This window comes from Rhamphochromis sp. 'chilingali', assembly GCF_963969265.1.
Source record: "Rhamphochromis sp. 'chilingali' genome assembly, chromosome: 10".
In the NCBI taxonomy this organism is placed as follows: domain Eukaryota; kingdom Metazoa; phylum Chordata; class Actinopteri; order Cichliformes; family Cichlidae; genus Rhamphochromis; species Rhamphochromis sp. 'chilingali'.
In genome coordinates, this window is record NC_137937.1 from 34,205,394 (window position 1) to 34,493,751 (window position 288,358).

At 40.9% G+C, this 288,358-nt stretch overlaps 13 protein-coding genes across 22 annotated transcripts in view; 6 read left to right on the forward strand and 7 right to left on the reverse strand.

Moving 5' to 3' along the window:
- Positions 1 to 11,645, reverse strand: part of cep120 (centrosomal protein 120) — a 39,513-nt gene extending 27,868 nt beyond the window's left edge. Inside the window, exons 1-10 of one of the 3 annotated variants that reach the window (XM_080894002.1) lie at positions 11,408 to 11,645; positions 10,342 to 10,498; positions 9,120 to 9,234; positions 8,877 to 9,021; positions 5,973 to 6,121; positions 3,405 to 3,602; positions 3,102 to 3,326; positions 2,588 to 2,807; positions 2,316 to 2,505; positions 773 to 922 (exon numbers count right to left, since the gene is read on the reverse strand). In XM_080894002.1, the coding sequence (XP_080750128.1) occupies positions 773 to 922; positions 2,316 to 2,505; positions 2,588 to 2,807; positions 3,102 to 3,326; positions 3,405 to 3,602; positions 5,973 to 6,121; positions 8,877 to 9,021; positions 9,120 to 9,234; positions 10,342 to 10,498; positions 11,408 to 11,456 (1,598 nt within the window). In that variant the 5' untranslated portion in view covers positions 11,457 to 11,645. Of the gene's footprint in view, positions 1 to 772; positions 923 to 2,315; positions 2,506 to 2,587; positions 2,811 to 3,101; positions 3,327 to 3,404; positions 3,603 to 5,972; positions 6,122 to 8,876; positions 9,022 to 9,119; positions 9,235 to 10,341; positions 10,499 to 11,407 lie in introns of all 3 variants that reach the window. The other 2 variants (XM_080894003.1, XM_080894001.1) reach the window with 2 other exon arrangements.
- Positions 11,646 to 12,960: 1,315 nt separating this feature from the next.
- On the reverse strand, positions 12,961 to 78,079 carry znf608 (zinc finger protein 608). Its single transcript, XM_080895047.1, is given in 10 exon segments — positions 12,961 to 16,807; positions 19,096 to 19,152; positions 20,564 to 20,711; positions 22,035 to 22,204; positions 23,515 to 23,992; positions 24,935 to 27,374; positions 32,544 to 32,631; positions 47,729 to 47,999; positions 76,989 to 77,923; positions 77,926 to 78,079. Coding segments are annotated over 10 exon segments (4,638 nt in total). The 5' UTR covers positions 77,957 to 78,079; the 3' UTR covers positions 12,961 to 16,787.
- Positions 78,080 to 86,573: 8,494 nt separating this feature from the next.
- On the forward strand, positions 86,574 to 99,287 carry gramd2b (GRAM domain containing 2B). Of its 2 annotated transcripts, XM_080894078.1 has the most exons (14): positions 86,574 to 86,716; positions 87,450 to 87,572; positions 89,193 to 89,280; positions 90,938 to 91,007; positions 91,280 to 91,383; positions 92,387 to 92,482; positions 92,600 to 92,671; positions 92,925 to 93,014; positions 94,454 to 94,556; positions 95,093 to 95,230; positions 96,672 to 96,747; positions 96,964 to 97,068; positions 97,457 to 97,541; positions 98,831 to 99,287. In XM_080894078.1, exons 1-14 carry the CDS (start codon positions 86,625 to 86,627, stop codon positions 98,870 to 98,872), a joined length of 1,284 nt encoding a protein of 427 aa, XP_080750204.1. In that variant the 5' UTR covers positions 86,574 to 86,624; the 3' UTR covers positions 98,873 to 99,287. The 2 variants fall into 2 exon arrangements, with proteins under 2 accessions (XP_080750204.1, XP_080750205.1); XM_080894079.1 differs by lacking the exon at positions 92,925 to 93,014.
- A 4,500-nt stretch (positions 99,288 to 103,787) lies between these two features.
- On the forward strand, positions 103,788 to 106,218 carry LOC308404516 (sperm-associated microtubule inner protein 10-like). The gene is made up of 4 exons (XM_080894592.1): positions 103,788 to 103,907; positions 104,598 to 104,706; positions 105,780 to 105,952; positions 106,068 to 106,218. The coding sequence occupies exons 1-4, from the start codon at positions 103,876 to 103,878 to the stop codon at positions 106,111 to 106,113; spliced, it is 360 nt and encodes a 119-aa protein (XP_080750718.1). The 5' UTR covers positions 103,788 to 103,875; the 3' UTR covers positions 106,114 to 106,218.
- A 4,635-nt stretch (positions 106,219 to 110,853) lies between these two features.
- LOC308404119 (solute carrier family 12 member 2) lies at positions 110,854 to 137,580 on the forward strand. The gene is made up of 26 exons (XM_080893993.1): positions 110,854 to 111,635; positions 113,239 to 113,361; positions 114,421 to 114,496; positions 115,334 to 115,429; positions 115,581 to 115,720; positions 115,808 to 115,918; positions 116,396 to 116,504; positions 116,625 to 116,752; positions 117,038 to 117,122; positions 117,506 to 117,654; positions 130,182 to 130,289; positions 130,459 to 130,582; positions 130,678 to 130,779; positions 131,066 to 131,221; positions 132,187 to 132,286; positions 132,561 to 132,672; positions 132,769 to 132,909; positions 132,992 to 133,098; positions 133,362 to 133,441; positions 133,514 to 133,654; positions 134,153 to 134,266; positions 134,584 to 134,695; positions 134,811 to 134,897; positions 135,242 to 135,377; positions 135,465 to 135,532; positions 136,932 to 137,580. The coding sequence occupies exons 1-26, from the start codon at positions 111,186 to 111,188 to the stop codon at positions 137,065 to 137,067; spliced, it is 3,291 nt and encodes a 1,096-aa protein (XP_080750119.1). The 5' UTR covers positions 110,854 to 111,185; the 3' UTR covers positions 137,068 to 137,580.
- Positions 137,581 to 138,572: 992 nt separating this feature from the next.
- On the forward strand, positions 138,573 to 143,322 carry nudt12 (nudix (nucleoside diphosphate linked moiety X)-type motif 12). Of its 3 annotated transcripts, none has more exons than XM_080893647.1 (8): positions 138,573 to 138,676; positions 139,778 to 140,029; positions 140,920 to 141,223; positions 141,305 to 141,572; positions 141,663 to 141,830; positions 142,199 to 142,312; positions 142,471 to 142,670; positions 142,909 to 143,322. In XM_080893647.1, the coding sequence occupies exons 2-8, from the start codon at positions 139,824 to 139,826 to the stop codon at positions 143,017 to 143,019; spliced, it is 1,371 nt and encodes a 456-aa protein (XP_080749773.1). In that variant the 5' UTR covers positions 138,573 to 138,676; positions 139,778 to 139,823; the 3' UTR covers positions 143,020 to 143,322. The 3 variants fall into 3 exon arrangements, with proteins under 3 accessions (XP_080749773.1, XP_080749772.1, XP_080749774.1); XM_080893646.1 differs by having other exon boundaries at positions 139,823 to 140,029; XM_080893648.1 differs by lacking the exon at positions 138,573 to 138,676 and adding an exon at positions 138,693 to 138,927 and having other exon boundaries at positions 139,823 to 140,029.
- On the reverse strand, positions 143,118 to 155,159 carry LOC308403861 (interleukin-6 receptor subunit beta). The gene is made up of 15 exons (XM_080893645.1): positions 155,050 to 155,159; positions 153,917 to 154,021; positions 153,396 to 153,516; positions 153,183 to 153,310; positions 152,937 to 153,067; positions 152,294 to 152,441; positions 152,107 to 152,186; positions 151,783 to 151,996; positions 150,377 to 150,577; positions 148,453 to 148,551; positions 148,012 to 148,149; positions 147,703 to 147,828; positions 146,538 to 146,622; positions 145,985 to 146,066; positions 143,118 to 145,602 (listed from the first exon to the last, which is right to left on the reverse strand). Exons 1-15 carry the CDS (start codon positions 155,147 to 155,149, stop codon positions 145,096 to 145,098), a joined length of 2,265 nt encoding a protein of 754 aa, XP_080749771.1. The 5' UTR covers positions 155,150 to 155,159; the 3' UTR covers positions 143,118 to 145,095.
- An 877-nt stretch (positions 155,160 to 156,036) lies between these two features.
- On the reverse strand, positions 156,037 to 180,566 carry hira (histone cell cycle regulator a). The gene is made up of 25 exons (XM_080895208.1): positions 180,349 to 180,566; positions 174,442 to 174,504; positions 174,149 to 174,259; positions 173,257 to 173,347; positions 172,004 to 172,098; positions 171,544 to 171,639; positions 171,254 to 171,414; positions 170,953 to 171,120; positions 170,746 to 170,859; positions 170,429 to 170,499; positions 170,099 to 170,204; positions 168,800 to 169,021; positions 168,406 to 168,491; positions 167,776 to 167,976; positions 167,457 to 167,600; positions 167,160 to 167,382; positions 166,940 to 167,047; positions 166,034 to 166,182; positions 165,454 to 165,615; positions 165,188 to 165,246; positions 164,388 to 164,493; positions 164,176 to 164,298; positions 163,920 to 164,083; positions 163,587 to 163,675; positions 156,037 to 159,172 (listed from the first exon to the last, which is right to left on the reverse strand). Exons 1-25 carry the CDS (start codon positions 180,383 to 180,385, stop codon positions 159,056 to 159,058), a joined length of 3,066 nt encoding a protein of 1,021 aa, XP_080751334.1. The 5' UTR covers positions 180,386 to 180,566; the 3' UTR covers positions 156,037 to 159,055.
- A 1,665-nt stretch (positions 180,567 to 182,231) lies between these two features.
- slc2a8 (solute carrier family 2 member 8) lies at positions 182,232 to 194,371 on the reverse strand. Of its 2 annotated transcripts, XM_080895214.1 has the most exons (11): positions 194,285 to 194,371; positions 193,967 to 194,102; positions 192,188 to 192,350; positions 190,576 to 190,782; positions 189,867 to 189,966; positions 187,238 to 187,449; positions 186,964 to 187,113; positions 186,511 to 186,619; positions 186,302 to 186,424; positions 185,124 to 185,269; positions 182,232 to 183,509 (listed from the first exon to the last, which is right to left on the reverse strand). In XM_080895214.1, exons 2-11 carry the CDS (start codon positions 194,053 to 194,055, stop codon positions 183,363 to 183,365), a joined length of 1,446 nt encoding a protein of 481 aa, XP_080751340.1. In that variant the 5' UTR covers positions 194,056 to 194,102; positions 194,285 to 194,371; the 3' UTR covers positions 182,232 to 183,362. The 2 variants fall into 2 exon arrangements, with proteins under 2 accessions (XP_080751340.1, XP_080751339.1); XM_080895213.1 differs by having other exon boundaries at positions 193,967 to 194,351.
- A 386-nt stretch (positions 194,372 to 194,757) lies between these two features.
- Positions 194,758 to 204,748, forward strand: LOC308404918 (tetratricopeptide repeat protein 16-like). Of its 3 annotated transcripts, none has more exons than XM_080895212.1 (13): positions 194,758 to 194,943; positions 195,291 to 195,469; positions 195,750 to 195,840; positions 196,020 to 196,157; positions 196,922 to 197,022; positions 197,209 to 197,338; positions 198,058 to 198,272; positions 198,391 to 198,698; positions 201,020 to 201,164; positions 201,280 to 201,445; positions 201,830 to 201,963; positions 202,065 to 202,206; positions 202,313 to 204,748. In XM_080895212.1, exons 1-13 carry the CDS (start codon positions 194,911 to 194,913, stop codon positions 202,313 to 202,315), a joined length of 1,785 nt encoding a protein of 594 aa, XP_080751338.1. In that variant the 5' UTR covers positions 194,758 to 194,910; the 3' UTR covers positions 202,316 to 204,748. The 3 variants fall into 3 exon arrangements, with proteins under 3 accessions (XP_080751338.1, XP_080751336.1, XP_080751337.1); XM_080895210.1 differs by having other exon boundaries at positions 202,345 to 204,748; XM_080895211.1 differs by having other exon boundaries at positions 202,348 to 204,748.
- Positions 204,749 to 206,718: 1,970 nt separating this feature from the next.
- Positions 206,719 to 211,700, reverse strand: mymk (myomaker, myoblast fusion factor). The gene is made up of 6 exons (XM_080893682.1): positions 211,297 to 211,700; positions 211,063 to 211,177; positions 209,773 to 209,921; positions 209,357 to 209,473; positions 209,056 to 209,196; positions 206,719 to 207,798 (listed from the first exon to the last, which is right to left on the reverse strand). The coding sequence occupies exons 1-6, from the start codon at positions 211,429 to 211,431 to the stop codon at positions 207,589 to 207,591; spliced, it is 867 nt and encodes a 288-aa protein (XP_080749808.1). The 5' UTR covers positions 211,432 to 211,700; the 3' UTR covers positions 206,719 to 207,588.
- Positions 211,701 to 222,257: 10,557 nt separating this feature from the next.
- On the forward strand, positions 222,258 to 265,683 carry LOC308404464 (ADAMTS-like protein 2). 2 transcript variants are annotated; one of them, XM_080894529.1, is made up of 19 exons: positions 222,258 to 222,851; positions 244,794 to 244,899; positions 247,537 to 247,679; positions 249,919 to 249,994; positions 250,248 to 250,350; positions 251,734 to 251,879; positions 252,738 to 252,861; positions 253,042 to 253,122; positions 253,228 to 253,403; positions 254,809 to 255,109; positions 256,167 to 256,512; positions 257,910 to 258,013; positions 258,921 to 259,047; positions 259,141 to 259,354; positions 260,140 to 260,295; positions 261,294 to 261,464; positions 263,423 to 263,599; positions 263,715 to 263,859; positions 264,080 to 265,683. In XM_080894529.1, the coding sequence occupies exons 2-19, from the start codon at positions 244,795 to 244,797 to the stop codon at positions 264,205 to 264,207; spliced, it is 2,823 nt and encodes a 940-aa protein (XP_080750655.1). In that variant the 5' UTR covers positions 222,258 to 222,851; position 244,794; the 3' UTR covers positions 264,208 to 265,683. The 2 variants fall into 2 exon arrangements, with proteins under 2 accessions (XP_080750655.1, XP_080750656.1); XM_080894530.1 differs by lacking the exon at positions 222,258 to 222,851 and adding an exon at positions 236,531 to 236,665.
- A 10,110-nt stretch (positions 265,684 to 275,793) lies between these two features.
- Positions 275,794 to 284,916, reverse strand: fam163b (family with sequence similarity 163 member B; the record flags this gene model as incomplete). The annotated part of the gene is made up of 3 exons (XM_080894570.1): positions 284,863 to 284,916; positions 279,334 to 279,449; positions 275,794 to 276,240 (listed from the first exon to the last, which is right to left on the reverse strand). Exons 2-3 carry the CDS (start codon positions 279,424 to 279,426, stop codon positions 275,794 to 275,796), a joined length of 540 nt encoding a protein of 179 aa, XP_080750696.1. The 5' UTR covers positions 279,427 to 279,449; positions 284,863 to 284,916.
- Between the last annotated feature and the right edge of the window lie 3,442 nt (positions 284,917 to 288,358).

The window sequence follows — 288,358 nt, forward strand, 5'->3', positions numbered from 1 at the left end:
TATATAGCTGTTTTTGGAAAAGCAAAATGTGTTTGGCACCACAGTGCACTCAGATCACAACTCTGATTGCAAAAGCTGCCAGACAGGACAGGATTTAAAAATAAAAAAAGGGCATCATGTTCATTTGCAGTGACCATTCCCTCAAAGGTGTCACAAAACATAACAGCAAAATGTTCTCTACAGCAGAACTAAGAAAAAGGAAATCACTGAAGGGTTCAATGGTTCAGGTTTTTCCTTTAATTTTTCACCCATTTATGTCATTTATACTGTCATGAAAAACAAACTTTGAAGTAAAAGGAAAAGATAATTATAGATGATAACTTAAAAGGAAACACTATTCGAGCTGTCATTATAATAGGTCTGGAGTTATTTTTCCATCAGAAGAGTTTTGTGCCTGTTGGCTGACACAGAGTCAGAGAGCTGATCCCTCAAGCAGGAGGACAAAGAGCAAACCAACGATAAACCCGACAGCTCAGCTTTGTTTAAATAATGTATGAAGGTGAGATGGTTTCTTTGCACTTATTTATGTTTTACTGTGTTATCATTAAAAATATCACCACTGGACCTTTATAACTATACAAGGTAAGTTACACTGAATATTTTTTCCTGATAATATTTACTGATACTGAATGAAAGTGAATTATTTAACTGCGATCAACATTTGATCTCCTTCCATATGTTTAAAGCATGATATTAAAAACAGGGTCCATCAGTTGCAATAATAGCTGCACTTCTTTAAATTTTGATGGAAGAATGAAGTTTTTTTCCCTACCTGCTGAAGGTTTCCTGTAGCTGCTGTGGCAGGGCAGCAAAGTCGAAGGCGCAGTAGGACTGAGGCAGAGACACCTCCGTGTTCCTCTGCAGCTCCACAGGAGGGTTAGTCATGATCGGAGCAGCACTGCCAAAGAACTGGTAGGAGTACCTGAAGTGTGACAAATATACAACCATCAATGAACAGATAAAATTAAAACCACTGCACTAAATATTTGGATGGATTCCTAAATAGAAAATTATCTCAATCAAACACCAGACAGAAGTCCATGAAATCTTACGATAATAATTTTTTTAAAGGCATGTTTGTTATAACCGATTTTTTAAAATAAAATGTTAGAAGTGATGATTGTGAGTAAAATACAGGAAAACTACTTCCTCTATGTTGAACAGTTGATAAATTAACCATCCACACTTATACAGACCTTTAAAGCACTAAAGGTAAAATCAGTACATTTATTTGTACATGTTAACAATTAAAAATCGTTACTGGCCCCATTAACCCAGTTTTCAAGATACTTAGCAGGTAGTTTACATCTTATGGTTTTTGAGAACATATAAACAGGTTTAATGGCACTGATAGCATTGCATGATTGCAAGTCGCAACTGGGCTTGTTTTTTATATGGGAACGAAATCATGGCAGACAGGATTTGTATGTTCTTAATGCAAATAATTTGTGTATTTCATTAATAACAACTTTAGGCCCAGAAATTTTAGTTATGCAGCCAGACCCTGAACCTCAACAGCTAACAAATAGATGACCACTCAGGCTACAGCCTCAGTTTCTACCTGTTAATGTTTCTAAAGTAGAATCACTGTGGCGATCGCTTTGTGCTGGTTTTCATGTTTGTTTTGTGTTGCCGGTGTTGTGCTTACATACTAAGAGAAAGATCACGTGTGTGCTCATTAGGATAGTGCATTAGGTGCCGGTATGTTGGGGTGTGGCCTATTGCCTTATATTGTAAAATGTAACTATGAGAAAATGCATTTCAGGTGACTTTACGGAGAAACAAGAAACTAATGCATCACATTGTGTAATTAATTAATTTCTCCAGTAAATACTTAAGTAACGCACTGCATTATTTGTAAAACCAGTAATGACTCAGAAAAAAGAGGAAAAATACCTCCAACAAACCTTCGACCCACAGCATGCAATTAATTTGCAAGAATCGAATGTCTTCGATATCTTGCTTAGTGATGGTGATGACTCTCAAGGCGGAGTCAATGAGAACCCCGTGAGAATCGATAAGGATATGAATTAAAAAGTAATATCAATAATGGCATCAGAATCGCTAAATTCTTATCAATTCAATTGACATAATATTTTTTTAATTGTTGTTGTAAACAAGCTGCAATTTCTAATGCTTGGCACCATGTAAATAAAACTGAATGGAAATTAAAATGCTTCCTCCTGACTCAGGCTCAATGCTGCTGAGTGTTTGACAGATATTAATGTGAACATCTAAAGTTCCCTAAAATCTCTGCACAGCACCGTATGTGGAAAAACTCATTCTGACAGCTGAAAGCAGATAAAGTGTTTCACCTGAGCGTAGCAGCAATGGGGTGGGGTAAGCTGAGGTTTCCCAGGCTGCGAAGGTCCAGAGAGAAGCAGTAGTGATGAGCAGAGGGGGGGATGGAGACTTTGGGAGCAGAAACACTGACGGATGACATTCCACCATCCGCTGCAGCCTCAGGCTGTCTGGGCAGCGATGCTGGAGCCTCCAAATCTGTAGCTGGACACCAGTGAACAAACTTCAGCTCTAAACCTTTCAAACTTCTCGTGTGAAAATGACAGCTGCTTATTTTAAGTCCTACCTGCCAATCCTGTCGGCTCTCTGCCGTGCCGGAGCTCATCCAGCAGACTCTCTGCTTCGCTCTCTGTATGAGATGAAGGAGGAGGGAGAGGAGGACCCCGAGGACCAGGATGTGGAGGAGACCCTGCAGGCTTATGGACTGGAGAAGAGCTTCGAGGTCTCTGTTCAGCAGGAGGAACAGCAGGAGACAGCGCTCCACTAGCCTCTTTATTCCCCACAGACTGCTGAAAGGACACAAGACCATGCAGCATGACATGTAGTGTGATAATCGGACAACAACTCAGGTCCATCATAAAGCATAACAAAAACAACCAATGCATCAGGAAGTTATAAAATCACAGTGGTAAAGAAACACATGAAATCTAGTCTGAGGCTCTATGCAGAGTTCTGCTCTCCCTCCAAATTGCTGTGAGTGCAAAGATTCATCCTTCATTCATCTCATGTAATTTAGAGCTGACAACATCCCAATCATAAATGTTTTAGAAATTAAACTCTGAGTACTTGTTTTCATTTACCTGCAGTGTGACCTCCTCCCTCCTCAGGGTTACAGCCACTCCCAGAGTCGGCTGCAGGTCGGTGGGCAGAGCAGGCAGCGTCTGCTTGACTCGCTTCGGAGGCTGCAGGAGAAAGGCTCCCTCTAGTGTCGCTGCTTTGTTATCCAGATCCGTGGAAATACCAGCCAGAGCTGAGAGAGAAATGTCAGTGCTGCCCAAAGAGTGATTCCCACAGCACAGGTGGATCTGAGGAAGAGAAAGGACTAAGACATACAGGTACACAGCAGGTAACTGGGAGGCAGGAGCTCCCAGTCAGGCACTCACCTGTAAACTGGGCTGCTGAGACAGGAAAGCTTTGAGGATCTGTTTGCTACTGCGGATGCGCACAGACGCGCGCTCTGGCTCAAAGTCAGGACTCAGGAGGTTGTGGAAAGGCTCGCTGGTTATGTCGTTCCCCAGTAAAGAATAGTAGAAGAAGAACTCTGAGCCCTCCGCTGACAGTTTCATGGTGCTGGGGACCAACTACAGCGAAACAAAAACATTTCTGGTTTTAAAGGATTCTCTTTTAAAGTCTACATGTACATGTGAAGATAATTTTTCAGTTTCAGTCAGCATGCTGGTAAAATACGAGTGTGTGCATGTGTGTGATAATGTTATAGAGTTATATATATTTTACTATTTTATTGAAGAACTGTTTTATAACAATTTTAACTCCCACAGAAGCTGCAGATTTTCATAAACCGGGGCGATCGTGGCTCAAGAGTTAGGAGTTCGCCTTGTAATCGGAAGGTTGCCGGTTCGAGCCCCCGGCTCGGACAGTCTCGGTCGTTGTGTCCTTGGGCAAGACACTTCACCCGTTGCCTACTGGTGGTGGTCAGAGGGCCCGGTGGCGCCAGTGTCCGGCAGCCTCGCCTCTGTCAGTGCGCCCCAGGGTGGCTGTGGCTACAATGTAGCTTGCCATTACCAGTGTGTGAATGGGTGGATGACTGGATATGTAAAGCGCTTTGGGGTCCTTAGGGACTAGAAAAGCGCTATATAAATACAGGCCATTTACCATTTACCATAAAAAACATTCATTTAAAGTTAAATATGAATAAATACTTGAAGTTCACTTTTAATTAATCGATAGTTAACTCAAACATACAGTTTTTAAGAAAATGTTAGCAAAAGTCAAACGACTTTACTCGGTTGCGTGACCCTGAAGTACACCGACAGAGAAAACTGGCAGCTGCAAGTGTTAATGGTCCTTCCACATGTTCCTCTACAGAACATTTCTCAAGATTTACTTCTCTAGATATATTTCAATAGCCAGAGGCTTTCTTTCACTCATGGTAGTTCTTGCTGAACAAGTCAAGGTTGCGGAGGGCTGAAGCCTAAATTAGCTGTCATCCAGCAAGAGGCAGAATTCACCCTGGACAGTTTCAGGCTCAAAGACACACCTATGACCAATTTGGGATCACATCATGTGTTTTGACTGTGGGGGAGGAAGCCTGAGAAGCCAGAGAGAAGCCAGAGAGGTACAAAGAGAACATGCAAACTGTACACAGAAAGACAGCTGCTGGATTCGACAGCTGCTGTGATGTAGCAGTGCAAACCACTGCAACACAGTCGTCAATTCAAATTAAAAATCTGATTACATTTAGGCTATTCAACAGTGAGTTATTGTCAATATGACATTCATTTATTTGTTTATAGAGAACCCCTGCTAGTACTTCTTGAATTCTGTTTTTTTATTATTTTATCTGTTTCACTGAAGAGCACATCAGCCATCAGAGCCATGCAGCGCTTCCCTTCTTCTTTGCAGGGCTGGTCGACTAATTGGATTTCCATTTAATTACATTTTTGGCTTCTGGGGATAAAACGATTACTTTTCTGCCTTTATTTTTGCTATAAAAACGAGAGCTTTTGGTCAAAAAATCTACAGCGCATGAAATAATTGAAAATGGCTCCCATTGGTGAACCAGTAGAAGGACAATTAATGGGTGCCTGCAGGTTCCTTTGTTTTCTCTCACCCGCTCTGCTTTCGGGTTTCTGGGACGTCATTTGGTTATCAGCTTCAGCTCTCCCTCGTTTCTTTGCAGGGCTCTTATTGCCACCTGCAGACATCTTGTGGGAGAGGCTGTAGGCCAGCAGGGATTGGCTTTACATTTAAAAGCAACTGCTAATCTGGGCCCCTGACACCATAGCCATGTTTTTTCAATTCATTTATTAGTTTTAGTATGTTTAATATATGCATGACATTAATTAATAGTTATACTAAACATTCAAGATTAGAATTACTGCCACATTAAGCTATAAAATAAAAACACCCCAACTACACATTAATTAAGATTTATAACTAATGCTGCGCAGCGTGTAATGTGAAAACAATTCTAATTGTAATGGTTGGAGAAGAGATTGGTTTAATTTGGCAGTGAGATACTCAGTGTCTTTGCTCTCTTATTATGACACTCCAAAGGAGGCAGTCCCTGTAGGAGCAGTTAAGAGATGAAGCAATAATCTTTCAACAACAATAACCACCTGTGATATTCTTCATCCATATTTTAGAAGTCATTCTGAGAAAACTGCTGTGCTTTTATTTCTTTAATACTTTTCTCAGCTTCTCCCAGAGTGCCTTTAGATGACCCCAAATAGCAGGCCTGGGGATGCTGTCAGCTGGGTTTATCATCATTATCTGACACGTGGAAACAGAAACAACCCATGCAGCAGTGACAACATACGAGCGAGCCAAGAAAAAGAGTGTTTCTCCATTTTCTGTTATCAAACTTTAGTCCAGATACTGGAAATTTGTGGGTGTGACATCACTTTGGCTACATTATCTTAAGCAATAACAATTCAACATTTAGGTCTGACGTGATCAGACAGGCATCAGGGTCAGAGTTCGGTCTTTACCTGCTCTAGTTTGGTTGCGAAGGCCACGGTGACAGAAAGGACAAACATGTCGGTGCAAAGATCTGCCGGCCCTACTTGATGGTATCCCTGGTCTGGGATCAGTATGGCCTCCAGCCTCTCTGGGAGTAGATCGGTCACCGAGGAGGAACCTACACCAGCATAACAAGGAGATCAAAACAAGCAGTAAATAAAAGAGCAAAAACAAAAATCTTACAGGTTGCAGATGTGAAGAAACCACAAGTTTTATTTTTATTCACTGAAACCACCAATTATTCCTCTCTGATGTTTGCTGGTAGCAGAGCAACGCTTACACAAGAACCGGAGCTGAGCCTGAAGTGAGACTGTACAAAACCACAAGCAAGACATCATGGCTGCAAACCAGGAACTGTGTGAACAGAAGTTTAACTCTAAATAGAGCAATGTTCACCTCAGACACATTTTCAGATCTGAAGTGTACAAACTGAGATGTCAGAACAGGTTGTTACAGTAACTTGGCAGCAAAAAGGACTCAGAGTTAGGGCTGCAACAATAAACTAAATGCTTAGGTAAAAGCACGGCTCTTTAGCACGCCCTTGTGTTAAACGATGAGCAGGCGAGTGTTTCATTCACATGTTACTAAAAACAGACCTGCAACTGAACCTTATTTAGGAGCAATGGATGAATAAAACGTAAGACCATGTAGCCCCCAGTTTTTCACAACAAAAACACTGATAAGACAACAACAGCAGTGATGATGACACTGTCACATACACACACACCACCGTGACTGAGAAGGTGAGCTCAGATTGAGTGAAAGAAAACGTGTTTCTAGCATCCAAAATATCCTGGAATTACCATTAAAACCTTCCCTGGGAAAAAGCTAACGTCCTTCTTCAAACCACCTGGTCAGCAAACTCTGACATGAGGAACTTTGTAGCTGCTCCATCCACTGCCGTTTGGTTTACACAGCAAATAAATCTGCAGTAAGTCTCCAGAAGTTGTATTAAAATATGCAGATGAATGTTAACTTGGTCTGAAAGGATGTTTAAATTACACAGCTTCCTGAAGACTGACGACAGACGTCTTATTTTACGTGGCGCAATGCCTGCAGCACACAGGGTGAGTCTACAGGGGGGCATTTTCAATTCCTCAGATTAATAATGAAATAATACAAAATACTGTGTTAATTAAATTGCATTCATATTTTTAAAAACTGAATTAAAAATATTCATAAAAATAAAAGCTTTTTTTCCCAGCAAGCCAATAAAAATGTACATGGACCAATAAACTCTGAACCACTGACCTGTTAGGTAGAACGCTGAATTATTATTACGTCTACATCATTAACTTGTTGTCAAAAGCACACAAACACTTGCCTCATATTAATGTCAGAAAACCTTCCAAGAAGCAAGAGTACAAATTGCTTACATATCTTATTTTATTTAGCTTTGACTGTACTTGAGAGTATTTATTTATTCAAAATATCTAATATTTATATATATATATATTTTTAATTACGTTTTAATATGGCACATAAATACAATCAAAGGATTTCTTTTTTCTGACAGACGTTATATGCAGTTAAACTTTAAAGCATTACAATTTCTAAAATAGAAAACAATGAAAAGTTCATTCTGAAAGACATGCTTTTTGTCTTTTGAATGTTTATTATTTCTTATTAATAAAACAAAAGCATTTCTTATCTGACTTCTCGATTAATCGACGGAATAATCAGTTGATTACTTGATTAGTAAAATAATCAATAGCTGCAACCATTCTCAGTAAAAATATATTTATTCACTTTCTGAATTACCTACTTGTGTATGCAATCTTGTGAAAAAGCGGCACATAGCATTTAGACTAAGTATAAACTGTGATAATCTCAATGAAAATATTATATTTGTTTTAAATGTAATGAGTAATAGAATAGTAGTTCTTCACCCTCATAAGTAAATCGTAAACAGAAACATAGACTGAGTGCTCCCTTATGATTTTTTCCCCCTGCAGTAACAGCCGAAACACAAAGCCCTTGCAGTCAGTGCACTTTAACAGGCAAATATGAACTAAGTGAACTTCAGCTCGAGGCTCAACTGTATAGACTGGGAATATTTTCCCAGAGAAATGATGAGATTCAATTTTCTGAATGTGCGACTTTATGATCTTACAAGTGCTCACTTCACAGAACGGAAATCCCACAATCTGAGCTCCTTCTGCAGCTATGACCCTGTAATGACTAACATAACACATGACTAATGCTATATTATGTTATGAAAGAGACAGACCATCAGACCACTGTTCTTTACAATGTCAGTAAAAGTTACACCAGATCCTCCATCAGTGCACTAATCTGTCAAAATGATGGATAAGCTCTGGAGTTGTCTGTCATTGTCAGAAAAAAAGACAAGAATTTCTAAAAGTAATTTTTTTTTCACATCTAGAACCCTGGAGGAGGTTAAAAGTATGCCCGGTTTAAATAGAGACGGATTTTACACATTAAAAACTCTGGATTTAGGCTCCATGTATGCTGCCAACCCACTATTCTCCCTTCTTAGATTTCAAACATGAGTCAGTGTTTTCTCTACAACTGAGCCAAGATCTGGACCTTTTTCTTCTTACTCACACTTTATATTTGAGGGTGACCAAAACCTAAACAGTAAGCAGTAACTTTATAGAAGGATGTTAAAGGAAAATAAAATCCCAAGCTTTGTCTTTTGCCCTGATTCTTTTAAGTTTCTTTAAGGCAGGAATATGGCACAGCAGTGACGACTCAGCACAGAGTCCGACTGGACTTCAGAAAGAAAAATAGTTTATTAAAATGTAGACTGTTCCAGCTCATCACCATCAAACACAAGTAATACAGTTAAATAGAGAAAAGATAAAACCAAGGAAGGTGAAAACAAAAGAAAGAGAGCTGGGAGAGCTCACCTTGTCGGGGCGGGGCCTTCTTGGCTTTGAACCTATCAGGTGAAGGTTCAGAGGGCTTGTTGTCATTCTCCAACACCATGCTGAGCAGGAGGGAAGGTTTCTGTTTGGTGTACTTACTGCTGAGCAGTGGATACCAGCGTGACTCCTGATACACACAACAGATTTATCAGAACATCAGCCCTGCATAATAAATCTTCTACCAGCGCACCTCTGAACAGACAGACAGACAGAGAAGACGTTCACCTGTTTGACCTCCTGAACTGATCGAAGGTCAAGGACAATGTAGCCGACGCTTTCTTTTTTCTTGCTGACAGGGTCAACAGCAAAACACTGAAGCTTGATGGGAGTTCGCTGCAGTCTGAAGAGACAAGGCCATCAAGAGGCATTAGTGTGACTCGGCTAACATTTTCACAACCCTACTTTAGAAAGGTTTTTTTGTGGTTTGAGATAAAATTTGTTTTCTGTAATACTTCAAAGGGTAGCTGCCTAACAAATCAAAAGTATTAGAAAGAACATCCAAACAGTCAGACAAACTGCTGTGATCGAACACCTGGGGACACAGGGAAGGAAGAACTTCCTTTCAACAGGAAAAGACCTCCACCAGGGCCAGGCTCAGAGAGGAGTAGCTATCTATTGTAACAATTTGGGAGGTGAGGCGAAAAAAGAAAAAAGAAACATTGGCTAATTATGTTTTGTTCTCGTTGCTCAAACGATTAAATGAGAAAATAACCAGGGAATCATGAACTAGCCAAATAAACATTTGTTACAGCTCAACAGAAACCTCTTTGACTTAAGTCTTAAGAAAGTCCAAACATGTGAATTATGGAAAATTAATAACAATAATCAGCCTCTGTACAGTTGTGAAGAGGCAGAGCATTAGGTACAGACATCAAAAACCTTTTTTGGTCCCTGGTTGGTGTTATTTTTCTTCCAAGGTTGCAGTTCCAAGTAACTCTACATGTACTTGGCTATGTCCATCTTTTACATACAGTCTATGGAGGCATGTGGTTGCAGCTCTACAGTCAATCTTTTCAACCTACTGTAATTTAATGGAAATTGTTCTAATATTAGTATTTTGTGGTTCTTAATTAAATAATTAGATAATAATAATTAGATTTTTACAATATTACCACAACTTTAACCTCAACAACATAATTTAAAAAAAAAAAACAGTCGCGTCATCACATAGTAAATCCAGTAGAATGTGCTATGCTTCCACTGTTTACAAGCATGTAGCAAAGAAGCATCGCAGCTAAACACAGTGGGTGGAGTCAAGTTGTGTATTGACAGAACAGACAATATAAAAGATAGACATGGACAGGGCTGGAAAAATGTATCCAACGACAAAGACCTTTTGTATAAATCTATGATGAAAATAACAGCTGTATCATGAGATCAAAAATATTAAATTACTCATAGAGCCCAGGATGTGATTAAAAAGTTTCAAAAACACATGATATCTAACCTGTGCTGGTGCAGCGTCCTGCGGTCAAGCTCCCAGGCCAGCTCGGTGCTGAACTGCGGTTGCTCTCGGTGCTCTACAGGATCCGTGGCCAGCTGCTCCCCGTCAAAGCTCGCCTGAACCACCAGACTGAGCCGAGGACTCTTGGGGAAGTGACGACCTAGGGATTGACACAAAGTGTTTCCGACACACTGGTTACACAGATGCTGATCAATTCTCTACTTTGTCCCACTTTCTATTATGTACATCAAAAAGGTTTTGATGTACACAGCAGAGAAGCACTATATAAGAATCAGTCCATTTACTTTTTACCATCTAAGTAGCTGTATTAAATGATCATGACGTCAGTATAAATCAATATGTGACTATGACTTTTTCGTTAATTGAGCTGGCCATTAATGTCATGGTAAATTTGGCCTTTTAATTCGAAATAATTTAAAACTCTTGCATTCAATTCTTGTTTGTGAATGTCACTAAAGATGTATGCTGTATAACTACTCCACCTTATAAAAAGAACAGTTTAAAGAAATAATATAAAGGCCAACAAAGGCCAAACAGGTGAACAAGAGACAGAAAGCAGTGAAATCACACATGGGGTGTTGCACCTGGCCACCCTATCTGCTGTGTGCTGAGCCACAAATCAGAATACTGATGCATTATCTCTGAAAGCCTGAATTCATCAAAACACCAACACAATGTGATGACTTGCAAATTCAACGATGACATAGAAAGTCATAGGTGTAAGAAGCTTTCTCAGCATAAATGACATTAACGTGGCTTCTATACTGTCCCCAGTGACAGGAATAGCTGCTTCACCAGCTTAGGGCGTGTCATTCGAACAGCAAACACTTAATGCCTCCTCAGCCTGGATTTAATTCACCGACCTGAGATCACCACCAACACTTGCAGCAGCAACAGGTTCGGCTTTTCCCCATGGGACTAACAACACCCGTTAAACGGCTGCAGTTGTGGTACCAACGAGTCAAACACGTCACGTATAAGCAAACATGGCTGGTAGCTCCAATGTAGGAGGGTTATCGGAGGATATCCAGCTCTTTAAATCGCTCACCTTCCAGAATGGACAGAACGATGAGAAGTTGGTCAGTCTTCGCAGCCATGTTGACATTTGTACAGCAGGGAAGTGAAAAAAAAGTTTTATTCAAAATGGGAAAACTCTCCTTCCCGCCGCTGCTCAGCTGAGTTTTGACGAAGATGTCAAGGTAAAGAAACGTAGTTTACATAAAGAATAACTGTACGACCGTTACAGGCAGCAAACAGCCGCTTTGTTGTCAAGCTTTGGCGCCACCCATTTTGTTTTCAAAGAGGAAGTGATGATAAAGGCGCCCGAGTTCTTAGCACCTCATGCTGGTTGGAGGTGGAACTGCAGTAAAAGTTAACCACTACTACTATTACTACTACTACCACTAGTACTGCTACGTCTGCTATTACTACCAGAGTTATTATAGTTTTGTGTTTTCTGAGTATTTTGTAATTTAGTTTTGATTTTTTTTTATTCTAATATAACTGATTTTCATTTAGTTTCCAGCGTGGGTTTACTTATTTAAATTTACTTCCTATAGTTTGAAAATGTTAATTTTGAAAGCATTATGTTAGCACATGGAGGGAATGTGCTGAACGTGATGTTTTGGACAGTCCTTGTTAACCACAGCCATGAATATGGTGGCCCTGAGAGGCCAAACGGACTGCAACTTAAGAAAACACCAGCAATAAAAAGAAAACGCTGCAAAAGCGACAAGGGAAATAGGAAAAGCGAAAACAGAAAACAGACTTCCAAAAGCACAAGGGAAGTGTTTCTGGGGAGACAATAACCCGACGCACCAGTTGCAGGAATTTATTATTACTGCTTTCAGTTTTCCTATTTCTGTTGTCGTTTTTCCTTTTTCTGTTTTGTTTTTTCCTATTTCCATTGTTGTTTTCCCTATTTCCGTTGTGTTCTGTGTGCTTTTGCAACCTTTTTTCTTATTGCTGGTGTTTTTTTTTAAGTTGCAGTCCGCTTGGCCTCTCAGGGCCACCGTACATGAAGGCCTCAGGTAGGTTATGATAACAAATTTTTTTAACCAAATTAACATTAATGCTGAATTTAAACAAAGTTACTTTTGCAAGTTCACAAAATCGTTTCACTTATTTTTTTAAATCTTTTTTTATTATTTTTTTCAAGTCTAGTTTTCATTTTAGTTTAATTTTAGTTAGTATTAATTACCTTGATTACTACTATCAAGTAAGCAAAGAGCAACACACTTAAACCGAACTTCTAAATTCAACCATGTCAAATAATCATGTATTATTTTGAATGACTGACAGATTGTTCATTAATATGAATTAACTGAAATATTTTTGTCTTGTATTATTACTATTAGTATCATCTTCTAACCGTTTTCCAACAGGACCCTATAAATCACTTGTACCTTGCAGAGGACAGATGTTTGCCTGTCATATGCAAGGTGTTACACTTCATCACATAAAACTGTTTTTCACACAGTTATTTTTCAAACATTTAAAAAGCCAATGGTCAACATGCTGTTGAAACACAAATATCCTGAAGAAAGAAAGAAACAAAAAAAACCTTCACTGACCAAAAATGTATATAAACATCCTTTAATCATGATTGCCAAACATATGAATTAAGGCATATACAGTATAAAAAAGCAACAGCAGGTTTCATGTTTTTGTACGTTTTCAGTGTGTGAATAACTGGATATACCAGGTGGATGAATTGAACATACCAAGCAGCCTTTTAAAGACAACACTGTGTCTCCCAAAAGTTGACAGCATCTTGTAAACAGAGTTCATAGCACTATATTCAAGTAATAGAATGATCACTGATACTATGCAGGTAAGGTGTTGTGAGTGAGGCAGAGCTACTCATAGACAAGGTAGACCACTGGGATGATGTCGTCAGTCAAGGGGCCACAAGAGGTTATTTATAATAAAAACAATTATACAAAAAGGAAGCCCCCTACTGTTCAGTAGGGCTATAACCCCAGTGCACACTTTCCTGGCGAGGTTATAGTCACAATCGTTTGTTGAGTGCTCATTTGTTAAAACATGATTATTCTGTTAATTATATAGGGGGGCCATTTAATCTAATGGCTGTCTCTACTTTGTGATCTCCAATTTTCTGTGATATTTGATCTATTTGATTCACCTTTCATATAAAGGCTATTGTCTAATTAATACACACAAATACACATACTGCAGCACTGTGATATTGAGCTACTCATGTCTTTAGCCTAAACCAATAGTCATTAGTCAGTGCTTCCAAATTTTTGGAGATCATACTGGTCATACTTGGAACTGTTCTGAGTCTGTAGCTGATATCGAAACCATTAACTGGCCCTCACTGTCAGCCATAATCCTCTTGACATGGTGGCTATTGATAATAGCTGACCATCCAGAGGCTTTTGGATCAGAGGGCTGGTGAAATAAGCCTTGGATTATTTGCTTGACTGACAACCTGAAACTATATTTGCGGAAACAGCCTATTAGAGGTCTACTGTTGGTCTTTTTAAGCACATATGCCAGATATAAACATTATCACTCTGACAGTAGTTGTCCAGTGAGTTTTGAACAAATTTTGGATCATCTGTAAACATACATGCATCTACTGAACCTTATTTAAGCTGGCAGTGGTACAACACCAATGGTAAAGTCAGACCTTTTTGTCTATCAGGGACTCTGCTGTGAGCTAGTTAACTTGTAGAAAGCATGGGAGCAAGAGCACGAGCAGGGCGAAGGATTGTGGCACTCCACATATACAGTATGTCCCCACAGTCATCACTGACAATACAAATGTGGGCATTTCAACAAAAGGATGGCCAGTGTGCATCCACTTTTCATTATTTGAGTGCAGATTTGATCTCATTAGATATTTCTGGCAACTTTTCTATCACTGTAAGTGTCATTGAAAATAAATATTGTAATCAAACCAACTATTTTTTTCCTAGAGCCCAAGAATCTTAAAATATTCTGTTGTATGCATCTAAAAACTGTTTAGATGGCAAAATGTTGTAATCGAAACTGAGCAGAATCTCATGCAAGTCAATGATTTAATGCACAATGTGAAAAAACAAAAGAATAACAAGAAAACAGAAGTCAACCCCAAGTTCACAGTCTGCATCTAGTCGTTCCATTTGATAAACAAATCGGTGCCAGTTATTGTTTTTGGTTTTTTTCCATCAACTCACTATTTTACCTGAGTGAAAATACCATGTTTCAGACAGCCTCGAGGTTATTGTAAATAATTTCCATTAGAAAGGAAAACGTTCACTGGACTTATCCTTCACAGAGAGGTATTTTAACAACAGAATTTATAAGCCCCAGTCTGTACATCTGACTTCAAAATCACTTTGACATTAAGCCTTGACGTTTGCTCTTTCCAAGCTGTTTAACTTGAGCTCATCAGATTAGACGTATCATGTCACATATCACATGATCTTTCACAGTAGATCAAACTATAACTGTTCTAATTTGCATTTTTTAGTCTATTTATAGACTTTTAGAGTAATCTGTATTTGACATGACTGCGAGCTCCAGAACTTCAGTTAGATGGACCCTGAGCATGCCTCAAAAAACAATTCAGCTTTTGAAAACACGATCCCTATATTACTCATAGCCGCTGCTAAACACTGTTGTTTTCGCTGGTTTTATCAGTCTGGCTTGCTAGTGCATGCAAAAACATGCATGCGATGCTGCTGTTGAATTGCAGTCTTTCTAATAGCTGCTGGAGGCTAGCTCCAAAATGAATCAATGCTCCTGCAAAAAATGTAGCTATAAAATTAGTTAATTCTGCTCTTTCATAAGAACTCTATAAGGGATGAATCAATTTTTCTGCTCAGCTTTGGATTTTGTTAAGGCTGGCAGGTGTGCCAACCCAGGTAGCTGTACCTGATCACTGTCTGCTAGCCTGCACCTCTTCTCCTAATCGGAGTCTCTAAACTGGATCTCTCAACTGTGTTTGTGCTGTTGGTGCCATTTGAAACATTTTTAACAAAACTCTATATACATTCTACATTGTATGACCTGCTGCGCAGGACATGCTCGTGCAAATAAAATTTAATTGTGCTTAAGTTATAGTTAGTAATTAGTGCTATGTAAATTTTTCTTATATAGCGCTAATTAGCAGATATCTGTGACTGTGCATTGCACTGTTAGTCTATGGATGTAACTAGCTAGCTGATAACTTAGCACCCCACTCCCGAGGCCAAATATGAACTCCAAACAGACTAACATGGTGGGGACCAAAATGGTAAAGGTGAGGCTTCAAAAGTAAAGGAAGTCACAGTGGCCATGTCCTTCTCTGATGTACAAAGCTCAGATGCATGTGATGTAGATTTGCAATGCGTTCAAAAGAAATCATCTGTTACTTATACTTCACTCAACAGTGGCCTAAATATAGCACACCTGAAAAACTATCTGTACGCAAATAATGAAAGTGCATCCAGTAGGTGTGAAGATATTTCACAGACACTAACATCCCTCAGGCACACTGCCACTCATAAGAAGCACAAACTGGGGCGAACTGATTGTATTCATCACGTATGCAGTCTAACCAATGACATCACCACATGTGCTGCAGATAAACTGAAGTCAGCGAGATAAACAGTGGCTCTGTTCCTGCCGGTCGTCCCCGCTCTGCCCTCTGCTCCCATACACGGCCGATGGAGATCAACATAGTGTACGATAAAGCATGTTAGTGCTCTGCCATGAATCTGTACAGAATATATACACCACTGGGTTCCTACATGGCACTGGGCAGGTCAATGTGAAGGTTTACTCTCACATAAAGACAATACAATCAACATGGTTACGCTCAAGTTACAGGTTAGTAATACAAATGTAGCGTCAGCACTATGGAGGGAGGAGGACTTCCACTTCAATAATCATAATGAGAATAATAAGGATAATAATAGACTTTTTAGCTTCCTAATGCTGTTTTTGTCCCATTTAAAAAAAACAAAACAGATCCACACTAATGTGGTAAAGTGTAAGTCATCATCAATACATTCAGTCATATCATCATCATAATACACGACAATAACTGTGCATTTCTAAAGTTAAGTACCACAGCCCTGGTTGGGCTGAGTGCACGGCGCTCTGGGATGTTTTGTTTCATACATGCCACCTGCTTCTGTCAAAACTCTGTAAAACCAAAAGCTCTAAAAGTCAGTGATTCTGGATTTATACAGGTAGTTCGTCCTCAAACAGGTCCTGGTCCTGCTTCCCGTCCTGCTGTCAGCTCATCAGTTCCTCTGTGATGAGTTATAAAAGTGGTTCTTCTTTTATTAGTAAGAAATGAAAGAAGTTTTTTTTTCTTGATTTTTTTTTTCTTTTTTGTTCTCTGCCTCTCAGCGAGGCGAAGCTTATTCAACACCATGGAATTGATGTCTGATAAATCTGCCATTCCTCATGTGAGACGTGGTCACATGGTCCTACTTCTTCCCTTCGCTGTCTGTGGAGACAGGAAAAAAAAAAAGGTAAACTTTACTACACTTAGGATTTATGCTGAACAGAAGTAGAGATGCATCTGTGCTGGGTGAAAACAGTCAGGCCTCCTGTTTAGATTTGACAACACAATTTCAATTACAAACACTGTTTATTAACTGCTATGATTGAAATTAATGCAGCATTGTTGTGCTTTCTGTCATGTTTTTCAAGAACCAGGGTGGACAACCTGCTTCTTAATGTGTAAACATACCATAAAACTGGCTACATCTACTTGTTGTTATCTCATGTTAATGATATCCCTAACATTGCATGAATAGTTGTTATAGTCCATGAAAATTCTTCCTCCTCTCAGAGGACACTGAATCGTGTAAACTATAAATAGGACAGATTATGATTGTTTCACTTTGTATTTTTATTCTTTAAAGCTAATAGAGTCACTTTACATGATTAATCAAATGTAAATTATACTGGGCGTTGGTGCAGCCTCCTCAGTTCATCCTCTGTGTGACATTAAGATGTTTTCACTCCTGTTCATTGACGGTGACTCTCCCGTTAAAGGTACTTATTGTAAATTCTTGTGCTTAACACCAACTTCAAACTTTTCAGAATTAACTAAAGCTTTGAAAAGAACATTAAGATTCAACTGCTACATCTTTATGACCCGCACACATATATGCTGAAGAGATATCAACTGAAGCTGAACTGGGGCTGTGCTCTACTTTCGTGTAGTACCAATTTGTACCACAAGATGGCACAGTGAGTCAGTGTAACCTTGAAGCAACACCCATTTCTGTGGGAGCAGCTAAAAATAAATTAATGACTAGCACACATCCTGAAAATATCTCAATACAACTTAATACAGCATTTGATAAGATGCCGATACTGGCGGGAACTTTTTTGCTAAATTCTTAAAAAGATGATTAGAAAAGACACATTTAAGCCAGCCTTCTCCTGATTACTGTCCACTTACAAAAAGAAGTTTTAAACATCAGGTGGGTGGGACATATGTGCCTGAGATGACCATATTAAGGATCTCCTTGCAACAGTATATTTATATAACAGAAAGCCAGTAAAATCGAAATAGGATCTCTTTTAAGGGGCATTTTATTATTTGTTCTTTCAAGTAGTTTTTTGTAACACAACTCTTTAATACCTGAAGGAGAAACAGAGATAATTGGTACATGATCTGCAGATGTCACTCCAGGAAGATTACAAATTGCTCCTGTTTTTGGATTCTACAGAGAAACGTGGATATTCTTCATTTCTCTGCAGCTGTGTGCCTCCACTGTTGCCATCACTGCTGTTAATCTCCTCCATTTCACAGCAATTTACATTTATAGACAACTGCAGTGTCTGCAGCAGTACTGTAATCATCACATTAAGTTTTTTAACTGCCTGTCAGGTTCCCTCTGGAATATTTTCACAATTTTAAGCAAACATGGTGATATATGGTTTATGAAAGTATATGGAAAACACTGGAGAGAGGGTAATGATCTACTGGAGGATAATTTCAGCAACGAGGTACGAGTGTCGCACAGCCGAATAAGCAGAGAGCTGTTATTCCCAGCAGAGAAGTTTCAGATATTAGATTTATTGACCTGGCAGACGGCATGAAAATGAGACAATTGTCCAGCTCGTTTTGCTCTCAGTTTGCATTTTATGAGAGAAAATTTTAGCCAATTCATTTCATGATATGAAAACCTGGTAGATAATTTATGAGTCTGTGAGCCACACTGAGAGCAGAACAGGATATTCTGCACATAAATGATGAGTAATTTCAGCAGTAAAACAACACCCTGGCCACTTCAGTACTCTGTGTGCCAGAGCTTTAATACAAAAATGGGCCTAGTTTTTACAGTATTAATATCCAAGCTAACTTAGAAAATGCTTCCGTGATTTGAAGGCAATCTGCATTAAAAATCTAAGCAGCAGTTGTGCTTAATTTGTCTCCTTATTAGGGCGACATAAACCTTTCTTTTAAGAACTTGTACATGAAAAGAAATAATAAAAAATGAACTAAAGCAATATATAAAGTCTAACAATAAAAGCAGGCAAAACGATAAATATATGTGCAGTATATCAAGATCTTTAAAGACAGTGAATTAGAGACTAAAGAGCAGTATCCCAACAATGAGTCCATGCTGCTCCACCCTTTTCAATCAAAGTTGTACAAGGAAGTCTCAACAAAGATGTCTAGTCTATGTATTAAAGATGTTCTGGCCCATTTACCCTGGTTTCCCAGGTGGAACCAGTGAAGCTTTAACATAATTTCAGTGTGTGTTTCAAACGTACCAGTTGAGGAGTGCCCTGACACCTGCTGACTGGAGACCAGCGACCTGGAGCTCAACCCTTAAAAACATAGGAATAGGAACATGAAGAGAAAGTCAGCTGTGATCAATGTTGGAGTTGTTACTCAAAAAAAGGTCATGTATTACTTTACTTTTTGAAACAGGTAATGAACTACATTCCTCAGCTGGTACCTGAGGAAAGTCATTTATTTAATACAACTTCTCCTTTGTGACATCACGTATGCTTTGCATGGCCTGAGATGCACTGTCAGATAATTACCAATTAACAGTATGAGAGTAATGTGTGACTTAAGTCTTTTAGAGCCTATGTCGTAGTACACTCAAGTGGCCGACACTGTTGCCACCATGTGTGTGTTGTGTGCATGCAATGCTCTGCAGTTCCACTGCCAATACACTACTTGGTGCTGAAGATTCTCTCTTTGAATTGATCCATTGTCTACAGCAGCGGTCCCCAACCCCCGGGCCTCGGACCGGTACCGGTCCGTGAGTCGTTTGGTACCGGGCCGCGAGAGTTGAGGCTCAGGTGTGAAATGTATAGTTTTCAGGGTTTTTATCGGTTTTGAGCGTTATTTTGTTATCGTTTTTATCGTTAACTCGGTTTTCCTGGGTCTTTTCACGTGTGTTATGAATAAATCTTCTTTTTTTCAGTACCGGTACTAGTTTTATTTTGTCGTATTTATCCGCGACACCTTAAAGGCCGGTCCATGAAAATAATGTCGGGCATAAACCGGTCCGTGGTGCAAAAAAGGTTGGGGACCGCTGGTCTACAGGATGAGCCAATCACAGTTGATTACAATCTCTGTTAATGTGACATCCTGTTACATTTCTAGGGAGATGCATGTGAGGTTATGGCGTAAGTTAAAGCACAGGGATTCAGAAAGGTTTGTGGTTATGGTGCATCTATGGCATAGATTTATCACAGAAGCTTAAATCTCACTTTAGGCTGTAGCCCCACACAATGATACAAATCTCTATGCTAACCAGGACAAACACACAAAATGTGTTTTCAGTGTTTAAGAGCAAACATCAGGTTGACAACAAAGCTGAAAATCAGCAAAAGGAGTCACGTTAGCAACAGCTTTTTCGGCTTTTTAGTCTGTTTCCACTTTAATATTAGCTTCTCACCCGTTTTGTGCAATTAGAGTAGAAGTATTATTGATGTGTCCACTCCTGAAAACTTGCAACCACTCAACTAATTTTTGCCTCCCTGCACATGATGTGAAGTCATCTAATTGTAGCATGTGCAGGAATAAAATGCACGTTTGATTTTTTTATTTTGAAATCCATCAATCCTGTAGGTAACTGAAGAACTTTCTTAATGCAAGTAACACCATAACTGTAATGTGATTACTATGTTACAGAAAAATGTAATGTGATTCCAGTAACATGTTATTTTGTATAGCATATCTCATTATCTAAACACTGTCTGCGTTTGTTTTGCAGATTCATACCTTGGTAGATGTCGTACTGTCCTGACATCAGATTGTAGCTCATACCCAGGTGTGTGTGATGGTGTGTGTGGAGGTGTCGGGCGAATGACACATGGTTCCTCTCTCTCTCCGTCTCTCTCTCTCCCTCAGGGGATCCCTTCTCACCAGGCTACAAACACACACACACACGCACGCACATACACATACAGACATACACACACACGCTTACACTGTGCCTTTCACTTTTCTGTCTCCATAAGATTTTAGATGTGATCACTATTTTGATCTATTACATTCACATCATGCCAAGAGAAGTTATTTTATATTGACAAAATCAAATCAAGAATTATCTTGGCTAATTTTGCCAAGCTTAAGAAAAAAATGCAAAATTGTATCTCTAGGATTTTTTCAGCAAACAGCAAAAGGTTTGTTTCTGCCTTCTGAAGTGACCCATGTAAGACAAGACATCCTGAAACAGTCATGCCTTTGTTAACAAGTTTGCATGGTGATAGTGTTTAAATACACACATATTCAGGCCTATAATAAGAAGCTAATGAGTAAAATCCAAGTTCAGGTTGGGAGATGTTATATATGAGATAAGCAGCCACCACTTACAGACTAGCCAAAATACCCTTACCAATCCTGGAAGAGCCTGTGGACCACAAACCATGATGTAGGAGGAGCATCTATAGGTTTTAGTGTCAGTCTGAAGTCGAAAAGTAAAGTCAAAAGTTGTGCATGTTTTGTTGCGTACATTGTGTTAGAAGCAACTTGATTCCTGCTTTTCTCCTGTTACCTGCAGGCTACTGTAAAACATTTTTGGTTCTTTAAGCTTTAATATATGCGCCTTAAACTTGTTAAAAAATGAGACTTCTAAGTGTGCTAATATTCAAATGATTTTATTTTTCTTTAACTGTTAAACTTCACAAAGGCTAAAACTGTCTAGGGCACATCTAAACACTCATTTAATGGAATAGAAATATAATCCATCAGACAGTTAACTTATACAGTCAACATTTTGCCGGCTTTACTTTGTGGTTTCCAGGCTGAACTTTATTAATATAATAAGTCCAGTCTTTACGAACCAAATCATTTGCGGGACACCCACATGCAGGGCTTTTAGTATATTTTTCCTCTCTCTCTCTGTTGCTTTGTCTGCAAAGGAAAAACAAAACAATAACCTGATTATAAAAATAATCCTAAAACCTTCTTTGCACATGTATGTGTTGAGGTCGTCACAATAGTTTCCTATTTAGGGGTTTATAAGGCATGTTTATGCCACACTGATGTTATGTGATGGTCTTCATGAGTGACTGCTTTAAATGCAGAGTGGAATCAAAGCAGGCTACCATTTTTACCCCCATCTTTATCTTTCCCTGAGGTGTTTTTCCTGTCTGAGGAAGATATCAGATCTGTGTCGTGTGAAGGAAAACAAACATCAGAAGTGTGTCGCTGTGAGCTGCAGTGTGGATGTGGCAGTAAAGCCTCTCACAGCAGGTGATTTTCCGTGATACTGATGGCTCTGCTGCTGCAGCAGCTCCATGGCTGAGGATGAGGATGAGTCGCTGCTCTGCTTGCTGCTCACCGCTCCTCCTCTGCCGGGTGGTGTCACCTCCGATTCTTCCCTGCCTGCTGTCTTACCGTACAGAGGATAATGAAAACCTATGACGACAAACACAGAAACAAAGAAACAGGCACACAGTAACTTTACATATCTATAAAAAATACAAATTATATTACCAACTCCAAACCAGTACATTCATTTGCAATACTTAACATGATATATATGATATTTATACTTGCACTTATTAAACTTTATTATAAATCTAAATGAATTGCACTTTACATTTTTAAGAAATACACAACGTAGCTATGTGACACTACTAAAACTCATATATGCAAATTGATATATTTATAATTTGCCACCAAATACTCAAAACCTTTGAATTTTCTGACAGTTATTTCATGGTTCAGGCTTTAAAGAATTAACTAAGCCAAAAATAATCAAGAAAATTTCTTAATATAGTTTTGCATGTTAAGCAAACTCATCTTTTGCTGTATATGAACAAGGAGAATGAACAGACGCAATATATATGAGAGATTATGTTGTGAATTGGAATTCAGTTTCATAAATAAAGGCCTGCTGTTGCAGTTGCCTTTCATACTCCAGTATAGGGGGCAGCATTGTGTGACAATATCCTTTCAGACAAAGGACCCCCAGCCATCCTGCTGAGGCTGAGCTGTCATCAGCTGTGAATGAAGAATGAGTGACTCACCGGAGAAGCAAATTTATATATTGCTCAGTTATGTTCACTGATATTCTCAGTATTCACAAAGTGTTGGGAGATTAGACTATGTGCAGCGGAGCACTGCATAACGTATGTGATGTGTGCAAGTGTACGCACTTCAGACTGCACAGGCAAGTGAACAACCCACTTCTTTTTGTGTGAGGGGAACAAAGAAGAAATGCTTGACTGTTTTATAGTCAGCTCATCTTCCTGGTATCTTAGGATGTTAAAAAGCACAAACCTGATGCGACATGCCAGATAAACACCAGCCTCTGTAATCAGTGAAGGGTATTTTATTTGCTGAATGACAGCAGGTAAAACTCATATGATCGCTAATACTATGTAACTATGCATCTTCACTCATTTAAAAGCCTTTCAGTGATTCAGTTTCAACTAGCACATCAATTCTTGTTATTGCTTCAGCTTAAACTTCAAACTGAATGTTTCAGATGTAGCACTCTACTGTATTTTAATGTGAATACGCAAGTATAAGTGTAAACAAGAACTTTAGCTAAACTACTTAGCTGAGCCGAGACTAAATGGTGGAAACAGAGGTAAATAGCTAACAGTTCCCTAGATTAATTTTTGCATTGTTCCGCCTTTGTCTTCTGAGCTCTTATAACATATTTACCAAAATGTTGAACTACGCCCTTAACATTAACTCAAACCTTCACTCAGTCTTACCTGGGTAATTGTGGACCAGGGTTGGGGATACCCCTCTGTAGGAGCCCCCACTGCTCTCGCACATTGCCAGGTAGGGTTGATAGGAGGAGTGCTGGTACTGAATGTAGGGCTGCTGAGGGGTCATTGGAGGAGAAACTGCCGCCCGGGCACTTTGTGACTCCTCAGACAGCCCTCCCATTGGCTCCTGGCCCTGATCATCCAGCCCTTCCAGCCTGTCTGAATCCTCCGTGTCGATGGCAGGCGGGAGATCGTGCGGTGCATGGACCCTGGCTTTTTTAGCATCTGCACCCACAACTCCTCCTCTTTCTCCTCCACCTCCTCCTCCTGAAGTCATCTTGGCTCCGGCAGGCTCCATGGTAGCTCCCCATTCTTTTCCACTGTCTGATTCGCCCTCCTCAGCCTCCTCCCCATGCTGACTCTGTAGCTCTGAGTATTTGCTGTGAGCGAGGCGGTGAGCCCAGGTGGGGCCGTCTGAGGGCTAGATCGATGGGGACAAGTGTTGGTGCTACTTGCAGTGTTTCCCCTATAATTCTTTGTTAACAGTGGTGGGTGGGAGTCATTTTGGGGTTGGTTCAACTCCAGTCCACGTCTGTCCCAGTTTGTGTTTACACGGGTAGTCGAAGGGCTAAAACTAAATGCCTTTTTTTGGATTAAGTCTAAATGTTATCTCTTTGTCTCTTGGGATTTTTGGAGGAAAAGCAAAGCAAATTTATGACTTTCATTGCACATTTTCTTTTTAACAGGGGTGGAAAATTTCTTGTTGCGGCGGCCCACCGCTGCTGAATGACTATAGAGGAAACACTGAGTGAACAGAGCCATAGACAGACCATCTATCACTGGCTCTGGGTGTGATGTTGATGAAGGATGACGACGTTTCAACAGCAGGCGGCCATTCAGAAGTGGGATGTGAAGACTGTGGCGTCCCTCTCAATGACACGAATCAAGACACGCCTCACACATGATCAAGTGCAGAATTTAGGCCAAGAAAAAAAAGAACCTACCCTCCCCAACGCAGCTTTCGCTCAATTTGTACAGCCTTTGTTTGTTTTTTCTTTTTTACATCAGCATGGCTAGAGTCAGCGATTAATCGCATTGTGAGAAGACATGGGTTACAAATCTGTACAAGCTTACAGGTTAGAAAGGGTTTTTTTTTAGCTTCTTTACAGCTAAGGTGGTAATTCTCTCTCTAAACATCAAAATCGTTTGCCTCCATCAAATCAAACAATTTTGAACGAAGTAGCATGTTAAAGTAGAGCTACACCACCACAGAAGCCACATGGTCTTTTTTTATTAGCACCTATTGGTTTAGCTGTACACACTGTGTGATTAATCTCTTTGTGACACTCAACAGCAGTCATTAAAGCACACCAACAACACCATCAGCGGCGGCGGCAGGTTATAGACACAGGGAGAAACTTACACTGGAAAAGGAAACATTTGAGTCCAGATCTGTCTGACTGTTTGGGTTGTGGAGTGATGAAGAAGAGGAAGAGGAGGGTGACTTGATGTCATCACAGTCTTTCATTGAGACCTGGTGCTGGTCCACCATGCCACTGTGCACTGACTTTATGCCCAGGCTCTGTCCCCTTTCTCCCCTCTCACTCATCTCTACATAGGACAGGACAGGTTTGGGACAGCAACCTTTAGCACCGTCTGGACCTTTACCTAGCATGGGTCCACCAGCTGAACACCCAACCATATGTTTAACTTCCTCACTGTCTCTCACAGTCTGTGCCCTCTGCTTGGCACTGGATGTCTGGTCACAGCATTTGGAAGATAATAACAGTTTTTGGTCCATGTACAGTCCCCTTGAATACTGGCCATAATATAGGGACTGGGCCAAAGCTGTCTGGGTCTGACTCATAGCCAGCTGTAGCTGAGACTGAGGTGGTCCGTCACCTTTCTTGGAATCAGAGAACTCGTGGGAGGAGTTTTTATCCTCCTCTTTCATTTCTTCTTTTCTGTCTTTCCCCTTGCAGTCGTGGGCTGAGCTTTTGTGGAAAGTCATGTTGCTGCTGTTCTGCCTATCTGACTGCATGTATCCTGACAGGTAGTAGGGCTCATAACTATGGTAGTACGGGGACTGAGGGTCTTTTGATGACGGGGTGCATGCTGTGGGTGGAGTTTTACCAGAGTTACTATGGTTGCTGTTGGAGCTCACCTCGGAAGAAGTTGAGGAGCCAGACTTGGATCTGATTCCATCTGACCGACATTCGGAAGATCCCCCATCATCTGCAGCATCTGAGATGTCAGAGTAGGCGGGACTGTTATTCTTGCTGCTGCTGTCTGCTGTACCCAGGCAACTACCACTTGCATCAAGGCGTGATGAGCTACCAATAGAGGGACTGGGGGCATTGTCAGTAAAGGTGTAGACCTTGTCGGCCTCAGCACGAATACTGGCCATCCTGCTCTCTTGGCTCTCACTGAGTCCATTCATTACATCCTGCTTGCTGAGGTGTTCCTTTAGAAGGCTTCCAGAATTCTCTTTCACCCCAATTTTAGACCCAACACCATCATCCATTTTTATTCCACTGCTGTCTCCATTAGGTGTTCTCACTGCATCTTTGTTATGTTTGTCTTTAAGTCTCCGCTTTTCTTTTTTCCTGGTCTCCTTGCAGGTGACCAGCGTAGCTTTGACCAGGCTTGGCTCTACAACAATGCTTAACTTTGGCTTGATGGGTTTCAAAGGAAGATTTTTACTAGTGAGGCCTACAGCTGCCATAGGAGATGGCTGCTGTGAGTTAACAGCATCTGCTGTGCTGGATGGATATGTTGTGTTGGGTATGGCGATAAGTTTAGGGGGAGCAGGGGCTGGAGCAATTGGCCGGTTGGTCCTTGACTTGGACAGCTTCTCTACCTTCCCGTTGGCCTTCTTGCCCTTATCACAGGCATTTCCCTTTTTCTCGATCAAACCTTCAGCTTCCAGTTTGGGCATCTCGACTGAGGAGTTCCTGTCTGGGACCATGCAGTTCTCCAGAACCACAGTCATGTTTGATATGATTGGCAGATTGCTAAGGTCATCAATTAGACCATCTTTTAGCAGTGAGGTTCTTCTGGTTTTGGAGTTGGCTGTGGGGCTGTGGTCGGTACTGAGAAGAAGTCGTCTGTTTTTAGGTGACCCCACTGTGGTCACCTTATACAGAGGAGCATTTTTCTTTGAGGAGCTGTTGGTATTAGTGCTGTTGTTTGTCTCTGAGAGGTCATATGTCATGTTGCTGATGCTGTCCTCGCAGTCTGATAGCCGTTCTTCGCTCTCCCCATCCTTCATGGGTTCCAGTTCAGGCTTCCGCTGCTCCTCAACCTCCAGGTGTGCATGCGTCTGGTGGTAGCGCAGGCCATTGATGTGCTTATAGCGCTTAGTGCAGTTTGGGTGGGGGCAGTCAATGAGGATGGGTGGTGGTGGTGATGAAGCACAGCCTCCTCCTGGATCCATAAACGATGGGTCAGATTTACCCTGTGGTGTGGACGGGGCGCTTCGGGATTTTGCACGAATCCTCTTCCCATTGCCATTTTTAACGTCATCTGAGGACACCAGGCTGAGATCCAAGTCAGATGGTGGCTTGTTCTTTCGCTTCCCAGATGAGAGAGAGGCTGGTTTCACTTCCTCCACAGTGAAGAAAGAAGGAGGTGCTCGGCAGTTGCTGTTGATGAGGTTAAGACTGCCTCTTCTTCCTTTGCTGTGGATAGGTGCAGCTGTTCCGGCCACACCACCTCCGCGGCTCCTGTGCTGAGACAGACCACGGACTTTGGCAGCAGGGGTCGGCTCTACACAGGGTCGATCGGCCATGGCAATTCGCATACGCTTTCCCCGGCCACGACCACCTGGTAACTCAGGGTCACTGGAGGGTGATTCACAAAACCTAGACAGAGGAGGAAAAAAACAATGAACTAAGTAAATTCCCTTTGATCAAATAACAGTCATACTAATCAATTAATCAAAAGCCCTTGATTAACTGATCATCTTTAAGTGTGACTAACTCTACAAAAGCAGAGTTTCTGACAGTTTTGAGGTGGGTAATAACACAATTCAATCGAGAAAAGACTTCTACAGCTGATCTTAGAGCTTTGAGAACGAACAGTTATTGCCCATAAATCTGGAAACGGTTAAAAGGCCATTCCCAAACAATTTGAGGCCCATCATTCTACCATAAGAAAGATTGTTCACAAATGGAAAAACATTCCTGGGAAAGTCCCAAAGAAGGATGTTCCAGCAAATTCACCCTAAGATCTGTCACGATCCTGGGTCTTATGACCCAGTGTTTTGAGTTTTAGTTCATTTTGATGTTTATAGTATGTTTAAGCTCATTAGGTCTCCTATGTTCATTTGCTTATTAGTTCCCCCTTGTGTTTCCAACCCATGTTAAGTCTCCCCTGCTCTTCATGTGTTTCATGTCTGTGTCTTACGTTGTCAAGTTCTGGTTGTCATGTCTGCGTCTCATTATGTTTCCTATTTTATTTTGAAGAGATCTTGTGTTTTTATTTTATGGTTTATGTTTTGAGTCCTTTGTTGTATTGTTTCTTGTTTCCCTAGGTCTCAGTTATGGTTATCATAGGTTTAGTTCTTTGGCTTTGTAATATGGCTTCCCTGTGTTCCATGTTGTGTCTACTGTGACGTTTTTGTACCATGTTTCAGGTTCCTACTGTATGTTCTGTCTCCCCAGTTGCTGTTAAGTTTACATGTCTAGAGTTCAGTCAGTGTGTTTCCTGTTTTACTTTGGAGGTCCGTGTCTCATGTCAGTGTTTCTAGTTTTGCTTCCTTTGTCTCGTCCAGCCTGATTACTCCCAGCTGTGCTCTCCTTCTGTGTCTTGTTCCCTCGTTATCCCTCTGTGTATTTGAGCCCTGTGTTTCTCTTTGTCAGTGTCGTAGTCCCCCTCATGGCTGTGTTTCCCTGTGTCAGTTTATCCATGCCCCAGTTTAGTTTTGTTATATTTTTGTGCCATTCTGCAATAAAGCAGCTTTTTGAGTTTTATTCCTGCGTGGTGAGTTTTGCGTTTGGGTCCTTCTCTTGCCTGCACACAGCCGAAACATGACAAGATCAGACAATGTAATACTGCCAAAAGACAAGAGCTACTTCTACAGGTCTCTGTTAATCAAGGTGTTATATTGGTCAACTCAAAGTCCAGACTGTGACAAGTCTGCAATGCTCTGAACTTTAAGACCTCAATTAACTGAAGCCACGATGTAAAAAAGAGTGGGACAAAATTTTTGACAGTCATGTGAAAGACTGATAAAAGGACTTCTGGTTGACTTGTCCCAAAGTTCAAATCATTTGACTGGAGTAATCCTGGGCATGTTAAGTACAACAAAAAAATATAGTGTCAAGTAATAAATCAGATAAGACATGTGAGAGGACAGTTGTGCACTTCCAAAAACAACCCACACTGATGCCACAAAATACATAAAAATAATTAAACTCATTCTGCTCTGCGAAAGCAGCCTTTGTGTGAGTTAGAGAGGGAAGGTTATCCAGAAGGTAACTCTTTAAGTTCTGAATAATAGAAAAACAGAAATAGGAGAATGAGCAACTTAAAAAGTAACTGTGGAAAGTGCAATTTGGGTTAGTTAAGTTAGTAAGAAACTCTTTCAACATTGTACTTCCAAACAGTTTGCTTTGATTTTACTCTTCCACACAAGGAAATATGCTTCGAAAGTGAGAAAAGAAATTGCTTAAAGATGACGGCTGTGCTGTGATTTTGGCTCCAATAACATGTAAAATAATGAGACACAACAGAAGGTTTCTTACTTTTGTCTCTCTCGTACTGTGCTTACTAATGAGGATGAAGAGGGGTTGTCCTCTGATTGTTGGTGTTTTCCATCTAATACTGTAGGGTCTTTACCCTACAACACTGACTTGAGGTGACTGTTGCTGTAAACTATGAACTGAATGCTATTCAGGACAGCCCTAGTGTTGTTGTATTTGTAGAATATATATTCCATTATTTATTGTTGAGGTCATGACATCTTCCTTAAATCCTGAGCTGAAAACAAGATTCTCTTTTTCATGTCCATGCTTTTGTTCCTGAAAGGTTTTCATTTTTTATACCAAGAACAGCTTGTTCATATCATTACCCAAACTGAACTCCAGAATCAGACAGAGACCCCATGAGATAACATATTACCATTCAAGGCTCATCTGAACCAATTTACCCAGTCGTCAGGCATAAAAATCGACTTTTTTCTGTACAAAGCCTGCTCCTCTTTTGATAACATAAAAAAATCCTGTACAATCCACAGTTATCTCTGTATTTGATATGGAGACATTTTGTATTCACTTGCCGTCCCTTCTACTTTGAAGTCTTTTGATGCTGTTTACCTCGGTGCCTAGCATCTTAACACTGGAGATGCTTTTCCACACTCGGATATTGTTATTCATATCAAAAACCTGTCTGCTGTGATGAGAAAAATGCCTCACTTTATGTTTATCCGCAGTGTAAAGCATGGCTTTAGACGCCGGACTCTGAACCTTGCATCGGAGCTGGCCTTCTAATGCATTAATTATGACACGTTATCACAGGACTGATTTGTGTTAAATACCCAGTGAATAAATTCTGACCTTGGAAAAAGAGTTTTGGGTATTAATCACCTTATTAATGGAACGGACTGCAGAGCACGTTGAGACTAGACTTTCTCGTCTCCCTCTGTGATTTTAAAACGATGATATCTCACATTTTCTGTGATGTTTGTAATTGCTTTTTTCTCCATCAGTGTGTCCCTGAATGTCACAGAAGCAGCCGGAACATGCAACTGAAATTTTATGTATTTTCCTTTGACATTTCAAGGATATCTCTTCTATTTAAAACGTGTTTTTTAATCAACTGAGTGATGATGCTTTCCGACCACTCAACTTTTTAATAATCTGAAACTTATTTTTGATATTTCATCCAATTTTAGTTAAATCTTTCAGCTGCGTTTTCACTCAAAAATGGATGAATCAATCATAGAAGAGGAAGGGTTTTATTCCATTGAATTATATAACAAAACCCAGATTTGGTCACCATTGACAGACGTCCACACTGATGAGAACCCGAATGAATTTGGTGCCCGTTTTCTGAGATTAAGCAGTAATTGCCATGACAACAATCGTTTACATACAGGGTTGATAATTGAGAGGTTTCATCGGAGCGAGGAGGGACTGTCACATTTTCCACTCAACAATTACAAAAACCACTCATCGTTTATGAAACTGTTGAGATGTAGAGTGGAGAGCGTTTTTGTTAAAGCTCATCACAACAGCTGACAGCCCCAAAGCCATTTGAGCCCTTTTATCATTTTAGCAACATTAAAGCACTTTGAAGAAATAGGTGCTCTTTCCAGTTAATCAAATAAACAATCAGCAGCAAATAAAAGCCAATAACAATAAAATGATGAAACAAAACGCGATGGATCAAACAGGGAAATAAACCAGGCAGCAGTATGCCCTTAAGTGTGTTTACAGTGGGAATATGAATTGCTTGGGGCCTGATTTCAACAGTAAATGTCTGAGAGCTTATAAGAGAAACACACTGCGAAGCTCACAACCCAGCTTAGCAAACCAAATTGATGTTTTGAAAACCGAAATTCATACTAAACGACTGCTATAACCTTCAGCGCAGAGAAAAAAAACTGCTGCAAAAACCTCCTGGTGACTGTATTAAGCACCACATTAGCAGGCAAGGCTCTCTATTTAATCTTTAATAATACCTTTCTTTTTTGTCTAAATGGAAGTGAAAGACAGATCAAAATGAGCTTCCACCTAAAGACCTGACTTCTAGTTTTGAAATGTTAATGAAAATTATTTCACCACAGATGCCATCCTTGAGTAAGGAACCATCTTTTAGAAACTTAAAGTAAAGAAGGTCCAACACATTTTTCATTGATTAGTTTTTTCTTTGTCTGTCTGCCTTTTTTTGGCCTAGACTACTGAAACTTTTCTCTGGAAAAATCAATTCATTGCCATTGCAAACAACCCACACAATGCACTGTGGCGTGGGACCAGTACCAAACTGAAGTATAAAATTTAATGTGATATAAGTCCTGGAAAGGAGAATGGCCTGACATGATTTATAGCGGTCAGCAGCTCCAACCAAACCTCCCACTTGATTTGTCTGAGCTCCACTAGTCTTGTGTGTTTCAGTGTGAGTAAAGTTTGTCTTACATATTAGAGGAAGACTCGGCACCAGAGCATATGAACTTTGACAGGGGGACATCAACTCACTTTGCTATTTCATTAAAACACTCCCACACACAGCAAATAGATACACATGACTACTATCATTACTGTTGTTATGGATAAATAAGCTACTTGAAAGCATATCACAAACAAACGCACACAGTATGCTCATACAGAAATGTATCCACAGACACAAAGTGCAAAATATCTCTCTTAGACTGCAAAGTGTAGAAAGCAGGAGATACATTTTCTCACAGACACAGTTAGTGTCTGTGAGTGCAGAATATTCTCAACATGTTTCCATTTGTTTTGCAATTGTTAAGTGATATGATGCATCAGAGCTAGCCTCACAAGCTGACGAATCTCTTCTTAGCTCCGAAGCAATGAGAGGGGTGCATCTCAAAATCTCTTGCCTAGGACCATCTGCTCCAAAGTCAGCGTCCTCCTCAGTCATGCTGGTTAGCGCTGTCGCTGCAAAAACACTAAGCTGTTAACTGAATAACTTGAGCTGCAGCAACTGCTTTTCTACTGTAATTGAGCACTCAATGCACTTTATGCAACAGGCCTAATTCACCCAAGCACTTTTTTTCCACACTTATGTGCGTTCTATCTAACATTCACACACATTCGCACTCCAGAGAGCAACTTGGTGTTCAGTATCTTGCCCAGAAGCGCTTTGGCATGCAGAGTGGAGCAGCCAGGCATTAAACCACCAACCTTCCAGCCTGCTCTACCTCCTGAGCAACAGTCACCCCATAACGTAGATCAGCAGAATTTTGCTGAAGGAGCACAGTGACCTTTTCGGCTGGGCCTGGACCCCAAAAGCCTGTCTACAGTGCTGGATAGAGGCAAGAAAAGAAAGTAAATAGTAAATGTTACCTTGGAGGAGCCCAGTCGTGTTTGGTGCAGTCTAACAGAGTTCCCACGTAGGTTCTCTTCCTCCACGTCACATTCACCACCAGCACACCTGTCAGCCGCAGAGGAAAGGGACGGCAGTCAGCATTGGATTCACTGACAAGCCTATATATCAGAGTTTGGCATAGAGTTCAGAACACAAACCCCCCCCACTCAGCATCCTAGATAAAAATAATTGTTTGGCCCAAAAGTGTCTCACATCTGCAGTTTTCTTTGGACCACATTTGGCTTTGATTGACTGCACTGGCTCAGGGAGAGACTTGTTGCCTCGACTCAGCCACAGTTACACTTTACACGTGCCAGATGTTCGGTCTGTTGTGACACACCACGATTGTCACAACCCATATTACTACGTTATGCTCGCCTCATTACTGTTGGCCCACACAACAAGTGCTGTAACTAAGTTGTACTTGCCAAAACGAGTCCAGATCAAGCCCAGATGTGACTGGAACGAAGGCTTTAATTTACAAGGGTGTTCAGCTACAACGCTGTTCTGAAATATACACACTCACATGCACACATTTAGAGGAAATAAGATCTCAAAAGTGATTTTTATACAGATATTTGACATATCAAACAGTGACACAGGTGTGTTGAAAGATCTGCTGAAGTGATTTTACAGCATATCAACTGTGTCTGAAAGAAGCGTTCACCTTTTTTCACCCTTTTCCAGGCCCTCTGTGGAGCCACGGAAATTCTCATTTTTCTGTTCTGGCTTTTATCTAAAGACGAACGTGTAATGAATGATGAAACAATAAAATGGAGCAGACCGCATTTTAGAGGAGAGAAAAATCGCTGCGATGAGCAGACATCTGAGAACAGCAGCAGTTAATAGTGTGGAAATAAAAAGCCGTGGCAACCTGAAGGACGGAGTTCAGGCTTTTAAGAATTGTTTTCAAAGTGCTTCACGTTGTTTTGCTACAGCCTGTGAAATCACTCGGTCTGATATTACTCAGGAACATCCTCGGAGGAAAAATACAGTCTTACATTCTTGTCAGGTTTTTGTATGGAAGAAATATTTAGTCTTCAAGGTTTAAACTCTAATCTGAAGACGCTTTAGCCATCTGAAATAAATGCCTCTCTCTTCTCTCTCGCTCCCAGACTGACATTTGAAAACCATTAACCTCCGTTTTGTGATGCGCCAGCGGCAACGCCAGGCAAATCAAATTTTGGACGCATTACAGCTTTAAAACGAGGCTTGACTGCAACACACGACTCCCCGCTCTTCAATTATGTCTGATAGCCGCCACCTTCACAGAACACTCTCACAGATAAATGAGAGGCAGGAAACGCAGCCAAGAAGGTGGATGTGATCAGGCGGAGGCCCTAAAATCTCCAGTTAAAATCTCCACTTAATGAACTGGACGGATTTCATTAGTCAAGAACTTAACCCTCATAATTTCCACTTTAAATACTCCAACAAGGCTTTGATCAAATGTATTTTCTACTTTGTTCAGCCAGGTCCTGTCTCATTTTCATGCCAAACTGGAAAAGGAATGTTTAGGAATGCAGGAACGTTTAAAAACACGAGAAGGTCTGACGTGTAAAATGAAACAGATTAGTGTTATCGACCACATTAACTCGTTGGTAATAAAAGTCAGATTTCCTCAGGTTGTATCCTCCAATTTAAGCAGCTTTCAAATGACAAATTCAGTGGTTTTATCAGACGTTGTTCGACTGACTACTACACCAAATGACTTTTCAAGCATTTTTAGTGTTGCAGACATCCAACGCTGCAATGAAAAGCTCGCTGTTTTGCTAAAGCTGTAGTGTGCCTCCATCATCTCGATCATGCAGTATAAGGCAGTCATAAAAACCGGTCTTCTCATCTTGACATTCAGATGACTATGAACACGTTTATCTTCTTTCTATCTTCTTGTGTTCACACTGTGCAGTTGGATTCAAAGCAATAAAAGTGAGCACATCAATGGAAGATCAATACATCAAGGAGCACTCAGACTCCAATCAGCAGAAGTCCTGTGAGAGAAAGCTCTCTAGACATGGTCTCAGAGTCTCTAAATGACTTCTTAGGAGAGCAAACGCTCAGATTTGGCTCAGATGCAGCTGATTTCACAGTGAGCAATGGAAAAAAGACATAAGAGCATGACCAATACAGGGGTTTTTAAGACTGATTCTTTTTTTTGTTTCTTTCAGACACATGAAACAGATTTCCCTAAAACTTTAATGCATTGGTGTCCAAACCCAGGCCTCGAGGGCCGGTGTCCTGCAGGTTTTACATGTGTCCTTGATCCATCACAGCTGATTTGAATGGCTAAATTACCTCCTCATCATGTCTTGAAGTTCTCCAGAGGCCTGGTAATGAACTAATCATTTGATTCAGGTGTGTAGACCCAAGGTGAGATCTAAAACCTGAAGGACGTTACAGAGTGCCCTCTGGTGGACAAACTATGCAATGTTAACACATCTAAAATGGCTGAAGGGTGTTTCTCTTCTCCTTTTTTTACTTTTTATTTTTATTTACACATAAAAGTGAGGAACCTTCTAGTGGCCAGCAGAGCCTTGTGGAAACGATCAAACATCCCTGCTACCACTGTGTCGCTGAAAGTCTCCAATGGTTCTTCCTTTTCTTGTTTTGCCGAGAGCGTCCTCCCTTTCTGCAACTGCTCTACTGAAGGTAGGCCAGGTTGACAGACATAGCTGTGACATAACTCTGGACTCTCTGTGAAGCAATGGGACTGACCTGGGTCTGTGAGCACCAACTCCCAGGGGTGAGACGGACTGGAGAATGCTGTATGCGAGCAACTGAGTATGGACATCAGTCAGCAAAATACAAACATCCACATGCCTGCCCAAATTGGCTACATTGCTGTACAGGCAATGTGTAATGTATGCAGGAAATATGAGCAGACAAAAGGTCAACTACCAGAAAAACTGTGCAAAGCTCGCTCCCACTTCTCGGGTTCAACTCGGCATGGAAGTGGACTGTGTGTTCTACAAGCTGGGCAGCTAAGCTGAGCACTGGAGTGATGCGTAAGATGCATGTTACATGCAGATTTCACAGAGACTCAGAAAAGTCCTTTGGGGAGTCAACATAGCTATCTATGACAGCTGGGATAGACTCCACGACCCTCACACAACCATGAGCTGGATGATGGATGGATGGATTTTTCATTTATCAGCTGTTACAAATGACGATACCGACGTTTCTCCACAGTCACTTGGACTCAAGCCCACTGAAATAAGGTGTATATAAGAGCTGGTTTAGCAATAAGAGTTAAAAGATGGAAAAACAGTGGTCAGCAGGGGCCAATTCCTCTGGTTAAAAAAACAGAAAAATAAAAACTGAAGTTATAGACGAAAATAATCCCACTGCTTCTGATATGTAAACACTATCCCGATGATTTTTTTATGTCAGTGACGAGTTTCAAGTCTTATTGAACACTGAAAGGTTTGTATTCATGTAACGCAGTCTGTTATCCGTGCAGCATAATGACACTGAAACTAGTTTTCGACTGCCAGCTGAGATTCTTTCTCTGCAGTCTTGAGCCTCAAATGGAGGTAATGCAAGTACAGATGCTCCCCGAGGACTGGAAACAAACCACTGCAAATATGTGAGAAACTGCTTGCTGAGTGCATTCCTCGGTATGCCTCTGTATCTTCTGAGACTATAAAGGTTTGGATATAGCTGTAAATAAAATCCTCTCTTGATTCTGTTCAGTCACTAAAAGTTCATTTAGAGGCCAGGTGTGGGTTTTTGGAAGCTGTGTAAAGCCCAGGGGTGCAGCTGCATAAAGCTCTCACCAGTAAAGCAGATTTTTAAATCATCAGAGTTATAAAGCTACATATACACATGGCTCCGCTGCATAAAAGTCAATATTTGTAGAACTGCAGGACAACATGTATAAGCCTCATTTAAATTCTCATCACAAATGTACACAAACAGCCCAAAACAACATGGTTTGAGGGCACATCACCACTCATTAGTCGTGTTAGTGAGAAAAAGGGCCAAGAAGACATGCAATTTAACCAATTTGCAACACTGACGACTCTCTTCAACAGCAGAACACAGTTATTTTATCATAATTATCAAAATGTAACATCAGAATCATGCTCAATAATACATTTATGAAGCATATTCTGAAATAGGCTCAGCAGATGAGACTCAAATTAAAGAAAAAAATGACTAAAATGTAAAGAACTGGTCCAGTGTTTGATATGCTCCCACCTGACTAAACTGTCACTGGCTGGACAACTGGCAATTTTACATTCACAATACAAAACGCACAGCAGGACCAATCCATTACTGGCAGCAGGAGGTATTTTCACATAACTGACTTCTGGCTTAATTATATTTAAATTTACTGAACTTACTGAACAAACTAATTGACACCATCTCAAAGACGCCAACAAGATGTGTGTAAGCTTCACAGTTTTCAAATCACAGCCGTCAACAAGGAACATTACGTAAAAACACTAGTCTTACACCTGCACTTTTTTGAGTGGCCAACAGGGGGCGTTTCCTGTGGATGCAGATATTAGCCTGGTGGCATAAAGGCTATAGGAAAATGACCCTTTGGCTTTCCCTGATTAATGACTAAGACTATGATTAATGAATAAGTTTATGTCCTCAGTCACTAGTTTTAGTTAAATACGTTTTATTTAACACAGCACGATGTTTATTTATAAATTAGGGACCCCATTATAGTCAAAATGGAGAATAAAGCAGGGTGTGCTGTACCACATGACTGACAGGTAGCTGTTGCATTAGCGTGAAGTGTTCCTTGTTTTCTCAGTCAGATCCACCTCTAGTTTGTCACATCTGGCTTCAAAACACCAAAATAGCAGTGCCAAAGGGACTTTTCAAATGTGCAATATCACAGAGGCTATTTTTATCTTCTTTAATACAGTCTGTGGTAAATAAAGCAGCTACAAGCTGGATGTGACGCCCTCTCTAAATGGAAAAACGGCTCAGAGACTTTTGCTATGATTTTACTGAAACAACTGAAAGGCACTTTGAGTTCACGTTTCATTTCTTTTTTAAATGCCGCATAAATAAAATTGACTGAACTTGACTGAGACATTCATCATACAAAAATTAAGCTCATAAATGAACCTTTTGGGATGAAATTTTTAAAGATATCTGTGTAAGCTGTAAAACAATACCACAAGACATTATTTTTCTATCAGGTTTTGTCTTATTTTACCTGCAGGGTGCATCCTTGCTGCTCATCATTCTTTTATAAATACCGGTTTATGCGTTATATAAATGGCATTTGCATGATTTTTGTGTGTATGCATCATTTATACATCTGGCCCCTGGTGTGCAGCTGAGGAGCACTGATTAAAGCGAGCCGTGCGCAAAGACAAGAATGTGGCGTTCAAGCCAAATTTCAAAATAAAAAGTCAGAGGGTCTCTGACAGCTGGTCTGACTAATAAGACAGCTGAGATGATGAGGTCAACACAGGGAGGTTGACGCATACTGTGTACAAAGAAAGGGTTTTGTTTGACCTAAAAACATAAACAGACATTTTAAACTGGCTTTCCTGTAAATCAGTATATGTCTGTAATGTGCAGGCAGCGGTCCTCGGAGTCAAGAAACAGCCGTGATGAGCTGGTTTGGTCATTTGTAACTTTAAATAGCAGAAGCAAGAATCTCAGATACTCATCACGATACAGTGATGATGCGACTGTATCACAATATAGTGACTCATTACATTATAAGACAGTCAGTCAGCTACATACAGTGATACAATGAGTCAGATTGGAAGAGGAATCGGTTTGAAATGCCAAATTCCACAAATCTCCAGAGACTGATTGGATGGATTCAGCTCTCAAGTACTCAGCGCAAACGAAGGCATGAAGTCATTAGCGTGAAGTCAATGAACAGAAGCAACCACGATGCACCCGCTGGGCCAACGTTAGCACTGATGACTTATAGATCCTTGGTGTGGATCTTGCAATCCTCATCAGGATCACCTACAGTGGAAACACGTCTCACATCAAGTCTACACATACACTGCAAGAGACCTGATGATGATGATGATGAGCGCTTGAACAATGGAGGAGTAAGCAATACGATACTGCTGCATCAACATATCTAAACCATATCTAAAAGAGCTAATGTCACTTCTAGTTTAATCTTTCATGAATTTCTTGATATCTTATTGCAGGCCCACGTGGATGTGAAAAATCTACTTCTTCAGTGCTGCATTGCTTGCAATAAAGAAATGAGCAGCAATAAAGTAATAGAACAAGTCAAGCAGACAGTAAAACAAACTGATGGTTAAATAATAGTTGCACAAGGACAAGGATAAAAGGGTACAAGATGTAGGATGAAGTAGATGAAATATGTAGAAACAAAGTCCAAAGTGCAGCAATGGAGGTTTTCCTCTTCACTCTCGTGCCCCCTGAAGCCTCGCTCGGGCTGAAACGTGACAGCGTTTCTATTTTTAGTCAGCAAGTCTCTTCTTGGGAAGAAGCCAAAACACTCAATAGGTCGTCAGTTTGTGTCTCGCTGTCATGAACGTGGGCGTTTGTGCTGCTATTAGAGAACCTGTGTGGCATTCAGGATCCCTCAAAGTCTGTTTCTAACACTTATTGAAATAAACGCCCTGACTCAATTTTACTGCTTCACAGAGGCTTCGCACAAACAAGCAACCACTTTTTAAAAGAAAGTGAGCAATGGCTGAGTAGTGCTTGAACTAAACGCCCCTGAATTCAAGCATCTCTATCTGAGGGACTTCAGGGTTTGTTTGTTATGAGTCAGGGAAAAAGAAAATGTTCTCCGCATTGTGCGCCCTCTCTTTATCCTCTGCACTGCAGAAAATAACAACATCTTAATGGAGAAATTAAAAATGAATGTCTTTCCCTCATTCACACGTACTCTGCATTGACTCTCTGTTCATTTTCTCCCTCGCAGTCTGAACCTGCATCTGCTTTTGCTGTGAAACGAAATGAAAAAAGATGCTCGAGCTGCACTGCTGCATCCAAATGTGACATCCACACTGCACTGAGTGCAGTTTAAGTGTCTGTCGAGGCTGTCAGAATCACCCAGCTCTGCCTCGCCTGTGTTTGTGTCGCTGCTGCTTCATATTTTTCTGCTGATTTGCTCTAAGCTCTCGGCAAGCATCCCCTGACTTCTCCTCTGCAGCTGTGTGAGCACTGTCAACAGCAATCCTTAAACCTGAGCCAGTCACAGTCACTGAAGTTGACTCCACAGTATCACATGTATTTAGCAATAAAATGTGCACTTTCTCATTTAAGTGCTGGTAAATTAACGTGATTAATTACTGCTTCGTGAGATTTTGGAGGGGAATTTTTGAGAGAATGAGGAATTATGTATCAAGTTAGATTTGTCAGGAGGTTATTAGAATGGATGGCAGGCAAGAAGGTTCAGAGTCCTATATGTGTAATTGCTTAGTCAGCAAAAGCAGCTTAGATAAGGTTAAAGAATAACAGTGCTAATAAACTTGTATCAAAACAGTGCCCCTGTGATGGACACTGCGTCTCCTCCAGTGCTTCCAAACAATGATCGTATTACTTGATTTTTATTTTTGGTATCTGAAGAACATTGCAGGAGAGCAAACCTGTCAAGCAAAGATTGCGATGCCACAGTTCAGATCATTTCCTCTGAATGTCCCCCTATAGACACCTCAGGATGTTACAGTAAAACTTTGCTTTGACAGCCTCATCCTGAGGGGCGAATTAACTGTGTAGGATCCCTTGAATGCTGAAAAAATGATGAGTATTATCCTGGTCTCACTTATCACCTGACACATTGCCTCCAGGCTTGGAAACTGTGGATTCTCCCACTACAAACTGCTCGGCTGTAGCTCAATGAAGCTCATCACTTGACGATCTTCCACATGAAATTCGGATCAGTTTGAAACGGAAGTTGATGTTTCTCGTCTGTACAAGTTTGAGGTCTGTGGTGAAATCACAGAGTGCTATTTGCATGTGGTCGTTTTCAGTTAAGCTATCCAAAAATAGCAGCTGAACTGAAAACGATCTAGGGTGTATGAAAACATGACCTTAAACTGGAATTTAAATCTTATTAGGGGGTTTTCTTATAGCCCTTTTCCACTAGTAACTACTCGGGTCGGCTCAACATGGCTGCACTCAATTTTTAGGGTTTTCAATTAGGTGGCCGTACCTGGTATCAGATACTTTCTAATACCAACTCTGCCAGGGTTCCAAGCAATCTGATCCAAAATGTGATGTCAGCAGGTTAGTCAGTGGTGCCACTTGATGAGTCATGAGTGCCTCTTTCATGAAAATCGAAACCGCCATTTTCGAACCTGGCAACAAGGGAAATGACTACACAAAAACAACACCGTAGTCCTCAAGTCTGACAAAAAGCCACACTGAGCAGCAGGTATATCGCCCCATTGTTGTGGTGTTCAGTTCCCATCCGAACGATCACAGGACTTTCATGATCGTGTTGCTACAATGACAGCACATTAGGGGGTACTCGATCATAATGGAAACGACCAAAACCAAGTTGAGTCGAGCCAAGTAGGTACTAGTGGAAAAGGGCTATAAGACTTGGGATGAGGAGCTTTGCTATCTGAAGGGATAATGCCTCATGGCCATCTCCCTTTGGAAGTTTTCCGGGCATAACTTATGGGATGAGTCCCTGGTGGAGAACCAGAACTTACTGGAGAGATTTCAGATCTCATTTGGCATGGGAATGACTTGGGATCTGCCAGGAGGAACTGGAAAGTGTTTCTGGGGAAAAAGATGTTTGGAACACCCTACTTAGCTTGCTGCGACTGTGACCAGACTTTGGATAAATGGACAAATGGATGGATGGATGGATGGATGGGATATCCACCCTTAATGACATCCAACACAAGAAAGAGTAGATTAAAAGAGCAGTGTGATGCTTTTGGCTCACAGGAATTAGCTGAACATGCACTGATATCAAATGATAAGGTTATCATTTGAAACTTTAACCACGCTCAGTATGAGCATCCCAGATCGGAACAGTGTTTGTGTTAAAAGAAATTTTAATAGTTAGATTTTATGGCCAATAAGATGAAGGAGCTACTTAGTTGTTATTACATGTGATTATTTTGTGTGTTCATTGAAATGCAAATCACTTGCTGAGCATAATTATTTACAGTACTTGTAATTGACTTAATGTCTAGAATCCAGACAGACAGACTGAGAGATCCGAAGTCATGGAGTTTGTGCAGCTTAGTTAAGAATCGAGCCAATCACTGTTTGATTAGTGCTCATCAGAGTCTGGTCCCCCACAGGGAAGAAGACGGGGAGGAGGGTTGAAGCTGAAATGGTGGTCTCTTCTTCTCCTCCTTTCTGTCTCTCCAATTAGTATTCAGCTTAATTAACATGCAACCTGCATCTCTCCCTCCCGTATCCCTCCGCCGTCACAAGGAGGGGGCTCCAGTTATCACTCCACCTCCCGAACAATAGTCCCTGAGCGGCAGGAAGAAAAACACTATCTCTCTTTGTCTTTCTGTGTCTCTCTCTTTGACTCTGACATTGTCCATCGCTTTCAGTCTGCATCACTGATGAAATGCTTCTTCTTCGTGCCTCTGTCGGTCTCCTCCTGCCTCCGTCTTTACATTCCTCTCCATCTCCTCTTATCCCTGCGGTAGTTTAAAAATACAGACTAAACCTCTGCTACAGCTCTTTCCATTTCCCCACTTCTCGCTCCATCCATCCATCTGTCAGCCTGTTGGGACAGACTGAGCACCGAATCTATTTTCTTGCTCTTTTTCTTTCCTCTTGCAGCCACCCTCCATCCTTTTCCCTGTCTGTGTATTATTTATTATCTGGTGATATACTGCAGTTTATGTCTCTATATCATTATTTATTTGCTCATTAGAGTGTGTGACTCACTTTATCCTAATATAATAACGTAACGCATCATCTCCCTGATGCTGTTTCTATTTATTTACTTGCACAAACCTGGAAACACAATGCTTTGATGTTTTCATTTAGTGCCTCCACTGAGGGGTGGGGGTGGGGGAGGGTGGCGGGCTGGAGGATGTTGTCACTCCTGTTTGTTTCTTTGTTTTCTACTCAGCAGGGTATCTCAGGGAAGAATCGGTGCGAGATTGGTGGGAAGTCAGAAGCTTTTGGTGGTGAACTCGGTAACAGTATTTTTGCCTTATTAAACCATGATTTTTACGAGCACAAAGCAAATTTAAAATTCAGACTCTTTTAAAAAATTAAATTGGAAAAGGCTTGCTAATCCCTGAGACACTGACATCAATGAGAGAATCTCCATAAAGAATGACACCAGCCAGATGGTGAATTTGAACCCACGACCTTCTTGTTGTGAGGCAACAGTGCTAACCACCGCACTACTGTGCTGAAGACAGAGAGCTAATTACAAATGAGAAAAATTTGAATTGGAGACACTTGAGGCTGACTCCCAAGTTGTTCTGGAGAGACTGCACTGGGCTGGTGAGTTGTTGAGAGGGTTCAAATTGATCAGATTTCCTTTAAACAGTCAAGATAAACAAATAATTAAATACACAAATATTCACTTTTGGAGAGAAGAAATATTTGGAATTTAGAATTTAACAGTTTACAGAAAGATATTTTGAGATATTACCAGCTGACCAGAGAAAAAAAACTATTCAGGATACGTCTGCAGAGTTAATCTCTAGATTCATGTAACATCACAGCATTTAATACCAAGGTAGAACCTTTATAGTGAAAAGAAGATCAGACAGGCTGGAGTGAAAGTGGGTTGCAAAGCAGCTTGCAAATGCACAGTTTACATAGCAGTCCCTGCTTGAACTATAGAAGTGTATCAGCTGAACCATGATGGGTGTGGACTCATACTGAGATCAGCTGATCAGTACTACACTAAATATTGTTGAGTCTGTATCACAGTGTTTTCATCTGTAGTGTTGCGTGTTTGAATTAGCTTCTTGATTTTTGTATATCCTTTAATACTGAAAACTCATTTCCTGCTCACACAGAAGCTGACTGTTGCTTTCTCCTTCAGTAAGGTAACATTTATGCAAATAAGGTAAAGTTTACAATATCTACTGATTCAGGCTTACATTTCTTGGGAAAAATGTAATTAAAAAAGAAAACCTTAGATATTTCTTTCAATACTCTAACACACCCCATAGCTACATGTTGTCACTCATTAGTTAGCTTTGAAACCTGAAGTTGAGGGTTTTTGTTTGGACACAATTATATCCTGATTCTCCTTTCTTTATGCTAATGAGGACAATAATTTACAAAATGAACATCATGTTGGTTTTAATAAGACTTAACAACAGAGACATGAACTCATCAGAAAAGCGTTTGTTCAAACTAGATTTGGTTTTCTACAGATGTTTACAACATAATTGCTCCCTATTGGCAATTAGAAACAATCAGGTTTACGGCACTTCCACATTGGCTTAAATTTTAACATTCAGTTTTTATATACAGTCTGTGTCACACCCCCACCCCTATCTCAGCCTTGGAGGAGGATTGAACGCTGATTTCTCATTTTTCTAAGACATTCAAGCTTCATTTTAATTTTTTACCTGCAGTTTGTTCCTTCTTTTTAACTATTTGAGGTCGTCAAGGTCCACGAGAATACATCTAAGTGTAGTCAAAAGTTTTATCCACAGTTTGTTTTCTCTGCCTCTTTGGGCCCTGTTATACAAACAGTCTGAAGTGGGAGATGCATTTTTCACTTTCTTTCTCGTCTCCATCTCTATCCTGTTTAGCAGCAGTCTTGGCCAGGGTTATATTGCCCTGCACTGTGTTTATATTTTCTTCTTTATTTTTTCCTGGGCAGAGCGAAAAGCACCAGTTAATTAATACTGGGGCACTTCTACGCCAAACTCAACACTCAGCTTCAGAGGACCAGCGGCTGGCAGAGCGAGATGGGCAGTGAGAGATTGGATTTATTCATTAAAAGCCTGCAGTAAGTTATTACACCTCCGCTGAGAGGCTGCAGTGCTGAATGCTGTCCTCGTTAACGGCCTATCAAAGTGCGGTGGCGTAGAAATCGGCGGGTGAATCATCGGGCCGTCTGATCTACAGCCCAGCACTCCCATGGTATCATTTTGTAGTGTTGGATGTGTTTCTAGTTCTGCGTTATTTGGACTCATGAGCGCGCGGTGCAACGCCAAAACTGCTCTCACGAGGACGTCCAGCCTTGTTTGAAAAGAATCGTGGTTATTTTTGTTTGTGGGACTGAAAGGTCTGGAATAATAAAAATTAGTACTATCATCTACTTTTTCTTGTAACATATGTTTTTCAAACCCACACAGATTGTAGCAATGCCCGCTTTAATTGGGCCAAGCGTATCTTTTCAGGGCACAAACAGCTGAAATATTCAACTTTTTTTTAATATACATATTTTCACTCCAAAGAGGAAAAAGTTGGCAGATGATGTTCTGGCTGTGGGTTGCGAAGATGGCTGAAAGTAAAAAGGAGAAGCTAAAATAAAATCTGATCTCCAGTGACAGGACCAAATTGAGGAAGTGCACATCGTTAAGGTTAGAGAAAAATGGCTGCAGTTGATCGATACTGATATTTGGTGATTTACAGCCCCGGTTCTGAAAATGTTGAGACCCTGAATAAAATGTAAATAATAATAATGCAATGAAAGTCCTCATTACACTATATTTACCTTCATACAACATCCCATCTTTTTGGAATTTGGGTTGTAACGGCAACTCATATTGGTAGCACTGAAGTTCTCCTGGTGCAAATTTACAGACATTTTCTGCCTGTTTCTTATGTCTTTTGCTGGAAAATGAAGAAATGTTTCTTCTGGGTTGGCGATGAAAGGCTTGAGCCTTGTGAATAAGATCTTAGTCACTAACATAGAATCTAAAATGAATGCATCGTATTGCGGTGGAGCCCTGAGCCTATAAACCAGGTAATCTAAAATATATTATCCAGTAAAATGTGAAAGTACAAGACAGAAGAAAATAAAAGGCCAAAAAATGTAAATTTACTACCGCTGGTCTCAGGGCGCAGACTGTAGAGCTCACTGAAGAATATTGGTGATATATTAGGTGTACAAATATATGGTTGGTAGGCTTGGCAGTGGTTTTGATTTTGTTTTAAGCAGACAGAAAGGTGCTTAACAAAGTAAATTGAATTTTAAATTTTTCATGTGACAAAAGGGAAACAACCTCCAAATCTTTACAAGATATTAGAGAAATCAAGGACTGTTTTCTAATGTAGATCAATCATCCAAAATTCATCTGCGACTTGGGGCTGTCAGTTCTGTCTGTGCTTCAGTGGAAGGCAATCCTGCTACTACTCCTATCTGCTCGGCTCATCACCCATAGTACAGAAGCCAAGCTGTGCAGATGTGCATACAACATCAAGAAGCTGTCGGTGGACGGCTGGTTCAAAAAACAAACAAACACACCAAAGAAAACCTCACTGAACTTTGCTTTCCTCTTCTTTAAACTTAAGTCTTTTTTTAATAAAAAACATTTTTTTAGGGCCAGAACCTCTTTGCTGGGTGTCAAAACTGTTTTACTTGAAGGACCTTTCATGATATGTCACGTTCTCTAGACCCGATCCCTTTCTTTGGCACAGTGTCATCACTCTGCTGCATTATCTCCACGGCTTTACCAGATGCATCCACACAGACCAACAAATTGCCTCGCTGTTTAATGCTTAAACCTTGGTGGTTTCCCATCTTTACTCAAATAAGAACACGGTGCATTATTTTATGCAACAGCCGAGATGCAAAGATGCTGAAAGCACAGGAGAAGAGGATGTTGAACAAACTAAAAAAGGACTCATCGAGCTGGAGTCATAGAGCGATGAAGTCGTACATCGCTTAAAAGACTAAAATGTGAAGCTGTCTATCAAAGTCTGTAGAAAAATTGTACCTCAGTAAACATTTCCTGCTGAGTTTATAGTCTTACTGACTCATTTTGGATCCTGGTGACTACAAATTAAGTCAGTTTTCTAAATTTTGATTATCCTAATTTTCAGAAAGGATTAGCCAGAGACATGCTTATTGGATGATGACCTATGACCGATAAGCCAATACATCTTCTCAGATAGTTAAACACACAAACCCTACAGCGCACATCCTTCAGTCACATTAAATCAGCGCCTGGTGCCAAAGGCATTAGCTGTCTCACAGTCACATCAGCTTCTCTTCAAATCAGATTTCACCACGTTGCAAAAATCCATTCACCCACCCAATAAGGTCGTCGTTTACATCACACTTTTACATTAAGGTCACTTGATAATAACTGGACCAGCTCCATAAAATAATTAACGCTCTTGAAAGTTGCATTATGATGTGCTGTGTTTTCCTGATAAGAACTCATTATGGAAATACCAAATATCCCAACGAGCCAAAGCAATAAATAAAAGTAGAATTTTTTCCTCAGCTCTAAGTAAAAACAGTCTGTTTCCCTAGAGCTGTCAGAAATGTATAAACGGTCCTTAAATGAAGAGTCTCCAGTTACAGTGTGATTGACTATATCTCACTGAAAACGCCGTCTTTAGTTTTAATGAGACGGACTAAAACAACAATTTGCTGGAAGCATAAACCCCTTTTTTGTAAAGCGGCCACCCTGCCTCAGAAGAATGCTTTAAACTGGATCCTAAATAAGCAGGATAGCTGCAACAAATGGAAACAATAATAAAAGAAAAGCATCCCTGAAAGAGAGTTTAGACTTTTCCACTTGTCAAAGTAAACTCATGTCTCGCTAAGGATCAGAAAAGCTGCCAGGGCGTTTCAGGCATCTCAAATTCTACTGAAGCATGGCAAAGGTATTTCATTTGCCCGTGCTTGACACTTTAGCCTTTTCACATTCTCACCGTCATTCAGTGCATTCCTGGAAACGCTCTGACTCACTGTAAACGAGTTTCAGGTTTTCTTCATATTTCTACTTATTTAAACCCATTCACAACAAATGACTTTATTCTACCTCAGACTGTTTCTTGTGTCAAATCAAAACACTGCGAGGAAGGTATAAAGGTTGGAACAATACTACTGCTCCGACACACACTGAATGCCAAACACTGTATCCATTATGTTTTCTTTTTTATGGTTTTTCTACCTTCAAGGCAGCCACTGCTACAAAAGACCTTGCAAGAGGAGAAAGTAGTATTTAATAGCCCCATAAGTCTGCAGATTCTTGAATGTAACCTGGGTTTTAATGCTTGATGTGCTAAAATTGTGTGTTGACCAGTGTGAGGTTTCAGGAAGAATGCTCACCTTCCTCTGTCTCATGCCAAACGATACCCTCCAGGTTGACACTAGTCCCAGGTTGGCAGGGCCCCAAGCAGGCCGAATCACCCTCCAGCGCCCCTGACGCAGCTCCATCCTGGGTGTTGGTGCCGATGGACCTCGTCCTCACCGCCAGCTGCTTAGGGTTTGAGGTGGGCAGGGCCGGGGGGGAAAACGAGGGGGCCGAGGGCAGCGAGCATCCAGGGGCCCCGGGGTGGCCTGGAGCTGGGGGAGCTGGGACTGTGAACATGGGGTCCACCTGCAGAGAAGAGGATTCATTAAAGATCAGATTATGCCACTCAGCTTAGTTTCAATATATTTAATGAAATATATGTCCATGATTGAGCTTCCGCTTCTGCTGAAATTAATGGGAGAGAGAGATGGGCAGAAATATAAGGAAAAGGATTATTAAAGTCATTTTATTATTACTGGAGTGAATCCAACTGACAGATGATTATTTCAGTGTTGGATAATGCTGCATAATGGAGGCAAGAATCGGAAGGACATTTTAGAAGAGGAGACATTTTCTCCAAATGTCACACTATTCATTATTCCACCCTCAGTCTGCAGTTACCAGCTTCCTAATACTGAGTGTCAGCTAATCATCTCTCAACTGTATCCAGACTTTAAAAAAATCATTTTTTCTCACTCGGTCTGGTTCGATTCATCTTCATCTCTCTTTCCTGGCTGGTGGAGTCCTCACCCTTGTGAAATGCAAACATTTCACACTCGTTGAGCAGTTTTTGAGAGCAGAGGCTTGGATGAATGTTTCCAGCTAACGCACACACGTACAGAAGCTGCACATTATAATTAGCTTCCACTTTTGTACAGAGTGACTCAGAAAAATAATACAGTAGTGCAAGAAGGTAACAATGGATACATTCAGTGTGATTATAACAACAACAAAAAAAGTGTTTCTGCCAGGAAAGTGCTTAGACCCTGCGGCTTCTGGGGCCAGCAGGGCAGGGGACAATTTAATGTTGCACTCAATCCGTGTAGCCTATCCACCCACTAATTGCTAATTGTGGAGCAGTGAGAACATTTCTGCAAACACAAGGAGGTGGAATGAGACGGAGAGAGATGCAGGAGAGTTTATTTCACGCTCTCAGCATCAGGACAAAAGTAACTGCTCAGAAATATTTGGAAATCACACATGACATATTCAGAATCTTTATTGATATTCATTGTGTAACAATAATGCGTGTGACAACTGTCAGTGTAACCAACATCATCAACCCTTTGAGGGCTGGATTCAAATTCACAGCACACCGGATTTGTTCTATTTTAATATTAATCAATGTTAAATGTGGACATAATTGTGAGGAACACTCCCTTTCAAAAAAAAACAACTTTCAAGCTTTTTGTGTGTGAAAAGGTTAAAAGGAACACATTAGATATTTTAACGTTTATAGATTGTCTGTAGATTTTAATGTATTTGAGTCCTCCTGCTCTCTGGGTCACTGGGAGCACTGGTTGACATTATGGAGCTGTCGAACAAAAACGTGAATTTCATCTGTTTAAGATGAGGGTTTGATATATCAGAGGGATTTCTTTTCAGATGTTTTTAAGTGTTTTGATTGTAGTAAAATAATTTCCTGTAGGTATTAAAGACATCATAGTGTCATTTTACAGTATCAGCTATTTCAGGAATGAAGGGAACGGCAGCAGAGAACTTGTAGCAGCTTTCTCCCAATAGCATCACCTTCATCCACATCAACCAGCTGCTTCTTATACACACACTGAAGCTTCTGATGGGCTTTAACTTCACTTCTGATGTTTAATTATCATTTAGAAACCTGTGCCAGCATGAGGGGGCACCCTCATGACCACTCAGCATGCATTAGAACAATACCAATATTCTTTGGTCTTCTTCTTAGCCTACTTTGGGTTTAAAGGATCTGAGGAAAGTTTATATTTCACATCACTGTGCACATTCAAACATCAAACCAATTTGAGTCTAAATGCAGGAACAATAACACAGAAAAAACAATCCTATTGGTGTATCCATCACCAAGGCTTATTGTATACAAACAGATGAAAGAAACAGTAACATGTAATCTATGCATCATTTAAAGCTCTGTACTCAAGTCTTAAATTGGGAAAAATCAGAAACTGGTTTTTTTTAGGTCTGCTAATTACAGAAAAAGAGGGAGCATAAAGGGAGTAACATGTTTTAAAATGGCAGGCAATTATAAATACGTTTCTATCAGCTCAACAAATACCAGCAAACACACAACCTCTTTCTGTGCAGTGCTAAAAGCTAAAAGTATAGCTGCTGTATTTGAGACTGAGAGAACTCCAGTCAGAGATGGAGAAAGATGTAAAAAAGACAGGACAGACGACTGCACTGATCAGTGCAAACAAACTGAGGTATTAACTTTATGTTATTAAAGCAATCCATGAAAAAACTCGGGATAAACGGGTTAGTTTGCAGCACTGTTTGCAAATTTACAATAAAGTGTTGGACTGGTGCACAGTGGCTGTGGTGTTCATGGTCAGATTAGGTTACATCAAGTACAGCACAGATGGATTTGAACTGAAGCTGATATAAAGGCAGCAAACTGTCTGTCAGTGTAGGGGATGAAAATCAGCCAAGATAGCTAATGGATTAAGTTGTGTAAGATCAGCTGATCACCTGTACAAGAAGAAATCTACTGGACCACACAACAGGAATTATTGTGATTTGTGGTGCTTTTCCGTACACTCAGCCATTTTCACCAATATTAGCGTTCCCCCATGTGCCAAATCCCACTTTAACCCTTGACTGCACTTTTTTTTCTGTTTAGGTGTAGAGGCAAAGAAAAACAAAAAACGTTTGTATTCCCATGGACTGCTACATTTTATCATTATATAATTAAAAGAACAAGAGCTTCAGTTAGCTTGGCACGAAAAAAGCTGGTAGAAATGTCCTTCAAAGAGCTGCTTTTTACTATTTTGGGTATATTTCAGAGCTTGTACATTTTCACTTTTACTTGAATAAAGAAGTTTAATGAGTACTTCAGCTTTTATAGGAGTATTTTTTAACACATGTATCATAATTCTACTTAGGTAACAATTCTGCACTTTTGCCAGTTCTGCAGGGACCTGAAAAAGATTATTTTCAGGTCTGGTTAAACGCCAACATCACCATTGTTTCCCACTATATTAATCAATACTAAATTAGTTCAAACTCAAAAAAACAACTCCTTAGTTTTTTGTGAAACGTTACGAGTCATTTCATATTTCTTCTTCGATTCCAGGCTCCAGTGGTGTTTCATAAACCCAAGAACATGTTTTTAAGTTCATGGCTTGTGAGTGATCTTAACTACTATCATCACCATAGTTAGATGTAATGAAACCCATGTCAACAGTGCCTTTAAGAGCTCCTCTCTTATCTTCACCACTTATTATAGTCCCAATTACAGCAGCTCTGGGAAATAATTCTGCTGAGAGAGCAGCAGCAATCAGCAGTGAAGGATTTTTCTCGCCATTATGACTCAATAAAGATTACGGGCTTGACAGATATCTCACTGCGCGATATTCTTGAGTGATTTAACGCTCAAAAGAACTTCTTCACCACGCTGTGTCTGGAAGTGCCCGAGAAAACAGCAGCACTTTGTCAGGTCCGACACGGAGCTTTTCTGTAGTGTTTGGTTTCCCAGATAAAGGAGGTCCGCTGCTGTTGTGTTATTATGGAGATCAATCAGTTCCTTGCAGGTTTCTCTAAAAATTGACAAGAGAAGATTTTTCTTACTTCTTTAGAGAGAAAAACAAAAGACTTACTTTTTCTTCTACAGCAGATTTCGATACTGCCAAGTTTATTGTTGCAGCTCCAGCTCACTTTGGAATCAGGGCCAAAAACTACTGGTTTCAAAATCCATAATCAAATATGATCATTAGTGTTTGAGGGAAATAGTCTCCCTGATTATCAATCAAAGGTTATAATTAAAAAAATGTTATTTAATTGTAAAAAAAAAAAAAAGTGAAATAGAAATAAAAAGAATTTCATACTTTGGGATAATGTCTGAAAAAGTATTAGTGGCCTTATTAAAGGTTCTCTTTTTAATTAGGCCTCAGTCAGTAAAGGCTAGAGACCCGGGGGTTACTGCCAGTCACTAGAGTGAAACTGGTTCCAAGATTACGGTACTGCACTAAAAACAAGAATGATTGCTTTGGTTGCTAGCAGGTTACCTTTGTCCCACATGGTTTGTATGGAAGAAGCCGGCTTGTTTGCAAACTACTCGACAAGCATTAGTGGGACTGTGAAAAGTGCGACGTAAACTCGACACGGACATCATTCACCATCAAAGTTAAGCTTCTGAAATGTGTTGGTTGGAGTGGTAAAGCAAAATGAAGGCGAACTCTCTCTGTTGTGGAAAAAACTACATATGAGCATGACAATCTGCCAGTGGCTAAAGATACCAACGGGAGGTTTGTGGTACTACTACAGCTGGAGATAACCAGCAGCGACTGACCAACGAGTCAGGGAATACACATTTTTCCCAAGTTGAAACTCCATGTTGGACATGTTGAGATGTTTTCAAAAGTATTTGTTTTTTTAAACTTTTGTCTTTTTAACCATAACCATTTGCTCAAGAGCCTTCACGGTCTCTCAGACTAACATTAGAAACAAGAATATAGAAACTATTTAAGTGGCTAAAATGACTGATTTGGTCCATTTATGCCTGTTTTAACCTTCCTGCCTTCTTGGGACCTTTTTGTGCCACTGCTATGTGTTAAATGGCTGCCATTTCCACTGTGTTCAGTGGAATATAACCAAACTTGCCACAGGATAGTTTTTACCTGTCAATGTTAATATTCCAGTGTGAATTCCTTAAATCAGCCTAAAATGGCTGAGCAGCAGAAATCCCCACACCCATCACCCTGGGGACCATTTTCTGCCCATTGACTTCCATTATAAACGCTATTTTTCAACCCCAAATTATCATCATATGATTTTATTTTTTCTTCTTTTCTTGGATGTCAATGAAGACTCAGGGCCTTGAAGTTTTAATTTTTAAATTGCAAAAAAAATGCAAAAAAAAATAATGGCAGGTCAAAATGTATGTTGGTGCCAATCTTTGGTCCATCTAAAGGCCTACTTATAATGACAATCACATATTACTTCAACTGGTTTTTTGTGGAAATATTTAGTTTCGTTTTTTGGTTTTTGGGGCTTATAACACAGGGCGCTCATGTAATAACACTGGGATTTGAAGGGTTAAAACAACGAAAATATAATTAAAACTTTACATGAATATTTCAGGGAGAAGTAGTTTTACAAGGTTGGCTAATTTAAAGTGGAATAAAATATGGATATATGGTCTTTTTATGGCGTGGCTGAGAATGGTCCCTAGGGTGATGGGTGTGAGTTTTTTAAAGGATGGCAGGAGGGTTAATTGTTGCTTTTGTGTTTTTCATTCCTATAAAGTTTCTTTTATCTGTTGCAGACATTGAAAAATGTAATCAATGTGTCTTCATCAACAGAGCTGTTTTCATCATCACTTTACGCATGCTTCTGCAGCAGTAAACCTTGGTACTCTAGGATTGTTAGCCATGGTTTACTATGAAATATTACAAGGCAATGATTATAAGAAGAAACCAGATTATAATGTTAAAAAATATACACACATTTTTATTATCTGTTCAATATAATACAGAGATGCACCTCTTTCTTCAGAGTCTGCTGATTGCTTTTGGAAGATTTAACAATATTTTAAAACACAAAACATATTTATTAGTTTAGAAAACAAACTTGAAACGTGGTGGGCTGGCTCTTTTGAGAAATGCCCTGTTAGCTCTCCCTCAACCTTTGGGTTGATCATCTAGCGTTTGCTGTTCCCAGTGATATACATCGATTATTCCATGAAGCGGGACACTGTTGAGGACAAAGGCTGATGCATGAAGCCAAACTGTGACATGCATATATTAAAGTGGCACAAACACGTATTACTCGTCCTTCCTTTACTACCCGAGTGATTAATAAGTGGAAGAAACTCACCAACACTTGAGTTGCCTGTTTAGTGTCCCTTGCAGTATCTGTAATCCAGCTAGTATGAAAAGCTTTGTTTCGGCTGCGTACTGCACAGAATTTATGTTAAAACCTTGATAAACAATGCAAATTTATCATGCAAAATAGCAATAAAACAAAAGGCAGATAATCCTCTGTGCTTTCTGAAACCGTCTGTTAACTCCCACACAGCTGCTGACAAAGACCACACAGGACTTCTTCAACCAAATCACAAAGCAAATTAACTATAAAAGAAGAATCACGATCCCCGGTGATTTCTGTTCTGCCGTTAACGCCTTTTTTTCCTCCCTCAGATACCCAGAATAACAACGCTTGGTTGCAAATCACACGGCAGCTACAGTCGACCAGGCTGCAGACTCACACAGCAAAATAACAATAAAAACACAGGCCTGCTCCCTTGTGAGTCAGACGCTTCGAACAAATTATCCTTTCTCACACTGTTTCTTAATTAAAAAAATCCTTCAACACGCACACACAAATATAACACACCAGAACAGGAGAATCTATTAAATAAAAATATAGGCTTCAGTTTAAATCGCAGGTCGGCTTAGTTTCATATGATCTGTAATGATATTACTTAATGCGCTGGTATTATTCAAAAATACCATACACTAAGATTAAGTGAATAAATAAATACATACATAAAGTCATTAATTAAATATGAAATAATAATGAAAATTCACTCAGGGCTCTTTCTTAGTTTGTGGCTCGGCTCAGGTCATGAGCTGATGTTGCTGTGATTTTCCAGATTAAATACCAGGTTATCTTTTGCTTTATTTTTCTAGTCAGACGATTGTTCTGTTCATAGAACCTGATATGTTAAATGCACTGAACAGGGATCCTTTTAAATGTCTCGGTAATATTATTAACACAGTTGCGTCCAGTACAGTGCAGAATGGCATAAAATACAACACTGGTTTTCATGTGAAAACAAAAGCTTTCATAGGATCTGTGAAATGGAACAGCTTATAGAACCACCTTTTGCAGCAACACAGTCATTTTCTGTATGACCTAATCAGTCTCTCCCATCTTTGGTCTTAAAGATGGACTCAAATTTCTTTAGTGTACAGAGGAGTTTATGGACGACTAAAAATTTCAAAGGTCGTGTGGCTAGAAAGCAAGCCCAGATCATCACCCTTCCACCGCCATGCTTGACAGTTGGTATGACGTGTTTTTGCTGATATCCTGTACTTGGCTTTTGCCAAATATGGCAGTTTGTTCAAAAATCTTAGCTTTAATTTTCTCTGTCCTAAAGACATTTTTCTATAAGTCTAGTAGTTTGTTTTCAGATGCAACTTTGCAGACTTAAGTCGTGCTGCTACATCTGTTTTGAAGGCTCCTGACAACCCTTGAAAACAAGCCATAGTAGTTCAGTCTTTTTCTAATTGCAGTGTCACGACCTTTAACAGCTAACATGTTAACTGAGGCCTGTATTGTTTCTTGGTGCATTGCTAGGTCTGACCTTGGGTTGAATTTGCTGGGATGTGCATTTGTGAGAAGATTGAAGCACTGTGTTAATGCATCAGTCTTTCTAGAGCTGCACTTCTTTAAAGGTATTTGACAGCAAACTGTTAAAACCTCTGCTTTTACAGAAATGGTCACACTTGCTGATGATCAGTTAATCTAGTCCGTTTGATTAGCAGCACCTGAGTAACTCTCAGAATTTTTTCACATGACTGTAAACAAACTGTTTCATGTATCATAAAATTAGCAAAACTGTGTAAATGTAAAAGTATATTTTTTTATATACAAAACATATATGTTTTATTGTCGGGCAGGATTATTTCAGCAACTCTGGGAACTAGAAATGCAGACATATCTTGACCAGAGGTTCCTACAGTAGCCTTTTCTGTAAGTTGAGTTATTAAACACTTATCAAGTAATCAAAAAATAAGAAACTTGTCCAGTAATCTCAGAGTTTCTTGAGAGAGGAGAGCTGCATTCTGAGGAGCTTTGGAAATGGCCTGTTACAAGGTCAAAGTCAAATAAATTTTATTGACTCTTCAGATATTCTTTGTCTTAAATAGGCACAAGTTCAAGTTTTGTAAATAGGACTTAGTAACAGATTAGGGGCGAGCACAACAATAGTTATGCATTTTCTACATCACCAGCTTGTCTGCCAAAGTTTTATGGATTTTCACACATTTCAGCACTTTGCTCAGTCTGTGGCAGTTCACTTACTGTATCTAAATCAGCCCAACCCTGCTTTAGACAGACTTTGCTTTTGGTTTGCTCCATAACAGCGTATAAAAAATGACTCTATAGTGGTAAAAGCCTGCGTCCAAAGTACTAAGAGCAGAAAAACAATACAACAACATACAGTACCTCTGGGAAATAGAAAATGCAGACATATCTGTTACCTGTTGTTAATTCATCAAAAGATCAATGAGCTTATGCCATAGTGAAGCGTCACTTCATTCGTCCTTCACTTCACTACTCTGCATTCACTATTGGTCAGAATTTAATCAAACTTACACAGAACAATCACCTAATGAGCGTAACGCAAAATGTGTCAAGGTCAAAGTCGTAAAATTTTACATTTAAAATAAATGAATTTCATTTGAATAAAGCGTTCATCTTCCTGCAGTCATATTGCAGCTATGCATGGCTTTCCTCTGAGTAACTCAGGTGTGCATTTTTTAAAACTGGACATGAATGCAAGGTCGATAACACACTTAAGTGCAAAGGATAAAGTGCTGTATGAATATGTGCGTGAAAAAGGTGAACGTGTCTAGTAGTGGAGAGTGCTTTAAGTGGTGCTTTGAGATCAGAAGTGCCACATCAATGCCAAAACTGGTATTCGTGTGGCATTCAGTTTTCTGACCTCGGAGTTCTGTTAACATAATGCAAGTAAATTAAAAATAAGGTACAGAAACATATGCTGCTCCTTTTGTTGACAGCTGATGTGCATCGGTGCTTGAAAATGAGCACAGCAGTGCATCATTGCGTCCAAAAAAATTCTAAAAAGTGTGATGTTTCTGTATTGAAGAGCATGATAGAGTATTGTTGATTACAGCAGTCACGTTGATCTGTAGATGAAATCGCTTGCGCTCATGATGCTGATTGGTTGTGAAGACTTTATGTTGTGAATCCACTCCAGTGCCTTTCTTCTATTCTTAAGTCTTTGTTCTCCTCCCAGGAACTGACTGAAACTGCACCGCCGCCGCTGCCTCATGCTCCTGCACGTGCTGATTTCGCTTGTGTTTTTTCGTAAGTACCCAGTATCTTTTTCTGTGATGCCTTCTGTATCTTTAGAGAACAAAGATCAAAATAAATAAATAAATAAAATATGAAAAAAAAAAGAAAGTGAAGCCCGAGTGTTGCTGCTTGAACTAATCCACACAGGAACACGAAGTATATCCAAATAACACTAAAATATGCATGGACCCTGGAGCTGTGCACAACACAAAGTCTCTCTAGTTCTCACTTTCCTTCAGATGATGTCCATGCTCGTTTTTCCTCTAAGAGTCAGATTCAAATCACCAGACAGTATCGAACCATTAAAAGGGATGTTTAAGCATTTCTTATTATTTCTTCTTAATATTTGCTATCTTGAGATTACCAGAGGGTTGTAATAAGAAGCATCTTCCACATAGTTGGGGTTGAGCTTTGAGTTAGCTGGTTCCACAAACCGTAGAGGAACCCAGTCAGAGACAACGAGTACCTTAAACTTTAAAATTAAATATTAAAAGCTACTCTGTATGATATCATAGCATGACCATGCTATAATATTCCTTTTGTGTTCACATTGTTGGTAAAAAAAAATGTGGGTGGTAGATGTTATTTAGATGTTAAGAAGTGACCATTTTAGCGCATTGTTAGTTGCTCACTCTGCTTGTATAATTAAATTTTTGTGCATATAAATGAGAAATTATTCTTGATAAGATATTCTAATAAACTCTAATGTGTCACATTCTAATAAATGTGACACAGGATGCAAAAACCAGGCTAAAGTCCAACATTTTTTTTACATTTTCCTAAAATGTCTAAACTTCTTTTTTTTTCTCTATAAATGTTTAACTTGAAGGTGACAAACTGTTTCCACTCTGAGAGTAAAGCAACATAAATATTCACTTAAAAACTCCACTGCAACCACTGATTGATCATAATAGGCAACATGGTGACTTCATAATATCTGATATCTATATCTGATACTGTAATACAGATACAAGAGCCTTCGAGACGTAGTTTGGTTCCTCAACTCCCGGCTGTTTAGGACAGGGGTGGGCAACTCCAGGCCTCGAGGGCCGGTGTCCCTGCAGGTTTTAGATGTGTCCTTGAACCAACACAGCTGATTTAAATGGCTAAATTAGCTCCCGCAGTTCTCCAGAGGCCTGGTAACGAACTAATCATGTGATTCAGGTGTGTTGACCCAAGGTGAGATCTAAAACCTGCTGGACACTGGCCCTCGGGGCCTGGAATTGCCCTTTCATGAAGAAGACGGTTGAAAAAAGAAAATGATTCAGGTGACATGCTGTTGCCTTTAAACCCTGAGCTGGTTTAGAAAATGCTTTGTGATGACTGTTAGCAAGAGGCCAACATTTCAGAGAGTACTGATTACACTTATATCTGCTAATGTCCATGATCAGTTAATGTGCAAGGTTATTATAGTGAACTAAAACTAAGCTAAAAACTAAAACTAGGTATGCACAAACATTTTAGTAAACTTAGTAAAAATGAAACTTTTGAAAAAAATAAACACTAAATGAAATGACTTTGTAAACTAAGTAAGTGGAACAAAATTAAAATATAGAGAAAATATCCTTCATATTGTTTGCCTAATAAGGATCTGACGGGCATGTTTTTGAGACTTTTGGATACAAAACTAAATCACCTGCTTTCAAAAATGTCTTATTTTAATACAATAAATAAAATAATACTTAAAAAGTCTAAAAACTAACACTGAAGATAATAAAGATTAAACTAAACTGAATGTTTCAAACACTAAAAGCTAACCTGCCATGCATAAATCTGAAAAAGAGCAATTCCCCTTTAATTTTGTGACATTTGACACAGTTGGGTTGTTATTAAAACTCTTTACCAGATTTATACTCATCTCATCTTTCTGTCACGTAATAAATTTAAATTGCATGTTAAAACTAATTTTAAGACTATTCCAATACTGCACCCCTCTCTCAGACTGCTAACTTGCACGCTTGCATGTTTTCTTGAGTTTCCAAAAGTAAAATGGGAGGCAGAGCTACCTCCCAGTTTGGACTCAAGAGACAAACTGAATCTCTGCTTTTAAGTCCTCCTATTTGATAAAGCCTAGTGTGGATCAGGTGACCCTGAGCCATCCCGTAGTTATGCTTCTATAGATGCAGGCAGCTGGGGGACTTCCCATGGTGCACTGAGCACTTCTTCTCTAACCCTTCACTCTTCTCCTTTCACTCCCTTATGTTTATTTGCCACTCCTGCGTGTAATTAATTTTTGTGTTTTGCTTTGCCAGAGTTTTCTTCCTGTTTAAAAGGAATTTCTTCCTTACCGCCATCTCCAAGTGCTGGATTACATCGGATCATCTGATTAGTGGGTACTGTGGGATTTGTGTGGTTGTGGTGGGGTGGGGTAGGAAGGTTCTCCTTATCCTACCTCCTACCCGTTTCCCCTGCTCTCCTATTTCTGGTATCTTTGATATAATCCTTGCCTGAGCCTTATTGTATTGTTTGCCTCATGAAAGATGAACTCAAGATAGTCAATTATCCAGTAATCTATAAGTAAAACTTGAAACAAATGATAAATAATTGCATTTTAATGATGCTTTTCTAGGCAAATGAGGCACACAAAGTGCTTAACACGGCAAACCATGTTCACAAATCCACATATATTTTATTGTATAAATGCACCACTTTCGATACATATCAGACACGGTTCACTATCTCGCCCAAGGACACGTCATGTGGGCCGAAGAAGCCGGGGATTCAACAACCTGCCTTCCAATTAGTGGACAGGCGCAACCTCAGCCGCCTCTTGAAATACGCCAATCACAGCATCACAGAATCAAATCAAATGACTTGATTCATTTGATCAAAATCCCAAATCAAATTTAATAAATTTCTATGAGATTATGCCTAAATTTATATTGTTCTTGCCTCTTGTAAAAGAGGCTTCAGGGACTTCAGGGATCTCAATAAAAGCCGTGTGTCAATTTCACCCTTTAAATCCACTTTGGTGAAAGGGAGAGGATGAGGAGGAGAAGAGGAGAAAGCAAGCAGAAAAATCTGCTGCAGTTCAAATAAAGCAGACTCAACTTTAATGTTTCCTCCGACACACTGGAGCTTTGTGTCGAGGTTGAATCACAAATAGCTGTCCTAACTGGCATGCAGAGCTGGATTTACCCAAATTAATCAGGAGAGGGAGGCTGGGTGGTGAGAGTCAAGGGAGCCAACTGAGTTTTCCATTAATTCTCACTCTAAAATCTATAATTAAACAAAGAGACATTTTTTCATCTTTGGTTTTCATGTTTCTTTTTTCCTCTAAATCTTGAATCGCATTTTTAAGCGCCCACAGAGCAATGCGGTTTTTCAAAAATGCCAAAAAGAATTTGAATCAATCCAATTATCCCTCCATCTTTTCCTTTTTCCACCCATCCATCAATCTTCCTTTTTCCTTTACCTCATTTTCGTTCTCCTCCCTTTTTCTTTTCTTCCTTTTCCTCTGCTTTCTTTGTGTCCTTCCTCCCCTCTCCCTCCTCCCCTCATATTAAATCCCTCAGTGAGCAGCCTCACTGATGTTTTTTTTTTCTCGCAGACAAAAATCATCTCTGTCTTTATTGTCAGGCTGCTGAAAGAGGAGGCGTGTGTGTGTGCGTAGACAATCTGTGGTTTATCGAGTGTGTGTTTGCGTTTGTGCTTCACGCGTGACTGTGTGTGTTTTCACGAATAGTAGCCATTTTTCCCATTTTCTCTCTCCAGCCTTGCTCATCTCAGCTCTTCCTTTTTCAGTCCCTCATCAGCACACACACACACAGACACGCACACAAAAACCACTTACCTTCCTATTGAATGACAAGCTCTAATGGCATTTAAACCAACCGAGTGAAAAACAATGGACATTACTCACCGCTATAATAACTCCTGCTCCAAAATATCTCAACCTCTTTCTTTCCTTCAACACTGCTGCTGCACAATCAACCATTAACAATAATTACATTAGCACAATTCTGCATAAATTAATCTCCCCGAGTTGCAGTGTTTGCAAGCAGCGTTTTCATAATGATGTAATTATAAAGCATCTGAAGTGAAGCAGACATCACACGCTCTTAGTGTGACGGCTGATGAGAGACTCCATCGGGGGAAATGTGAAACCTTAAAGATGGCAAAGATGATTGGCCAGTGAACCATTACTTCCAACTCAGTAAACAGCCTGTGCATGGGAGCTATTATCCTTTCAAAAAAGAGATTGTAATAACATGGCAACCCCACATGTGACAACCAGATGTGGCTTGCCAACCTTGAATTGCAAAAGCAAATATGAACTAAAGGAAATCCAACGGCCACCACACTGTTTTCAAGTAGGAAGATTAATTGCCGCATTTGCAGATGCGTGCAATTTATAATTTTATTGTTGGACTGAAATTTACAGACTAACACTGCTTTTGTTGCATTAATGTAACTATCAACAGGCCTCTGTGGATTACATCTAGTGCTTTAGATGCTTTAGACACCAATAAAACACATCTTGTTAGCTCTGTAACAGGATATAAATATAGTGGTTCACTGGATTAAAAAAAGAGCACAATGGTAGAGCATAAACAAGTCGACAAAAATATAACTGTTGAATAATCCTCGTGGTTTCTATGATATCCTTTGGCATCTACAGGATTTTGTGTTTTTAAGAGTTAGTTACAGTAAGAGGAACATTGTGGTTTTGTTTAACTAAAATTATTTGTATAACATTTTTTGCAAGTGCTTCGCAGTTTCAATAAAAGCACAGATTAAAGAAACGTGCATGTGTCTAAACATACAAACACACATTAGGAGAACAAGAGCCAAAAATAATGGGCTGGTTGGCTGAATCAGTGGTCATTTAATACAGACCACTGATTGAGCTGACCTGACAGGCTGTTCAGAAGTTCAGGAGCCTCAAAAGCGTGATTGCCTCTGGTTTAAAAAATTAGAGCAAGGAATAGTTAAAAACCCTGATCAGACCAGACCAGAAAGGCTAACTGATGGAAAATAGTCTGAGCAGGTCTGCTGTGTAGACTGGAGCCATGTTATTAATAACATTTTTAAATGAATTAGAAAAAAGAAATGAAGGGAAATGATAATTGGGGTGATGTGTTGTGTGTTGGCTTGTTGTTTATGCAGCCGAGCTGCTGCATTCTGGACCAGTTAAAACAGGCACTTAAAAAGTTACTTAAAGTTATCAAATTCCACATTACTGAGTGTCAAAGGTTTGATTCTTGCAGAGTTTCTTAAATGAAAAAAGCAAGACTGGATGAGCTTTGAGATGTGAGATTCAAAATTCAAATGTTGGTCACAAATAATGTCAAGGTTCTTAGCAAAAGGGTTTGATGGAGCCGATGTAATAATTGCCATCCTTTGAGAAGCTGTTTGAGCCGAAAACGAGCACCCCAGTTTTTGCCATCATTGCGATGGAGGAAATTTAAAGACGTCCAGTTGAAGCATTCACTGATGTTGTTTGACTAAAAGAAAAGTTCAGCTGTGCATATTATGTGAGATAAACACATAATAGAGATGAAAAGCAAATTAGCTGCAGCCAATGGGACAGTAAGTGTAGTTAGTCTACTTGCCTATTCTAGCTGCCCTGTTTTGGTGGTGATGTACACCAATAACGTTGACATTACCTTGCTTAACCTTAAATCCTGCTTCATAGCACAGAGCTGTGATTCGCTGCCCCTCGTAAACATACGATTTGAACAGCAGATGGGTGGGGCTTCTGTGCTCACAGCCGCAGCTGTTTGCCTGAGATATTCACTCTTTATAGAGAGCCAAGAGTAGAAAAAAAGTGCCTGAAACAGTCTGACCTCTTGATGGAAATTCCTAGTATATATGCTGGCCTCATTTAAGACTTTTTCTTTATATAGTATGTACGACTAGAAAAAGGGAAGAGCACACAAACCACATCTCCAAAAACCACATCCCCTGATTTGCCATCATATTGTCTGAGTCAGATGAAAGCAGCTTTAATCTGATTTGGATTTGAGCACATATGAGACACTCATTGCCTGAGTCAAAGAGCGACTGAAGCATCCCTCTGAGTGCAGCCGCTACAAGATGTTTCAGGAAAGCTGCAGTTAAATAAAATATGAAAGGAAGCGAAGAAGAAGAGGATGTGAGGTGATTCTTCGACGAGTTTTCAGGTAATGACAGACGGTGGGAGGTGAGATTATGATGCCGTTTTATTTCTGTGTTTCCTGTGGCTTTGGAGGCTTTGATGAATGGATGCAAAGGAAAACCTGCCAGCCTGCAGAGCAGGGCACGTGGGCGTACTGTCATACCATGAAGCCTTTTTCACTCTGTTGGCACTGATACTTTGATAGCTAATGGACTCTCAGTCCAGCCTCCACATGAGCTGTTCTAAAAACACCCTTCACACTGCCGTTTGCTCGTCCACTTGTTCTCCTTTTCTTCTATTCAAGCTTCTGTCCAATCAAGTAAAACAGAAAATCATTTTCCTTCGGTCTGCATCAGGCTGATTAATCAAAATGCCAATAAACTGAGCCAATATTGGCATGTAGTCAGACTTACCTAGCTTTGATTGATTACATATTTATTCAAGCTGATCAATGATCTTTGTCAACCCTCTCTCGTTGGGAAAGGAGAGCAAATAAACATGTGCTGTGGTATCACTCCACAAATTTCTGTCTGCAGTAATGCCCACAGTAACGACAGCAATGGAGCTGCACCCCGGCTGTGCAAAATGATTGACAGTTTGAGCTCACAGATTGCACAGTAGTAACAGTTTTGTTGTTCTTAAAGCAAAGGTAAGGCTTCAATAAAAACAATACAGCAAACAAAATCATGTGAAATCGTGATTCTTTGCTTTGGTTTGTTTTTTTAAGTTACACTCCTGGAATTGCGTTTTTTCGTAGACCTTGTGTAAAAAGTCAGAATTGTATGAAAGAAGAACCGAAGGCACCTAAATCTCATAAATCATGCAGTTTTTCTATTTGCAGTCATGCATTCAAGTCTTGTGGGTTGATCTTTGTTTAACAGACCGATGTACTACCTTTTGCTAGAGGCAAGAACATAAGATGCAGCAGTACAAGTCATGGCCTGTGATAAACAAGACAAAATACAAACTGCTGGAGCTTCTCCACTCTGGCTCTGCCTTGAACAAGTGAACAATGAGGGAACAGCGTGCTGGCTTTGTGGATCTATGGACGCCTCTGTCATCATATTGTAACCACAATGATATCACATTGTCCAAAGCTCAGTTTCTGGCCGGTCATGGGGGATGTAAAGTCATAACAGATATATGACCACAATATCATATTTTAAATGCCTAATAAATGTGTAATAAATAAATAAATCTAGAGGATAAAATGTACATTTAAAGGGTAAATCAATCCCAGGAACCCATTCTTTTGGATGCTCATTTGCCTGGTGTTGAATAATAATAATGACATCTAATGAAAGTGCAGCTTTGCTGTTGCTAATTTATCGTTATTGAAGACACTGATGACTCTGCCTATATGTTTGTTACATTTCAAACATGCTTCCAGGTTTTGCCACTCTTATTCTCACTGATTTATTCCAGCCTAACAGATTCAAACCTCAAACCTTTAATTTCAAATAGCTTTTAATATTTGACACAAAACATTTTCATTTAGACTCTGAGGGTTTTGTTTCTTGGGGTTTTACAGTCACCATGTTTTAGGGGTAAAAGCTGATATTTTTAAGGACTAGACAGCTAAACTCCTTTGTATTATATACCTAACTTAAGGCTGGCGAGTGGAACTGAAGCATACTAATGTAGCTATGTGTTTAAATAAAGAAAGCAAAATTTAAAAAAAAAGGCATTCCAAGGTCACTCGCTTATTTTCAAAAGCTTCCAAAGCTTCAGATTTTCTTCATATTCACAAGGGGTCAACTTCTGCCGTCTGCCTGTCTGATTTCCATGTTTTCAGTCAATAGTCTCCTGTCAATCACAGCCCCGTGAAGCCAACACACAAAACCAAAGTAAAACTCTCCTGCCAGTACTGCTCTCTGCTGAAGCACTGAAATTAAAGGTGGATTTTACGCAACAAAAGAAGGAAAAAATAAATATTTCTCAACAGGGTGAACATATCAAAGTCTTTTCTACAAATGGGCGATGATGAAATTTTGCACAGTCTCAGTCTGCAGCAGTAAGCGCAACTCATCTGCAACACAACACGTCTCTTTGCAGCAGGGGACTCAACTCAGCAGGTTGTCAAATGGATGTATTCTGGTTATACTCTTATATAAAAGCAACATTACTGAGCATTTGTGTCACTTTGTGGTTAAATTGCCATCCAACAGCAACAACATCATTATTTGTAAAGAGATTTCTGAATTTCTGTTTTAAATCTGTGGCGTCCTGGCTGAACTCTGAATCTAAATTAATGTGAATTTCTGTTTAATGTGATTTCTTTTTTATATGTAGAAGACAACAGTTTTACAGATTTGCAACAGATGGCATCTGATTTGGGATTTTCACCAGTTTATCACAGTTAATTGCAGCATTATCACAAATAGATTGCATGCAATTACCAAACTGACCCCAATAATTTTGGTTGTTCTACAGTTTCCCTGAAGCGGTGCGCTATCAATCAGACCATTTGATGTGTACTAATGCAGTAAATTTAATTCTTGTTCATTACTTTTGTGCAGAAGCCGCTATCATGCCTTTTTTTTTCCCTTTAGGCATGTAGTTCTACTTATTGTCAGTCTGCTTCGTCTCTGCTCTTTGTTATGCCTCTTCTCACATACAGCAGTCATTCACCACCAAACACACACACCCAGTTAAACAAAAAGATGAGGCGAAAAATTAGTACCCTGTCTCTGCAAATGCACATTTGCATTAAGCTCGAATTCAAAATTAACCCAACACACACAAACACCCCCATTCTCTCTTTCTCTCTTTTCTGATGATGATGGTGTAGCTGTTCTGCACACATTCATGAAATTCTGTATGTGCTGCATGTACCTGCACACATTCTTGGTTATATGCAGGGATGCCTACATAAAACTAGAGTCAGGTAGATTAAATGAAATACAAATCCCATCCTGCGAGTCAAAAATTGCCTTGACTGGTGTCCTGATCACTCTGACCACTGCCCATATTAAACAAATTAACCAAAGCTAATTTTCACAGCCAGGGCAATATCAACAAATATTTAAAAGAATTAAAATGTTGTCTTTTGCGTTTTCCCACCCAGAATTCAGCGTTAATGCCATCCTTTCCACACAAAGACTTTACTGGGTCGCCCATTTATTTCTTGTGAGTCTGTAGTCCAAGATGGTATCACTGTAGTCCATCAGCTCACTGCGGCAGCTGATAATTTTTCTATTTATTGTCAAGTGTTACTTAATAAGTCATTGGAAAAGGTGTGGTTTCACGTCTTTTAATGCCCACCTACATGTGTACCCCAACCCTGTGGGAAATGATGGATTTCTGTTTGTAATGCTCTAAACAATGACATTGTTTTACACAGAGATCTTTTTATATCAATGTTTCCTCCTTGTAACATTCCCAGAATAAAACTCAGAGTTTAACAGCTGTAAATTTTAGTCTTTGCACATTTTAGCAAACACGTGTCAGATCCCTGGTGGTTTGTCCTCCCACCCTTTAGAAATCCACATCAAGACTTCACAATCAGACATTTCGTGCCTTTAGAAAACATGTTCAGTCTTTTGGAAAAACATCTGGCTGGCTGTTAGATAACTATGTGTCCATGCTGGCTCCAGCCAATATTCTTTGAAAAAGGAAGGATAAACAACATCAAAGCTCTGCTGATTATCAACCTTGGGTGAAAACTGGACACATACTGTATGACGCAAGTTTGAATCCTGCTGAGAGCTGGTGACCTTTATGTGATGATAAATAAAAAAGCAGGGCCCATCATAAAGTCCAGTCAGTGATCAGCAGAGGGTAAAGAAATGCTAATAAATATTTGAGACAATTAATTTAATTATCCAATAAAAGTGAATATTTTTATTTAGTGCTCTATAACTGTCAATAGTGGAAAAACGACAGATTCTCTCTTTGTATCACACTGTAACACTTCCAGTCCTCATTAACACCTTTTTTCCCCCTTTTTAGCATTATTAGCGCCTTACGGGTGTAAGGTGGTGAACCTGCACAGCTGCTGCTCAGTTTTATCTTTTCCATGCTGATAGTTAAAGATGTTCCAAGCTCTGTAAGCGATCTATTTGATTTAAAATCTACTTTGGCTATTCTCTTGGTTTAACCACTCAAACGGAATCCTCAGAAGAGAAAATGTTGAAACAATGTTACATTAAAGTGAAAGTCACTAAGACAGCATAGGGAGGAGTTCGGGGTAGACAAAGGGCTAATAAAACACTAGCATTACAGCCATAAACATGAATCAATTTTATTGGAATTCCACGTGAAAGACCAATACAAAGTGTGATCTTGCCACAGATTCTCGATTGGACTTAGATCTGGACTTTGACTGGGCCATTCTAACACATGGATATGTTTTGTTTTAAACCATTCCATTGTTGCCCTGGCTTTATGTTTAGGGTCGTTGTCCTGCTGGAAGGTGAACCTCCGCCCCAGTCTCAAGTCTTTTGGAGACTCCAAGAGGTTTTCTTCCAAGATTGCCCTGTATTTGGCTCCATCCATCTTCCCATCAACTCTGACCAGCTTCCCTGTCCCTGCTGAAGAGAAGCACCCCCGGAGCATGATGCTGCCACCACCATATTTGACAGTGGGAATGGTGTGTTCAGAGTGATGTGCAGTGTTAGTTTTCCACCACACATAGCGTTTTGCATTTTGGCCAAAAAGTTCCATTTTGGTCTCATCTGACCAGAGCACCTTCTTCCACATGTTTGCTGTGTCCCCACATGGCTTGTGGCAAACTGCAAACGGGACTTCTTATGGTGTTCTGTTAACAATGGCTTTCTTCTTGCCACTCTTCCATAAAGGCCAACTTTGTGCAGTGCACGACTAATAGTTGTCCTATGGACAGATTCCCCCACCTGAGCTGTAGATCTCTGCAGCTCGTCCAGAGTCACCATGGGCCTCTTGGCTGCATTTCTGATCAGCGCTCTCCTTGTTCGGCCTGTGAGTTTAGGTGGACGACCTTGTCTTGGTAGGTTTACAGTTGTGCCATACTCCTTCCATTTCTGAATGATCGCTTGACTCCGTGGGATGTTCAAGGCTTGGGAAATGTTTTTGTAGCCTAAGCCTGCTTTAAATTTTTCAATAACTTTATCCCTGACCTGTCTGGTGTGTTCTTTGGACTTCATGGTGTTGTTGCTCCCAATACTCTCTTAGACAACCTCTGAGGCCGTCACAGAGCAGCTGTATTTGTACTGACATTAGATTACACACAGGTGCACTCTATCTAGTCATTAGCACTCATCAGGCAATGTCTATGGGCAACTGACTGCACTCAGACCAAAGGGGCTGAATAATTACGCACACCCCACTTTGCAGTTATTTATTTGTAAAAAATGTTTGGAATCATGTATGATTTTCGTTCCACTTCTCACGTGTGCACCACTTTGTATTGGTCTTTCACGTGGAATTCCAATAAAATTGATTCATGTTTGTGGCTGTAATGTGACAACATGTGGGAAAGTTCAAGGGGGCCGAATACTTTTGCAAGACACTGTAAGTGCCAAGTGAGTGTGATATTATCATAGTCTCAAGGTTTTGTTGTGTTTTAGAGTTTCACTGTCATTCTGGTTCTATTATTGTAGGTCTGTACCTTACAATATAAAGTGCATTGAGGCAACTACTGTTGTGATTCACTCTGTGTGCCTTCTGTCTCATCTATGATGTTGTGTCTTTGTCTTCCCATAATTCATGCTCTATAATGCTGCATTTCATTGTGTTGGTTGCCAGTTTGTGTTTTGTGTTCTTTGTTTTCTTCTTATGAATTTTTGTATTTAATTTTTTCGTTTTGAGTTTGATATTTCATCGCTCACAATTATTTGCTCATCCAATCTTTGGGTCCTCACTCCTCCCTTGACACTTTTTTAACATGTAGGCAATTTTCCTAAACTTAACCAAGTAGTTTTTAGCAACTTACTCTAACTCGATTAGAAGAAAAATACCACTAAAGGAAAAGCACATACAAATGATAAATTAAAATATATAGAAAACCTCAGTCCCACCTAACAGACACTGCATTCAGCTGTCTGGCCACCTTGTAACTTATTCCATCACCAGCCCTCCAAATGACAACTCTGTTAGTCTCAAAACTAAATCATTAAATCTCAGCGTCCAGTATTTCAGTGTTTTTGAGTATCTGTGTGACACAACCTGGCACAACTTCAGTGTTTTGCATTAAATGAAAAAACAAACCATTAACCTCCTGTCAAGCTAATTCACAAAGGATTGTGGAAGAGACAACAACAAATCAAACAAATCATTTTTTTAATTAACTAGTATTGTTTTTTTTAAAAAAGCTAATAAGGAGGATAATAATAAGGATAATAAGAATAACAGTGGTCTGGGGTAACACAAGAGTTCTCTCTATGCACAATGCAAAAAAAGAGCAAGAAGGATAATGCATAATGTTTGGTATCAGGAAAAGCAAGAAATAATATGCTTCATTTATTTAAGAATAAACCATTTTCCTCTCACATATGACCTGAGAGGAAAATGCAATATAAAGCAGTCATGTGTTCACAGCACATACATATCAGTTTGTGGAATGTGGCTAAACAAAGAAATTTTAAAAAAGGTAAAAATATTGCACAATATAAGAATAAATATAAGCAATACATATTTGATGGGCATATAGCTATACAGCTGTTCTATTGTACAGAATGAGAATATTGTTATGTTGTTGATATGAGAGAGCATTTGTCTACACAGGTACACAGATGTGTGTGTGTGTGTGTATATATGTACACATATATAGTTACCAATTGGATTAAGAAATTGTTGGCAAACTTTGGGGCAGGTCTGGATAAGCCACTGCTTCTTCCTGCTCCTTTTCAAACACCTTTTGTTTTTGTTTTACAGATAATTTTGCTGGAATTCTTTTATGTTTATTTTCCATTTCCTGTGTTTGATATATGTATAAATATAAATAAATAAAAAAGAAAGAAAGGGTTGTGGATGATGATCGATGATGGTCAAACTTGCTGTATGTGGACGTGATGAATGTGTTAGTAGAAGTTTAGAGCCAGCAAATATTATGACGTGGTACGGTTTACCAGTTAAGGTCGGTTGAATCATTCATCGTTGTACGTCACTGCATCAACATCTCTTCATGCTAGAAGTGAGAATAAAAACTAAACTATGTGTTACTGAGCACACTGTGTGTTTTACAAGGTGGATAGTAGAACTTAACGTCCTCCCCGCCAACAAAAGAATGATTGGCCTACGGGCAGACTGCCCAGCCCTACTAACAAGACCTTTTCCTTTAGAGTCGTTTGCTTTCACCTCTCCCAAAAAGCTCAGGAATCCTTACAGTATAATACAGTTTAAGCTGAAATTATAGAAAAAGGTTTCATATTTAATAAATGCATGATGTTTAGTGAGAAAAATCAAGATTACGATTACTGACCAGAATAATCATGGTTATGATTTTACAGCCTTAATGCAACCTATTTAATAAAATGTATGCCATAGCTGAAAATGTAATACATTCATTGTCATCATGAAAGCTTTCAGCCAGTGAAACACGGCACAATAGTTTTATTTGTCAGAAAAACACATTTCAAAAGTCTCAGCCTATTATCCTTCATAATCACTCACTCTTAAAGGTGCAGTTTTGGAGGATTTCAGCTTAAAACGCTGAAAACTTAAAAAGCCAAGTAAGTGCGTAATGGACCCGTAAAAAGCTGGCTGGGCAAAGTGATCTGGTTATTTATACATGGATGAGAAAGATGAAATGGTGCATTAAAGAGGAACATTGCCTTACATTGGCCTCTCCTCATCACTCTCCATCCCGATGCTTGCTTCGCTTGCTTAGAATCAGCTGTTTACATGCGACACTACAACTCCTCCTGAATAAACTAAACACTGTCAACGTCACCATGGAGACCAAGCCTGCACAAACCTGTTAAAACCCACCAGGTAAACGTGACGACTCAAAAGCTGCGACTACAGCACAACGGGAAATGATGCTTCTGAAAAAAGAAAATGGAATAACCGGATATTGGCGGGTGCGTTGATGCTGCTGCTGCAAGGTGATCAGAATTCAATATTAGGCGATAGGATCCGTCAGGAGCCGAGTGTTTTCGTTTCATCCTCATTCAGCCTGCAGGGATCCAGACTGACAGACAGAAAGTGATAGCAGAGCAGCCGCTGTCATTCACAGAGAAACTCAAGTGCATCTTATTGTCATGCAGATGACAGCCTGAGCCTCAGCAGCAGCAGCAGAACTGCTTTTATTTCTGCCAGTGTGGCTAGATCAGATTTATATTTTAGCGAGAGGGTAGCTTTTTGAAGGTAAATTGGAGCATTTTTCTGCAAGAATTTTTGCTATGATACGGTCTCGGTTAGTCAGTGCGTTGCTCACAAAATTCATTACAACATATCTGCTCCACCAAGGAAGAATCACACCAGTTGTGATGATCCCTTGAGTTGGTTCACGTTTCTGCAGTTTCCTTGTGCTCTCATCGTGGTGTTAAGTCTATCATTAGCCATTTCTGGGTCCAAATGCTCTTTCAGTTCCCGAAAGCAAACAATTGTGAAACAGTTTAACTCCAAAACATTAATGCATTATGAGGTTTAGCAGAGCTGGAATAAGTAGTAAGTAAGCTAGCTGGATGACATCTAAAGATGTGAGGTTGTAGCATGCCAATAGTTTCAGAAAAAACAAAAAGCAAAGCAGCTCAGCTATAACTGTGAGAGTAAAGAAGCCGCTCTCAAAAGGGTTGGTGAAGTGTTAAATTGTTTGTGATCAAACTTCATGCTGAGCGTCTCAATTGGGCAGAGACAAATGCTATAGTATGGCAGCAAATAGACAAAAAAAGCAGACCAAATTTCTGCCTGGAGAATATCTGCGATGAGACCATCCACAAAACAGGATTAGTCATCAATATGATGCTGTATGGTTTAGATTTCTTCCTAAGTCTCAGACAACCTGAGAGGGATTCTTTTCTAAAGTATTCAAATATTTGGGCTGTCATGGTTTTAAAACCTTCGTTTAACAATATGTTATATAAAATGAGTGCTAATAAAAAGCTGGAGAGGTTTGGACTCTCAGCTTAGTAGTTTCTGGAGGCTTTGTGCTGATTTTTTTTTTTTAAATGACAGGAAGAATAGCCATACATTTTAGCATTCATGTTCCCTTCAGGATGATGTGTAAAAGTGATCATTTGATGGTTAATCTTTCTCTAACATCACATCATTTAGTTTATGATCACTTAGCTCTGAATGGAATCTTGTTTCTACCAGCTATTGCAGTTTTTAAGTGGTGGATGCTAATAAGCATTATAGACATTATAGACCAATCATTTTCTGGACTCTGTACTTTGGAACCTCAACATTGTCGTGTAGACCACAGCCATGTTAGGATTTTTGGAGACAAAAGTGACTACTGGACAGAGAGTGAAGTGTTAAGCTGACTAGCAATGTGCATTCTTATATACCTGCTAATTAGTAAGCTAAGAAAATCCTACACCCTAAAACTGAATTAAAAACATCATGTACAATATGTTTGTACAATTAACCAGACAACAAGCTCTATTATTGATCAGACAGTTGCATAAAGAAGCATAAACATGAGCAGGAGGTCCAGGAGAGTCACTGGTGGATGGATCTACCAGATAGCTATTAGCTACAGCTCCCTGTGTCTGCAGCCACATATTAATCATCCCTACCTTAAAGCCTTATAAATAACTTTTCTCCAGTGTAGTTGTTATGAACAGTGTCAGGTTTGTATCTAATAAATTACTGCATAACTACACATGACAAAGGTTTAGGAAATCCGCTCATTTTTCGTGTGTCTGAAAGAAAAACGAAAATATCAGTTGATATGTTAGAATATCGAACTTTGAAAAATTCTCCGAAAAAACCTCCAGGATATTCAGCCAGCTCTAAATTGGAGAAGAGAAAATAAAATACAAAATTGATTAAATCTTCAGCAATACTCATATTTCAAAAACAAGTTTAAAAGAAGGCTCTTCAGTACTGTCACCAGTTTTAATGTATGGTTCTGTATAATCTTCTTCCATTTGACTGTAGTTCATTAGCTCTATGCACAAGTACAAGCTCTTCCATGTACTCACTGTTTCCACAGTTGTTCTCATCAGCAGGGCGTAACTATTTAATCCAATTTTGATTCCATTTAAATTAGATGCATCATACATCATTCATTCTCATTGTGCCTCCATTAATTTTAACCAGATTAACTTCCAAAAGGTGCAGCAGCCCAAAAATCTGTGTTTGGTTCCAGAGTAATAATTAAACACCAAGTCTCGAGATACTGGAGACATTTGATTTGAAGGCTAAACTTAAAAGCCACAGATGACAAATGCTCAGTTTGTGGGGCTCAAGTGAAGGAAACATGTCAGAGCAGGAGGACTGCAGTGCATGAAACTGGATATTTCTGCAGTGGCTGTGGTGTTTTTTTGTTCGGCTTTAAATTCATATGCAAAGACCATGATGACACCGAAGCTAGTGGTGCATTCATCCACTGAGGTGTAGGAAGGGTTCATGTAGACGACATTAAGGGGAAAACCGTCAGTCATCTCTCATACAGCTGTGAGAACACATGTTATTTATATTTTAATGAATAATTGCATTTGAGCTTTGCAGATGCCCTTGAAACTCTTGTGCAATCAGTCTGTAATCCCTTAAGCACCTTTACGTTAATTTGTGAAATTTTCACTTGGGCGAAAAAAAGCATTAGCAAAACATTTTTTATTTATTTTTACTTCTTCTTAATCAAAACTGTAAAATAGGACATAAATGACAGCTTGTTCATATCATTAGAAGGCCGCTGAATTTACACAAGATTCACAAAGGAATCCATCATGTCAGACTTGAAGCTTAGTTCAGTATCTATAGGCTGTACGTATGGCCCACTGCTGTGTTGGTGTCGGATAAGAGGGTGGGACTTTATAGCTAAGGGCAGCAAACTGCATCCACAAACTGTATGGATGCAAAGCAAAGACACAAATATCTGCTGAGAAGTACTGCTGGAAGTATCAGACTAACAAAATTGCATTCCCAAAACAAAACATAAAGCAAAGACTTATTGGAAACCTCACAGCAGGCTTCAGAAATGATTCAAAAGGCACCAACCACACAAATGCAGTCAAGAAGTCCAGTTCAGTGACAGACAGCTAGTACACACAGCCACCTGTGTCAGCACACCTGCCAGTCATATAATCCATGTCCCTAACTTTTAACCTCAACAAAATCCAAATGTATGACTCATAGGCTGTTTTCTGAAGGGGGAAGTTATCCATAGAAGCTGACACCGGTTTTTGTATCAGGCTGTGAATGTGTGTTTTTTGGGTTCATTTTCAAATGAAAGTCAATGAGGGCATGGATTGTTTTGGAGCAAGCCTCAAGTGGCCATTAATGGAACTGCGGTTTTTAGCACTTGTGTTGACATTTTTGTCATAGAAAAATTACATCAGCTCAAATGAGGAACTCCTGGGTGAGATCACTACAGTCATGTTATTCTATATGTTATTGCTACCATTAGCGTCTAGTAGGACCAGAAGCTATGTTCTTATCTTATGATTGACAAGTCACACCATCAAAAATGCACAATCATAATTAAATTTACTTTGGTCCAATTCAGTTTAACTCAAGGTGCTTTATATTATAAGGCAAAGACAGAGAAAATAACACAGGGAAAACTCCAATAAACACTTAGCAACAGTGGGAAGGAAAAACTCCCTTTTAATAGGATGAAACCTCCAGCCGAAGCAGACGCGGAACAGTGAAACTGCTCTGCTCAATGCTTCAGTAATAGGACTTTGCAAACTTATGTGTGACGTCACAGTGGCTATGTCCATCTTTACATACAGTTTGGCTGCACACTCTTCACATCCCATTCCCAGTGAGCATGATCTGCAGTGGCCCCACCTTACAACCTGCAGGACCCAAAGGATCCGCTGCCAGCAGAGGTCCAATGGCCCTGCCCCGACAGGTCAGACGTGCTTAATGATATGACTAATTTGTGCATAGTGTGACTTTCTCATTTCCCTGATTCTCTAAAGCAGATGTAGAGAGTGCAAACTCAGGATGACCCACAGAGATCCATTCATGGAAATAAACTTGATTTATTTCCATTATAATATCAAATTAGCCCAATTTTCGGGGTTTTAGCCTCTCTATAATCAAAGGACACCCAACAGTTGCTGAGTGGAGCCCAGATTCTTGTTGACAGGAAATGACTTACAGCCTCCACAGACTGAGCTCAGGGTGACTGTGTGTGTGTGTGTGTGTGTGTGTGTGTGTGTGTGTGTGTGTGTGTTTCACTGCTGAATGGGAATCCTTCAGATCAACAAATAAACAAAGCAGCCAGTGCAGACCAGCGTTCCTCCTGTCAACAGCATCTGCCAGCAGCAGGAGGAAGCTTCAGTTTTTCCTGCCTCATAAAGCTAATCATGCATGTGTGTTTCTAAAAAACTAACAAAAAAAACACCTTCTGGACATACTCCATCTGCTTCTTTTTTGTGTCTTTGTCTTTAAGTGCATGTCCTCTGCTGTTACATCCCATTCCTCCCTCTCTATCAGACATCTCTGTCCCCATCTTACCTTTCCACCCATCCCTCCATCTCCTCTCTGCTGGATGACTTATTCAAAACCCTCCAAAAAATGATTTCCCAACCATTCCTGCTAGGCCGCTGTACCGGCTCAGGAGTGGCTCATTAAACCTCAGCCATCCGACCTGTCAACCCGCAGTATTTACGTCTTATTTTAAAAGGATGTGACCCTCGCTCTAAAGCCTGATTATATTTGATATCCTGAGTGTCTTCCTGAATGAATTAAGCAAACAAAAAGGAGGATGTCAAGGCAAGGCTAATTTTTATTCTCTGTTTTCCTAAGTTGGTGGTGCACCTGGGAAGGATTATTTAAAACCAGTACTTTCAGGTAAAATGAATGAACTTCTTCAAGCTCTATCCATCACATTTGACAGCTGGTGCGACATGCAGGCTTTATCTTGAGGTGACCACTGAAATTCAAGTTGATTTAGATAAAGCTTTACAATAACTGCCTAGAAGCTGCCAGACTTAAAGACATGCTTCTGGAAGGTTAAATTAAGCCTTCTTTATCTTATACTATGCCTTTTCTTTAACCAGTTGTTTTAGCCCCTCCCCCTTTAAGCCAACTTTCAACTGATTGGCTGCATTTCAGAAACAGAAGGTGAGTTGTGCTTGTGTGCCTAAATCAGTAGGAATAATGACCCTTCTTTATGACATCATGCAGAAACAGTAAAACAAAGTATCTTAAATGCAGCATTTATAGCTCTTGGCTCACAGGAGCTACTTGTAAACACACTGATGTCATTATCTGAAACTTTTGCATATAAGCAGTCAACACCTGACAAATATAATGAAAAGCATAATAAGTCTGCTTGAATAAAATAATGTGACTTTGTTGTTGCTCTCACCATGATGGACAATGACATTTGCCATTTTGTTATATTACAGCATCACATTTTAATTCCCTTTACTGCTGAGTTCTTGATGCACATGCCTTCTCCTCTAATCTCCAGGAAAAACAAGGAGCACTGGATTAAATGGCTCTAGAAAGAGGAGGAGGAGGAGGAGGATGGAGATGGAGGACACACTGCTGCTGCTGCTGCTGCTTCCTCCCTCCTCCTCCTCCTTTTTTCTTCATCTTCCCTCCAAAAAGAAAAAGGAAATCTCAGCCTGGTAAACATCAACACAGACACAGAGAGCGGGAACAATGACACCAGCTGGGCAACAACAATGGCAAATAAATATCATGTGGCAGCATTTAACCATTCTGAGTGTCTGCTGCTCCTTTGTGGCCTCTACACCTGCATCTGACTGACCGCCTCCCTCCTTTTATTTCCGCGTTAGGCTAAATTAAAGGCAGCTTCCTGCAGGTGTGCTTCTTTTGTTGCCGTGTTGCATTGTTGTTTCCCCCCCAGACAATAAAAGCAGGCTCACCTTCTCGGCTCCTCTGTGCTTCTTGGCGGCCGGCGTGTCGTCCTGCTGCCGTCTCACAACAATAGCGCCGGTTTTAACTCCACACTCCAGCGCGGTTTTCCCGGTGCTGACGGCGGCGGCACCGTTACTATTGTTGTTATTGTTTACGTTGCTGATATCTCCCGGGAGCCTGGAGTCCGGAGCGGCGCACAGGCAGTGTCCGGAGCCGTCGCGGCACAGATGATGCTCGGGAGCGGGCAGGGCGGACGACGGGAGGAAGACGGAGGGAGGAGGAGGAGGAGGAGACGAGCCATCACCACCGGGCTTCTCCTTCCTCGTTCGGGCAGGAGGAGCAGCGGCGTCCCTTTCCCTGTCTCGCTCCCTCTTCCAGCCCCGGATCATGTTCTTCCCCTTCCTCTCCTCCTTGCCTTTGGCGCATGACGCAGAAGGAGCGGTCACTTCGGAGACTCCGTTCCCGCCGCCACCGTCCGCCTCTCTGCTGACCGCTGAAATCATCTCCAGACCTTCTCCAGCGACGCTGCGTCCTTGAGCCTCCCGACGCTGTTGCTGCTGTTGCTGCTTGCCGATCCCGAAGCACGCTTCTCCGCCGCCTCGCACCACGACAGCAGCCGCTGATGAGTGATCCGCCGAAGCCGCCTCCGGTTCCTCCCGTCCCTCCCGGCCGACTCCTTTACGCTTAAGCGCGGATCTCCTCGGCTCCGACCCGCCGCCGCCAGGTGTCCGGGTCTGGAGCGAGGGCAGGGCCGCGTGTCTGTCGGCTGAGCCAGCGGCACTGAAGGAAGAGGAGGAGGAGGAGGCGATGGAGACAGAGGAGGAGGAAGAGGAGGAGAAGGCGGCGGTGTGGTTGGGTGACAGCTCCTTGCAGTCTGTCAGCAGCCCTCCATTCTCCCCAGCTCTCAGGAAACGGTTCATCTCCTCGTTTCCTTGTCTCCTTTGTCGATCTCCACAATAATCAGCATGCAAGTCATTATCAGAGCGTCAGCCAGCCGCAGTGTGGCGGAGAGCACCGGAGCATCAGGCCCGCTCCTTCACAAACTACCACACAGACTGAATGACAGCTCGCAGTATCTGACAGGGCTGCTCGCTGTTATCACCCGCAGCACAGTAAAACACGATAATCACAAATCTACACTTGTGTTTTCATAAAATAATAAAAACAATACGAATAAAGTTCATAAAGTCACATTTGGAAGGTTTATTTCAATCCCAACAATAAAATGCCCCAGTAATATATGGATATGTAGCACATTACTGTTTATTTTCAAAGAGAGAATAGATGGTTTTGTTTTCCTTCGACTGTGAATGCATCTTCCCAATGTCTCAGATGCCACTTAATTACTGTCAGAAAATGCAACTAGTTGGCCGCAGGAGGGCGCTGCCGTGTTTGTTTTATAGTTTATGCATCAGCTCAAGTGTCAGTGATTGGATGCCCACTAAATGCTCAGCTTCGGCGCCTAATAAGCTCATCACTGGACCCACTTCAGTTTGCCTACCAGCCTGGCATTGGAGCGGATGATGCCGTCATTCACCTCCTACATCGTTCCCTCGCTCACCTGGAGACCGCTGGAAGCACTGTGAGAATCATGTTCTTTGATTTCTCCAGTGCCTTCAACACCATTCTTCCCTCGGTTCTAAAGGACAAGCTGGTGAACTCTGGAGTGGACCATCACCTCACTACCTGGATCCTGGACTACCTCACCGACCGACCACAGTATGTGAGGACTCAGGGCTGTGTGTCGGACAGGGTCGTCTGCAGTACGGGGGCCCCACAGGGAACGGTTCTGGCTCCGTTCCTCTTCACCATCTACACTGCAGACTTCTCCCACAATTCCACCCAGTGCTTCCTGCAGAAGTTCTCTGATGACTCTGCAATAGTCGGCCTCATCACTGATGGGGACGACAAGGAGTACAGAGGTCTGACCCAAGACTTTGTGGACTGGTGCCAGCTGAACTACCTCCAGATCAACGCCAGTAAAACCAAGGAACTGGTGGTAGACTTCCGCAGGCACAAGCATTCTCCACTGCAACCACTGAACATCCAAGGTATGGACATTGAGGCTGTGGACAGCTACAGGTACCTTGGTGTTCATCTGAACAATAGACTGGACTGGACTCATAACTCAGACGCCCTCTACAGGAAAGGGCAGAGCAGGCTGTACCTGCTGCGGAGACTCAGGTCGTTTGGAGTGGAGGGCCCACTCCTGAAGACCTTCTATGACTCTGTTGTGGCTTCTGCTATCTTTTATGGCGTGGTCTGCTGGGGCGGCAGCATCTCTGCTGGGGACAGGAAGAGACTGAACAGGGTGATCCGAAGGGCCAGCTCTGTTCTAGGATGCCCTCTGGACCCAGTGGAGGTGGTGAGTGACAGGAGAACGGCGGCTAAGCTGTCATCCCTGTTGGACAACGTCTCCCACCCCATGCAGCAGACTGTGACAGCACTGAGCAGCTCCTTCAGTGGGAGACTGCGGCACCCACGGTGTGGGACGGAGAGATTTCGCAGGTCTTTCCTCCCCACTGCTGTCAGACTCCATAATAAAGACTTTAACTGATCAAGCACACACATCCATACATATGCAATAATACTAAGTGCAATAATCCTTTCTGTCATCGTTGTATTTTTACTCAGTTGTATATAGTATATTTGTATTTGTATTCTATTTTTATCTTATTGTATATTTATTTTATTTTATTCTACTGTATATAGTATTTTATTTTATTCTATTCTGTACAGTTGTGTACTGTATTTATTCTTATTGTATTCTAATTTTTGCCTCATAACTTTTGCACTGTCCACTTCCTGCTGTGACAAAACAAATTTCCCACGTGTGGGACTAATAAAGGTTATCTTATCTTATCTTATCTTAAATTCCAGCTCGATGTCTTTGTTCTTGGACTGCTATCGCTGCTTTGTACGATTCCGTTATTTAAACTTCAAAGAAAATTTGAATTGCTATTGAATTCAGTGACTACAAAGATGATGACAGAGTATAACTTAGTGGGGTTATGACAGTTTAAAAAAGAAAACACCTTTTAAGGCAAATATCAGTATTTTTTAAGCTATTTTTATCAAAACTGGCCAGTGTTTCTGTATGTTCAGCTTTCATGTACGAAATTAAAGTTTTTTATTAGAGATTGCTTTAGCAGAGCTGCCCAAAAGATTGCTTGGTTGCATTTTGAGACTGTTGCTAAGATATTCTTGTTAACTTTTTAAAATTACACTTTTTATCTCCATTCTCTTTCTGAAATAACCCCCCTTTTTTCAGCTTGTGCCTCTTTACAGCCACTCTCTCTTTAAGGCAACGTTCCTCTGATTGGCTGCCCTTCACAAACAGGCCCAAACAATGATCTTTAACAATGACCATGTTAAAGAAAACCCTCTCTGCTTGACATCACACAGATCTACGATTAGAAAAAAATTACTGAAATTGAGTGTTTAGAGCAGTGAAGCCTAAGCCTTTGACTTTCTTTTGCATAAACATACCTTGCTATTTGAAACTTCTGCCCAAATGCTGTTTACTGTCACCAGAGTTGAAAACATATGTACCTGAATTTAACAGTAAATCTGTTACAGTGCACCAGATAACCTTCAGTTAAGGTTGTATGATTACAGGCCACGTTGCAAGAGCACAATGAAAACTTGCAAAGATAAGAGCTATGCAGTGAGCAGAGTGATCTAATCACATGCACACTAAGCACAAATAGACTCACAGTAAGCACAGAAAAAGCCTTTGTAATCATGGAAAATGGTGGAAGAGACACATAATTAACTAGAACTTTCTAATTTATTAAATAAAAGAAGCAGAAACTGCGATAATCTTTATGGGATGTGTGAAGCAGTGTTAACAGCATGTCAGGAGCTACATGAGTATTTGTATGTTAGGTGTGCGGTGTTGTGTGGTGCAAAAACTAAAATAACCAAGCCACAGCCAACTAAACAAATAGCACAACGCTGGGTGAATGGAGAGAGAGCATACACGCTCCTGGGAGACTGTCCAGGTGTTTCCAATTGCTATGATTAACTATGCTTCTAGAAACCTGCAAGGCAGCACAGAGGGACAAACAGGCGGAAACAGACAGCAGACCTGGCCAGGGCAGAAGACCCTTCACACCACCAAGAGACTCTATTGGGTACCTTAATCAGATAGTTTAAGATTACCACAAAGAAATGTGAAACTCTGAAGGGAAGGCTTAAAATGCCCTTAAATATTCTAAAAAAAAATATGACATTGAACCAAAAAAAACACACAACAAAATAACATTAAAGAGACTCAAAACGATCATATAATGATGGATAGCCACATTTAGACCCAAATGAACAAAACTAGTTACAAAAACCACACAAATACACTCACAGGGTTTAAAGACCCAAAGCAATCATAACTTCATGCAGTTAGCACTATATAAAAACCTCCATCATCCCAACATGTTAGAGACGTAAGAATGATGTATGAGCATCATCTGTGTTTCCTTCACAGTGTGGAAGTGAAACCATCTTCACTGACAGATAAATGAACGAATCAAGAGGCCGAGGAGGAATGAAATGGCATGAATGACAAGTGTGTATATCCAAATAATATTGTCACTCTGCTCAGTGCTTCTAGTGTGAAGATATTTTTTAATGTTTCTATTGGTTGTGATTAAGAAATAATACTCTGCAAATCTGAACAATCAAACAAACTAAAATCATAGTCAGTGTCTGTTAATGAGAGTGGAATAGCAGTTTTGAGTAACACAATCTTTACACATTAAGTGTGTAAAGACAAAATGTAAATTAAGGGAAACACAAATTCAAAACGGAGAACTTAAAAGACAAAAGCTGGTGAATACTTAGGTGTATTTCAACTTTCCTTTACAGTTTATGGCGAAGACAAATTTGGTTTTGTTGCAGAAACTCCTTTATGTAAATTCCTGAAGTTTTTTCCCCATATTTGCACAAACACTGCTCTGTTCCTACATGCGTTAAATAAGCATAACACAACATGCAAATGAGACTGGGCTTCCTTTATTTGCAGTGTGCACCTGCTTCCAGTCACAGAAATGAAGCAATCTGACTGAGAGGGAGCGCAAACAAATATATTCGGCAAAATGCTGGAGTGCTCCCGTGAAATGTCAAATTTTGTACAAAACACATTTATGAGTGTGTCAATCAGTAACCAGAGATAAAAGGTTTAGGATTGCAGGAGAAGGAAGCCTATCAATCAAACAGTGTCAAAGCATAGACCGACAGCAGATAAAATCCCTGCCGGGATCCAGCAGGTATGCCATATCTGACCTCATTGTGCCCTGCAGTATACCCGAGGAAGAATGGAGTACACTCCATCGAATCCAACACAACATGAACTAGAAGACAGCAGTGATAAATAGTTTATGATGCAGAGACGAGAGTCAGCTGTGCCTCCTGTCAAGTGTCACTTGGTGATCCTGAGAGCTTCAGTACAGACTACTCCCTATTAAAGGAAGAGGTGTGATGTCCACACCTGTCTTTGGTGCAGAGGAAACTGGGTGTCATGAGAAAAAAAAAGTTCTTTATGGAGTGTAAAATTTTGAAGCAACAACAGCAACAAAAACATCCCAGATGTTTGCACTACATCCAGCTGGGAGTACTCACTACTACTCTTGTTTACTTAAAACAAGCCACATTTGCTCAGATATGTAAATTGGTGTCATGCCTCTATATCTATGCTCGTAATCTTAGCCCATTAAGGGCTACGCTGTTTTGTTTTAAATTTCCTTCTTTTAAAAAGCATCGACGATTCTATCAGCGACAGCTGCAAAACTGTGGGGTCAGGCTAAACATGTATAAATAAAGCATCACATAAACAGATGCATGCATGTCATCCACCTGCATATTAAAGCCTTGAACTTATTAAAAAAATTATTATTCTTTTGACTGGATGTGGCCATATATGTACCAGGGGTTATCAGCTAAGTGCAAGTTTTCTAGCTTGGAATTCAGAATTTAATGTTATATTAAACAGGAAGCAAAGTTTGGCTGTGATGGCAAAAAAACCTGTTCAGCTCACAGCTTCAAGACGACACCTCGCTAACCAGTCTCACTTAAAGCTGTTGTTTATTTACAGTCTATGCCCACAGCTTGAGTGATGGCAAACTGTGTGTCATGCCAGTAGTAGTCACTAATGTAAACAGCAGGCCTAATAACTTAGTCTGATATGTAATAAAAAGATCTCATAATTGTGTCTAATGCATCAGTAAGCCAAAAAGTGGCAATTTTTTATTTAGTGTTACATTATCACAGTTTAGAATAGAGAAACTAGCAACAACTAATTGAGCCTGTTTAACTTTTCATAATGAGAATAAATGCAGTTGAAACACTTCATGTTGAATACAAAACTATTTAAAACATTTTAAATATTATTATTTGACTGACACATACAGTATTTGGTACACTCAGTTTGTTACTTTATGTCAAAATTCATATGGAATATTAGGCATAAGCATTTTAAACCTGCAGTTCTTTTGGTTTATGTTTGCATTTCAAAGGACATCTTGTCTGTTTACACACCTTTGATCCAGTGCTCTCAGTATGCAGATTATTTTCTCAGCTCACGTGAAGCAAACTGCACAGAACTGGCCATAAAAGTACTAAAAACCAAAAACAGAGTAATTTTGGTTATTTCATACTACGACATGGGCCACATGAGAGTTTCGCGAGAAAGTCAGCATTTGGATCACAGACTGTCTTCACCTTATCTTTATAATCAGTTCTTTTAAAAAGAAAAAGCTGAATCAGCTATTAAAAGACCCCAGGGGAAAAAAAAACCCCACTTGGCAAACAGTTCAGCTCTGTTTGTATTTCAAAGTGCACCACGTTGTTTCTGTGTGTACGTTCCCTAAAGAGGGCTAAAGTCAGTTGTAAGCCAACAAATAGAAAGACACAACAAAAAATGTTGGAGAAATCTGGTAGTTGCTAACAGACTGATGAACAGTTCTTCATAGGACTGTTGGAGATTCCAGAGTTGTTGTTGTTTTTGTTTTTTTACTTCAGACTATCAGTGTTAAACCAATAAGACTGTATTGCTCACTCTGACTTTTCTCTGTAAGACCTGACTTAAACATGGCTTTAATAAAGTTTCACAAATAAATACATCCAAAAAGTAATGTACTAAAATGGTATTTATCAGTGAAATAATAATTGTAAATAGAACCAAGATAAATGATTTTTGCTGTTGTCATTCGCCTCTTTTATTTGCTGTCATTTCATTTCAGCTCAGTGTGAGAGTCTTTACTGGTTAGAAAAGGAGCTGAGGAGACGCAGGTAAAGCAATGATGACCACCAAAGAAAATATTTTCATCTGAGCTGGGGAGTCTTGTCAACTCAATTCAAATTATTTTGTGGCACAAACAGAGAAAACATTGTTTATAAAATGGTAACACTTTGCTGTTACCCATGATAGCTCTCCAGTTAGCATCCAGTGCACAGATGCATCCTGATATAAACAATAGACTGGCCCCTTAGATCCATGTGTCTTTGATTCACTTTTGGACCCATATCTGATCTAAATTCAGAATCAGAGCATTCCTAAGTATGGAGAAAATGTTCCTGACAGTCTTATTACAAAAAAATCCTTGTAGAATAAGTAAGAACGCCTTGTTATGCAGGGGAACAAGACATTATCAAAACCCACAAAGGATAGACTGATCCATCCATCCATCCATCCATCTTCTTCACTTTATCCGGGGGCGGGTTGCAGGGGCAGCAGCCCAAGCAGAGAAGCCCAGACCTCCCTCTTCCCGGCCACCTTCTCCAGCTTGTCCGGGGGAACACCAAGGTTTTCCCAGGCCAGCCGAGTGATACAATATCTCCAGCGTGTCCTGAATCTGCCCCGGGACCTCCTCCCAGTGGGACATGCCTGGAACACCTCACCCAGGAGGCATCCAGGAGGCATCCTTGTCAGATCAACTGGTAAATCGAGAGCTTCGCTTTTACACTCAGCTCTCTTGCTCACCTGTTCACCATGACGGACCGGTACAGCCTCCACTGTGATCAGTCTATCTGTGTCAAAAATATGGCCCAGGGGCCACAGCTGGCCTTCCAAATGATCTATTTAAGAATACTTGCAACTTCACATTTTCACAAGTTCACATTTTTCTAGATCTTGACAAATTCTTTGGATCAGCAAAAGCAAAATGTAATAATTATTTAGTAATGTACATGAAATGAGACGTACTGTTTTTTAAGGGCTGTTCATCATTTTGTAACTGCATGGTTACTTTTACTTCTTTACGCAAAAAAAGGTAATTTTACCATCAGTTTAATGGTCTGGCCCACTTGAGATGAGTATGACACCCCAGAGCCAGTCATCTTTATTTATTCAACATACATTTTTATACACCATCTTGAAGCTTTTTTGACTATGAATTGTCTAGTTTTTGTGCGTGTGTTTTTAAACATTAAATGTTAAAGACCGAAGCCACTTTGGTCCTTTCTCCAAGCTATTTGCACTTTTAGCTTCATACAGGAAGTATTTTCTGCCATAATTAAAATGGTGTCATTGGTGCACAGGAATCGTGCACCAATCAGGAATTTATTAAGGATATATAAGCTAAACACTTTAAATCCAAACAAGTATTGATAAAACGTGTTTAGACAGACTGTTTTCATGACCAACCAATCCTTAGCTGAGAGCTCTCATTACACACGTACACTGCAGTGCGCGTGCACACACACACACACACACACACACACACACACACACACACACACACACACACACACACACACACACACACACACACACACACACACACACACACACACGGCCAGAACAACAGCTGGATCGTGTATCCTCACTCCGGCTGAGTGAGGAGATCAACATGTTTAAAAAAACATCTGAACCTGAACTGTTGGGTCCTCGTTTCTTACCAGCACTTTAATCAGATTAATTGTAATGTAATGAGTTACAGTTTTGTGCAACAACATGTAGTTTTGAGTGCAGGCTGCATGCAGCCCGTGTAAATACTACTTACATAAATTTTTCGTCGTGCAACTACAGATGTTTTAAAGATTGAATGCTGTAAATCATGCCAACAGGAGGGACATTTTCTGAGATAAAAATGGGATTATAAATTATAGAAATTAAGATGTGGGTCTATTTATTGCAATCCAATCCAGCTTTTTCTTAAATCTTTAAGGGGCTTCTCCGTGCAGCGTTCTAATTCCCCACTGGAAAACAAACATACACATTTCAACATGAAGAAAGTCGGCAGGGATACGGGGATACAACAGGCTGAACACGTGAAATCATTTCCCCTCAGCAAAGGGAACCAGATCAGATTTCACCCTGTTTAGACAGAAGTGGAAGGTAGAAGTATTGTTCCTGTGCAAATAAAACTAGATTGATTATGAGACCATTTTAAGTTTAGGAACACAAACAAAGCCGAGTAAAATGTCACTGATCAAAGGTTCAAATGCGCACATCTCGAACACACACAAACACACACTTCACCCTTTTGTGATCTGGTTGGCTGTGACATGTGAAACCGAGGGGCCCAAAGGACACTCCCACAGACAGGCTAGCAGGTAGGCGTAGGGAGCAGCGGATCAGGCTGCAGTTCTCACGGCAGCAGTCAGGACGTCTAGCTGAGCGTTTGCTTGGAAAATATCTGCTGAGCATAATGACAGAACAGTGTGGGAACCAGCAGACGTCGCAGGAGGATGCCAGGAAATGTAGCAGAGGAGCTGCAAAGCATGAAGAAAGGGATTCTCAGTGAGTCTGTGGCTGTAAAAACAAAAACATCTCTAGAGTACAAAAGGCAGTGTCACACAGATATTTGTGTTAGCTGTTTTGGTTGCATTAGTAAAAGTTATAGCAGTACTCATGTCTTTTTGAATAGCAGAACAATCACTCAGATTATTGACTGATTAACTGACAGATCTTCTTGGCTTGTCAGCTTTTGGAATTGCATGAATTAAAATGATTCAGTCGTGAATTTACCACATGGTGAATATGGAGTCTTTAGGTCCCCAGGAGACTTAGATATTCATCACACAACCTTCACTGCAAAGAAAGAAAATGCATAATGAGGGATGCACATTTTATGAAGGTTGACTTTTATTCATAATTAGCTGTCTGGATTCTTTATGTTTACTTACCAAACTGTTGGATTCGTGATTGACTGGCACCATGGTGGGTTTCTTGACTTGTAAAAATTCTGCTTTATCTATCAATCGCTTGGAAATTTTCACCTTGAGCGATATCTAAGGTGTTATCTATTGTTTTGCAATGTCACAACAGAAAGTTGGGAAACTTGGCTTTTGCATTGCAGCTGGACAAGAAAGTAAGATGTGCTATTGCAGGATTTTCCTTACGTAAAACTCCAGAGAGTTACAAAACAAAACAAAATACCAAACAAAAAAAATCTTTGCATGTTGTGTTGATTCCCACTTTTCTTGGACAGTATGATTTTGGGTTTCATTTCACTTTTCCCTTTCGTGTGTAGTTCAGATACAGAAGCTGTGGCAGAGGAGCAGCAAAGATTGAGCAGGATGTGCAGTGAACCACTGCAGGCTGCTGATCAGGAGCAGCCGGAGCTAACAGGGAGGAGAAAGCCAGTGTTAGTCAGGTAAGTTACAAACGTTTTTCTCTGGTTTTTATCCATAAATATCTTTGTATTGTTTAGATTGTTGCATATGAAATTCAGACGTCATGCTAGGTCCAAATATGCCCAGTTAAGAATATAGGTTTACCTTGAAATTTTAGCTTGCCCTTTGGTCACCAGACGTTCAAAGTCTGTAAGGTTCAAACAACCACAGTACAAATAGTTACCCACTTCCAAGGTTGAGTTAAATAACCTTGTGACAAGCCATAATACGACTAAAGGTACATTATGGTATAATATTTGCTCCTTTTGGTCTTATTCGTTAACTGGGATTCACCAGAAAACAATACATTTTCCATTCTTGACCTCTGCAATGCTGTTATATCTCAGTCCACTCCTTGTTCTCTCCTGAGAAGCAATTCCAAGACACTTTCTATCCTCTGAATGTAAACGGGACTTTTGCTGATTAGAGTAAATTCTATATCTTGTGTGATGTTTTCTTTAAAGCTTTTCTTTTCTTTTCTTTTCTTTTCTTTTCTTTTCTTTTCTTTTCTTTTCGTTTCTTTTCCTTTCCTTTGGACAAACACTGATGTATCGTAATCCTTGTGGTGTGTTAACTTTGTGTGTTACAATCCAGCTGATCAAGTAAATAGTAGATTTCTCACTCTGGATCGGGAGGAACTTGCTGCCCCATTCGGGGAGTTTAATTATTCTGGCTCTTATACAAGAGTGATGGGACAGCAGAGCGTCAGATGCTGAATGTTGCTGCATATACAGCAATGCAGGCGTTGTACCAGATCATTGTGGTGATGAGTCAGTTAAGTGTGAAAATTAAGGTTTTGCCTTACCAATCATTTCACTTTCACGTATGATCATGACTTCTGGGTAATGACTGAATAAATGATACGACTGAAATAAGTTGGTGTGGCGGTGGACCCAGAACGATAATCTAATCTGTCCTGAGAGCTTCTCGGGATCCCACAGGAGGAAGTGGAAAATGTTGCTGGAGACGAGACCACCTGCTGCAACCACAACAAGAAAATGCACTGATGGATTGATGAATGATCAGTTTTCCACAAAGTGTTGTTTGACTTCATGCTCAGCACCCACAGAAACCTTTAATCTCACCATGATCTGACTCTAAGAAGGTTCCTCATTGTTCAGAATAATAATCTGACCTTTGACTCTTTCCCACTATCTTAGGCAGCAATCTTCCCTAACCTCAAAATGTGTAACAGTGGAACAATGACTGCAGGTTGTTTTGAACCATTTGAACAAATTGACTTCTGAATTGTGTTTTTTTTAAAGCATAAATTCAAAGAAAATCCAATTTTTTGAACGAAGGAGTCATATGATGGTGCTAATATGCTTCAGCTTTAATTATAATGCTGTCCTAAAAAAGAGCATAATATTAATCATTTCAACTTCAGATTTTGATTAGAACATTTTTTTCTCCAGCCTCGAATTATTTGAATATTTCCTGGTTTTCATAAAAGTATGATGTCAGGAATCGACAGCAGGCTGCTATTGTTCTTAAATACACTAAAATTAGTTTACCAAAGGTTGCTGACTTCTGTTTATCTTCTGTCTTATTGGCTATGTAATATGTTAAATCCTCTCTCTGAAATTTCTCTCTGTCCTCAGGTCAAAGACCTTCGACCATTCTCTCCTGACTCAGGTGCAGACAGACCCAGACTCCAAGATTGAGAGGAAGAAGTCTCACTACAGCCAGGTGAGAGGTCATTAAGTAAACTCTGATACATATTTTATTACACCTATAAATGTTACATGTAGGCCATTCTCGGTCACTTGGTTTCCAAATGAGTAATATCAGATAAAATTTCTGCTGACTCGCTTTTTTCCAAGCAACCTTATTATCTTAGAAATGTATCAGGTTATAAACAGTTTGTGGGTCAGGCCTCCTTCTGGTTGGTCCTTCCTTTACTTCATGACGCCAACATTAACACATCCAGTGTTCTGACATGGCACCACAAACCAATGTGAGGAACGAAAGTTCAAATAACATCACTAAATTGCTGCTTTAAATTTTGTTCACAAAGACAATGGGTAATAATAATAATAATAATAATAATAATAATAATAATAATAACAATAATAACAATAATAATAATAATAATAATAATAATAATAATAATAATAATAATAATAATATCTGGTACTTTTTAGGCATTTGAAAGTCAATTAAGAATTCAAAAATTATTTTTCTAATCAGTTTTCACAAAGAGGTTTTTGTACACTTTCAAATGAAAGAATTTAAAACTTTAAAATAACTTTTTCTAATAACTTGTTAGTAAATAGATTAATTGGCTAATGACTTGTTAGCTATAGCTTATTCAAAGCTATTTTCTTGATCAGCTGGATTGTAACACACAAAGTTAACACACCACAAGGATTACGATACATCAGTGTTTGTCCAAAGGAAAGGAAAAGAAAAGAAAAGCTTTATAGTGTTTATAAAGTGGTTAATGATTCCACCAGTATTAAAGATACTTAGTCTAAATTTGTATATTTAAAAATGATTTTATATTTTAAGCTATGCTTTCATGTCCAGAATATCTGCATATTGCATTGAAGAGCTAGAACACGAATAAACATTCGTGTAATGCTACATGATGGTGCAGTGAGTCAATGTGGTCTTTATTTAACCATGCAAAACATTAAAAGCACATTGTTTTTCACAGCGCAAAAGGCAAAACGTCTTAAGGACACGAGTGTTAAAACAACAGCGTCACATGTCCAGGGGTAAAATATTGCTCCCTAGAGGTGAACGTTTTAGCTCGAGATTAATTACAAAAAATATCTTTATACTTTGTAAATGGTTGAAAATGCCTAAGCCAGTCGGTTTGGTTTAACTTAATACCACAGTTATTTGGTTAAGTTTTCCTGATTTGGTCTAAAAATGCATTTCTCTAAAATGTCCTTTGCAATTCCCTTGCAAAAATGTCATATAAATTCTAAACTGTAACTGGTATCCACATGATTTAAACACCATGATTGCCTGCGCACGCACAAGCTTATTTTGGTGTATGGGTGATGTTTCTATGATGGAGTGGAACTAGAGCTTTTTCTCTGTCTAACAACATATAGATATACACTGCTGCAAAACAACAATCCCATAAATAAATGCTCTGTAGTTCTCCTGAGAGTACCGTAAGTTTTACAAGCCACATTTATTTATTACTTTTCTCTGATAAGAATTCATCCAAATGTCAGCCTTAGCTTTAACTGATATATGTGTGTGTGTGTGTGTGTGTGCGTGCGTGCGTGCGTGTGTGTGTATGTGTGTGTGCGTGCGTGCGTGCGTGCGTGTGTGTGTGTGTGTATGTGTGTGTGTGTGTGTGTGTGTGTGTGTGTGTGTTGTATTTCAGCTTTCGAAGACCAACTGCCAGTACCATAAAATATTTAAGGAGATCAGCAAAGAAGAACAGCTCAGACAGAGTAAGTCTTTAATGATCACAGCTATCCACTCCACCTTAAATACTGAATGAAGGATTAGGTCATAGTTGAACATTTGATACCAGAGCCTCTTGTTAACCACCTGATAATAATAGAATCCCTATGATAGGACTACAGTGTAAATTCAAAGTCCAATAATAACTTTATCAAACTCTTTTGTTCAATACAAACACTGAACTGGTCTTTTCTTGTTTTTTTCCTCACAAACATCTAAAAATAATGTGTTTTTTTAATGTGCTTTATTTGTTTGCTAGGTTACACCTGTGCTCTTCAGAAAGACATCCTCTACCAAGGACGCATGTTTGTCTCCGACCACTGGATCTGCTTCCACTCCAAGGTGTTTGGAAAAGATACCAAGGTATGCATTGATGTCTGTTTTGTATCAGCTCACAGGAAAAGGCTGAGAATCTGAAAGAGATTTCAGGAGAATACACAGATGTTTTCAGTGGTGTTTCTTGGTTCCACGCGAGTGTCAGAGTCTTTGTTGTGTTGATGCTGTTTAAAGTGGCGAACACAGTGAGGTGCCAGCAGCAGCCGTTTGATTTGATGAGATATGTCGGTTTAAATTATTTAACAGTTACCTGGAGAAGTTTCACAGAAAACAGAACAATTTGCTGTCGTTCAGAAAGCAGCAAACAGTCAGTTTTATCCGTTACACAACACTTGAGACCAAGAAGAACTCAGTGATGTAAAATAAGATTTTTAACCTCAATTTGATTTTTATCAACACAATTTAATTGAATAATAAGTGTGTCGTTGTTTTGGCAGCACAATCATGGAGCTTTGCTTTATGAATAGAGGACGTTTGAGCACTTTTGAGAGCCTTTGCTTTTTCACTTTTACTTCAGTTTTGCAGGAGTATTTTTTTTAAATATCTGGACTTCCACTTAAGTAAATAATGTCTATACTTTTGCCACATTTTGATCCAAGCAGTGCTTCTGCAATAAAAAAAAGACTTTTTCCTCCATGAAGGGACATGCTAAGTGGATATTGATATTGTGCGGGCATTGTAGCGCATTATTCTTTATTTTGTAAGCCAGCTGTGTTTACACACACGCAGCCTGCAGGTACAGTCTGCAGAGGGACTAATATTTTGCTGCATGCATGAACACATGCAGATGACACCTTGCTGCTGTGTGGTCACGACTGGATTGTTTTACATCTGTTACTGTATGGGAAACATCTGGAACTATCAATCTAGGCTGAGAATGTAATTGCAGTTAATGTGTATAGATGGTGATGATTAAAGCTGACGGAGGTCAGTGAACAGCTCTGTCACAGTGAAGCCGGCCTACAGGTGCGTGAATCTTTTTCTCTGGTTTCAAAGCTGGTATGAAGGATCGAACTGCTCTGTGTCCCAGGTCGCCATCCCAGTGGTGTCCATCAAAAACATCAAGAAGACCAAAACTGCCATCCTGTTGCCAAACGCTCTGGTGATCGCCACCACAAATGACAGGGTGAGAGAAATCTCGCTGCTTCTCACCACGATTTGATGAATTAAGAAAAAAAACACAGTATTTTTGCACATGTGGAAAAGTATCCAAAAGACATTTTTTCTATTTCTGGTGTTGCAGTACGTCTTTGTGTCCTTCTTGTCCAGAGACAACACCTACAAGTTTTTGATGTCGATCTGTCCTCATCTGGAGGTAGGAAAGGCTTTTTATTTAGATCCATACAGACGTGTTATGCTTCCTTGTTTTCTGTCATGTATGTACTGCTCGTGATCAACAGGTAGACATTGTGAGCCGAAAACTCTGGCTTTAAACTAAACACTCAGTTTCAGATAATTTTCTTTTTTACTCTTGCGCTTTCTTATGTTATTCATTTTAAATAAGTTTGAAGACTTGAGGATCATTTAAACACATGATGTTTGGTTATGTATTACATGAATATAAATAGGGGAAGAGTCCATGCAGCAGCCCCATTCCCTCCTCAGCTGAAAACAGCTTTAGAAGTCAGAGGTCACCGCTATCGCCTCGCTTTCCTCTGGTGGGTCAAACACAGCAAAAACACAAACAGCCGAATGCCATAAAGTTTCCTGATACAACGGATACTGTTTTCATCCTGCCTACATATAATAAAAGATATAAGAATAAGAAAGCATCATGCTTTTGGGTCCATCCTCGCACTTGTCTCTCTGGTCTCTTTTCTGACAGAAAGATATTTTAACACATCAAACTTGAGGTGAAATAAAACCAATATCCTCGAGAGCTGGAGCTGTAACGTGGCAACTAAGCATTTCGACCTATGGGGACAGAAGCTGTTCAGAAAAAAAAGACTCCCTGCATGAGAGCCGGAGCCAGCTGGCAAATCGTTTAGTAACATTTTGCATATGTTCCAACTGGATATTTGTTGCATGTTGTGTTTATGCATTCAACAAAGCTGTGTCCAAGAGAGAAGGCTGTCCTGTGAGACACTTCCTGATGTCAGTATCAATCGCCCCAGGTCCTTGTGGCTAAAGCTTTATGTATTTATTTATTTTTGGCCACTTTATCCCCAAACAGGATCTTTGAAATGTTACTTTTTCCCATTTTAATTCATTTTGTGTTTTCTCTGACCCCAAAAGTCTTTATCTCTAAAAGTGATGCTTTTAGAGTGCCTGTGCAATTTAATACAACTGCATAAACTCCACAAAGCAAATGTGTTTTAAATAATCATTTACTTTTAATGTTGAGGTTGTAGGTGAGTTATTGTAGTTTTATCATTTTAATTACTTTTGATTGATATGTTTTGTGTTTTTGCTTCAAGTTCAGTTTATTTTCAGTTAATTTCCCATGTGTGTTGGCTCCTTTCATTTTACTTATTATTGTTTGAACGTCTTGAATTACAGTTTAGTTTATATTAGTTTAGCTGTTGGATTTAGACTTTTTAAATATTATATTACATGGGATATTTGCCAAGGGATACATTTTGGAAGTTAAGATAAAAGATAAAATTAGCTGACACAGCGAAGCCGACGTCAAGTTTCTGCAGCAACATCTGCAACAAGAACATCAGCAACTGGATGTTAGATTTTATTTTAGTTTTTAACGTATAAAATATTGTTTCAGATAGTTTGAGGGTTTTTTAGAAGTCTTTTGCACAAATAATGAAAATTTACAACCTTCATAAAAGCAGAACTACAACAGAAATCAGTTGAATTAAATTGCAGCTTTCTAAAAGCATTAAGTTCTCATGTAACTAAAGTGAATTGTCATTTCCTATTTCCACCCTGGAATCTTGGGTTCAACCATTTTTTAAATGTTTATTATTATTATTCACTTTTGTTTTTGTTTGCTCCAATCAAAATATCATTTGTAGGAAAATGTGAAGTTTTTTTCAGTACAGATACGATCGATACGATAGATATGCTCATGTTTGGATGAGGGGGTGAAGCAGCTGCTAGTGCCTGCTAGTTATACTCTCTCTGTGTCTGTGAATTTCTGCAGAGTGAATTCAGCGACCTGGATGGAGCGATGAGACACAGGAGGCAGGAGATGGAGGAGAGCAGCAGCTCTGACTCTCAGGTTCCAGACTATGAGAAGGTAGAAGGTACTGCATCGCTGTCCAACTGACCAATTAGAAGCAGTCGCATGCATCGTCGCATGCATCGTCGCATGCATCGTCGCATGCATCGTCGCATGCATCGTCGCATGCATCGTCGCATGCATCGTCGCATGCATCGTCGCATGCATCGTCGCATGCATCGTCTGTGGCTGTCAACGTTTTACTCACAAAACCTGAACCACTTTTGCACTTCAGTAGTAGAATCTGACCTGTGCTACTTAGTGCTGCTATAATTTTCCTTCTTTACTCTTTATTTTTTGTTGACGTTTAACCCCCCCCCCCCCCCCCACACGCGCACACACACACACACACACACACACACACACACACACACACACACACACACACACACACAGCTGTGATGAAGTTGAAAATGAGCAGCTTGTAGTGCAGGGTTTATTCAAACATACTTAGTGTGTCTTTCTCAAGAGGACTTAATCGGGATTACAAACCTGCCCCAAGTCATAACAGGCCCTGGGTTTCCAGTTTTGAATGCTTTGCTTGCCTTTTTGCTTCTATAGAGTTCACCGTTCCTCCATTCCTGGATATGCTGAAGCGCACAGACAGTGCATCATCTCCAGACCACCAGCACAAAGTGAAGAACCCACATCTGAACCAGCAGGGTCCAGACAACAAGCAGCACTCCAAGCACCACCGAGGTAGGATGAGTCTTTAATCAGGGTCGTGTTAGTTTAAACATCACTTTTATTTAAACCACTGGCACTGAACCTCTCATGGGACTATGAATTTATAATTTTATTATTTTAGTCCCTACATTTTATTTCTCTTTTTGGTCAAATTCATCATAGCATTGGCTCAAGTTTAGCTGACTCAGCTCCTTCTGTTTGGACTTATTTCTGTTGACATTGCTGCCTGCACTGTCCTGTACTGCTGCTCTCCCCACCTCTATTTTTACAGCCAAATATAAACTGCCGCTAACTTTGTAACAGTAAAATAAAAAATCGCTTTTAGAAGCGGTAAAATGAAAATATCCTCAGCTGTACTCAGGATTAAGGAGTCAGTCTGAGAACGCCACAATTCAACAACATTTAACTCTAAAAGCCATGAGAGGTGAGCTGAGGTGCAAAGAAGCACCGATTGTGATCTCATATGTGTCGTGTATGCAAACTGACCTGCGGGGATTTCCCAGAACACAAACTTGTCAAATATAAATAAATGTAGTCCTGAATGATCTATATTTATCACTGAAAAAAAAAATACTCTGTTTCTGTCAAATAATAATATTATCATGTACCAACAGTAAACTTGATTTTTTTATTTGTTATTAACAGCGTCTGTATTGGTCATAATTTTGCACATTTGCAGAGGAGATTTGGCAAAATGGGTTGCACGAAACATTAGTTTCTAAATAAAGAAATACGTCACCTGGATAAATATTTTTTCTAAATGCATTAGATATCTTCTACCCAGAATCCCTCACAGCTGCCCAAATTTCCTGCATATTTGCCATCCATCCATTCACTTCAACTTATCCTTTTCAGGGTCACGGGGAACGCTGGAGTTTATCCCAGCTGTAGGGACAAGAGGCAGGGTACACCCTGGACAGGTCGCCAGTCTGTCGCAGGGCTAACACATAGACAGAGACAACCATTCGCACTCACATTCATACCTATGGGCAATTTAGAGTTTCCAAAAAACCTATCCCACTAATGGCATGTTTTTGGACTGTGGGAGGAAGCTGGAGGACCCAGGGAGAACCCATGCAAACACAGGGAGAACATGCAAACTCCACACAGAAAGACCCTGGCCTGATGGTGGAATTGAACTCAGAACTTTCTTGCTGTGCGGCAATAGTGCTAACCATCGTGTCACCGTGCTGCTTCTTCCATATTAATGAAAAATACGCCCATATGATCCATTCTTCCATCTGCTCTCTCCTGCTTATCCAACCATAACTCTTTAGCTCCACTTCTTTTCTTGCTTATATTTATAATGACTCCTTTTCATATTGATTTCTATGAGTTGATGAAGCAGTCTATTCCAACCTTTTTAATGCAGCGCTGCTCTCACACGCGTAGGGCATTTTACTTTGTGTCTTTTTGTCGTAAACAAAGACATATTTGTTTGATCTTTCTTCAGGCTCGGATGTGGTGATTGACAGCAGGTGTCTGAAGCCAGTTTCTCTCAACACTCTGCTGATGGTCTACATGTTCCTGTAAGTTTGCTGCCTTTGATTCATTCATGTCTTCAGTAAAGGATTTTTCTGTCACTCGTCCTAATTGGAAATTAAGCTGATCACTTATATGATCTGCGGATTTATTCCATCCATTCATTGGATGCACATTAATTTCAGTTTATCATTACATTTTCATTTGTAGCGCATTTTAGCCTCAATTTGCTCATCTTCTCTTTTACATGTGTTTTTCCTCAGAGTGTGCACCCTGGTCTTGTCTTCATGTTACCTGGCGTTTAAGATCATCTCACTGGAGCAGAGACTGACAACGCTCGGCGCTGTGGCCGAGTTCACACACCCGGAGTGAGTCGTCGAACTGTCTGAGACTCTGACAAGCTCTAGAAAACTTAGCTAAAGAAGGTTGAAAAAGTGAGAAATTAGACATGGAAATGATAACCAGATGAAAGAGAAACAAAAACTGCAAAAGCATCACGATGAATTTTATTCACATCCTCACAAAACAAATTTAAAAATAGCCCAAATAATGAAACTAATGATCCAAACTAAACAGGTAACAGTGGATTCACAGACATGAAATGGTTTCCTTATTTCGTCTCAAGGACTATGGTACAATAATCTACAAGATTTACTTTTCTCTGATTTATTCATATTAGATTTTTGCTGATACATCTGACCCTTGTGAAGATTTTAAATCATTTTTATGGTGATTATTTTTGTGTTTTATTACCAGAAACAATTTTCTGAGTGGGTCCGCTGACGTAGGCACAAATCTTTTATCTGAACTGCTAACCATCAACCTGATGAAGCTGGAGAAGGTTGGTCTGTCTTTGTTTTTTCAGATCAAGTGTTGATAGATACAGCCCTCTGGATATTCTATAATCCCCATTGATAATTTAAAAAAATGTTCAAATCTGAGCAGTTAGAGGTCTGAACCCTGAGTTACTCACTTTGGGATTACACAGATCTCATTATTTGACGTTTGGGCCATGACTACAAGTGTATGCACTTCAAAAAAACTAAGGAAAAGCATAACAGGTCACCTTTAAAAATTGCGTGAATGTGTTATCAGGAGTTTCTTTCATGAGCCTCTGAAAGCACACAGCAGGAAGGCTTCAGCAGTTTCCAAAGAGCAAAGTGTAACTGGATGCCTGTTGCCATTGATCAAACATTTATAGTCAGTGATCAGTTTAGAGCATCATTTGTAAGAAGAGCTCCATCAGTCTACACTCCATTTATATTTCAGGCTGACATTCGTCTCCTTACAAACAAAAAGCAGCAGCTGACAGCCGCCTCAGTGTTTTAGACGGAGAATAAAGAAAATTTTCATCAGCAAAAAGGTGGTAAAGGCTCAGAGCTGTGTCAGACTGTAGAGTCCATCTTGATCCTGAGTGAAATGAAAACTGGAAATTGACTGGAAATATTTATTTCACATTAAACCTGCTACTGAAAGAGATGATTTGAATTTAAATTGCTAGGAAGGGAGAAACTATCCACAGCTGCCAAAAAGAGTTAGGCCTGTAAACATGTTTTAGAAATAAACATCAATCTTCATGTTTGGAAGAACTGCAGTTTTCTGCACTTCCATTAGCTTCATGGAAATCTGCTAATTGCACTACTTTGTTAAATAAGCATTATTTAACTTCATCTTTTACTCAAATCAAGTGGTCATCAAAATTAGTGAAAACTCACGAATGTTGTCGTGATGGATACCTCCATCTTTTATATACAGTCTATGGTTTCCATGTGTCTGCAGTGGTCTACTTGATCTCTCTGCAGACTGACTGCACAGCAATTATGCCAGCTTCAGAATAATAAACGTGTCAATGATGTTGGTACTGTTCTCCACATCATCTGTGTTATAACAGATATTCATGTAGACATGACCCTAACTGCTGTTTCAACTGCTTCAAGTCTGAGTCTCTAGCTTTCAACAGGAACAAGGAAATGACCTTAACAACAAGATAAACAGGAGCAGGCTTCATTTTGAAATCTACACTTACTAACCAAGACAAACACTTGCAATATCATCAGATGCACTTATCTGCAGTCGAGTTTTCTGCCAATACAGTTTACAGTTAAGCAAAAGCAAACTTTGTTCTTTCAGGTGCAGAAGAACCTGCAAAGACTGCTGGAGGAAGCTGCCTGAAAGTACAGAAAACCAGTATAAGCACAGTGAAAGTCATATATATTATTTTTGTAAATATAGTGTAAATATGTATGTTTGTTATTAAAAAAAATAACACTACTGGAATGTATTCTGCCCTATGAAGCCAAAATACAGTAACTACTGTATATATTTGGTCAAATATACCCAACGTCTGGGTTTATATTTGTTACTTACATACTTTTGTATTATTTCAAGACTTTTTGTGCTCCAAATGTGTAATTGAAAGTGAAGTCACAGCTAGCATTAACAGCAGCATTCTATGTTAGTTTTTTCAGAAACTCCCTGACATTGGTATCAAGTTCCTGTACTATTGTCTGTCTTTGTAGGGCAGCAACTATAATGATACACACAAAATAAATCCTTTTAAAAGAGAGAAACATTAATGCTAAAAATGGTCCCCTCTGGTGAAATTTGAACTGTTTTGCAGGGCTGCACATAAGTGGTCCGCAGCTGCGCATGCGCTTTCAAAATAAAAGACACGCACCAGATACGAGGTTGCAACGAGCGTTTGCGTACATAAGATTTTCTGGAGGACGACAGAAATTTGTTTAGGAATATGTCGAAGAAGCAAGCTCCTTTAAGCAATTACAGAAGGAGTCCGGACAAATGATGAAACAAATGATGAACACACAGAGATGTGGTGCAGAATATGCAGTGAAAATCCCAAAACAGAGTTTTTAGTCCGCTAGAGGAACCACTTTTCTTCTGTCTCTTCTTTTGCGGTTCGGACTCCTGATATTTCTTTGGAGGTGGAGAAACACCAAAGTAATTGCTTAAAGGAGCTTGCTTCTTCAACATCTTTAAGAGTTCTGAATAAATGTCTGTCCTCCTCCAGAAAATCTTATGTACGCAAACGCGCGTTGCAACTTCTTATCTGGTGCTCGTCTTTTATTTTGAAAGCGCATGCGCACCTGCGGACCACTTATGTGCACCCCCACCCACCTATGGGTGTGCACCTTGGTGTTCAACTTGGTCATAGTTAAACCATCTTTAGCTGTTGTTGAGTAGTTGCTAAACCTGTGCCAGCCTCTGGCATTTCAAATGACCATTTGATGATTTAAAGGTGGAAACATTTCTGTTTACTGAACTTGTTTCAGTAAACTTGTTACAGTGATGTCTGAGCCAGCTCAACACTTCTGTCTAAATCTGATATTTTACCAAAAATAAAGCAAAAAAGTTTACATTCAAATAATGAATTCTGCTCAAAAATTAAAACACCAGAACGCAGGTGGTGGCCATAGCTGGAGGCCATGGCCAAATTCTCCTAGAAAAAGAAAAGGAAAGTAAAGGTGCTTTGCTGCTTTACAAGTATATGTTACCTCATTTTGCAGAGGATACACTGGACCAACCATTTTCAAAGGAACAGAGAGATAATCCCGTCACATGATACAAAGTGTTGCATACTATAATTTAACTGTTTTTGAAGCATTTCCATTTAATACCATTAGTTGCTAGCATTGCTACTTATGGCATTAAATATCATCACAGGCAAACTATGGACTTATGCTACTCACTGTTATGAAGTTTTGCCTCGTGTGAAGCACTTTATAATCACAGACTGTATATTTATTATGAACATTACTATGATGATGATGTCACCAATTGGTTTTGGACCACTTTATGAAGCCTTAGCTTTAGCATTTTTGTTTTTATTAGACAGAAGTGATCACATTAGAATGACATGGTAGAGTGCTAAGTTATCAGATGTAGGCACCTGCAATTAGGAACAAACAGCACAAACACAGAGGATAGGGCCAGTTCAGTGAACTGAATTAGTGAAGAACAAAGCCCAGCAGACAGACATCAGGTGCAACTTCCTGTGTCAGGACACCTGTAAAACACAGCACGCCACTGACACACTATCCACATGGATCAGTTGTAGCTGCTATCCAGGGAGAATGTGTTAAATGTCTATTTTTGCTTCAGAATTGGAAGACTGGAAAGTATGAGTCTACTGGAATTGACTCACTTTTAGAACTAGTTTCATCTGGCCACTTGAGCAACTGCAGCTACTGGAAAATTCAGTGTTTCTTAATTTTTCAGTCCTAGAATTTGCCGCTTGAGTGTAAAATAGATTCTTCCAAAAATAAAGGTAATTTGATATCTTTAAATGGTCAAAATGAAGTGAAATTTGTAATAATAATAATGGATTGCATTTATATAGCGCTTTTCAAGGCACCCAAAGCGCTTTACAATGCCACTATTCATTCACTCTCACATTCACACACTGGTGGAGGCAGCTACAGTTGTAGCCACAGCTGCCCTGGGGCAGACCGACAGAAGCGAGGCTGCCATATCGCGCCATCGGCCCCTCTGGCCATCACCAGTAGGTGAAGTGTCTTGCCCAAGGACACAACAACCGAGACTGTCCGAGCCGGGGCTCGAACCGGTAACCTTCCGGTTACAAGACAAACCGCCAACTCTTGAGCCACGATCGTAATGCAGACTGCATTTGCCCTTATTTGGTTGCTGCAAAATGCAACTTTTTGGGATTACCACTAATTTTATAAATAAATATCACTGTGTATTTCAAGATTCTTCCACAAGTGTCTCTGTAGCCCAAAGTTGTTCATTTTGGCGACAGGCGTGGAACTGTTTTCTCCCCAAGCAAGCCCAACTTTTAAGTGGTGTACTCACTGCCATTTCTCATGTGTAATTAACAAAATACAACATAAAATACTCAGTGCTATAATGCCATACAAACCAAGGCTTCTAATATTTGTATTTCTTTTATTTCTAAGACTTTTCTTAGAAACTGAACCTTCCTCTCTTAATATAATTTATACCCCTTTCTGTTTGCGTTATGTTCCTGAAAAATCACATTTACTTCCACTACTTCATCCCTAGTAAAATCAATAAGATAAATAAATTACATGTAAGCTTGAAATAGTTCAAACTAAAATAAAACATTTCTGTGGTTAGAATTAACAAAAAAATTAATTGCACACAGAAAAAAAATCTTCTGTTGAAAATAATCTTTAAATTTGTGAATTATGAAACAAAATTCATTTATTAAAATTCATTTATTCCTATTTATTCTATTTATCCCCTTCGTATATTTTATTTATATTGTCTCTGTATTTATATATGTGTGTGTGTAATATTCTGTAACTCTGTAACTTCTGTCGGTGCTGTGCTTTTTTGGAAATCGAATTTCCCAGAGGAACCCACCCGAGGGATTAATAAAGTTCTATCTATCTATCTAAAACAGTTCCAGTGGGATGTGCCGTCATCTGTGTTGTTCTTAATATGACCACTGGATGGCGCCAAAGTCAGAAAGAATGTTGCGGTTTGCCTCAAACATTAACACTTCACAGTTACTCTTTATATACTAACTTTATGACAGTGAAAAGTACTAGCATACAGTTATTATGTACAGCTACATTTACTGCAAAAACATTTGTCATTTCTCAGCTTGCATAGCTTCTCTTCTTCTCTGTTTTACTCTTCCTGCCATCAGAGGTGCAAAAAGAGGAGCTGAAGGAACTCCAGTCAGTCACAAAATAAGACCGATTTTGAAGATTCATTTTAAACTGAAATTGGTTATAAGAATTGTGATTTTTGATAATGCTGCACTATAAATTGCTGTGTTATGATGTCATGATGGGTATTATTGGTATTTATTTTTCATTTAGGCTACTATTAATTAAATTGACAAAATGGTGCAATGAAAAGGGCTAGTTATGTAAAAACCCCTCCTCTCACCATGATTTGTATATTTCAGTTGTGTGACATGCCTATTTTAGTGTGAGCCTGGCACATCGCATTACTCCCAAACAACACTTTTTCCTACAACATATAAGGATACACATGAAGTCTGTTTTTAAGGGAACAGAATTGCAATCTGATTTTTTAGCCACGGTAGGCAAAGAAACTAAGCCTATTATAAAATGCTCATGGATGGGACATTATTGAGAGAAAATGTACAGTGAGCAGGATATATCTTTCAGTATGGTTATATTATATTAGGGAAAGATTGTGACATAACTAGCTAGTTGTCTTCTGACCTATCAGCCAATCAGCTCCTTGTCTTCTAGAGGTTGTCGCTACATTGCTACCCGACTTGCTACTTAGCTTAACCTTTAAAAAACAAACTTAACTTACAGAAAACTTTACTCACATTTTTACAGAAATTTAGAAAGGTTTATTTGTTGTGTGCATATATTTTTATAGCTAGTCCCAAAATCAATCCCTTAGCATGCCGGGTGCAGGGCCGATGAGTTAAAGGCTACCAATTTTAGCCAGTATTACTCTGGATTAACTTCTGTGCAAAACTGTAAATAAAAGCTGAGTGTCACTTTAGAGTCTAAAACAAGTAAAGCCAAAGCTCAAGTGTCCTAAGGGAAACACCTCTGGTTACAATGAGATTACATAGAGGTCTATGGCGAAATAATCCTATGCTTCCTGGTTCTGTGACCACAGTAAACGGTTTCCTGGTTAGTTTATGGTCTCAGTCACTAGTTCTCAGTCTTATTAAACACCAGCATTATGTTTAATTCGTGATTTATGGTCCTATTAAAATGAAAAAGACACGACAGCCATGCAGTGTGATGATCATCCAGATTCATCCCTGTCTTGGAGTATCTGGTTTCCAAAATCTAACAGTGAGGACAAAAACATTCAGGTGAAGTTTAAAAAATGACGATATGACCATACAGCAAAGAAACACATGATGTGGAGCTGTAAGAGGGAAACACATTAATATTTTTTCTTCCATCAGTCCTACTGTATGTTGTCCAGTTGCTAAATCTTAATTTATTTCCTCAAAGATCCATTTTACACAGCTTCAGTTGGTGGTGTTTTATTTTTTTCCTGAGTTACAGTGTATGTGATGTAGGAAACAGAAATTACTCGCTGCTCTTCTCCATCGCTGACTGAAGTTACACAAACAGCCCCAAAGTGTCTACTTGTAATTCTACCCAAGACCCATAATGCACTGGGGGGAATGAGGGTTTCTATGGTGACTCTGACAGTCAACAAACATGGCTGACACAGGGAGCGCTGACCAGCACGAGTAAGTACATTTTCTGATTATTTCACACTGAACACAGAGCTGTAAAGTGTTATTAAATGCACGGACGTACTTCCTTTCTCCAACCAGCATTCTGCACAGTCCGATTCAACAAATGAGTCCCGCTTTTCAGTGTAACAGCAAATAATACAAGAAGTTAATACCGTCCGTTTTATTTAGTACATTAAATGGTTTGTTACCGAAAATAAAATCTGTACAAAAATATGTGTAAAATCAGAAAATGTTCCCTTTTTTTCTGAATGTATTTTAGATGCATTATCTTATTTCAAGAATCTATTTTAGTTCTTCTGATATGGAGAGTAACTGCAACCATCTCCCAGTGTTTCAGACTGTATTAGGGTGGAGTGGAGTCTGTGAACCAAAGGAAACTATATTCAAGGAAGCAGGCAGTTCATTATTGACTTTAAATCAAGTTTTTTTTTAATTCAATAGAGATTACTGGGACTAATTTAGAAAAAAAAATGACCCAACGTGATTGCATTGCACTTCCATTTCCTCAGGCTTATCTACTAACACTAAGAGGCACAGTCTTTGCAGCACAGCAACACCAAAACTGCAGCTCCTTTAGTTGTCTCTAAACTTTACAAACTAGCAGATAAACTGAACCAAACTGCATGAATCCTCCAGAGTGCCCAAAAGCCACACCTCATATCCTGTTCTATTTACTCCCAGACGATCATCATGCCACGTCCCAACATTTTCAGCCCGACATCCAATGATCCCCAAACTCTACGTGATGCCGTGGAAGCAGGACATGAAGAACCGGAGACTCCTGATGAAGGCAGGTGTCAGTCAGGAGAACACATCCAATCAGATTTCTTTATGGCAGAAACAATGTTATTATTGGTTTGTATTTTTTTTTTTTAATTTATATTTGCTTTGGGGGGGTTTTAAACTAAGGACAGCGTGGTGTGTGATGGGTAGGACGACTCCATCATCTGGCTCTGTGGAGTGTGTCTCTTGCCCTGTGGCAGCTGGCTGAACCAGATAAGCAGAATAGGGTACATGGGTGGAAGTTTAGAAAAATATTCTCATAATAAAGTGTGTGACATATTGTGTAATTTCCCAACATTTACTGCATAACTTTTCTACACAAAAATGCTTACCAGTAGAAGGGTTAACAGCTTAATGCTTTAAAGGAAAATGTAAGCTTTTTTAATGTAGTGAACAATTAAAACATTTTATGACAAAGGTCTAGCGGCTCCATAGTGTGGTAGTTTACTCATTCACCTAACAAATGAAAGATCCCTGATTTTATCCTGGGAGGAGACAAATCCATTTGGGATTGCATGAAGAAGGGCGTCTGGTGTAAAACTCAGGTGACCCCTGTGAGTAAAGGAGCATTCAAGAGCAGCTTGAATGGGAAAGGCCTAATCATTACAATGCCTCTTGTCCACACACCACCTTAAGAGGTGCAAGTCATATTAAGTTGAAAATGACACCCTAAATACAGAAAAATTACATGAGGAATGTCAGGAAAGTAGGATCTATTATGAAGTTTCACTTAGAGTAAGTTTGCTCTTTATAGCTTTCTTTTTCCTGTTGAAGCTTGTTACACGTTAGCTTTCAAATTGTCATCTTTTTTAATACTGGCTGTTTTGGTATTAAGATATATATATCGTTTTAATTAATTAAGTATAAAGTATAAACACAGGCATGTATATAGTGCAGTCTCACTAAGAAAAAGCTTCCTTGGGCTTGTTGTAAAAGTCATGTAAATGTAAAAAAAAAACCAAAACTTTTTCCCGTTGATTCTGTTTCATTTCCCCTTTTCCTAAAAGTCAGTTTGTATTTTTATGTCAGTGAACTAAACTGATTTTCTCACTTTTTGTTAACTATGGTACGATTGCTCAGAACGCAGCTCTGGCGGGGATCCCCGTGGTTCCTCTTGAGGAGTCTTTGTGTTTCTGTGGTCGAGAACGTCTCTGCCACAGCCAGGACTCCGCCTACAGAACCACCTCTTCCTCCTCCTCACCTCCGTTCAGCCAGACAGGACTGCCCGCTCATTGCTCCTCCCACTTCTCCAGGTGAAACCCCACAGAGACTGACTGAGAAAAGGCCAGCTGTAACCACCTATGACAATAAATTTTTGGACGATTTGCTTAAAATAAAATAAAATCTTTGCTACTTTTCTCCTCACAGGTATAACAGCTCTGCGGTGACGACCAGAGGGCTTTTCCAAACCTGAGTACAGATCACAGAAACACCAATAAAACATGCATATCTGATATAGAAACAAAGCTCTGAATCCTGTGTGTTTTGTACTAATATCCAAAATATAAATGTAGCAGAAATGCTTGAGTTTAAGTATTTCTTTGGCTGAACTTGAGCTGCTAGTAAAGAGTAAGAAGACTTGAACAACTTTAAAGCTTCTTCCATAAAAACAAAAAAAGAAAGGTAGAAATAAAGGTGGAGACAGGGTCAATGAAGGACATAAGAACTGTGAGCACCAGGAGTAAAAGTGAAAATAAAACAAATAAAAAAGCAAACAAATAAAAAAAAACAGATAATTTGACCTTAAACGTGTTAAACGCCCCTTCTGAGAAGAGAAAACATGCACTTACTCAGGCTTGAGTGTCCATTAATGGGCCCATTGTTCTGCTTGTCTTATCAGATTTCATTAACCTCAGGTTTTAAGGTGGTAAAGTTGTGCTCAGGGACAGGGAGGCTCACAAAGCTTCCTATTGATGAAATTCTAAGAAAAACTCTATTAATCATGATCCTTTCTAAGAATTTCCCCCGAAAGTTAGAATAGTAAATCCTGGTAAAGATAAATGTTATTCCCAAAGCATCCTTGCCCCCAGAAGAGTTCAGGTGGAAACCTGTTAGGAGCAGGTAGGAAGGATTTTAAGAGCTTTGAAAGTTTTGTTAAGCAGAGGAGACAACATGCTGCCAGTGTTTCCTCTCCAAGAGAGCAAACAAAGTATTTGCACAATCTGATAAAATTTATCTTGTTTAAGCTTTAGAGCAGGGGAGTCAAACATAAGGCCCGGGGGCCACAGTCAGCCCAGCAAAGACTCCAGTCAACAGGACGGCTTTGGAAAATGTTAAGGAAGGTATAAATTTTGGACTTTTAAGTGTATTTTCACAAGTTTTACAGCTTTGGCTACTGATGAACACCTTCCCCATTCATTCAACACCAAAATATCATGTTTAGAGACAAACGATAAAATTCCAGAAAAGCTCCCTTTTTTTCCACTATTTACTACAGAAATCTGAGCGTTTTCTGTTTGTTTGTCCAAAGAGTCATGCTGATGGATTTCTTACATTTGCTACAGCAGCATGACATTAGAAAAAAGAGACCTCTGTTTGTAATTGTACTTCTTTTCCTTATATTAAGTTCATTAAATGCATATTATGGTTTTACACTAGCAGAAAGGGGAGTTTCACTGCTCCAGGCCACTTAAGATCAAAGTGGACTGTTTGTGTCCTGCAGTGTAAAATTAGCTTGAGCTGCTTCAGAGGCTCCGATTATTATACAACATGAAAAAACAAACTGAATGGACAACGCTGGCATGTTCATGTTTAACATGTAGTGATTAATTCACAACAGTAATATGAAAGAAACCAAGACAGACAGAGTCGGTGTCGCACTAGTTATTTAAAATGTCTCAAAAACTTTCAGTATTAAATAAATCTATCAACAGAATATGAAGAAACAACTGTTTAATGTATACATGTACACACTGTGAAAAAGTATTTTTTCACATTAAAGTATTTAGTATTAGGCAAACAGTAAATACAAAATAAGGGAAACAGCTTTCCAATGCTGTTAAATGCTACAGATTAAATTGTGCACGGGTCAGTCTCATCAGCTCTCTCACTGAATACAACGTCTCAATCAGGGCAGAAAGTGCGGCGCTCACCACAAGAAAGGACGACTGAAAATGTGAAATATGCAAACAGAACAGGAATGATGACTTGGATCTTTCAGAGCCTTTTAACCTGAGTTCCCCTGAAATATAAACTGTTAATCTGAGAGTGCCCAACACTCTGAGTGAGAGCATGGATCAGAGCAGTGGTGGAATGCACCTTAGTACATTTGCTCAAGTACTTTACTGAAGTACAGTTTTAATGTACTCTGTTTAAGTATTTCTGTGTTATGCTGCTTTCTTTTTCTGCTTCACTCCATTACAACAATCTAACCTTTAACAGGCCGGAGTCTTGCTTCCAGTTTATTCAACAGAGATGTTCACTGCATGAAAGTTTTGATAATTGCAGTATGCAGTGTAAACAGAGATTGTATGATAAGGTTATTTTTTTATGACCATTAACTATTAGATCATTGTCACTACTTTTTGTGTTGAAGATAAAACTCTTGCTCCTTTCCCTGCTCAGAGTTGCTCGAACTTTCCTTAATCCATAAAATCACATTTTAGGCTCAGTTAAAAGCTCTAAGAATGTTTGTTAATCCCGGCCAATCATTTTGTTTTTCTTTGAGAAGTGTTAAACATTACTCATCTATGGTTTGCACAACTGTTTCCCATCCGTGAGTCTTATCCTTGTTTGAGCTTAACTTGTTATTTCCTAGAACTGTTTCGTTGCACTTTCTTGCCTTGCAAACAGTTTCAGGGTCAGTCTTAATGCCAGATGACCTGGTGCCCTGGTTTAGCTGTGACTGGCTGATGATTTGTGTCTGTGGAGGGAGGAGATGTTTGAACAGATTAAACAAAGCTTAACCTGAAGTGATAATGATGGGACTTTTTGTGAGGAGTCAGTCACTTTTTTGAAATGTGTCCTAAAATATAGACCCGAAACCACGTGGTTTCGGGTCTATATTTTAGGACAATCTACACCAGTACTGGTGTAGATGTTGTGGGGGTATCTTTACCTTTAAATTGCATAAGTAAAGACTGTACATTGTCAGTGAGAGTACCATCAACCAGATGTTCTCCTATGAGCAACATTTGGAAAAAGTGTAAAGGAAGAATTCTCTTCTAACAGGAAGACCACCAAGAGAACCAGGAAGAAGCCTTGGAAGGCTGATATGGGATGAGGGAAATGGAAGGAGACAAAAGAGGAGCATAGAGAGACCACAAATAAGAAACAACTACAGAAGAGACAAGAAAAAAAGTTCATTGTATTAAACAAAGGTCTATAAAACATGGGGAGTGAAGGAGAAGGTCTCAGTCCATCATGGGAAATCCACCAGTAGCTTCAGCCTACAGCAGCAAGTCTACAGGAATCTAAAAAGTTTAATCCTGATGACATCTCTCTGGGTGCTCTGGCTTCCTCCCACAGTCCAAAGTGGTTAGTGAGGTTAAGTTAAGCCATTCTAAGCTGGTCATAGGCGTGAATCTCTGTCTGTTAGACCGACAACAGACTGATGACCTGTCTAGAGTGTTTCCTGCCTATCACCCTGTGGCAGCTGGGATAGACTCCAGGCCTCCTGTAACTCTGAATTGGTTAAGTGAAAGAGAGTGGATGGATAATTTGTTTTAATATATTATCCATATGAATTATATCTATACACCATCATCATCATTATATAAGTCATTGTACTTTTCATGGTCCAGCCCACTTGGGCACCTGATCTAGAATGATTTGTGTCTTATCTACTTTCAGGAGTCGAATTATCCCAGTTGTTAAAGCTAAATAAAGTATTATGAGTATTATGTAAAATAAAATCAAGATTATTTTTGTATATTTTCTAAGATGACGATTGTCTTTAAAACAAAGTAAAAAAAAAACAGTGTAAAAAAATTTGTTGGGCTCTGAAAGCATAATCATGTAAAACAAAATAAAAGAGAGAAACACCCAGGGACACTCAAAGGAAAGCCAGGTTTATATAATAAACATCAACTCACATAGTAAAGACAGCTTTGCGCCTGCACCTCAGTCATTATCAGAACATCCTGGCACACTGCTATTTCCTGTCAAAACCAGTGATGAGCTGATAGCAAGACTGCAGGTTTAAGCAAACACTGCTCAATTAGCAGTTCTGCACGGTTTTTTTATGAAAACCACATTTTGCTTTTAAATATTTTCAAGATCAGAACTTCTGTATTTACAGGAAAGGCAAATGCATCAGATCATCAACTCACAGTTCACAAAAGCCAACCAACATTTGATGCTGGTGTTACTCATTTCTCATACTCCAGTTTTCAGGATTCACTCTGAAACTTTTCATCATTCCATTAATATTCGAACGTTAAGCTGTTAAACCAATGCAGTCCTTAAAATCAGGGTTAGCAGGGTTACCAAGGCAATAGCAGTCAAACATCTCTCATTAGTTTTGCAAAGTTTAAAAAACGTATCTGAGTTATGATGAAGTGTTGCCACTAACTCACAAACCACATCCTAAATAAAGATTAGATGGTCAGGTTGAGTTAACTGGTTTCCGTCACTCTTTGTTTTTATTGTTCGGTGTTCGGTTTCAGCATCAAGAGCTTCGACAGAGAAAGCAGCTGTTGTTCCCCATGCTAATGCTGCTGCTGCTGCCTCGCTTCGTGCGTATCTAGGCCTCTGTGTGAATGTCTCAGTGTGTCACCAGCAGTGATTACAAATGTCATTGTTTAATGCCAACACACACTCACATGCAGCGGAGCGAGAGGGGGTGGTAAAAAAAGGGAGTTGGTGTCTTTTACATATATTATTTACGGCAGTGAGCCTTGATGCAACAGAATAGTAAATTAAAGTCATTGTGTTTGTGTTTATAATGATTTTACAGTTTACTTTGCACCTACTGGATGAACTGGCACCAAAACAGTGGTTTTTCTTCCCTGCGCAAGACTGCCAATGAAAACTAAACATGCTCGTATGCTTTACAAACTTTATGAGGAGGAACTCTGTTGCTCTACCCTTTGTCTAAGCGTCGTGTTAGTCTCTTCCTCTTGACTGAAACGCGCTGGAGCGCGTGCCGGAGTTTGGTGCGTAATGGACACCCATCCATCCTTTCTACTCTTGCCTCCTCCTCATTGTTCTCCGTGTTCCTGGCATGCTGGGCTGTCTCCCGAGTCCAGAGAGAGGAGGAGACAAAGCCAGAGATGACAATAAATCGTCTGAGTCACCATCTGAGGGAGAGACAGAGGGAGTGAGAACGACTTCGTGTCCTTTACGCATGTTATGAGCACTTTCAGACACGCTTGTCGTGCGTCCTGGCGCATCCAGTAATTAGAGGTTTCCAAAGTACAGCGGAATAGTAAATGACTATATTTCAGTTTATCCGTGTTTGGAATTAAATGTGGCAGCTTCCCTGTAGTTTTGGAGCAGGTGCTTTTTCCCGCTAACCGTTTGTCTCTCGGTGCATCACTGACAGAAATGTCGGGTCAGAAACCGTCGTTGAAGAGCGACGACTCCGCGCAGAGCCGCTTTCAAGTGGATGTGGTAATGGAGGCATCATCTGCAGCGCCCGGTCCGGCTGCCCCTTCTGCTCCGGCATCCACTGATGGATCCAGACCTCCCGAGGAGTCCAAAGGCCGGTTCAGGGTGGTGGGCTTCATGGATTCGGGCGCGATGGACATTGGACTCCCACCTGATGTCTCCCATGAGCCGGACACGGCAAAAAGCGACTCAGTCAGTCTCCATTCAACTGGCACGGGGCACACTCACATCTCTGACTCCCACTCCAACACCTACTACATGAGGACCTTCGGACACAACACTATAGACGCCGTGCCTAACATTGACTTCTATCGGCAGACAGCCGCGCCATTTGGGGAGAAGTTGACCAGACCGTCGCTGTCGGAGCTACACGACGAACTCGATAAGGTAACAAAAACATTTTTTTTTTATTGGCTTCGTTATTAAATGATGCTATTAAATTTGTTATTAAAATAGTTGATCTCAAGTTTCACATCAAACACAACGAAGGCGACAATAAAGAAAGAGTCACGTTATGGTAAAATCGTCAACTTTAAAAGGCAGTTTAGACGCCGAGAGTTGAAAGGTTATTTCCCAGATTTAAAAACAGAACTAACACGTCACTACGCACTTCCCTGTTCACCGGACACAAGTCAGTTCATTTTTCAGTAAACAGAAAAGATTCCCTTCGCTCTTCCCTCTACACAATACCGCTTCTCATGACCCTGCAGGCACCCCCAGCCGCGCTCCCACTCCTTACATACAGTTCAAGGTAACAGACCACCATTGTACAATAACAGTGAGCCAGAACACCAACTGGGCAAAGCACCACCAGGACCTTTAGGCGTGCCTTCATTTAAACAGTGAAAAAACACGAAAATCAGGCATCTCGTAAAGGTGTCGCCCTACTTCCAGTCGTGCTTCTTGTTGAACAAGTTCACTAAAGTACATCCAAAGTTATTGTTTTGGTGATGGAATTGGACAGTCTGACACATCTCTCCAAATTCTCCCAGTCTGGCAGTGGATTGGGATCCAGTGACAGTGAAGGCCACATGAAGTGCTATGTGTCATTTATCATCAAGTCCTCTTTGCCTCTGATTCACTCACATTTTTCGTTTGATTTGTCATAGAAATGAGATGTGTTTTTCTTGATTATATGCGTCAAAAATCATAAATTTCACTGGTTCTAATTTCTGTGGTTAAGCCTATAAAATGCCTTTATGACTGGACTCAAAATCAAACCTGATGGACTAAAGTGCCAAACTGGAGGCACTTTAGGGTGTTTAGTGGAATCGTTCCTTGTATGTGCACATACACAGATATTTAGCCATCTCACAGAATCACCAGCATACACATACACGGACATCAGTTTGTTTGCTTGAGCGAGGCTGTGGATAACTAACTGCTTTGCTGCTGTGGGGGTCATGGAACATGAGATATACTGCACATGAAATGATTTCACTTATTATATAACAAAGCCACAGAAAACTAATTAACACACTATCTTTATCCTTATTGTGGTGAAACGCCACCTTTAAACCAAAGATGTAAGTTTTCCAACCCAGGTAAGTTTAGTTAACTAAACAGTTTTACATTTTCAGATGTCATATTTCAATTTGAATCCACTTAATAAGTAGATAATTAAATAGTAAAATGTTTTAAATCAAATATATATTGAAATAAATAAGATAAGACCACATTTATTCATTGCTTTTATTGCTTTTATTTTTTCCTGTATACTATTGACCAGTCAATCAACTTATTTAACTTCTACCCAGAGTTTCAGATTTTCTGTTAGGATTAGCATTACATAAAGCATATATATATATATTTATCATTTGACTAAAAAACTTCTCTCTCACAAAACTAAGACCACTGACTGTCTAATCAGAACTCAAGAGTCGCAAGTTCTCAACTTTTAAGTGATTGTAATTATCCTGTTGATTGTTAGGCTTCACCTCTGTTCAAGTTTCTGCTTTCCTGACTTGTCTGGATTTTTTTTTCCCATCAGGAGCCCTTTGAGGATGGTCTGGCCAATGGAGAAGAACCATCGGCAGCTGAGGAAGCGGCCGCACTGGCAGCGAAGGAGGCCAAAGGAGGAAGTGTCAAATTTGGTTGGGTTAAAGGAGTCCTGGTTAGTGTTCATGTCATGAATGAAAGCACAAGGTGCACTCTGCTTCTTCTTGTGGTATTTAAATGTGTTGAACTACTTAAACAAAACTGTAAACAGTCAACTTTCTTCCCACAGAGCGGGCAAGAATGAAACACTTTAGTGTCACATAATTAGACAATCAAATACATAATCTCATCATCTTAAGGTATAAAATGTATTTTCTCTGGTTATATTCCTGTCAGGTTGGATCATTTGAGAATAATTCTAGATTTAGGAAATGTAAACGAACTTCAAAGATCCCTATACAGACAATGAGACACTCACTTCTTCTCTCTATAGCTACAGTAAGCTAAGCTAAAATATTGCAGAAACTGGTTCTGCATAGAGTCTACACAGTGGTGATCAGGGGTGGAAATGTGCTGCCTCTCATCCGAATATTACTGCATCAATGAGAATGCGCTGTATAGAAGTATAGAAGCTTGTCTGTCATATTGCACATGAAAAGCTTGTTATTAAGGTTGGTGCAGGAAGGAAGACAGTAAACTCTACCCGAAAGCAAATGATGTACGACATAAATATAGCATCGTCCTTTTCTCAGGTATTTTTGGCAGCTGTAAGGTTTAATTCAATTCAATTCAGTTTTATTGAATTGAAGCGCCTTGAGGCGACTGTCGTTGTCGCCTCAAGGCGCTTTAAATTGTAAGGTAGACCCTACAATAATACATACAGAGAAAAACCCAACAATCATATGACCTCCATATGAGCAAGCACTTTGGGACAGTGGGAAGGAAAAACTCCCTTTTAACAGGAAGAAACCTCCAGTGGGACCAAGCTCTGGGAGGGGCGGGGCTATCTGCTGCAACCGGTTGGGGTGAGAGAAGGAAGACAGGATAAAGACATGCTGTGGAAGAGACAGAGGTTAATAATGAGTGTGATTGAGTGCAGAGAGGTCGATTAGCACAGAGTGAATGAGAAAGGTGACTGAAGAAGAAATACTCAATGCATCATGGGAATCCCCCCAGCAACCTACACCTGTTGTCTGTCTTTACGTTTTAACTGACTTCTGTTTGTGTGTTGCAGATCCGCTGCATGCTGAATATCTGGGGTGTGATGCTCTTCATCAGAATGTCCTGGATTGTGGGACAGGCTGGAATTGGTGGGTACAAACAATTAGTGACTCAGGGAAATGTGTGACACCCTTCATCACCCAGTGCTCATATGACAGGCTTACATGCAAACAAACGTTGCTTTGCGAGCCATCAGAATATTAAAAAGCTTGTTTGCAGAAAGAAGATGAGCTGAGAGGCTGAACCAAGATAAATGAGGATTGTTTTGAACTGATTCATGTTATTCATGCATGCGTAAGGAGGGAGGCTGCTTTTAAGGTCTGATTTTGTTCAAGCTCCTCTAGTAAAGTCTAAGCATAAAATCACGGAGTCTGAAATAAGCAGAAAAGGTCTCTTTTAAATTTAAGTAGAGATAAAAGTATTAAACAGTCCTCCACCCACACAGTAAAACACTTAAATGGAATGCATACTATCTTTAAGTTGTGCATAAAGGTACAGTAGAACCAGCTAGGAAATGGTGTGCTGGCTACACACTGACAAGATTTCAGATCAATTATATTATACATTACTGCTCATTTCTACTGATAAGTCATTAAAAATAGCTCCTCTATGTTTTGCAGACTGCTTATTGACCACATAAGCTCGTGTACAAATATAGCAGGCACTAGCTCTAGCTAGTTAGTGTACTACAATAGTTTTTTCTTAGAACTTTATTTAATCTTACCTGTGATGATGAACTGAATCTAAAAATAAATAAATAAATAACCTGCGAGGAAGCCCATTCGGCCCATATGCATGTTTTATATTTTGTTTTCAACTGTACTGATTTGAACTTGGATAACATTATCGTGTTATTTTATTGAAGACTGCTGATTTTTGCTCAGTTGCCTGTAACTTCACATATTTTTCATGTTTTTGTAAAACAGGACTGACCATTGGTATCATCTTGATGGCCACTGTGGTCACCACCATCACCGGTCTGTCTACATCTGCTATAGCGACCAACGGCTTTGTACGAGGAGGTGAGACCCATATAAGACATTTTACTTTTACAAAAGGTCTTTAACATCTAGAATTTTAAAACTAAACCTACAAATGGACTAGAAACTGCTCAAAATGTATGACAGCAGCAATAATTTATATCACTTAACATCTGAATGTCATGCCATCCAGGAGGAGCATACTATCTGATCTCCAGAAGTCTGGGGCCTGAATTTGGAGGCTCCATCGGTCTTATCTTTGCCTTCGCCAATGCCGTAGCTGTGGCCATGTATGTCGTAGGCTTTGCAGAGACAGTCGTTGAGTTGCTCAATGTAAGAAATGCTCTGGTGTACTTATGGAAATCTCTCTGTGATATGCAAAAGATTCTCATTTCGAATCAACCTGTTAATTGGTTGCAGGACGTTGATGCCTTGATGACTGATGAGCTCAATGACATTCGTATCGTTGGGACTTTGACCATCATCTTGTTGTTGGGAATCTCTGTAGCTGGGATGGAGTGGGAAGCCAAGGTATAATTACAACAATGTCCCGGAAAAAAACGTCAAAACCAAAGGCTTCAGTGAGATTTCAATAAAAGGGCATAAATCATTTGTGTCCTTAAAAATGTTGATTATGTATTTCTCGTCAAAGCTGCTGAGTTAACTTTGGGATTTGGAGCTTTTAAGAAAAAGTCTGCCAGTGTATGTGTTCATTTCTGAATGCAAATCTGCAATCAAACTAAATATAAATTAAAAAAAGAAAAATTTTTGGTGCGTTAGCACCAGAATTAAGCATGTACTTCATTTAGAGGATATAAAGTACTGATACAATTGATATCTGGATCGATCCCTCCACCTCTGCCTCTACCTACCTCTGTATACATTGGTGATTTGAGTCTCTGCACAGACAAAGCAACATACATGTTTGTAACAGGGTGATTTTAACTGAGAAACTGGAGCAAATCTCTCTTCTTTCTTACTCATGTGTTTTCTTCTACTGTCCATCAGGCTCAGATTGTCCTCCTGGTGATTCTGCTGGCAGCCATTGTTAACTTCTTCTTTGGATCCTTCATGCCATCAGAAAGCAAAGAGCCTAAAGGATTTTTCGGATACCGCAGTCAGTCTGCATTCTTGTCATTTCTTCACACGGGGATTAGCATCCTCTAAATTCAGTGTTAGGATTCATGTTGATAATCTATCTTACATAATCTTCTCTCTTGATTCTTCTCTCTTTTAGCGGCCATCCTTTTAGAGAACTTTGGTCCAGAATTCAGAGATGGGGAGACGTTTTTCTCCGTATTTGCCATTTTCTTCCCCGCAGCTACTGGAATTCTGGCTGGAGCCAACATCTCTGGAGACCTAACCGTGGGTTTTTCATCTTTGTACATTTATATAAATTCACGTGATGATTTTGGTCATATGTTGTGACAGTATTGCTTTTTGTTTACACAGTAACCAGATCACACAGAGACTTGTGAGAAAAGAAAACTCACCTTCCAAAGTTTTTTTTTTTTTTACATAGAATCTTTTTTATTAGTTTATCATTTTTGAGTTTAGTTGTTGCTCATACTTCATGCACCTGATGTTTGAGATGTATAACATAATTCATCCTTTCCAATAAATTAAAAATGTATCCCATTCTCTCTTTAGGATCCTCAGTCTGCAATCCCTAAAGGCACTCTGTTGGCAATCCTCATTACAGGGCTTACCTATGTCGCTGTCGCCATCTCTGCAGGTAGATACACTTTAACAGTTGTGAACCTGAGAGAGAGAGAGAGAGAGAGAGATAGATAGATAGATAGATAGATAGATAGATAGTTAGTTAGTTAGTTAGTTAGTTAGTTAGTTAGATAGATAGATAGATAGATAGATAGTTAGTTAGTTAGTTAGTTAGTTAGTTAGTTAGTTAGTTAGATAGATAGATAGATAGATAGATAGATAGATAGATAGATAGATAGATAGATAGATAGATAGATAGATAGATAGATAGATAGATAGATAGATAGATAGATAGATAGATTGATTGATTGATTGATTGATTTAGAAGTAAAAGCTTTGTATACATGTCACTTTACCGATTACTGATCTACATTTGTGTCCTGGTTGTGCCTCCTGCAGGCTCCTGTATTGTGAGAGATGCAACTGGTGACCACAATGACACAGTGAGCCCCACAGTGAACTGCACCGATGCGGCCTGCACGCTCGGCTATGATTTTTCCATCTGTAAGGAGGGAGGCTGTCCATTTGGCTTGATGAATGACTTCCAGGTAACACTGAAGCAGATGATCTTAACACTACCTGTTTTCTTGGTACTTACTGTGTTGATTGTTCCAAAGATTATGGCGAATATATCACAATTCATAATTCATATCATAATTGTGACAATGACCAGTTTTGAGTTTGAGTATAACTTTGGCATAAAACTGTGTAAAATAAGTTATTTATAAAACCCTGCTTTGATGTGGGGATACTGCGCGTTTACTTTATGACCACTGTGATAGGAATTATGAGATCTAATCAATTAAGTGCAAGATGCAAGGTGCTTGAATTATAAACAGGATGTCATGTTCCACAAACAGTGGGTTAAATTAGCAAGAAGTTGCATTAATAAAAGACAAAATTGTGCTTTTAGGAGGGAGAGAGGAAAATATATTTTGTTTCTCTTTTGGTTCACGGCCATTAATGACTAAACCTTCATTCATGCGCTATTATCTGTGAGTAAATATCAAAGCTGTTACTATCTGTGTAAGTAGATTTTTTGGCTCCCAGCTGCACATGTGAGACTATTTAAGTTTTTTATTTATTTATTTATTTTTATGATGAGCATCTTTTATGGATCAAGTGTGTGCACACCACTGGGAAGGATCTTAAGATTAAGTTCAAGTAAATGAGAGTCTGGAGCACCACCTGGTGCAGCATCCCTTCTTCCTCTTGTGGCTAAAGGCAGTTTATTTTGACTCAGCTGGATGTTTGGGCTCTTTGCTTAAATGCTAATCAGATGATTGCTTGGTGACGCTGCTAAAGGTCAGGGGCTGAAATTGGTCCGTTTCTTCCTGCTGCTATGAAATATTAAAAGTACTTTATGCTCAACTAGGGTACCGATGATTTCACCCCGGCAGAAAGATGCGTCGGGATACAAGCAGAGAAAAAAGTCAAACTTAATTTGTATAGCACCTTTTCATGCAGGTCAGTCAGATCACTGACAAGCTGTTTATAGGCCGGAGCAAAACTAATTGTAAAAACACCGAAAGTAAAATAAAGTTTCAGTAGACTACAATTACACTACAATGAAAGAAATAAAATAAAAAGAGATTAAATAATATAATACTGGATAAATTGGATTAAAAGGAGAACATCACAGATGAGTACACATAAACAAATACAATTAAACTGTAGTAAGTAAAGCAGAAAACATTAGTAAAGTAAGTAATGTCTAAAGTACAACCAAGCCAGAATAGAACTGCTTTAAATTTACATTTAAAAATTTAGTTCAGTTTTATTTTGCATAGCGCCAACTCACAACAAAAGTTTTGGGGGGTTTTTTTTATATAATAAAGAACCTACAAAAGAGAAAACACCAAGATACAAATGACCTCTATGAGCTGCACATGGCAACAGTTGGAAGGAAGAACTCACTTTTAACAGGAAGAGTCCTCCAGCTGAAACAGACTCAGCGAGGGGGAGCAATGTGCCATGACTGGTTAGGGTCTGCAGGGAAAGCAAAGTAAGAAAAGGAGAGCATCAAAAGAAACGATGAGGAAAATGTGTGTTCGCAGCAAGGTGGGTGAGGTGACCAGGACGCCACCACCGTATGGAAATTGATGCTTTCAGCTGATATTAAGACACATTAAGAGATATTTATTGTTTACTTCAGTCAAAAATTCCAGACAATCCTAGGAAGTTGTATTACATAAAGTCGTTCGCACACAGGCAGCTTGACGTGAATTGAATCACCCACTTCTATTGTTTCCAGTGGAAGCCTACACACTGGCGTCAGTGCTGTGTCAGGATGCAAAACTGTCCCATTTCCTGTCGTCCACACACCTCCACAAAAACAGCTGTTTAATCAGACTGACAGCGTTTTTACACATAAATTGTGTGAGCAGTGGGTACTCGAAGACACAGACACACAGGTGAAAGTAGTCAAGACAAGTGAAGACTGAAAGACATAAAGCCAAAAAAGACACAAGTTAAAACTAACTATACACTCAGCAGGACAAGACTGACCGTAAACACAGTAAAGATGAGCATACAGTTCCAGGAAACACCAGGAGACAAAAAAACAATAATTAAAATTAAAAAACAAATATCACCACAGTCCAACTTCTGTGGAACCAAATCTCTCTGTAGCATAAAGCAACAATCCAAATTCAACAAACTATGATAAATGTATTGATTTTCTTGACTGAGCAATATGATGGCATATATGGCAAGACAACTGAAATCTCTGTATGCGTTTTATGTGGACCAAACTGTATCTCAGAGGACTTTTTGAGACATGCAACAATCTAATCCAAGATATTTTCATTTAATGGATTAAATTAAATGTCAGTAAACTGTCTATGTATATGTTTGACAGTCTGGGTGTCTGCACAGGCACTGGGTGCACATTTCTGCTGTGATTATAACTCGTTTATATAAGTCATACTTAAAAAATGGATGAGCAAGACTGCTGCTCTGACCCTCTTTCACTGTATGTGCATGTAATGTAGATGGCTGGAGTATGTGTGTGTGTGTGTGTGTGTGTGTGTGTGTGTGTGTGTGTGTGTGTGTGTGTGTGTGTGTGTGTGTGTGTGTGTGTGTGTGTGTGAACAAGAGAGAGAGAGAGAGAGATGAAGCTGTTCTCAAACAAAGTGCAGCAGAAATAATAGCGACTGTTGTTTTGAGTCACAAGGTTCTCGTGGCTCAGTGCTGAATGAGAGCATTGAAAACATCCACCTACACACACACACATACACATACACATGCGCACACAGAGCTCACTGACACTGATAGCGCTGACATGTTGCAGCACTACAGACCGAAGCAGCTGCTCGAGTTTCATTATTACTGTTGTTGAAGGAGAAAAGCAGATCTGAATGAATCTGATCGTCTTTGACCCGATAATACCTTTGAATCATATTTGCTACATGAGTTTCTGAGACCTCTGTCTCATCAACATGATCAATACTTGCCATAATGTCTAAATGTTATGGACAAAACTCTTTTTTTGTCTAAAATTAACACCCAAGGTATCAATTGCGATACAAAAAAATATAATAAAAATATATCACACACAACATGATATAGCAAAAAAAATTGTGGATTTTGTTATAAGGGTTAATGAACATCTCAGAAAATCTGAATTTTCTGGAAATTTTTTTGATGGGTTTGGTCTTCGACATCATACATTGTTCGTAGGTGACTGTGTAGAGCTGTCCTCCCTCCTTCACTTCCATCAGATATGAAAATATTCTCTCTTGAGATGATTTATACAATCGGCTCTTTTAGGAACAAACTCAGTTGAATGGGTGATGTTTTTGCACCAAATATCTACGTCACTGCTTCATAATGATGCACCTCGTCCCAGTGAGTTGAGTCAGTCCTGCTTCAGAATACACTTTTAAAATCTCAGAGTTGCTTTCTCATGTGCAGAAATGTTCATGTGGATTGTGATTTTCACCAAAAACACAAAAAACGTTCAGGACCTCCTACCCGACCGTGTAAGAACAAGCTGTTTCCAGCCGTTTTTAGCTAACTTTTGCTACCAGGACCATCTTCTAAGCATTATTTCAACTGTATTAAATAAAATTTCTAATAAAGTCATGACTGAATACAATGGGTGTGAAATTTACAAACAACATTGGTATTCAGACTTTCAATATAATGTTTCAAATATATCTGTGAAGGTTCTCAGTCATCCAGGTCCTCGTAGTCAAAGGAGCTTACAAAGAAAAGCGTCTGGACTTCTTTAAGTTGCTTGAAGACGTTTCACCTCTCATCCGAGAAGCTTCTTCAGTTCTAAGGTCAAAAGGTGGGGAGTCCCAGATTTAAACCTAGTGGGAGTGACCCCCGCAGAGGGACAAAAGACCCCCTGATGATCCTCTAATCGCCTGAGCCAAGGTGTGAAACTGGGTGTGGGTCCCAATCAGCCAGAGTTTCGGGTGGGTTCATTGTGAAACCTGGCCCCACCTTATCATGCGAATTCCTGAGGTCAGATGGCCCAGGATGTGAGTGGGCGTTAAGGTGTCTGGGGAGGGAACTCAAAACTGGATTATAGATGGCAGGTTTAAATCTGGGACTCCCCACCATTTGATCTTAGAACTATAGAATATTTTTCTTGCAGCAGAAGGGCGGAGGGCACTAAAGTATCAATCAGTTAGGGGTGCTCAACTGAACATATGTGTCACAGTAGTTAATTAAAACTTTAGTAATATAAGTAAAAGTGTTATGACATCATGCGCCAAAAGAAAACTTTCACGAGTTAAAGGCAACAAAGTAACAAAATGCAAAACAAGCATCCACTGATTCTGAGATCTTCTGTGAGGGGTCAGCTATGACCGACAAAACTATATCTGCAGCCTATAACTTGGAAAACATTGTATTATGCAGGTATGCGTGCTTTCATGAACTATAATATTTGTGCTAAAATGGTGGGAAGATTTTTCAGATGTGTTTGATTTTATAGAAAAGTAACTAAAATTCAGAGGGGGACAGTTGTGTCACTTTGCCGTGCACACCTGTCAGAACCTCTGTCCCAGACATATCAATATTATCAGAGCAGAAAAAGCAATATTCAATCTCAAATATCAGGTTGTACAAGCAAATGTTTATAAGAATGTAAACAGAACCAGTACTGAGATCGCAGTTTGTTGCATAAATTTAGGAAATGTGACGGTACTGTACTTGCGTTTCAGTGTTATCGCAGATGTGGCGGCAATGCTGGGGATGTGTAAGGCAGCACAAGTGCAGCGACAGTAACATCGTGGCTTGTGGCAAAAACTCACAAAAAACTGTCAATGGAAATATCTTTAAAATGCTTCAATTGCTGCTTCATTTTAGTTTAGGTTAAGCTTGAGTACTTGTTGGGTAGATAGCTTGTACTGGAAGGACTGTAAGGTGCTAGTTCAGGTTTGCAGCTACCACTCCCCGGAGTGTCGGCCAGAACACTGCTCAAGGCCCGGATGAATGTTCAGAAGGGAGACAATGAAGACACCGAGGATAGTGCAGACTCTTGTATTGACTTCACACAGTTGAAGGTAACAGAGGTTGTCAGAGGAGCAGGTATTGCATACAGGTTTAGGTGCGTGGGCATGGATGTGTGTGTGTGTGTGTGTGTGTGTGTGTGGTCTCTGAACGGAACAGAAAGAAAATGCTACATTACTAAAGTGTTCACAACAATATCTCCAGAGTACATCAACATAAACACAGGCAGGAAATAAACTAACATCCCCTTTAATACCATAGGCCATATATTACCCACGACTCACACGTAGACCCCCTGAGAGAGCTAACCAGGTACACAGCTATACCCAACCACACGGCAGGAAAGTTAGCTTAGCTTAGCTTAGCTTAGCACCCGCTAGCGGCACAGACAGAAACATAATCATTTCCCCCCTAACCTTGGTTACAGTCCCAAACACATCTTATTATCACATCCTCACACATCACCAACTTACGTTGCTCATTAACGCACACTTCTCACGGGATAACCAATTCTCTGCCAGTAATCTGGAGCAGAAAAGCTCAGGTGCTTTGCCCACGTCTCTCCCTGGACATAGTCTCTCATACAAAGCGGTGGGGTGACCTCTACTGGCCACTCTAAAAACTACAGGTGAACTAACAACTGAACAGAATAAACCCATAACTACGGGGCCTTTTGTACAGCCGCCCCCAAATGTATGAAGTACATTTGCTCACAACAAAAGGCAATTTTACAAACAAAGTTACGGTGATTGTCCTTTGCCTTCGTCCGGGAGGGCAGGCAGTACCACCAGCCTCGCCACAGGTCGGGTGAAGGTCCGGTCCTTCACCTTGATGTCAGCAGACCTGATGTGCCCGTCGGGACTGGGGTGGACTTTGGAGATGCGGCCCACGAGCCAGGAAGCGCGAGGCAGCTGAGGATCTACGATCATCACCACCGAACCTTCTGTGACATCTGCGGGGGATGACCTCCATTTCTGCCGAACCTGCAGGCTTGGAAGGTACAGCCGGATGAATCGAGACCAAAAATGGTCAGCCAGCACCTGGGAGTGCTTCCACCTCCGGCGACTCAGGAGCTCTTCTTTGGGATAAGCCACTTGAGGAAGTGCTCCGTCAGGCCGCCCCATCAGAAAGCAGTTGGGGGTCACTGGATCAGGATCACTGATGTCAGACGGGACATAACCTAGTGGTTTGGAGTTCAAGATGCCCTCCACCTCCACAAGGACCGTGCGGAGGACCTCTTCTTGAAGGGGTTGGGATCCTACTGTAGTGTAGAGTGCCGTCTTGACAGACCTAATCTCCCGCTCCCACACTCCCCCGAAATGAGGAGCCGCTGGTGGATTGAAGTGGAAGACGATCTTATGGGGAGCCAGGAGCTTCTGCAGGTCAGAGGTCATGGCTGCAAAAGCTGCTCGGAGTTCCCTTTCTCCCCCACGGAAGTTGGTCCCTTGGTCCGAGTACAGCTCAGCTGGAGTTCCTCTCCTGGCAATGAAACGTCGAAGTGCCATTAGGAAGGCATCTGTATCGATGGAGGTTAGGACATCAAGGTGGACCGCTCTGATAGTTAGGCACTTAAAGATGATGCCCCACCTCTTCTCCACACGGCGCCCGATTTTGACCTCAAAGGGTCCAAAACAGTCCACGCCTGTCGAATAAAAGGCAGGTTTGTAAAGGCGGAGGCGCGCAACTGGCAGGTCCGCCATCTTGGGAACAGTTGGTCGAGCTCTCCATCTGCGGCACTCAAGACAGGTCCTTTGAAAACGCCTAACTGCTTCCCGGCCTCTCAGGATCCAATGAGTGCGCCGAATCTCCGCAAAGACCCTCTCTGGCCCTGGATGGCGCAGGCGACTGTCGACGTCCTGGATGAACAGGCGGGTGACTGGATGTGTCGGATCCAAAACTAAAGGATGGGAGCTGGTAAAGGCGAGATCTTCAGAGCGGCGAAGACGTCCACCTACACGGATGACCTCATTCTCGTGGTCGAACTCAGGGGATAGTGCAAGGAGACGACTGCTGCGACTGATGGATTTCCCCTGCTTAAGGAGTCGATACTCCTCAGGGAAGCTCTCCTGTTGAGCTTCTCTCAGGACATCCATCTCTGCTCGAACATAGTCATAAGCCGATGAAGTTCCACCGCCTTTGGCCGCCCCATGCAACTGCGTAATAGCCGCTTCCAGCAGCTGTGTCCAGGTGTCATATTTGCTGAAGTTCGAAGTGGCCGGGTCGAAGGTGGTAGAAAATCCACAAAAGGTCTCTTTACGGAGCTCAGATGGGCCTGGAGGCTCAGCCAGGGTGCCACTTGGCTCTGGAGGCCACTGTTCTGGACCTAGGAGCAGGAAAGGAGGCCCTTGACTCCATCTATTGGGTCTGGTGAGCTCGAGAAGGGACTTCCCCCGGGTTATATCATCTGCGGGGTTCTGGGCTGAGTCCACATAGCGCCAGGTGTGCGAGTGAGTTAATTCCTGGATCTCAGCCACGCGGGTGCCGACGAAGACCTTGAAGTGGCATGACTGGGACCTCAACCAGGTGAGTACAGTTGTGGAGTCAGACCACAGCACTATTCTCTTTATGTCCAGAGTGAGCTCATTTTTAAGGAGACGGGAAAGATGAGCTCCGGAGAGGGCACCACACAGCTCAAGTCTGGGCATGGAGAGAATGCGTTTAGGGGCAACACGGGAGCGAGCCATCAGGAAGGCTAGATGTGAGCTGCCATCACCTGTCACTGTTCTCATGTAGGCCACTGCGCCATAAGCCTGCTCTGACGCATCACAGAATATGTGAATCTCTCTCTCACTAACTGACTCCGTGATGTGCTTTGGGAGATACGGGCGAGGAAGCAGGACTTGTTCAAGGAACGGCAATTCCTCTTCCCAGGTTTTCCACTGCTGGAGTAGTTCTGGCGGAAGCTGCGGGTCATCCCATCCCCTCTGTTGATCCCAAAGGCGCCTCACCAGCATCTTGGCTCGGGTGGTGTACGGTAGGATAAAGCCCAGTGGGTCGTATTGGCTTGCGAGAACCTTATAAATATTCCGCATAGTGGGGGCGCCATAACTGATTTTGCGGTGTCTGTAACCCAAGGTGTCCGTGGGGAAGTGCCAGCTAAGGCCCAGAGTTGGCTCAGAGGTGTCTGATTTGTCTTGAGTGAGCCAAAGTTCTGCACTTGTGGATCTGAGGTCTTCAGGTAGGTGGCCAATGGTGCTGGGTTCATTACTGGCCCACTGGCGAAGGACAAATCCAGCAGAAGACAGGAGGGCTCTTAGCCTGTCCACTAGGTCCCGGGCTTCTTCATGGGTCGGCACGCTCTGGAGAAGGTTATCAACATAGAAGCACTGTCCCACAGAGTGACGTAGCGGATCATCTCCTTCCGTGTGGTCCCTGGCGTGGCGCTGCAGAGCAAAGGTTGCACAGCATGGGCTGCAAGTTGTACCGAAGGGGAGGACCTGCCATTCATAAACGGCCACCGGTTCCTCGGGGTGTAGATCCCGCCACACAAACCGCAGGAGGGAACGATCTTCGGGAAGAAGGCGAATCTGGTGGAACATACCTTTAATGTCACCACTGATGGCTACAGCATGCTCTCGAAAGCGAAGGAGAACACCAAGGAGTGATGCGCTCAGGGTGGGCCCAGGTAGAAGATGTTCGTTGAGGGCTTGGCCTTGGAACTGGAACGAACAGTTAAACACAAGGCGATCTTTGCCATTGTGGCTAACAAGGTGGTGAGGGATGTACCATGACTCATCTGCATGAGCAACCTCAGAGGGGGGCACCTTAACCACCGAACCGGCCTGGACCAACTTCTCTATCTCTGCCCGGTAGACCTTAGCTCGTTCTGGATCTTTCTGGAGCCTTCTCTCCACACTTCTCAAACTGGGAACGACCGCGCTAGGGCTAGCTTTAAGGTGTGGCATGTTCTCGCGGCGAAGGAGGGGGGTGGCATAACGTTGGATGCCCTCGACGTCTACGCGAACTGTCTTCTGCTCTAGCAGGCTAACTGCATAGTCATCTTCTCGTGAACGGGTAACCACCTTGCCTTCTGGCACCGGGACAACATCTACCTGCCATAGCTTCTCTACATGTTTGAGTAGCTCACTCACCTGGGGAGGAATGGCGGTCGTGAAGAGGCACTGTTGTGGCAGCGAAGAGGAACCTATAAGGCTGGAGGGACCCTGTAGTGTCCACCCTAACCTGGTGCGCATAGCGGCGGGACCACCCGGTGGACCAAGACGGACAGCTTCAGTTGGAGTGATGAGCTGTGGGTGGTCACTGCCAATCAGAAGGAGAGGTTTGACCTTCTTGAAGGACTGGAGAGGCAGGCCTCGGAGGTGTCTATACTTCCGCTGCAAGGACTCCACCGGGTAGCTGTGCTCGGCTAGGTCGATACGGGTGGCGGTGAAGGCGTTGCGGACTTTGTACTTCAGCTTAGGTTTGCCACCAGGGGAGATCTCGAATGAGACACATGATCCTTGCAGAGTTTGCACATCTTGCCTGATAGTGCGCAATGGAAGTGTCTCTGGAATGCCTTGAAGGTCAAGCTTCTGGGCAGCGGTGGGTAGCAGCATAGTCCTCTCTGACCCATCATCCAAAACTGCGTGAGTGCTCAAAGTCTTGCCATTATGGTGAAGGATGACTGGGACAACCTTTAACAGGACTTGGCCGCTCTCTGTAGGACGATCGAGGTACAGGACGCCCGTAGGATTCTCACCTTCTCGTGGGGGAGCAGACACTGAGCCATGTGGCTTTAAGAACTTCGAATTCACGTCGTGAAGGACCTGCAGATGACGACCCTGACACAGGCTGCAGGGTTTCTTGAGGGTACACTGTGCTGCCTGATGGGAGCGTGCGCAACGCCAGCACCTCTTGTTAGTCTTTATCCAGTCTGTGAGTTGTTCGCGACTCAGTTTGATGACCTCCTGACACTGACTCAGGTGATGGGCACGGTTATCGCAAAAGGCGCAGTAGGGTTGCTGCCTAGCTTTGTTTGGAGTGGTACCTGGTGACCTGGGTGAGCTCTCTGCACTGTGAAGGACCGCAACAGAGCGTCTGCTTGGTCTGACATCAGGCTTCTCTCTGGTGATCGCTGGGGTGGGCAAGCCGTCATAGTCCTGACACCAGGATTCGTACTTTAACCAGGTAGCCAGGTCATCCAGGGTGTAAGCCTGACCAGAATGGTTGTACATGCACCGACGGAAATCAGCTCTTTGCTCTGAAGGAAGCTTACTAAGGAGTCGAGCCACATGGGAGCCACACTGGAGTTCAACCTCCCCATCAGGGCCTAAAGTCTTCAGCATGCCCACGAGCGACTGGATGTGGAGAGAGAATCGCTCAAATGCGGCTGCATCCCCTCGGCGGATGTCAGGTGAGTCCATGACAGCAGCAATTCTTCTCAGGGCAAGCTGGTGGGGCTGCCCAAGCCTGTCGTTAAGAGCGTTCATAGTGTCACTGAAGGGCGTGGCAGAATGGAGGTAAGCGTCCGCTATCAACTTTGCTTCCTCCAGGTGTAGATGATCTAACAAGACTTGGTACCTGAAAAGCTCTGAACTCTCCGGGGGCAATAAGTTCTCTAGCGCCATCTTTAGACGAGCAAATTCCCCAGGATCACGGCGTGAGAGCTTGGGAATGCTTGGACGAGGCCCCCTGTAGGTCAAGAAAGGAGTAGATGAGGACGGGGATGGAGTTGGCAGTGGTTGCAATGGAGGGGGGTGTGCTCTCGGAGGCGGCGCTGGAGGGTAGGTGATCCTTGGCTGAGGAGAAGTGAAACCTGGCCTAGATTCATGTGGGGGGATGATCTGACTCTCCTGTGCAGCCATAGACTCCCTCTTCAGATCCTGGAGCTCTTTCAGCATCGTATCGATGCGGTCCGCAACTGGACCCTGGCTGGAGACAGACTCCTCCTTGAACACAACAGGAGGAGGTGGTGGAGGCCAGTCCTCTTCCTCTTCAGCAGGGGGTGGCTGGAGATGAACAGCAGGGGCTCTGGGCGGTGGACTGAGCTGCAGACTCTCTACACGGTCCAACAACTGCAGCAAACTAGCATGAAGGGCCTGGACATTAGCCAGCCCAGCTTTCATCTGGTCATGCGACTGCTGGAACAGGAACCTTTCACGTTGTATATCTTCTAATTCTGCTCTCAGTGGTGTGACATGACCGTGTGAGCGGTCATCAGAGGGGTCAGACGGAGGATGGTGGGAAGAACGGGTGTCGCCTCCTGTCTCACTTTCCTCCTGGTAACCTGCACCAAGCCCGGGAAAGTCAGTCTCATAAGCTTCATAGCGGAGGGGACGCCGTACATTACGCCGTGGGCGCGCACCAAGAGCTGAGAAGTTCTGAATATCATCCATCTTGTTAGGGTAGAAGCAGCTTACATCCGGCTCGAAGGACCATTAATGTTGGGTAGATAGCTTGTACTGGAAGGACTGTAAGGTGCTAGTTCAGGTTTGCAGCTACCACTCCCCGGAGTGTCGGCCAGAACACTGCTCAAGGCCCGGATGAATGTTCAGAAGGGAGACAATGAAGACACCGAGGATAGTGCAGACTCTTGTATTGACTTCACACAGTTGAAGGTAACAGAGGTTGTCAGAGGAGCAGGTATTGCATACAGGTTTAGGTGCGTGGGCATGGATGTGTGTGTGTGTGTGTGTGTGTGTGTGTGTGTGTGTGGTCTCTGAACGGAACAGAAAGAAAATGCTACATTACTAAAGTGTTCACAACAATATCTCCAGAGTACATCAACATAAACACAGGCAGGAAATAAACTAACATCCCCTTTAATACCATAGGCCATATATTACCCACGACTCACACGTAGACCCCCTGAGAGAGCTAACCAGGTACACAGCTATACCCAACCACACGGCAGGAAAGTTAGCTTAGCTTAGCTTAGCTTAGCACCCGCTAGCGGCACAGACAGAAACATAATCATTTCCCCCCTAACCTTGGTTACAGTCCCAAACACATCTTATTATCACATCCTCACACATCACCAACTTACGTTGCTCATTAACGCACACTTCTCACGGGATAACCAATTCTCTGCCAGTAATCTGGAGCAGAAAAGCTCAGGTGCTTTGCCCACGTCTCTCCCTGGACATAGTCTCTCATACAAAGCGGTGGGGTGACCTCTACTGGCCACTCTAAAAACTACAGGTGAACTAACAACTGAACAGAATAAACCCATAACTACGGGGCCTTTTGTACAGTACTTGTGCAGTCACAAAATGACAGAACATTACGTTTTAATAACAGATATTTAAATCGTCTGACAGAAACCTCAATACTGAACAGAGTTCATTTAGAAGCAAATTTACAGAAAACACCTCTGTGGAAATGGCACACGAGTGACATAAACAGAAGAAACACAGTCACACAGGTGGAATATTGAGTGAACTATTATTATAATAATAATAATAATTAATGAATTATTGAAAATAGAAGAAATTAAGGTCACACTGCACACCATCAATTATCTACAAAAAAATCAGAGACTTTAAAACTCCACTAACATTGGCCAATGTATATAATCTATCTCTCAAAATACCTGAATCATGTGACTTTTTATATACTCTAGATGTTTATTGGTCAGTGTGACTTTTAAAGATGCTCCTATGTCGTGCAGGTTATGAGTCTGGTGTCTTCCTTCGGTCCTCTGATCACCGCGGGGATTTTCTCAGCCACTCTGTCGTCAGCTCTGGCCTCGCTCGTCAGTGCACCCAAAGTCTTCCAGGTCAGAACCATAAAGCTCCAATTTACTTCTGTTTCAGCTGTTTTCTGACTTATTTCCTCATCTGCCTGCTCCTGATTGTTTCAAAGTTGCTTGACGAACCTGCCAACATTACTTCTATATTTATTAAACTGAGTGATTTCTAAGTTAATAAAAGCTGTATTTATTCTAGGCTCTCTGTAAGGACAACATCTATCCTGGACTTAGTGTGTTTGCAAAGGGTTATGGCAGGAACAATGAGCCGCTCCGTGGTTACGTTCTGACCTTCTGCATTGGTCTTGCCTTCATCCTGGTTGGTAAGCTGTTTAAGTAAACCTTCAGCTCCTGCATAAGAAACATAAAGAATAAAAATATCTACAAAAAAAAGTTAAACCTGTCTTTTGTCCACTAGCGGAGTTGAACATCATTGCTCCAATCATCTCCAACTTTTTTCTGGCCTCGTATGCTCTCATCAACTTCTCAGTTTTCCATGCCTCCCTGGCCAGCTCTCCAGGTAATCTGTGGAACTGTAAAGGAATTATGACTAGATTATAGATTATATGAAAATTACCATAGTGTTATGCTGGTATTTCTGAAAGTTTTCTCAATCTTCCTTGTCTTGACTCATCTCTTAATGGCATTTTAGCTAGTATACAAATTGGTGAATGATGTTTATAGTACAAAAAGTTCTTTGTTGTTGTTTTTTCACTGAACTAAACATAATTTCTATTAAAAACATCAAAAGAAATCCCTCTGTTTGGCCTGTTAACATCTGATCTACTCTCGCCCCTCCACTACAGGGTGGCGCCCCAGCTTCAAATACTACAACATGTGGGTATCCCTTGCCGGGGCGATCCTGTGCTGCGTGGTGATGTTTGTCATTAACTGGTGGGCGGCCCTCGTTACGCTGCTCATTGTCCTCGCACTCTACATCTACGTCAGTTACAAGAAACCTGGTAAGAAGACAATGGCACAATATTTTATCCTTTCCAAACTTCTAACAACGACCTGCTCGCCAATATGAAGCTCTGGGTTAGGTACTTCCAGCTGATTTCACACGGCACCATTTAGTGGCCGTTTCTTTAATGGCTACTAAATGCTGGGTGTCACCAAAGAACATCTAAATACTCAACACCTCCCATTCTCTGGATGTCTGACTTCTTGAGAGAATGAATGCACTGGTGTCATCCTCCAGTCACTGGGAAATTAAATAAAAATAGAGCAACTGCAGCAAAAAATAATAAATAAATAAATACAAATAAATAAAAAAATGCATGGTACTGATACCTGAGCTCAGGACGGCGGACATATTTAATGTATGTAACTCTTAGTTGTGCCCATTCTTTACTTGAGCGTTTCCATGTTTATCCACTTTAAACTTTTGCTCCAGTAGGAATTTTTTGGCTTTTTAATCAATATGTTTGATTTCTCCCAACATTTTAAAAGAGATCTGTGTGTTAATTTAAATGGTGCAATGAACAGAATAATAATCATAATCTTATAAATGAAAGTTTTCTGGCCTACTTCAGTTTTGACTCTGTATAGGTTCTGCATCTTGGCTTTTACGAGCTATCTGAGGAATTCAAGCAGCTCATGGAAAACAAACTAAATATAATCACTTAATAAACTGTGATGTATTATTTAAAACATATAATGCAAAGCAGTTAACATTAGTCCCACCTGCACGACCTGCAACAATACTTACTGTATTAACATATTAATATTGCATATACTGTATTATCCACTTTTACTTTCTTTAATGTTTATCTTGCTTTATCTAATTACAAATTCATCTTTTATATGCTGCAATTAATAATAACGACCATGATGATGATGATGATGACTATCATTATTATATTGTGGATAATTGAACTCCATGAGCTGACCAATCTACTCAAATTCAAACTGCTGTTTCCTCTAGATGTGAACTGGGGTTCATCCACTCAGGCTCTGATCTACAACCAGGCTCTGACTCACTGCCTGAACCTCACCGGAGTCGAGGACCACGTTAAAAACTTCAGGTCAGCATGAAGCTTTGAGTGGAGCTGAACTCATGGACTAAAAGTGACTGAAACAAAAACCAAACCCTACCTTTAACTCTAGACATGCTTAATTCTCGGCACTCGTTACCAACACAAAGGCATTCAGTAGTAACAGTGGAAACTTGGCTCTAACTGAATTTAAATGATCAAAATGTAATCCAATTTTAAAAGTAATTATTTAAACCAAAATAACCTGACTTCTTGTTTTAAAACTACCATAACTTGACCTTCTGTATAAAATGTATATTGACAGGCCGCAGTGTTTGGTGTTGGCGGGTTATCCAAACGCTCGACCCGCTCTGCTTCAGTTGGTGAATTCTTTCACCAAGAACGTCAGCCTCATGGTCTCCGGCCACGTCAGAACTGTACGTACCAAATGTCGTCTGTTAGGTCTGCATGTCACGCTTTCTTTCACACGGCTGAAACGTTTTGTGCTTCATCTCCTCCCACTCCTGCTCCAGGTGTCCCGTCGGTCGAACTTTAGGGAGCTATATCAGGATTATGCCCGCTGTCAGCGCTACCTCAACAAAAAACGCATCAAGGCTTTTTATGCTCCTGTTTTTTCAGACAACTTGAGGCACGGAGCTCAGTTACTCCTGCAGGTACAAAAGAAGCCTTCTTTTTGCACCCTTCATCTTATATTAAAGTCACCATTTACAAATATGTGTTTCCTCCCCATGCTAGGCTGTTGGTTTAGGTCGTCTGAAACCCAACACGCTGGTCATGGGTTTCAAGAACAACTGGAGTGATGGAAACATGAGAGATGTGGAGAATTACATCAACACTATACAGTAAGGGCTAATGCGTCTTTTTAAAGAGCTACCAACAACCAATTTTACAATCATACTGTTTTTTGTAGTGCTGTTATCATTAATTGTGTTAAAATGACGTTAACGCCATGTAGGCTCTCTCTATCAGATTGTAATGTTAAAAGTTAAGGTTAAAAAAGTGGACTAATCTTTGTCTTTGATGCAATTTTGCAGCTGAGGTTCTGCATCACACTTGGAGTCATTTTTGTATAGCGTTTCATTTATTTATTTATTTTTAATTCCAGTGATGCCTTCGACCTTTTGTTCGGTGTGGTAATCCTGCGGCTGCAGGAAGGACTGGATATTTCTCACATCCAGGGACAAGGTACGTCTGTCTTTTTCTTCATATCCATCACTTTGTCTACCTTCTGTTTATACTGTGTTTGTACTCCTGCAGACGAACTGCTATCATCCCATGAGAAGCCTCCAGTCATCACTAAGGATGTGTTGATTTCTGTCATTCCGGCTAAAGACTCAGATTCTGACTCCTGTCCTTCAAAAACCACCAGCAACCAGAGCAGCCCGCTCATCACGAGAGGTAAACAGTGAGGAAGAATTAAAATTATACCTCAGCTTAGCCTATTGCTCTAATGTTTACTTTTTATACAACTCTCACTGTCACAGGACTTGTTGTTCTTATATTTTATTCAAGTATTTCCATTTTAAGGCAGCTCATCGTTAGCGGTGAACAAAAAGGAAGAAATTAAATTGATCTCTTTTTCTTTTCTAGCCATGTGCTATGCTATGGAAATTATTTAAAATCAGCAATGATTGAAATTGACTGACTTCTCGTCCAAAAAACATTTGGCACAATCCCTGCACAGTCTCACGGCTAAGCTTGTGAAATATTCCATTGATTTATGTTTCTAGCATTTTTTTTAGCAGCAAAAGTATATAAAGAATTAATTATTTGAACAGCTAAGGCTCTGTTTTACTATACTGTACTGTTGTGAACCCTGGTGATACAGCTCAGGAGCTTTTGTGTTTCTTTGACTTTACCTCGTCTTGTGCTCTTCCATGTGACGTGGCCTACCAGAGACCAAGTCTCCTCTGAGCCTGACCGACCAGCGTCTGTTGGAGAGCAGTCAGCAGTTTAAGAAGAAACAGGGCAAAGGAACCATTGATGTTTGGTGGCTCTTTGATGATGGAGGTTAGTGTTCTCATTGTTATATGAAAATAAAAACATATCTGGTGAACTGACTTTGGGTCCTATGATTCTGTCAAAAAGTCTAAACATAGCTAACTGTTGGTTGTGCTTTTTGATTCATACATTTCACTGTCGTAAAAAGTAAGGTGAAAAATGAATAGACTTAAAAAACATTCAAATCTGTGGTTCCCTGATCTACACAGCAAAATCTCCAGTGTTAAATTAACACTGGAGATTTTGCTGTGTATACTGGAAAACAGATTTTTGTTCAGTTTGGGGTTTTTAATGACCTGTATAATCTCTGATGTGTTGGTTTGCAGGCCTGACTCTGCTGATCCCCTACTTGCTGACCAACAGGAGTAAGTGGGGCGACTGCAGGATCCGCGTGTTCATCGGCGGAAAGATTAACCGCATCGACCACGACCGCCGAGCGTGAGTCAACAGCTGCTTATCCACCTATGCCAAGCAATAAACTTTACTTTACTACAAACTTGACTTTATATCCACATACATTTATTATTGTGTTTTTGTTTTTGTGTCACGTCAGGATGGCCACGCTGCTCAGCAGGTTCAGAATCGACTTCTCTGACATAAACGTACTCGGTGACATCAACACCAAACCCAAGAAACACAAGTAAGTCCTCTGAAACTTCCTGAGCTCAGCAGCTTGATCACTATGGATTTGCACTAAACACTATTGTTTTTAATGTCTTTAGCGTCTGTGTTACGTGTGTAAATTGCTTACAAAGTGTTGGAAAGCCAAAGTCAAAAGGTGAATGATTTGTTCATGAATCCTCTTTTTTAATTTATCGATTACTTGATGACTGTGAAAGTCAACATGTAGAAAGTTTGTAATACTAAAAGTTTAAGTGCTTTGAAATATTTTTTTAAATGTTCTTTAGAATGAAGCATCACGTGGGGAGGATGAAACTGATAGCGCTACTCTAAAAACCTAATGTATGTGTTTTGTTTTTACAGTAAGCTGACCTTTAAGGAGCTGATCGAGCCGTACAGGCTGAAGGAAGACGACATGGAGCAGGAGGCTGCTGAGAGGCTGAAGGCCCAGGAGCCCTGGAGGATCACTGACAACGAACTGGAGCTCTACAAGGCCAAGGTCTGCCCTCATGTTGCAGACACACTCAAACCAATCACAGTGCTCTGTTCAAGTGGTTTATGTAACTATACTGTGTGTTACTTTCAGACCAATCGTCAGATCAGACTGAACGAGCTGCTGAAGGAACACTCCAGCACTGCCAAACTCATCGTCATGTAAGAACTTCGTAATAACTTTGTCATCATCGTGTCATCATTTGTTTTAATTTACAGACAAACTCGCATTTAAAAAACCTGGTTAACCCGGCTGCTCATTTCCATGAATCAGGTGTTTCTGTGTGAGCTTGCATCTTCTCCCTGTGCCTGTGTGGGTTCCCTCTGGGTACTCCAGCTTCTTCCCACACTCTAAATACATGCGTGTCATGTTAACTGGTGATTCTAAATACACCGTGGGTGTGAATATGAGCATACAGCTGTCTGTGTTGAAGTGGTGACTTGTCCAGTGTCCAGTGTGCACAACAGTGTCTTTGGATCCTGGAATACTCACTACCAAAACAATCATTAATTGACAAAATAATGCATGACAAGCCAATCACTGCTTGTATGGACACCACTTTCTGCAAAATGAAATAAAACCATAAGAGGCCAGATTAAATTCTTATAACAATGAAAAAGAACACCAGTGAACTTACAAAAGCTTTGGACATTTAGCAAATGCACCAGGGGGATGTTAAAGAAGAACAATCTCCAGGAGAAAGCCATAAGTTCCAAGTTCAACCATAAAGAGAAGACGCCAATGACAGAAAATACAGAGGATTCACCACAACCATTTATCAAACTCAAGAACAACAAGTTAAACTTCACCGAAAAAACCTTCACCAATTCTGAAGCAGCATTCTATCTGTTCAAGTCAACCTGTAACAAAGCGACAACAGTGTGGAGAAGTCCTGGAACCATGTTTTATGCTTCGGAGCCGAAGCATAAAACATCAGCAGCAGCAGAGCTGGTGTGACGCAAGGGCATGCATGGCTTCCATCCATGTGTGCAGCACATTGTGAAACATGTTCCATCACAGTATTAAAAAAGGCATTTTATATGTGATTGTGTTAACTTGTCCAACTAAACTGGAACCCAAAAAACAGTTAGCTATCCCGCGGATTTAAAGTTGAGAGTCTGAAATTTTGACTATATCTTAAACTTTGATACTGAAGAAATCTTAAGACACTGATGACACTCAGGGAACTTCAGAAGCATTAAAGTGGATGATCCATAATGCTCTGAGCTCCAGAATTTATAGTTAATATTTTATAAGCTGTTCACGGTTAATTCAGTGCAGTTAATTGAAAAACAAGCAAATATAGTTAAAATAATGAGACATAAAGTGTGACTCATCACAGCTGTTACATATAAAGTAAATTAGACCTCTCACATTGAACTTAACACGTCAAAATAATTTGACCTTTAAGCTTACATATTAATTTAATGACATTAACTGCTCATAACTCATAATTACAAGATCATGCAGTCTTCTTTCTAACGCTGCTCTGGGTTTGATTTTGATATATATAAATATCATAAAAATTAAATTTTTCTTTCTCTCTCTGTGTGTGGCTAGGAGCATGCCTTTGGCAAGAAAGGGCACAGTGTCGAGCGCCCTCTACATGTGCTGGCTGGAAACTCTGTCCAAAGACCTCCCACCACTGCTGCTGGTGCGAGGAAACCACCAGAGCGTCCTCACCTTTTACTCCTAACACACACACACACACACACACACACACACACACACACACAGAGTCATATACCTATTCTGCTCACGCACAAACATACAGTGTGTCCTGCTCTCCATATTTATTACAGTATGAGAAAGCCTCCGTCTGCACAAAAACAGAAACGTCGTCGTGCTTTAAGCTTGTGAAACTGTCCAGCTGTGAAGGGAAAAATTATTAGGACTAATATCTTTTTCCACTTGTCTTAAATCGATTGTTTTTAACATGTTAATTAAACTCAGTCAACAGATTTGACCATAACACTAACAGGTTGCTTGTTCCGTTTCCTCTGTGAGTTTTATGTGAATGAGAGTAACTACAGGTAAATTCATGTAAAAGTTTATTCATAAGGATAAAAGTTTGGATTTGAGAATGTAAGCTTCTGTGATTATAAAATGACGTTTTTATGGTTTTTCCCCACTGGGTTCACAAAGACAGATGCTCCATCTTTGTTAACTTTATTTTGTACTTTATTTTAATAAAGGATTAACTAAAACATATGCTTTATTGAAGTTTGGTTTTTGTCAGCTTTATTCCTGTTCCTGTATTAGTGAAGTACTTAAAGTCAAAATCAGAAAATAATCTCATCCTCAGCAATGTAACTTTAATCTGATGACACAATTCTTTAGTGAAGGGCTGAAAAAAACAATTCACATAAACTCTTTTTTATTTGTATGAACTCCGTAAGATAGTGGCATTAGAGTAGAACAATGACATATACACTCAATAGCCACTTTATTAAGTATACCTTGCTAGTTGGACCAGCTTTCGACTTCAGAACGATCTTCATTTTTCATGACATAGATTTAACAAGATGATGAAAACAATCCTCAGAGAATTTTGTCCATGTTGACATGATCGCTTCACATTTGTCAGCTGCACATCCATGATGAGAATATCCTGTCCCAGCCATCAGAAGAGAAGCATACTGTGGTTATAATGGGATGGACATGGTCAGTGACAATACCTGATGCTTTCATGCTGTTTACACCAAATTGTTCATTTTAATTATAGCCTCAGTTTTCTGTTCTGGAAGCAGCACATTGTGTTGTGTATTCAGAGATGCTCTTCTGCATAACTTCTTTTGTAATGACTGGTTATTTAAATTATTGTTTCCTTCCTATTTTCACACAGAAAACTGATGGCTACTTTCTGATGATTATTGGGAACCTTTCTGTTTCTAAAAAGTCAAATCAGTCTCTCTGACACCAGCAACTATGCAATGTTCAAACTCATTTTAATTACCTTTCAGTGAGATTCTGATGCTCAGTTTGAACTTCAAAGGGTCAACTTATCAATGGCATTATGCCTAATTGCAACAGATTTCTTCTATGTAATAATTAGAGGACTCAGTTAGCAGTAATACTTAATATAGTAGCAGGTGAGAGCATATAGGAGGAAGCAATTTTACTATGTAAAGAACTCTAACACAGCTTCATTCTTCTATGACAAGCCTTTACAAGTCGGAAATACTACAGCGCCGGGAGGACCTGAAGGCAGCACCACCCCTAATCAGCGTGGTTGTTGCTCTTGAACACACCTCGTAACATTTTCTCCAACAGGAGACGGAGGGGAAGTGAACGCCGAGCGAAAGGCAAGATATGACGCATTAATAATCTTTCACATGAAACTCAAAGTGAAATGTGATGCTTGGTCTCGTTTAAACGAAGCTTAACCGGCGAAAGGCGCTCCTGTTCGTTCGTGTTTTCGTTTCCTGAACTGTTAGTGAAACAGAGCCGATTCAGAGGCCTTTTAAAACCACATGACAAACAAACACTGTGTCCAAGCTTAATCTTCAACACTGTGGGATTTGTAAAAGCAAACCTGCAATTCAAGGTGGTTCCTGTAAGTTTATTTCGCAACCATTGTCGAGGTCAAAGGGTTCAGTGATTGACAGCTCGATGCGCTAATGAGACAGGGAGGACTAATTAAAGGGACAGTGTAGAATTGATGCTGTAGGTTTGTTTTTGTTTTTTTTTACTAAATTATAAGTTTATTAACTTATGCATTTGCCATTTTTGTTGCCAGAAAATTACAAAATTTGATTAAAAAAAAATTGTCATGGAATTTTTTTTCAAAATAACTATTTTGAAATAGTTAAAAATATTTCAAAATTAAGTGCAGCTGTCAAGTGAATGCGAATAAAAAATATTTTGTCTAAATCATAAAGAGCACAGCGATATCAACTGAAGTGAACAAGGGTCAAGCTGTTCTTTACAGTAATACCAGTGAGTGCCACAAGATGGCACAGTTAGTTAGTAACTTTAATTAAATTGGAAACATTGTAATTAGAATAATTGGAACCAAATATTCTTGGGTCTAACTGTTAGTAAACAAGAGCAAAATGTATTTGTTTTCCATATTTTAGTCTTTCTCTGGATGTTATATCAAACCACTCAATAGGAAGAATAGATAGCATTCTAGTGAGATATCAGTATTTATTTGGGTCAATTTTGCTGTAGTACTTTTAGTTTTTTCAGCATTTTAAACTCTGAGCTATATTTTGAGGTTGTTAAACCCAAATTCCCATTTCTTGACATTAATCATCAATCAATTATTCAAAACGTTTTACCTTTTTATCTATGATTTAGCTTTAGCTCTTATGTGTCAAATGAATACTTTTAAAATACTTTTATCATTTTTTTGTAAGTAGCTGCTTCATCTGTTCATAATATCTCCTCTGACATTTTGCCAGATCATATATTACCCCAGGTTTCATTGTCTTTGTCTCGGGATCCAGGATGACGAGCTATCAACTGAGCGCGAAGGAGGACATGGTGGAGAAGTTTCTGGATGCTGCAGCAAGAGGAGATATGTCCCAGGTGTCCACCTTGCTGTCCCATGTGCCCTCGCTCATAAACCAGACAGGATACAGCGGCTGGACCGCACTAATGCTTGCAGCTCGCAATGGACATTCTCATGTGGTGGAGAAGCTGCTGTCACATGGGTACATCACTGCATTTCTCTTAATTTGTAATGTTATTAATGTACCATTTGCTTTGAACAATACTAAAGAGATATATTGTGGAATATTTATTCAAAGCTGCATTAATAATTTTTAGCATTTAGGGGATGCGTCTATTCCACATATGTTATGTTTAGGTAAATATTTGCAGACTTGATGGGCAGAAACATAGGAACTGGAAAGCATTATGAAAAGAGGCTAAAGTGAGGTTTTCAAATATTTAAAGAAACTGAACCTGAAAGAGCAAAGTAAACAGTCTGTGTTTGTTTGTTTTTCAACAGAAGTTCCTTATTTGTGTGCACAAACTTGGCTAAAAAAATTTATTCTCATTCTGAAACAAAAGATGTAGCTAGAACAAAACTTGGCTACACACAGGTACGTTAAATTAAAACGTATTAAAAATTAAATAGGAGTAGACTGAAAGTCAGAGAGAGATAAAACTGTAGCTAAATTTTTTTAGCATATAGGAGCTATATGCTAAAATGATATTTTAAAGTATAAAACAAGGCAAAATAGGGATAAAACTAGTGGTGAAAATACAGTAAAATTAGGAGTTGCAAGAAAACCAAACAAGACAAAAAATAATAAACCTGCATGCGTGATGAGGCAAAAACCTTTACTGAAATAAATCAATATAAAAGCTGAAGAGACAAAAACTAGTAGCAAAAAAAAAACCCATTTAGTATAGAAAAACATCCTCAAAGAGGCTATAATAAGCAGGTACGGAAAAAATATTGGTGCAATTTAAATGAAAACATCTAAAAACTTAAAAGTCTAAGTTGTAAAAGCCCCAGACTTTAATGTGTTGTAGCCTTGAATGTATAAATGGATTCCTGACTTCTCTAAAACCTCTTTTTTCTTCTGTCTTTTAGCTGTGATAAGTTCATAGTAAACAGTTCATCACAGACCGCCTACGATGTTGCCAAGTTCTGGGGTCACAAACACATCGCTAACCTACTCTGCCAGACAGACGATGGCTGCCGGCGAGTCCTGCCGGGCTCCGACATCAGTCCGCAGGAAAACTACTTCAGCAGGGAGACGCTGGACCGCCTGAGTGGGAAGAGGACTGACAAGGCCTGGTTGGAGGCCAAACAAAGAGAACCAGATACTGTCTACCTCATATTCTCGAACCTCAGCCCCATGCTCAGCACATCCCAGGAAGACGACGGCGCAGTGGTATGTTTATGACCTACAGCCTACGGCTAGTTTACATGACAAAGATGAAAGTCATGTGAATTGTGAATCTGATTGCAACAGGTTGAGAGCAAACTGTGCCGGTTCAGATATGAGGCAGTTAAGGATCTTCTGCAGAAACCTGCAACTGTGCTCATTTTCCTCGGAGTGGAGAAGAGGAAAAATCCCTCCCCTTGCTCTCCTGAGGAGGGTATCCGGGAGGCTCCTGCTTGGTTTGCTTTCAGCACTGATGAAGATGCTGCTGACCTTGTTAAACGGTGCAGGGAGAAGAACTGCTCCTTTTCAAAGATGCCAAACAGAGACCTGCTGAAACTAAACGAGGAAGAGGCCGGTGAGACACACAAAACGTGTGTTGTTGTTTGATCACCTGCCTCTCTTGTGTCACAGTATAATACTTCTTCCTGCTCTCCTTGTCTGCAAGGAATCGTGGCTCAGGCTCGATCGGTGTTGGCCTGGAACAGTCGCTACAGCTTCTGTCCGACATGTGGCAGCAGCACCAAACTGGAGGATGGAGGACACAAGAGAAGCTGTCTGAACTCTGAATGCAGGAGTCTAAAGGGGGTCCACAATACCTGCTATCCACGAGTTGGTATGAATCTGCTCATCTATCAGCTCATCTCCACTGTAGTTAATACTGTGTAGCATCATGCTGTGCACAAAAAACATTACCAAAAAAACGTAAAAGCTAAAAAGAACAGAAAACTGTAGTTTCTCCAGTGGCTTCTTGAGGCTGGCTCTAAGTCAAGTCCTGCAGACCCCCATATTAAAAAAGCCCAACGTGGGTGCCTGTTATGCTGGTTGAAGGCACGGCCGTATGCAGCAGCCTGGGCATGATCCTGACCTGTAGCCCTTTCCTGCTCTCTTCCCCCTTTTTGTTGTCTACTCTTTATTGTTGCAATGTCAGATAAATTCAAAAATGTCCAAAGTAACAAAGTTTGCATATGTTTGTGATTTCAGACCCAGTGGTCATCATGCTGGTGATCCACCCAGATGGAAACCAATGTTTACTGGGAAGGAAGAAGGTCTTCCCAGCTGGGATGTTTTCCTGTTTAGCGGGATTTGTAGAGCCTGGTATACCACACACTCACACACACAGAAAAACAGAAAAACTGCTCAGCTGTTAAACAACTGATGTGAGCCTGAAGCTCATCCTCACAGGAATATTAACCATAAATCAAGTCTCAGCTATAAAAATTAGGGTGACAGCTTCTCCCTGTCCTACCCCGCAGGGGAAACGATTGAGGATGCAGTAAGGCGGGAGGTGGAGGAGGAGAGCGGCGTGAAGGTCGGACCGGTTCAGTATGTCTCCTGCCAGCCCTGGCCGATGCCATCCAACCTCATGTTTGGCTGCCTTGCTGTCGCCATATCAACAGACATCAAAGTGGATGAGAATGAGATAGAAGAAGCTCAGTGGTTCACACGGCAACAGGTAAGTAACAGTGCGACTATTAGTGGAACTGCTAACAGGGATCATGATGTTAAGAGTTAATAATAAGTCTACTGAAGATAATTTTATAACAACAACTTGGAAACTGTTAGCATCAGCTGTATCAACTAGAAATTCTCCAGAGCTTTCATGCATATCCCATGGCCAATTCTTCTAATGCTTAATAATGAACAATTCTAGACATTAATGAGACAGTAATCCAACTTTTCTGCTTGCTCAGGTAATCGACTCCTTGTTCAGAGGAGCATCTCCAGCTTTTAACATCCCCCCCAGGCAGACCATCGCCCACCAGATGATCAGACATTGGATCGGCATAAACGCTAACCTCTGACAGAACACCTTCATCACTCGACCACCTGCCCAGCTGAGGAGGTCAGATGGATAGGAACGAGTTTGTCCCCAGTAGATTAACTCACCACATTCCTCAGATTGTTCATGTTGTGCTTTAATATTAGTTTACTGCAAAGTGACTTTACGCATGTACAACAATCTCAGGTTTGACATTTCACCTCGGAAATATCTGCAGTACGATGATGAAATATGGAAGAAGAAGCATGCTCTGTCCAGATTCAGTCCAGAAGTAGTTGTCAGAAACTGTAATTATTTAAAATAAATGTATTTTAAAAAATGTAAAGTAGTATTCTCCTCGCGTGTTTTATAATAAACTATATTCAACTTTCCTTGGATTAAACAAAACATTTTTGACAAGAAATTAATTCTCAAACATCCATTTCATCTGCCAAACCATTCAGAGTCCTCAGGGTGGGGGGCCTTTTGTTTATGTTTAATTTGTTTTCATTTACTTTAATAAGTTCATTAAATCTAAATATTTCAGTAAAATTGCACAAGAGATTCTGATGATTGCTGGATTATTTCTAGGAGCCAAAATAAACTTCCAAGTATTAAATAAATTAAAGCCTATCCTTTGCATCCTTCTGTCACACCAACCCTATATGACCACATCAGTGACTCTTCTCTGTGGTCTTCCTCTTTTCCTCCTGCCTAGAAGCTCCATACTGAGCATCCTTTGTGCATCGTATCCACTATCACTCTTCTACACTTGTCCAAACCATCTCAGCCTTGCCTTGATTACTTTCTTCAAAATGGTCAAATTATGCTGGCGCGACAGCTCATTTCGAATCCTGACCTTTCTGCTCACTTCCTATGAGAATCTTAGCATTCCGGGTTGCAAGAAGTCTGAAGCCCATCCCTAAATATATAAAGGTTACCCCAATGACTCAGTTATATATTCCCAGAGTTAATTCACAAACAAGGTTCCTTCTAAAACAGACAGCGATTTTGTCTGATTGTCTTCAATGATCCATCTGTCTCCTGTGCATTCATAGAGAGCATGGTTTGCTTTATGAGAAAAGCGTCGCTTTTCAATAATTCATTTAATAACTTGAACTCATGAAGAGAATTTCTAGATGTGTTCAAGGAGTGGAAGGTGTTTTGCAGATTATATGGTCTTGCAGGGAGTAGAAGTGGTTCAATATCTGACTAAGATGCCGCCTGGTGGCACTGAGGATGCCTCAGTATCTTTCTAGAAGACTTGGTTGTAGCTGGACAGGGGCTAAAAAAAAAACTGGGCACTATTTTCAGTCTCACATGGGTCCCTATTATGATATTTTGTAATAAATAAGACTCCACAGAAGCATTACTTTGCCTGTGACTTTGTCTGTATCTTGGCTGTCCGCGCATATAAGGTCTTTCTAATGACTTGTCTGGTTAAATTAAAGTTCCACTGACTTCCTGCAACATTTTGTGGTGTGAAATGGTGAAAAGTCCAAGTTATAACTCTTTTGCACAATATAGGATATTTTTGAACATAGCGTATAAGTGTCTGTTAATGATTTGAATTACTTGTACTGTACACTGCTGGGTTGCTTTATCTATATTAGTGCAGCATAATGCAATAGTAGATTAACATTTTCAAATTTGCAAAATAATTAGTAACCAGATCTTTACAATAATTGGTACAGAATAAAAGTATAATGTTCATAACCAAAACATAGTGAAGTAGAGAGAAGAACATGTACTTCAGTTAAGTATTTGGCTGAATGTTATCATATTTCAGAGTGTCTGGTGGCACCCACATCTTACAACGATGACATACGTTCACATTATGAAATACATGTAATATACAGCGTATTAAATGCAGACACCAAGATGAGCATGTCAAACATGGAGTAACAATGATCTTAAGATAAAAAAGGAGGCCCTCCTTGCTTATTATGCTGCTGTGGAACTTTCCATATTTTCTTTATACAAAAATACCAAAAATGCAGAGCCGATGAGTCTGCCCCACAAGACAGGCCATTGTTTTCCTTGCTGTAATAAACCTTTGGGCCACATCTTATCTGAGCTCATTTGTTGCTGAAGTTGCTGAGTCTGTCTCAATGTGTTTTCACCCTGTGTCACTGTTAGAAATGTAACCTGCATCACAGATCAGATAAGAGCAGTCACTCTGCCTGCCCCAATTCAACACGTGCTCTGTCTCACAGGTCATCGGATAAACAGGCTGACTTTCAGTCAACAAACTAGGAAAGTGACTTCTCACAGCAGCCTCGGTCTGATGTGATATCTCGGAGATGTCAGCCTGATTTCTGTCCTTGTCGCTCTGAGGAAGCCAGAGCTTGGTTTCGTGTAGCGGAGCGCCGGCAGCCTCTTGATTTTCTTCTGATATGAAAACCTTGATAGGAGGACGGGACTGGTTCTCTGTGGGTTGTGCACTATAAGAAACATACTCAGAGTCTAGAGTGAGGCAGCCAATCAACAGCAGAGAGGTATCCTCACGCTGGTCATCATCTGGTAAGAGCTGAGAGGTTCGCTCAACTATGATGAGACTTTTGTCTCTGAGGACATCAGTCACCTGGAAGTCTTCAATATTAAGGATGCTCCTCTCTGCAAATTTCTGTTGAAAAGAATGAATGAGTGGTCATTTTGTGGCTGGCTGCTGTAGCTTTACATATATTTGTGTTTATTGTTTCTCTTTTTTTTAGTTGTGCAAACCCTAACGGGTCATTTTGTCAGTCTTAGAAGTTTTCTTGTTCCCGTTTCTGTATGGTGTCTTTGCCATTCCCCCCTTGTTGTCTGTTTATTAGCATCCACAGTTTTCAAGATATCATGTTCAAATTTTGTGTGATGGTAGATATCATTAACAGGTGTTTTTGTTATAATTAGTTGGACTAATATTGTAAATCTGAGTCTGACGATGGGCACGAAGTCTCCCATGCACAGATATATGAGCTGTAAGTAATTAACCCAACTATGAAAGCTGTAAAAAAACAGGTTACCTCGTGGTTTGGGTCCATCAGCCACTGGCCTGTTTTGCTTAATCGAGGGCTAGAGATTAGCGGGAAGAAGTACGACTTGTACCTAAAAAGTAATGTTGATTAAAGTCATTATCAGTGACAAGGACTAACCGCGTACTATCAGAGCATTCACTTCTGATTTTTGGAAACTGTTCCTGTAAGTCCAAGAAACCAGGAGAATCTTCAGGAAATTGTTCGCATTTTTGCAGCATGTTTAATCTTTCAGAGCCAGATTGACCAGAAAAAGCAGGTTCATGGGCCAATGACTTGAGGTCAGATAAAAAAAGATAACCGCTGTTAAATCCCATAAATGTTTGTGAAATACTGGTAAATATTCACATTTAGGAAGCTGTTCTCAGACAAGTTTTGGTAATGCTACTGCAAAATATGACTAGTTAGTAGCAAATAACATTTAACGTACATTTTTTCCCTTCATGCCATGCCTTGCATACAGTCTTTGGGCCAAAGATCACATGACATACATGAAAAACAAACGCATTAGTATTACTAAAAGAACAGATTGCCCAGCACTCACAGATTCCTGGACAGGATGGAGAGGATTAACACAGTGGCAGCAACCAGCAGCAGAGGAATCGCTGTAGCCACCACCGTTACATCATCTGGAAAGAAGAATATCAGATTCTCTTTGTTTCAAAAAAACAGAATAAATAAATCACTTTCCTGCAGTCACAGCAGTATGTTTCTATCGCCTGTACTTATGTCCATCATCTGGGTCAGTTGTGTACCTCACTGTCGAGCATTTTCTGTAATAGCCACCTGCACTTTATCCATCCATCCGTGCTTTTCAAATTAAAAGCCTATATAACAAATTCAACATTTTATTGCTCTCTATTCTGTTATTTCTCTTATTGTGCTATAAGAGTTATTCAATTTTTGATGCTGAAAGAAAAGCCATCAAGCTGGCTTTGATGTAGGCAGTGCACTCATTTATAATTATAATAGAAAATATCTTAATTGCAAAGTGTGTTTCACATAATTGTGTCTTGTAACATGTGAAAAGTTCTTGTTTGCATTTGTATGATATAGACTTTCATTTTTTGGGGGGAAATCCTCCAGAAATACAGCAGAAACATGTTTTGATTTTTTTAAGATAGTTTAAGTGTATTTTTGTTTGTCTCTTGGGTTGACATGGGTTGAAAATGTGAGGTAGCAAGTCGTGCTGTCCACTACAAACGATGCTGTTTTGTTTTGAAAGGGGTAAAGTTACTGAACATTTCTGAAATCCTGCAAAATCAAAGTCAAGACTGTCAAATTGGACCATTTCAGTTTTGGCAATAAAGTGATAATATCTGAAAATAAGTTGTCGCTTAACCTCCCTTGCGGCTTTGAAATGTGGAAGCTGCAATTTTTGTCCATTTTAAATGAAAGTCCATGTGCTCTCTTAGCCCAGCCCCAACAAATGAGACATCAACAGAAAGAGATACATAAGCAGTGCTTGATATAGAGATCTCAGACTCAGACAGAGAATCAAAATTAATTGCTGGCTCTTAGGAGGATATACAACTGGTTTCACAGGTGAACAAATGCTGCAGTCCACACACCAGGGGGCGCTGCAGATATGGCTTCAATGATTGATTCTAAGTATATTGAGTAGAAATCTACTACAAAGAAATGTAGCCAACGCTGCAATGCAAAAAAACCACAGAAAGGAATCTGGTTTTGGGTCCAGTGAAACTCACCGAAATCTGTCGTCATTTGAACGATGCTTTTAGAAACATTATCAGCCAACAGCGTAACAGAATACTGAGCGTTGGGCATCAGGTCATAGAAAGTGTGCTGCTGGTCATCTGGCCACAAAGGTAAAGCTGCAAATGGGAGACTGTATGTTGCATTTGCAAAAAGGTGATAAAATATGCATAACAGTTTTGTGTAACACCTCTGCAAGTGAGAAAATATACATGGACAAATCTAATGAAAAAAAGACAAACTTTTTTTTTTTTTTACCGTGGAGTGAGATTTTATGTTAAAAGGCTCATTAACCCACATACATTGTTTGTCTGAGTCTTTCCTCAGAACTGCTTCATATCTGCTCACTCTGACTGGCTCAGACTTCCTCTGCCACTCCCACATAATGGTCACTGATGTCTTAGTCACACTGACACTCAGATTGACCACCTCCATCAAAGCTGAGAAGACGAACACACACAGATAGAAAGTCAGATATAGATTCCTCATTTTTCCCCTGCATTTAGTTCAATGCAAATAACTTCTGTTCTGCTGTAAATTACTTTGCATATTATTCGCCCATTTTACTGCATTAGCATCACTATTAATTGACTCTTAGATAAGACTTTTCTCATTTTCTACTCACAGAAACAATACTAACTGAGAATACTAATACTGAGAGCTGATGATTCACATTACCGAGTCATCCGGTGCAGATGCAGATGTTATCACCCCCACACATTTCTATCTGAGCTCATATTTACCTCCGTACTGCAGACTTGCCGGCAGAGACTGACGAGACCCATACTGCTGGTTGTAAACGGGAAACACACTGATCAGGTACTCCTTATTAGGGTCAACATCTGGAAACATGCACAGTAAACAGAACAGCTGTATAAAATACAATGTCTGTTATAGACTAAAATACCATATATAAGTCACTCTTTCAGTTTGATTTATTTCCCCTCACCCCCAACAGGTTGCAGCAGACGGGTGCCCCTCCCTGAGCCTGGTTCTGCTAGAGGTTTCTTCCTGTTAAAAGGGTTTTTTTCTTCCCACTTTCTCCATGTGCTTGCTCTTAGATTGCTTTTTCTCTGTATTATTATGGGGTCTTTACCTTACAATATAGAGGGCCACAATGGTTGTTGTGATTTGGTGCTATATAAAACAAATCTGAAATGAATGAATTTAGACTTGATTTGTCAGGAAAAATGTACAAAGAAAAAAAAAAGCTAACATAAAACTTCTCCTAAGAGAAAAGATGCACCTACTAGCTAATTTCCATCTGCACTATTTAAATCCACATGGACAGTCTCCAGCAGTAATACATCCCCGCACAGCGCCCCCCAGCATTCAGCAGTATACATAAACTGCTCTGCTTCCTCAAAACTCAGCAACAGCCCAAAGTGTGAAAGTGTGAGAGTGTGTGTAGAAAAAATTAGTCGCTAACAAATGCCCAAACATATTTTTAAAGACTTAATGAAGAGCTGTTTGAGGAAACTGCTGTAAAATTTATCACATTTTTGTTGTAGATCTTATTAAAACACAACATAATTATGACATTTACCTGTTTCTTTATGGTAAAAATGGTAAATGGCCTGCATTTGTATAGCGCTTTACTCAGTCCCCTAAGAACCCCAAAGTGCTTTACACTACATTCAGTCATTCACCCAGTCACACACACATTCACACACTGGCGACGGCAAGCTACATTGTAGCCACAGCTGCCCTGGGGCGCACTGACAGAGATTTATCTGGAAATCTCCATTTTAAAAAAATCCCCACTAATCAAATGCAAATCAAATACACACAAGATGATAGCTTTTTTCCCCCATGTTGGGCTCTGTTATCTAACACCATCTAGATTGTGGTGATGAGGTCCTATCAGCACAACTGCACTTGCTATTTTGCATCAGCTTTACAGTAAAAGCCTGCTAGTGGAGAAATTTACTCAGCAGCACGTAGCAGCCTTAAGGATTCAAAGATAAAGCCAAAGAACAAGTGGCAGAAAGCGGTTTGCCCCAACAGTGAGTCAAACCCCATAGATGTGAAAATGCACTCCTTTACACCAGAAACACTTAATATGGCTTTTTTTTTTTTAAAAAGAAACCTGTTTAAAAGTAACCAATTAAAGATATGCATTATTAGATCTGATCATGTTTTGCACCACTGCTGGCTGCTGTAGCTGCTGCCTCTCAGCTTTGCTTCACTTCCATGAATTTGAGTCACTGAACTGGACTTCTCTGTGCTGTCTGTGCCTTCTGGAGCATTTTAATGATATTATCTGACAAATAATGCAGTTTACTAACAATGCTATGGCAAAAACACTCATATTAAGGCTAATAAGGCATCTGTGATGTCACAGCGGGTTTGTCTATATAAAGTCTCTGGTTAAAATGCTCAGTTCTAGAGTGGCTGACTGCTTGGCCCCCACCTCTGCTAATTGGAATCCAATTTAGTGAACTGACGTTTGTCTTGTTGGTGGCTTTTTGAGCATTTTTAATGGAGTTATCTAACAATAATATGGCTTGTTGTATGGTACAGCTTCACGAAAAAGAAGATGATGCCTGAGCAGTATGCTTTTATTCTGAAGTGACTGCAGGACACAGAATTCAAGGTGAAGCCAATATATCATATTCATTAAAAAATAAAATGACTTTTGTTTTGGGGTTTTTTCCCCCTTTTCACCTCGTATGACGGTGGAGGTGATGAAGCCGTCAACTCGAGACCAGTGGCTGGTGGATGGACTCGTCTCAGGGTGCCACTGAATCAGGAAATAACTGACAGGCAGGGTGTGACCTTGGTTGATGGGGATCTTCCACTGGACCAGAAGCTCATTTTTTTCTGGGTAAGAGGTGGAAATCCACATGTTTCTGACAGAGGGAAGAGCTGCGAAAACAGGGCCCACATTATTACATAGATTAAGATGAAGAAGACAACGCTCATCATCAACAGTAAAATAAGCTACCATTTTTAAGTCTCCTATTTTTGAGATCCGCACTTGTTCCAATGCACTGTGCATTTTTGAAATTTCTCTTCTTGTTAAACATATGAGGCAAGTTTTTAAGAAAAAACAGACGAGATCGTGGAAAGATTTTGCAATAGGTTTTGTAAAAACAGCATGTCACTGGTCTGCTGCTTCCTTCGATGAAAAAATAACATGCAGGATGTTGCAAAAGTGAGCAGCACGCGTATCATATCTAATATCTAGAGCTGGAAGCCAATAGTCACGATTGTGTAAGATACTGCAAATGTCTTTTTTAAAATTCAAATTCAAAATTCAAATTCAAATTTTATTTGTCACGTACACAGTCATACACAGTACGATATGTAGTGAAATGCTTGGACAACTACTCGTGACCTAAAGAAAACAAAAAAAGGAAAGGCTATGAATAAGATAGGAAATAAATATGCAAAATTAAAAAGGGTAAATTTAACTAGGAAGGAATAAAATATAAATTAAGGTTAAAAATGAAATAACTGTACAACACAAATTAGAATGAAGGGTAAATTTAACTGGGAAGAATAAGATAAAATATATAAATTAAAGTTGAAAATAAAATAACTGTACAACAAAATACACAATACACAATATAGAACTATATAAGAATGTATGAAGAAATCTAAATCTAAATAAATATATACACAATAACAGCAGCTGTACAAGTATTAACTGGAAATGAAATGTTGTTGGAGACATATACATACAGAACAAGGATGCTTTTGGCCTCTGCTATTTTTGGCAGTTAATATAGTTGGGTTTTTATTACATATCTAAATTTTGACCAGGTGACTGACGAGCTAGCCTGGGTGTATATATGTTTGTAGCGACCAGATATTATCAGTGGGTTGCTGACTGCCTCTACACCCGTAAGACTGAGGCCTAAAATGCATTAATTAATTCTTCTCCTCTTGGATGCTTTTAGAGCTGCTGTCAAATATTCCCTTTATGGAGGAAAGAGTTCAGTAGCTTTAGGAAGAAATGCATTATTTAAAGCAACTCATGTTAAAATTGTGATGTCTGTGGGGATCAATATTCTACAAATACCCCAGCATATCACTCAGAACATTAATATAACAATAACAATAATTACATGTCATAACCAGGATCTTCTGTCTTTTTGTGCTGAAGCTGAGATGGGCAGCAGGGCCGTAGCCAGCTGTGTTGAAGGCTCTGACTGTGATGCTGCAGTTCCCCTCCTTCACCACTAGGCGTGTCACATCAGTGGTGCTTTGAATCAGTCCACCTTCTTTATAGCTCATCTGGTATCCAAGGATTCGACCTTCAGTTTCAAGAGACTCAGGAGCCTAAGATGGAAAAAAGAAACAATAATAAAAGATTCATTTTAGTAAATCATAACGGTATTTTTCTGCATTTATATGAGAACTCATCATCATAGGTAAGTGAGACACTATACCTTCAACATAATGAGATGAACTTCCAGAGATCCACCTTTTTTCTCCAGTCTGTAAAACACCTCTGGTGGCCTGGAAGGAACTAAAAGAAAAAAAAATTGAGCTTCTTTTTAAAAATTTATTAATTTATTTTATATATGTCAGTGTTGTAGCTCCTGGTATTCTGTCCCTGATGTGCATGCCTGTTACCTCTGTCCAGTGTTCTTCCTCTGATTTCAGAGCTCCAGTTACTCCAGAAGATCTGTTCCCTGCAGGCCACAGCAGCTCTGTAGACTGTAAACGGCAGGAGGTCTTTGATGGTGTAATTCAACGTCAGGTTTGCAGATAAATCTGGAACCTGGACACAAAAGCACACAACCAAACCTATGGGACAAAGCTGACTGTAAGTGGACATACTATGCTCTTCTATACTTCTATCCTGTCTACTCTGTCACAGTGCTGGATGGCCGAAGGAATAATGAGGTTAGTGCATGTACAAGAATCAATGTAAGTCAAAAGATCAGGTTTCAGCCATTTTTATTTTGGGATCAAAATGTTGCCTCTATTAAAAATACATTTGTGATTTAAGGAGCTTGGAAAGAAAAGCGACTGGACTTCTTTAAGTTTCTTTAAGACGTTTCATGTCTCATCCGAGAAGCTTCTCCTTAGATTACTATGACATGGATGACCTACATGTTCATATTGTGATTCCCTTTTTGGTCGTTTTTACATTTTCCAAAGCTTATTAAGCTACAAACCCTGTTCCAAAAGAAACTAAACAAAAACAAAAGAAGTTCACATCTAACGGCCACAATCGCCTACAGAGCCTACAGAGTGTTGGCATGATGCTAACCTTGGTCCATATGTCCTCGCTGTCGAGTCTGTAACGAAGCTGACATCTGCCATCACCGCTGCTTGTCCAAGACACGACAAGTGAGTCCTCAGTAGAGCTGAGCACAGTTAATACAGGTGTAGGGGGCTTGACTGAGAGGAGGAGACAAAGAGCAAATTACTTCATCATCATTTTATATGAGCGGACAGCAGAGGAAGAAGCCAGGTGGATTACAGGTGACAGTCACAAAACGTGTGGGTGTCTAACCTGCTTCAAAAAGAAAGATACTGTGAGGCTCAGACCAGATCTCTGTCATGTGGTTTTTAATCCTTGCTGTCACATTGACAACGGATGCTGAGTTGAAGATGCCCTGACAGGATATAATTTCGTGGTCCCTAAATAGAAAAGATAAAACATCTGAGAAGATTCCACAAGATCACTTTGTAATTATCATCGTAACGAAATCATCAAGTTTTATACCTGCTGAAAATCAGGGAGGCGGTAGTCTCAGTGTCGCTGTTTGAGTCTAGACTCCACTCACATGTCATGGATACTTGTCTGTCTGCAGACTTTTGGTAGTAACACGACATGTTCAGAGTACCTGCAGGAAAAGACGTTTAAATAACACGTCACTCCAAAAAGCTGAAGACTTTAGTTTTGGGTCATGTGAACGACATGTCTACACATCAGAGCGGGTTAACTGAATACGTTCTTCTACTGGGCCTACATTTAATGTTTTACAAAATTAACATGATTAAATGAAAACTTCAAACCAGTCACTGAGACCAAAAAAAACTAACATCCAGAAACATATAACCAGATATATTTTTTAGCTTCTATTTACATAAAAAAAAACCCTTCTCAGTCATGTTTAAACAGATCCGATTTCTCATAGATCCTTATCCTTCTGCTGAGGTCCTTTTAGAAACAGGCAGCTTTACTTCATGTTTCTATTTTTTAAATCAGATGATAAAAAACAATAAGCAAACATGTGTGCTCACTCTGTGTGGATGAGGGTGGGCGAGGGTCACAGTCTGCAGGGGTGGTGACACACACCCGTGTGTTTTCTTTGCAGATCTCCAGCTGAAAGTCTCTAACTGTCACTCCTGACGCGAAGAAACAGGGAAACAGAGAAAGTCAATGAAAAAAGAATAAAGATCATTAAAGATTTTAATGATTTTGGTGCCCTGGATGTTTTTGTAAAGTGTGAAATGGAAAGTGAGACAATGTTTATTCACTAAAGACAAAGACTATATTGCCAAAAGTATTCACTAACCTAACCCAGTCACTGAATTCAGGTGTTCCAATCATTTGCATGGCCACAGGTGTACTACATCAAACACAGACTGCTTCTACAAACATTTGTGAAAGAACTGGTTGCTTTCAGGAGCTCTGTGAATTCCAGCATGGTCCCGTGATGGGATGCAACCCGTGCAACACATCCATTTCCTCACTACTAAATATTCCACAGTCGACTCTAAGTGGTTATAACAAAGTGGAAATGATTTGACTAAAATTACAGAACTTGTCTGACTGTGTTGTGCAGTGTAAAGAGCATGAACAATTTCATGCTATAAACTTTGTGGGAACAGTTTGGGGATGGCCCCTTCCTGTTTCAACATGACAGGTCAATAACAACATGGATGAGCGAGTTTGGTGTGGAAAGGACTCGCTTTCACAGTCCTGACCTCAACCTGCTAGACGCCTTTGGGATGAATGTGAACAAATGCTTTTTGCATTATAGTTTATAACTTCTCTACACCGATAGAAAGGTGAAAAAATGCCCGCGTAATTCTGACGCTCTGTTTTAAAATGATTCAATAAAATAAATTTAAAAAAAAAAAAAAAAAAAAAAAAGCTGTACTTCAATCAGAAAGTGTGTTCCCTTAAAAAAAAAAACACGTCAACAAGAGCTACAGTTCAAACACACACACACACACACACACAACTGAACGGATCAATAAAAGACCTTGATCAGAAAAAAAAAAAAAAAAGTCCTGAAATTTTTCTTCAGGAATTTAGCGAATTCAGTTTGGCTCCCTCACAAGCCAAACACTTCCAGTCCAGAAAACACTTTAGTAACATTAAAATGCAAAATCTGACTTTTAACATGAAACATTTGTGGATAACTTACCATAAGAAAACACACCAATCAGGAGACTCATCACTGTCCAGGTACAGAAGTGCACTTTAAGAACCCAAACATCCATCTTAACGGTAAAAATGATTTTCATCTAAACATCCGCACTTAATCTGTATGGTCTTTAAAAAAAGGTTCAAACCCCACAGAGAACGTCTCTGGTGTGTGCGGGAGGAAGGAGGAAGACGCCTCTGCTCAGCTCTGAGCTCGCTCAGGAAATTGCTCCACTCATGTAATCAAGCGACAAACTTGTGAAAGTATGTTTATGCTTCACTTGTATGTAGAGGATTATATGTCTATAAAGTTTAGTAGGATTACGGTAACTTTCAGCGCACTCTGGTGGATAAACTGTGTACAGCTATTTGACTCATGTAGTGAGCTACCAATCACAAAAACAAAAGCGTTAGCTAAATATACATTTGTACATGTTGGTTAGCAGCCATAGGCTGTAAATTTTTTAAATGTTATTTGTTCATCAAAACAGCCACCTGTTGAGCCAGTCTAATGAAAAAACGAATTATTAAACTGTTAGAGGATAAACTGCCAGAGATACAGAAGAAAATATTGATAGTTTCAAGAATTTAAAGGAAACGGTACAAAAGAAACAAACTTGATGGACAGAATGGCTACGCTGCTACTGTTAGCTAACGATATTTAAGTTATTGCTAGCTAACATTACTTTTAAATAATGGTAGCATAATGAATACATACAACAAATAAATAGGCGCTGTGTGTTTACAAAGTAGTGGCCAGAATTGCTATAAAGAAGGAGAGGAAATGGGTTAAAAAAAAAAAAAAGGCCCAAGTGAATTTCAAACAAGTTTAAAAAAATGTTATCATAGAAAGTGGTGTTGATGATGGGATTCCGAGCTGTGGGGGAACATTAGCTGAAATCTGGTTGGGAATTATCAGCATCAGGACCCATTACTTGAGAGCCAGTAACACACACGAACACAAAATGAAGCAATACCACACAGGAAATTAACAAGCCACAACTGTTCCTCATTTGTTTAATCTTTCCTCTTTTTTTTCCAAAGCAAAAACTTCAGCTTGTCTCTGGTTATTTTTTCTTTTTCTTATACAAATTGAAAACAAATCAAACAAAACGTCTTGTAGAAACATTTAAAAATGACTGACAGTGAAAACCCCCCGAAAAAACAACAACAAAAAGAAATGAAACAAATAAGGAAGGAAGTTCTGTACAGATAAAAAAAAAAAAAAAAAGAAGAAGAAAAAATAAAAAGGGGGGTGTTAAGTAAAAGGGATTCCTCTGTGCTGCTTACCACACTCAGAAGTGAAATATAACACTAAACAAGCTTCCTGTGTGATCACACAGAGCAGGCAGAGGAGTGCATTAATGTTGCTGCAGACTAACAAAAGGCTAAACACACGTACTATTAAGGTAAATGAACTTCATTAATGTGTCACTGGGTTTCTTGACCTTTGGGTCAAATGTCAAGTTAATGGATATCAGAAAACAATTTTCCCTCCTTAATCCTGAATTGAAAGCAGTGATTCTTGCACAGCAGCAGAGAAATGTGAAGAGAAATCGAGAGAAATCGGAGCCTTTATCGGCTCTGGTTGTGTTTCTGAGTTCAGCTTATTTACAAACCAAGTGGGGAAAAAAAAACACATATACAGAACATTTCACCGAGTCTGGTCTCCTGAAATGTCCACATGATTTCAAATATAAGACATAATTATCTGACAAATCCAGAACCATTTTTGGTGGAGTTCAGAAAAATAAAACCCTGCAGCTACTCTGGACATGCGAGTTAAGAGATTTTTTATCTGTGATTAGCCTCTATCCATTTCCATCATTCTGAGCCCGCAAACTGGTCACTTTTAGACTGAAGTGGGCCAGCAATGTTGCTCGCCTGGACAGAGGAAAAATTTGTCACTGCAAAGTTTGGACAGATCACACATGACAGAAAACAAAACAAACTAAACAAACAAAAAAAGCAGAACTTGTATGACAGCATGTGGCTTCATTATTACAGTTTTCTACATGAAAACATTCTTCTGTGGTCACAATTTGAAGATTCGAGAGAAGCTTTTTCGCTGTTGCCATCTTGGTGTTTTGAAACTGGGTATGACGAGCAAAAACCAAACAACTGTGAAATCATAAGCTAAACTTACAAAATAATCTTGATGTTGACGAAGACCTGAAATGATTGACTGAGACCTTTAACTCACCAGCAAAGTTTTTACAGAGGTCAAGTATAAGGGAAGCTTTCCCAAAGGACTAGAACTCTTTATCGCCCTCTGGTGGCCAATATTAGACTGCAGCTTTAACGGCATACATCTTTTATACGGTCTGTGGGTTAGATTTGGAGATAATACCAAAAATAATTGTTACCACATGTGCGTCAAGACTTTTGCAACTATGACAAATTTCTTGCACATCCCATCACTTTGCATTTTTTCACCGCTGTCAGTAAGTCTGTCTGACGCCACAGTTAAAGTGTAAAAGTGCCCTACGAATGACAGAGTGCCATTACTGTAACAGACTGGTAAGTCAGCCATGTTACCCATGTCTGAAAGGCCTACTGTTGGGTTAATTTAATATTGTGCATTATGATTCATGCAGCCACCGTATAACACCGTGCAATGACTAAGGCCGGCCTGAAAACAGAACCATTTTCTCAACACTCTAAAACGTGTCTTGTGTTGAGAAAACAGTTAAAAAATAATGAAGAAATTTTGATTCCATAAGCTGATTCTTTCTCTCAACCTGTAACACTCGGCACTAACAGTTTACAAACAATGTCTAGCACCAAGAGCTTGTACCGATGTACAACTATTGCACATCTACCAGGGATTCCTGCAATGCCCTAAACCATCTGGTGTCTCGTTCATTTTTTAAGAACTTTATTTTGTCTGAATTTGTGTTTACGATGATTTTAGTGCAGCCAGAGATTCTGAGATGTGATACTGGTTTAGCCTAATGATCAGTCGTAGCGTCAGACGTTGTTTCCCAGTTGCACCAGATCCTATTCTCTGTAGGGCGATGACTTTTTTAAAATCACCTTCATCTAGATGCGCCAGCCCATCTCTGCAGAAGTGAAGGATTATCCTTTTACAAACAAAATCTATTTTAAATAGCTAAGAATGGAGCTACACTGTGGAGAGATTACAGAATGTAAAAGCTCATTCAGTCGAGGGAGGACCAAGGAATGGCGAATGCACCAATCGAAGGTGCAGACTCACAGATAGCCCTAGTTTAGTGCTTACATAAATTTCTGCTTAATGTTTGTGCACAAATTCTTTTTTCAATTTTCCAATTTTATTTCACAGACAACAATCCTGCATTTCAGTCATGGCCTTGCATTTTACCACCCTTTTCGCATTTTGGTATGAGAACTGCTGATTTTAAAGATAACGGTACACTCGGGAATACCAACCTGTAAAAACCCAGCTGATCCGTAGTCTGGATGCCCTTCATTTCCTTCACCTGGCAGATGCAGGTGAGAGACTATTTCTCACTAAATTGGCATCACTTTGGTGCAAGCATATTGCTCCTATAAATCTGTTCTAATTTACATTTCTCTTTACATTTTACCTCTGATCTCTCTCCAAGACCTCTGAGAATGATTCCATACAGCTGCTGATGCTGCACCTGACGACCGTTTCTATCACCATCTCCCTTGAGTTACCTTTTCTAGGTTCATGATTAGGAGGGCAAGAGGTGCATAGGTCAAAAAGATCACATTTAGAAGGAATAAAGACAGGAGAGGAGAATTGAAACTGAAAACCAGAAAGAAAAAAAAAACTGTCTGGTGAACGACAGCACTGAAAAGTCCCAGCGCTCAAAAAGCTGAGGACCGGCTGATGTTAAAGTTCTCAGAAGACACCCAGGTCGTGTTTTTCAGGTCTGAGCCAGAGCAGCGTTTCAAGTTGAAGAAAGCAGTCAAAGTTTACCGGAGCTGAGCCGAGGCAAACCGAACTGTTTTAAGTCCGTGTGTGTTTGTGTCAGTTTCTGTCTGCGTAGCAGCGCGTGCTATTTGTTGCGCAGCAACTCCAGCTGATCCTGGTACTCAGTGAACAGTCTCTGGAACCGAAGGTTTTCACCGATGACGGGTAAGACCTCCCGCAGCAGCTCACGCTTACGTAGACCCTAAAAACACACAAGTCAAACAGTGAACGTGTGAGGACGAAGCGACTCATCTTTTCCTCTTTGTGTGCAAAAAGAAGCAAAAATATGGAAGAAATCAGAACTGTCATCTTGCAGAAGTGACATTGTTTACAGCGTGTGCGCAGTCGTTACAAAGTGTTCTTTAGTTCAGATAATTTTGGTTTATATCATCCAAGCATACTTACCAGTAATGTGTATCAGAGATTCTGGGAAATGAGTAAATGATCAAAACAAAGTAGCAATCTCAAATACTAAAATAAAATAAAAAATACGAGCGGCTGCCAGTGTTACCCCTCAGCCTCCGAGCAGACACACCTATGGTATCAATTTCAAAATTCTACATTCGAAATCATTCACCACCTTGACAATGGGGTGGCGCAAGCTGCATAAACTGTCCAGGTGTAACACAGAGACACAGACATCCTAAGTAGTGCTAATTAGGACCAGACTAATAAAATATTAGATTTGCAAATTGAAGCAGACATTTCCTAGACGGTCGGTACCACACAGCAAGACATAATATTAATGAGGCAGTCCATCAAAAAAGTTCAAAAGACACCAACAGCACAGACACAGTGAAGCAATACAGTCTAATGAGAGACAGCAGATGCTGATCAGCTCCAGCTTCCACTGTCTGAACATCTGCTGATCACCTCACTACCGTATTTGTAGTATTTTCACTATTTTCAGTTTGACTCCACTAATACCAATCAAATCTCTGAAATTGTTTCTCACAACCAAAGATAAAATATTAGGCTGTCAGAAACAGATCCTGGTGCAGTTTATAAGTGCAAACTTTCAACTAATCTGACATTTAGCCCACGTCCAAACTGCACCTCGGCTAACTTGTCTCAAACATCTAAATAAACCCTTTAAAGACAAAGCTGTTCTGTGCTTCACTTACTATTTAGTAAAAGCTGTGTTTCATGTCACATTTTGTAGTGACTATACTAATAAAAGCTGTTAATATTCAGTGGACTTTGGATCATGTTAAAAGTCAAGTCATGCGCGGCTCAGCTTGCTGGAGTGTTCACACACATCTTCAACCTTTCCCTCTCTCTGTCTGTAGTCCCAGCCTGCTTCAAAATGGCCACCATCGTCCCTGTACCCAAATCCTCCACCATCTCCTCATTGAACGACTGGCGACCTGTAGCCCTGACCCGCATCGTAAGCAAATGCTTCGAGAAGCTGGTCAGGGACTTCATCTGCTCTGCACTACCCGACTCACTGGACCCTCTACAGTTCGCGTACCGCCACAACAGGTCCACTGATGATGCCATAGCCCTGACACTACACACTGCCCTGTCACACCTGGAGAAGAGAGACACGTATGTGAGAATGCTGTTTGTAGATTACAGCTCAGCATTCAATACCATCGTTCCCTCGAAGCTGGACAGGAAACTGCAGGATCTAGGACTGAGCAGCTCCCTCTGCAGCTGGATCCTTAGCTTCCTGTCTGACAGACGCCAAGTGGTCAGACTGGGCAGCATCACCTCATCCCCCGTCACACTGAACACTGGTGCTCCACAGGGGTGTGTACTGAGCCCTCTCCTGTACTCACTCTACACCTACGACTGCACGGCCACTAACAACTCCAACATCATTGTGAAGTTTGCGGACGACACTACAGTGGTGAGTCTTATCACCAACGGTGATGAGACGGCTTACAGGGAGGAGGTCAGCGCCCTGACCCACTGGTGTCAAGACAACCATCTCACCCTCAACGTCGCAAAGACAAAGGAGTTGATAGTGGACTTCTGGAGGTGCAGAGAAGTACACACCCCCATCACCATCAGCGGCGCTGCTGTGGAGAGAGTGAGCAGCTTCCGGTTCCTTGGCGTACACCTGGCTGAGGATCTTACGTGGTCAGTACACACAAACAAAACAGTGAAGAAGGCGCAGCAGCGCCTCTTCTTTCTCAGGAGACTGAAAGGATTCGGCATGAGCCCCCGCATCCTCAGGACCTTCTATCACTGTGCCATTGAGAGCATCCTCACTGGATGCATCACCACCTGGTATGGCAACAGCACCGCCTACAACTGCAAAGCTCTCCAGCGAGTAGTGCGGTGCTCTGAACGGATAATTGGAGGTGAGCTTCCCTCCCTCCAAGACATCTACAGGAAGCGCTGCCTGAGGAAAGCGGGGAGGATTTTCATTTCATTTCATTTCATTTTTATTTATTTCACACTTGGTACTACAAATCAAACAAAACAACCACATCTTCTATCAACAAAACACAACAACCATGTGTGAAAAGGAGCAGGAAGAAGAAAATATTCTTATTAAACCCTGCCCCCTATCTACCATCGAACTTATATCACCGATGGGCACCAAAAATCAGGAACAAACTAATATTGACATTTCTCTCCGGTCGAATCCCAAACCAACATCACATTCATTCGCATTCTTCATACTGAGTTATCGTTTTAAACATATAACACTTTTTAAAACATTGTAGATTTATACAATTCTTTAAATTATAATGAAGTGAATTCCACAGTCTTATACCCCTAACCGTTGTGCTCATTAATCTTTGTGTAGTCCTGGCTAACTGATGTTTAAAATAAAATTTCCTTCTATTCTCTTCTCCCCTTGAACACATCAAAAATACTCTTTGTAACTTAAAAGGCAAAATATTATTTTTAGCCTTAAACATAATTAATAATGTCCGTAATTTCACTAAATCTCCTAATTTTAATAATTTTGATTCTATAAATAATTTGTTTGTATGTTCTCTATATTTAACATTATGAATTATTCGTATAACTTTCTTCTGTAATAGGTTTAAAGGTTTTATGGTATTCTCATATGTATTCCCCCAAACTTCAACACAATAGTTGATATATGAAAAAAACAAAGAAAAATATAAAATACGCATTGTTTTATAATTTAATAAATCTCTTATACTACCCAAAATATAAATACTTTTGACCATTTTCTTTCTAATATGTTCAATATGAGATTTCCATGTCAAATTCTCATCCACTATTACACCCAAAAAACGAAATTCAGTAACTCTTTCAATCAATTCTTCCTCTATAAACATAATGACTTTATCCTCCTTTACACGATTGCCAAATATCATATATTTCGTTTTTGTCAGATTCAAAGATAATTTATTTACATCAAACCATTTTTTTATTCTTAACATCTCAGAAGTCATAATTTCAACCAAGTCTTTCAAATTCTCTCCAGAACAATAAAAATTTGTGTCATCTGCAAATAAAATCGAATTTAACCTTTTAGATACGTCACAAATATCATTAATATATAAATTAAAGAGTTTAGGTCCCAAAATAGAACCTTGAGGAACACCACATACAATCTTCAGTCTTTCAGAAGTATTGCCAAAATAATAAACATATTGCAACCTATTCTCTAAATAACTCATTAACCAATTCAATGCTACTCCTCTCACTCCATGGTTATACAATTTAGAAATCAAAATAGAATGTTGTATCGTATCAAAAGCTTTTTTTAAATCAACAAATACTCCCACTGTGTATTTATTATTATGTGTTGCAGATGAAATATCTTCAATAAAAGTCAACAACGCTAATGCCGTTGACCTATTTTTACGAAATCCAAATTGGTTTTCATGTATTAGTTGATATTTTTCAATAAAACTATCAAGTCTTTGTGCCAAGAGTTTTTCTAGCAATTTTGAAAACTGTGATAAAAGAGACACTGGCCTATAATTGTTAAAACTATGCTTATCTCCTGATTTATATAATGGTATTACTTTTGCCACTTTCATTCTGTCAGGGAATACTCCTGACTGTAGCGAAAGGATCATCAAGGACTCCAGTCACCCCAGCCATAAACTGTTCAGACTACTTCCATCAGGAAGGAGGTTCTGCAGCATCCGGTCCCGTACCAGCAGACTGAGAGACAGCTTTTTCCACCAGGCCATCAGACTGCTGAACACTTCATAGACACCTCAGCTTCACTGCTGGAACTTTAACATTATGCACTCCATACTGTACAGTAATGCCACTGTTTTGCACATGTCCCAACTCTGTATATTTTATATATTTTATTTATTGTTTACTCTATTTAATTTGTAAAATATACACACACACACACACACACACACACACACACACACACACACAGAGAAAAATATTTAGTATACACATCCAGAAATGCATATACTATTATATATTGTACATATATTTATTAGTTTCAGATGTAGCCATTCTTGTATTTTGCTTGTTTACATTATTGTATTTTGCACAACTCTGTTGCTTGTGAAGCTCGCACACAAGAATTTCACTCACATGTACTGTACCAATGTACCTGCACATGTGATGTGACAATAAAAGTGATTTGATTTGATTTGATTTGATTTGAAAAGACAAAATCAAGAGGAAGAGACTGATTTTTGTTGTCGTACCAGTGTGGTGGGCTCCCAGGATGTAGCCGCTGATTTGTGGACAGGACCCAGGAGCTCCTTGCAGAGTTCTCTGAGGCGATACTCTGAGCCTGGAAGGAAAAACAGAAAAATATATGAAATATAAGAGTTGTTTATATAAGGCTTGTGTACTACATATGACACTGTGCAGCAAGCTTGCTTTTCTACAGTTGCCGCCTGTTCAATCAGACAATTGAGTCCAAATTTTCTGAAAGCACCTAGGTTGTTTTAGTTTCCACCATTTCTCATTTTCTATCAGAACACATCTGCAATACTCAAAACTGATGTTTGTCCCTTCAGCTGAAAGTTTGGTACCTTCATTGACGAGGAAACGGGCATAGATGAGCAGCCAGTAGCGATACTCCTGTGCTGACTGCAGAGTCAAAGCAGACGCCAGCTGATTCTCCAGGAAGGCCAGCGTCATGCTCTGCTGCAGGTGGTGAGGGGTGGAGGAGAGGCGGGAAGCCAGCCGACCGGCACTGCGGGGAGCACCGAGACTTTTTTATTGACTTTCTTTATTACATTTTATATTACTGAAGATGAGAAGTGCAGATTAATATTAAAGACATACTTGAGGTTGCGTCCCTGCATGACAGCCAGAGGCCCAGAGGACACCGGTGTATCGTGGCTAGGCAGGCAGCTCCTGAAGTCAGCACACTGAACCAGAGAGTCACTTTTATCTGCTATCAGAGTCCTGAGAGAGATGGTTTAATCACAGCTGTCAAATCCATTGGTTCATTATTCATCTGTGAGTACAGTGAGTACTTCCATAGTGTTTCTCACCATGTCTCCAGAGAGGAGCTGAAGCAGTACGACTTCCCGCTGGACAGTCCAATGACTGGAACTCCCTGCTGAGTCAGCAGAGACTGGGACACTGTAGTGTCAGCACCTGAAGACACAAACAAAGTAGTTTTCATGGAGAATAACACGGCTCGATTCACTTATTAATAATCACCTGAGTCATTATATAATCAAATCAAATCTGGCCTGGAGAGCGCAGTGAAGCAAGTTGGACATAACCACACGTTCCCTCTGTTAGCCGGCGCTACAAACCCTAAAAACCCCAGTGAGAGATAACAGGTGGGTCTGCCTCTGTCCCACAGCTTCATGGTGGTCATGGGCTAATACTTTCAGCTTTTGGTGAAACGCTACTGATTTTATATTCTCAGTGTAAAATGGCCTACTAATGAACTCATTTTTAAATACTTTTGTTCCACTAGCTGCAAGGCCAGCAGTGTAAAACAGAATTGGCAGCAGATTAGAATCAAGCATAATATTTGTTTTCCTCATAACCAACTGGGTGCATGCAAATTTCGTCAGTAAGGCACAGCTCAACAGACTGCACATTTAAAATAAATATCAATGAAAGTATACATTCTAAACAAAACTCTGAATATGACTTCTCTGGAGCAGGTTATGTGTTCAGCATTAGTCAGTTTAGCATTAGATAAGCAGCTTTAACTCTAAATATACCCATTAACACATTAGTCTCGCTACACAGTGCACCTCACTACATCTCTCTGCTGTTTTATCGGTCAAGCTTGTTTTGATGTGAGTAGATATCAGCTGTAGCGATGACTCACCAGACAAAACAGTCAGCAGAGACTCGTTCTTGACCAGAGCCTTCTGTTTCTGAACATCCCTGCAGAAACAAAAAATGAATTATTACAAAGAGCAAAGATTTTAGAATAAAGACAAATATTCATTAAATACTACCAGCGTAAATTAATGCAGTTTCTAAATGCGTAGGCATCTCTGTAAAACTAGTTTTACCTCAGAGATCAAAGATAAAAAAATGCAACAAAAGCTCCCAAGCAATTCAAATCAAACACAGCAGCTGAACACTGACCACACGGACAAAGTCGCTCCAGCGGTCAGAACCATGACGTAGTGGGCAGAGCAGTGTAAGGCAGACGCAGGCGTGCCTAGCTGAATGGCAGGAAGGAGTCGCCGCCCACAGGAAGAGAAGACTGACAACATCCTGTCCTCACAGGCGACTGCAAGGATGTCACTGAGGGAGTGGAGGAGAATTAGGAAGACCAGATTTTGTGCTGTTAATTCATTTTTTTTTTTTACATTTTCTGTCTTTGGTAGACCTGCTGATGTTTTCATTTCATAACAGTGTGGCCTAAATTAAAATCAGTAGCACTGTGTGGGAATATCCTCCACTTTTCAGTGATACCTCGAAGACTTTCCCTCCTCCAACTGGGAGTTTAGAGGATGACTGCACACATAAAAAATATTCTGCATGTAATTTCGGCAATGAATCTGCGTTACTTTACTTAAATGTCTATTTTAGCTTTAGTCCCCGACCTTTTAAGTTCTGAAGCTACTAGTTTTTTTTCCAAGTCACATCAAAAAGTGAAAGTAAATCAATTCAAGTATAAACAGAGATTCTGTCTGTATGAAAACTCAGCAGCGCCTCCTACCTGCTGCCTGCAGCAACGACCACAGAGCTGGGCAGGAGCGTGTTCCAGTCTCGTCCGTCTCTGGAGCATCGCAGCTGGCTGAGCTTCGAACCTGCAACCATGGACACCTCATTCTCCACCTCCAGGAACACTGAGGGCTCCATGCTCACCTGAATTGAATTTGAATTTAATCTTTATTTTGAACATGTTAAAAAAGTACAACAACATAGAAATCAAAAGAGAAACAAAGGAAAACAAGCGACCACAAATACAAAAACAAAAAAACAACAACAACAACTTTCATGTTCAAAAACGAGCAGGAAGAAGCATAAGCTGCACAACAAACACTCTCGATAATGTATGGAGCATCGCCTTCATCAATTACAAATCCACCAAAGCTGATGTTTCAAGACAAGGGAGAAGACGACACTGCTCAAACAGAAAAGGGAGAATTTCTAACTGAAGAAACTGAAACAATAAGTGTCCAAGGAGGAAGCCAGAGAAGGCTTTCTAAAGTGCTGATGGCTATTTATTAATAGATATAAACAAAACAAACAAACAGGCTTGAACTAAAATAAGAATTTCTACCTCTGAGACGTGGGCTTAAGAAAAAAAAGCTACAAAATGAGTAGCCACACAGTGGAAACACTAAAAAGAAGAAAAAGACAAAAAAAAAAAAAGCAGGCAGAGAACAACGACGACCTTAGCTAGAAGAACAAGAGAACAAACTTAGCAAAGAAATAAAAAGAAAGACCCAAAGCCAAACCGTAGAGCTTGTGAGAGATCAGACGGGGGATGCAAACAGATATAATTCGAGGTGAAAAACTGTCAATTAAGGTGGTTATAAAAGTACAATACATCTTCCAGCTGGATAAACACACTAAACACTTAAAGTCCAAACCAAAGAGATGACAGACGGTGTGTTACCTGCAGACTGAAGGCCTTCTGTGTACTTGGTGTTGGTAGTTTGAGAACAGCGACAGGAGCTGGAGGAGCTACAACCCTGCTGGGCTCCTGTTCCGCGGGAGGAGTTATCTGTTATGACGAGATAAGTAGAAAAGCACACTTGGTTAACCTATTTTAGCTGCACCCAAAGAGCTTAAAATAACAGATTTTCAGGCTTCAGATCATCCACATGTCCCTCTACCTGAGTGAAAGGCTGGGCCATGGAAGCAGCCATCTTGTCTTTCCTGGGCCGTCCCTTCTTCCTCTTCTCCAGCACCTCTCTTCCATCCAGCAGCAGCTCTGGTTTCCTCTTGCCAAATGTCAGGTTCTTGTTGATGGCAGCCATCTTATCCTCGCTGTCACTGCTGGTCTCTTCTTTGGTTTTTGCCTCCTTCTGGGCGGTGACGCCGTCTTTCGGCCTGTTGCTAGAACAGGACATCAGATATGTCTCTGTGTTCTGTTTTTGTGTTTGATGTTCTTCACTTGCACAGTTACTCACCTGTCTAACGGTGTGAGTCCAGCTGTGGACGAAATGGCGGCTGTCACGCCTGGTGTGGCCTTTGACCTCTCTGTAAACCTGGAGTCCAAAGCTTTCATTGGCTCAATCTTGGAGGCAGAGGTGAGCAGCAGACTGGATTTGACACTAGGACGAAGATAATGAGAAAGACAAGTGAAGGCGGGAATGAGAAAACCAAGCGCCATGTAAACGACTGGGAAGAGGAAGTGGGAGGTTTGGGAATTTAAAGTATGAAAAAGACAACACAGAGAGGGTAAAACAGAAAACAACAGCAAAAATTCCCTATCTGTGATCTCCATACCCATCATTGTTGTCCTCCATTGGCTTAGCAGTGTTGTTGGGAGGAGGTGAGGTAAGCATGGGGTCGTGTGTGGGCTTAAGCCCCATAGAAGAGGCCTGTCCTGGGCTGGAGTCGGAGCTGAGCTGGGGGGTGAGCTGGCTGGACATGGATGAGCCCGAGGGCAGGATGGGAACACTGTTGAACAAAGCCGGAGAGAAATCCCTGCAGAGAGAAAAGGGCCTGTGATCTTCTACTCTTCATCTGGTTAACATTATTATTACTTTTATACAACAATAACTAACTTTAACCATCACTTTTTCTACATTGCATTAGCTCTGTGGACCAGAATCATCTTCAGTTTGCACCACGTGGCTTCTATGTTGTTAAAACACGCAACAATAGCCCCCTGTTTCAACTGTTAATTAAATCTAGATCCGGTTCAGACTGAGAGGAGTCTTTGAACTTGTGTGGACTCAAAACCAAAGATTTGACACTTCAAGCTCTTCTCTTATTGTGTTGCTGTAGCTTTGATGGCACAGAAGAAACCTGTAATCAGTCCAGCCGCCATCTTTGGAGTCCAAACATGATCTACCAGCTATTTTTGTGAGATCAGCCATCTTGTTCACCGGAGTGTGTTTCATGCCTTCCTACCCCGTGTCCAGCTGAGCAATGCAGAGCGGTGTGATTCTTCTTCTGCCATCTGCTGTTCTCGTCTCCACCTGCTTCTTCAAAAGATTCTGCCAGATGAGAGAATAAAGCATCCAAGAAATTTACGCTGCACAGATATAAAAAGGATGTTTTGACAGCTTTGGAAAATTAAAAGTTTAAAACATTAATATATATATAAAATACATAAGTATTAGTATATTTTAAACTGTGTTGGACTTTGATTTCTAATGTATTTTGTCTCTACTCTAACAGTTTTCCAAAAACCCAATGAAAATATAATTATCAGGTTTCTGATATGCTTCCAGGAAGCACCTCCCAGAACTATGTAAGCATTTTTCCCTTAATTTCATTTATTATAGATGGCTGCTCCATCTACCTTCCTGATGTCCTCCAGAGACTCCCCGTTCATCACACTGTTGAGTTTGGGTGCTGAGGATTCAGGTGCAGCAGCACCTGGTCCTGAGTTGGCCTGGGCAGAGTTCTGCCGCTCCTGTTGGTATTTGAGAATCTCTGGGTTCTCGATGATGGTGGTGGAGAGCTGAGCCTCGGTGCTGGTTATAGCCAGACTCTTACCGTAGATGTTCTGATGGATACTGTTCTATTTGTCACAAGAAGAAAAAGAAAAGTTTTCTAGGAGGGAAGAAACCTTATTTAAGCAAGAACCACCAACAAAATTTAAAAAATCTGTTAAACTGCTTAGCAATAAAAACCTGGAATATAAAGATGTCAACCAATAATTATACATAAAGCAGAGTCTGGGCCTCATGTGGTGCATTTTTCATTCACTGATTACTTTTCTCTACTTCTAAGAATGAAAAACAAGATGAGAAGGGACAACTTTGTTATGTGGTTTAAATAAAACTTTGTATTTGTTAGCTGGTTTAGAGTTTATTATTAGCTAAATAAATAAAAGATCAGGAGAAGACTTTGACTTTAAATATATCAGCAGTACATATTTTCAGCTCTACGTTTTCATTGCTGCACTCTACTAGAGTAGATCTGTATGAGGCACAGTTCAAATAATCTTTATTTATCTTACTGGGCTCCTAAATTACTCCCCACAAGTAAAGAAAGACAGTACATAAGGCAAGCTGCTCAGATGGTCAACACTCCTGGGCACTTACTCAGGCTCCAAAAAAATGTTTAAATTGGACCTCGTTTTTTCCAGCTCCATATATTTATTGTTATAGTCTACTGGAATAGCTTTGCATAGTCTGCACTTAAAATAAACCTTACTAATCTTACACAGGGCCTTGGTCTCTATCCCTCAGTTCATCTTCTGTTTGAAACAAGCCGTCTTAGCTCCTTATTCTCTAAACCTACTTTCTCCTGATTGGCTGCAACTCACAACCAAAATTAAACAGTAAGTGGGGCAGATTTCTCCACACACCGGCAGAGCCATGTGCCTGAGATGACCACATTTGGGATATCCCCCATATGTCATAAAACACAGCCAAGAGCGGAAAACACCATCTGAAACCAAGCATTCAAAGCTTGAGACTTGACCTACATGATATCCTTGTACACAAGCTGACCTCATTATTTGAAACTCTAGCTATGTTTAACATGAGCATCTACCATTGTAGTAGAATATATATGACACAGGTCTTAAGTGTACACAGGACTAGTTGTAAACATACAGTCACAATTTCAGTGATGCCTTGATGCTTCTTACCTTCTCCTCTTCATTCAGCGGGTCTCCCAGTTCATCCAGGGAGAAGTCCAAATAGGCGACTGTGCCATCCATCGAACAAACCAACATCCCCAGACCCGTCAATGTCCTGATACACACATACATATCAAACTCAGACATTTATCACCACCAGTAATGTTTAATAAGCCTACACAAAACACCTGTATGCAAACAGAGAAGGGTGCAGGTAAAAAAGCATCCACACACTGAGACATTAAAAATGATATCTGAAGTCAGATATCTGATGTCAGGGCGGTGGACTTAGAATAAGAGAGACTGCAGAATGTGACAGCCCACAATGTCTTCACTCACCAGGAAATGTCCATAATGGATTTATCGAAAAGATCATGGATGACCACAAGAGGGCGCTTCAGTGAGGTGAGCTGGAGCAGAGAGAGCGAGAGAGACTTTATTTTTTTATATCCTCCCAAACAGCTACTAAAACTGGGTTTGGCGATTCCTGGTGAGAAACCACTGAACTGGAAAAACTGCCCTCACTTGGTTATTAATGTACATGTCATCACATCAATAAGCCATGAAAACTGCAGCTTGACTAAGGAATGAGAGTACTAACTTTTATGTTTTACTATCATTATTTTAAACTTTAAAACTGTGGGTTTTTTACTGACCCAGACGGAGAGCGATCGGTCTTTGCTGCCAACAGCGCAGCAGCAGTACGGACAGCTGGGCTTCGGAGAGCTGCCGTTCTTCTGCTTCTTCTTGAAAATCTTTGGGTTGAATTTCTGTAGGAACAGAAACCAGACGCATCAATAAGTAGCTTTTCTTTTGTTTAAATATAGATTTACTGGCTGAACATGTTGCTAGCACATCCTCACCACCACAGTGACAGCTTTACGGTGGCCCACAAAGTCCATATTAGTCTTCCAGCCATCTCTCTCCACAATCTGAGCGGTGGGGCCGGAGTTGTTCATTGCATGAGCCGACACAAGATACTGACCGTCTGGAGACCAGGACAGACGCAGGACGTGGGTCGTCCCACCGCACTGAGAGTGAGACAGAAAGAGAAAAATCCCTTAAACTGTGATGACAAAATAAAATCAAAACCTAAATCAATTAGTGGAAACACACAATGTATTCAGTGGGTTCCAATCAAAGCGAGAGTGAGTGTTTCTGTACCTCACTGAAAGGTTTGGTGATGTTTGCATCCATCTGCCAGTCCACCGTCCGCCACACTTTCAGACTGTGGTCGTCAGCCTGGGAGGCGATGTATTTCCCCACTGGATCCCATGTGAGGCCTTTCACCAGGCCAGTGTGTCCTCGCAGAGTAGTGATCATCTCTGAATAGATCATTAAGACAGTTGCAGAGTGTGCAGAAAGTGTTTTTTCCCTCTCAGTTAAAAACAAAAGACTTTTGTAAATATGAGCATTTTCTATTTTCCAGAGGCTGAGCTGTGGTTAAACTTTACCTGGAAATTTGCGAGCGTTCCAGATCACAATGGTGTTATCCACACTGCAGGAGGCCAGCCACACGTCACGAGGAGACCACGCCACGTCCATCACATCTGCAAACACAGCACAATGATAACAAATGATGACAATGGTGTGACACTTTTCTTTTTTTGACATTAATATGTCAAAGGGGATTTAAAGAAAGAAATTTACCAAGTAATGTACTGAATGTTGAAGGGGAAAAAATCTGGCTATTATCTGAAATATTTTTCCACTTTATTTTTGTTTTTATGATTTATTCATCGTCTTGTTTCAGGAAATTCTTTTGTTTTTAAACATTTAACCACACAGCTGTTAGACCTCGAGAACACACACAATGAACAGAGGCTCTTTAACTAGCCAGGTTGGTGGATGTGTGCAGATGTTCAGTATCTGTGAACATCTGCAACTTCTCTGTGCATTTTCTGAGTCTATTACCTCCAGTGTGGTTCCTCAGGATTGTGACACACCTCCACTGCTCCACATTGGCCAACTTGCTGCTTGACCCAAACACTGTGCTGGGACCGATGAACCTACAGGGAAAAGAAACACACAGACAGACAAAATTAAAAAGCAGCAAATGTGAATGCTGACATAATTATCAACAATGGAGATTCACCAGAAAACATCAGTGAAAGGAAGTTAGCTTGAACTAGCAGGAAAGGGATAGCATGCATCCAGTCAGTTCATACACAGAGAAAGAACTGGGACATACTTTAAAGCAGCAAAGAATAATAAATATAGACTTTGTTACAAAAAATACTTGTGTAATAATCATCTTTTATGGCTTTTGGCAACAAGAGCACTTCGTGTGAGTAACATATACCAGCAACTGAACGAGGTATCAACCTACTGCAAGTTCTGGTTATTCTGGTTGTCCAGCTTGGAAGCAAATTTCCAGAGAAGAGCTACCAGCTGCAGTATAGGATGTCGAAGTCTGTCCAAAAACCCCCTCTGGCAGTCTTAGTTACACTCTGGTGTTATTTTTATTCATGCAGCAAAATAAATAAATAAAAGCTAAAATTAGGTCCAAAATATATTTAGATATATTTATGTGACCGTTCTGCCGTCGGTGGCCCACCCAAGTAAAGTATATGTGTAGGAAACAGTGTGTCAAGATCCAAAAGTGGCCAGTGGCATGCCTCTCCTGGAGCTGTGGAATACACCGATTATAGCTGTATACCATCCATCAGCAGCAGCACATCATCCAACAGTAGCTGACAGCTGTAGAATCTGCATATGCCCCAACTCCAGCAGTAGCATACCACTGGCAATTTTTGGATCATGGTGCTGCAGAATTATTAAGGTTACAAAAATAGTAGATTTTTGGTTTTTTGGCTTAATTAAACAGCCCTAGTTTACAACAGTGACTCATATGATTGACCATTGAACAGCATGCTGGTGTTACTAGAACAAAAAAATAGAATAGGATAAATAAATAATATTGATGCAAGTTTATTAAAGTGTAGATCGTTGTAATATAATGCACTGTGGAAAGCCGTAAAATTGCCGCCTATCACACACACACACACACAATCTAGTGTGCGTTCACGCTGACACAAAAAGTTTCCCATTCTGCTTTCAGCTCAGTCACCATGGAAACGTCCTTGTTTGGCTGTCTTTCCAGACGTTACTTGACAGATAGTGAATGCTGTTTATCATATTGAGCGAGTGACTGTGTGTATACATACGCAGCTCTCTTCCACACCATGACCAGCTTGTCGTCTCCTCCAGAGGCCAGATACAGCCCATTGTTGGACCAGCGCACACAGTTCACACAGGCTGCAGAGACACACACAAACACTTCTGCTCACTGAGGCTATAAATACAGTTTGTATGGATTAGTGCTGAGGAGGCTGGTAGGGTGGACAATAACAGCACCTGCAGATCAAGATGCTCTCATTATTAAATATGGCTGCTTGTTATTAGGTCACTGAACACAGCAGCAGTTTATGTCAGTGGCAGTTCATTGAAGGCGAAGTGATTTTAATTTCCTGCCGCTGTTATCTCCATCCATCCAAGGTCAACGTTTCCGAACGTTTTAGTCAGATGGGTTTATAGTTATAGATTTCCTTTCTTTCTTTTTTCATAGTGTAAAAGGTCTACTTATTTTTTTAAATGGTTACTTTTCCTTAGTTCTTTTTTATTCAAATCACATTCTGAATACATCTTGAACTCTTTCAGACTTATCTTATAGTATTTAACTAACATTTTTACTCACTGACCCCCTTGTTGTGTTATATTCAGCTTTATACGTCGGATTTGTTGTATCTGATTTACATTTTTACTTAATGAGCATTTTTATTTTTTTACTCTATTTCATCAATTTAAATGACCTCTTGTCAAGGAAATGATAACAGCTGTGCATGTTGGTATTGCAGTACAGTCTACATGCATCAGATGTTTATTTGTGCAGCTTTCAATAACTGTTAAAAAACTAATTAATTAAAGAAAATTACATATACACACAGTGTGGAGCTATCGTTAGAGACCATAAGTAACCCTTAAGTTTAATTAAGGGGAAAAAATGACCTAGAGAACAAGCACACTCATTAACCAACCATATATACAGACTTTGATTACCTAAGTGATTGTCCATCTGGCAAAGCATTTTAGAAATATTCTCGTTCTTCTCATCCTCCTCTCTGAGGACCGGCGCCATGTTCCAGATCATCACCTTCCCCGAATCCTCCCCTGGAAACAATCCAAGTATTTTAAACATGAAACACCTTCACAAGGAGCAACAGGGAGAATTTTTCTAAGCTGGAAAGTAAACCTGAACCCAGCTGTAACTTTCCATCAGTTAGAATACTAAGCTGTTGCTTAAAAATTATCCTAAAGGGAGAAACTTTCATTTTAGCAGTTGTTGGTTTTACCTTGGCCACCAGTTGCAAATTTTGTTCCATCAGGGTGGATGTCAACTGAAAATATGGGTTTACCTGAGAAACACAAAAATCAACATTTAATATCAGTCATCTCAATTTTAATAGATCTAAAGAACACAAAAACTGCAGACTGATATTGTACACAGATAACCTAGAGATACTGAGAAAACTGGAGGAAATAAAGGAGTAACTAAAAGGAAAGACACCAGAGTGCATCTGGAAAGTTTACAAAACCTTTTAAGTTTTCCGCATTTTGCTGATCCAAACTCATAATTTTTACACCAATCCATACAGCACACACATGTCCCACAGTCACAAGCCAAAACAGGTTTTCTAGTGTGTTAAATGACAGCACTGACATTTTCCATTGACAAGGGTATTCAGAGCGTTTGCTCAGTACATGGCTAAAGCACATCTGATAACAACGACTTCCTGGAAATACTTTCTTGGCGATATGCTTTGGGTTGACATCTGAAGCTTAACACTGCTACACTCTCTCCTAAATTGTCTCACTAATATGCCCACAGCATGATGCTGCACCACACCATGTTGTAGTGATGGCACTAATGAGATGACTTCTGATTACCTTTAAAAACTAATGGCGTCTATGGTTGCTGGTTAATTGACACTTCACCCCAGAGGCCTGATTAGTACCCTGCAAGCTCTACAAAGGAAATCTAGATCCTAATTGATTGTGACAGCTGGGCTCTTGAATATCTGGTCTGACAAAGGCCTTTCATCCTCAGTTACTCAGTTTGGTTGGGTAGGCAGCTCTAAGAAGACTACTGATCACGGCAAACTTCTTATATTTTAAGTTATGGAGGCTAGGGCTGGGCCATATCATACCGTTCACGGTAATACCGGTATAATGTTTGGCAACGATAAGAAAATGAAATATCGCGATAGAGTATGGGTAAAACGTAGGGCTGGGCCATATTATACCGTTCACGGTAATACCGGTATAATGTTAGGCAACGATAGGAAAATGAAATATCGCGATAGAATATGAGTAAAACTCGCATGCGCAGTGCCTTTGTTTTCATACGCACATGGCCGATTGTTGAGTGAAACAGATGAACCAGAATTGGTTTGTAAAAAAGGTGCAACTTCCGTGATGTGGAACTGGTTTGGTGTTTGTCCGTCAGATACACGACAAAGCACATTTTTTTGCAGAACATGCAAGCGGCCGTCGTTATCATTGTCAGACTAAGATGCTCTTAAATCTGGGAGTAATCTGGGTCCTAAACGCCGTATGCTTCAGGTCAAACGAACACTGCAGCATCACTGAGAGTTAAAAACTGTCTAAATTCTTTCATCTTTAATAAAACGATCAGCATTGCTGCTTTACCAGGTGTAACTATGAAGTTTGACTTCCAGGCATCCATGAAAACAAAATTTATTACATTTAACGGAGTTAGAAGTTAGCAGGAAGTTAGCGGAAGTTAGCTCGCTAGTTTCGCTAGTTACCCAAGCATGGTATATCATGTTCTGACTGAGAGATTTCTGAAAAAATTCAAACGTACAGCTCTGCTATCACTTCCAACATAAATGAAGACAGGAAACTAAACAGCAGTGACGTTTGTAGGGTTACTGAAGTTGGGCTAGCTGGTACATAATGATGTGCTACGTGATCGCTAGCGACACAGCTATGTTAGCATAACATAAACAGTGAAGCTGGAGGACGAACACTTAACACTTTTCCACTTATAAAAGTTAACGCTAAAGTTCCTGATAGTTAGAGACAAATGCAATCGCATGGCAGGATGCTGTAAACGGAGCAAACTTCAGTCAGGAGAACAACTGAGATAATCCATCCACAATACAAGGTTAGTCATTAATATACTGCAACAACATGGGAATAAAGCAGCTGCCAGAGAATTCAACATTAATGAATCAATGGTACAGAAGTGGAGGAAGCAAGAAGAATGAGTTTAATAAAGTTTGATTTATCTGACTGCTTTGTTTCGCTTAATGTGCCTTATAATCCCGTGCACCTTATGGTCCGAAAAATACGTACTGCACACTGCAGTTTAATGTTGCAAAGCACCTCTTTTTTACTTCAGTGGATATTATACATGGTTATGCTCAGGATATGTCAGCCCATTTCTACTGGAAATGCCTTTTGGTTAAACTTTCAGCAAGGAATTTGCATTTGCACTGTTAAATTTTTATAAAGCTTTAATGTACATAAAAACCAGCTTCTTGTTTAAGTGAAAATAAATGGAAGGTTGTCTTTTTGCGCTAGTAATGTTGTGGAGTTGTATTTTGTCTCGCATCAATTATATCGTCAGTTATATCGTTATTGCAAATTTTAAAATATATATCGTGATAAATATTTTTGGCCATATCGCCCTGCTCTAGTAAAACGTGCATTCACAGTGCCTTTGTTTTCATATGCACATGGTGGAAAAAGCATGGCGGCGACGACGGAGAATGAGAAGGGCAAAAGCGGATCATTGAATGAAAAAGATGAACCAGTATTGGTTTGTAAAAATGCTGCAACTTCAGTGGTGTGGAACTGGTTTAGCTTTCGTCCGTCAGATACAAAACAAAGCACTATTTTTGGTAGAGCATGCTAGCAGGCCGTCATTATTACTGTGTTTTTTGGAAAAATCTACAGTGCCCCTTATAATCCCGTGTGCCTTATGTATGAATTCTGGTTGTGTTTACTGACCTCGAAATGATTGTATGTGGTACACGGCGCTCGAAAATCTGTCAAATGTTTTAGTACAACTTTGCTAAGCTACGAAGCCGCACCGCTTGATGGATTGTCAGAGCATTACGGCTATCGTAGGCAGGAGCCTCGTGGAGTGATACATACTGTGCTTCAACATAATATTACCGTATTGTGTGTGTATAACCTCTTTTTAAGTTTTGTAGATAATCTACATGGTTATGTTGAGGATATGTCGGCCAATTTCCACTGGAAATGCCTTTTGGTTAAACTGTCAGCAAGGAATTTGCATTTGCACTGTTAAATTTTTATATAATTTTAATGCACATAAAAAACAGCTGCTTGTTTAAGTGAAAATACATTGATGGTTTTTTGCATCATTGAATCTTATTTTGCTTTGTTGCTGCAAAGTATTGTGCACAGATCCGCCTGAAATGCAAAAAAGCATGTAAATGAAAACTTTCCAAGCACACTGCATGTTGGACACATTTCAACATAACACAGGAACATGGCATTGACCTCAGCTGTTTGTTTTTTACCAGGCTTTGTTTAGTCTGCCTTATGGAAAGTTACTCAACTGTTCTGTGATTTTCCACAAGTATGTTAGTACATGCCCACACCCGAGACTGTATTTCAGTGTCTTGTCAGGTTTACAATCGACATGCACTCGAGGATTTTCCTGAAAGGAAACCTTTCTGGTAAATCCTCCAAAATCTCTTTGGTAGTATAACCTAATTCCCTAACTCTTCCTTTAAGCCATGGAGATACATTACTAGGGATGGGTACCGGTATCCGGTGCCACGATGGCACCGGTTCTGACATAACCAGACCGAAAAGCAGCGCACATTTCGGTGCTTTATTTTCCTGAGCTGGGATACACTTTAGATTCTAGCCAATCATTTTACGTTTCCGAGGATAGTAGGCGGGGCCAGGTACGTACGTTCTTTTAGAGCAGAGCTACAGATTAAAAATGACCAAGGCGAAGCGGTCAAAAGTCTGGCTGTACTTCACAGCAAAATATGCAAACTCAGCAGCCTGTAACAAGTGCTTTAAGCTGATACTGTGATACTGTCAAAGGAGGTAACACCTCGAATCTGATGAAACACCTGGCGACGCATAGCGTTTTTTTTAAAAGCCGAGAAATGCGCCGTATTTGATAGCTTGCTGTGAGACCTCACACCGAGCACATCTACTGCGGGTGTGGTGCCTGTTATCGGACCCGGAGTTAGCAACATCCCCCAAAAACACGAAGAGGAGAGTCCTGGCCCCTAGCCCTGCCAGTGTCGCAGAAATGATGACGGATGATGATGCAGCAGCAGCCGTTCTTCTCTGCGTGAGTAGCTTAATGTTGTTCGTGTGTAATTTACGTTGAGTAGGCTAACCACGTTATTACATTAATGCATGTAAGGTGAACTAGCAAACATCATCATAGCTACATGTGGCTGTCTTCTTGTTTGATGGCAGATACTCCCTTCACCCTGGCCAAAAAGGCTAAAATGACCAAAGAAAAAGTGGAAAACAGTTAAACATGAGAGGTTTTTGGACAAAGTTTATGTTTTTTTTTAAGCACTGCTTCCAGCCAAGAGTGATACCATATATGCCCCATAGCTGCAGAAAAGGCTAACATTGTTATCTTTTTACAAAAAAACAGCTGAACATGAGAGGTTTTTGGACCAATTTTGTGTTCTCCATTCTTTAAGCACCGGTTTAAGCACCGGCACCGTTTCAAAAGTACCGGTTTGGCACCGGTACCGGATAAAACCTAAACGATACCCATCCCTATACATTACACAGTATTTCAAAAACATCATCATTAGCTGGTTTCTATGTAATTTATACTTTTTTATTTTTAGCTAAAAAAATAATGTGACTTGCTGTGAAGTTATGCACACACTGTTTCTTTAGGATCAGTTGAATGAAATGAGCAATTAAATACAAGAGACAAATATGGCAGTATCTTCCTATATTTCAAAGTGAAATCCAAATTACATTAAAGTAAGCAGCAGGGTCATTGCTGTTCCTCGAAGTTCGAGTCAATAGAGGCTCTTGGGGATAATTTTTTTTCTTTAGATAATTATCTTGTTAATTCAGATATGGTCAAGCCAATGCATTGAGCTTCCTTGAAGAACTAATAGTGAGGCTTCAGAACAGAACCAGTGTGTGGCATATCCATCCTTCTGTGTACAGTCTATGCAATACACCCTTACTTAACACTCGGTGCCTTTTTTGCCTAAGAAACCACAATTTGAAATAAGGTTATAATTGCTAGAATATATTTGAAAAAAGCTACTGTACAATAAAAAAACTGTGACTTATTACAAGCTTCTCATTACTTAAAGTGATATTTATAAAAGATACAGTACTGTGTACTACGTGACTAAAGCTGAAGTTCATACCTAACCGTGCACTCTGTATGCACCCCTGAGTACGTGCTTTATTTTAGCAACAGTGCAAAAATGTATGTCTAAAGATTACAAAGAAACTCCCGTTGAGTGCTGAATTAAAAAACAAACAAACAAACAAACAAAAAAACAAAGTATTATTTCCTCAGTTTTCTTTGTAAACATATCAGCAGCTGGAATCCATCTGCTAATATAATTATACATTTAATACATTTGGTTTCATTCTATATTGATGCTGTTGTGCAATTTTGTTGGAGTCTTCCAAATGTCAAATATTTCACGGGCAAAATGTGCTCTACTAACAACAGTCGTTAGCTGCACCCTAAATTCAGGCCATTTCCCTGGCGGTTAACTTTCCAAACTGACAGCTTAAAAATTATCCCAGCAGACACTTGTTTATTTTTTAAGCTTTCTGTGAAGCCGTCACACAAATAAAATGTTAAAAATCCCACGGGATGTGAGTAAATCTGACCCCAAAAAGTCACTGCGAGGCAGTAACTTCGACACGGGTCATCTGCCAGGTAAGTTAGCTAACGTCAGGACACCAGAACTAGCCGGGGGGGGCTAACTAGCTAGCTAGCTAAGGTTAGCAAACAAATATACTTTGAGCACAGAGATACTGACAACGGCACAAACACCAAATGCAAGTGCCCAAACGTTGGCTTAGATTTAGCATGTGAGTGACTTTTAAGTGACTAACAAGTCAAACAAGTGTGCACCAGCACCATAACCATCATCATCATCATCATGCGTCCTTATCAAGTCGCCCCCCTCCGACAACAAAAGCCCAACTTGATCCAACAGATTCCTGCACAAGCTTACCGTTGTGGCTCACCCAGCTCGGCTTCAGCAGCTTCATTTTCACCCCGGGTATTTTATTTTAAATCCCTTCGAAACAAAAATCCATCCAGCGCTCACTTTCGGTTCATGGGAAAACTAACGAAAAGCTCCCTCCTATTGTCTCAAACTCCGTCCGACACTTTGTTGATTGCGCGATTCAACTCCCATCTCGCAGCATCCCCGAGTCCCCGAGTCGACCAACGGACAGCAACAGACAGGCGGCCCCGGATGACAAACGGGCGAACACCAGGCAGCTCAGGAAGTGTTTCCGTAAGTTTTGACCGCGGACAGGAAGAGGGTGCAGGCAACATATCATAATACACCCACGGGGAGAGTTAAAATAGAAGACAACTACCAAAAGATAATTATTTGTGATTTTTTACTTATTAATTTTTTCGAGTGCATATACTCAAATGTTAAACCCGAAAATCAACTCAAATTCACACCGTTTGTGTCGATTGGATCTGACGCGGCTTTTATTTTGAAAGGCCAAATGGCAGATTAGTGCGCAAACTCGGAGTTTCTTTTCGACAATTTAGCACAATTTAAAATGTCTTTTAAATATTCTTGAAAATAAAACATTAAACATACACTAAGAACAGTTAAAATATGTTTTTATATTGGAGCTGAGAAGTTTCTGGCCAACTTCTAATTTGTTTTTGCTTCACCCCTTAGAGCTGGAAAAACAAATATAATAAAATTCAGATATTGTTTTGGATGCTTGTGTGGTGGCAATCTAATCCTGTTTACAGTGTGTTTATACAAAACTTTGTCCTTTATTTCAAGTCACTGAAATTTGCAGAAAAATTAAGCAGAAAGGTAAAACAAGCAAACAAAAAACTGCACACATCCTTATCACAGTCTTTGCTTTTGCGAAAATGTGTAAAAGGATGCATATGGTCAACAATACACAGGTAGACTGAGTAGGCCAAGTAGACTCAGGAGGGTCCCAAATTTTGCACAAAAGTAACCTCTCACATTATACCAGCAGCAGCTTAAATTGTTGAAACAAGTATGTATGCATAGAGGATGGAGCCATGCATATATGTTATTTATGCCAAATGCTGAATCTGTAATTTGAATATTGAAGCAGAAATGAATACTCAGCCTCAGTTTATGGTTTTTACCTGACAGGAATGACACCGGGTATGGTCATCTGTACATTCAGAGATCCTCTTCTGCTTACCTTGGTCATAATGAGTGGTTATTTGAGTTACTAGTCTCAACCATTGTATTAAGGCTGATGATAGAAGGTGATTTGAACAACAACCCCAGGTGTATGTGGCTCAAATTCACCAGATACACAACAGGCATGGGGCTGATTACCAACAATGATGAGAGAGCGCCAATTGACAAATAACATAGTAGTGGATTCCTGAAGGTCCAAGAGAACAGACCCACCCCCCAAATATAAATCAGTGGTCAGGATGTGGAGATTAAATTTGTCTCTGTCCACCTCTCAGAGTACCTGACCTGGACCACTCACATCTTTACTGTCACTGGCAAGGCTCAACAATGTGTATACATCCCGAGGAAGGTTGGGCTACCTCAGAACCTAATTTCTGCCAGGATCCAGCTACATGCAATCAGTGGCATCTTTAAGACCTGGCACCAACAACAACACTTAAAGTGACTTAAATTTCCTACTTGTTAATGTTACCGTTAAGTGGCAGTCAAAAACATCTTAAGGGGTCTTTATGATAAGATTGAAACATTTATCACCTGGAACTTAGATGTTTCATCAAAAAATGTTACGAGTGTAGGTAATAATTCTGTGTCATACCAGAGTCATAGAGGAGAAACTAGGGAAATAACCATGACTTTATTCTGTTCAGGTGAAATTCACAATGAATTTGTAAAGAATACACAGACACAATAGAAACATCTTTATTGATCACAAACTAAATAAAAAAAAACAACAACAACATGATTATTATTCTTTTCCAGTAGAGTGATCAACAAAAACAATATGTTTAAGAAAAGGTGATATTTAATTAACATAACTCACTACTTCACAATGTGACTTACGTGACTATTATCATAACCTCAAGGGTGTATAAGTCATATAATGTGTGTTTAAAACATTTTTCAAGTGTATCCCAAAAGAAAAATGATTATAAAACTTTAAAGAAAAAACACATTTTTACAGTTCACAGCTAAAAAAAACCCCAAAAGAACAATGCCATCACATAAATCTTCCCTGATGGTGTAAATTACACACAGGTAAATTAGTGTAAACAGCTTACTCACTTCTACCAAAATGTTACACTTTTGTTCTGTCTTTTGCTAGAGTCCTTAAAAAGAGTCAGAACAATAGGAAATATTCTTATCCAGCAACGGAAAAAAAATGTAAATGACCCGGAAGAAGTCACTGCACGTGTCTGCCTGCTCAATTTAGAAGCTCTGTTTAAACAAACAGAGGGAAAAACAGTAGCTTATATGTATTTTTGGCATTTCATTTTATAGGGAAGGCAACACTGGAGTCCATTACTACAACCCTCAGTGTTTTCCAACTTCATGCTAAACTGCTGTCCTGAGGAAAACTTGCCAAAATTGTCTTTACTGATCAGAACTGCAAGAAAGAGTACACCTGGGGGCAGTATAGAGTCAGCCCCCCTTTAGCCTGAATCTGGTCCCCTCTGTAGACTGTCAGTATCACAAAACTGAAAGGACTGCACTTAATTGCCTTATCAGATTATCTTACATTAAAGGATTCTGGACAGATTTCACATGAAAACAGCTCAAATTTGGCAGAACCTTACTGATGCATTACAGTTCAATGGCATCATGAACAACAGACAAATCAATGCCTCGTACACAAATACTGAAAATCATAACCTTCACGAAGGATTACTTCTTTCAGCAGTTTCTGTAATATCCAAAGGTGATAAAGTGTTAATAATAACAACAACAAAGAATACCCACACAGTGCCCCAGGTAGAGCAGTGAGTTCAGAAATGAGCAGTTTTGTCTTTTAGTCTTTACATGTGGCATCTTCAGGGACCTGACATCCCTCTGAAAGTTGCTTCGATTTGCTCCAGTGTCTTGCCCTTGGTTTCTGGGACGAAGACCATGGTGAAGATGACATTCAGGATGCACATAGAAGCAAATAGCCAGAAAGTTCCTGCACTGGTTAGAAGATTCTGCAAGGCAAATAGGTATCGGGGGGGGGGGGGGGGGGGGGGAGCAAGAGAGAGCGAGAGAGAGAGAGAGGGGGGGGAAAGGCCACAGAGAACTATGTCAAAAACACTCAAAATATCCCGACTGCAGCGCAAATTCAATTCAAATTTTCATCCCTGCATCAAAATATGTTTTCACAGCTTCACAAATTGTCACTCATATGGATTTAACTGTTATTTTTCCATCCTCAGTATGTTGGAGAGGCTTCTCCAGGTAGCAGAGGTGGCCTTCAGCAATGAGACAGACAGCTACACAATCCAACATCCAAAGCCAATTTAGAATGACCAATTAATGTAACATGCAGTTTTTTGACCTCCAGGAGGAAGTTATACAAAGATATCGCTGTACAGTAATCTAGATGTTGGTGTAGAGTAAACTTTGTTTTTTAAATTCACAAATACAGATGGTTAAAAAAAACAAAACAAAACTATAATCCTGTACAAAAAAATGAAACCCATTATCCTTTGAGCTGAGAATATCCAATCTAAAAGTGACAGCGCTTTGAGACAATACAGCGAACCTAAGCAGGCTATGGAGTGACTACTGACTACTTAAGCTGCTGTTATGGTTGGCATGTTGGTCACTGCTCAGTCTAAATGTGACATCAGACCCATAACTATTCATAAGGGTGCTTGTGGCACACTGGACGTGGTGAAGTCTTCTCGTAAACAACATGTTTTGCAACTCAGCGGAAAAAAAATTATACTAGAACAAGTCCAAAGAGGAAACAAAATAATTATGGTGGTTTGAAAGTTTTCTCCACAAAATCTCATCTTTTTTTGCTCCAGCTGTTACAGCTTTTCGCCTTTGTACCCTGGTTATCTCAATGTGCCTGTACTGACCCATCACTGAAACAGCAATAGACATTAAGCTTTTCAAACACTCATTTTTCCAGCCTGACTAAGTCAGGAGTCATGCAGCATTTGTGAGAGCAACAATGGTGAGCATAAATGGCCAGTTAAGTCTGTTATGACTGATGGCAAATTAGGGCCGTTACAACAACTATGTGTATACTGGACTAAATGCTTCCCTTAATATGCTCGTTAAGTAGGAATGCACTTCTCTGCAGCTCGTCTGGTGTTGGCAGGGAAGCTTTCTGGGAATAAACTATGTTTGATGGGGGCGAGTCATCAACATTTTGCCATAAGTCAGTGATGATGTGTTTCCAATGTGTTCTGCTATCTCATCACAACCATAATAACAAACAATAATGATTACTGTGTGACATCATTTTGACTTTCTGGTGAGTTACGTTATGCTAACTGTTCCAACAGGATCTTATTCCACATCCATTGAACCATTTGTGGTAAACATGCGGCCTATGTGCCAGAACCAGCCCAGCAAAGGGCTCTACTTTGTCCCTCGGATGGTGCTGCAAAGTGCAAAATTTGCAGTGAAGTCTTTTTATGGCATCTTAAGTAAACATGCTGTATGCTCATGTGTTCACTAAAAAAAGGATCCCAGATGTAAGATAAAATTTCACTTCTGTTTAATTAAATTTCACTTCTGTTTACAATCCTGGTTGAAATGTGGTTTTATGGATCTTTAACAGATTTGGTATTCTGTTCAACACTCACCATCATATCCTGGAAATTTTTGGTGACGACGAATGCTATGCTCCAGTTGGTGAGGACGCAGACAGCGCTGGCAACCCCCCTCACTTTCACTGGGAAGATCTCTGACATGACGAGCCACGGGATCGGACCCCAGCCGAGAGCAAAACCTGAACAGGACAGCAACAGTTATTAAAGTGGCATGGTCTGTTGGGGGAATACACCCACAAGTTTAACAAAAAAAATCCCCATCAGCAGCACTAATTTGTTTGGGTTTTGGAGAATTAAATGTAGGGCTGTTCGATATAACGATATAACGTCTAATGTTTCATTTTACGCTATCGCTTGTTTCGTGGTGTCGCAAAATAAACTGTTTACGGAAATAGTTTTTCATCGTTTTGATGGTCACTCCAGGATTTCTTAAAGTTCTCTCTTTCTCTTATATATAAAATAACCACACTACTGACGGACAAGCGACTGTTTGTTTGCGTTGTCGTTAGCAACAACGACGGTAAAACCATCGTGTGGCTCCGCCTTCCGCTTGTTTATTTTCCACGTAAACCTTTCACAAAAAAAAGCTGAAGATCCTGTTGAGATTTTTCAAAATAAACTGAATCAGGTGAAATTGTATGTGGAGTGTTTACGGATGAGAAACTAAAAAGAGCCGATGGGTGCTTAAAAACATAAACCTTAGGACAGGCTTTTACCCTCAGCATGCCGTGTAATAAATAACATAAATAACAAATTTCCCACGTGTGGGACTAATAAAGGTTATCTTATCTTATCTTATCTTATCTTAAATACTCACAAAATTGTGAAAATTGCGGCCGTTTCAACTTATGTAACACTCGACTCCAGGTACAGCACTCCCAGCTGAAAACACTTCACGCAAGTTGCCCGAGATTCACAGAATTTACAGAAAATGTAAAACTTTTGTGATAAATATCGTCGTTTGGGACGATAAATATAGGATATATTAGGATATAGGATATGAGATTTTGGTCATATCGCACAGCCCTAATTAAATGTTTTGCAGATGACTGACAAATTTATCTTTGAATTTGTGATGGAATAGCCAAAGCCATTAAATATCCAAAGTTATTTGTATTAAGTATAAGGTAAGGAAAAGGTGTGAGGACTAAATCATTTTTGCATCTTGAAGTGGAGCTGATTGACCCATTTTTATATGCTGGAAAACTGACCTGTGATGAACACCGCAATGCTGGCCAGAGCCATCCAGGCCAGGTCACCATGGGGTTCTGGAAGTAAGGACATCAGGTAGAAGTAAACTCCAAATGCTGTGGTGCTGATGGCCATGGCAACACCTGTGTTATGAAATTACAATCAAGGAGGTGTCACAGAGAGATCTCAGGAATTATGGTTAATAATTACATTTAAAGATTCTGGCTACCTGAGATAATGAGAAGGACTTTCCTTCCAGCTTTGTCCATGATAAGCGCTGCTACTCCAGTAAAGACGACCTGAATGAGACCCACGATCACTGACGCCAGGTCACTTTGCTGCAGAATAACGAGAAAGACAGGTCTATAATGAATTTATGTTTTCACTGAAAACTTGTAAATTGATAATTTTGCTGTTGAATTCAATTTTCACCTCCAAGGGGAGAGCTTTCTATTAGTGTGTTCACTGAAATGTTTCGCATTTTGTTACACTAACTTGTGACTTTTGTTTTTAGCCCTACTCCTATTTCCCAAAAAAGCCTTTTTGGGAAAAGTGCAACGCGACAAATCCATTTTTGATAAAAAGGTGCCAGCACTGTCCTGTGAAGTCTTGCTCTTCTGCTCCTTCATCTGCTTTGTTTAGTGAGTGATAGAAAGAGCAGTAGCGCCTGTGAATGAGCTACCTTAAAATGTGCCTGTTCAAATATATTCTCAGCATAGAACATGATGGCGTTGATCCCGCTCATCTGCTGGAAGATCATCAGCATGATGCCAATCACCAGAGGCTTGTAGACACCAGGATCCTTCAGGTCAGACAGCTGGAATTTAGAGCCCTAGGAGGAAAACAGAATAACGTTGTCAATCATCAAGCCAAACTGCCAACATTTTCCCACAGTGGTTGAATTACAATTGAGGAGGGCAAAGGCACTGTGGCCAGAAATTCTTGTCTTATATCACCTGCTCATCACATGCTTCCTCAATGCGGGCGCACTCCCATTCGACAGGAGCGTCTGGTCCACGTAAGAAGCGCAGTGACTCCACAGCCTCCCTTCGCTTGCCCTGTGACAGCAGGAAGCGGGGCGTTTCAGGCATGAAGGACATAAAGACCATCAGCAGCGTCGGTGGGATGGAGCAGCAGATCGCCAACCAACGCCAGTCCATAAAGAGACCTGCAGGACAGGTTCACACACACTCAGGATGAGCCATTTCTACAGCTATTCCTCATCTTTTGTTTAAAGAGATGTGGAAAAGAAGTTTTAGAAGCCATTCATTTTAATTTTACAATAACAGGAACAAGGATATTTATTATATTTCAAAATCGGCATCTAAAGTGTTATATGTGCTCAGAGAAGGTTGTTAATTTTGGCCAAACAGGTAATCACTAAATCACTGAATGAGTTAAAAAATGTCTAACAGAGACATTTCCCCCTTTACCAAAAAACAAAACAAAACAAAACAAAAAAAAAGCCTCAATAGAAATAAGCAACATTTCTTGAAAGACAATTTGATTCATATGGCCTTTTAACAAATTCCATGATGTGATCCATCGCATCAAACCATGCAGCTGTTTTGAAACAACTTTGTCTTAACAGTGAGAACCATTTGAACTGACACTTTTAGTTTTTACTGAAGCCTCAAGGTTAGCATTTATACTGCCCCCATATCTAAGTGTTTAACACCAAACATTACAAGTGAGGGGCGGATTTAAGTGAGAAAGGCAATGCATGCTCACTGGGCAGCAACGTGTCAATATTAAGGTGAGCCTGTCCTAATGTGTACTCTTATGATCCTTCTGTATGCTAATGAGACAATAATTTATTCAATGAACATCATGTTATATTGAGGAAGACTTGAGGAGGCTAGTGACTGATACAATAAACTAATTAGGAACCTGTTTACTGAGGTTATAAATCAAATGAGCAATAAGCTATCTTTGCAACTGAGTAGTGAGCCCCTGCTGGCCATTAAAAGCATTAAAGGTTTAGCTTTATTTTTCAAACCTGGAGACTAGACCAGAGGTGGGCAACTCCAGGCCTCGAGGGCCGGTGTCCTGCAGGTTTTAGATGTGTCCTTGATCCAACACAGCTGATTCAAATGGCTAAATTACCTCCTCAACATGTCTTATAATTCTCCAGAGGCCTGGTAATGAACTAATCATTTGATGTGTGTGTGTTGACCCAGGGCGATATCTAAAACCTGCAGGACACTGGCCCTCGAGGCCTGGAGTTGCCCACCCCTGCTATAGACCAATGTAAAATGTCGCAGTTCCAACACGTGCTTTTTACTTCAGGTTTTTCCTGCATTCTTATACAATTGCCTTATTCCTTAGCATTTTCCTGTTTCTCAAACTTTATCCATAAGTTCTATTTGTCAAATGTTACCCAAGTTACCAGATTGTCTATGATACACAGTTAACATAATACTGTGTGTGTGTGTATACACACGTTTAGACGTCTTTGTAAGGACAGAAAATTGGGATGCTACTATACCTGTGGGGACCAACAGTCACTTATGGGGACAAAATGACCGTCCCCACCAGTCTGAAGGCATTTTTGAGGCTCATAATGTGGTTTTAGGGTCAGGGTTACAGTTAGGTTGTGGTTAGGTTTAGACTGAGGGTTAGGGTTAGGTATTCATTTTTCATGGTTAGGGTTATGGTAAGCAGCTAGGAAAAGCATTATGTCAATGACATGTCTCAATGTCTTCACACTTGAAAACAAGTGTGTGCGTGTGAGTGTGTGTGCCTCTCTTTCGATGTTTTCAGTACTTTAGTGAATACAGTTCTCGATTAAGCCAGTCTGCCAAGAATGAGAACAGAGCACCTTTTGCACAGGAACCATTTGTTCAGAGCGTTGAATAAAAAGAGGTTTGGGCTTGTCTTTTTTTGATTAGTTATAAAACTCAAGCGCACACTCTAAATTGATACGCAGAAAACTGAGGACACAAAACAGTTTTTTTTTTTTTATTTGAGTAATTTTAGCTTTGGGGGGCACACAGAGGGATTATGGTCACGTCAAAATTCAGTCACAAGGCTCACACAGAGAAACAGGTTCTAAACCAGTTTACTGATCAACTGATTCATAAATAAATTATTCTATTTTTAACCTCATGATGTTATTCCGCAAGTTATCACTGCAAACTCTGATAGACCTTTGATACAATTCAAAAACCATATCTACCCACAACCAAACAGCTGTTTGACTGCAGTGTGACACAGTTGCTGTGTTTGCACAGCAACTAACCTCCAGAGCACCACGAGACAAATCCTCCTCTCAAAACATACCAGCTTTTATTAGGAAATCATGCACAGCACACAGCTAACAAGATTAGCCAGAAGCAGCCATTTTCACACAGGTCAAGCAGTGAGGCTGTTGTCTAAGAGGCAGCAGAGGAATCGGATCATATATGACGATGATCATGTGAATGCCACATTTGTTACATCATCTTTCAATGATTTGTAGGTTGTAAAACGTTGTTGTTATCTGACACTTTTTCTTGTATCTGACACTGCAGTTCTTGTAGCCATGTAGACTTTGCAAAGGGAGTTTTAAAGATGCCATAAAAACTTTAAACATCAGTTTCATACCTCCAAGATAAGCTCCCATGATGCCTATCACCACCATGAGCTGCACACAGGAGCCTAAAGTCCCACGGACCTTTTCATGTGCCATCTCAGAAATATACACCTGTTTGAGGGGAGACAAGGGAGAACATCAAAAATTCAAACCTTTAGTATACAGAACTGTTCTCTTAATGGTTTATAAAGCAAACACATATAATTTTGTTTATATAAAGTTAAGAGCACATTTATGATTCACATTTGAGAAGCCAAAGCCAACAAATGTTTGGCGTTTGAATGGACTGATCCACACTAACAATCATTTATGTTATTGAAGCAAAGGTGGTCTTATTCTGTTCATTTCTAGCTCCATATTTTTATTCTACAATGGCTTTGCATGATTCACTGTTCAAAACAATCCTTATTTATCTCACTGAGTGTAGGTGCCGCCCATCAGGTCATTCGGTGTCTGGCTTTCACACCATTTAAGGCCATGTGTCAGATTATACTCTCTAATTTTTAATCAGTGTTCAAGTGATACTGTGCAGCTACTTCTTAATCCCACAAAATGAAAGCATACCTTGTTTTTTCTGCCTGACATTTCAATTTACTGTCTAACAACCAAGTTTTTTGGAGATGGATTTTTTTCTTCTGGAATCAAACTGTCTAATCTTCACATCAACAGATGCCGGGTCAAATATTAAAGAGGCCTTTAATCTGCTTTTAAATGACATACCGGGACAACCAGCGAGGTGATGCCGCTGGCGAGGCCTGTCAGAATTCTGCCAACGTAAAACATCCACACGTTCTGCGCCGCGATGATGATGGTGAAGCCGGAGACAAATGGCAGCGCGCATAACATCAGACTGACCTTCCTGCCAATCTTCTCCACCATCCAGCCACCAATCAGCCCGCCCAACGCTGCTCCCACCGTCACTATGGACTGAAACACAGAACAGATCGTCAGCAATAAACGTTAATGAATTATTTGAACTTTATGTTGCATTTGATCAATTTTATTATTTTAAAAGAATAATTAAACAGGGTTTAACTATTTCTGTTGAGTTAACATCTGGACTATATTTTCTATTTTGCATTAGTGCCTATTTTGAAAAAGGCCAAAGCTCCGGCGCTTGCAGTATATAGACCAACTTTACACCAGTATGCCATGTAACACATGACCATATGTTTAAGTGAAATACTTTCAACGTATTTTAAAACAGACAGCTTGGCTTTAAAGGGTGCATATACTCTTTATACCCAACATTAAAAGGGCAAAAATTACACAGATCCTCTCATTACAGTGGACGGGACTTGAAATGAGTGCATCAGTGGGAAACCTCAGGTTAAGTGTTTTGGAGACAAAGTTCAAGAGGCAACGCTACGATAATTTGGGCATTTGCAGAGGAGGGATAGTAGATAAACTGAGCAAATGATGTTGAGGATTAGGCTCCCAGGCAGGAGAAAAATAAGGAAGATTCATGAACATAGTAAAGGAGAACATGCAGACGGTTGATGTGACAGAAGAGGATGTGATAGGGTGAGATGGAGGCAGATGAACTACTGTGGCAACCCATAAAGGAAGCAGTGAAAAGAAGAAGAAGATTACAGTATACTGGAGGCAAACCTTAGGTACTGCCATTCATGAAGATGTTACCTTTAACACGTATACACACAAAGCTGACTGCAGGTTGGGGAAACCTGCAGTCAGCTGAGACTGAAGGAGTGATGAAAAGATTCTCCCATTGAAATTGCTACGTCCGGATGAAAAGAATCAACCTTTTGGGGTCTCTATGGCTAGTTTCCCCATTTATCAGCTACTATACAGGAGGTGACTTCTTTTATAGCTACTCAACGGTGTGATTGTCCTAAGGCTTAGCGTTAGAGTTGTGACTGCTATGGATGCCAGCTTCTATTATTTTAAACAATTAGACTAAACAATGCAGCCTCTCGTCCAAGTGTGGTCACTTCTGGCTCAACCCCCCCCCCCCCCCCCCCCCCAAAAAAAACCAAACAAAACAAAACACAAACATGGAGGCGGCCAAAATGTTACCACTGGGTTACCAAGAAGGGAACCTACAAACCACTAGGCACATGGCTTCAGTGTTGTGGCTGATCAGTATATTAAGTTGTTCCTTCAGTGACTCTTCCACCGTTTTATGTCATAAACTATTATGACCATGATTATTGAAGCTCTTAAAATGTGCTAAAATGATTAATTTTAAACATACAGTGAACACATTTTAATTTCATCCGGCTCTTTCTTGTGTGTCTTTTTTACAGGATGTGTTGGATGAAATGAGATGTCACACAAATCTGCTGTTAAAATTGCCTGGCTGTCATCATACCCCAAACCAGGAAGCCTGGTTATCGTCCAGTCTCAGCCGAGAGTCCTCAATCTTGGTGAGTTCGGGGATGGCGGGAGAGCTGTATCCCAGCACGAACCCGAAGCTCATGGGACCCAGAACAGAGGCAAGTGTCGCAAGGTACAACTTTCGATTCTTCACTTTGCTGTGGAGAGAAAGAGGAACACAGATGAGTGTAGGAGGTAAAGGTCAGGTCTCACATATGATAGAAAGAAGCTCAGCCTCATTAATATGCTTCAGGGACAAAAGAGAGAATAATTTCTGCTTCTTCTTTTAAGCCTATAATATCATGGCATGGGTGACATGCATCATTTCTAACGGCTGTTCAGTCAGGAACACTGTAATCAAGAGAATACTGATTTGTATTTAAACTGGGAGAGCACCAGCAACAATAGGAATCCAGTACAGAATAGAGCAAGTATTACAAAAACTAGCAGATATGACTGTGATTAACTCGGACTAAGAATGAAAAAGCAGAGCTAGGATCACGGTGCTGCACAGTACTTTGCAGCTTTAGACTGAATGCAGGAAGAATAAAGCAGCTTTAATAGGACATGAGATTGTCTGTAAGCTCCAGTGAGTTTAAAGGGAGCATTGGGTGTACTAAATGATAATTTTTTCAGGGTTTGTAACATTATTTTGCAGATTTACATTAATATATAAAAAATGTAATTACATTAATGTTATTAAAACTTAAGAATATAAAAATAAAAGCTTTTTTGCCCCCACCCCCCACTTTACAGCTACAACACCAGTATGTGGTGTACCACATGACCATATGTTCAAGTCACCCTTGGACTGTTGGAAACGAAAGCTGGTTTTGCAATCATCACTATAATTCAAACTAAAGGTGTTGAGGTCAGGCCAGTCAAGTTCTTCCACACCAAACTTGCTCATCCATGTCTTCATGGACCTTTCTTTGAGCCATGGTGGGCAGTACTGTTGGGACAGGAAGGGGCCCTCCTACAACTGTTACTGCAGTGTAGATCAGTATAAGCTTTCTGAAGCAGGAAACTCTGCATCAAATCACATGCTAAAATCTAGTTCTCAGAATGCTGATGTACTCGCTTTACTTCATTGTAGTGACGTTTTTCCAAAAGATATTCAGTCACTCTCTCTGCTGATGATGTATGCGAGTCTAAAATCCCTATATTTGTTCATAGCAACATGGTTTACATCATTTTCATCCTCATCAAACTTCTCCGTGCAGGACAGAAATGTGTCACTGTAGGATAAAGGCGATCACTCAGAAGAATATTGTATTGTATTGAAAAACCCATCCATGACAGCATACCACATCCCCCCAATGCAGAGGTGAAGGGCTCAGTGTTTTCCTTTAATTTGTCACTCATCTGTGTAATTCTTCTAGTAGCCATTGACTTTGGTCTAGGTCAACATAAAACAGTTGTTATCAAGCAAACTCCAGATTCTCCTCTGTGGCCCTTTCAGGTTCCAAATAAGCAAGCAAAAAGAAGCTAAGCAAAGATCAACTGCTTGTTCAGTATGCCATCTTTAAATTTAGTACACACACACACACACACACACACACACACACACACACACACACACCAATAAATTATGCTACACCATTAAAACTAAACAAAGCAATAATATCCGTAATTAAACTGGGTTCCCTAAAACAGCAAGGGGAGAGTAAAAACTACAAGTCGGAAACATAATCTGCATGGTCTAGATAACTCTGTATATTTAGATGATACGTAAACCCTCTGAAATGATCTGCTGTGGTAGAGCTACACTGACCTCAGATAAGCATCTTGTTCAGACATGAGTCCTGTTGGATCTCCACCCTCGGCATCCAGCAGCCTTCTCCTCTCATCTTGGATGTCCATACCGACAGCAGTAGTAGCAATCTTTCCTGGTTTTTACCTCTGTTCACCTTTGACAATGATCACATGTCAGAAAGTAATTTAAAAATCCCCGAACAAAAGCTAGAAAAGCAGTCGAAGAAAGCGAAAAACCACCAGGACGGAATCAGAAAAAAGAAGAAGTTAGACCATCTGAGATATCCGTGAAGAAAATATCGGACAATTCAGCTGGAAAAAACAATGTGACCATTACCGAGAACATTTGCTTCTCACCGGCGGTTAACTTGCTTTGTCAACATTGAAGTCAGCTGATCGTCCTGTGTTCCTCTTATTTCCTGTTTCCCTGCGTGTAAGTAGTTTCACAGTAAAACTCCTAGTATGAGGTCTATCGCCCAAAACAGACTGCAGTCTCCTATCTTTATTAAAGCAAAGATAGAGTAACAGACACCTTTACTCTAAAAATTAAACTCACTTTAATTTTTAACGTTTTACGAAGACGGGCAGATATTCTGGTTAATCGCGGTCATTCCTTCAGAATTAGTTAAAGCTCATTCCTTTAAGCTAGCAGATACATAGCGTTACACAGTTCATTAATTTTTGCATGTGTTTTAATTTTACTTTATAGCTACAGCTTATTAAAAGACGTTAATGTTATTTATTTTGCATTTTAACATGGCGAAAAAACAGGAAGGAAGCGATCTCTCGCTTACGATTTGTTTCCAAAATAAGAGCTTCTAGGAGTGTTGAAGTTGGTTTCCATGGCGACCCTCGGATTTTCAACATTAGGCAACAACTTTATACAAGCAAAGCAAAAAATAAAGGTCGTAAAAGTGACTGCGTAAGTGTAAAACAGCTCGAAACAGCAATTTCAGTGACGCAATGGACACATCTGAGGAGACAGATGACCAAACGGTAAAAAGTGACTGAAAAGCAACAGTGAAAATGTAGACAGGCCCAGCCTGTTGGTTGTGTATAAAATATGTTTGTTTCATTTATGATGCCTGAGCTAGTTAACTAGCACAAACCCAGGTTAAATAACGTTACGGCTACTGAGTGAACATTGAAAGTGACGCAAAGTGTTTTTAGGTTGGAGTAAGACTTGTAATTTAAAAATTTTAAATGCATAACAGCACACAATAAATGTTTTCCACTACCTTAATAATAGCCTCACTAATAAACTGTTATGTGATGTTGTCGAGATAAAACAGTGTGCCACCTCAGAAAAAGTGAACTGAAATCTTTTGATTGTCCACCTCCAGGATGCAGAGCAGAGTTTTTTCCCCACTGCTGTATCAGAAGAGGAGCTGGTTGAGGCCAAAAGAAAAAACAGCCTAAAACGGCTGTTTGGCTCCAGTAAAATATTTCTTCACACAGAAAAATCCTGTCAAAGACCAGACCTGCAGGGCAGCCTCATCATTCAGAGCAAGGCCGCTGAGCAGTGAGAATCAACAGTGACTGATACCTATGTGTCTTGAATACGTACAGCAGTACATTTAAAATGGTGTTATACTTCTTATTATAGTCATTATTTATGTTATATTGGGCCTTTGTGCTTCATCTAAGTTCATCCTCTGTGTGGAATAAGTTGTTTTAGCTCCCTTCCACTTCCTTTAAAACCAAATTGTGTCTGATTACCTTCCACTTATATATAGACAGTTTATTGAATTTTAAGTATTTTCATTGTTAAGTAATATTTGTTTTTGTTTTTGTTATTGCAGTTATATAAATGGGGAAGAGGCAATGGGGAAGTCTCAGTATGAGAGGGCTGTCATCTGCTTCTCCAAAGCCATCACTCTGCAGCCACAACAGGTCACCTTCCACAGTGGTCACACAAGATGTTGCTGATTTTCCTGTAAAATAGATCAGATGAGGCTTTTTTTTTAACATAACCGTTAGTTATGCTTTCTGGATATTATGTATGCATCTCTTTTCTGGCCTGCGTCTTATCCTCTCTATATTGTTATATCCTGTGATATTACATGTTCTAGGTTCAGCTATATGTGAGCCAGGCAGAGGCCTACCTACAGCTGTGTGACTTCCAGTCAGCAGCAGCCTGTTACAAACAGGCCTGGCTCTTGGAGCCTGGAGCCTTCGAGGATCGTTTGGCCTTCATTTACTATCTGCAGGTAGAAGTATTCGCAGGGTCCAATGATGAAGACTTGTCATGTCGTTTCTTATTTTCTGTCATGAATATACTGCTACAATGCTGGATACAAGGTCTGAACACTCAGTTTCAGAAAGTTTTTTTTCTATTTGAGGATTTTTATTCGGGTCATCTCAGGACACGACTCTAGCTGTGAGCACCTCTTAAGTAAAAAATAATTGAAAAGAAAAAAACATGTTATTTTCTGTTTGATTTAAAGTTGTTGACATGAAAAATATTGCATATTGTTTGACAGTGTTTCTCTCAAATATACGTTCATTATATCATATATCTCCTTGGAATCTAAGTTTATTCTACATAGAACTGAGCTTATACTTAGTTCTAGTGGCTGAGTCAAACTCAGCCACAGGCCTGGCAGATCAGCTGATCTTAGTGCCAAACTACACACCCAAGTTGCAAATCTCATATAGCATGCACTAATTTACCTACTGCTGCCAATGTATGCCTCCTTGCAACCCACCTACCATCCAGGTTCTCTGTTTCCTTCTGTTTATGAAATAATCAAGGTTATATTTGTTGTCATTAATGCCTGTTCTGTTCTATGAGAAGGGTTTTTGTAGCGGTTTTCCTTGCCTTTAGCCTCCATGGAAAGGCGGGGATGTATACTGCTGCAGAGCAGAGCAACCAAACATTAATTACTACAGTTGAAATAAGAATCCTATCTTAATTTAAGTGGGCATTAGAGAACTATCCTAACATAGATCCCTCTGCCTCTTGTTGTCCCAGGGTCAGTGTTTGTTCGACCAAGGTTTTTTTGTAGATGCACTGGAGGCTTTCAGCAAAGCTGCTGAGGTGAAACCGGGTTGCAGAGCTCACAAGGTCAGAAGGTCAGGAGCCTGAGCCATAACATCTAGACTGAAGTACAATATATGTTTAGTGTCTAAGTTACCTTATAGTTCCCTTATAATTGATTTGAGCATTTGTTATTCGTGTACAGAAGGTAAAAGATTAATAACAAGTCCCCAAGAGTTCAAATGTGAAATTAACAAACATACATATACTTTGCATCCCAGCTTGGCCTGTCTGACAGCTTTAGGTCGCCACACTGACTGTCTGAAGCTGGTAAATGACTGGATGGCATCAGAAGGTCCCACCTCCGACCTATACATCCTCAGAGCCCGACTGCACAAAGAGCTTAACAAGGTCACATCTCTTACACCTCTCTGTATAACCTATGTAAAAATCTCAACATTTTGCGTTTTGCATTCATGTTCACGATATTTTAATACCAAGATTCTTTGACTGATCTCTGTGTAATGGCCCAATGTACTAACTATAGCTACAGAGCAGGACAGAACATGCAGCATTACAAAACATAGGCTGTAAAAAACAGTTGAAATTGGGAACTGAGGCTTCCACAAACTGATTTTGGCAAGAATAAATCAGCAATAAGAGAACAAAGTGCTGAGGTTGTGGATCCATGGATGCCTCTCATGTAAGATCTTGTCTGTCATCACATTGTAACCACAAAGATATCATGTGGTCTCAGTTAGTGTTCAGCCAAGCGGAAAAAAGTCATATGAAATGTTTGTGTAAATGCTAAGTGATGTTGTAGATTAGTGTCTACAAACAGTATACACTAATGTTGCTATCATAATGACTGCTGCAATAAAACAGCCAGATTTGGCCAGATTTGCAGTTGCTGCTATTTCCTATTTGCTCAATCTTTAAGTGTTTAAGTTTCATATCAGATATAACATGCAAACTTTCTTGAAATGAAATGTGCTTTAATTCTCAAAATTTTCCTTTAGTCTGGTTTTTTTTTACTTCTGAAGATCTCATCAGTTCAAAGTTCTAAGTATACTTTGTCTACTGTTTAACATTTATGATTAAACCAGCAGAAACTTTCTTCTTCTATCCAGACATCAGTTTGTTATCATGACGTGCAGTTGGCGTTGGCGTTGAACCCGACCTGTCCGGTGGCTGGAGCTCTGCAACTCCAGCTGCGGGAAGCGAGTGAACAGGCGAGACAAAGGGCTGTGGACAAAGCTTTGTGTGGAGAGTTGCCTGAAGCCCTTTGCATGATTAATATCGCTCTAGCCAACAGCCCAGAGGACGGAGGCCTCTACCTGTTCAGGTGTTTCCAGCCAATGTGTAGACCTTAACAAAATCTGTTTTGGGACTGTTACACAGCGGAATGTTGACTTGCTGACATGTATTTAATTCAGCTGAATGCTATTCCCTTGCATTTGCAGAGGGACTCTGTATAGACGGATGAAGAACTTCATACCAGCCATTGAGGATATAATCCAGGCTGTGGAGCTGAGTGGAGAAGAGGAGAAGGAGGGACAGCAGGAAATCAGGAGTCAGAAGGTGGAGGTCAGAGATGATAAGGCTGAGAGTTGCTCTGTGCAGGAGGAGGCGCAGTTTCAGCTGGCTCTCATCTACAATGATTTTGCCGTTCAGTGCTTTTGCAAAGGTCTCTACGCAGAGGCGACTCTGCTTCTCAACAAAGCCATTGAGGAAGAGAAGGGCCAGGCAGGCCTGTACGTGAACCGAGGAGGTGAGGCTGTGACACCTGACCTGTCTGTGTGTGAGTCCTCTGCTCTTTTCACCCATGCAATGAAACCCCAAATGTTCTTAGATCGAGCACCCCCCAAAATACTGAACATCTTCTTTGACTCACCTCAACCTTTAATCAGATCTCTGATGGAAATGTAAAACTTAGATAAATTATTTCCTGCTTTTTGTTTTCTTTTTCTGTTGATTTCCTTGTTCCTTGTTGTTGTTGATTCACATCAACAACTTTTCTTTGACTGTCTGATAGACACCAGTTTTTTAACATATACACATAACTGCAATCTCATAGCATGATTTTAATAATTAATATTCATTACCTACTGAAATGCTCATGTTTGTGCTCTCTTTTTTTAAATGCATTATATATTTATTATATACATCCCATGTACAGTTCTTATGAAAGGGGAAACTCTGTTATTTCTGCTGTGATACTGTCCATTTTACATAGGAGTTTATGGCAGTTGACTCACTCTTGGAGTCAGCCTCAAGTGGCCATTGGAGGAACTGCAGCTTTTGGCCCTTCAGCATTGGCTTTGGCACTCAGCCCCAGAGATTGCTGCTTGCTCTAAACATTATTGATTTGAGTTGAATGTAAGAAAACTAATGTCGAATGTTGTGTGCAAAGTATGTTTGATGTCCCCTTCCGAGTGATTGCCTGGACAACAACTTTGCATGATCTCAAAACCTGTTATGACATTTTTGAGAATTAATGTGTGGAAATTTCTACTTTCTGTGCAAGCGCACATTCATATTCAGCACTTTGGAAGTTTGAGTAATGCGACAGCCAGAACGTGAGGCTTTAAAGCCAAAAGTACACCTTAAACTTGACGAGCTTTTGTCATGGATCATCAGCACTGTGAATCAGGGTATTTAGTCAAAGAGGATCTTACACTGAGTGTCCTTCTAAGTGTTTGAGTTGAAGCATGTGACTTCCTGCACAGTAAAAGAGGCAAAACATCTAATGTGACAGGGGAAACTTGACAAACCAGATTTTTAGGCAGCAAGACTGAAGAGCTGCTCCAACTGAAGATCATGCACTGTTTTTAGAGTTTCACCACTCTACACTCTCCATCAGGAATGGATGGGGATAAAACACAATTTAATAGCCATGTATTTGGATAGCCCCTGTATCTCACATCTTACTATGTAACACGAGGGGGATTGGAAATGAATGGTTCAGCGACAGTAGTGCGTTGAGTCTGTTGGCAATACATATGCAGCTTCAGACTGCAGAGAGCATCTGCTGTCAGATGCGGGCTGTATAAAAAATATGTTATACAACCGGTCTGTGGGCCAGTTATGCTTACGCTGTTGTTGGTCCATTAACCAGTGTCAGAGAAGAACAGACATATCACATGCAAAAAGGTGATGTGAAATGTTAAAAACAGTGATGTTTTTTCTTTTTTTTGTTGTTTCATACTTTTCCCATTCCTGGTGATCTCCACTGAGACTCCTCTCCCTATTCTGGCCCACTGTCAGCTAATCAGCGTTTGATTGATGCACACTGTCATTCATGTCAAGCAACATGCAGTTGGGATTTTGGAGGACTGCATGGGAGCACGTTTGCAGTTGTTCAAAACCCCTCTCCGTCTCTCTGTAGGCTTTCTAAAGGGAAATCCCTCCATAAGCTAACACAACCACGGGAGCATAAGTTACGCATGAATCCTTCTTGGATTTCAGTTCATTCCCAAGCCCTTTGCTAAACATCATCCCACTCCCACTACCCTGTCTTTCATTTTCCCTCTCATTGTTATATCCAGGGGCATTTGCAGGATTTTTGTTAAATGGGGTGGCACAGAGAGGAGGGGGAATGAGGCTGAGGCGAGCAGCACTGGAAAATGAAGCCAGTTCAATAATGCCAGGCGCTGGAGTTGGGGACTTTGTTGATATGTTTTGACCACACGTGTTCCCTCAGAGAGAATCATCACTGAAAAACAACACAAAAATAGTTTCCTGTCATCATATGATGAAACATTTTGATCCTGCTGGACCAGACTGAATGGTTTGAAGATGATGTGAATCATTTGCTTGGCCTCTACAATTACCCAGCTGAGTGCCTGTGGGGAGATTGTGGACCAACATGTGAGACCCAACTCTCTCAGCATCAATCAAACACCAAATATGGGAATATCTGTAGGAAGAGTGGCGTTCATCGTGTTAGGGTTTTGTTTTTCACCTGTCTTTACATCATCAAAGCAGCTATTATGAAAATTAAAACCAGAGTTAATGTGTGTAAAGTTAATGAAATATTGACACTAAATGCTTAACTGAGGAACCATTTTGATGCTTATATGTGTATGTCAGACTGTTTCTTTAAGCAGAGTTATTGGCACTATGCTCTGGCTGACTACCGGCAGGCTGAGGAGATGATGCAGCCAAAAGACCCTGCTGTCCGCCTCCGCCTCGCTGTCATTTACAACATGCTGGGATCTTTGTGTTTCCAGGATGGGTCAGAACCACACGGAGAACATCCCATTAACACCCACACAGAGAAACTTATAAAGTCAAGTTATCAAATGTCACTTAGCTGATATACTGTTGAATGTGTGTGTCTGGATCTGCAGGCGTTTCCAGGAGGCAGTCGATATGTTTTCTCTGGCCATCCAGCACAACCCCGCCTCTAGCCATTACTACGAAAGCAGATCGAAGGCTTTTCGAAAGCTGCTGAACCTGAGCGGGGCCAGGCAGGACTTCATCTGCATGCTGATTCTGGACCCCACCCACGAGGAGGTCTCAAATTCTTTAATCTTTTGTGGTTTTCAGTAAAGCCACATTTCATTTCAAAAGATTTCATTCAATAAGATTAACACAATGTCTGACAGAGCCCTTAGATAAGGAGAAGACATGACACTCAAATAACCCTGAATGGAAGTTGTTTTAATGTGAACAGTCATCCCAGCCCAACACTAAAGGAGCCAATTAACAGCTAAAATAAGGAAGTTAATGGCTGGTCATCTGTTAATTTCTAATCAATTAACAAGAAACTTTAAAACCTCTTGTGGGATAAACATTTACTGAAAACAATTTCAAAAGTTTTATCAGTAAAACTTTACTGATGCATTTCATTTTAATATTTTAAAATCTTGTGTTAATTGTGTGTGTCTGTTTGTGTAGGTGGCTGCTATGCTTATGAGTCTGTTCCCTGGCTGCAGGGTCTCTGATGTATTGTCCAGCCCAAAAGGACAAGCGATCAGAGCTCAGCTGATGGAAACCATGCAGAGCTGTAGCTCCTCCTCTGATCCACAAAGGTCAGAAACATGGAGGTTAATTTGAAGGCTGGATGATACCTGACATTGAGGTAGCTGACAAAGTCAGTCTTTCGTTGTCTTGTGTTGAATTTTGTTCTTAGACTGAGTGAGAAGCTCTGCAACATGACTCTCACTAATGAGAGCACAGCGAGCCAATCAAAAGAGCCAAGTAAAGAAGGCAAGGAGCTGGAGCTGTGTGTGAACAAAGAGGAGATGCAGATAACTGTGAGGAGCCTCCTCCAGGTACCGAGCAGGACTTCATTTATTTTAGAAGTTCAGTTCTTTAAAAATTCTACTCAGATAATTTAAGTAATTTTCAGCTACAAATCAGTTTTGATCTTTTTTGCAGTGACTTCACAGCTGTTCTGTGTTATTGTGCAGCAGGTCAGCCGTTCATTCCTGACACTGCATCGCTAAACCACACTGGGACGTGTCTCACTACACACCACCTACCATCCATCAGTGCGTCTGTAAACATGAGAGGATGCAGTGCTGCAGAGTTGGCCTGTTTGGGTTCCACATCTGAGAAATGACAGCAGGAATACAGAGAGTGGAACAACCATCATCAGCTGTAACTCTGTGTTTTCCTGTTATTTAGAATTACACAGGAGTTTGATGATCGAGAGAATCATTTTTAACAGTGCCCGATGAAAACGTGCTTCCAGATACATCGGCTGTAGATTGATATCAGAGTTTAAAATCCCAGTTTCACTGATAGCTAGTGCATATTTTTGTATTTGTACTTTTTCTTTTAGTCGTTCCTTCTGCTTTATCAAAATCTATGAGACACAGCAAAGGTAAATGTCATGTCAGTCAACAAGGCTGATATCAAACAACGTATCAGTTCATCCCTGCACAAAATTGTGTATAACTGTGTTCCTTATAATCAAGAAAAGTACAACAATTCATGTGCCTTAAGGAAAAAGTATTTCTGTTCATCTAGATGTAGCGTTTATTAGTAGGAGAAACATTTCATCACTCATTGAAATGACTTCTTTGGTCTCAGAGACGACATTCTTTTTGTTGGTCAGCAGGGGTCAGTGTTTATCTCACTGCAAATACTGCATTCAGATGAACAGGATCACTTTTCTAGGATTTTTTTTTTACCTGGATACATCACAACAAACCCTTCATATGAAGATGCTGAATAAAAATTAGAAAACTGCAGTTTCATGCCTGTTGAGAAGAACATAAAGGATACTAGGCATGTTTATTTTTTGTGAATAAAACCTTTACATGAACCTAAAGTTTAATACATATAGCTGCTGCTACAAATACAACTATGATTTCTAAATTATAGATGCTGTTTCTACACAGGTCTTCTATACAGTATTTACGGTTTGGAGATAGGCTCTAAAGATTAATGTTGCACAGCTTAGTATCTGACCAGAAATGTAACGTGGTTTCCCCCTTTTAATTTTACATGGACTGGTACTTAACATTGTTATACTCTAATTGTGCACTCAATGTGGTTCATACAGCATTTTGTTGTATGCCTTTATGGAGTTTGTATCTATCAAGCCCACAGTTACACTCTAATGGATGCATTTAGGTCTAAATTAGGTTTCAGTATCTTGCTCAAGGGCACTAAGACAAATTTACTGGAGAAGCCAGGGATCTTTATAAAATAATTAGTAGCTGACCTGTTCTACTTCCAAGTGAGTGGCAAAAATGATTTTGCAAAACGTGATGTTACTGTAAAATTGGTCCCAGACCTTTTGATAATTAAATGTCACAGTCAAGTTATTAATGTTCAACAAACAGAAATTTTGAAATTTTCTCATATTTAGTGCAAAAGTTATTGGGTTATGACCAAAAATGGGGTTAGTTTTGGGAGGCCACAAAGTCAAACTGCAAGATCAGCTGAAGTGAATTCTAGCCCAGAGTGAGTGATTGGTCTGCTTATAGCTGAAAGTACAGCTGTCATATAGTCAGATATGGGTGTGCTGTTTAAACTTAGTCTGCCTACAGCTGTGCTGTTTCTCTCTTAATAAATGTCACTTGTGTTGTCACTGGTATGTGCTCTGTTCTGTGCTTAACTGGAGTGCATACGGGCAAAAATAAATTCTTACAGATAAAAAGGAGGACCTGACTGAAATGTGTTTGTTTAGGTCAAAGTGGCCTCCGACATTAATTTTTGACTACTAAAATCTAATCAGTTCATTCGTAAGTCCAGGAAGATTTTTGTGAGAAAGACAAGAAACTAGTTTAAAGCCCTTCTTCAATATTATGTTCACGAGACAGACAATGGAAAACATATTGCTAATGATTTATAGTCTTAAATTGCATCATACAACAACAGTTACTTAAACTCTAAATCAAAGGTAACAACATGTATCTAAAGCACAGTGGTATTGTCCTTTAATGATCATGTACTGTAGCAGGTAGGTGCAATAGGTGGCAGCAGAGGCATAATATCCTAGTATGGCATTTTCACATGATGTTGGACTGGTAATATCTTCTTTTATATTTGGCATTACACAAAATGTAGGCTTCTGTTTCTCTAAATCCAGCAACAGTTCTGCATTTATAAATGTAATTTGTTTAACTAATTCAGGTGTGATTTACGATGATATTGGTTGCCTGACATACAGTGTGATCGCTTAATGCGACAACAAACAGGTGCTTTGGTGAAAGGGTAGTGCTGGTGAGCGTCTCCTTGACTGATGAGTGAACCCACGCTGAACTGCGCCACTGTTCACAGTCAGGAGTTTAGTTCCACATGTCACTGCCAAACCACAGATTTGCACAGAATCATGTGACTTAACATGAATAGTAAACTAGTTTCAGTTCCTCTTATTTCTCATTCTGATTGAGCATTAATAACTTGATTTATTGCCCATATACAGTAAAACCACCTGCTCTTTGAAGTCACGCTGTCTGAAACCTGATCCTTTCTAATCCAAAGACCAAACATGTGCCACAGCACATCTAATATGGTATTATTTCCTCACAAAAATCCCTTTGGGAGCCATATGTGTTGACTGACAGCTGTCTGAGGACATGAGTGGTCTGTGCTGGTTCAGAAAGCTATTCTAAAAAGCAGAACAATAATACTGATGTCTTAGATAATGGGGGTGACGTTGCTAATTTTTTGTCTTACATGACATGTGATTATGTACACGACTAGTTGTCGAGGCTGTCCAGTAATTTGAAAGTAGTTGTGGGAATTATGTACCTGCTGCTTTTCGTCACCTTTCTGCTTCCTTGGTGAAGGGAACCCCTTCTCAGGTGATAGAACATGTGGATGAGCTTTCATATCTTGAGTCTGAATGTGAGGGCACAAATCAAAATTTGCCTCCACAGCACACATATGCCTACCAGTTCTCTTTTCCTATACCTCTGGTGTACCTGAGGTCTCTTAGGTGGAACATCAGTGTCCATGTATTCAAGAAGCAACACTGTGGCATTCACTGGCTCTCACTTATATGTAATTAATTAATTAATTAGAAATTTATGAGAATGCATCAGTTTGTAAGAAGTCATAGTTACACACTAGTCAAATACTTTTTTTTTACAGTACTATTTGTTACATCTTGATGGTTAATTTTCCATTTAGCCTAACCACGCCATACTTCAACAGAAGGATTAGATCTGATTGTATCACAGGTGATCGGCAGTGGAGATCTGTTGTGGCTGCAGCTCTGTTGTTGTCTCTACGAGGCAGCTGACCTCGCGGCATTAACAGCAGCTGTGGCAACAGCTGACGCAGAGAAAGGACCTGTGGCACAAAAGCTGCTGTCACACCACAGAAAGTACAGCATAGCTAAAATCACAAACATACCACACATACCAGAGTCTGTCACAGTCGCTTCACGCCGTCCACTCTGGTGTTTAATTGGATCTAATAAAAACTAATAATGCTTATTATTTTCGTCAGCATTTTTAATTCTGGGAAAAGTTGTGCTTTCTGGCCTAAAAGTGCTAATTTCCATTTGTCATTACATTCCAACTGACGTTAAAATTCCACTCTGCCGTGGAGTGTGGTCACGCTAATGTCAATCAAGGCTTACAGTGATGATTGTGATCATGATCGTGAGCTGGCGGACTGAGGTTCAGACGATGTGAGTGTGTATGATCCACATCACCCGAGAGTCTGTAAAAAGCTCAGATTTACTTGCATTCTGTAAATGTTAGGCCTTGTAAAGATTAAAATTCAGGTGGTAACTTAATGTATAGAGTTTGTTAGCTGGATCAGGGATTGTGAATAGTGTAAAGCATTCACAAGTGTAGTCATACAGTCTTGAATGTGTGTGGGCTCTCTGCAGAGCAGTGTGGCACAGACAGTGGTTGTAAAGGAGCCGAGAAGTGCTTCACGCTTGTGCAATAAAAGGCTCAAGTTACTCTCCGCTCAGGGCCGGGACGTGCAGCCAGCCAGGAGGTGCCGGTGGCCCAGCCAGCCAGGTTTCTGAGTCCAGACAAAAACACCTTTCTCTGGGCACAGGAGCTGGCGGCTTGGCCCCAGCTCAAAACATTCCCTGGTGGAGGGGAGGTACATTCTCTGTTTTGTCTAAGATACGCTGAGCACGTTTGTAGTCTTTGGGTAGTATTTGGGGCAGGTGACGTGCTTGGACGCATGGCTTCTTGTACTCCTGAAGTGAAAGCAGAATGGGATATGTGGGACTGGAATTAGATTAGTGCTGCTAGGCTGAAGAGATCCTTGAAGTATGTGCCATTCAGGGCCTTTGTCAATGATTTGCTTCTGTAAAGTACATATCACTGCATTATGAGAAAGAGACTTAAAGTTCCACCAGGTTCATAAAGACAAGTTACAGAGTCCTGACTTTTTATTTTCATTTAGAAACATTATAAAACAAAAACTCTTCATACGAAGTATTGAACTTTTCATATTATAATAAATAACAGTATATTACACATGTTCAAATATAGTCAAAGCTGTCCAGTCAGAGTCCATCTGCACCTCCAGAAACACATTGCACTTCAGACTGATGTCTGGGCCTCTGCTTTGCGTCACTGATGCTCCACATGACATATTTGGCACCTCAAAGATGCATAAAATGCTAAAAGGTGCTTTACAATCTTATAATTCTCACAGGCCACGTGGTTCCTTTCCTTGAGAGAGACTGGAAAGAGAAAAGAGGAGGGGAACAGGGCAGACAGAGGCGAGCAGACGAAGGGTCTCCCCTGAGGAACATTTCTAAAGACAATTTATATATTTTGGAGAGATAAACCATCTGCCTGTTTGTTCTTCTCATAAATTTTCCAGTCAGTTTTACTGGCTTGTCTCAGCCACCGTCTCCCTGTTCGTGCTGCGTGTGTTCTTTAGTAGCGTGCTGCCTGTCCTCAGCTTCAGACAGCTGGGTTTTTTATCGGGTCTCTGAGGGCACCAAAGACCTAATTCTGTACTTTTTTTTTCTTTATCTGCTGGTGGATTCCTAAAGTCGCTGCTGACCTTAAATAATCTACCAGCCAAAAATGATTTCTTGGAGTAGAAGGGAACATCCACATGATTGTTGGTTTCCTGCTGAAGTAGATTAACTTACCAGCCATATACGAGTCTATCAGCATTCTGTCAGTTATTTGGTGATTTTCCAGTTGACCTCTATCTACGCCTGATCTTCTCCATGAAATTACGCACACTGACATGTAGGTATGTTTTTGGGTTCACTTCCAGCCGTTCATCTCTTTGAGCTTGCTGATACTGGTCCCTTTGACAGGTGTGGATGGAGGGGGGTTATAAAGAGGCAGGGTGGGGGTGCTACAGCCTCGTGCCCACGGCTTTTCTGTGGGGACCGTCCACACAGTCCGAGATGACTTCTTTTTCGGTTTGTCTTTCTTGTCTTTCTTCTCTTTAGAAGAACCGGGGGACATGGTCTGCAGTAAGAATAATTAGGCAACAGGATTAGAGCAAAATTAAGGACATGAGCTTAAAAAAGCTGAAATTATCACCTCCAAGGCTGTCAAACACATACAGCTTTCTTGCTGGTGTTCAATAAAGGCTTTTACGGGTGGCATTTATTTCGAAGGTAGTGGCACATCGGCCCCCTTGTCAAAAAACAATAACACATACTCTGATACACTTGTCTGTGTACATTCTCATTCATTGAGGTCGTTTTGAGAGCCTTAAAATAAAAGGCAAATTGACTTCTGTAGGTGTTTGAAGAAGTTGCAAAGCAAAGGAAGTCCAGTTTCCCTCTTTTTTCATACTCTCATGACTATAGGCTTTTGGATTATCCCAGAAAATAAGCTCATTGGAAAAAAAAGTATATACTTACAGGTTTTGCTCGTCAGTATATTCTCCCCATTCTGTCACTACTTTCTAATACATGATTTTTTGAAGCGTAAAAACCGTCCCAAGAGGTAAAATGCTAATCACGGGTGATAAACAGCCTGCATTTAGCTGCTCAGCAAACACCTTCTTGGGGACATATAAAAGCAGTGGCGTATTTATGGCCGTATTTCTATTTTGTACAACAACATAGAATAAAAATGTCGTGTTAACCACAGACCTTATTTACGGGAATGAACATAAAGTCATTGAAAGAATCAGCCTACTCTCGTAAGCTGCTCGCTTACACTGAAGTTGTATTTTGGCATCTGTGGCCTGGTGCTCTGTTTATAGCATTATTCAGACAGGTCTGTCAAAGTCAACCAGAAACCTAAAAACCCGTCAGTGGCACCACCGCCAAAATAAATGGTAAATAGACTGTTCTTATATAGTTTTCTGCTCTGCTTGAGCACTCAAAGAGCGTTATACTACAAGACTCATTCAAACAGGCAATCATAAGAAGCACTTTTTCTAAGTGTAGGAGCTTTCTGTCATACACATTCACACTCCAGTGAACATATTAGGAGCAACTTGAGGTTCAGTGTTTTGCACAAAGATACTGTGGCATGCAGACAGGAGCATCCAGGAATCAAACCACCAACCATCCGATTGCTGGATGACCTGCTGTACCTCCTGAGCCACACCCACATTCTCTACCATTGTAGAGAAACACATCTCATAAAACGCCTTTGTATTGCACCCCAGTATAAGATAGACCGGAACAAGCTCATTTTACTTTAAGATGAAATAACTGAAAGTCTCATTACTACAGGATTTCTATAGTGTATATAAATGGAACGTACACAGCAGCAGAGGGTGAAGCAGCTGAGCTTAGCAGCGTTCTCTCCCGTCCCTGCATAGCGGTTCTTCTTTGGCAGCAGCAGCACGAAGGAAACAGCCAGAGACAGATGGTAGAAGCTGTGGACATAGGCGTAGTCCCACTCCTGTGGAGTGAAAACATCACACTCTTTCAGTATGTAACCGGATATCGATGAACAACACAAAATGTTGTGACAGAAGATAAAACCTCAGACTCTTTAAGTAGATGTTCTAGTATTCTGTATGTTTTTATTAAATATCTGTTTGTGATTTGGCGGCAGTCACCTCAAAGTAGAAGCGCAGCATTAGAGCGAGAGCACCGAAGCAGCAGCCTGGACCGACCTGCTGCGTGTACACTGTCTTCTCCGGATAAACCGCCCTCAGCTGCTTCATCTTCTGCAGCTGCAACAGCAGGAGTTCATCACAATCATATTCACACATCAGACTTCACACAAAAGAAAAAAGAGAAAGTGCAAAAGGCGAAGAAGAAAGGTGCAGGGGATAGCAAAGAAAGGAAAGAGTACAAGGAATGGATGGATTAGTCGAAAAGAAGAAGAAATACACAAGAGCACATTAGATAACAGCAAGGGTGAAGTTATTCAAGGTGGAGATCATGAATAAAGAGGGAGAGGAGGAGATAGAGTAGAAGAAACACTGAAAAATATTTGAAATACACGTTGCCATTTTTTTTTGCCACTGACCCATTTGACAGTAATGATGAAGACAGCTGATCCGATTGGCCCGGAGTAGATCCCGTAGCCCCAGCGGTCCTGGTAGATCCTCACAGCGATGGTTAACACTCCAAACATAGTCATAGTGGAGCGCTGGGGTTCATCAAAGTCACCCAGAGCTGAGACAAGCAGATGAAGGATTTCAAACTCTTTCCCTCATGGATAAAATCATTACACTGCAGAGGTGCTGCACTGTTTGCCAAGTAGGGATTACAGATGAAGTTTATTCTCTTGTTGGGCTAAATTTGATCAATTCAGGACCAAAATTTCACTAATACATGGATAGGAACTGCAAAATTTCATAAAACCACTGATGTGAGGTGTGAACAATATGTTCAGATTGAAGTGTATAAGGAAAGAAGACTAAAAAGGCTGAACTGAACATTTCCTGCAATGTTTTTACCACCAACTGTCTACAGAGTTTGGTTTACGAAGTCCTGTTGTGAAGCATGCTACATTTTATCATACTTTTTTACTCTGATAGAGACCGCAAATTACAAATTCTTTCTTAAAATTAGCTATAAGGTCCATAAACTCTTCAGGAACATTGTAAAGACTTTGTTTGAATTTAACAACAGACCTGATTTTCTTAAACTAAGAAAAAAAGGTTTTAAGAATTCTGAAATTAGTAGAAGAAATCATCAGCAAATGCAGTTAAGTACACAATTTTAAAATAACTAAGGAAAGCTACAGCACAGTTTGTCAGCACTATTAAACATTAAAGGTTTTATATAAATAATTTCAAGATTGAAAACAGTCTGAATGCGTCCTATCATGGTTCAAGACCATCTTGCAAAAGAAGTTCTAATTTTAAGAATTTCCCTTCCTGATTAAATGAAGGTGACAAAATGAAAATGGATCAATATTTTACTGGCAGCCTTCCCACAGACACAGGAGGACCCCATCAGTTAAATCAGCTGTCAGGGCATTTGGCTCTTAGCAGCATGTGATTTAAAGCCCTTGTTGCAAAACCTCTGGGGGATCAGGTGGGAGTTAGAAGCAAATGTATTTATGTCTGTGTGTGCAAGTCTTCATGAGCACTTGTGTGCAAAGCCTGAACATGTGTTATCACCAACTGCTGCAAACCGAGCTTGTTTTTCATCGCTTGCTTGTGTCCTTTAAAAATCTGGTACCGAAATAGACTGTAGTGAAAAAGATCAATCCAAAAAAACATATTTGCTGTATAGAGATACATCTAGAAATGTTGAATACTGCTATTAACTAGTCAAGCCAGAACACTTTCTGTGTAGCAGGACTCACCTATAAGTGTGACCCACATTGAGAGTGCAGTGCTGTAAACACTGAAGTACTCCAGGATGTCGTATCTCATGAAACACAAGATGGAGAGACCTGGCCCATCACATGCATGGTAGATCTGCAGGAATACAGCATTCAGGAGGTCTATTAACCACTCTCACATTATCCCATTCACAGTTCAACACAGCTAACTGCTTGTCAGGTCATTGAGATTAAAGAACAGCAACAGTTTCTCACCGCAGTGAAGAACATGGTGAAAAAGTAGACCATGGCCTCCATGTGGAAGCCCCTCTTGGCGGCCACGCTGGCTGTAGGCAGGAACACCAGGCTGCTGACTGTAGGGAGCAGCATCTTGGCAATAAATGCACCCATGGCTGCTGAAGGGATGGTCGACTCAAAGCTTGTAGATGATAGTTTATCCTTTAAGCCTCAAAGGTTCTTGAGTCTTTGGCAGGTAAAATTAAAGTTATCCAAAGTTCAATAAAGTGTGAGATCAGATGGTACAGTCCTTGAGTGTCTTATGTCTTTCGGTGTGTGAGTGAATGAGGATGCTTATACAGCACACACTCCCACGCAGCATGAACACACCCAGCTGTCCACTTTGGCCCTTTAAAGTTTAAATGTCCGCGTGGATGGCAGGTCCACTGAGGCCTGTATGTGCAGTGTCATCGCTGGTCAGCTGTTTGCATACCAGTGCAACATGGGAGGGGCTGTGGGCAGGGTGAGAGCCATCATAACATAATGTAGCATATCTATGGACTATTTGAAACCAGGACTGGACACTAAGTGGTTGTGAGTCAACTTGAAGTTTAGGCTGGAATGAGCAGACGTCCAGCTGAGAGACCAATCCCAAAATCTTTATTGTGGTTAACTTGTTCCAAAGATCTGAGTCGAATCCACATTTGTGCAACTTTATCTAATGATATCATCCCAACACAACTCTCGCACAATGTGACCACCTCCCCTCACAAGGCCTTCACATAACTATTGGTGGAAAGAATGGCATCTAAACCCCCTTGGATTTAAAAAAAAAATCCATGTAAACATCTTCTTTTGCTAACTGCAGATCATTTTTGATTAAATATGATGCAAGTTTTAGAAATCTGACTCATCTCGTGCTACCCTCCATCACCACCTTCTTAACTTTGCAAATTTAACTTAGTGTCTATTCCTTATTTTGCTGTTTTTATTTTATGTGAGGAACCCTGTGATTTTATTTTGAAAGGCTCTATATAAAGAAACGTACTTATGTCACACCGTTTTAAAAAGCCTTGGAAACAATCTTGCTAAATGCATTATTCAGGACTGCATCTATCTTTATGTGATGTCATTCAAAGACCAGATAAGATCATTTTGTTTTTTTCTCTGATATTTGATCCAGTGAGGTTGGCTGGTATCAGAACAGGTATTGAATCAACGTATGACTATGTCTCTCCTCTGAACCTTCATTGTTGGAAGGAGTCCAAGTTAGGCACAAAAGCATTTTTGCTAGGGTCTTTTCTTTTCTTTTTTTAATAAAGCTTTATTAATAAAATACTACATAAATAAGTTTTTGTGCAGTTAACAGCATCCCGAGTGAAGTATGTTTTCCATTTGCTTTAATCTCATACATCTTTGCAGTTTTTTAGTTGGAATTCATTAAATATAACTCCAAAATTGCTATCTTGCAAAGGGAAGATGGCAACCAGCTCTAGTAATGCATCCATACACAACCGTACCACAGAGGACACGTGGGAAGGAGACTTTCTTACCAGAACGGATTAACTTCCATCTCCAATCCAGCTTTGCTTTCAAAAAGCACTTTCTCAGAAGTGCTTCGAGGTCAGTCTGGTACTTTCTATCAGCTGGGATGATTGGAAAATATGTACATTTGGTGAGTCCAGGTCTCTTCAAACAGCATGTTTGCAGACAGTTTGTATTTTTTTCTTGTCCCTTACTGTGAGGGAGCAGACTTCATAGTCAGCTCTTCTCTGCGGTTGCTTTCCTAGTGAATTAGTCTCTTTAGATGACCATATTTCTCCAGTGAAATATTGCATCCGATAGCAATAGTTGGCAGTTAACCTCACTAACATATTAAAAACTACAAAGAATATGTTGCTCAGTGAGGTTTAAACAAACCAACCATTTTTTCTGAATTAGATTTTAACCAAGTCTGGAGTCTCACTCTAAACCAACACGTGAAATCTGTTGAGAAACAGCTGTCATATGTTTCAGCGTGTTGCGGCTGTGCGATGTGGCATTGAGCCGACCCTGCTGAGGTCCTCCCATTAAAGTAAAGACATTCACCCGGCTCTGGGTATGGTGGTAAATACTTCTGCTGCTCTGGAGAATCGTCTGTTTTTCTGGAGAATTGTCATTATCTCAACATGACTCAAATACCAAAACATAAAACTCACTTTTAGTTTTTCTCTCAACTGACTGTGCTGCTGCTCTCCTGCCAGCCGATCTTTTTTTTTTGTCTGACCTAATAAAATGATATAAAATGTATTCATTCGTAATATAAAACAGGTAGTTCTAGCTCAAAATCTCTCTCTTTATTCAAATATTTCACAACTTGCAATAGCAGTAAACTCAGCAGGGGTAGTCTGCATCGTTAGGAAGCCAAGCATATACAAAAAAACATCAGCTCTTTTTCTAGCCATACATTTTCTTCATCGCTCGCCCAGTTAAGGGTCACCGGGGGGGTTGAGCTGGATAGATTACTGGGTTAGAGGGAGGATACACTCTGGACAGGTTGCCAGTTCACCTCAGGATTAACACAGAGGGCTAGACAACAATCACATTCTCACTCAACATTTAGTCAATTTAGGATCCCTGACTAACCTAAAAGGCATGTCTGTAGACTGTGAGAGTCATATGCGACTAAGAAACCTACTGGAATCAGACCGCAGACTGTGCATACTTTAAGGACTGTAAAGTCATTACCAGGAGTGTGAAAACAAGTTTTTAAGCCCTTTTTAGAACAAAAATCTGAAACATTTTTAAGCATTTTCCTTTTTTTCCATTCATCAGTCACTCTATGCATGCAGTTTTCATTTCATTTCATTTATTTATTTATTTCACACTTAGTACAACAGATCAAACAAACCAACCACACTTTCTATCAATAAAGCACTACAACCATGTGTGAAAAGGAGCAGGAAGAAGGAAATATTCTTATTAAACCCTGCCCCCTATCTACATTCCAACAAACTAATATTAACATTTATCTCCGGTCCTAACCCAAACCAAACAACAAATTTACAATCAGAATATACCTCTCCACATAGTAACAAGGAGAAAATAAACATCTTCTACTTCCGCTGAAATAAAGTTAATTTTGATCATAACTAAAGTAACAGCCCGAGAAACTACCTGGAGATCTTAAAGATGGCATTTGAGTGTCGAGCTCTGCTTGTTGACAGACTTTGGCTTGATGGTTGGGTGTAATGCTTTCCAAAATAACCCGTTACTGTAATCACATTACATTTTTCTTTAATACAGTAATGTAATATTTTATTGTACTAAATTCAGTAATCACATTACATTACGATGGTTTTTCAGCTATCTGTTTGCCTGGCAGACAAAAACATCCTTCAAACTTGTGCTGCTCTTGTTTTTGTGCAGCGAGCAGGACAACAGCAGAGAACTCAACCAGTTTTTATTATATGAAAGAACAAGAGCACAATGGTAAAGTGCAAACTACGTCCAGGACAGAAACAACTGCATCATACACAACACTGCGTCTTTGCATGTCAACAAAAAGCCAGCAAAGAGCTCAGAGGGATATTCAGAATCAGGATCAGAAATACTTTATTAATCCCGAAGGAAATTATAGGTTACAGCAGAGTGCATGATCATCTCAGCCTATCAGGCTGATCTTCAACAGGTAACGAAGCCAGCGATAAGCCGGCTTGTGCCACTGTAGCCACCTTCTGCCTATAAATGCTTCTTAAGTATAATCACTGTGGCGATCGCTTTGAAGTGACTTTGGCTGGTTTTCTGTTGCTTTGTGTTGTTGTCTTTGTGTTCATACAAAACACTAAAAGAAAGATCACATGTGCCAGGATAGGGATTTGTGTCAGTGTGGGAGTGATTATGCATTCCAGGTCATGTAATGGAGTAATCCAAAAGTAATGTAACAACTGCTTTCTGTGAGTAATTCAGTAACATACTCCACTACTTTTAAAACGTAATGTGTAATACAAGTAACAATGAAAACAATGAAACCAAAGAAAAGCTTTCATGGTTTTTAAAAGAAGACTTGAAATGCACAGTAGAAAACATGCCTGACAGCTCATCTTCCCAAATATATAAAAAATAAAAGACATTTCTTTTGAAATTGAGCTGAAGAGACTGCAATCTGACCTGGGAACAACTAGATCCCCAGAACGATCGCAGTAATCGATCACAGCCATGTCATTTTTACGGCACACGATCTAATCAGATTAATGAATGTTTCAGCCGAGTCAAAGCTCTGTGTAGAAACTTGAGCACCAAATAAGGCAGATTTCTGTTTGCCTCCTCAAAGCGAAGCCATATTTGACTTCTCTCGGCATTGTTGTTCCCAGAAAGAATTTCAGCCTGAACGTTTCCCCTTTAGCAGCAAGGCAGCAGCTGGTGCTCTCCTGTCAGCTGCTACACCTGCTGAACGGCACAAAGGGTGCAGTATTGCTGAGGGCTTTCACCACACGCCTCAGATTCTCGGAGTGCTTCAGTAACCCGAGTCGCCTCACCACGCCCTCTGCCGGGAACTGCACACTCTTTTCCAAAAGTGTCTGCAATCTTTGTGGCCACTCTAACATATGAGTGTTGAAGTAATGAGTACCTATTTAATTAGGTGCAAATTAAATGTGGGTCAGTCTTTGTAACCTTTGGCTTCCCACTGCAGGACCCAGCACAGCTTCATTTTCAGGGAGAATAATGTGTGTCTTCAACTCACTTTGTTGAAAAGTTGAAAACGCTGCACTGGATTAAACTGAGGCAGCAAAGCAAGTTTTCATCATGACCACTGCCAGTGGCAGAAAGAGTCAGATGGCCTTAGCTGACCCTGAACTGAGCCCTCTCTCACCCTCAAAACAGCGGTCAAAAGGTCAAAGAGGCCACTCCATATGAAGAGCTGACGGCCGAGAGCTGATCACTGCAGATATGTGAATGTGTCGTTTAAATGATGTAATCATTTCTCCCAGGAGGCAAAACTGTGCTGCACTTGAAAAGCACTGAAATAGATCATCTTCATAATCAGCATGTATTTGCATTTCATGAACTCCCCTCTATAGATTTATTCATTAACCAGACTCACTCACATCACAAACAGCTGATTAAATATCTAAGTCAGGAGAATGCCAAAAAACTAATTGAAGTGGTTTAGTCGAATTTCTACTGAGTCAAATTTGCATTTATTTTTTAATTTTGGCGGTTTCTGTCCTCCATGTAATGTCAATAGGAATTAGGAAGAGCTGAAAAAGCCCTTCTAATGCAGGTTTGAGACTTACATGCCCATGAATGCACAGTTTTTGGCAGCTCAGTGTGAGGACCATTAGTTCTTCTTGTTGAGGAGAGTTTGTGGCCTGTGGTGACTTTCACTTCAGCACCCCTCTGTCTAAACACGGCGGGTTAGTGTGGGAATGCAGGCCAGACTTCCTGAACGCATCTGAAAAAACAACAGGCTTCTTTTTGATTCAGTAAGGAATAGCTGCGACCTCTGACCCCTGGGCCTTCTTTTCCAAATAACTGGAGGTGCTTGAGTTTTAGTGAGCCCAGTCACCGAGGACAAATGGAAAGCAACTTCGAGAGATTTCTTCAACACGCTGCTCGTGTTGTTTTACTTTGAGAGCTAATGTTCACCCCAGACTAATGTATTTTGACTCTTACTTTTAGTTTTTCAGATATTTAGTTGTCACCTTCTCAAATGCTCATCTACTTTTGCCTTTCCTTCTTCCTGAAAGTACAAGTGGGTTTTGTTTCACACATTTAAGGCCGAGGCTGAAACTGGCAACTTTTTTTTCTCCTAATTTCTCCTCTTCTCTCTGTGGTTGTGTTTATAACTGCTTTAATTGCTTTTTTGTCTGCATGCGCCAACCCTAATGACTCCAGACTTTGTTTGGCATGCTGCAAATGGTCACACTCTCACACACGCACACACAAATCACACCCATGGGAGTGTTGTATGCCCTCGCACAACACATTTTCATAATAGCTTTTATTTTGTTGTCATGCGGAGGGAGGGTAGCTTTAATTGGTGTTGCTAGTGGTTGACGGGGCATATTCCTCTGGTTTGGCAGCCTCCATAAACTCCCTCTATCAGCTTGTAAATCTAGCATTGGAGCGGAGAGCCAGCAGACACACCGGCAGCAGGCTTAGAGGAAGGAGAAAAATGGATGGAGGAGGATCAGTGGAAAGTTAGAGAAAGCACAAAATGATGGAGAATATAATAAAAGGCACATTTGTCACCTGCACTTGAATGAAACACTGCAGAAGATGTGAATTAAACTAACTACAAATGAACAAGAATTCTCAAGGATTAAAGACTTTAACCCCTTTAGCTCAGCTAAAGTGTCATGCTGATTACAGAAGCAATAAATTTGGCTTGTTGAGTTTGCGGAAACTCTACAGAATATTTTTGGAATTAAGGCTTTTCTGTGCAGGAAACTGCCCAAAAGAATTCACAAACAGCCTCTAGCAAGGGTGTTTGGAGGATATTTTGAATGGGGTGTCAAAAGGAGGGACCAAGAAGAAGGGTAATTCATGAGGAATCAGAAAACCATATCAGAAATATACACCAAACCAAACCACTCGATAATTTCAAGTCTGGACAGAACTCCTGCTGTCGTAAATAGTAGGAGGCGTGGTTGTTCCGTAACAATATGGCAGCTGCGCTGAAGCACAGTATGCAACCACGAGGAAATGGAGCTAACAGAGAACTGGTTAAAACCCTAAAACATTTTACTCTAATGAGGGTTGCAAGTTAAAAACAAAGTCTCACACATCCTTTGAGTTTTTAGTAAGTAAATGAATTGGAGAATGATAGCCAGTGGATAAATGTGAGGCACATCTGTTGAAAACTTAAAAATATATTGTTTTGCATCTATAATTAGCATAAGAGCTATCAGTGCACATTGATCATTCTTTCAGAAGCGCATTTGTGAGGTCAGACACTGATGTTGTTTCCCAGTCACCGCTCTAATTCATCCCAAAAGTGTCTTTATGGACCTTGCTTTGTGCACTGGTGTGCAGCACTGTTGGAACAGGATGGGGCTATACCTTAAACTGTTCCCACAAAGTCAGGAGCATGACATTGTCCAAAATGTCTTGATATTATGAAGAATTAACAGTTCCTTTCAGTGGAGCTGAAGGGCTGTGCCCAACTCCTGAAAAACAACCCCAAACCATGATCCTCCACCAAAATTCACACTTGGCAACATGTCATCAGCTATGTACTGTTCGCCTGGGAACCAGTTCAGTTCAGTTTTATTTATACAGCGCCAAATCACAACAACAGTCGCCTCAAGGTACTTTATATTGGAAGGCAAACCCTACAATAATACATACAGAGAAAACCACAACAATCGTATGACCCCTATGAGCAAGCACTTTGGCGACAGTGGGAAGGAAAACTCCCTTTTAACAGGAAGAAACTTTGGGTAGAACCAGGCTCAGGGAGGGGCGGAGCCATCTGCTGCGACCGGTTGGGGTGAGAGAAGGAAGACAGGATAAAAGACATGCTGTGGAAGAGAGACAGAGATTAATAACAGGCATGATGAGTGTTACACACTTGGATTAAAATGAATTGAAACCAGTGTGGCTTTGTGAGTTCGCCTTCACTGTATCTGCAAATATATATATATATATGTAGACATAGCACAACCTTACACACTTTTGCAGTCTCACACAACTCTTATAGGCGCACTGCCTTATGGTTAGTGGCTGGGCTTATTTACTCCCGCTGGAGCTGCTCATTTTAGGGGATACTCCCTCTTGTGGTGTAACGGAGGAATAACTACCCTTCCTGCACTATGTCATTTTTGGAGACTGGGGCACACATTATTTTACAACTATCAAAGAAAATACATATTTGAACAATCAGACCATTTAACTAACTATAATATTGTAACTAAATATGATGGGGGGTGTCCTGTTTTGTCCACAATGAATTTCTCGTCCTTACAAGAGGCAGGGTACACCTTGGACAGGTCGCCAGTCTAACACACAGAGAGAAACAACCATTCACACTCACATTCACACCTATGGGCAATTTAGACTGATCAAGTAACCTATCCCCACTGACTGCATGTCTTTGGACTGTGGGAGGAAGCCAGAGTACCAAACATGCAAACTCCACAAAGAAAGACCCCAGCCTGATGGTGGAGTTGAACGCAGGACCTTCTTGCTGTGCAGCAACATTGCTAACCACCGTGCCATCGTGCTGCTGATTCAATGCAAATAGGTCTATTAACACATAGTGAGCGAGAAAGGTGATGGGAGAAGAAATAGTGCATCATGGGAATAGCCTACGCCTATTGCAGCATAACTAAGGGAAGATTCAGGGTCACCTGATCCAGTCCTAAAGTAGAGATAGTGTCTGTCTCCTGAATCCAAACTGGAAGTTGGTTCCATAGAAGAGGGGCCACCAAATCCATACACATCATTCGGATTACCAGACTGAGAAGTGTGATCTGCCACTGCAGAGAACACATCTTCACTGTTCTAGAGTCCATTTATGGCGTGATTTACACCACTGCATCTGACACTTTGCATTGCGCTTGGTGATGTAAGGCTCGGATGCAGCTTCACAGCCATGGAAACCATGAAGCTCTGTACGCACTGTCCTTGAGCTAATCTAAAGCCAAATGAAGTCAGGAGGCCTGCAGCTATTGAGTCTGCAGAAAATTGTGAGGTCAGAGTAGGGACCACGTAAAACCAGAGTGGTTGCTCTGTGATTTTGCGACACCTACCACTTTGTGGCTTAGTTGCTGTCATTATTAATTGCTTCCACTTCATCATAACACCACTAAAAGTTAAATATGGAATATTTAGGACCAAAGAATTTTCACAGCTGGACTTGCTGCACAGGTGGCCAGATTTCACTTCTTTGTTAAAAGAACAGTACAGAATGTTGCATTATGCTTTAAATGGGGCGCCATTTACATAGGATACATTGCATACCATACATTCATAAAGTGTTTAATACTATGCACTTAAAACACTTTACCTACCTCCAACTGATGGCCAACTTAAATCACCAAATAACCCAACATGCACCTTACATAATTTCTTCCAAGGCGCCACACAGTCACCCACCTGAATGACTCACATTAGGTTTCACAATGTGCCAATACAACACAAAAGTAATCATTAATGGAAATTAACATCTGTATCCCTATTCAAAAAATATATTTAAAGTTATTACCAAGTGCATTATTAAGTAACTGACACATTTTATTTGGATTAAAATAAGGACATAAGTTACACATGGACAGAATTAAATGAGAGATCAAGGGGGGAAAGAGACAAGACAGTAACAAAGAGAACAAGTGCAGCGCTGCAAAAACAGCTGTAGAAACAGAGAAGCGAATAAACTGAAAGAGGAGAGAGACACATACGGAGAGGAGGAGAGGGAGGGGTGAGAAATAAGAAGCCGATAGAGAAAAACATACGTGAGAATAGCAGAAATCGTAATGAACAGGAGGGAGTGAGGCAGACAGATGGGGGGAAAAGAGGGGAAGACGACATGGTGGGCAGACACGGTGGTCCTCAGATGTCTGCTTGTCCTCCTCATCATTCACTCTTCCCACAGCGTCTCTCATTCCTCTGTCTGAATCGCTGTCCTCCCGTCTGTTGTTGGCTTCCTCAGAGTGTTTCGGATCACTTAAAGGACTAGTTCACCTGAAAAAGAAAGCGCAGCATGAAAGGACAAACCCCTCACACTAAACACAAAACAGCTCCATGTCCACTTTGTTCAACACAACAGATATTCATTGATCGGCCACAGCATTGATCACCTTGTTACTATGTAATGCTCTGTGAGATCCTGACAGTCCTGTGGATGTCACCTTGACACATACCTTGTTGCAAGCCATTGCTCTTATAGCTCCAAATTTTATTTGCAGCTATAATTTTATTTTTATTTCATTTGAAATGTTTTATTTTCAATTCAGGTGCGTTTCAGGTAGAGTGCTTTTGTTCTTTTCAGTTCACTGTTCAGTTTGGATTATTAGTTCACAACAGTACAATAATACGATTAAAAAAATGCAAACACACAGTCGCTGTCATATAGACGTCCCATGATCAGTAAACATTTGCATTATTGCCCTTTTAGCCTGTGGGTGCTTACAAATTTCAATAAATTGACAAACACCAAAGCCAAAGACATTTCATGCAGATTTGTATTATATTTTATTGTATTTATGGAGCATTCTTTCAGGGTTTTGTTTTTACTTCAATTTCCAAGCAAACCTACAAATGACAGCTACACTCTTTGATTGTATCAGCCTGTTATAGCAACAGTTTTCCCCAAAAAGCTGCAAAATCTACTCAGGAACAAACTGAAGAAAGAACTCGAGGTGTTAACCCAGACTCTTAACTTTCCTGTTTCTTGAGAGATCCCCCCCACGATCCACAGTACCCAATGTGTCTGCAAGAGATGTGCTGGTATGCCCCTGTTGGGTCTGTGCTCTTGGTGGCGTGTGAGGGATCAATGCAAATTAGGTGGTTTTCAAAGTTGCTACAAAAACAAGCAACTTGACCTTTTTTTGTGCTTCCATTTGCCATCGGTTGACGTCACCAGAATTTATCATTAGAAAGAAAAAAAAAAAACCTTGTCAAATGTCTGCGCCTTCCTTTCACGTATATCTAAATATTCAGTGTAACTGAATTTGAAGTGGCACATCTCTATCATAAATTCAGCGCATCCACCTTGAGAAGTTTGTGATTGTATTTCGGGAGATTACAGCTGTCCTTAAATTGCAGGACAGAAGCATCTTGCTCTGTGTGTTCTCATAGAAAAGTGTATCAGCATCTATTTTTGCTTCCATAGAAAATCCAGATCAGTGCAACACAAGAAAATGATTGAGAACTTCCGGAAAGTGAAGTTTCAGCTCAGTATGGAGGGCAGAGGACCCAGGGGAGGAGAGCACTGTGGGAAATGGGCAGTTCCTGTCTGTCTGTGTCTTTGTTCAATCATTTGTCTGCCTCTCAGAGTGACACGCTTGATCCCAACGGCAGTCTCCGAAGGAAAGATGGAGGCAGACTGAAGTTAAGGGACATTTGGATGGAATATAAACATATGAAGTTTTTGTTTGTATGTTTTTGGACTTGAGATTCTAATAAACTCAGGAAGAAAACAGAAAGAAGCCAGAGCACCAAACCAGGGGTGCTCCTGTTTTTTTTTCTTTTTTAACTTTACTGATCCTCCCACCTTCTCCCTTTGCTACCACTCTTGCTGCTCCTGCTAACTAAGGAGGAGGAGAAGGAGGAGGAAGAGGGATGCAGGGAGAGCACACCTTACCTCCCTCCCTTCCTTCCTCACTTTCTTCCTCCCTTTCTCTGTCTCTCCCACTCTTCACTCCACAGCAGCTCTCACCAAAACACCACAACACACCACCACTGTCTCTGGCAGGCTGACACACACTTACACATCCCTGCACACACACACACACGCACACACACACACACACACGCACATACACACACACACACACACACACACACACACACCTATACACATACACACACACATGCACACACGCACACATACACACATTAATCGGCATCCTCAACACAGACTGAGACGCCCTTGGACTGCTGCAGGCGAGGTGAGTGGGTAAATATTTGCAACCTCCTTCTATGTGTGCATGATTGTGTGTGTGTGAGTGTGTTTATACTGTGTGAGAGTTTTTCTGAGTTGTGTGTTTTTCATCCTGTGTGTTTTTGTGTGTGATTGTTTGCATGTCTGCATGTGCTGGTTTGCCTCTGGCCTCTGCTCTTTGTGTACAATGTGTGTGTGCATCTAAGTGTGCGCGCGTGCGTGTGTGTGTTTATGAGGCACACCAGAGCCAATGAGACTTGTGCTTTGCACCAGACCAAAACAAATCCACAAAATAATGCTGACTCTCTTTCAGAGGAGTGTGTGTTTTTGTGCAGGCATGCATGTGTGCGTGTGTTTGTGTGTGAGATCCTGGAGAGGCCCGAGTCTGTCTGGAAACTTGTCAGCTGTTGGGAGATGTGTGTGCGTGTGTGTAAACTGGTGAGGTAGAGGCTAATATTCGTGCCAGTGCTACTTGTCAAAGTGTAGTTTTTTTCTCTCTCTTGTGGCTCTAAACTGCTGTAGAGAATTGGAAGAAAAAAATCTCCCCACGTCTTGCCTGTTGCATTTCCCTCACAAAAGGTCCTCCTAATAGTTTAGGAAAGTTACATTTAGGTCATTATTAAAGTAACGCTTTAGAAAGTAAGTCACATGTCAAGGCTTTTTGCTGTGTCAGCCTTTAAAATGCCTAAAAAGCACAGACTTGATGGTTTTGCCATTAAAAAAAATGCAGATGAAGAGGTTTGGAATAGTTCATTGTTTAAACTCATAACACCTAACAAACTGCCACTGATCTATTAAATGTTAGGTTTAGACAATGTCTACAGTTTTTTTTAACCTATTGGCCATGTACTTAAACAAAAATACACAGTAGGGTGATATTTTGTAATTTCTTAAAATATGCTTTCTTTGTGTAACTCTAAAATACAAGTCACCATTGCTGATGATCTTAGCACAAGTTTCCAAATTTAACCAAAAACCAATTTTTTAGAAAATTTAAATGACTTTTGTTGGGAAGAATTATTACTTTGTTGGTCCTCTGATTGCTGAGCGTATTCAAAAACAAAGGCAACTCACTGACTGAGTGAATGACTTATATTTCCAAAAGCTACTGCAGGAGGCCTGGGTTTGAGTTCTGCCCTCTCTCCCCCTTTTCCTGTCTATTCTACTATTCTGTCTAAAATAAAAGTGAAACTGTCCACAATGGGGCGATCGTGGCTCAAGAGCTGGGAGTTCGCCTTGTAATCGAAAGGTTGCCGGTTCGAGCCCCGGCTCGGACAGTCTCGGTCGTTGTGTCCTTGGGCAAGACACTTCACCTACCGCCTACTGGTGTTGGCCAGAAGGGCCGATGGCGCGATATAGCAGCCTCGCTTCTGTCAGTCTGCCCCAGGGCAGCTGTGGCTACAACTGTAGCTTGCCTCCACCAGTGTGTAAATGGGTGGATGACTGGGTGTGTAAAGTGCTTTGGGGTCCCTAGGGGGGACTAGTAAGAGCGCTATACAAATACAGGCCATTTACCACAAAGAACGACATATTCTGGTGGGGTCATTATCAGAATACAGTTCAAATAGATGAAAGAGGTCTGTAACCAGCCAGCTCCACAGTACAAGAGTTCACGTTACAATAAATTGGACTGAGCTCATAGAGAAACAGAGTTAATTGTCTAGTGAATTCACAGTTTGGAGTGTCATGCTTCCTGCACGCTGTACCAGGCTCCACCCTTGCCGAAACCAAAACAAGTATTGCGAGTAGAGCAAATGTGTCTGAAGTGGACCGCTCCCTGCTGTGAACCACATGCAGAAGAGCAACTTCGGACAGCCTGATTTGCAGAGGTGTGGACTCGAGTCACATGACTTGGACTCGAGTCAGACTCGAGTCATTAATTTTATGACTTTAGACTTGACTTGAAAAAATGTTCTAAGACTTGTGACTTGACTTGGACTTTTACACCAATGACCTGGGACTTGAATTGGACTTGAACCGGTTTACTTGAAAAGACTTGATATTTTACCCCAAATATAAAATTTAACATGCATATTATATAGAGATTGAAAATGTGACGTCATTCAGGGGTAAACCGCAAAGGATTCTGGGAACTCGTGGCAAGCGGTACTAGCACACGCAGGCTTTCAATTGAAATCAGTCACACAGCGATAAAAAGAAACACAAAAAATGGCAAGAAGCTGTTGTATTATTAACTGCAATAGCCGGTCGCATGACAGCCACGAGAAGCTGACGGGTAAAGAGATCGGTTGTTATCGGATTACGTCGTTGAAAAGAAATTGTTCGAGCCATGTGTCACGGCGGGGTGCGCCGATGTGTGCGGAAACAGGACCCAAAAGCAGATGATGACGAGGAATAGTAATGATTAACAGAAAAGTGAACCTTTATTGCGATGACGGCAGGAAATGAACCAAGAGACCAAAGCAAACAGGCAAAACACTAAGAAACAAAACACTGAGCTGGCAAAACACTAAGAAACAAAACACTAAAGGTACTAAGACCAAAAACTATAACTATGACCGAGGTGGAAAATAAACAGGCTAAGACTATGACTATGACTGTAACTCTGGTGAGAATAAACAGACGAACTGACAATGGCATGAAGAAAACAAAAGGCTTAAATACAGACATGAGGTGATCAGGGGAAGTGGCGACACATGGGGGAAAACAGCTGACAGACATAAACCTAATGACAGGACCAGGAGAGGAAACAAGGCCAAAAAAAAACAAAAACAAAATGTCCATCAAAATCACAGGAGCGCAGGGAATAGTTCATGACTCCTCAGGGGGCCGACCCGGAGGGTGACGGTCCAGAAAGTCATAGTTCATGTGATCAGGGGGGCGTCCGTGCGGACGGCAACGGCGGCGACACGGAAACGGTTCAGGGGGCCGACCTCGACGGCGGTGACGTGGAAACAGTTCAGGGGGCCGGCCGTGCGGAAGGCGACGGGGCGGGAACCGTTCAGGGGGCCGGCCGTGCGGAAGGCGATGGGGCGGGAACCGTTCAGGGGGCCGGCCGAGGCTTGGAGGGCACAGGACCAGGTGACGCTGAAGCAGAGGCTGAGGCCGGACCAGGCGTAGCAGAAGCACAGGCAGAGGCCGGACCAGGCGTAGCAGAAGCACAGGCAGAGGCCGGACCCGGCGTGGCTGAAGACTCTGACGAGGCCGGACCAGACGAGGCTGAAGACTCTGACGAGGCCGGACCAGACGAGGCTGAAGACTCTGACGAGGCTGGGCCAGACGAGGACGAAGACTCTGAGGCTGGGCCAGACGAGGACGAAGACTCTGAGGCTGGGCCAGACGAGGACGAGGACGAAGACTCTGAGGCTGAAGCTGGAGCCGGACCAGGTGGAGCAGGAGCAGCTGATGCAGAGGCCGGACCGGGCGAGGATGAAGGCTCTGAGGCTGCGGCTGACGAAGCACAGGCTGGAGCTGCGGCTGACGAAGCACAGGCTGGAGCTGCGGCTGACGAAGCACAGGCTGGAGCTGCAGCAGACGAAGCAGAGGCTGAAGCTGGACCGGGCGAAGCACAGACCGGAGCTGGTCCTGGCGTAGCAGAGGCAGAACCAGGTGACAGTGAGGCAGCCACAGGTGGTGAAGCAGAAGGTGGCCAGACGGGCTCCTCAGGCCCTCCAGCTGACGAAGCATGAGGCTGAACGGGCTCCTCGGGCCCGCCAGCTGACGTGGCGTGAGGCTGGACGGGCTCCTCGGGCCCCCCAGCAGACGTGGCTTGAGGCCGGAAGGGCTCCTCGGGCCCCCCAGCAGACGTGGAATGAGGCCGGAAGGGCTCCTCGGGCCCCCCAGCTGACGTGGCATGAGGCTGGACGGGCTCCTCGGGCCCGCCAGCTGACGTGGCATGAGGCTGGACGGGCTCCTCGGGCCCGCCAGCTGACATGGCGTGGTGCTGGACGGGCTCCTCGGGCCCCCCAGCAGACGTGGCATGAGGCCGGAAGGGCTCCTCGGGCCCCCCAGCTGACGAGGCATGAGGCTGGATGGGCTCCTCGGGCCCTCCAGCTGACAAGGCATGAGGCTGGATGGGCTCCCCGGGCCCTCCAGCTGACAAGGCATGAGGCTGGATGGGCTCCCCGGGCCCTCCAGCTGACGAGGCATGAGGCTGGTGTGGTTCTCCTGAACCTTCAGCAGACGAAGCATGAAGCTGGCTGGATTCTCCTGAACCTCCAGCAGACGAAGCATGAAGCTGGCTGGATTCTCCTGAACCTCCAGCAAACGAAGCCTGAAGCTGGCTGGATTCTTCTGAACCTCCAGCAGACGAAGCATGAAGCTGGCTGGGTTCTCCTGAACCTCCAGCAAACGAAACATGAGGCTGGCTGGGTTCTCCTGAACCTCCAGGAGACGAAACATGAGGCCGGACGGGCTCCCCGGGCCCTCCGGCTGACACTGAAATTGGCTGCACCAGCTGTACCTCCGTCTCCGGCTCCAAACCGGCCTGGATAGCAGTACCACAGCAGCTTAGCTGAGCCTGATGGCTAGCTTTTCCAGGGCAAACAGTCTCTGTATAGCCGGGCTCATTAACCGGAAAAGTAGTGTCAATTTCAACAACTTCCTGAGAGAAAACATGAGGAGCCAAAATGTAATCACTCACTTGCGTTTGTGATACGGAGCGTCGGTGGCGCGCACGCCGCTTTTTCTTAGGAGTGGAAGACGGCGGAGCGATGGGTGGAAGTCCCTGGTAACTCCGAGGTCCCCCGAGAGCCAGTCGAGTTCCCCGGAAAGAGTGCTCGTGCTCCGGAATGAGCCACGGCTTCCACCGGAGCTCCTCCTCCAAGAGAGCGCAGAATATAGACTGGCGCTCGTCGTCGTCCAAGTCTATGGTGTGCGGCGCTTCCTCGCGCTGAACTGTGACAGGAGTATTGCGAGACTGTGATGAGGGCGTGGAAACTGGTGAGCTGAGAGGTGGTGACGCTGCGGCGAATCTCAGCGAACCGACACGAACACACTCAGGTTCCGGAGGCAGCAATGGAGATGACTGATTGTGGGGTTGTTGTGACTGGTGGGTGCTGGAAGCCATTTCCTGACTCGACAGTCCCTGGGCCTGCAGCATCTCCTTTATCCTCGTAAAGGCATCAACTATGGCAGGTGAGTCCGGGAGCTGGAGAAGGCGGGGATCCCTCTCCATAATAGCTTCAGCAGCGTTAATCATTACCAGCTTGCTCTTCAAATCGGGCGCTGTAAAGAAGCGGTCGAGGATCGCTTGGATCCGAGCAGTCTCCTCCAGACACTCGGTGAGAGCAGAATCCGCTGGGTCCATGACTGGTCAGTTCGTTCTGTCACGGCGGGGTGCGCCGATGTGTGCGGAAACAGGACCCAAAAGCAGATGATGACGAGGAATAGTAATGATTAACAGAAAAGTGAACCTTTATTGCGATGACGGCAGGAAATGAACCAAGAGACCAAAGCAAACAGGCAAAACACTAAGAAACAAAACACTGAGCTGGCAAAACACTAAGAAACAAAACGTTAAAGGTACTAAGACCAAAAACTATAACTATGACCGAGGTGGAAAATAAACAGGCTATGACTATGACTGTAACTCTGGTGAGAATAAACAGACGAACTGACAATGGCATGAAGAAAACAAAAGGCTTAAATACAGACATGAGGTGATCAGGGGAAGTGGCGACACATGGGGGAAAACAGCTGACAGACATAAACCTAATGACAGGACCAGGAGAGGAAAGCTAAATACAATGAACAAAGAACACATGACATTGTCAGAATAAAACAGGAAATGACAACACAACTTAACAGACCTAATACGTGATGAAATAAATAGAAAACCCCAAAACATAGAAAACCCAGGAACAATAACTGCCTAAACTAAAGGCAAATAGGAAATAACACAAACTAATAACATATCAAAAAATACAAAGAAAACTCAGAGTGCTGGGTCGGAGACCCAGCCTGTGACACCATGTTTCCGAAGTAACAAAGACGTGACGGATGGCCTGGATTGCAGCCATTCAAAGACCAAATATAACGTCCCAGAACACTCCAGCTCACAGGTTAGTCTGCTCCAAGCATTTACACGAAGGCAAGTCTTCTGTTGTAGTTAATACGTCATTTTCATAACATAATTGGTGATATAGGTTACAAGCAAGTCTGGCGCTGAACAGAAATTGTCGCGCTATGCTCCTTTATTTATTGTGCATAAACAGTGAATTGTCCTGACACAATATTGCGTTTCGCCTCTGTTATTATGGTACATTGACAAAAATATATACTTTTATTCACAGGATAAAACAGGTTTTTTGTATCACTAATTGCCCAGTACGATTACAGCATACAATATTGTTGTCACTGCTACATTTCTGTGATGCGTACCAGAAATTATTTCCACTACTAATTAATTACCCTTGAGCTCAAAGGTCCTATTAATAAACGGTTAAGGAATGTGTATTTATGAAGACAATTTGTGAGACTGGTAAACTTATGATACGTACGATGGTCTTTCGTTCTACACGGTGCATTTCAAGGTCCTGTACCCATCCGGCGGTAAACTGTACCTGGGCTTGTTGCAGTGACCTGAAGTTACTAAACTTCATGAGTGTGTGCACTCACTCCAAGAACCGTATGATTATAAATATGCATATAAATATGCTACGATGAGATAGCTGACTTCATCTAACTAGCAAATGTTTTCCAGGCTACGTTGGTGATGCAGTTTTTTTTAATGTGTATGATATTTTTGTCATGCGATTTTAAAGCCGGTCCTACAACCGCATCCAAGAATAACATGCAGCGTATCTCAGAACTGTCGGTGAAAATTATTCTTGGAGCTAGGTTTAATTGAGCTGCATTTTAAAGAGGTGCAATTTCACAATTTGTGTATATTTTCTAAGTTCACTATTTTGTCATGTGTTGAGAAAAACACAGATTTTAAAATTACATGGTCTAATATTTACATTTAACATATAACTGCAACATGCTTTTTTCATTTTTTTTTTAAAGACTCGAAAGGACTTGAAATTCAAAGTTTCAGACTTGTGACTTGACTCGGACTTTTACACCAGTGACTTGAGACTCGACTCTGACTTGCCTGACATTACTTGAGACTTGACTTGAGACTTGAGGATAAAGACTTGAGACTTACTTGAGACTTGCAAAACAATGACTTGGTCCCACCTCTGCTGATTTGTTGGCTGTTATCCACAGTTCTGTATGTGTTTATATATAAATACATAAATGAGCTGCTGATTAGCATTACCCAATCAATTGTTGAGTTCCCTTAATAACGTTAATATGCTGGTTTTTCACAGATTGTAACTGCTCACAATAACAACAGAATTCACCTTTAGTTCGTGAACAAAGCACTGTTGCTCTTCACCAATGTGATTATCAGTCCACACAGATTTAGTCCAAGATTTAGCCTTTGACCACAATTTAGCCTTGTGGTCAAAGTGGATTACTGATTGGTTCGAGCACATTCAAAAGACCTGCTTCTTTTCACTGTGAGTGAGTCTAATAAAGATGAATTGAGCGTGGTCCTTCTCCTGGGTAAGCCAGCTCTGAAAAGTGAATCAATAAATAGGTCAGGGTTCAAGTGTGAGCAATTTAACCCAGTCTCTGTTTGTCCCAGGGGCATCTGAACTCTGCTGACCCATCTTCAACTTCTCAGACTGCCTTTCTTACTCATCCTTTGCGTCTTCCCTCCTTTCTGTTTCTTTTGCTCACTTATCCATCATTGTTGGCTCTCTTGGTGGCTTTTTTCCTTTCTGTATACAAGGGAAGGGCCTGGATCCTGTTTCAGCTTTGCATGCACACTTGAGAAAGGAAAAGAGTTTGGCTCAAGGGGTAAAAGGCAGGAGAATGAATCTTCCTGGAGACAAGCAGACATCCCCAACCGCCTCATACTCCTCCATGACGTTATCCGAATTTTGGGAAGCAATGACGCACTGGGATTTTTCTGCTCACTTATGTGTCATTGCACTTTTTATGTCAAAAGTATGCAGTTTACATCTAAATTGCATTTACCATTAACTCTAATTTTCTGGGTTCAAATATTGGAGAAGCATTATCCTGTTAACTCTTATGAGTTAGCTGTAAAGTGCGCCACAATTGTCATAAGTTGTGTTTGCTTTCTTGTGAAAAAACACAATATTTGCAAAACTTTCCAGACTCAGCAGAGAAAATGAACTGTTAATCGCACATTTGGTGCTTCAAGACACTGAAATCTGAATGTCTCCTGATGGCCAGACTGGCACCTTTCATGGCAGTTTGCTGTGTGAGAATGAATTTTAAATTACCAAGACAAGTTCCACTGCAGCCCACAGCACTGATGACTTCAGACAATGGGAACATGATATCAGTATTTCTGATACTCCTTCATCTGCTTCCTAGAGCAGATGAAAGAGTATCAGAAATACCAGGCTCCAATTTGCTACCGAAAAAAAATCTTTGTATATAGTACCCACAGATATTGGAGCGAGCTCCAACAATCACACAGTCCAATACGAACTGACGACAGGCAATAATGGCAAAGAAATAGATCAGGAATGATACAAGGGGAGAAAAAGTGCTCATTGCATCATGGGAAGTCCACCAGTAGGCTGAGCCTATATAAGTACTATGCAAAAACTAATTTTGATATGGTATGTGTAGATGCAAAACAGAGTCAATTACAATGAGCTTGCCTGCCAATATTCAGTATGACCACCTTTATTCTTCAACACAGCCTGAACTCTATTAGGCTCGTTAAGCAGTCTTCAGGAATACTTCTCCAGGATTCTTGAAGGACATTCAAAACTCGTCTTTGGATGTTTGTTTCCTTCTGTTCCATTCTCTGTTAAGATGATCTCACACGGCTTCAATAATGTTGGGATCTGGGCTCTGGAGAGGCCAAACCATGACTGCTAGGATTCCACTTCGGGGTTTTTTTCTGTCTCAGTATGACTTTGCAGGATTGGTAGCGTGTTTGGGATCATGCTGAAAAATGGAGCTGGATGATATTGCATGGTGGACCAAAATCTGATGGTACTTTTCTCTGTTCATAATTCCATCAATTTTGACAAAATCCCCAAAACTAAAGGTAACCTCAAACTATGACAGAGCCTTTTTGATGTATGCTCAATCGTCCAGGTAAGGAAATATCTAAAAAGTAGATTCTGTTCATCTGGACTTAGTATTTTCAGTTGGGCGACACGTTTTCACCACCCATCCATAGCAGAGCCTGCACTGTGTTTTACAGATGACAGGGACCTTCACTTTTCATGCATACTGATGACTGGATTGCAGGATTTTTGTCCTATTTATTAAGGACGTGACTTTCAGATACTGTTTACCTGCTAAAGCTAGCTTTTGCTTTTTTAGGCCTGCCTCCACTGATCCAGTTTCCTCACATTTTTTAAGGACACACTATGCCAAGTTTGAACTCGGCACTGGTTCATCCCTTGAGTTAGGTGTCTTCACGGGTCAGTGTTAAGAGTCTACTCTGATGTTCAGAAACAAGAACTGGGCTGACAAAGAGTGCAGACAATGTCCAAAAACAACTTTGTAAAACCTTCAGAAAGCCTGGAGAACCATTGCTCAAGAACCGAAATATAAAGAAAAGAGGGGTGACTTAAGGCATTTGCACAGCACTGTAGTAGAATACCTAAAGGATACTTCAAGGTCATCTGATCCTAACTATAAGCATTATCAAAAAAGAAAGTTTGAAATCTAATCCTAAAAGTAGAGAGGGAGATTGTTGGGCGAGTTTGACAGGCTCATTCGGTATTTCAGAAGACAGCGTTATCATTTATGGAAGATCATAGACAGAGTCCTCCTAAAGCCAGTGTGTAACATATATCTCATTGGTATTAACCCTTTAAAACCAGTCGGAGCGGGCACGGTCCGTTTTGCGCAACTACTTTTAAATCCCTTAGAACTGCAACCATGTAAGCTAGCGCAATAATTTTTTTTGCATATGAAACCGGAGGAGTTGTACTTACATCTTATGCCATCAGCTGTTTGTAACACTTCCTACGTTAGAATAGACGTCAGCGTGAATTATCGCGTGTCCGCCATTACCTGCCTGAAACCGGAAGTGACGTCATTTTCGCGAAAATGTAGTTTTTTACCATCAGGGCCTCATGAGCCTAAGTTATGTTTGACTTTCTGACTTTCTGTGTCGTTTCTGGGATGCTTAGAACTAAAATTGCACTGCTGGAAATAGTTTATTTTGATGCATATTCTGCTTTTTTGCAAATTTACACTATAATATTTATTTTCGTTTTTCCTGCAGTGTATAAAAATTGGTGTATTTCAAAAAGAAAACTATGAAGACACTCAAAATACATTTCCTGTGGTGGGAAACTATTTTGTGCAACTTTTTTGTATTCACAGTTTTGAGGGATAAGCCTCTTACATTTCTCTAACTAGAAATATATGTTAAAAACACAAAAACGATTTTCAATTCTTTTGTAGTTTATTGCACTTTCTTGCAATTTATGTAATTTCTATGCACTTAATGCATACATATTATTAAAATTTGGGCTATAATGGTTGTATTGATGTATAGCAACTTGAAATGCTCCCAAAAATGGCACTACAACATGTAAAAATATAATATAAGCTCTGGCGGACTTGGTTCTATGGTAGGTCTTAAAGGGTTAACAGAAGAATAGCTTTCAAACACAATGTAAACAATACGTAGTAAATTATTCGGTTATTTTCTGTCCAACTGCATAACTGTATCCATCTCCATTACATGTGGCCACCAGAGACTGGAAAGCATCCAATATTAGATAATAAAAATCAAGTATTGGTCTGATATATTGTTTGATATGTCAGACCGGTCTTATTCAGTCCAACCTCTCAGGGGACAGACAGACTACTGCTGTCTGTCTATCTGCTGAGGCTGCCAGTGCTACATAAACAAAACGGCAAGGCGAGGGGCCCCAGGGGGCCTTCAGGGTGGGGACGGCTCAGGGGTGAGGGAGGGAGAGTCAAAGAGGATGAGGGACTGTTTACTTTTGTCTTATGCCTGGCCGCCTGGGAAACGACAGCGGAGGAAAGAAGGAAAGAGGAAGACTGTGTCTGGATTGTGTGTGTGTGTGTGTGTGTGTTTATTTCACTCCAGGTAGAAGGTATTCCTTCTACCAGGACCAGATGTGTTTAGTTATAATAGTGCCTATGACTTATGATGCAGTTTACAGTGTATTTAAACTGGATTTTAGGGTAACATTTCTGCACGTAATATACTTGTAGTAAGGACCAAGAAAGATACAAAAAAGAGGATACTGTCGCTAATGAAACCTTCGTGAATACATTTGTAACTTTTGCACACGACTGTATAACGAAGAATTACAGAAACATTAAATCTTCTAACAGTGAGTGATAATATTTTTTAAGCGTTTTTGAGTCGCGGAGCATCGACTACCAATACATGGTGTTTTAGACGGCTGGGCAGGTGTGAGGAGGAGCAGACAGATCAATAAGTAAAAACATCAATGCCTTATTGTTATTTAATCGAAATGATTTGGGGAATGAACAGCCTCTTTGTCAGTTGTGCAATGCCTGGAGACCTTAAGGCTGTCCTCCCTCCTGTGTAAACGTCACACTCTGTCCGTGCTGGCGTAGTCTTCCAGATCAACCTCAGCTAATAGAAACATCTGGGCCTAGTCTAGGCTACTTTTGACACTGAGAGCTCAATTATTAGACTGGCAAATGTTGTGGCCCAGACGTCATTAGGTGGGGCCTGCGGTGATATAACACGTACCTGTGGCTAAGTTAAATCTGCCAAACTCTTCCTAATTCAACACTGTCTGTTAAGCCCAGATGTGGCTCATCGAAAACTGTGGGCCACACTTGGAAACTTCGGAAAAGGAGTTGAAATTATTTCCTCAACAAGTGTCAGATATGGCTAATAGCTCACACCATGATAATTACAATAGCAGACCATCCAAAGTAGCACCAACTTTTGACATGTTGGCGAGTTCACTTTCTCAAAAGAGCAATTAGGGTTAAAATTAAAATACACTTGGGTGTAGGTTAATATCATTGTGCAAATATGCGTAAGCAGCAAAGAAGGAGATTTGGAGAAAGTGATTGACTGTGTGTGTTTGAGCGCGTACATTTATGCCATGATGTCTGCATACCTGTACGTGCACAATACTCAGTGTGCATGTGTCTAAGTGTGTGTGTACAGAGTCACGAACTGGCTGAGTGTATGCACATGTGTGGCTGTGTCTGACTGTATGTGTGTTTGGCAGCTGGCCGGGCTCCAGCTGCGTCTGGTTGGATAATGAAGTCCAGGTGCTGCTGTGCCTGCTTTAAGACACCTGTCACCAATATTTAGTGCCAGAGAAAGCCAGACTGCAAACAGGGGCGAGACGAGCTGCTTGCTTATTTTAACAAGGCTGCCTAACTGGACCTGAGGAGACAGGATGTACTATGAGATCTTTCCTAGAAGCTCAATGTGTATATGAACGTATACGTCTGCATATGCGTCTCCGGAGCTCATTTAACTCCGTCTGCTACTGTGGATTCACATTGGTTCCCTGAAATTTAGCCTCAAAAGAAACAAGATTTTCAGGATTACAAAATTCAAAATAAATTAACATATATTTGCATCATTTGTTAAATATAATTTTAGGATTTTAAACTAAGGGAGAGAAAACATTTAATTTCAGCAGGAATTTGAACATTGTATCGCTTGCAGACTCGTACATACAATTGTTTGCTTAAAAAACATATTTTTTGTGGAGAGAAGCACTAGAACCCATCAAACATTTATATTTTATACATTTGTATTTTTCAGCTGGAAACACAGCCTAGGCTTAAGAAAGTGTGGTTTTAACTAAATCAGTTGTAATAGTTACGCCAATTCTGGACTGGATAGTCGACTGGACTGGATATAAATTTCCAATGGCTAGTCAGTATGATGGTGGTCTCGTCCTTTTGCCTTCAATGACCAGCAATCTCCACCTCACTTTTTTGCAGCTGAATATGAATGAGAACTACAGTGTCTTGCAAAAGTATTCGGCCCCCTTGAACTTTCCCACATTTTGTCACATCACAGCCACAAACATGAATCAATTTTATTGGAATTCCATGTGAAAGACCAACACAAAGTGGTGTACACGTGAGAAGTGGAACGAAAATCATACATGATTCCAAACATTTTTTACAAATAAATAACTGAAAAGTGGGGTGTGCGTAATTATTCAGCCCCCTGAGTCAATACTTTGTAGAACCACCTGCGGCTGCAATTACAGCTGCCAGTCTTTTAGGGTATGTCTCTACCAGCTTTGCACATCTAGCGACTGAAATTCTTGCCCATTTGTTGTGTCCACACATACTATTGCATTTGTTCTGTAGATGCATTTACCAGAAGCGCTAGAGGGCGCTAGTGAGTATGTTGTTCTGGTTGTGGTTTTGGAGAAGAAAAAAAGAAAAATAAAGAAAGGAGTCAACTCCGGTAATCCTCTGTTCCTACCTGCGTGTGTGTGTAATACTTGCTGAACTAACACCACACAACAAGTGGCGACGAGAGTAGTGGTGATTAAGTTATGGCTCTGCTCTCTTTGCAACCCCCGGCTGTGTTCCTGGATTGCCCGGGCGAACCGAAAATTCCATTTGCTGCGTGGAAAAAGTTGTTCGATAACTACTTGCTGGCGATCGGGGGTAATGACTTTGCTACGGAGAGGAAGAGGGCCCTGCTCATTCACTGCTTGGGAACGGAGGGACAACGAATCTACAGCGCCTTACCACTCGCTACGGATGATTACGAGGGATCCGTAAAGGCTTTGGAAACGTACTTTCATCCTAAAGTCAATGTTGTCGCCGAGAGATACCGTTTCAGGCAACGAGCCCAAGCTGTCGGTGAGTCTACAGATCACTACGTTGCAGCACTGCGTGAGCTCGTGAAACAATGTAAGTTCGGGGCTATGGAGAATGAAATGTTGCGGGATCAACTTGTAGAGAAGACAAATAATGCTCGTATACGTGAAAGACTGCTAATGGAGGAGGATTTGACGCTCGATCGAGCTTTGGAAATTGCTAGGCGTACAGAGGCTGCAATAGCTGATGCAAAGGCCATTGCTGTCGGTGAAACAAAGCCTGTTGCCGCTGTTCAAGTACAAAAGAAGATGCGCAAGCCAAAATACAAAGCAGCTAAAAAAACGGATACAGCTCCGACGTGCTACCGTTGTGGTTCAGCTGATCACAAAGCCAATGATAAATCCTGCCCCGCAAAAGACTGCAAATGTAATACGTGTGGGAAAATCGGACATTTTTCGAGAGTGTGTAAATCTTCTCATAAGCTTGTTAATGAAGTGACTGTTCCTGAAATGTGTGTTTTAACTGTTGACAATTGTGTCAGTGGTGATCCGGCTAAATTGATGTGCACTGTTGCAGTCACTGTACCAAATACTGCACAGGCATGCACTGTTAAGCTACTAGTAGACACAGGGTCTGGTGTTTCCATACTGCCTGAACATGTTTACAGCACAAATTTTGGCTCAGTTAAGTTAAGTAATCCAGCTGTTCAGCTTATTACATATTCAAAAGAGAAACTGGATGTATTAGGGTGTCTTAGAGCTGACATTACTTACAATGGCAAGAGTGCCTCCACAGATCTCTACATTGTGAGAACAGGAACACCCATACTGGGAATGGACTTGGTGACTGCCCTCCAGCTACACATAAAAGGGGGACAATTAGTTCTTGACAGTCCCAAGGTCTGTGCTGCACTCCAGCAAACCTCGGCTCTGCCCACTCAATGTAAACAGGAATGTGAGTCTCCAGTTGCATTCGGATGTGCAAAGGACTTTGTACATAAAGTGAAGGTGCGACCTGAAGTGAAACCAATACAGCAGAAACTTCGACGCTTACCCCTGTCAGTCCGTGATGCTGTTTCCGCAGAACTCAAGAACCTTGAGGAACATGGCATCATAGAGAAAATTGATGCATCTGAATGGGTCTCCCCGATTTTAGTCACTAGAAGGAAGACTGGTGGCATACGCATGTGCGTTGATTTGAGAGAACCTAACAAAGCGGTGGTCGCTGACAGTCATCCCTTGCCACTGATAGAGGACATACTGTCTGAGCTGCGTGGGGCTGTCATGTTCTCCACCCTGGATCTTAAATCCGCCTACCATCAGCTGAAACTACATGAAGAGAGTAGAGGGCTCACTGCTTTCATTACACATGAAGGACTGTACCAGTACTGCAGAGTTCCCTATGGGTTGAGTTCAGCACCTGCAGCCTTCCAAAAGATGATGACACAAATCCTACGCGGCCAGAAAGGGGTGCAATGCTACCTTGATGATGTCATCATATACGGAACGTCAGAAGCTGAACATGAGGCCAACTTGCGTGCTGTGTTACACAGAATCAACAATGCAGGACTGAAACTCAATGTTGACAAATGTCAACTCCGTCAAACTACTCTGAGCTTTTTGGGTCAAAAGATCGGTCCAGAAGGTCTGCTGCCAGATGACTCTCATGTCACTGCCATCCTGCATGCTCCGCCCCCTACTGATCCTGCAACCCTGCGCTCATTTCTTGGCTTGAGTGCATGGTACAGCAAGTTTGTGCCAAATTACGCGACTGTTGTTGAACCTATGAGAGCTCTTCTGCGTAAGGACTGTTCATTCCACTGGAACGAAGCAGCTCAAGCAGCGTTTGATCAAGTCAAGCGGTTAATCGTGCACAGCCCTGCCCTGGTGATGTTCGACCCCAGTAAGCCAACCATAGTCTCAACAGATGCCTCAGACTACGGTGTAGGTGCTGTTTTGACTCAACTTGACGGTAATGATGCAGAACATACTGTTGCATTTGCATCTCGCAGCTTGTCTGATGCAGAGAGGAAATACTCAATCGTTGAGAAGGAAGCTCTAGCTTGCGTCTGGGCTGCTGAAAAATGGCGCACATGGCTCTGGGGCAGAAAATTCCTCCTACGAACAGATCACCAAGCACTGACAACACTGCTGACTACTAAGGGCAATAACAGAGCTGGTCTACACATAGCCAGATGGTCAGCTCGCCTGTTGGAGTTTGATTATGAAGTGGAATATAGAACTGGGTCACTGAACCATGTTGCTGATTGTCTTTCTAGGCTTCCACTTTCCGAGACAGACATGGCATGTGCAGAGGATGTGGAGTCAGTTGCAGCCATCCTCACTGATCTGAGTGCTGTGTCTGAGGATGACTTCCAGTCAGGGTGCAAAGACTGTCCAGTGTTCACAAAGCTCCGTGTGCAGATACAGAAAGGCTGGCCTGCTAGGAAGACGTCACTGGATCCTGACTTACAGCCGTACTTCCCAATCCGCCATGAACTCGCGGTCTTGAACGAGTGCATCATCAGAGGTACACATCGATTGCTAGTGCCTGAGTCGTTGCAGGAAAAACTCACTGATATAGCTCATGAAACTCACCAAGGCATCGTCCGTACCAAACAACGCCTGAGGGAAATGTACTGGTGGCCCAAAATGGATTGTCATATAGAGACACTGATAAAGAACTGTGCAACGTGCAGACAGAATGACAAGTCCGCTGTCACCCATGATGCTCCACTCCAACCCATTCCTTTACCAGCTGCTGCTTGGGAAAAGGTGTCTGTGGACATCATAGGCCCTTTTGAAATAGCCCCTTCTGACTGTAGATTTGCCATCACATTGGTAGACTACTTTAGCAAGTGGCCTGAAGTAGCTTTTGCTCCCCGAGCTGATGCAGCTACTATCATTCAATTCCTTTCTGTAGTTTTCTCTCATGAAGGGAATCCAAAGACACTGATAAGTGACAATGGCTCTCAATTTCTCTCTGCTGAGTTCACTGACTTCCTGAAAAGCAGGGGAATCCAACACCTGAGATCCTCAGTGTATTACCCAAGAGCTAATGGGGAAGTTGAGAGATTCAATAGATGCATTAAAGACTGCCTACAGACTGCCTCGATTCAAGGACAACCCTGGAAATCGTTCCTGAGAACTTACCTGATGGACTACAGAGCAACCCCTCATTCAACAACTGGAGTTTCCCCTTCAGAACTGCTCCATGGACGACGAATGAGAACAAAGTTACAGGTAATGGATATGCCTGTTCCTCAGACAGAGAGGCATACCATGTGCGAAAGAGTTAAGAATAAGCAAATGAAAATGAAAGAATACACTGATGCTCGCAGACACGCCAAACCATCCAACTTTCAGCCTGGTGACAAGGTACGGGTTAGGAAGCCGTGGAAGGTAAAGAAAGGCGAGTTAAAGTTTTCCAAACCAAGGACTGTCATGACAAGGAAAGGACCAAACACTTATTTGCTGGATGATGGACGGACCTGGAAAGCCTCACACTTATCGGCTCTGTCAGAGCTGAACGCAGGTACTGATTCTGACACAACAATGGACTGTCATAAACCAGGAACTGATCTAGCATCTAACTCTGAGTCTGATAGTAGGCTTAGGCCCACCAGGATGAGGAACCCACCTTGCTGGACCCAAGACTTTGTCATGGGAAAGTGAATGTTACTGAGTAATGTGAAATATGTTAAAAGTGTATTAGGTGACATACATCAGAATGATGAAGTCAGGTTCACATAAGAAGTCCTTGTTCAAAGGGGGAGATGTTGTGTCCACACATACTATTGCATTTGTTCTGTAGATGCATTTACCAGAAGCGCTAGAGGGCGCTAGTGAGTATGTTGTTCTGGTTGTGGTTTTGGAGAAGAAAAAAAGAAAAATAAAGAAAGGAGTCAACTCCGGTAATCCTCTGTTCCTACCTGCGTGTGTGTGTAATACTTGCTGAACTAACACCACACAACACCATTCTTCTTTGCAAAACAGCTCCAGCCCAGTCAGATTAGATGGACAGCGTTTGTGAACAGCAGTTTTCAGATCCAACCTACTCTTGGTTGGGAATACGTTTCTGCTCAGTCGAGGAAGGTGTTGTTTACAAATGAGGAAAGAGTGGAACAGGACAGACTAACAGATGGATAGAGCCAAAAGTGGTACGAATGCTGTGCCGGTCTGGTAGTGAGGAGATCCCTGAGCGGAAAGTGAAGCTGTTGACTTACTCTGCGACATATATTCCTACCCTCACTTCCCCACTGGAGCTGAGGTCATTTACCAAAAAGGGGAGATCTTGCACAGAAGAGGCACAAATGAGTTTCCTCTGTAGTGTGGGTGGACTCTGTGGGTGGAATTTAGTGATTCAGGACTAGTTCAGAATAGAGCTGCTGCTCCTCTACAAGTGAAGGATGTGGTTTGGGCACTTCATTTGGTCTCTCTTGAACACCTCTTAGGTGAGGTATTTCAGGCAGTACTTGATTGTTCTGGTACGTAGCAGGTAGGTGTTTGTGTTTTATACTTGGTAACAATGTTGCTAGCCTAACCCAACATGGTGATTGCGTCACAATTGACAAGTCAAAACAACATAACAAACAAATCAAATGTTATGGTGACTGTGGTTATTGATGTTTTTATCTCTACACACACCCTCTCATGGACGGTCTTTATCCTTCAAGCTCAAGTCCTCTATCAGAGGCCTGGGAGATTGAGGGTCCTGCGCATCACATGTTCCTCAGTGTGTGCTCTTTTGGACAGATATCTCAGATGTTGCTCCACGGATCTGCTGGAGACACTTGCTAAGTTTGGCACTTGTGGGCTGGGCTGGCCCCAACTGGGACCACTGTTACCTTTACCCTCCTCCTGGTGTAGCTACATCTATCAGTGTGGCCGTTTTCCTCTGCTTGTCCACCACTGCTCGGTTAGCCAACAGTTTGTTGTCTGTCTGTGGAAGTCCAACAGGATCTTAGTTCAGTCATTCTTAACCACCCTAAGGAATGTGTCCCATTTTGACATGGAGACTTACAGGCCACACACGGCACACATGTTCCTGTATACTATGCCAGCCACTTGGTTATGGAGTTTTATGCCTTGCATTTGTCCAGGAACTGGTAGGATTTCTCAATGTCAGCCACTTCTTGTATCTGGCAGTGGTACATGCCATGCATGGACCTGCTGATGCTGTTCCCAGCTACTTGTAGCAGTCCTTGATATCTGCAATTTTCCCTTCTGGTAGTTCAATCTCCTGAGGTCTGATTACCTTCCCTCTCTTTGTTATCATCCAGCTACACTTCTCCAATCCGAATGAAATTCCGATGTCATTGCTTTATGTCCAAGTGATGTTGATGAGTAAATCGATGTCTCATTCACTCTTGGCATGCAGCTTGATGTCATCCATGTAGAGGAGGTAGCTGATGATTGCTCTATTCCATAGTCTGTATCTGTAGCCAGTCTTGTTAATGATCTCACTGAGGGGGTTCAGAGTTTTGGAGAAGAGCAGTGGGGACAGAGCATTTCCTTGGTAGATCCCACACTACATGGTGACTTGTGCTATAGATTTGAAGTTGTCTAGTGTTGTACGCAACATCCCCATTGAATTCCTGATGAAGGCTCTTAGGGTAATGTTGATCTTGTATAGCTCTAGGCATTCCAGGGTCAATGTGTGGGCTCACTAGGTGGTGTGCCTAGTGAGCCTAGTCTTGCAATCTTGAGCGACTGTTCTGTCTACCAGTAGCTGGTGTTTTGGCTGATAGTTGGATGGAACTGGTCCCTTCTGGGGATCCTTGGTGATCTGGACTGTCCGGCCTTCTGTTAGCCATTCCAAGTGTCTCTCGTTGATTAGTAACTGGTTTATTTATGTGGCCAGACGCTTATGGAGTACAGTCAGCTTCTTCAGCCAGTGGGCGTGAATCATGTCGGGGCCTGGTGCTGTCCAGCTGCTTTGCAGTTTCCAAGGCCTCAGGTATGGGCAGCTTGCTGAACCCCTTTCTTCATTGCACCTTTCTGCAGCTTACTCACTAATGTAACTATCCTTCCTCCAAATTCTCCTGTATCTTTTCTTGTGAAAAATGTAGCTAATGGATGATAGTCTACAAATAAAATGTATCTGCTCTTGAATCAGCACTACAGTTTGGTATGATAAAAGTAATCGGCAAACAGTGCTAAGTTAAAGGTATGTGGCTGCAATGTTCGAATGAACAAAAGAAAACTGGGATATGTTGCAGGAATTAATTTCTGTGCATTGAAACGGGAGCATTTACCTCTTCTGTGTCCCTTTCAACAATTAAGTATTGACTCTTACACTCCTCAAACTCATATATACAACTGCAGAGTCCTTTGAGTACCCTCCTTTTCCTGTATGTCTGTACATGTTTATGTTAGCCTCTACATACAGACATCTACATTTCCTTATAGTCTGAACAGCTGAACAAAGACCTACCTGTGTAAAGTCCTAGGAAACTTACCTTCATCCTTCCAGCACATCGAGACTTGTTTAAGTTTTACGTTGGCCTCTGTGCTGTCCAACTCCCGTCTCCAACACCTGTGGCCCTCAACAGCCTGTCTGTGCCACTCTCCACCTGCCAACGCTAGTCTCCACAGACTGCCAACACATTTGGATACCTACAGCTGGTACACCAAAACCAGCGTGCATTATCTGAGAAAATGCTCTTTGCTTGCCATTGTTTTGTCTGCATTTGTCTGATGTGCTCGGAAACCTGACTGTGCATAACGTACTGGATTATTCAAAGCAGACTTCACCTGAATCAGATGATCTTTTAGATACTTTAATGCAATTAAGAAAATAATGGCAGTTAACCTTTAACTCTGTTTAGTTTATTAAAAAATGAGTCCTATAGAAATTATAGAAAGTTATGAAAACAGCCTGAAACATCTTGAGAAAGATGACAGCACAGGTTAATCCTGTCCTCTCCAGTGGTAAGAATCATCTTGCGTAATGCTCTAATTGAAACTAAATAATCATGAAGTAATTAAAAAAACTGATGGGATTTTTTTGTAGCTGTTTTATGTTAAAAAAATCAAATCTAACTCTTTCAGTTCTTGAGGCCGATGAATGATTTGTGGCTTTTGATGATCCCCCTTTGTCTTTTGCGTGACGTCTTGTTTTTATGTTACACTAAAATACGAATATGTGTTCCTCTTGAAGTGTGTTAATCTCTTGGCTGGATATCGCAACGGTAATTTTTCTCTACAGTGGAAACAATCCCGTGATCATCCTTCACTGCTGATCTATGTTTGCATCCAGGCAGTTTTGTATTACAGAGGTCATTCTAGAATTACTGATTTGACCTCGCTCAATGTAACTCTCCGATGAATTTGTTTCTTATTAATGTTTTGCTTTTGCTTTTTTGTGCTACTAAAGGAAAAGATTTTATTTGCACTGAGATCACCTTTGCAAATGCAACATTTTAAATCAACTCCAGGACCTTTTACCTCCGTAGCTGCTTCATTATGTAACCGTATTTCTTGAATTGGCATAAATATTTCTAATCATCAAATAGGACTGCCACAATGAAATCTTTGCAAGATCTTCACTTTTTAAAATAGGATTGACAGAATATTTCAGTGCCAATGGTGCTCTTCTGCACATTGTTGCGTGTCTATTGTGTATCTGCTGTTTGACACCACTCCCGTAATTGCTCCAGTGCTCTCTTGAATCTTGGACAGATATCTCAGAAATCAGCAATTATGTGATTTCTTGTAAAACACCCTCCACTCTCTGCAAAGGTAAAAGACAGCAGCAGCACTTATGTTCAGCTAAACAACTACAGATGTGAGAGGTGAGGGCTTTCACTGCAGAGTCAGAAAGGAAATATTATGACCACAAATGTGTCCCACTTCAAACCCTTCTGAGAGTCTGGAAGCTGAGAAGCCTCAATTTAGAGTGAAAAAACACCCACATGTCTCAGCATCCAAAGCTCGCCTAAGTGGTTGGCCACAAGAAGTCATTAGCGGTCATCAGATTTCCCTTCAAACTCTTCCACCTTTGTTAAACACACATCTCTGGCTGCTTCCATTCAGAGACAGGTTTTTACCCAAATACCCTTCATTAATCACAGCATCAGGGCTGCTGTCTCATAAACCTCAAGATATTTTTGTTGACATTTAAAACTTATTTTTATTTCTTTTATCCTTTCCTCTCTCTCATTCATCAGGATGAGGGTGTGGTCATGGGAACAGTGTGGGGAGACAGGCGTGGTTCTGCTGGGCTTCCTGACGCTGACGATGTGTTTGGGAAACCTGTCCACCAGGGGGCTGCAGGTACACAGCAAACAGGAAAACACTCTTCCTCTGTTACAGGGAAACATACACTCCGACAAACTGAAGCACATTTTGTCTAGCAAGAACTTTAGGACTCTCGGAGATGGATGAGGCGTAGTCCTAGACCAAAGAGGACTATGTTTATACTGTCTGCCTCTGCTGCAGTGACTGAGTGAGCACTGTAACACTGCATATGAAGGCAAGATTGTCAGTAATCCAAAGCTGTAGAACTACAACTAGTAAATGTTCAGTCTTCAGAAACATTACTTATACTTCAATGGGAATAAACATCACTGTACTGAATGCTCATGTCTTGATGTGGTAACTAAAACCTGTTAAAACAGGTAAAAATTATTTTATGTGTTGTATCTGGTGCTTTAGAACCTTCAACATGTGCTGAACAATAAGCCTGACACATAGGAAGCAAAATCAGTTTGAGGATGAATAATGGATGATCATATGATATCTCTAAGGGAGATGAGAAAATAGAACTTTTAGTTGGCGAATTTGTGTTTATACAAAGTAGAAACCTCGTGGGCAGAAATTAAGCTGACGTAGAAGTGTCAAAAACTGCATTACCCACAGTGGCCACTTGAGGGTGGCTCAAATACAAGTCAGTCACTGTAGATGTCTACGTTAAAACGAAAAACTTTGCAGCACTGAAATGCATGTTTACAGTCAGGTACAAAGAACAGCTTTGATCTCGATGACTTTTAGCTTAATAAAAATTATACAGGGGTGAATTTAAAAAAAAATCTAAATCTTGAGATTTCAGCTTTGATTGAGACAGGCAGCTGTAGCCTAACCTCCTCTAATAAGAGTCACTAAACAGGACATGCTATGTGGTGCAGACTGTCCAGTAAGTTTCTCCTAATTTTGAATATAGCTTGTTAATCAAGCTTTCTGGGGTGAACTGACAACTCCAGCCTCTGTCCAAATATGGTAACTTTGGGCTCCAAGAAACAACATAGCAACAGGGAAAGAGGCTTCAAAATGACCACAGTGGCCAGGTCCACCTATGGCGTGTACTTCATATTTGACATAATTCATTACAGAACAAAGCTTACGCTTTTCATTATAGTATGAGCTTTTTGCAACTCCTAAAGAAACTACATTAGTAAGTACATAGAATTAGCCTTTAAAATATGATATTGGGGTTTAAAAAAAAATTATGAACTGACAATTTGAATGATCGGATTTCTGATAAACAATATTCCTCCCCAGAAATAAAGCCACTAAAAGTAAAACCATGACATCGTGTTTAAACTGAAAGCCACTGAAAACAGTCTTTATGACCAGTTAAGTTAATGTAGGCTCATGTGCACCATATACATGCTATATATCCACTGTACATGAACCATTGCTATCAGTCATGAGTAGTCACATTAAACAAGCCTGGTGTCAGAGGTAGCGTACTGTAAAATGCCATGTTCAAACTAAATTGATCTTAATAGGATGGCCAGACTGAGAAATATCACTTCTTTCTCTGAGAGCGAAAATTAAAGAGTGACAGAATGCACCAACAAAGCAAAACAAATCAATTTAAACCAACTGAGCTGAAACTAAAAGACATAAAAGTCTAAAATACCAAATGCTCAGTAATTTAAGCAGTTTGGTGAACGGCCGTAAAACTGATCTGTCAGCCCACCGATCAATGACTCCTCTCAGCTCCCTCTACTCTAACTCTTGCCCATCTCCCATTCTCTCACATATGCTGAGTGTCTGGTATTTCCAGTGTCTCTCACTCTCTCTCTCTCTCTCTCTCTCTCTCCCACAGCTGCTCCATCTCACACCTTTTCAAGGTGCTCAGTGCACATTCCAGCGGTCACTCTGATAAATCTGTCTGAATAAAAGGCGACACAGCCACCGGCCTCAGTTAATGCTGCTGGTGCACATCAGGAATGTGTGAAATGCTGAACGTCTTCACGAGCCAAAGCCTCAGCACAAAACACTCTGACGATCATTTAGCGTGATTCTGCTCGACTGTGACGCACGCTGTTGTGCTAACTCTGTTTTTATACTACTAGCATTAATGCTATGACAGCTGCTAATGCTGCTTCTGCTTTTTCTGCCACTTTTGCTTGTGTCAATATTCCACAGCGAGTGCTAGCACTAGTGGCAGATGCCCAGAATATCAAAAGGTTTAGCAAATTATTAGCCCATTAGCCTACAGTGAAGTTTACTTGATCATGTCAGTTTTAGAGTACAATCAGGAATTTGCAATTCTGAGCTAAATGCAACAAATGAAATGCCCCCTTTTATGGATTGAAATTTGCATGTTTTAAATAAATTTGATAATGTGACTTCCTGTGCTGCAAAGAAAGTTTGATCAAATATTTACAAATTCGAAAGTTTACAGTTAGAGAAGATATGAGTATATAGTAGTAAATGGGAGATGAGGTTATTCTCCTGCTAGGCCAAGTTCATCAAGGCTACAATCCATCTTTGGTTCACTGGAGAGGAACCCAAATGGCACTGAGGAAGACCTCGGCCAGCTGCTTTATAAAACAGTTTTTAAAATAAAAACCATATGGCATCTTTAAGAGTATTAACACGAAACAAAGGCACTACTACATTGGCTGGTTAAGCAGTGTTAAGTAGTAAAGTTTGTGTGTGTGTGTGCGTGTGTGTGTGTAGGAGGACGGAGTGGCCTCCAACAGTCTGGAGGAGCAGCTCGAGGTGACCACGTACTGGTGGGGGGAATGGGCCAAGTGGACAGCATGCACTCGTACCTGTGGAGGAGGAGTGATGTCACAGGAGCGTCACTGCCTCAAACAGAGGTCAGTCAGTCTGCACCAGACGACAAGCTAAAATATCCCAGAAATGGACACATCTCCAACCCTGTTTAATACTGTTCATGGTATTTTACATACAGTCAGCAGTTAAAGTGGGATTTGGCCTAAGATCACCGCAGAGGGGAAAATTACTTGCCTCCAATAAACTTCCAAATTTTTCTACTGTGAGCTCCAGTTGATTTTTCTTTGTAGGCAGACTGTCCTATAAGGTGCTCTTTGTGACTGTAAAGCTGACTGGTCTAAGGAGCTTGGAAAGAAAAGCGTCTGGACTTCTTTAAATTGCTCGAAGACATTTCACCTCTCATCTGAGAAGCTTGTTCAGATGAAGCTTGTTCAGAGTGGGAGCGTCCCCTCTGAACAAGCTTCATCTGAAGAGGGACAAAGGACCCCCTGATGATCCTCTACCTAATCACATGAGCCAAGGTGTGAAAACTGGTGTAGGTTACAATCAGCCAAGGTTTCGGGTGAGCTCATTGTGAAACCTGGACCCACCCTATCATGTGATTTCCTGAGGTCAGATGGCCCAGGATGTGAGTGGGCGTTAAGGCGTCTGGGAAGGGATCTCAAAACTGGATTATAGATGGCAGACAGTTGGTGTCGTAAACCCCCGCCTCTGTTCAAAGATGGTCGCTCACAGTGGACATAAATGGCTTCTTTTACTCCTCTTTCAAACCATCTGTCTTCTCTGTCCAAAATATGAACACTGGCATCCTCGAAAGAGTGACCTTTGTCCTTTAGATGCAGATGGACTGCCGAGTCTTGTCCTGTGGAGGTGGCTCTTCTATGTTGTGCCATGCGTTTATGAAGTGGCTGTTTGGTCTCTCCAATGTAGAGGTCTGGGCATTCCTCGCTACACTGTACAGCAAACACCACATTGTTAAGTTTGTGTTTTGGAGTTTTGTCTTTGGGATGAACCAGTTTTTGTGTGAGTGTGTTGCTGGGTCTGAAATGCACCGGGATGTCGTGCTTGGAGAAGACTCGCCTGAGTTTTTCTGATACACCGGCTACATAGAGGATGACAATGTTGTTGCGCTTGTTTTTCTATTCCTCCCTAGCTGGTGTCTGATCTTCTTTTCTGTGCCTCTTTGCTGACTTGATGAAATTCCAATTAGCCCAATCCTAATTGGGCTTTCATCAAATCAGCAAAGATGCACATGAAGCAAAGATGCAGATCAACTTATTTTTAGACTCTCGTGTTTTAATGGCAGTAACAGGAAAGCATTAAAGTACATATCCATGCAGAAACATTAATAGTAATGTGTGGCAGTTGTGCATGTTCTAATTCAATGAGCTCACAGTAAAATGTAGGAAATTTGAGAAGAGGAAACAGAAACTATAACTTCTGGCTGAAAATGCCTCCTTCGTGCCAGAGGTGAGAGGCGAATGGCCAGACTGCTTTGAAGTGATAGGAAGGCAACAGTAACTCAACACAACAAAGCTATGAAGAAGAGCATATCTGAATGCACACTTGTTGTACCTTGAAGCAGATGAGCTACAGTAACAGAGGACCACACCAGGTGCCACTCCTGTCAGCTAAAACCAGGAAACTAGAAAAACGTTCACTTTTTTGAGCGCTTGGGTGAGAATTTGGCACAACCAACACAGAAGCATTCAACCATCCTGCCTTCTTGTTAGTAGTAAGTCAGATTTCTAGTGGTGGTTCAGTTATGTGGGGGATATTTTGTTCCCCTTAATATCAACTAAGCATCATTTAAAATCTTATAGTCTGAATATTGTTGCTGATAACTTGCCATGTCACAAAGCTCAAATCATCTCAAACTGCTTTCCTGAACAGGAGAATGTGCTTACTGTACTCAAATGACTTCCAGAGTCACCAGATCTCACTCCAATAGAGCACATTTGAGATGTGGCGCAATGAAACATTCACATCTTGGATCTGCTCTCAACAAATATGAAGCTATTCTTTGATGCTAACATATCAATATGGGCCAAAATCTCTTCCCCACCAAGGTGTACCCAATGAAGTGTATATACTCCAATAAAAGACCTACATAGGTTCATATTGAGTAGAACCTGACAGTCAACAGTTTCAATGCTACCTACTATATAGTCTCTCAGTTTAGAGTGATAAGTTTGGGGTGAAATGTATTTATGCTTAGCTAACAGACATGAACAATGCTGATATATTTCTACTGTGTTTTCTACTCAGTATGATTTTTATTGCCTTATTTTTTTTCATTCAATGTTTGTTTTCGGTCCAAAGAAAGAAAGCTGCTGCTGGGAAGGACAACATGACCTGTACGGGAACTGCTAAGAAATATTATCTCTGCAACACCAAAGTGAGTCACACACTTCCAGTTCATTTTTGTCTCACACCTTTATTAAAACAAACACGGTGGATTTGACTGGCTGACTGAACAGGATGGCTGTCATGGAGCTGGGTGGAGTTTCCAACAATGTACTCTCAGAAACCACCTCTGCACAAATAAAGGCTTAACAAGAATTTATTTGTATAGCATACCGTAAAACCACATATTAACAAGTGTGAAACAAACCTCTTTAAATGGTCTGTGTTGTGTCTCTTCTCTGCAGGAATGTCCTCCCACTGGGAGGAGCTTCAGAGAGGAGCAATGTTGGTCCTTTAACTCACAACGTTATAATGGGAGGAACTATCAGTGGAAACCTCTATATCCCGGTAATAACACCAATAAAAAACCTTGACAGCCTCTCTTTAAATAGTGCAGTAATGAGGGAATTCTTCTCTATGACCTGCTAGTCTTCAACACAACCAGAAACCAAAGTAACAAACTTTGTATATCTTCTGATAAAGTGGTTTTAACTGCATATAAAAGATGGACTTGGCCTCTTTGATTTTGATGTGCTGATAGTGGATGACCAGGTCAAGTGCTAAGGCATTAGTCAATGCTATCGTTGTTAGTGCATTTATAGACTGCTTGGGAGCGTCACACAGACACTGGCCAATTAGTGCTACGAAGCATTTTAATGAACAAAATCACAGAATTTCTTAAGTGAAACTGCAGCACATCTGAAAATTCATCACACCAGCCATGAAAATGCTCCTGAAAGAGCGGTCAAGAGTTCCAACTCTGATCAGTTACTGTAGCTGAGGTGGGACCAGCAGACACTGAAAAAGACGTGACATTACCGCAGTTGGCATCCTGGTGTTTTGAACCTGGATGTGATTTAGGGGTGGAGCATACTGAAACTTAGAATGACCAAGATTTATAAAATGGACTTGATGTTTTATTCATACGACCTGAAATGAGTGACTGAGCCCATAAACTTAGCGGGAAAGTGTTTACAGAAACACCAGCAAAGGGCCGTTTTCCTAAAGACTCCTATAGGACCAGTAGTGTTTTTGCAACTTGAGCTATCGCCCTCTGGTGGTGTTTAAAAATAATGCACATTTGAGATGCCTTAGCATTTCCTTCAAAAAAGCTACTTTTATTATGGCCTTGTAGGATCTAACAGGCACGGCCTAATTAATTGGAACAGAGGGTAATGCGATAGACAGTCTCAGACTTACTACAGCAGGACTGAGGCAGGCTTGGGAAGTAGAAGCAAAATTAACAAGAATGAAAACAGTTTGAGATGTTTCAAAATAAAACAGGAAACGTGAGAACTTGAAACCAGGATATGAACAGTATGATGGCAGATAAATTCATGACTAATTGTTGAGGACTAGTTAAAGAATCCGATTTGCGTTTTTTATTATTATTGATTAATGGAAATCAAACCTGAGAAAAAAGGAGTAAAAGTATTACTTAGATTCATCAGGTTACAAAACCAGTGAGAGTTGATGTTGCTTTGAGTCCTCATAATGAAACTATAATTGAAATAATTGTATATTATTTATATACATCATACTGGTATATACCAGCATATATTTGTACCACTATGATGCAGTGTGAGTACAGTAGTAAAGAAATGAACAGTTGTGGCTAAAGAATAATTGTATAACATTGCCGGAAGTTATTAGGAATATGCAGTATGCAGTCTGACCTTGCGAATTTAAGTGGGTATAAAACAGTGAAAAACATCTACCATTTGTCTCCAGATGACTACGTTCATATCTCCAGCAATCCCTGTGACCTCCACTGCACCACGACCGACGGCCAGAGGCAGCTGATGGTGATGGCACGAGACGGCACGTCTTGCAAGTACAGCAGCTACCGCGGCGTCTGCGTGGACGGTAAGTGTGAGGTGAGTCCAGCTTCTTATTTATTTGGCATCACTAAATGCTAATGTCTCCCAATCAAATTTAACACAACATTATTTGTATTTATTGCCGAGCCACACTGCAGGATGTAGCATCACGTCAGTTGTTGGTTTCTGCACTCTATAATGAACATTACACCAAGAGAGTACTGGGTTCAAATCCATCATCTGGAGGATGCGGAGGTCACATATTCCTTGGTGTTTATGTCGGTTCTCTCTGCGTCCTCTGGCCTCCTCCCATAGTCCAAAAGCATGTAATTGGTGGGATTAGGTTAAATTGCCAGGGTGTACTTTGCCTCTCACTCTATGACAGCGTGGATAGTTCCTAGCACCCTTGTGACCCTGCACTGGATAAGTGGAAGAGAACAGGGCGGAAATTAGCTTTACAGACCGAAACTGTATTTTGTTTCAGACTGTAAATGTGTTAATCACATAGCCAAAGTTAGGTATGTTAAGATCTGTGGGGATTTGGAGCCAGCCTCAAGCGGACACTTCAGGAAGCACAGGTTTTACATTGCTTTGAAACATTGTTTAGATGCAGTACAATAAAGATACAGACACCTTCAATGCAGCATGAGGAACTATGGTTTTTTTTCTCATTAAGGTTGAGACAATAATTGGGAAATCCCCAAGAGTTACAATGTGTAGATAAAACAAAACATGAAGAAGCAATGAAGAAGCTAAATCTTTCAGTAGTACCATTTTTACACATGATACTTTTGTGCACAGTAAATTCTTCTGGATAACCTTCCCAAAACAATTGTGGTAAGCGAGCTAATTATTATCACATGTTTAGTACGATTCTTTGTCTTCTGTACTCCCACATCTTGCCTTGCTGCTCAGCCAATTGGATGTGATGGGGTACTGTTCTCCTCCAACACTTTGGATAAGTGTGGTGTCTGTCAGGGTGACGGCAGCAGCTGCAGCCGAGTCACTGGAAACTTCCGTCGAGGACCCTCGACTCTGGGTAAACCTCGCAGTTCAGTTACCTAATGCATATTCAAAAACTATTATTACAGTGTAGCATGGCCTAATATAACTAGGACAGGACCAGACACTGAATTAAAAACTGACCGATCTGTCATTACTGTTAAATAAACAAAGAGCATGCCATGTTGCTGATGACTTTCTCTTTGCTGTCATGCAGGTTACTCTTTTATAACTCAAATCCCTGAAGGCTCCTGGGACATACAGATCATCGAGAGGAAGAAATTGGCTGATGTTCTCGGTATATACCCCCCCACGCACACACACAAATATTATTGCAGTGTGTAAAAAGAAAGCAAAGAACTGTTTTAAAGTTCTCTTAATTCTGCTTCTCCCCCTCCTAAAGCTGTGACTGATCAGGCAGGAAACTTCTTCTTTAACGGTGACTACAAGGTGGACAGTCCGCAGAATTTCCATGCAGCAGGCACCGTCTTTAAATACCGCCGACCTATGGACGTGTATGAGACTGGTATCGAGTACATTGTTGCCAAAGGCCCCATTGACCAACCCATCAATATTCTGGTACACATTACCCTTTCCTCCTTTACTCTTGAATTCCATGATTTAAGTCTTGTTGTTTATAGCTTGTGGAAACCACGCTGCTGCCATGGTGCAAAGTTAAAGTACTGTGGCTTCATCCATAAAAAACCAACATGAAATCGATGCTTTCACCTTGGAAAGTGCAGATGTGCACAGACAACACCTATGAATTTCAAACGTGTGCACAAAAAGAACTATGAATTTTCATTGTGAGCATTTATTGTGTTGGTTCAATCGGTGACCAGTTAGCAATTTTAAGATGAAAATTTTGAATATGCAAGAGCATATGAGAGCCCAAACCTCTCTAAAGGAAACATTGCAACACGGCTTGGGTTCGTCAAGTCTCTTATGAATGAACCACAATACTTCTGGAACAATTTGGAGGCCAAATGGAGAAGTTTGGCCATACTGCAACGAGCCACATTTGAAGAAAAGCATATACGGCATACCAGAACAAACACCTCATGCCAACTGTAAGCATGGTGGTGGAGGGGTCATAATTTGGGATTTGTGGCCTCAGGACCTGGGCATCTTGCATTGTTGCCCATGAACTTGCCCATGACAGCCAGAAATGAGGCCTTCAGTCCGACAGCTAAAGCCAAAACTAGGTCATGCAGCATAACAATGATCTCATGTACAGCACCAAGTCTACAACAGAACGGCTGAAAAAGAAAAGAATCAATGTTTCGCAATGGCCCAGTACAGACCTTGTGTCTTTGACGGGACCTTAAGAGAGCTGAGCATAGACAATCACACACAAAACATAATGAATCAATGTTGTTGTGGTGGAGGTGTGGTCTGCAGTTCTGCTGCACAGGAGTCGTGGTGCAGTGGGTTCAGGGGGTGTCAGGAGGCTGGCAGAGCAGCTTGGGTTGATCAGCTTCTTTTATTGGGAGGTCGCTGGGACCGAGGAGATAGCAATGCAGAGAGATGCTGGACAGCCGAAAAGCTGCACAAACAGTCGGATCAAACTGAAAACTGAAAACATGTGAAATCTTTCTTGTTCATATGACTGTATATACTGACTTCACATATCACAAATTCTCATTTTTAATCCCCATTAAAAATCGTTACACAATATTTCACAAAAGCCTTTATATGATAGAAATGTAGGAATATTTGCTGTAATGGCCTGTTTTTATTAGCTAGCTATGGGCTAAAGGTCCCGCTGATTCAGACTGACGGCATGTTTTTTTTTCACCGTAGCAGGGGAGACTGCCAACACATTCATCCTTGAGGCAACAGTTATATAAAAAAATTTAATTAAACCAAACATTTTCTGTCTGAATGTTTGAGTCTATCTCTGAGACCACCTTGAGTTGGTCTAATTATAGTTTTTGTTTTGTGACTCCATAAACATCTTCGATTTACTCTCCTCATCTGACAGGTGTGGAACCAAAATGGCCGCACACCTTACATCACCTACGAATACACAGTCCTCCGAGACTCCCTGCCACCCGTTCCTCCTCCTCCGGTCTACACCGGGTCAGACACCTCAGCCGGAGAGGTGTCTGTAGAAGTAAGTGGTCTACTGACCCCCAATGGCAGCATCTGTGACCAGGTGGCTCCTGGGGGCCAGGTGGAGACAGAAGGTACAGATGGGCAGAAGGGCAAAGAGACCAACGAGGTGTATGAGGAGACAGCAGCCATCGACTGTGAAGATGGAGTAGCTGCCCCAAAGTTTACAGGTAGAGATTATGTGACAAGTTCTCTATAAACTATTACACTAATACATACAATTTACATGCACATTTTTAGAGAAAAAATTCCTTTACCTTTATACCTCCTGGAAGTGTAGCTCAGGGCATATAAAGCAATATAAAAAATAAGTTCTGATATAAGATGACTGTAAGACAGATGATGGATCCTAAGCCAGGTAGCACCACCCTCCATCTTACTGCCTTATTCTGGATGTGTGTAAGATGGCCCTTTGCAACTCTGTATTATTCATGATGCGGCTAGATAAAAACAATCAGCAGCAGATGAAAAATTCAGAGTTTTGTGGCGTTTTCTTCTTTTAAGAAAGGCAGCATCACAAACATGAGCAGTAATGGCACTTCCTGAGGGCTCTCAGCTCATTCAGCTGACTGCTGAGGCCATTACACCACTGCTTCAGGGAGAGGCGGCGGTGGTGAAAGGCTCGCCGTACACTTTTTACTCCAGTCGACATCCTACTACGGACAAGATGCTGCGCTCCGACTGAAACCGCTCGTTCGTGTTTTCACTCTCTGTTTTTACTCACTGAGTTTTTACTCACTTTCTCTACATGTTAAAAGATTCTGCTTTAGTAAATAAAAGAAATCTGCCGGCACAGCTCTCTGTAACTAGTAACAAGGTAAAGCACAGACATACATGGTGGCCATGGTTCAGGTCTTTATCATTAGGAAAAGCTATAAAAGTAAAAAAAAAAAAAAAAAACCTACAAAAATAAATAGAAAAATAGAGTTTAAAGTCCAAAGAGCATGTCCTCTCTCACATTTTCCAAAGCAATCCACTGGACTGGTTTAGAAGTTTTCTGGTCCCAATTTTGGCCCCCGGGACTTGTGTTTGACACTCTTACACGTTTTCAGCCTTGTTCTTTCCATGCAGAGATTTCTCCAGATTCCAGAAAATCACAGGTTTTGTTGGTGATTTTAGTGTTTCCTGTTTTTTTTTTTTAAATATACTTTTATGAAATCCTTTATTCAGATAACTTGTAATGACTTCCATCATAAGCAGAGCTGAATTTGTTGACTTTGTGTGAAGGTAACAGCAGCCAAATAGACAGCACTGCCAAACCTGTTACTGATGGTGCGGGCCTGGATACACCACCCGATTCCCCAAACCTCATCTGGAGGGTCCTGATGGACGGCCGAATTGGTGCAGATGAGTTACTTATCAACATTTCGACCAACCAGCTGCTGACCGAGGGAGACAGTTTGTTCTCTTCTGAGGTGGGACCAGCAGAAGTGGGTCTGAGCAGCCTGGAGCGAGATGATCTAAACGATACACTCGAGTTTACTCTGGGCCAGAAACGCAACGACAGCGGAGACAGCCAGAACAGGACGGTGCCGAGCGGCGGGAGGACTTCCAACCGCTCCAACAGAACCAGGTAATGTAAAAAGAGCATAAGGGACATCAGCATCGCATATGAGTTTTAAGATGATGCAGAGCAGAAGCCCGTTGTTCACAGGTTCAGGTTTGGGCTCACATAAAGACATTTCATCTCAAATCGGATGAAGTCTGGACTGAAAGTGTTCAGACTGTTCACACACTGTCAAACCTCTGGACTTGATTCTGGCTGCAGGCTAAAGAGAAGCAGGCTGAGAGAAATGGGCGCTTTTAAAGAGATGTCCAGGCAGAGACACAGAGTGTCACATTGAGACAAGACTGACGGCAAGAAAAGGTTCAAAGTGAGAGTGCTAGTGGAACAGACAGCTTTGCCAAAATAACAGGTAGTCAGTGTAACGCAGGTAGAAAGACAGACGTACACTTAGACAGGTAATCAGGCGCATGTGCATGTAGCTAGGCAGTTAGATGAGACAATATACACAATGTACACTGTACTGGTTGCAAGAAAAAACAGCCATGTTAACTGACAAGCAGCAAAGCAGGAAGACGCATAGATAAACAGTGCAGGCAGTAAATCAGTCAGACAGGTAGACCAATTGGCAGAAAAGCAGGTGTACCAGTACTGTACAAGGAAGCAATGCAGACAGACAAGTAGATATACGGTCAGTACAGCAGTCAGGCAGATATATGCTGCAGGACAGGCCGACAGGTAGACTTGGCAGGTTTTGCATTTGTCATATTTATAATTCATGTTGGCTTCACCCGTTCTGCAGCCAGCAGCTATAAAACATACAGCGACACGCCCTTTCCTCAGGGAGACAGAGACAGGAGAGGAAACGAGCGGAGCAGAGCAACACAGAGGGGAGGAAGGTGGAGGAGGTGGGAAATGCAGCCGTGCTTAGAAACAAATAATTCAAGGTATTTGCAAGAAAAGTGAGAAATATGATGCAGAGGGGAACGTGTTCCGCTGTCAGGCTGCCATCACTTCTGGTGAGAAAATAATGGACAGGATTTGGTCTGGCTTACATGGAGGGATGCCGGTGAGGTATAACTCAACGTGTCTCCAATTTTCAGATAAATGTCTGGGAACGACTGTTATGACAGGAATGTGTGCATGACTTTTATGTGATGTGGTGAAAAAACAAAGTGCGTCTGCCGGGATGCGGGCTGTGAATCAGCTGTCATGCTGTGCTTGTCTGAGGCCTGGGAGACAGCCTGCCTCTGTGTGGGTGTTTGTGTGTTTACTCCTGGGTATTCTTAAAAGTCCCAAAAAGGATATTTCATTCAAATTACCCGGTTTGAAGACGTGCTCTTAAAATGTTGCCCTGAAAACTTGATATCTGCAGGTTGAGGATTCATAGGAACTGCATCTGCATAGCATGCTGCAGTTGCATACTCAAACACACACAACTGACCTGTGTCCTTTGTGCGTGACAGGGGGAATCAGCGGCTCTACCAGAAGAACCTGAAGCTGAGTCCTGCTGACTTGTACCGCTGGAAACTTTCATCACAGGAGCCGTGCAGCATGACCTGCTCCATAGGTATGCAAACACTCAAAGCACACATAAAACATCCATGAGAACATCCATGTTCAGTGAGAGTGTGATATCAGTTAAGATCCCAGACCTGACAGGTCCCTGTAACACCTTTGACTCTTGAAACCTGACAGAGCTTGTGTGGTGCAGCAACTTTCTGTGCATTTGCTGTGCAGCGAAGTGATTGTTCCTTTCCATATAATTTGTAATTTTCCCATTGTCTATGTAAGACATGCAATGCATTCTGTTTCTGTTTAAAATGAAGATAGATTTAACAAGTTATTATTAACGTAATTTATGCCAGGGCACAAATTCAAGCTCCACTCCAATTCCTGCAAATTTGGTGATCTCTGTGTCGGCCCATGTGAGCTGATAGCTGTACTGTCTATGCATCCAGTTTGAACATATACCAGTTTTAGCCAGTCCACAGGAGCTGCACATGTGCAAGATGGTTTGCATTGCAACCCACCTCCTCTCCCGCTCTTACTTTTATGTTTCATGTTTTTTCTCTGTTTTTTAATGAACAAATGTTATGAATGAATAAGTGTTTCCAATTCTGGAAAGCAGCACAGCAACTTTACCTGTAAAAACCGCGAACGGGCGAAAGCATCTCAGATAGCATGCAGTATAGAGATTTTTAGCAGACAGCTAACACCTAAGCCATCAGTTTAGGATAAGCTGATCTACTGAGATTCCTGCTGAGCTTGACTTCATCTGAACTAGTGGTCACTTTGATTTCCACTGGACTTTTTTTTCAATATAGGTACAGCTTCAAGACAAAACAGGAATTGCACTAATATACAGAAATCCAATGCACTTAGAAAGGACTTTGATACTCTGTGTGCACTGTGCTTTTTCCCCCCTTGTATATAAAATGCGTTGCATAAATCAGTTTACTCTGCCTACAATCCAGGAGTCTCCAGGTCCTTTGTCACATGTGTTCGTTACGATGGCGTGGAAGTACACGATATGTATTGCGATGCTCTGACCAGACCAGAGCCAGTCCATGACTTCTGCATTGGCCGAGAATGTCAGCCCAGGTGCGATCCCCCGGAGGAACATAAACCTTTTAATAAACAGATCATTACTGTGGCTGCGTCTTTTCCTCTGATAATTATGGACAAATCTTTCAGGTGGGAGGCGAGCAGTTGGAGCGAGTGCTCCAGGACCTGCGGGGAAGGTTTCCAGTTTCGTCAGGTGCGCTGCTGGAAGATGCTCTCGCCGGGTTTGGACAGCTCGGTCTACAGTGACCTCTGCACCATGGCTGACCTGGAGAGACCCGTGGAGAGAAGACCCTGCAAGAGCCCCGCGTGCGGCCCACAGTGGGAGGTGGCCGAGTGGATGGAGGTATGATAAACCAGGAATGTGAGCTTGTACTAATATACTAAAACAATCTGATTTACTTTTCTGTGTGTTGAGTAGATGTAGCTGAATAAATAGCACTACAAGCTTAAGAAAGACATGTACTTTTGAGGTGAACTGTCCCTTTAAAACATACAGAGTATCTTTACTTTGCATATTTTTTTGTTTGCTTGGATTTTTGCATTTGATTTCTGTGCAAACATTCCCCGGCACTCTGCAGGATTTGTTTTTTCTTGCAGTGCAGATATCTCTGTCGTTCTCTTGTCAAGCTTTGAGGGCTGCAGCTGTGTGCTACAGTCTTGTGGTCAGATTGTGGTCACTGATGGATTCTCCAGAAACACTTAACAGACACCAAAAACCCTAAATGTGACTCTGTTAGATTGTTAGAGGTTGTATGACACAGAGAGAGAATGACAGAAATGTCGGGTACGCATGCTGATGTTTTTTTTTTCTTTGTGGATCAATGCAGACATGACCACAGTCATTCATTCATTCTTTTACATTACATACGAACAGTAAACGGTGCTGTTAGGAAAATGTAATAAACATGTTTTTGGGGTGGTTTTGTGCATTTTTGAGGAAAAAGCTTTAAAAGTGATGCCTAGGCCACCCATAAAAGTTCCTACTAATTCTGAAATAATTTTCTTCTGTCTTTTCAAGATATTTATTCAAAGCAAAGATAAACAATAAAGAATATAATGTAATTAATGCATTTCTACCAATCAACGTGCTTCATTTTCTTCATGACAACGACTCTTTCCTCATTGCAGTGTCCTGCTAAATGTGGCCGCAAAGCTCAGGTAACCCGCGATGTGCGCTGCTCTGATGAGACCAGACCATGTGACCCGTTGACCAAACCGCCGAACGTCAAAAACTGCACCGGTCCTCCCTGCGAACGCCACTGGACTGTGTCCGAGTGGGGACCCGTGAGTGTTTTTACTTTACACAAACCTGCGTGTCAGTGAACATGAGTGATGAGGAGTTAAAATCTTACCATATCTGCATATTTTATCTCTCGTCCCTGCTGGAATCTCAGACAGTGAAAAAAAGGAAAGACACTTAATTTATGTTTTAATGTTACAATCCGTGTCTAAGTTAAACGTTCTATTTCTTTTATTTTAAATTCTTTTTCCTGCGTCTAACATTCCTCCATCATTTTCATGGTTGTTGGAAAAACAGCTCGTCTGTCCCAGCCGTCTTTTAAGTGCCACGGTGTGAATTTATTGCTTTTATTGTGTTACGGACACGAGGTGTAGTTGCCGATGTTCCATTCAAAGTGAAAGTCTGGAAAATCGCAGGACTAATTTACAACCGCAGCCTCCGACTTGGAAAAACACAGAAAACTAAAGAGCTGTCACTTTGACACACAAAAATCACAATTCACAACTCAAGGCCAAAAAAGTTTATCTTTGTTTTCATAAATTTGCCAACTGAGAACAGATGTAACCAGATGTAACTTTTCATTTCTGATGTCTTCAGATTTACAAGTTTATTCTGTACTGGAAGGAAATTGGTTTGAAATTACGCCTGTCTCGTAAATGTAAATGACGTGGATAAAGCTATGCTGCTACAAAACTTGCTTATTGAGCTACACACGCCTGGTCTAAAAGTTTAATCGCAGCACGACCAACAAATATAGTTTTTAATAATAAACTCAGTGTGCGCAGCATAGTGAGGTTTTGCTGTTGTGTTGTTGATGAACTACTTTAACTGCAGTAAATATTAAACTCTGGTGACATGTGTTGTTATTTAACATCTGCCTAAACACGGCCTCACATGCTGATCTTTTATTTTCCATGATGTGAGGTGACCTGAAATGACTTCACGCTGTGTGCGACAAAGCTTGGTTGCAGATAACTGTGATTAGAACTCAATTGCTCCCGCTTGATAATGACTCATCGGGCGTGACCTTTGTTTGTTGCAGTGCTCGGGGTCGTGCGGCCAGGGGAAGATGGTGCGTCATGTGTACTGTAAGGCTCCGGAGGGTCGCGTGGTTCCCGAGAACCAGTGCTCAGCAGAGAACAAGCCCTTAGCCATTCACCCCTGTGGAGACAGAGACTGCGCTCCGCACTGGCTGAGTCAAGACTGGGAGAGGGTGAGGCCCGGATACACACTGTCTGAATTAAGATGTTACTACGAGCAGACCTGACACACATTTTAAGTGATTTTTGTAATCACAGAAAAGCATGACACACGTGTTTGGGGGGACCTGGAGTTATAGCTCAGTGGGAGCCCATTTGATTGCACTTTAAGAGGTCTCTTGTTCAAATCCCAGTGCCTAGAGTTATGGAAGGGGAAAGAAATTTATGCTTTACAAGAGGATTCTAACTAGTTTATGAGTAAAGATCATGCAGCTGTTTCCTCTGGATGGATACTGACTAATCCCATGAAAACACTTAGATATAGTTCCTTTATAAACCTAAATGCATTTAAGGCTTTATTCTAATTCGCTCTAGTTTTAAACTTTTGCTAAAGAAATGTTACTACATTCTAAACCTACCAGTAACAGCCTTGATCTAAGGATCTGGTTTTAACATGTATTAGAGCATACAGTTCGGTGAGCATGCTAGGGTCTGCTTGGGTCTGAGTGACTTGGATATGTGCAGATGTTAGCTTGCCTGCACATTTTTTTTGTGATAGTTCATATTTGTCCACTGAGACACTATTTGTCAGTGCACATGCTATCCATCTGCCCTTCAGGTGGTTTTGAGCAGACTTGAGTGTACTCAGAGAGACTCCTCACCCGTGATGCCTGCATATGTCTGCAACAGATTATAATCCCTGCCTTATGCGTGCTGCATTTGCTTTCTGTTGAAACATGTCAGACATGGGCAGTAGCTCAGTGGAAGAGTATTTGACTGCACATCACGAGGTCTCTGGTTCAATTCCGGATGCCCCCTGCGTTGTTCCTTTAAAAATATAGGAATGGATATGAACCTGTCACCTCTGCAGTAGCTTAGGGTTTTGGTCTCCCTGTTTGGAAACCTTGTTTACAGGCCATCTTATATTTCAATACTAACTCATTTGAAAAGCTGCATATGGAACTTTCTCATCATTACCTCTTGTAGAGCAGCCTGTAAGGGTTAGGTTTTAGTTTAGTTTTAGTTTGGATTAGGGTGACCAGGTCTGTCACCTTAATCAGATTTAATCAGACAACCTTAATCACACACTAAAGATGTCCAAAGACATGCAGTAGTGGCTATAGGTTAGTTGGGAACTCTAAATCGCCCATAGGTGTGAATGTGAATGCGAATGGTTATCTGTCTCTATGTGTTAGCCCTGCGGCAGACTGGCGACCTGTCCAGGGTGTACTGCGCCTCTCGCCTTAAGACAGCTGGAATAAGGTCCAACCTCCCCACGACCCTGAAAAGGATAAGCGGAAGAGAATGGATTGATATTTACATTAAGTGTATGTGTGAGTGCAGAAGGGAAGGCAGCCAGACAAGGTTATTGGTTTCCTGCCATTCAGGTGGATGTTACTTTGACATGTATCAGTCACATGTACCAACTCAGTTACAGACCACATTCAGGATATCAACAGAGGGTAATCATAAAGAAGACAGCAAATGTTGGGACATTTTTATCCAACACCCTAAACAGTCAGTGCTCACCCAAAGACTCTTTAATTGTTGTTCTCTGAAAGACTTTCCTCTCCTGTCACTGAATAGCTAAAGAATTGTTACAAGCATGGGATTTCTTAAAATAATGCAATCTAACAGCATTTAATATTTCACACAGTGGTAACAGTTCAAACAAAAAGGAAAGGAGCATGTTTGGAGATAGTGTTATCATTTTCATGAATATGCAGGGAAGATCTGTTAGGTTCTGAATATATTCACAGGGTGAACATTTCCTCTATAAAACAAAAGGCCCAACTTGCACTGCAACTTTTGCATTTTTCAGACTGTTTATTAACAAAAAAACCCCCAAGACAAATAAACTAAGGATATAATTTTTTATGAAATATTTGCAGAGCTTTATGAAGAAACTTTAAATGCACAAAGTCCCTTTTTAATGTTAACAATGCTACAAAGATTTTACCTTTAACTGCAGTGCAACACAACCTGTGGTCGTGGTGTGAAACGGAGGATCGTTCAATGCGTCGGCATCAGCGGAGGAAAGTTCCAGATCTTCGATGAGGAGGCATGTGTGGGGAACGAGAAGCCTGAAGAAGAGAACACCTGCTTCGAGAGGCCATGCTTCAAATGGTACACCACCCCCTGGTCTGAGGTGGGTCCACAGAAAGTCTTCGAGTGTGAAATAAACTCTCAAAATGAAGATAAATTAGGATAACAGCAAAACAGACGTGTTTAATGACTGTGTTTCTGGCTTCATGTGCCTTCAGTGCACCAAGACATGTGGCATCGGTGTGAGGATGAGGGACGTGAAGTGTTACCAGGGCAGGGAGCTGGTCCGAGGTTGTGACCCCCTCACCAAACCAGTGGCCAAACAGACCTGCACTCTGCAGCCGTGCCCCACTGAGCCTCCAGGTAACAACAAAGAGAATCTGCTACTTCCCTCCTAACCACTGTTCCTAATGAGTCTTGCAGGCGTTATAAGTGAACTGCCAGCTGCCTTTTTTTTACTCATGTCTGCCAGTTTTGGCAGAGGCAGTATTGAAGAAAGATAGACAGCTCAGAGTGGAGTATAATCTCCACAGCTGTTTGAAAGTTGCCTCCAGGACTAATTGTGAGTCTGACTGTTTCCCAGATGAGAGCTGTCAGGATCGGCCCTCCACCAACTGCCTGCTAGCTCTTAAGGTCAACCTGTGTAGCCACTGGTACTACAGCAAGGCCTGCTGCCACTCCTGCCGCGCTGTTCGACCTCCAGCCTCCTAGTCGAGGACGCCGCAGCCTCTCTCCACCCTGACTCTCAACTCCGGCATGAGGAAATACATTCAGCTGTACAGCAGTTACTGTGAATAATGAGGGAAAGATAAATGTCAGTCTGCCTTTTTTAAAAAGACGAAGTTCCTCAGATAACTTGGATTTAGATGGGTCAGTTTAAATGATCTCAAATGAAGTCCTGTCAGTTCCTGTTGATGTTACAACATCAGCTGCAGTGTTCTCACACAAAATTAGACAAAAGAAATGTGCACTTTGGGAGGCACTTTGAAATTAATGAGGACAAGTAAACAAACGTCTCTTTTTTCTGCTTCGATGCTACAAAAAGATTTTAGTTTCTTCTTGTTTTGAGAGGATTTCCGACACAATGCATGATCAAATATTAAATAGTTCCTTTCTGCTCTTTTCCAGTCAATATTTGTATTTTTAGATTCTACCAGAGTAGCTTTGCATGAGTAATATTTCAAAATAATCCTCACGTATCTTATAAAGACCCTTGTGGCAGCATCTCAGTAACAGCAGGTACAAACAGCAGGTGAGTGGAGCCTCTGTTCTCACAGTCAGAGCGTTGTGCCCTCTAAATTTGCTCCTGAGCTCACTCACTTTTTGACCCAGCCTCTAGTAGTGAACCAAGGAAGCGCCGTTTTTGGCTCATTTATCATTTATCAGCCCCTCGGGGAAAATAAAGCAGAGCATGCCTCTCCCTTATTATCATATTTCTTCTTATTTTCTTTATATTTAACCCTGCAGACCCTGTTGTACCAGTTGTTACTGAATATTTATGGGTCCATCATTTCAGTTCCTTTAGAAAATTTGCGCTAAACAACATGCGGAGTTGGAGACACAACGGAGTCAACAGTAAAGCGGTCTCACAAACCTCTATCACCAGTTAGCAGCATGCTCCTGTTATCGCTGCAAGGAAGAGCTCTATTAAATTATTTCTCAACTGAAGATATTGCATGAGTAGAATATTTAAAACAGATACTGTTTATGAAATATTATTTAAATGTGTTTCAGTTTTAGCGTCTGGTATGGCCAAACAGGAAGTAAAAAAAAAATTAAATATATATAAATATATATATAGCTTATATTTCCATTCCGTCTCCTGCCTTTTGACGCCACACCGGCGTGCCTGCAGGATATGGAAGCATATTTATTAGTGATAGAACATTTTCATTTAGCGTGACGCTCCTGATGCCAGTCTATGGTTATTCATCAGGTCAACTGATACCAGCTCTGGTCTGTGTGCGCGACAGAGGAGGAGAGAGTTGATCCGAACACAGACAGAGAGATCCCTGAAACTTGAAGTATGGGTGAAATGTATTCAGAAGACGTGTACGTGTATGTCTAACTAATGTGTACTGTGTTTTTATATTGCCGATACCTCTTTGTACAAAACTAAATATGGAGTTTGGGTACTGTTGATAATAAACTGAAAACCTAATGGTACTGACATGTATTTCAATTAAATAACAGTTCAAACATTTCGCCTCTCTCATGTTTAACTTTTGCACTTTTTTGATATTTTTCTTTACAGGAATGGATACCACATTAGTTTTTGAGTTTTTAATTTGAGTAACAAACTGTAGAAAGAAATCTGTAGGAACATTTTAACACATAGTCACAACAAGACTTGTCTGACTTGAAGATTTCTTTTTCTTAAAACACAACTGGGACTGGCTACTTTTAGTTATTGTGCCAGTTCAGAGGATGGTAGTTTGTTGTTAGCCAATATCTCCAAAGCCTCAGTTAGACTGGGGCAATCGCACATCTTTAAGAAAGGTTAGTCTGTTGGTCCCGTAGTGTAGTGCTTTACACATTTACCTAACAAGTGCCTGTTAAAACTCAGGAGGAGACCCAAACTCCTGTTCACTAGCTGGGCCCACGTCTTCATTTTAGGTTTGACAGCGTTCTAGTAGGTAAAAGTGAATGCTTTGACATGAATTGAGCTGCGCTTTGGGAAAGGCCGGAAGGGGACTGGCGATGGCTCTTGGGCCTGACAGATCCCCATGCACTAAATAGAAAGGAAGAAGTTAAAGAATTGAGAACAAGGAGGGAGGGACGGTGGGGCACGCAAACGAGAATGAACAGCTTGCAGAACTGGGGGAACCTATACAGATGACAACCGGAAGGAGTGTGTTTGGAGGTGTGATCCCGCTCCTGAAATTCCGATACATAATCTCCAATAAAATTGTGTCACGAAGGGCAACTGCCACAAAGAATAGTCTGCAAATCATCTTTTGTGAATACAGGAGCAGCCAAAATAATCTTCTTCATCTTAGGAAGAGTTAATATCTTTAGATGGCTATGACAGAAGACTTGAAACTGAAAAGAAAGGCTTTACTGGGCTTGTTTGCGTTACTATATCATAGCAAGATGTGAACTGGGAATGAATGAACTGCACTGTGGCACACGTCTCCTTGTCCTTGACTCCCACCTGTTTTTACTTGTTTACTTCATATCATGTTTGCATGCAGATTAAGCCTGCATTTAAATTCTATTTATTTAGTTATTTCTCTCAGATCGTTAAACACCACCACGACAGCTGTGCCTCACACATATCAGAATCAGAATCAGAATACTTTATTGATCCCTGGGGGAAATTATTTTTTGTTACAGTGCTCCATTTTAAACCAACATTAAGACAAGACAGACAATACGCTAACTAAGAATAGTACAATATATACATATATATACATACATACATACATAAGTCACTTATAAATAAATATTTGGAAAAGAAACATGTGTAGTTGTAGCAGCAAACAGTGTGTTAAGTGGATGCGTTGTACAGGGAGATGGCCACAGGCAGGAATGATTTCCTGTGTCGTTCAGTGGTGCTTTTCAGTAATCTCAGTCTCTCACTGAACGAGCTCCTGTGACTGACCAACATGTCATGGAGTGGGTGGGAGGTGTTATCCAACATTGTCTTTATCTTGGACAGCATCCGCCTCTCCGACACCACCTTGAGGGAGTCCAGCTCCATCCCCACAACATTGCTGGCCTTACGGATCAGTTTATTAAGTCTGTTGGCATCTGCGACCCTCAGCCTGCTCCCCCAGCATGCAACAGCATAGAGGATCGCACTGGCCACCACAGACTCATAGAAAATCCTCAGCATTTTCTGGCAGATGTTGAAGGACCTCAGTCGCCTCAAAAAATAGAGACGACTCTGGCCCTTCCTGTAAAGTGCTGTGGTGTTTTTAGCCCAGTCCAGTTTATTGTCAATGTGTACTCCAAGGTATTTATAGTCCTCCACAATGTCAACACTGACCCCCTGGATTGAAACAGGGGTCAAGTGTTTCCTGGTCTTCCTGAAGTCCACGATCAGTTCCTTGGTCTTTGCCACGTTGAGCTGCAGATGATTCTGCTCACACCACGTGACAAAGGAGTCGACCACAGCCCGGTACTCTGTCTCATCATCCCTGCTGATGCATCCAACCACCGCAGAGTCATCAGAAAACTTCTGAAGATGGCAGGTCTCTGTGCAGTGGCTGAAGTCTGTGGTGTAGAGGGTGAAGAGGAAGGGGGAGAGGACAGTCCCCTGTGGTGCCCCTGTGTTGCTAATCACCTTGTCAGACACACACTGTGGGAGACGTACATATTGTGGTATCTAAACTCTCATTTAATGTAATAAGAATTATAATCAATCAGATTATCCTGTGTCTTAATGATGTGATACTGATAAATCTGTGAACTTACACATTAATATTCAAATATTATGGCACGGTTCTGGGTCAATTGACCCAGGGTTTGGAGTTTTCTTATACTTTGATATTCATTCATTCATTCATCGCTAGCGGTAAGCGGAAAGGAGGTGGGCTTGCTGTTTTAGTTAACAACCGGTGGTGTAACCCTGCCAACATAACAATCAAAGAAAGGATTTGTTGCCCGGACACTGAACTGTGTGCTGTTGGACTCAGGCCGTATTATTTACCCAGGGAATTCTCTCACGTCATCTTGGTGGCTGTTTATGTACCCCCCTCTGCTAACCCCACAGCTGCATGTGACACTATCCACTCTGCCATAGCTCGGCTACAGACTCAGCACCCGAGTGCCTTTATTGTGATCTCGGGTGACTTCAACCATGTATCACTGGACAATACACTACCAACATTCAAACAATATGTGGACTGTCCCACCAGGGGAGAGAAAACTTTAGACTTACTGTATGCTAACGTCAAGGATGCATACAGCTCCTCCTCCCTCCCCCCCACTTGGTAGGTCAGATCATAACCTGATTCACCTCACCCCCCGCTATGTGCCAATTGTGAGGAGGGAACCTGTGACCACCAGGACTGTCAGGAGGTGGTCAGAGGAGGCCTTAGCAGAACTACAGGGCTGTTTCGAGGTGACCGACTGGGAAACACTCTGTGAGCCTCACGCCGAGGACATCAATGGGCTTACTGAGTGTATCACAGACTACATAACTTTCTGCACCGACTCCATTGTTCCAGCTCAGACTGTTCATTGTTACCCAAATAACAAGCCGTGGGTGACTAAGGACATCAAAGCCCTCCTCAACAACAAGAAGAGGGCTTTCAGAGGGGGCAACAAAGAGGAGGTGAGGAAGGTCCAGGTGTTACTAAAGGACAAGATCAGAGAGGCTAAGGACAATTACAGGAGGAAGCTGGAGTGGAAACTCCAGCAGAACAGCATGAGAGAGGTGTGGAGGGGCATGAAGACCATCACTGGATTCAGGCCAACCAACAGCAGGGGAGCTGAGGGAGGTGAGAATAGAGCCAATGAGTTGAATCTGTTTTTCAATAGATTCGACACCACAGTGTCTGCTCCTACCCCCACAACCTCACCTGTAGTCAGCCTGGAATCCAGAGCCACACCACTGTGCCAGCCTCTCTCTTCACATGTTGCCTCCTGTGAGATTCCTGACACCCCTCCCCCACCCATCACCTTCACTCAATACCAGGTTGAGATGCAAATGAGGAGACTTCACTCAGGCAAGTCTGCTGGACCAGACGGAGTGAGTCCCCTTGTCCTCAAGACCTGTGCCCCCCAGCTGTGTGGAGTCTTTCATAAACTGTTTAGTCTGAGTCTGCAGAGGGTCCCGGTGATGTGGAAGACATCATGCCTCGTCCCTGTACCAAAGACGCCACGTCCCAGTGGCCCCCAGGATTACAGGCCCGTGGCATTGACCTCCCACATCATGAAGACCCTGGAAAGGCTCATCCTGGACCAGCTGCGACCCATAGTAAGACCACACCTGGATCCCCTTCAGTTCGCTTATCAGCCTCGTCTCGGAACTGAGGACGCCATCATCTACCTGCTCAATCGTGTCTACACCCATCTGGACCAGCCGGCGAGCACTGTGAGGGTCATGTTTTTTGACTTTTCCAGTGCTTTCAACACCATCAGGCCGACCCTCCTGGGTGATAAGTTAGCAGCGATGCAGGTGGATGCTTCTCTGGTGTCCTGGATTGTTGATTACCTGACAGGAAGACCACAATATGTACGTCTCCCACAGTGTGTGTCTGACAAGGTGATCAGCAACACAGGGGCACCACAGGGGACTGTCCTCTCCCCCTTCCTCTTCACCCTCTACACCACAGACTTCAGCCACTGCACAGAGACCTGCCATCTTCAGAAGTTTTCTGATGACTCTGCGGTGGTTGGATGCATCAGCAGGGATGATGAGACAGAGTACCGGGCTGTGGTCGACTCCTTTGTCACGTGGTGTGAGCAGAATCATCTGCAGCTCAACGTGGCAAAGACCAAGGAACTGATCGTGGACTTCAGGAAGACCAGGAAACACTTGACCCCTGTTTCAATCCAGGGGGTCAGTGTTGACATTGTGGAGGACTATAAATACCTTGGAGTACACATTGACAATAAACTGGACTGGGCTAAAAACACCACAGCACTTTACAGGAAGGGCCAGAGTCGTCTCTATTTTTTGAGGCGACTGAGGTCCTTCAACATCTGCCAGAAAATGCTGAGGATTTTCTATGAGTCTGTGGTGGCCAGTGCGATCCTCTATGCTGTTGCATGCTGGGGGAGCAGGCTGAGGGTCGCAGATGCCAACAGACTTAATAAACTGATCCGTAAGGCCAGCAATGTTGTGGGGATGGAGCTGGACTCCCTCAAGGTGGTGTCGGAGAGGCGGATGCTGTCCAAGATAAAGACAATGTTGGATAACACCTCCCACCCACTCCATGACATGCTGGTCAGTCACAGGAGCTCGTTCAGTGAGACACTGAGATTACCGAAAAGCACCACTGAACGACACAGGAAATCATTCCTGCCTGTGGCCATCTCCCTGTACAACGCATCCACTTAACACACTGTTTGCTGCTATAACTACACATGTTTCTTGTTCAGCTATTTATTTATGAGTGACTTATGTATGTATGTATGTATATATATGTATATATTGTACTATTCTTAGTTAGTGTATTGTCTGTCTTGTCTTAATGTTGGTTTAAAATGGAGCACTGTAACAAAAAATAATTTCCCCCAGGGATCAATAAAGTATTCTGATTCTGATTGTTTATGTTTAAGTCTCATTTACTTATATTTACGCAGCTAATTCTCCAGGTGTTTCCACTTCCCCTGATCACCTCCTGTGTGTATTTAAGTCCTATGTCTTCCTTTGTCCAGTGTCAGGTTGTGTGTTGAGTTCTCGTCATGTTTCCAAGTTTCCAGGTCACGTGAACTCACTCATCTTATTAAGATGATATCCACCTTGACTGCTTAGCCTGATTGTTAGGTTAAGTGAATCCAGATATCCTGGGTATGTGAACTTGCTTCGTAGTACAGGGACCAGGTCTATAGGCCACTCCACTGTAGCGGCTGAGGGTTATTATCTCAAATACTTATGGATTTGACAGCAGGTGTCAAAGATATGTGTCAAGGCTGTGCAGTATAGACGACCCAAATACAGTATGCTGTCAAAATAAAAACAAAGGCCATGATCTTTGGTCTACTTAGCAAAATGCTAAAGATCCAAACCATAAACTAAAGTTCAGCTATACGAAGGAGCAAATGAGAGAAAACCACATGCAGTAAGCAAAAATGAGCCGTCTATCAGATGCCTTATCACAAAGGAAAAGGGAAAACAGGGCTACATTTACACTGAGAGCTGATTGGGACGTGACAGAAGAACAAAGAGACAAAGATGAAAAGAAATGAGCATAGGTGAAGACAATCAGGGCAGAATGTAAAATTAATGTAAGACACGAAAGAAAACTAACCTTAAAAAATAAAACAGGAAGTAAAAAGTAAGGAAGTAAACAGCTAAGCCTGAGCATGAAGATGAGACAAAGAGAGGCATAAACAGGGAGACTGTCATAACAAAATCAACACAGAGACCACAGAAATAAGATAATATCACACAACCCAAACATCTTGTAAAAAAATAACAACAAAGGCAAACAGGAACCACAAGCTCAACAACTTCAAGAATAAGAAATGCAAACACTAAAACAGCACAGAAATCTGGGACCAAGGGCTCAAAGCAAACTGCAATTTAAATGACATGAAAGTGTAAGAGTTTCATTTGTAGCAGACGGAGCGGCATATTCTAATTTAGTCTAGTTCAGAGTCCTAAAACTGAGTCTATGGTCTGTAATTTAGCTGGGCTAATATACTGTAACTACAATATGTGAGTAAGTGTAGTTATTTTTTTCATACAGAGTAACGTAAAGTGTGAAAGTGGTGCTGAGGACGTTGTGTTTATTCTTCTCCAAGACCCCCCTCTCCTCTCTGAAGCTGTTTTGGATGTAGACAAGTCAATGAAATAATGCACATTTTGCTTTGGTCCTTTTCTGGAGGGAATTACACCGACACCCCAAAGTTTTGCATCATTTTATTAACACAGTAAATGAACTTGACACACAGAGCGGCTACAGTAAACAAAGGTTTGGCTGCAGAGGTGACTGACGCCTCCTGCTGGCCAGTTTGACAGACCCAAACGCCTCATCTGCTGCACTGACAGGATAATTGAAACACATCAAGCAGACAAAAAACCAAAGCAACAGTTTCAATCTTTTCTAAAAAATAAAAATAAAAAATAAAAATGAAGAACTGCTGTGGATAAAAACTCTGCAGTCATCACAGTGAGCAACCTGCAGCTGTATCTCGGAAAACACCTTAAGTGGCACAAATATGTTCTCTTACCCTGAATAGTGTCATTCCTCAATGAGCAGAAGCAATCCATGACCCAAACTCACACAGATCAGAAGGAGCTGTGAGGACAGTGCTTTACTTAGGACGACCAAATAAAAATATAACCTTTCTTGACATCTTTTCTAAGCATGTTCAGCTTTCTGGAGGCTGCATGGAGAAATCATGGGATGACCATATGATACATAATGTATGGAACATGGTTTTTCTGTGGACATTAAACTTAGAGATAATAATCCATGTATGAGGTAATGAAAGATGTGTAGATGCTGCACATATATGTTCATTTATTTTTTGATGCAGTGAATTGAAGGACTAAAAGCACCTCACACAAACAAAGTGAAACAGCGAGCAGAGGAGAGAAACAAACCAAATGCACTGACTAAAGATGGTGGCTTCAGCACCAGCTGGCACAGACCACACTATGAAAAGGGGGCAGGAGTTGGATGATGTGCCTCTCTGTTCTTGTCTTCATGGCTGTGATTCTACCATCCATCCGGCTTGAAGCTTGTTAGAAAAGTGAAGGATCATTTGCTAATGTTTACCAAAAACTGAACAGATCTACTGTGCAGTCAGTTTAGCTGTGTCAGTGTACAAACAGCCAGTTTTAAGTTTTTTTTATTGCAGTAATGCTGCACTAAACTAAGTAAACCTGCATATTTCTTAATGGCCATCATGTAGCAACTGCTCTGGTTGTGAAGAACAGTGCTTTCCTGAATTGATAGCTTCTATTACTAGTTTCAAGCCGTTATTTATTTGATATAATATGAGGTTTATTTTAAATCATGGTCTCGTTCAGAGTGAATTGTGAAGCAGTGTATGATTGAGGGCATGGCTGGTAAGTTCCGGTTGTATAACTGTGTGGTCTGTTCTTGCTCTTGGTTAGATTTACCTTCTTGCTCAAAAAAGGTGGCCAAAAAATATCAGACTCCAGCAATGCAGTTGGAGATATACATATAGGCATATACAGTCTCATAAGTTTTCATCATATAGTAAAAGTCTTCTGCTGAAAGATTTCCAAATATATGTTTCAGATCACAGCACTGCAGGTTGTGCACTGTTTGACAGACAGGCAAATACACCCAGTCTCTCTGTGAGCCTATGAGAACAAACCTTTTTGATTAGCAGCGTACTATTTTATCATACATGTTGCTAGAGTGAAAGTTTGCTCGAAACAAAGTTTCCGATCCGATAAATGTGTCAGCATCTGTGTTGTTTTGTGAAAGAAGAAGAAATGAGTCCAGGAGCTGTAGAGTTGTTTCTCTCTATGGATGTAAAATTTGTAAAATATAATTTGGATCTACTGCTCTGTCATCAAGAATATTTGACATATATCTGTATCTTTTCCCCTTAAATACTGAATGTACAATTCATTCCTTCTCTTTTAGGTATTAAATACTTAATATCTAAGTTGAAGAACAGCGTTTATCTACAGCATGATGTCTTAACAGGATATAAATGTTGTCCCTCATAATTCACAGTCACTGGATCACTGAATGCTCCAGAAAAGCCCTTTAAAATAATGTTAGTTTTCTCTGTTAATACTGAAACAGTCACATACTGACATATCACAGCCTGGCTCTCCAGCCTCTGATGTCGGAAGGCAAACAAAAAACTAACAACCCCGTGTTGACCCTGTGTGACAGCTACACCAATGAACACAAATATGAGTCAACCAGAATCTGTATGAGAAATTATTTGAGCTTTTATGCAGTTTTACGTATCGTTTTCTTCTTCTTCTTTCAGCTGCTCCCTTTAGGAGTCACCACAGCAGCTCATCTGCCTCTATCATCACCATATCCCAGCATCCTCTTCTGTCACACACACCCTCTGCATGTCCTCCTTCACTACATCCAGGAATTTTCTGTGGTCATCCTCTTCTCCTCCTCTGCACATTCTGTTTTTTTAAATTCTGTCTCTTTATACAAGGTGTGATCAATCTAGCCAGTCTCCCATTCATAATCACCTCCTCAGGCACGTCCGAATAGCTGCGATTTTTAGACCATGTCACGGAAATCTCATTTTGGGTATTTACACTGTGACCTTAAACTTTGGCAGAGGTCAAACATCTTTTGTTTAAAACCGACCCAAATTTCACAAGAAGGCGATCAGCACTTGGTGATGACCAAGAAGCTGCTCAAAGGCAGAATTGCTCAGTTTATTAATCACGAGTTCATGAATTCAACATGGGGAGTCTGAGGGAGACCAGTCAGAGGGTCTGTGGTGTGGTTTTATGTGCCGTGATGTGTCCGCTCAGAGTGCAGAGTGCATTGAAAACTCCACACCAACACGATCATTCACCAAATTTGCCTCACTGGAATTTTTACCACCAAAATAAAATGAACTCTTAAGATCAACATTTTCGCACAGTGAAGGAGATCCAGCATACACTGCATGAAAAACAATAGAAGCCAGGATGAAACCAGTCCACAGGTGCACAAGGAGATACACTTGAATATGAGCCCAAATCAAAACTGGGTAGACTTTTTGATTTTTATGAAACTGCGCTGTTCTGATTACAGCTTGTAAAAGCATGTCTTTTGTTTCTGATTTTCAGTGCTCAATCTCAACTCTGTGTGACGCATATGTTTTTGTTAAAAATTACATTTTTTTTGAACACATGGCCTCTTATGGCATGAATCTATTTAATCGCTGCGTGAAAACTTTTCCGTGCGCTTGGTCTCAACACCCGATCACTCTTTCAAAGGAAGAGACCGTGTCTGTGCAGTTATGAGCTTTTACCTGAAGTTAAACTAAGTGTGTAAGAGTTGAAAAACAGCTTACATACAAATAAATACTCTCTGTTGAAAAGATTATTTCCTCAGTCATTGGATTTAACAGACCAATAGCTGGGGACTATTTTCAGTGACAGATTAATCTACATTTGGTGCTTCAGTGGTTTTTTGTGACAGCGGGACAGTGTGTGCGGGGCTAGGCCTATGTATGCTACAATGTTTGCATTCATGCTAATGAAAGAACAAGTCACCGAGGTCAACAGTGAGATATCTAACTATTTTAGGAACAACAGTGGAGCTCTGTGGGACAGAGAGAGCAGGCTTTGATACACTCACATAATACTTGCTGGTTTTGGTCTGACATTAGCTTTAATATCCACACAACCAGACTTATCTTACCTCCTCTGTTCGCACTGGTGTGGTGCATTTAAACAAATGAAATCTGTGTTGATTTTTGTCGATTCTTGTTTATCCTTTGACAGCAGATATGTTAAGTAGCTACTTACCTAGCTATTCAGCAAATAAAAGGAGCAGTTTATGAAATTAGTCCCTTCGTGTGTTTCGATGATGCATTTAGCATTGCAGAATTTCCATCATCGCTGCCCTGACGTTTGGTCTAAAAGCCATTTATCAGTTTAACACTGACAGCAAAGTGCTGAAATAATTGAATGTGTATCGAATCGTTTAAATCAGCGGTGCTGCTTTCCTAAACGTCGGTGCTGACGCTGTGGGTGACTACTTCCTTCATGGTGACCTGGCGGATGAGGTTCAGCTTCTGGTAGAAGCTGGCCAAGTCCATGGGCAACTCCATGTCCTGCTGCTGCACAGTCCTGTAGCTGATCCTGCGACCGCCATTGCACAGCCTCTCTGGGTGCTGCAAGTAGAAGGGTAGTGAGCAGCGGGCACAGGAAGGGCAGAAGGCATGCGAGCGATAGCACCTGCGTGGCGGCGGAGGCGGAGGTGAGTAGCTGACGGGGCCGTTGGCTTCAGTGAGGAAAGTGGGAGGGTACATCTCGGGCTCGTCACTGTATTGCTCTGGCGTCGGAGGCGTAGGAGGAGCCGACAGAGCCAGGGGGCGAGACGGCGACATGGTGGCGAGCTCAGGTTCCTCCTCTTCCCCCTTCTCAGACTCCTCCCTCTTACAGCAGTAATACTGGACCAGGTGAGAGTCAAACATTTTAAAAGACAAACGGTTAACCAAAGGAGAAAATAACGAGCACTTTCAAAACAAATGTCTTGATGCATTCTCAATCATCCAGGTAAGTAAATCTCCAAAAGTTGATTCTGTTCATCTGGAGAAAACGCTATGTCCAGATGAACAGAATCAACTTTTGGAGAGTTTCAAATCATATGTTTCAACCAATCGGATCCGTGTTAACTATAAGTATAAGCCACAGTAAATATAGGGCATGAAAAACAAGCTGGTTTGTGTAACTTTGAAAGATAGCGAGCGAGTGTAGTGAGCTAGTTGGCATGTCTTTGTCTGAATCTTAACATTTTCATGAAAGCAATGAACCGTCTATCTATGACCACCTACTGGTAACATGGAAGAAATCAGGTGTAAACAGAATCACAAAGATGAAGAACAAACTGCCAGCTGAGGAGCTTTCAAAGCTAGGAAGTAGCTAGCATATACTTGGCGTCTCTGTGAGAGCGTGTGCATGAAAGGCACTTGCAGACCATCACTTTCAAATGATATTTGGCAGGTGATCGCGCAGAACGGAGGTGGAAAAAGGATAAACTGCATGTATCATTTCAAATTCTAAAAGACTGCTGGCATCACTACCAGAACACTGTTAAAGAGGCAAAAAGGGAATATTTTGCAAATATTATTTCTTCCAACTCTCATAACCCACGTGTGTTATTTAGGACCATTGACACTGTTCTTAATACTCCTTTGAATGTCTGTTTGGAAGTTTTTTCCTGAGATTTGCAATGATTTTCTGAACTTTTTTTTATTGAAAAGGTTGTCACCACCAGGGCTCTTATCACAGCTCCTGACTCTGACCCCTCTGTCTCTGTCCCTTGCGCTGCTGTTTTCACTCAGTTTGAGCTTGTGACGCTCTCCACTTTAGAGGATGTGGTTCGCCATATTAAGCCCACAGGTTCCCCACGGGATCCTGTCCCTCCACAATTCTTTAAAGAATTTTTTTCCTAGTATACAACAGTATGTCCTTGACATTATTAACAGCAGTCTGTCTTCTGGTATGGTTCCTGCAAATTTCAAACATGCAGTAGTACAGCCACTGCTTAAGAAACCTGGCCTTGATCACACAGTTTTAGCAAACTATAGGCCTATTTCCAAGCTGCCTTTAGTCTCCAAGGTTTTAGAGAAAATTGTTTTTAGTCAACTGAAAGATTTTCTAGATGAAAATGGAATCTTTGAGGTTTTGCAATCAGGTTTTAAAACCCTTCACAGCACAGAATCTGCATTATTAAGAGTTTTTAATGACATCCTTCTGGCATGTGATTCTGGTAACCATGTTGTTCTTGTCTTGCTTGACCGAACTGCTGCCTCTGACACCGTAGACCACAATATTCTAATTTCTCGATTACATGATGTAGTGGGTATTGGTGGCACTGCACTTAATTGGTTTAGGTCTTATTTGTCAGATAGAACTTTCTCTGTCAGTCTTCTGCTCCTCTGTCATGTGGCGTCCCACAGGTCTCAATTTTAGGGCCACTGCTCTTTTCACTGTATCTATTGTCTCTGGGTTATATCCTTAGAAGGCATGGGATCTCATTTCATTGTTATGCTGATGACTGCCAAATTTATTTGCCACTAAAACACAAGGATGGCATCTCCATAAAACCTCTCTTGACATGTCTAGATGACATTAAAACTTGGTTGGCTCTAAACTTTTTAAATTTTAATGAAAAGAAAACAGAAGTGTTGGTGTTTGGACCCAGTGGTCCCTGTGAGTCCTCCACTGTTGTTTTAGGATCCCTGGAAGTCTATTTTAAATCTGTTGTTACTGACCTTGGTTTTAAGTTGGACAGTGATTTTAAATTGGACAACCAAATCAGAGCAGTGGTGAAGTCCAGTTTTTATCATTTAAGGCGACTGGCAAGAGTAAAATCTTTTCTTTCGAGGCAGCACCTTGAAACAGTGATCCGTGCTTTTATTTCTTCCCGCCTGGACTACTGTAACTCACTTTATGTGGGGGTCAGTCAGTCATTGCTCTCACATCTGCAGCTGGTTCAAAATGCAGCTGCACGACTCCTAACAGGAACTCGAAAAAGAGAGCATATAACCCCCGTGCTAGCCTCTCTGCACTGGCTGCCTGTGTCTTTTAGAGTTCATTTTAAAATTCTTATGTTTGTTTTTAAATGCCTTCACAGTCTTGCCCCGCCTTACCCCTCTGAGCTTCTTCATCCCCACATACCCTGTCGGTCTCTCAGGTCAGCTGACCAGCTGCTCCCAGAGGTACCGAGATCCAGGAGGAATCTCATAGGGGACAGGGCCTTCTCTATTGTGGCTCCAAAATTATGGAATAATTTGCACTGCATGTTAGATAGGCCCCTTCACTGTCCACTTTTAAATCACGTCTTAAAACCCACTTTTATTCTTTGGCTTTTAACCTCAGTGAGACTTAGTTTCTCTTTTAATTGAAGTAGTTATTTAATTAATGATTTCACTCTTCTTTTATCTGTGTTTTATTTATATCTCATGTAATTTTATTTTACAGTTCCAATGTACAGCACTTTGTGTCAGCTGTGGTTGTTTTAAAGTGCTTTATAAATAAAGTTGATGATGATGATGATTACAAAAAGCATCCATCACTCCTAAAACTACAGTTGCAATCTTACATGCTAACTGCTAGGACTCACTCAAGAAGAAAACATGTGGATGTGAGTTTCTGAAAGTCTCAGAAAAAGTCCCATCCGGTTTTAAAGGTCTTACAGTTGAGGATTATTTCAACATGGGTTATTTGTTATTAGTGTGTATGCTCTGTCTCGGCAGGTTGTGTTGCACTATTTGGATGTCAGCTGTAAATTTCTAAAAAGAAAAGCAAGATTGTTACACAAATCCAGTCTGGCCAAAAGTAAACACAGAAATGTTCCACTTGGACTACTTTGATAATTAGGAAAACTGTCTGGGGCAGCAAATTACTCCCAGCTTTTTGCACTGCACACATCATGTGTGAACATTTGTCAAGTTTCTTGTTTTCATGAATACGGTGCTGAGGTGCATTTTGCATTCTGTTAAACTTTAGATGTGTAATGAACAGTGAGACAATCATACCTGCAACCTACATAAACACAGCACAGCGACGATCGTCAGTAAGATGACTGTAGCCAAAATTCCTCCTGCGATGACCACTGTCCCGGCTGACATCCGAAATCCTCTCCATCAACACCCTGCAATCAAAGCAATGAGTCAGAGTTTATTTTTTGGTTCGAGTAGTTTAAAGGACTTCACACATGACTGAGAAACCAGTAACTATTCATCCGGACAGCCATTTTTGGCAGTTTATCTGGGTTTGGGGTGCAAACCCAGATCAGTGATTGAACCTGGTTAAATGGTCAAACACGGAAGCAACGTATGTATGATTGGTTTAAAGGAAACTCAATCAAAATCCAGATTGAGAGAAGGTCTTAAGTTTAAAATTATTTTAAACTTTTCTCAGAAGAGAATGGAAAAGGGAGAAGGAGACCACCGAGGGAATATTAGCAGGGTTTTCCTGACTCACACTGGGATTTGGCTGGTGACTGACCTGCGTAAGGACAATTAGCCAGCATAAGAGTAATGAGTCTGCAATGAGTCTTTGTTATGTTATTTGATAGAAGTCTGTGGATTTTTTCAATTCTCTGTAAACAGGAATGTTTGTTATGGTTGAGTAACTGAAACCCTCATTAAAATAACTCATTTAAAAACCTAAACTTAATTACAACGCTGGCAGTTTCCCTTTGGCTTTGCCCAAAAGCTCTTTTGGGAGAAAGTGAGGGTTTCTATGCAGGAAACGCTTATTAGAGAAGAGATTGGGTTGGAAATGGAGCAAGAGAAGGAAGAAGAGAGAGAGGGACAGGTCAGCCAGGAGGTGCAAAAGAACAGATGGAAAGAAGATAATGAGAGGAGGGGAAAGAAGCAGGGTGAAGGATACACAAAGATGAAGAAGGTCAGAGAAAAAGAAGGTAATGAGGAAAATCATGTTATGGGGGAGAGAGCATAGTGACGGGGAAGGAAAATTAAAAGAGATGATGATGATATATAAGGAAAAAGGGATGCAGATGGTGGGTGGGGAGGCTGTAGGAAAGATAATGATGTTGCTGTTACATTTTTACAACTATACTTTATGGCTCTGCCGTGAAGCTCTAAAATGTTTGAACTCTTGCCAGCAGCCATTACAGAAAATACTGCTTATTGATTCTAATACTTCATTTTTGTCAGTAATCTAATTGGTCAGAAAATGTAGTCACAGTAAGCCAAGTGCAAAGCCAGCCAACAATCGAGAGGTCCAAGGAAGAAAATGCATTTCCCACTTGATCCAGACTTTAAGGAGAGCTCAGTTTAACATGGCAAACCATAATCAAGCATCCTCGAGACATTTTAATCTGGATTTCCCACTGAAACAGCTCTTCTCAGAGTTTTCACATTGGCATTGAAATCACGTAAGAGATATTGTCAAGTTGAGTTCCACTGTGTCACACTCTGAAGTGGACATTTAGTCATACCTTTCATCGTGTCTGGATTAATAAAAAACAATAATCAGGAGGTGTACAAATGTATACGTTTCTAATAGAAATTTCTCCAAAAGTTGATTCTGTTCATCTGGACGTAGCGTTTTGTGGGAATGAGAATGAGAATTTGCATAATTATGATGAAGGAACTGACCTCCCAGCCCATTGTTCCTTCAGTGGGCTGGTTTCAGTCATCATGCACATCTACTGTTTATAAGATTGGGGAAACCTGCAGTCAGCTGAGACTGAAGAAGTGACTTGGATGAGTGACGAAACATTTCTCCCACAAAACGCTACGTCCAGATGAACAGAATCAACTTTTGTAGATTTACTTTCCTGGATGATTGAGAATGCATCAAAACTAAAAGAAATTGTATAATTTCTTTCTGTTCAGGTCAACTGGGCTTCTCAGACACGTTGTGAAGGTTAAAAAAAATCTAAACAAGCCTCACTTGTCAGTATTTTACAGGCTAACTGTCCATTAAACATTTGGCGCCTGTTACTTGAAGGCATTCAGCTAAATGCACTTAAAACAACCTGAGAATTAAACAATAAAGCATCCATTGGCGCACAAACATGCACTAAACTGTTTTCAGATTAGAAATTGGAAAAAGGTTACACCTAATCTAGTTTGTCTCCTTCAAACGATATAAGAGAAAAACAGAAACATTACATCATTACATTGTATCATTTGCTTTTCATTCATATTTAATATATGTATGGTCCCAAAGCAGAATTACATGTGTATTAGTGAACTGAAAGAAAAATTAAAACACTATTGAGACACTAGCAAATGTTCGTCAACCATTTAATGCGTCAGCAGAAGGAAATCTGACAAGTTCCCCTTGCAGGCAATTGAATGACTGCAGTCAGTCAGTCCAATGTTGCATCATGACTTTGAGTTTTCTTGATGATTTACAAAATAAATCATGACAGACACTAAAATGCCAGCAGGCAGATGCAGACAGTAACATGAAAGGAGATGTAACTAACATAAAGCTAAAATCTTAATACAATACAAATTCCCTGAAACTGTCCAAAGCTTCATCAGGGAGAAAAAACTTCCTCATTGGTGGAACCAGAATATGAGTTTTTAATCATCGTCCATTGCTCAGCAGTTTTTTGTTTTTTGCAGCAAGTACTTTGAGTACTCAACAAAGTGGAAATTATGCTAGTCTAGTACTGGAATGTTTACCATAAGTGTTAGGCGACAGATTAATAAAGTGCTAGACTTTAACACATCAAAACTGGTGAACATGCTGTTTGTGCCTCACAAAAAGCCTTATAATTGTCAGGCAATTGGATTAAAAGTACAATTATTTTTTTACCACAGGTAAAAGCTAGCATACAGCTTGCATACGCAGGAGTCTCGAACTCCAGTCCTCAGGGGCCAGTGTCCTGAGAGTGTTGCAACACACCTGAATACAATTAGTAGGTCATTAGCAAGACTCTATAAAACATGACTGCATGAAGAAGTGCCAACCCCTAACCCTACTCAAGTAAATTTCAGTAAATGTAAGTGTTTGGGAAAATGTACTTCTAAAAGTACTTTTAGTGCACCATGTTTGTCATTTTCTTTGGGTGTCTACAGGGATTGTGCCATATTTAAAGCCAACCTGATGCAGGTTTTCGAAGAACCACAGGTTTTCACTTCATCATCAGAGAGTGGAGGTAATCCACCTAGAAGCTACCAGATGTCATAAATGTTCTGTGGATCTGTAAGATTGCATGATACTGGACAAACAGGAGAAACATACAAATACAAAGGTACTTTCTAGAATTAAAAATAAATAAATGCAAGGTTGAGTCCAAACTTAGGTTTAGAAAACTAGGATGTGACAAGTCTGCTTTATGGATCTTTTTAGAGCACTTTTTGGTATGAAAATAATTTAAGGAGCTAAAAGTTGAGCAGTTCCCAGTAAATAATAAATATTATTATATACTGAATATAGAATAATATAATATTCATTATGTTTGACCTACTTACATGGTAAATGGCCTGTATTTGTATAGCGCTTTTCTAGTCCCTAAGGACCCCAAAGCGCTTTACACAACCTGTCATCCACCCATTCACACACACATTCACTACATGTACGTTTCTTCTGATAAAGGCCTGTCACAGCCATTTAAACCAAAATTAAAAACCCTATGGATCATAATTTATAGCAACCAAATACTAATACATGAATTAAACTCTCTCTGTTACTTACACATCACAGAAAAGCACTACCATAGGTCTACTTGACCACACTTTCATGCTACACGCATTTTGTCACCGTAATCCATCTGCACTCTCAGCATCATTTTCATATGATCTGTAATCTGTAAAGGCTCCAGGCTGAAGATGACAGTATGTCAGCGTGCTGTGATACAATCAAAGTCGGACACATTTGAACTTGAAGCCACTCAGAAATTTTATACAACACACTCTGAGCTGATGAGCTCCCTCATCAGCAGGCTGAGGATCAACTCATCACTGGCTATTGCGTTGGGTTTCCATAGTGACGGTACCCTGTCACCCCTGAGGGCTGGAGAGTCATTTACACCCACACAGCCAGTCAGCATTATACACAAATGACCAAACACAACACACACTCAAAGGTCAACAGCCATCAGTCCACCCTTCAGTGCTTGCTGAGTGCTTCACTCCAACTAAGCACATCATATCTTCTTCATTAGACTTAAAAATGAAAATAAATCTGATATATTAACCCAGCTTTCATAAATATTTATTGCCAGGAAATGGGCTGCAGAAGTGAAATTTTCTTAAAACCAGAAAAATATAAATATTTCAACCTATTTTTGTGCACATGTTCTAGAAAAGCACAATAACATCCTAAAACCTTTTTCCTGCACTTCTTAATTTTAGAAAATTCTTTACACGAGTTTATTTGTAATGGAAAGGCTGATGTTTTATCACCAAACTGCATTTCTCTTCATTGGTGATGGAGATTCACATTGTGAAGCAGATAAAGGAAAAACAGAAAGTTTCACTCGTATGTCAAAACAGATTCTTTTAGATGTTTCTTACTGTCGACAGAACCAATTAAAAAACAAAAAGCAAAAGTTAAATTTACAATAATAACAATTATTGTCAGTTTATCCAACATCTGTGGCTTCTTCGACAGAGCCGTAATTTGTTGAGTAACTGGCTTGTGTTAAAGAGAGCAGGAAGGTGGAAAAGGTGCTGAAAAATGCACTAATGCAGTGCTAGTTATGTTATAAAGAGACCGTTCTATTAAACCTGGTTTTCTCCTTCAACCCTTTCAGTTAGTTTCCACTCAAATTCTATCACAGTGTGTGATTCAAATGCACAAACATCATATAGAGTCTGAGCCAGAAAATTATGAAAATATACCCATTTTTTAAACCATTTGATTAGATTACATTCAGACGATTAAAACTTTTGTTAAACAACCAAGGAAATGTTTAGAGCTTCTTATTTGAAAAAAAAGAAGAAGTAAATTTGTAGTTAAATGTATGATTTCAACTAGGAAAACAGAGGCAAAATGAATGAATCTGATTTCTCATCTTTTCATAAAAAAAAACTGAGTAGGATCATGAATCTAACATGTTTTTATAAAACATAAGTAATGACTGACTTTCTGTTCCTACAATGTGGAGATAATCCAGTAAATACAGTGAAGTTAATGATCCAATTATTACCCAGCATTAGAATAATTATTGTAGGGTCTACCTTACCATACAAAGCGCCTTTATGGGAATGCTGTTGTGATTTGGTGCTCTATAAATAATACTGAATTGAACTGAATTGAATTGAATTATTTTGCGTACAAGCTGCGGTTCAACGCACATCAGGTTCTCTTCATTAAACACTCTTTCATTCCGTCCGTTCATCATCTGAGCTGCGTTTGCAGATTCTTATGTTCTAAATAAAAATACAAAGTTATCCACAAATTTGGAGGAAAAAAAATAACTAAGACCCTACAATTGATTTAAAATGACTTTTTCATGCCCCCACAGTGGGAAGCGTTTTTGGAGACCTGATAAGAGGAAGAAAATGCGTGGCTAGATGGTGTTTGATTTATTAACGCGCGTAACAGGCGATGTGTGCATTAAGTGGTAATCTTACCCATCACATTAGTATTTGGATGGTCTCATGGCGTTAACCACGGCACCTTCGCTTCAGAATGTCCCGTTTTGTGACCAGAGGTGACGGGAAAGTAAAGTCGCGTTTAAGCTGGATGTTACCCAATCTGTAAATCTGTGAGTTTATCTTTATTCACATCCGCGCGCTGGTGTGTCCCATGACAACCATTAGTAGAAATCTGTGTTTCAGTTAGAGAAAGACGAATCTTCAAATATTTTCTGTAATTTCACAGCCTGTGTTTCACTCCAGGTTTGAGATGCATATGCGTAAAAACGCAATTCTGAAAAACAATACAGCTCTTTTTCATCGAGGAGCTGTCTTCTCACACTTTCTTCTTTTACTTTTTCATGACTGGCTGTGTTGCAAGTTGGAGGTACAAAAGCGCTCATGAACTCAAAAATCCCGAAATCTGACTGGAAATATTCCCAGGGCGAGTTTCAGGTCCCCAGATTTTCTCTTGGCTTTGGTCCCAACAAAATCTTCAAAAAGCGGCTGATCTCAAGGACGAGAGAGGAGGAGAAAGGGTCGTGTCCGCTTCTAAGTAACTGCAGGTGTATGCTGTGCACACTGGATCCGGTCTCATCCTGTCTGTGTAGCAGCACATATTTCCGATGCTGACCCGAGAGAGGACGCGACGTGCGTCACAGCAGCGCGCTGCAGAAACAGGTAAAATCCAGGTAGATTCAGGGGGGAAATAGAAAGAATTGTAATAATCTACTTTCCCTCTTCTTAGAATACGTTGAACATTTTCCAGTATATGAAAATATTCGACACCAAATTACCTTTGTAAAACGATTTGTTCTAAACTCACTAATTTTCGTAACATATATAAAACTGTGTGAAATACACAAATATATATACATATAATTATATATAATTATATATAATTATATATAATTATAGGATACTGAGCATGTTTTTTCAGTTTTAAAGCCAGCAGCTTAAAGCTTAAAAGTCACCAGTAATCTTTGGTCAAAACATGTGAACAGATCTGAACTGTGAAGGTGTTTTACCCTAAATTATGTTAATATTTTGTGTTAGTTAACAGCATAGACTCTCCGTTTTATCACCCACTGGTCTCTTGACTTTTCTGGACTTGGAAGCCATATTTAAATTGGGTGGAAAGCTAATTAATTAGCTAACATAGGCTTTGCTAGCAGGCTGCATCTGTGCAGCTGAAGCTGAAGTGAAGTCTAACAGATGTTTACAGCTGCCTTAGTCAGATTCCATCTGTCACTTAAAGCAATCAGGCCCCTACTAAAGCTAAACTTTAGCTCTTAATACAAATTTCTTTGTTAAATGTAGAAAAAAGTGTACAGTTGTTAATAAGGGATAACTTGGCTATGAGACAACTAAAAACAAAAAGAAGAGTGTCAGTTTTGTTTCTTATGGCAACAAAGAGTACTGATTTTGATCCAAACATCATCCATTGTCTGATGAAATAGCTGCAGTTTTTATGCCTAGACTGTAACACAAAATCTTTAACAGCTTAAATTGAATAAATTTATGTCTGTATCAAATCTAATTCCCTTAGTTTGCTCTTCATATTCGCTCTTCAAGGGACAAAACACCAACATTAGAGCTGAACTTGTTCGTCTTATGTGATCTTGTGTCCAAGGAATATTTATGGAGCTACAGTTTCACAAAAACTGACAGATGTTTAGTTTATGTTGCAGAAAATGTTTGTTTTCTAATCTGAAAGTGATTTTAATGTCCATAAGACTTTCACACCTTTTTTGTTTTTAAACAGGCAACATAATTATAAAATGTGACTTACCATAGAGAAAAATTAAAATTTGTTGACTGAAGAGTTTTTTGTTTTTATTTTTAAAATGACCCAACAGGATTAAAATTCCTCCAAAATAGATATAGATAAACAATTCCATACTTTCTGACTTTTCTAAAGATATATCAAAAAGATATTTGTATTCAGTCAGCAAGGAAGCAACAAAGCTCAGATTTGGAATATGTCTTTGTTCCAAATAAATATAAGTTTTTGTTTCTTCTGGGTTACTCTTTGTTCGCAGTCTGCCACGGTCTTTTTTTTCCCATCCTACACTTGGAGCGGCACCAAGAAGAGACAAGTTTAAGGGCTTTATAGAGAGAAAAGATTTTATTGCGTGAATTATTTAGAGGATAAAGCAGGCTGAGATTCCACTGTATTGTACAGACACGAGCGTGTAATATTAATGGAGTTGAGATGTTAGAGGTTATTTTTCATCTTTTCTCCTGCTCCTGCGGTCTTGCAGTGCTTCTTTCTTTCAGCATGCAGCCGCTCCCTGAGGAAGCCTCTGCTCCGAGCAGCAAAAAGTGAAGATTTTAGGGTCAAAGCTGGAACAGTGACAGCACAGTGACAAACTGTGTCTTTTATTAGGCTGTTTCAGGCCAGAGAACAGATGTTGAGTTTAAAGTTGTAAATTGCTTATAGACTTTGATACACCAAAATAGGCTCTGATCATGCTCGTATGCTTCTTAAAACCATGCTTCTAACTCATTAGTGGGGGGTGTTGTTTGTTTTTTTAAGGAATATTGCAAAACATTGTTATTATTGTTTGTCATAGAGCTAACATTTCGGTGTATAAACTAATTCAAGGCCTCATTTAGTGTTCTTGCCTCGCTGCTGAGAGATAACAGTCTAGTTTTACTTACATGTTCCACGTTAGACAGACGGGGTGATGTTGGCATAAGGTGCAGGTTTGTGCCCCACTGATACCTTTATGTTTTGGAATTTGTAGATTTTGTTAATTTAGTTTTTACTGTCTATGACATTTGGTTTAATTAGGTTTAAGCACTAAAACCTATAGTTGGGTTCAGGAAAATGGTTATTCTTAGAGCTAAACCACACTTCTTACTTACAGTAACACTGCTTGCTACACATCAGTTGGCAGTGACAGATCTCTCTAACTAATGACCCAGTGTGTAAATGGAACTCACCAGAGGCACTAAGGTACTAATACGACACAGATGGAGAGTCCTCATATTTGTTTCTCACAGCTGGAGCCCTCAGTTGTATCTCACTGAGTTGACTTAATTGTCAAGCGCTGACATAAAAAAGGCAGCTTCAGATTTTGTTATGTTAACCACAAAACTGATAAGAAAAATATTTTACAGTCTACAGCTGAGCAAACTCAGATTCATTGTGTAGAGAGTGGACGGGGCATTGCTGACTTCAACTGAGGATATAGTCGGGTGGTGGAAAGAACACTGAGGATCTCCTGACTCCCACTGACACTGCAGTGGAGTCCGGTGATGAGGGGGATGACACACCCACCACTGGAGGTCAGGTTATTCATAAAGCTCAACTCCACAGCAGATGAGATTCACCTTAAATTTGATGTTTCTACAGGAACATTACAGGATGAGGAAAAAGATTTTTGATGAAGTTCCAAAATTGTATCTACTTACAACATAAGGAAACTTTAAAGTGGTCCGAATTTGTTTGTTTGTTGGTGCCACTGGGGTCACAGCTGAGTTAGTT

Excerpts from the sequence above, each read along its gene's own strand:
- LOC308404918 (XM_080895210.1), top strand. The coding sequence starts at position 194,911 with ATGGACACATCTGAGGAGACAGATGACCAAACG. Across the intron at positions 197,339-198,057 it reads TGCACAAAGAGCTTAACAAG|ACATCAGTTTGTTATCATGA; the intron begins GTCACATCTCTT and ends TCTTCTATCCAG. Across the intron at positions 198,699-201,019 it reads CCTGTACGTGAACCGAGGAG|ACTGTTTCTTTAAGCAGAGT; the intron begins GTGAGGCTGTGA and ends TGTGTATGTCAG.
- LOC308404464 (XM_080894529.1), top strand. The coding sequence starts at position 244,795 with ATGAGGGTGTGGTCATGGGAACAGTGTGGGGAGACAGGCGTGGTTCTG. Across the intron at positions 247,680-249,918 it reads CGTCACTGCCTCAAACAGAG|AAAGAAAGCTGCTGCTGGGA; the intron begins GTCAGTCAGTCT and ends TTCGGTCCAAAG. Across the intron at positions 261,465-263,422 it reads TGAGTCAAGACTGGGAGAGG|TGCAACACAACCTGTGGTCG; the intron begins GTGAGGCCCGGA and ends CTTTAACTGCAG.
- LOC308403861 (XM_080893645.1), bottom strand. The coding sequence starts at position 155,149 with ATGAAAATCATTTTTACCGTTAAGATGGATGTTTGGGTTCTTAAAGTG. Across the intron at positions 148,150-148,452 it reads GGCAAGTCTGCAGTACGGAG|CTTTGATGGAGGTGGTCAAT; the intron begins GTAAATATGAGC and ends TCGTCTTCTCAG. Across the intron at positions 145,603-145,984 it reads TGATGGACCCAAACCACGAG|AAATTTGCAGAGAGGAGCAT; the intron begins GTAACCTGTTTT and ends TCTTTTCAACAG.
- nudt12 (XM_080893647.1), top strand. The coding sequence starts at position 139,824 with ATGACGAGCTATCAACTGAGCGCGAAGGAGGACATGGTGGAGAAGTTT. Across the intron at positions 141,224-141,304 it reads AGGAAGACGACGGCGCAGTG|GTTGAGAGCAAACTGTGCCG; the intron begins GTATGTTTATGA and ends TGATTGCAACAG. Across the intron at positions 141,831-142,198 it reads TACCTGCTATCCACGAGTTG|ACCCAGTGGTCATCATGCTG; the intron begins GTATGAATCTGC and ends TTGTGATTTCAG.
- mymk (XM_080893682.1), bottom strand. The coding sequence starts at position 211,431 with ATGGGTGCATTTATTGCCAAGATGCTGCTCCCTACAGTCAGCAGCCTG. Across the intron at positions 209,922-211,062 it reads AATGTGGGTCACACTTATAG|CTCTGGGTGACTTTGATGAA; the intron begins GTGAGTCCTGCT and ends TGCTTGTCTCAG. Across the intron at positions 207,799-209,055 it reads GCTTCACCCTCTGCTGCTGT|ACCATGTCCCCCGGTTCTTC; the intron begins GTACGTTCCATT and ends TTCTTACTGCAG.
- slc2a8 (XM_080895214.1), bottom strand. The coding sequence starts at position 194,055 with ATGGACATCCAAGATGAGAGGAGAAGGCTGCTGGATGCCGAGGGTGGA. Across the intron at positions 187,114-187,237 it reads AGGAAGCATGTGATGAGCAG|GGCTCTAAATTCCAGCTGTC; the intron begins GTGATATAAGAC and ends TTTTCCTCCTAG. Across the intron at positions 186,620-186,963 it reads TTGAACAGGCACATTTTAAG|CAAAGTGACCTGGCGTCAGT; the intron begins GTAGCTCATTCA and ends GTTATTCTGCAG.
- hira (XM_080895208.1), bottom strand. The coding sequence starts at position 180,385 with ATGAAGCTGCTGAAGCCGAGCTGGGTGAGCCACAACG. Across the intron at positions 171,121-171,253 it reads TCACCAAACCTTTCAGTGAG|TGCGGTGGGACGACCCACGT; the intron begins GTACAGAAACAC and ends TCTCACTCTCAG. Across the intron at positions 163,676-163,919 it reads CCGTTTCCTCGTCAATGAAG|GCTCAGAGTATCGCCTCAGA; the intron begins GTACCAAACTTT and ends TTTTCCTTCCAG.
- gramd2b (XM_080894078.1), top strand. The coding sequence starts at position 86,625 with ATGACAGAACAGTGTGGGAACCAGCAGACGTCGCAGGAGGATGCCAGG. Across the intron at positions 87,573-89,192 it reads AGAAAGCCAGTGTTAGTCAG|GTCAAAGACCTTCGACCATT; the intron begins GTAAGTTACAAA and ends CTCTGTCCTCAG. Across the intron at positions 95,231-96,671 it reads GCACTCCAAGCACCACCGAG|GCTCGGATGTGGTGATTGAC; the intron begins GTAGGATGAGTC and ends ATCTTTCTTCAG.
- LOC308404516 (XM_080894592.1), top strand. The coding sequence starts at position 103,876 with ATGGCTGACACAGGGAGCGCTGACCAGCACGA. Across the intron at positions 103,908-104,597 it reads GGGAGCGCTGACCAGCACGA|ACGATCATCATGCCACGTCC; the intron begins GTAAGTACATTT and ends ATTTACTCCCAG. Across the intron at positions 105,953-106,067 it reads TGCTCCTCCCACTTCTCCAG|GTATAACAGCTCTGCGGTGA; the intron begins GTGAAACCCCAC and ends TTCTCCTCACAG.
- LOC308404119 (XM_080893993.1), top strand. The coding sequence starts at position 111,186 with ATGTCGGGTCAGAAACCGTCGTTGAAGAGCGACGACTCCGCGCAGAGC. Across the intron at positions 115,919-116,395 it reads GGATGGAGTGGGAAGCCAAG|GCTCAGATTGTCCTCCTGGT; the intron begins GTATAATTACAA and ends ACTGTCCATCAG. Across the intron at positions 132,910-132,991 it reads GAGCTCAGTTACTCCTGCAG|GCTGTTGGTTTAGGTCGTCT; the intron begins GTACAAAAGAAG and ends TCCCCATGCTAG.